This window comes from Rhinoderma darwinii, chromosome 1, assembly GCF_050947455.1.
Source record: "Rhinoderma darwinii isolate aRhiDar2 chromosome 1, aRhiDar2.hap1, whole genome shotgun sequence".
In the NCBI taxonomy this organism is placed as follows: Eukaryota; Metazoa; Chordata; class Amphibia; order Anura; family Rhinodermatidae; genus Rhinoderma; species Rhinoderma darwinii.
In genome coordinates, this window is record NC_134687.1 from 333,066,149 (window position 1) to 333,354,506 (window position 288,358).

The 288,358-nt window shown below is 42.0% G+C and overlaps 3 protein-coding genes across 3 annotated transcripts; 1 reads left to right on the top strand and 2 right to left on the bottom strand.

The window, feature by feature from the left end:
• Window positions 1-16,406: 16,406 nt before the first annotated feature.
• LOC142651005 (prostaglandin reductase 1-like) lies at window positions 16,407-62,240 on the bottom strand. Its single transcript, XM_075825655.1, has 10 exons — window positions 62,137-62,240; window positions 51,964-52,077; window positions 45,191-45,236; window positions 42,679-42,738; window positions 35,989-36,156; window positions 33,682-33,799; window positions 22,473-22,628; window positions 19,478-19,583; window positions 18,422-18,546; window positions 16,407-16,608 (listed from the first exon to the last, which is right to left on the bottom strand). The coding sequence occupies exons 2-10, from the start codon at window positions 52,067-52,069 to the stop codon at window positions 16,498-16,500; spliced, it is 996 nt and encodes a 331-aa protein (XP_075681770.1). The 5' UTR covers window positions 52,070-52,077; window positions 62,137-62,240; the 3' UTR covers window positions 16,407-16,497.
• A 27,988-nt stretch (window positions 62,241-90,228) lies between these two features.
• LOC142749969 (atrial natriuretic peptide receptor 1-like) lies at window positions 90,229-230,766 on the top strand. Its single transcript, XM_075858656.1, has 23 exons — window positions 90,229-90,261; window positions 104,095-104,200; window positions 109,851-109,983; window positions 146,157-146,280; window positions 146,426-146,530; window positions 148,538-148,640; window positions 149,840-149,985; window positions 150,795-150,867; window positions 164,618-164,747; window positions 178,343-178,429; window positions 178,588-178,734; window positions 182,220-182,341; window positions 183,417-183,558; window positions 185,227-185,275; window positions 187,499-187,600; window positions 190,483-190,602; window positions 207,750-207,843; window positions 208,075-208,162; window positions 218,153-218,292; window positions 220,012-220,164; window positions 226,093-226,191; window positions 227,410-227,501; window positions 230,406-230,766. The coding sequence occupies exons 1-23, from the start codon at window positions 90,229-90,231 to the stop codon at window positions 230,565-230,567; spliced, it is 2,550 nt and encodes an 849-aa protein (XP_075714771.1). The 3' UTR covers window positions 230,568-230,766.
• Window positions 230,767-278,185: 47,419 nt separating this feature from the next.
• On the bottom strand, window positions 278,186-280,204 carry TMEM215 (transmembrane protein 215). Its single transcript, XM_075851664.1, has one exon. It carries the CDS (start codon window positions 279,853-279,855, stop codon window positions 279,175-279,177), a length of 681 nt encoding a protein of 226 aa, XP_075707779.1. The 5' UTR covers window positions 279,856-280,204; the 3' UTR covers window positions 278,186-279,174.
• Between the last annotated feature and the right edge of the window lie 8,154 nt (window positions 280,205-288,358).

Sequence of the window (288,358 nt, forward strand, 5' to 3'; positions counted from 1 at the left end):
TACAAGCAGATACATTTAAGTTGAGAAAAATGCAAATTTTTGCAATTTTTCGCTAAATCTTGGTGTCTTTCACAATTAAATACTGAACATATCGAGCAAATTTTGCCAGTAACATGTGTCACGAGAAAACAGTCTCAGGATTGCTTGGATAGGTGAAAGCATTCTGAAGTTATTACCACATAAAGTGAAACATGTCAGATTTGAAAAATGAGGCTCTGTCAGGAAGGTCAAAAGTGGCCAAAGAGGGAAGGGGTTAAAGTATAATGGTAAGTGACCTCATTTCACATAAATATATTATTGCTATGCAATTTTTGGTCCCCGGATAACCCCTTTAAGGCACTGTATAGTAAAGAGCAGGGGTGAACAACCTGCGGCCCAGGTGCAACATGTGACCCACAATGCTGTTTTTGCAACCCCCAGCTATCAGGACACAGACAGCATGGATGTAGCAGTTTTTTGTTAACCCCTTAATGACCAGCATATTTTAGGCCCTAATGACCAAGCAATTTTTTCAGTTTTTCTATAGTTGCTTTCAATGAGCTATAACTTTTTTATGTTTCTGTCGACACAGATGTATGAGGACTTGTTTTTTGCATAATTAGTTGTAATGGAACCAATTTGGGTTACTATTTTTTTATTAACTTTTATTAACTTTGTTTGGGGGGGGGGGACGACGACAGAAAAAAAAACAGAAATTCCACCATTATTCTATGTGTTTTAAATTCACAAAGTTCACCGTGCGGCGTAAATAACATGTTACCTTTATTCTATGGGTCAGTAAGATACCACATATGTATAGGATTTTTCTGTTTTACTACTTTTGAACAGTAAAAACTCTTTTGTACTAAAATTATTTGTTTTTGCATCGCTGATTTCCAAGAGCTGTAATTTTTTTATTTTTCTGTCAATGCAGTGATATGTGGGCTTGTTTTTTTGTGGGACGAGACGTAGTTTTCATGGGTACTTTTTTGGGGTACATGGGACTTATTGATTAACTTTTCTGACTTTTTTGGGGACAATAAAAAAAAATTCAATTTTTCCATAGTTTTTTTTATATGGCTTTAACCTTGCGGTTTAAATGACATGTTAACTTTATTGTTTGCGTCATTACGGTTGCAGCGATACAATATACGCGTACGTTTATTTTTTACACTTTTACTAAATAAAATCACATTATGGCAAAATGTTTTTTTAACTGTAATCTTTATTAATTTTTATTTAACATTTGGCACGTCCTAATAGCCATATTATTAGGCCCCCAGCTGTCATGACACCCCATCGGAGGCCCACGATTGCATTTGCGGGTCGCTGATGGGTGAGAGAGGGAGCTTCCTCCCTCTGTAAACAACTTAAAGAGGCTCTGTCACCAGATTTTGCAACCCCTATCTGCTATTGCAGCAGATAGGCGCTGCAATGTAGAGTACAGTAAAGTTTTTATTTTTAAAAAACGAGCATTTTTGGCCAGGTTATGACCATTTTTGTAGTTATGCAAATGAGGCTTGCAAAAGTCCAAGTGGGTGTGTTTAAAAGTAAAAGTCCAAGTGGGCGTGTATTATGTGCGTACATCGGGGCGTTTTTAATACTTTTACTAGCTGGGCGCTCTGATGAGAAGTATCATCCACTTCTCTTCACAACGCCCAGCTTCTGGCAGTGCAGACACAGCGTGTTCTCGAGAGATCACGCTGTGTCGTCACTCACAGGTCCTGCATCGTGTCAGACGAGCGAGGACACCGGCACCAGAGGCTACAGTTGATTCTGCAGCAGCATCAGCGTTTGCAGGTAAGTAGCTACATCGACTTACCTGCAAACGCTGATGCTGCTGCAGAATCAACTGTAGCCTCTGGTGCCGGTGTCCTCGCTCGTCTGACACGATGCAGGACCTGTGAGTGACGTCACAGATCTGCACTGCCAGAAGCTGGGCGTTCTGAAGAGAAGTGGATGATACTTCTCGTCACAACGCCCAGCTAGTAAAAGTATTAAAAACGCCCCGATGTACGCACATAATACACGCCCACTTGGACTTTTACTTTTAAACACACCCACTTGGACTTTTGCAAGCCTCATTTGCATAACTACAAAAATGGTCATAACTTGGCCAAAAATGCTCGTTTTTTAAAAATAAAAACGTTACTGTAATCTACATTGCAGCGCCTATCTGCTGCAATAGCAGATAGGGGTTGCAAAATCTGGTGACAGAGCCTCTTTAAATGTTGCAGTGGCTATTGAGGGGTTATCCCCTTAGAGACCAGCAATACGCCCTTTCACGGCGGCCCAGTCTGATAACAGCCGGACTTCTGCTCCAACGGCCGCAATTGAAGTTTACTTGAATCGCGGCCGTTTAACCCGTTAAATGCTGCAAATGCAATCGCTGGCCTCCGATGGGGTGCCATGGCAGCCAGGGGCCTGATAAAAGCCCCCAGGTATGCCCTGGGCATATGCCTATTAGGACGTGCCTGTCAGATTTACACTGACAGGCAATAATACTTTGGTATACTAAGTATACCAAAGCATTATAGCAGCGATCTAAAGATCGCACAGTAAAGTCCCCTAGTGGGACTAATAAAATAATTAATGTGAAATAAAAATTTGTAAAAACTACAGTAAAAAATAAATAAAACCATTTTTTCCATAAAAAGTGGTTTTATTTAGTAAATGTGTAAAAAAGAAATAAAAGTAAACATATATGGTATTGCCGCGATCATAATGAACAATTTTGAACGGAGCTTGCTGCTCACAGAGCATGCAGTTAGTGGGTTACAACTGGAGGGTGAAGACATGGGTGAGCAGGATCAGGTAAGTAGCTGGGTTAATGTAGTTAGGGGCAGTAGAAAGGGGTCAAAGACAAGGAAGGCCGATCCGGTTTCTGACATTCCAGGCAAAATTGCCAAGTTGGGTGATGATGCGAGGGTGTCAGTCTCAGAAATGGCAGCCCTAGTGGATACTGATCTCCCTAACAGCCGGGAGAACAGCCCAGCTAGTAGTCGGCGGGATGGTAATGCAGGTAAGCCAAGACAATTGATAGTCGTAGGGGATTCTATAATCAGGAAGACGGATAGAATTATTTGTCGCCAAGACCACCTCAACCGAATGGTTTGCTGTCTCCCTGGTGCCAGGGTTCGGCATGTGGTGGAACGGGTGGACAAATTGCTGGGAGGGGCTGGTGATGATCCAGCTGTCGTGGTCCATGTCGGTACCAACGACAGAATAAATGGTAGGTGGAGGAGCCTTAAGAATAATTTTAAAGAACTAGGCTACAAGCTGAAGGGAAGGACCTCCAAGGTTGTATTCTCAGGAATACTGCCTGTGCCATGCGCATCACAGGATAGACAGCGGGAGCTTAGGGAGTTAAATGCATGGCTGAAGTCTTGGTGTAGAGGAGAAGGATTTGGGTTCCTAGAGCACTGGGCTGACTTTTCATTGGGGTACAAACTGTATTCTGCAGATGATTTGCACCTAAATGGAAGGGGGTCCGCTGTGCTGGGGGAGAGAATTCTAGCTGGGGTGGCGGAGTATTTAAACTAGGGCTGAGGAGGGAGGTCAATGTAGAAAAAAAAGGGGTAGCCAGGTTAGAGAGGGGTCAGACTATATTGGTGGGGGGAGAAACAGAATGTGGGGAGAGGACTGGACAACAGGATAAGGAGATCCTTTCGTTACAAAACATCAGTGTAAATAAAAAGGAACGATTAATGTCAAATCACATTTCTGATAACAAAAGTGAAAAACTGACAGGCAAGTTAAAGTGTATGTTCACAAATGCCAGAAGTCTAGCAAGTAAAATGGGGGAGCTGGAGGCCTTGATACTGGAAGAAAATATAGATATAGTTGGTGTTGCTGAAACATGGCTGGACTCTTCACATGACTGGGCTGTAAATCTACAGGGTTTTACACTTTTTCGTAAAGACAGGACAAATAGGAAAGGTGGTGGTGTATGTCTGTATGTGAGAAGTGATATGAAGGCGAGTGTGAAAGAGACAATAGTGGGTGAATACTGTGAGGAGGTTGAAACCTTGTGGGTGGAACTAGAAAGGGAGGTAAACACTGAAAAAATTACTTTTGGTGTAATCTATAGACCCCCCAATATAACTGAGGAGATGGAAGTTCAGCTATATAAACAGATGGAGCGGGCTGCACAGGCGGGTACTGTAGTGATAATGGGAGATTTTAATTTCCGGGATATTAATTGGTGTCATGGTTCGGCTTCAACTGCAAAGGGGAGACATTTCCTCAACCTGTTGCAGGAAAATTTTATGGGCCAGTTTGTGGAAGACCCGACTAGAGGTGAAGCTCTGTTGGATCTGGTCATTTCTAATAATGCAGATCTTGTTGGGAATGTCAATGTTCGTGAAAACCTCGGTAACAGTGATCACAATATAGTTACATTTTACCTATACTGTAAAAAACAAACGCAGGCTGGGAGGGCAAAAACATTTAATTTTAAGAAAGCCAATTTCCCCAGGATGAGGGCTGCAATTCAGGATATGGACTGGGAAGAACTAATGTCAAATAATGGAACAAATGATAAATGGGAGATTTTCAAATCTACTTTGAGTTATTATAGTGCAAAATTTATTCCTACAGGTAATAAGTATAAACGACTCAAATTAAACCCCACATGGCTTACACCTTCTGTGAAAGGGGCAATACATGACAAAAAAAGGGCATTTAAAAAATACAAATCTGAGGGTACAGCTGTAGCCTTTGTAAAATATAAAGAGCTTAATAAAATCTGTAAAAATGTAATAAAATTAGCAAAAATACAAAATGAAAGGCAGGTGGCCAAGGATAGTAAAACAAATCCTAAAAAATTCTTCAAGCATATAAATGCAAAAAAGCCAAGGTCTGAACATGTAGGACCCCTAGATAATGGTAATGGGGAGTTGATCACAGGGGATCAAGAGAAGGCAGAGTTACTAAATGGGTTCTTTAGCTCTGTATATACAACAGAAGAAAGAGCAGCTGATGTAGCCGCTGCCAGTGCTGTTAATATATCGGCTGATATACTGAATTGGATGAATGTAGAGATGGTCCAAGCTAAATTAAATAAAATAAATGTGCACAAGGCTCCGGGACCAGATGGGTTACACCCTAGAATTCTTAAAGAGCTTAGTTCAGTTATTTCTGTCCCCCTTTTCATAATATTCAGAGAATCTCTAGTGACTGGTATAGTGCCAAGGGACTGGCGCAGGGCAAATGTGGTGCCTATTTTCAAAAAGGGCTCTAGGTCTTCCCCGGGTAATTATAGACCAGTAAGCTTAACATCCATCGTGGGGAAAATTTTTGAGGGGCTATTGAGGGACTATATACAGGATTATGTGACAATAAATAGCATTATAAGTGACAGCCAGCACGGTTTTACTAAGGACAGAAGTTGTCAAACTAACCTAATCTGTTTTTATGAAGAGGTGAGCAGAAGTCTAGACAGAGGGGCCGCTGTGGATTTAGTGTTTTTGGACTTTGCAAAGGCATTTGACACTGTCCCCCATAGACGCCTAATGGGTAAATTAAGGACTATAGGTTTAGAAAATATAGTTTGTAATTGGATTGAGAATTGGCTCAAGGACCGTATCCAGAGAGTTGTGGTCAATGATTCCTTCTCTGAATGGTCCCCGGTTATAAGTGGTGTACCCCAGGGTTCAGTGCTGGGACCCCTATTATTCAACTTATTTATTAATGATATAGAGGATGGGATTAATAGCACTATTTCTATTTTTGCAGATGACACCAAGCTATGTAATATAGTTCAGACTATGGAAGATGTTCATGAATTACAGGCAGATTTAAACAAACTAAGTGTTTGGGCGTCCACTTGGCAAATGAAGTTTAATGTAGATAAATGTAAAGTTATGCATCTGGGTACCAACAACCTGCATGCATCATATGTCCTAGGGGGAGCTACACTGGCGGATTCACTTGTTGAGAAGGATCTGGGTGTTCTTGTAAATCATAAACTCAATAACAGCATGCAGTGTCAATCAGCTGCTTCAAAGGCCAGCAAGATATTGTCGTGTATTAAAAGAGGCATGGACTCGCGGGACAGAGATGTAATATTGCCACTTTACAAAGCATTAGTGAGGCCCCATCTAGAATATGCAGTTCAGTTCTGGGCTCCAGTTCATAGAAAGGATGCCCTGGAGTTGGAAAAAATACAAAGAAGAGCAACGAAGCTAATAAGGGGCATGGAGAATTTAAGTTATGAGGAAAGGTTGAAAGAATTAAACCTATTTAGCCTTGAAAAAAGACGACTAAGGGGGGACATGATTAACTTATATAAATATATTAATGGCACATACAAAAAATATGGTGATATCCTGTTCCTTGTAAAACCCCCTCAAAAAACAAGGGGGCACTCCCTCCGTCTGGAGAAAAAAAGGTTCAAGCTGCAGAGGCGACAAGGCTTCTTTACAGTAAGAACGGTGAATTTATGGAATAGCCTACCGCAGGAGCTGGTCACAGCAGGGACAGTAGATGGCTTTAAAAAAGGGTTAGATAATTTCCTAGAACAAAAAAATATTAGCTCCTATGTGTAGTAATTTTTCCTTCCCTTTTCCCTTCCCTTGGTTGAACTTGATGGACATGTGTCTTTTTTCAGCCGTACTAACTATGTAACTATGTAACTATGTAACAATAAAGTTAATGTAGTTTCAGCCGCAAGGTAAACACTATAAAAAACAAATGCAAAAAACAATGACGAAATTGCTATTTTTTCCATTGCCCCCAAAAAAGTCATAATAAAAGTTAATCGATAAGTCGCATGTACCCCAAAATAGTACCAATCAAAACTACGTCTCATCCCGCAAAATACATGCCCAAAAAATCACTACATTGACGGAAAAATAAAAAAATTACGGCTCTTGGAAAGCGAGGATGCAAAAATAAATAAATTTTAGTTCAAAAGTGTTTTTATTGTGCAAAAGTCGTAAAACATAAAAAACCTCTACATATGTGGTATCGTCATAATCGTACTGACCCATAGAATAAAAGGTAACATGTTATTTATGCTGCACAGTGAACGGCGTCAATTTAAAATGCATAGAACAATGGCGGAATTTCAGGGGGTTTTTCTATTTGCCCCCAAAAAAGTTAATAAAAAAATTATATGTACCCCAAAAGTACAACTAATCCCGCAAAAAACAAATCCTTATATAGCTATGTCGCCGGAAAAATAAAAAAAAGTTATAGCTCTTTGAATGTGACTATAGAAAAACTGAAAAAATAGCTTGGTCATTAGGGCCTAAAATAGGCTGGTCACTAAGAGGTTAAACGGGGTTACTAATTGCGGTCGCTACTAAGGGGCTAAAAGGCCGCGATCTAAGTAAACTTCGATTGCTACCGTTGGAGCAGGAGCCCGGCTGGTCCACACGTAACGGAATTTCTGCAGCAATTCCGCAGAAACTAGCAGAATTTCCGCTGCGGAAAAACCGCACCATTGCCTGCATTTTTTTACTGCAGAAAATGGTGCATATTTGCTGCATTTTACTCAATGCTGGGAGATGGTGACATTTACTCTGAAAAATGCAGCAATACAGTTCACTTTCTGCAGCAGCAGTTGACCTGCTGTGGTACGAAAAATACGCACCGCAGGTGAATATCTGGTTGGAAATTTTACAAGGCGTATGGATGACATTTGTTAAATCTCACCCACTATACTAATACTGTATTCTATATTAAAAAAAAAAAGAGAACAAGGAGTTGTGCTATTTATATTATGAAACTAGAGAATCTGAATCTTTATTATTATACATAAATAAAAAAAGTAAAAACTACAGAGGATCCAAAACAGGATTGAACTGTATATGAGCCATTATGAAATATATAGGTCTTCAGATGATAACAGATCTAGTACATCAGGTGCTATTCTGAGCCACTTGACTGCACTCCACTTATGGGTAAGGCAATTTGCTTTTCATATCCCGATGGGACTTTATTTATAAGTACTCTTATTTGGGGAACTGCACCTTTGGCAGACTATTTTAGACTTCTCCATTCATGTGTAATCCTTACCTCCACTATAGGTAAAAGTGTATACCCCCTTCTTCTATGGAAATGCTATTGATAACCTTGTACTACTTATATAACCCATACTAGTACGAGCTATAGCTCGAAGTCAGTGTTTACCATTAGGTAATCCATGTGTCCCAAATAGGGTATCTTTCACACAGATTCACTGTACAACTAAATATTATATCTCTAGCACTGTGCGATACCGAAGTACTAGATTTGTTACCATCTGGAGACACCTATATATTTCATAATGGCGCATATACAGTCCAATCCTGTTTTGGATCGTCTGTCGTTTTTACATTGTTTATTTATGTATAATAAGATACAGATTTTCTATTTTCATGCTATAAATAGCACATGACTCCTTGTTCTCTTTTTTGTAGATGTGATATTTTGGAGTTTCTATTTTGGGACTCTTGGAGGGGTTATGCTGTATATGGGAATCACCTAGCCATTTATCCACTGCCTAGTGAGTAAATAATGTGTATTATATTGCTTTCTGTGTTTTCCACAACTTCTGGCTCCAGGCCGAATATGGATTTCAGGATGCGAGATCAGTCTTGGCTCTCGCAATTGAATGAGGTTTTTAAAGAGGATTCAAACTTGTTTGATCAGTAGACTCAAGGAACAAAGCCTTCTTGGAAAAATATTTAAATAAGGGTTTAATACCAAGGGGGCTGAGAATACAGGTCTTTCCCTAGTTCATAATTGAAGACGAAGGATTTAAAACTAAATGGGAGGAGATATCCTCTGGTTTCTCAAGAGGTTTTATGGATCTCTTAATGCAATCCAATCAGACTACTTTGATTGAAATGAAGATTGAGATTGAAGAAGTACAGATCAAAATTAAAAAGGATCTTTCCATTGAGGCACTTGACAAATTAAATGCCAATCTGGATATAGAGTTCAAGAAATGAGAACAGGAAATATGCTCGATCAAAACCAAAAAAATTCAAAGAGACATCAGTGATCTACAGCAAGATAGAGTATATAGATGGCGAAAAATATGGTTGCGATCTCTCATTCAAGATTGGGTTCTGTCTCATCCCTCGCCTCAAATGATGAACATACAAGAGTTAGACAGATAGGGGATACGGTCCAGATCAATCAGGAATCCACCTACCTGCGTAGAAATAGAGAAAGACAAGTGACCAAACGTAAAATGACTCCCCAGTACCAACAAGGGAAAAAATCCAAGTGTAATTTGGAGGTAATTAATCTATCCTCGCATATCCTCCGACACCCAGTGTGATATATTGAGTAGGGGACTTACATTCTCTCCGACTAATCTTTTTAATTTCTTTACAACATTGAAAGTCCTTTATCTATTTCCCAGCAAACTGATTCTAAAAAAAACTGCACAGTTGGGGAGGAACAGATTTGGGACTAAATAGTGAGATGGAAAGAGAGGCCCTGAAGGCCCATAAGGACCTATTGCAGGAACAAGCCTCTATTGAACAAGGTAGGTTCCCAGTATCAGTGTTACTGAGATCAACAAAGTTCTCCCCCCTTGTCTATATGCCCACAGGTGGAGATATTCACCAAAATGGTGATAAATTATTTTAAACAGATCTCCACAAATAAATATAATGATAACCCAATCTAGTGCTTTAAAGGGAAATACAATCTTAAGACGATGTCGTCTATAAAGCTGCAGACAAGGGTGGAAACGTTGTGATCTGGCCAATTGACAAATACAAAAGAGAAGCTTGTCGTCAACTAAAAGATAAAGAAACATACACTAAATTATCATATAAGCCAGTGGGTGCTTTTTCAGCTGAATTAAATAGGATCTTAAAGGAACAGTGTCATCACAATTTTTTTTTTAATATGTTAAAGATGTTAGTGCTTTATTAAAAACGTTTATATTTATTTGTGTGTTTGTGTTTTACTTTTTCTTATTTTTACACTTTTTCTTCCCTATGGGGGCTGCCATTTTTTGTTCCATTTCTGTATGTGTCGATTAACGACACATACAGACATGGAATACGGCAGCCACAGTCCAATAGGGACTGCGAACGGGTCCCGTCCCATCCACTTCTGTGTACGCCGTCTGTGTGGGAACAGTCCAATTTGAAATGCGCGCCGTCCGGCGCCATTTTCCTGTGGACCGGAAGTCGCGGCCGGACAGTAAGATTACTACTTCCGGTCGCGGCTTCCGGACTTGTGCACTTGGACCAGCGGCAGCAGACGGAGCGGACGGGCCGGAGGGAGCCGCGGCGGCAGGAGCAGGTAAGAGATTTCTATGTATGTTCGTGTTTGTGTACGTTTACTACTGTATGTAAACCTACTACACTGTGTGTTAGCTCAAAAAATGGCGACACACAGTGTAGGAGGTTAGACCGTTCAAACCCCTCGTTTATCCCGGCACTAGCCAGGATAAAGGAGGGGATAAAGGAGGGGGGGGATGCTGAGAGCTCACTAGAGCGAGGGCTTATTACCCAATTTTGCAATGCTGCAATTTTGGGAATAGCTCAATCTAGTGACCAGCAATGGGAAATATTATAAATTAGAATCTATAAAATTTGAACAATGTTTAATCACCTACACACTAAATGTTTAATTTAAAAAAAAAACAACATGTTTTTCTGGCAACACATTCCCTTTAAATGTGGCTTATGAAAAGGGGATAATCCCCCCAAAAATTCTAGATAGACTGAAATACCCTAAGATTCCAACACTATATTTTCTCCCTAAGGTCCATAAATACTTGACAGACCCTCCGGGACGCCCTATAGTGTCAGGCTTGGGAGGGCTATGTGATCCAGTCTGCAAATTCATTGATTATTATTTGAAACCTATGGTCGAGTGCCTGCCCTCCTTTGTGAAGGATAAAACAGACGTGTTAACGAGAATAGATGAGGTCTTTTTGGATCCAGATGTGTTTTTGGTTATGGTTGATGTAGAATCCCTATACACCAGTATTCGACACAAGGATGGTGTCGATCCGGTTCGCCTCTTCCTGGGGATGAGCAACTGGGACAGCCATGTTTGTGAACTTATATTAGAACTTTTACTTTTCATTTTGTCTCATAATTTCTTTATAGTCAAAGATGTGTTTTATTTCCAAAAACAATGCACTGCCATGGGGGCGGTGTGCGCACCATCGTATGCGAGCCTGTTCCTCGGGCTATGGGAGAGGCAGGTTTTTCATGGCGATGATGCCTGTGCCGCCGATCTTGTGCAGTACTGATTGAGATACATTGATGATTTATTTATAATCTGGCAGGGTGCCAAAACACAGCTGCTGCATTTCATGCAGCAGCTAAATACCAATGATCTCAATATTAAATTGACATATACTTTTGACAAACGTAAAGTGGATTTTTTGGATGTTGCCATTGAGGTGGATGAGGGGGGAGGTTTACAAACAGATGTCTTTAGGAAAAAGACATCTGTAAACTCCCTGCTACATTCTACATCGGCACACGTTCAGTCCACGATCAGAGCTGCCCCAGTTGGTCAGTTTCTCAGAATGAGGCGAATCTGTTCATCTGAGATCAAATTTCAAAGTCAATCGAGGGATCTAGAGGATAGATTTCTGCAGAGAGGATATATCCGTAGATGTATCAAGCGAGCGTTGTTAAAAAGCGCGCTGCGTAAAAATGAGGCGTCGGGTCAATTTTTTTGTGCATAAAACACTCCAGATGTTCCCATAGTCAGTGGGAGTCCTAATTATGCACCAAAAATGTGCAAAACGCACGCACAAAACACCTGCATTTTAAAAATGGAGAAGACAGAAGTCTGCTGTAGGTAGGTGCTTTTATTTTTCATATTACTAACTTAATTTTTTTTTTATGCAGGTTCTGCTGGACCGTTTTTTTTCAAATAAAATGGTTACCGAGGGTTGTGTGAGGGAGTTTTTATTTCAATAAAAAAAATGTTTTGTAAGGGTGTATTCACAGTGCGGTTTTGCCACGTTTTCGCCACGCGGTCGAAAACTGCATAGAAAAAATTGCCGTAAAAGCACATGTATTTTCCAATGTGCTTTTCGGCCACGTGGGAAAAACGCGGCAAAACCACACTGTGTGTATACACTCTGAGGGTAGCAACACACACACAACGTATTCAGTGGGGATACACTGCGTCAAGCTGTGCAGCGTATCCGCCCTGAACAGGGAATGCCGTCCGAAATCCCGCACCACACTGTGGTGCGTTATTTCGGGTGTACATTCCGCTGCATAAATTATCGCACATACTTACCCCCTCCCTCCTGTCGTCCACTCTGGCCTCCCTGGATGACGTTGCAGGCCCATGTGACGCTGCAGCCTGTGATTGGCTGCAGCGGTCACATGGCCTGCAAAGTCATCCAGGGAGGCCAGACTGGAGAAGAAGCAGGGAAATCTGGGTAAGTATAACTATTTTTTTTTTCCTCTTAGTTGCGATTTTTGCGGTGCATCGCTGTGATTCCGCCGCAAATATCGCAACACACACTGCTTTGTTGCAGGTTTAAGCACCCCATTGAATTCAATGGGTAAACCGTCCACAGAAGAGTTGCGTATTCGCAGAATTGATTGACATGCTGCAGTTGAAGTAACCGCACCGCAGGTCAATTTAGGTGCGTTTTTTAGGTGGAAATATACCGCAGTGTGGGGACGAGATTTGTTGAAATCTCACCTACACTGCTGCTACTGTAATACGCCGCGGATTTTCCGCAATTAATCCGTTGCAGAAAATCCGCAGTGTTTACGCTGTGTGTTCCCACACTTAGGCCCTGTTCACACAGTTTTTTGCACGCAAAAAATAAAAATCTTCCACAGAATTCCTTTAGGAATTTTGAGGTCGATTTTGAACTGCCTGCACTTTTTTGTCCGTGGTTTTTGCCCTCGGCCTTACACCTAAATGCAAGGACTGCGGGTAAAAAACGCTTGGAAACTAGTGCTGCGGGTTTATTCTTCCTCCCATTAATTTCAAAAGGAGGTCAAAGGCGGAAGCTGCGCCAATTAAGGACACGCTGCTTTTTTCCCCGCGAGCGGCCAAATCCGCCTGGGAGGAAGACATCACATTGAAATCGGGCACTGGCGCGGCCACAAAAACAGTGGCCCTTCCCACCCTGGTAATGCTAGGCCGCTACTGCTATGGAATTTTGACGCACATTTTCCTCCTGCAAAAACTCAGTGTGAACCCAGCCTAAGACCTTATTTACACGAACGTGTTAAACGTCCATGGGAAGGCCGTTGAAACCTATGTAATTCAATGTGGCCGTTCACACAGCCGTTGTTTCAACGGACCGTGTGAAGGGTCCGTGCGAAAATAGGACATGTCCGTTCTTTTCGCGCATCACGCATCCCTCCATAGACTCAACTATGGGGGATGCGTGACATCGCGTCCCTCAGCGATGAGCACGGATGCACCCCAGAAGTGAAAAACTGCAGTTTTTCACGTCCGAGATGTGCAGCGTTCGTGTAAATAAGGCCTTACTGTGGATTAGGGGGATGCAAGACTTCTACATTGTATTGATAAAACAGCACGCTTGTGATAATGTCCTCATCTCTAATCTGCCCCTTTTCTTTTCAATTTTTATTTTTCTCACCCTTTAATATATATATATATATATATATATATATACACACATACATACATATACACACACACACACACACACACACACACACACACACACGTTTTTCACTTTCCATATATAGATTTGTTCTCTTATTGAGTATTTGCTACACCCGCAGCTTTTTCACACTTCATATCACATTTTATATGTGTTTGATGATATACTACATATGTGAAAGTGGCACCATGTCCTTTGTGTCCCACTTTTTGCATCCAGTAACTTTTAGATACCTGTACTGTTTTTTTAAGTGATGCAATTTTTATTATGCATGTTATTTTGTTATCACCTCTGTTTCGCTTTAGTACCTACTGGTACTGATTAAACTTGCACCTATTAAGTAATGGTATGTTTAAACAATACATACTGTATTTTTTCTTTGTTTGGGATTTAAGTTTGTAATACGCACGTTTTTGCTATATGGTTTTTGCTGTAGCGATTTGCACTGTAATTATATACTTTGTTTGCACAGCATACTCACTGAAGGGGGTATTTCAGGCGGTGGATAGATAATATAACATCTTACCTACAGAATATATACTTTCTCTCATATTTAGTCGATCTATGCATCCTTTAATCCATGTCTTACTCTGGGGGTGAGAATGCGCTCTGAATCGATTAGCGGAGTCACTGTTCTGGGCTGTCTTTTCGTTGCCCTGCGCCATTTCCCTAGTGACGTGTCCTGGGAGCGGTGCATGCGCGATGGCGCTTGATGGTCTAGTGCGGTATTCTCGCGTCACTTCAACAAGTCATGCGCCGTTGACCCATAATATACCACATGCCCTTACACAATTTCCTATTTAAAATGTAGCTAAACGTTTCGACAACCTTCTGACATTTCATAGTGACATGTCAGAAGTTTGGATTGGTGGGGGTCCGAGCACCGAGACCCCCACTAATCGCTAGAACGAAGCAGCAATTCCGCTACGTGTGGACAAGCCCTTACCAAATAATGTGTTTTTCCTGTTCATATTGCAGCAGTTTTACCTGCGGATTTAGAGTTAAACATTGGTTATAGCAAAGTATACGTGCACCTGCGGATTTACAGCGGGTTCCGCTGCGTAAACGCTGTAAAAACCGCAACAAAACAAATTAATTTCTGCTCCCCATTGAAGTCTATAGGCCAAACACGCAGCATCTTCGCACAGAACCTGCAGCATAAAATAGACATGCTGTGGAATTTAAAATCACACATTCCGCACGACTTCTCTAAATTTTTTCTGCAGTGTGGGCAGGAGATTTTCGAAATCAAATTCATTTTGCTGCTACTATAAAAGCTGTGGAAATTCCACAGTGTTTATGCTATGTGGGAACCCGGCCTAAAGGGGTATTCCCATCTAAGATTTTCAAGGCATATCCCTTGATCCCCTGTTCGGAACTCCAGGGAGGAGGCGCATGCCTCAATTAATTTTGCTCATCTTTGGCGGTCAGTGCGCCAGAATTTGAAGTCTACACCTGCCATGAGCAGCTGTAGATTTGTGCCAAAATTTACATAAATTTTTTGCCCAACTTTAGGTAAATCAGTCAGTCCACAGAGGCCCTGCCCTGCTCACATTTCTCTCCACTTTTGAAAAGGTGAGAGATGTGAAAAGTTGCAAATTTTAGCGCAAAAAGTTTTGATAAATTGCCCCCTTCCCTATATGTTTTATTTTGTGGTGGGCAAAACACCACACTTTGCAGTTTCTCCAACATCAGTTATCAAGAGGCACCAATGGTGTATCTTGGTTTTAGTAGTATATTGTGTAATGATTTTGTAGGAATTTTCTTGGATTCTCACATAATAGGATGGCCCACCAGAAGCCATTAAAGTGAAAACCATACAAATGCAGCTTTTAAGAGGCAGAGGTTACAGGATAACAGGCCTTTTGCAGTGAATCACATACAATTATAACTAAAACTTGTGTAATTTTATTTTCTACTCCTAAAGGATATGAAATTGTATCAGGCAAGAAAAATTGCCTAAAAATGAAATGTAATAATCTTCAGATAATAAAAAAAATAAATGCACAAAAATATAAGAAATTGGAACTAGTTATGACAGGAAAATAGCATGTCTGACCAAAGCCAGTACAGAGTAGTTATACAGAACCACCACTGGACTGCATACCCTACAACTTTGTGTGGCAGAAAGGCTTTTAGGCTGTCTCAGGCACAAGGGCCGGTGTGTGTACTACCTGTGCACCGTGACGTGTGAACCTAGCTTGACTGTAATAGGATCTGTGTAAATACCACCTGACACTACTGCACATTCCCCGGAAACCACAGATTTGTACAGTCCAAATAAAATTTATGGCATACATCTTATTTGACCAGTTCAATTTTCCACTATTTTGGCTTGGACTTAGTCTGTTCACATGGTCTTCTGCCCAGGTCCCTAAAGGACAGTCTTCGTGCTTCAAAAAGGAAAAAAAAAAAGGTTTCCAAAAGTTATGCTCATTGTGCAATATTTAAAAAGGGTTAAAATAACTTAAACTCGCTATTTATGCATTAAAACCTTGGTATAAGGTATAGTAATGTTTCCCTGTAGAAATAGTGAGTTGTTAACACCAGGTATCCCTATGTATTATTATTTGAATTACCGCAAATTACATACTCCTCCTTGGCTAAAAATACTCTTCAAAAATGCGGAGTATTTTTGCTCTGCTGGAAAATATTTAGTGCGACCTCTGGCTGCATTTATATTTCCATGTATGCATCATCTCCACAATTACATTTTAACAACATTTTTTTTTTTTTTAATAGAGCACATTTTGTCCTTTTCCTTTTAAATAATAAAAACCCCTTTAAATGGCAGTGAAGTGATTAATATCTGGTACAAAATGGTTTCAAGGGTCAAAAACAGATATTAAGAAATGTAAATTTTATTTAAGACTAGGATCTGCTGGAGGGCACCTCACGTATACATGAATACAAAACTGAAGTATTCTTCTCCTAGTTTAAGCTTTTATAATTGCTTTCCCAGTGTTCTCTCCATTGAGCATTCCAATGAATCCAGCCGGCATGTTCTCAAAACCATTGGTGATGTGTTCATGATATTTCACCTTACCCTGTCATAAAAGATTAGAATTGCATGTGTTATCGTTTAAGCAGAAATGAGAAGCTGCAATATAACTTCTTGAAACGGCATGAACTCCAGTCATTATAAATAGCACTAAGTAACACACACACCTACTGGGATTTAAAAAAATACAAAAAAAAAACGTAGAACTCTGCATTTTGCCGTTCCTCTGTTATTATTCCTGGAAATGTATTAATAAATTAACAATTGGGCACTACCATTTCACTTGTCAATTGGGCATGTACCTACATAGTCTGTCACGGTCTAATCCATGCTGACAGTATCAGACTATGGAGGGACACCTCATACAAAAAGAATGTCCACTATGATTTTTTTTATATGGTTATTTTGCTGGTGTTCTTCCTCAATTGGCTTTCAGGGCCAAGCATTTGACTGAAAATGCACAATTCCAGTTTTATTTAAAAAAACACAACAAGATTCATATTAGTTTTTTTCTTAAAAAGGGGTTTTCCCAATATCTTAAGAAATTTTAAAAAAGGCTGTATATGTAAGAAAACAAAAACACAGAAACCAATACTTAATCCCCCTGCTATTCCAGTGTCACTCTATGGTCTTTGTTTACTTGTCCTGCACGGATGACGTGCTGTACCGCCACGCAGCCAATCACTGGCTTTAGCTGTGATTTGCTGTACAAGCTAGTATCACCACTGACTGATTGCTAACCCAAAAAAAAAAAAAAAGACAGTGAAACCACCAGAGCATATTGGCGCTGGAGCAGCGAGGGATTTAACAGGTGAGTATTGCTTCTTTTATTTTAGAACATATCCAGCAGGCTATTTTATTTCTTAAATGGAACCGGTCATGTTGAAAATGCCGTCCGATCTGCAGGCAGTATGTTATAGCGCATGAGGAGCCAAGCAGATTGACCGTATTCTTGTAATTTATTGATCTAAACCTCTACTCATTCTGGGCTTAAGAGTCCAGTGGGCGGTCCTCAGTGATTGACAGTTATCTATGTATGCACACTCATACAGGAAAGGCGGTCAAATCACCAATTAGGACCGCCCATTGGACTCAAGCCCAGAATGAGTTGAGGTTTCTATAAATTACAAGTATACTGTCAATCTGCTCAGCTCCTCTTGCTCTATAACATACTGCCTGCAGATCGGACTGCATTTTCCTCTTCAGAGGTTCCCTTTAAACTCGGACGACCCCTTTAAATATTTTGGCATGGGGACAATGTTTTAAATCCCCTGATCATTAAGAGCAGCCTTATTTAAACGGGTATTGCTATCTTAAATAATGTGATGGCTTAATGCTTGATCATGGGGATCTGACCTCTGGCACACTACTAGTCCTGAGAAGGAAGGATCTGCAGCACTGCTTTAGCTATTCAATGTTTTTCCCTGCACATCGGTGTCCTGGCCATTAGCTCTGCAGAGAACTGCAGTCCTTCCCTAGACAGGTTGGTGGAGTGCTGTTGTGCAGGGCAAATTTATATGGGGACTCGGCACTAAAGCAGACCCCAACCAATCATAGTAATGTCAATATTAAGCGATATGCCATCACTTTATAAGATGGGAATAACCCTTTAATAAGGGTAGTCCGGTTTTAGAGAATTATTATTAATTGTATTATTAAGTGTTATGCAAGAAATGGTGAAACATTCTGCAGCTAATGATAGTCTGCCCTTTTGGTCCCCAGGTGTACAGTAAAAGGTTAGGTATGGAATTAGAAATAAGGTAATGATACGTACCTCTAATATCTTACATACAAAGGACCTTACCTATAGCAAGTATAATTGTCAATGTTTGCACTCTAGGAATTTAAAATATTCATACCTCTAAGATCCAGTCCAAGAGCTGCTTCTGTGCTTCTTTATAGATCGGTTTATTTTCATATTGGGTCACAAGAAATCCTTCCATGCGCAATTGTTTAAAGAGAATAAGCGGCTGTATATAAGGTCCTAGAAATAAACTATAATAGTTACTTACTGAAAATAAACCGTGCGTAAAATATATTATTATGTTAAACACGGATGCTTGGTCTATGTAATTTGAAATAATGTAATTTTGCAGCCTTTTGAAGAAGTCAGTGAAATGAATAATTTTGTGTTTTATTCACAACATTGACACCCAGGTGGTCAGTTGGCTGAATATTTTACTTCTGGACAACTCTCTCATCCGAATAACCCTCTTTCTAAATACAGACACACCAGTGATAAGCATTTCTGGTGTCTCTTTGCCTGGCTAATAGAGGAATGTCCCAAGCAGGAGAACCCCTCAATTAATTTTTATATGTCCTAATAGGGTATAAGGATCAGTTTTTCCTAATGGGACTGCTCAGTAAAAGGGATTGTCTGATTTAGATTAGAAAACCTATTTCTGTACACCCTACTAGGGTAAAGTAAATAGAGGGGGTCCTCTGTACAGGATCCTCATCTCTCGAGCCAAAGTGGAGAGTTGTTATAAAGTACATCTCTCACTATGGAGGACCTGTCCTGTCCTGCATTACACGGACTCCTCATTTATTTGAATGGGCACTGTGTAATACTTTATTTCTCCTGTGGTGGCACTGCAGGGTAATTGAATACTTACTGCCAGGTTTCCACACAGATTACAGCTGATCTCTGGGGGTCACTGATCTGCAGGGGGACGCTTTGTGAAAAGCTAATTGTCATGGGACCCTTCTAACAAAGTATTTATTGTCCAAAGCGGAGAACCCCTTTAAGTTGCATCACCCCTGTAGGCATGGTGACATCATGAGTCCCACTGGGACACATTGTAAAAATATCACAGTAATTTTTATATTCTTTATATTAAAAACTCAAACTTTATAAAAATAATATAAAATGTAATCATTCAAAAATTAGCAGCTCATATTTGAAAACAAGTCACCTTTTTGAGGAATGGAATCATTGTACGTTGAAACGCACCCACAAACAGCTATTCTTCCAAAGTTTTTCATTTGCTGTAGGGCTGCATCCGCGAACTTTCCCCCAACCTATGTTGTTATATAGAGACATAGCAAAACACCAGATGAGACATTCGGTTTTGTAATATTTTCTAATAGTAGTGTTTTGTGAGATCTTAATAAAAATTAAATAGTAAGGCATCAGTTGAAGGGAAAATTTCATAGAAACAGAGCGGTACAACTCTATAGGTCTCTATGGAATATACAGATGCTATATCCCTAATGTAGATATGAAAATGTGGATGTATCTGGTATGAACATACATGCATTCAAAAATGTACCACCCCTACGTTAGTTTATACTTACATTAACTGTGCAACAGTTTCAGTATTCGGAGTATTTCAAGTGTTTAGCTCTTGGTTAGATCCATCATTTCCAATTATATTGTTGCACTAGCTACTTTATACTGTATATTAATTTTGACAGCCATTCTCTTCTTCATGGTAATGAATGACATGCTGTGGCCATATACTTGTATGTACAAAGCTATTCTCACCTAGAATAGACTTCAAGGGAGTAAAAGTCTCAGTACAGATGTAGCAATCCTTATATTGATTGATAACGTGCTGTAGCGCGATAACTTACCACTTATGGTATTGAAAACCACTGGAAAAGCAAAGTTTACATTTCTTGCCACTGTATTTAACACGTTAAAAGTTAGAGGCTCGGTCACCAGTTTAATACTTGCCTATATCATATCCTACCTAATCTTTTTTGTTTTACCAAGTGGGTGTTGTAAAGAAAAAAAAGTGTATGACGCAGACCAATCAGTGCCATACGCTTCTCTTCATTCATGCCTAGCTTTATTCACAGCATAGCGTGATTTCGCAGGATCACGCTGTGACGTCACTCTCCCGCAGTTCCTTCACAGGAGCTGCGGGAGAGTGTGACGACACAGCGTGATCCTGCGAGATCACGCTGGGCAGTGAATAAGGCTGGGCATGAATGAAGAGAAGAGCATGGTACCGATTGTCAGCGTCATACACTTTTCTTTAAAACACCCACTTGTTAAAACTAAAAAAAGAACGTCCAGTTGGGCTTTTACAAAAAATTTGCATGTATGTAAAAATCATCGTAATTTTGGCACTAACAAAAGTTTTTAAAAAAAAACAAAAAACAGTAGTTACCTGCATCAAAGCATTTATTAGATTAGGTAGGCTATAGGGAAGTATTAAACTGGTGACAGAGCCTCTAAGTCAAAGATTGCTGTGTCTGTACATACGGCAGCAAACTGAGCATGCCACAATTCATTTTTGCACGTAGTCTTATTCTAAGCCAAGTTCTTTATACAGTCAATACTAGAAGGAGAAAAAAAATAAAGCGGCAAAAAAGCCACGAGTGTGCTCACTCAATCTTCATTCTGTTATCTGTAGTTCCTCAATGGAGCGCAATTGGAAGGGGTCTTGCAGGCAGGAAAGAAACTTAATGTTAGACAAAAGAAGATTCCTCAGCACATCCGTAGAATATAAAGTATAAGAGCAGCTTACTCATAGAATGTTATGAGTAAGAACATTTCTGTTCGAAACAAACGTGTAAGCTGTGCCCGAGTCCTCTATGGATTTTTTAAAGATGACCCAATAAAGCTCTGGTTATACTTTATATTCTATGGATGTGCTGAGGAATTTTTTTTCTTCTAACATTCTTTATACAGTACTCTAGAATGCATCAGTACAGCTTATTTGGTAGAGATATATATATAAAACAAAAAATATATAATAATGTGTGTGTACTGTACCTATTATATATTTTTTAAAACGGTCTTATGATGAAACCAAGAAAACATGCACGCCCATTGCGTCAATACAACAACAAGAAGTACTCTGTCATATTTAGAAGTTTCATGAAATATTAAATAAAAAGGTATTAACACGAACAATAGCACCCCCCCCCCCCCTCCACCATGTGCATCAAGGATATCTGCCATAATTATAGTTTGGGAAGTAGTATAATCCCCAACATCAGCTCAGCTAGAGATAGAAACAGATGTTCGGCCTTCAACTAGTTTCTTGAGGAAATTCTTAGTCTGTTCAAATTGGGACCAGATTCTGTCTTACATTGAGCGGGAGAGTAGTTATAAATGGAGACCATGCCTCGAAGAAACGCTCCGTAAATTTTTCTTTGTCAATGAGAGCATTTAGCCAATCCATCTTGAACAAAAATTTTACATTTCGCCTGAATTAAAGATAATGGTGGCAATACGGGGTTCAACCAATGCTGCAATATACTATTTTCACAGCTGCCACCCATAAGCATAAAGAGTGTCGCGTTTGTTTAGACATGGTCACCCTCAGACATCCATATATTAAATAGGGCCCATTCTGGGTTAAGAGGAAGAGAGAAGTTGTAGGTAGTCCCGTACCTCCCCCCTCAATTACTGTAACTATTATTAATGAATAGCAATGAGTAAGCAGGCATGATCTTTTTGTGGTTACAAAGAGCCCGTTTGAAGTTTCTACAGTTTCCTTCCACTTCAGATTTATTTCAAATAAAATAAAACTGGTATTTTCTGTGGCTTTCTATGGATGTGAAAGCTGGACAATGAAGAAGTGGGATAGGAAACTTATTGATCCCTTTGAACTCTGGTGTTGGTCTGGTCCTAAAAGTATTAATAGAAAGAAAACAAAACAGATGGATCAACAACCAGATCAGGCTTAAGCTCGAACTTGTAGCACGATTGTCCAGACTGAAGTAGTCTTATATTGGACAAATCATCAGAGGACTAAAATTCGCTTGGAAAAGTTAAAGGGAAAAGAAGAAGAGAACAAGGAACAAGGTGGTTGCATAAAATCACAGGCATTATGAACTTGCCCCTGAAAGGACTGAAGACTCAAAACAGAAGATAGGACATTTTGTAGAATCACTATCCATAGTCGCCAGGAGTAGAAAACGACTAGACGGTACCGATTATAAACCACTTACATTCTCAAAATAGCAGTCGTAGCCTTCAGAAGAGGCTTCCTTCAGTGCTTCATCCAAAGAGCTCACCGTCTTGTAGTTAAATGCTTCATCAAAACCAATTTCCTTTAAGTATGCAACTTTCTGATCTGAACCAGCAGATCCAACCACTTTACAGCCCTGATGAGAACAAGCAGTGTACACATAAGATAAAATAAATTTTTTAAAAATTGAATAAGACTTACCGGTTGTTCGGTTTCTAGTAAACCCTCCATGACAGCACCACAGGAGGTAAGACCCCACCCCTAATATGGACAGGAAAAAGCACAAGACGTTAAATAGCCCCAGCCTCCTCAGTGTAGTTCTACTAACCACGTCTAGTAACTTTACATATCTATTACTTATAAATATGTGTAAATAATGTTTAATTAACGTTAATAAGGGGGGACATAAGGGTGCTGTCATGGAGGGTTTACTAGAAACTGAATTACAGAGTAAGTCTAATTCTATTTTCTCAAGGCACCTTCCACGACAGTACCACAGGAAAATTCCCAAATAATAATTGGTTTAGGGGGGACGGACGGACGACTACAGTTTGGAGAACTTTCCTACCAAAGAAAAGATCCTTGCTGGAAAACAGATTTAATCTGGAATGTTTTGTAAAAGTGGGAATAGATGACCAGATAGGATAATCCTGCAGACATCCAGTGTGTGAAACTCTGCCTTCATTTTGTCAAAATCCAACTAACAAAAATGAAGGAAGAACTACATCTTGGGACATGTGGAAGTTTGACATTACCTTGGGAAAGAAGGTGGGATCTGGATGGAAAATAATCTTATCATCTAGGATTCTAAGAAAGGGATCCCCAATAGTGAGGGCCTGAATTTCTCCTACCCTTCTAGCTGTGGATATAGCTACCAAAAAGGCTGCCTTCCTAGAGAGATGATTTATGTTACAGGAAGCTATAGGTTCAAAGGGAGATCACATCAAAACTCTCAATACTATGTTTAAATCCCAAGGAGGAAGAAATACAGAAGGTCTGGGAGATAATCTAGATGCTGCCGCAAAGAATCTTTTTATCCATCTATGGGAGGCCAGATCTTGATAAAAAAAAAATACTCATAGCGGATACTTGAAATTTTTAAGGTGCTAGGTTTTAGTCCTTTTTCAAGGCCTGATTGCAGAAAGTCCGTGCAATATTAGGATGATGAACATCAGGAAAGGAATCGCCACACCAGGATATTTCTTCCAGACCTTCCCATAAATGGCATTAGTGCCATTTTCCCCACGTTTTGTAGGGTTTTTATGACTGCCTGACAATCATTTGGCTTTCAGTATCAGGCCCTCAGAAGCCAGGCTGCTAAGTGAAATTTTTGTGGCTCTGAGTGTAGGATTGGCCCCTGATAGAGAAGATCCAGGAGTGATGGTAGAATCAAAAGGATCTGTTATCTTTCAATTGTTTAGGAGATGAAACCAGGCCCTTTTTGGCCATAGAGGGATCAAAATAAGACTGGTTTTCTCTAGCCTGAGTTTCTGTAAAACCTGTGGAATCAAGGGGATAGATAGGAAGGAAAGCATATGCTAGACTGAACGATCATTTGTGAGCTAGTGAGTCTACCCCTATGGATTTTTCTTTGGGGTTTAGAGAAAAGAATGAGTTTTGGGGTTTCCCTGGTTGGCAAATAGATCTACTTCCGGAACAACCCACCTGCTGGTAATCTGAAGAAAAACCCTTTGATTCAGGCACCACTCTGGAATTTACGGCTTTCCTGCTCAGAATGTCTGCCTGTGTATTTAGAGTCCCTTTTAGATGGAGTGCTGAAATGGACGAGTCTTGGTTCTGCCCAGTAGGAGATTTGTGAGGCCAAGAGTTGGAGATTTCTCTGTATTGTGCCTCCCTAGTGTCTCAGATATGCCACCGTAGTTATGGGGTCTGAATATACTCATGTGTGAGCCTCTGTCTAGATGTTCTGCTGACCTTAGGGCTTCTAATACAGCTCTAAATTCTAGAAAATTTGAGGAGTGAAGGCTTAGTTTCTGAGACCATGTATCCTGGAATGTTCCACTGCACCCCATTCTAATTTGCTTGCGTCTGTCACTGAAATTATGGGAGAGGGATGCCAAACTACTACTTTGTCCAGGTTCCTGGGGTTCAGCCACCAGATAAGGGAACTTTTTACGGAACCTGTGAGGAGTATTTACTTGTCCAGCGTTAGGGAGGATTTGTTCTATTTTGACAGGATCAGGGCCTGGAGATTTCTGAAATGAGTGAGAGACCAGGGAACCGTCTGAGTGCATGAGGCCATTAATCCCAATATCGACATTGCCTCTCTTATGGAGACTTGTCTTGACCCCTGAAGTTGAAAATTCTTACTTTCAGGGATAATTTTTTGTCTTGTGGCAAAAACAACATTTGTTTGTCAGAGTCCAACAAGATTCCCAGGAATATCTTTTGTCTCTCTGGAGTCAAGTTGGATTTTTCCCTGTTGATAAACCAGCCTAAGTCCTGGAGTGCTTGATAGGCAAGATGTATGTGACTTATAAGTATTTGAGAATAAAGGTGCTATTAGAAGAAGATAGTCTAGATATGGAATTGACGTTTATCTCTAAATTCCTGAGATAGGCCACCACTTCTGCCATTACATTGGTAAAAATTATAGGTGCAGAGGAGATTTCGAATGGGAGTGCATTGAACTGGTAGTGGTAATTTTTTTGGCCCTGTTGGACTGCAAACCTCAGGAACTTTCTGTATATCGGATGTATTGGAATGTGATAATACGCATCCTGAAGATCTAGAGTCGCCATCATGAAGTCTTTCCCTACCAGTGGAGTTGTTGACTGACTCCATCTTGAACTTGTGGTATACCACAAATTTGTTCAATGACTTCAGATTTAGGATTATTCGGTCTTTCCCGTTGGGTTTCTGGCCAAGAAAAGGTGCGAGTAGTGGCAGAGACCTCTTTCCCTGATGGGTACTAGAGATATCACCTTCATGTAGAATAATTTTTGTAGGCCGTGTGACAGATGTCTGAAGAGTAAGGGATGGGAGATGGGTTATGACTAATTTGTTTGGGGAGTAGGAGGAGAAATCTATTTTGAGCCCTTCTAATATGGAATTCAGGATCCATTTGTTGGAAGAGATATTTTCCCATTGTGGAAAAAAAAAAAAAAAAGTGCAATTCTGCCTCCTACTTCCCAGTTGTCATTGTCTATCTTGGTTAGGTCTGTTCTGGTTAAGGAGGATATTCCTTCCTCTACTCCCTTTGGGGTAGATCCATCTGCCTGATTTACCTTTTCCCCTGTAGGATTGTTGTTGATTAAGAAAGGGGTGAAAATAGCAATTAGACCTACCGGTAATTGTATTTCCAGGAATCCATCATGACAGCACTACAGGAGGTTGCCCTCTTGACCTCTGTAGGGACAGGAAGACAGAGAGGTTAAAAGGCCCCTCCCACCACCCACTTGCCAGTGTTTTTCAATTACTACACCAGGATGGATGCAACCCTATTTTATTTCTAGGGACAATAACTGACATGTTAAATGCACAAATCAGAATTCAATAAGGGAGGGAATATAATGGTGCTGTCATGATGGATTCCTGGAAATACAATTACCGGTAGGTCTAATTGCTATTTTCCAGTACATCCCTCATGACAGCACTACAGGAGCAATACCAGATTATAATGCTCAGGGCGGGACTATGGATTGGAGGACTTTCCGTCCAAAACTTAAATCCGTATCGGACAGCACATCGAGTCTATAATGATTGTAAAACGTATGATGGCTTGACCAAGTGGCAGCTCTGCAGATTTGGTCCATAGAGGCTTCTCTTCTTTCTGCCCAGGATGCCGAAACTGCCCTCGTTGAATGGGCTCTGATGCCTTGTGGGGCAGATAGTCCTTGGGACTTGTAGGCTTCTTGTATGGTGGTTTTTACCCATCTCGCTAGAGAGCCTTTTGAGGCTTTCTTTCCTCTATTCTTTCCCCCAAATAGGACAAATAGATTTTTATCTTGTCTCCAGGAGGAGGTTCTATCCAGATACTGAAGAATTGTTCGCCTGACATCCAGGCAATGGAATTTTTCTTCTTGTTGGTCTTTTGGATCTGGATAAAAGGAAGGTAGAATTATTTCTTGTTCTCTATGGAAAGCGGTAGATACCTTTGGAATAAATGAGGGATCCAGCTTTAGGATGATCTTATCCTCTTGTACTTTTAGGTACGGTTCTATGATTGACAGAGATTGGATTTCTCCAATCCTTCTTGCTGAAGTAATAGCGACTAAGAATGCAGCTTTTAGAGTTAAAAAATGCATACTAATTTCGTCGAGCGGCTCAAAGGGGGGCTCACAAAGAGTCGTTAACACCACATTCAAATCCCAGGTAGGAACTGATTTCTTTAGGGAAGGTTTCAGTTTAGAGACCGCTTGGGTGAATCTTCTGATCCACCGATGTTCAGCCAGAGGAGTGTTAAAAAAATTACCTAAGGCTGAAATCTGTACCTTTAAAAAGGTACTAGGGCTAAGTCCTTTTTTGAATCCCGATTGTAAAAAATCTAGGATTTTTGCAATGTTGGGAGAAAAGGGATCTGGTCCTGGGATTCCATGCCAGGAACAGAATTTCTTCCAAATCTTTTGATAGATTTTAGAGGTAACTTCTTTATGACTTGATAAGATAGTTGAAATTACCTCGTCTGACAGACCGTGGTTCCTCAAGATCTGCCTTTCAGGATCCAGGCTGACAATTTCAGAGTCTCTATTCCCTGGAAGAATAAGGGACCCTGGGAGAGAAGATTCTCCTTGACTGGGAGCATGATAGGATATTCCAACGCTAGGTATTGTACGATTGGAAACCAACTTCTTTTCGGCCAATAGGGAAGAATAATGATGAGCTTTGTCAAATCTTCCTGGATTTTTCTTAATACCATTGGTATTGGAGGAAACGGAAGAAAGGCATAGGCCAGATCCATGTCCCAGGGTTGGGACAATGCATCTACTCCCAATGGGTTGTCTCTGAGATTTAGGGAGAAGAATGTCTCTACTTGAGTGTTTTTCCTCGTGGCAAACAGGTCTATTTGTGGATAACCCCAATTTCGGGTTAGGGACCGAAAGACTTCCTTGTTTAGGGACCATTCTCCCGGGCCTACTTTTTCCCGACTCAGGAAATCTGCTGATAGGTTCTCTGAGCCTTTTAGGTGGACTGCCGTGACTGACGTTTTCTTCTGCCCAACTGAAAATTTGTGCAGAGAGGCCCTGAAGAAGAGTGTGTCTTGTTCCCCCTTGATGGCGAAGAAAGGACACTGCTGTCGTGTTGTCCGATAAAATTCTTATATGCTTCCCTTTTATGGTGGGTGAAGCTTTTATAAGTGTCTCCCATACAGCTCTTAGTTCTTTGAAGTTTGAAGACATCGTCTTCATTTGACCAGTCCATGTGCCCTGAAAGTGTTGGTCTTTGATTACTGACCCCCAGCCGTGTTTGCTGGCATCTGTGGTAATCACTACATAAGGAAAAGTTCTCCAGGGGACTCCCTTGTCTATGTTGTTTGTGCAGAGCCACCACAGGAGAGATGATTTCACAGTCTCGGAAATTTGAAATTTTTAAATTCAGGGAATTTTGTTTTCGATCCCACCGGGACAAGATCAGATTCTGTAAGGGTCTGGAGTGAAATTGGCTCCATGGAATAGATTGGATGCAAGACGTCATCATTCCCAACATCCGCATACATTCCCTTATGGAACAGGTGTCTTTCCCCCAAAATTTTCTTACTTCTGCCAGTAGGAGTATTTGTTTCTCTCTTGGGAGGAAGGAATGTTGAAGGGAGGAGTCTAGCAGTACTCCTAAGAAGACCTTCTGTTTCTGGGGAGGAAGACTCGATTTCTGAAAGTTGATTATCCATCCCAATTCTTGTAGTAGGGAAAGAACCTGTGACCGATGACTAAGATAGCCGGAGTATCTGCTGTCAACAAGAAGTCGTCTAGATATGGGATAATTACTATACCTTGACTTCTTATGAATGCCATGATCTCTGCCATAATTTTTGTCAAAATTCTGGGGGCGGAGGAAAGGCCGAAGGGGAGGCAGACAAACTGGAAGTGGAGAATGGAAGGACCGTCCTGAATTGCGAATCTGAGGAATCTCTGGTACGCGGGGTGGATAGGAACGTGATAATACGCATCCTTTAAATCGTACACATTGATGCCTCTTCCCTTATTAGAGGAATAGTCGATCTGATAGACTCAATCTTGAATTTCCGATAATTCACCCATTTGTTTAGGAACGTCAGGTTGATTATTGTCCTGTAGGAACCGTTTTGTTTTTTGACCAAGAAGATTTTCGAATAGTGGCCCTTGCATATCTCGTTGTGGGGAACTGGGGAAATGGCTCTCAATCTGAGTAGTTTCTGGACGTCCTGGGTAAGTATCTGATGAAGATCTTTTGCTTGGTACTGGGTTACTAGGAATTTCTCTGGAGGAAAATTCTATTTTGTATCCTTCTTCTATTATCTTTAGAACCCAGGGGTTCTGCGTTATTCTCGACCATTCGGGATAAAATTGTAGGAGTCTTCCCCCCACACTCTTGGCGTCATTGCTTTGAGGGCTGGAATGAATTATTTGGGTTAAGGAGATATCTTCGACCCCTTTTCCCTTTGGGGTAACTCCAGCGACCGGACTTCCCTTTCCCGCTGTAGTTCTGTGAAATAGGATCCCTCTTTTGGGAAATTTTCCAAATTGAGGGTTATTTTTTGGTTTCTCTTCAGGAAACCCCTTTTTCCTATCTGTTGCACTCTCCAGTATGTTATCAAGGAGAGGACCGAACATCAGAGACCCTGTAAATGGGATAGAACACAACTTGTTTTTGGACTTAGTATCTCCTGACCACATTTTGAGCCATAATGCTCTTCTAGCAGCATTTGAGAGAGCCCCATTCCTGGCAGCAAATCTAATAGATTCTGCTGAAGCGTCTACCAAGAATCCGGTTGCCATTTTTAGTAACGGTAGAGATTCTAGTAGCTCTTGTCGTGATGTCTTCATCATCAGATGGGTCTCTAGCTGGTTTAGCCATATGAACATTGCTCTTGCTACTGATGATATTAGTTGAGATCAAGGCAGAGGAAGATTCCCACGCTCTTTTTAGTAGTCCGTCTGCCTTTCGGTCCATGGCGTCCCTCAACTGAGAGGAATCTTCAAAGGGGATTGCGTTTTTTTTAGCAACCCTGGCGACTGGGACATCTACTTTTGGGATTCCATCCCAAGGCTTAGTATCCTCTGGATCAAAGAGAAGTCTGTTCTTAAAATCTCTTGAAATGAAGAGCCTTTTTTCTGAATCTTCCCATTCAGTTGTCACCATTCTCTTAAGATTTTAGTTTACCGGAAAAACCCTTGTTTTCTTTCCCGTTAGACCTCCAAACATCTCATCCTGGATGGTATGTGGTTGGTCCACTTCGGGAATATCCATAGTTTCCTGTATTGCTTGAATTAAGGTATCAGACATCTCGGAAGAGAAGAAATTTTTTTTCTCTTGAGTGGAAGGAGTTGAAGGTAAGAGTTCGTCTCTTTCTTCTAACTCATCTTCCGATAGGTAATAGCACTCCTGTTCAGAGTCCGACCCCTGAGAAGGAGGCCAATATTTTTGATCCACTTCAATCCGTGGTCTTTTTGCCCGGGAGTGTGAGGGAGTTTCTTGCGGAGGGGCGAGGGAGGCTACTGACTGACCCACTTCCTCACGAATCATAGTCCTAAGTTCGGACATGAACGTTGGTTGTTCCTCCTTTAGTATTTTGGCAATACAATCCTGACACAATTGTTTTTTATGGGACTCTGGCAATTTTTTTGCACAAGTCGCACATTTTTTAACCTTCTTTTTATCAGTTTGTCTCTGAGAGAAATCTTTTTCCTAGAGAAAACAGAAGGTAGGTAAAGTATGGTGTACATACATAAGGGGTCATACCCTTCCCCAAGGGTGAGACTCACGTGACCCTGGGACATATCTGGAGTTCCATCAGGACGAGGAAGTTCCATATCGCGACAGGTAACAGGCAATGCAATATGCAAACCACAAAAAATAGATCCAAGTTAGAGTTATTAGCTCTAACTACATACCTGTGCGTGTCCCTTTAAATGCGGGCGTTTTGAATTTCCCGCCTTCCAAGATGGCCGCGGACCGGAAGTAGACCGACGTCATATCCGGTCGGCTATTCATCCAGCGTGTACCTGGAGTGCAGCCGCCATAGCCGGCGCTAAGGCTTGCTATGCGGTGCAGCGAGGATCCCTGCCGGTGCGTCCATGCCTATGGAGCTGCCGGTCCCCGCCTGGTCCGCGGTCCGGCCGAAGCCTGCTTGGGAAACCCCAGCCCCCACACACTACCAGAACCCTGCCTAGGATTCCTCCGGTAGGTGTCTTAGGGAGGGAGCTAAGGGACCCGTCGTATGAGGGGTGTTAGCCTGGGCTTTAGGGGGAAGAGAAGGGGGAGTGCACGGACCCCCCGATCTTGCCCCCTGCCCGAGTTTCTTTCCTGCACTAATACAGGAGCGACGCTCTCTGCTCCTGACCCTTGTGGGGACAGGAAGAACACTGGCAAGTGGGTGGTGGGAGGGGCCTTTTAACCTCTCTGTCTTCCTGTCCCTACAGAGGTCAAGAGGGCAACCTCCTGTAGTGCTGTCATGATGGATTCCTGGAAATACAATTACCGGTAGGTCTAATTGCTATTTTCACCCCTTTCTTAATCAACAACAATCCTACAGGGGAAAAGGTAAATCAGGCAGATGGATCTACCCCAAAGGGAGTAGAGGAAGGAATATCCTCCTTAACCAGAACAGACCTAACCAAGATAGACAATGACAACTGGGAAGTAGGAGGCAGAATTGCACTTTTTTTTTTTTTTTTCCACAATGGGAAAATATCTCTTCCAACAAATGGATCCTGAATTCCATATTAGAAGGGCTCAAAATAGATTTCTCCTCCTACTCCCCAAACAAATTAGTCATAACCCATCTCCCATCCCTTACTCTTCAGACATCTGTCACACGGCCTACAAAAATTATTCTACATGAAGGTGCTCCTGTAGTGCTGTCATGAGGGATGTACTGGAAAAAACGTTTTCATTTTTGGAACTCTAGATTCGGGAAGGGTTTTCTTTTTATCGAATACATTCTCTAAAATGGCATCTAGATCTGATCTGGACCCAACACATTCTCCTTGAAAGGGTATAGCGCAGAGTTTGTTTTTGGACAGTAGATCCCTAGACCACATTTTGAGTCACAGGGCTCTTCTTGTGGTGTTGGAGAGTACGCTAGCTCTAGAAGGACTTTTTATGGCTTCTGCTGAGGCATATGCCAAAAAATAAAAATAAAATTGTGGCTTTGGAGAGAAGGGGGACTGATGCAATAATGTCCTATCTAGGAGTGCCCTCTCTGATGTGAACCTCAAGTTGATTGAGCCATCTAAACAGAGATCTGGCTACACAGGTGGCACCGATATTCATCTGTACTAAAGATGATGTAGCTTCCCAGGATTTTGAGAAGACTGTCAGCCTTCCTGTCTAACGGTTCTTTTAGTTGGGAAGAATCCTCAAATGGGAGAATAGTATTTTTTCCCACCTTTGCCACCTGAATATAAATTTTTGAGATTTCAGACCAGTATTTTCTTTCCTCTTCGTCCAGGGGGAATCTCTCTAATTTCATGAGGTATGGAGATCCGTTTCACTGGAAATTTCCATTCATCCTCAAATAGTACTTCGAGGTTTTTAGGTTTAGGAAATACTGGTTTTCTCTGAGTTCTTAGGCCCGCAAACTCATCTTGGACAGAGCATGATTCTTGGACTTCTTCCACCCCCATTGTACTTCTCACTGCCCCTAGCAGTTAGACCATAAATTCAGATGAGAAAGAATATATATTTCTTCTTTCCGTACATCATAGATGCAATCTCTCCATCCTCTAGTACACCTGATACCGAGGGAATATAACTGCCACCTTCAGAACCGGAATCCTATTCCACCATTCTCTTTCGTTTTTTTAGGTGGGGGGGGGGGGGGGTCAGTTGGGAGGTATGCTCAAGAAAAGGATGTCAGAGAGGATTGTATCTTCTGTTTGACCATCCCTTTAATTTCCTCCAGTAAAGATGGCTACTCATCCCTGCTAACTTTTTCTATACACATTTGACATGAATTCTTATTTGAAGATACATTTTTTGAGTGCAAATAGCACATCAACAAAACTGGGTTTCTTTTTTAGGCTTTGAAGGGGACTCCATTTTCCGCCTATACACAAGAAATAGACAAGCTAACAGGATTAAGCCGGCGTGTTGTAAGTAAAACAGATCTCACCCCCTTCCCTTGATCAAACTTACAGATCCAGAGGCCACACAAGGCTCAGAAGAACCGGATTTGAGGGTTGGATTATTCATCTCAAGGAAAAACTTCACAATCCCAAACACAGTTGTCAGTAGCAGAGATCCTACCTGAGAAGGAACACACTGTACAGGAGACCTTTATGGAGGGAGATTTGCTTTACTTCCTATAGGCCTTTAACCCTTCTCTCATTTCTGGGAAAGGAGATTCCACGTGGATCTTGACTGACGCTAGGGGTGGGCGCCGCCATCTTTTTTAAGGAGCATTGCCGCTAAACTGGAAGTGCGTCGTGACGCCGACCGAAAGGGACGATGCCGGCGTGCGTCTCACAGTGGAGCGCACGCTATGCCTAAAGGAGTCAACACTACTTCCCCTGTGGAAGTAGCATGGCTAGGGAGCTCCGGAGAGGATTGCAGCCAGTATCAACCCCAGCTTTACCAGAATGGTGCAGGAGGGGTTGTCGTAGATCCTGGACCCAGAAGGGAACGGGAGAAGCAAAAAGGAGTAGGTAGGACCAAACCCCCGCTGCCTGGTGGATCCATTTATTACTAGCCTTCCCTGCCACCAGCCCAGAGACAGTAGTATCCTCTTGTTGCCCGATAGGGACAGGAAAAAACACTGAACGGATGAACGGTGGGGTGGGGCTATTTAACCTCTTGTGCTTTTTCCTGGCCATATTAGAGGCGGAGTCTTACCTCCTGTCATGCGGTCATGGAGGGTGCCTTGAGAAAACACACCTATAAACTGGTTTATTTTGCATAATATTAGGTAAAGTCACATTGCTATTCATTTAGCTATTGTGTTTGACATCTATTCATATAATCCCTGAATCCACTGTATTAATTTACAGTGAGATGGGTAAAAAAGTGTGTATACCAGTACTGTAATTTACCTTGATTTTAGCAATTTGCCCAACTATTGTGCCAACCGCACCAGCAGCAGAGTTCACAAGAAACACTTCCCCTGGTTTTGGAGCGCAGATTTCCTGTAGACCAGCGTATGCCGTTATTCTGGTTGGAAAAAAGAATCCGAACTGAATTAACAATAGATTACATGTATGCATGTGCAAGGCCTTTTGCACACGACCATAATTGTTTTTACTGTCCGTAAATATGGATGCACAGCCGTAGGTGTCTGCAATTTTGGAAGCGCCCATAGACTTCTAAGGGCGAGTCCATGCTGCAATTGCGGACAAGGAGTAGAACACGTTCTAGATTTTTTTACGGATTATTTCTACGGCCCGGACACATCCATAAATATACGAAAAAGGTGTCCGTGGACTGTAGAAATGATTACGGATGAAAACTACGCTCGTGTGCATGGGGCTTTAAAATGTGTATGTGTAAATAATGAGCATTGTGGTTTACCAGCTACAGTTCTTTTCCTACTAGAACATAACTTTGTATCTTAAAGAGGCTCTGCCACCAGATTATAAACTGATAGGAGCTGTAATGTAGATAAGTGTTTTTTATTTTGAAAAACTATAATTTTTGAACACGTTATGAGAAATGTTATATTTATGCTAATTAGCTTCTTAATGCCCAACTGGGCATTTAACTTTTGACCAAGTGGGCGTTGTAAAGAGAAGTGTATGATGCTGACCAATCAGCATCATACACTTCTCTCCATTCATGTCCATTTGTATTCAGCACAACGTGATCAGTAAAGTTAATGTGGGTGTATGTGACAGCACAGCTAGATCATGTTGTGCGGAGTACAAATGGACATGAATGGAGAGAAGTATATGACGCTGATTGGTCAGCGTCATACACTTCTCTTTACAACGCCCACTTGGTCAAAAGTAAAAAAATGCCCAGTTGGGCATTAAGAATCGAATTAGCATAAATCTAAAATTGCTCATAACTTACTCAAAAATTATCGTTTTTCAAAATAAAAAAAACACTGTTGTTATCTACATTACGTATAATGTGGTGACAGAGCCTCTTTAATATGAGACCTAAGACTTATGATGTACCCGTTTCAGCCAGAACAGTAAAACCTCTTTCCTAATATTTACTTGGACCACTTTTGGTAGGTAATAACCACTACATCCCGGGAACACCCCACAAGATCACCTTAGGGTATGTTCACACGATTAACAAAATACGTCTGAAAATACAGAGCGGTTTTCAAGGGAAAACAGCTCCTGATTTTCAGAAGTTTTTTGAGCAACTCGCTTTTTTCGCTGCGTTTTCTTACGGATGTTTTTGGAGCGGTTTTCAATAGAGTCTATGAGAAAACTGCTCCAAAAACGTCCCAAGAAGTGTCCTGCACTTCTTTTGACAAGCCGTCATTTTACGCGCTGTATTTTGACAGCGACGCGTAAAATGACACGATGTTCTGTGCAGACGAGCTAAGACCCATTGCAAGCAATGGGCAGATGTTTGCCGACGTATTGGAGCCGTCTCTTCAGGCGTAATTCGAGGCGTAAAACGGCTCCATTACGTCTGAAAAGAGGTTGTGTGCACATACCCTAACCATCACAGTTTGTTTCTTGTCAGAGTCGCTCAGATCCTTAGGGCTCATTTACACGAGCGTGTTATACGTCCGTGCAACGCGTGTGATTTTCACGCGCGTCGCATGGACCTATATTAGTCTATGGGGCCGTGCAGACAGATGCGTGATTTTTCCGCAGCGTGAGTCCGCTGCGAAAAACTCACGACGTCCTATATTTGTGCGCTATTCGCGCATCACGCACCCATTGAAGCACTTCCGTGAGACGAGTGTGATTTGCGCAACAGCAGTTAAAAGGATGAATGAAAACAGAAAAGTACCACGTGCTTTTCTGTTTACAAACATCCAAACGGAGTGTCATAATGATGGCGGCTGCGCGAAAATCACGCAGCCACGCGTCATACGCTGAAGACACATGGAGCTGTTAAGTGCCTTTTGCGCACGCAAAACGCACACGCTCGTGTAAACCCGGCCTTATACTTGCCCTTTGATCCTGCTTCTAACACATTAACTTCAAGAACATCTCACCACTTGACAGGCGCCATTATTAGGAGATAATCAATCAATGTTATTCACTTTACCGGTCAGTGGTTTTAAAATTAAGGCTGAACGGTGTATAGGATGGTTTTCAAAGTTTAGGTTTGGTCTGTTAATCCTCCAAGATGTGGACATCTAGATTGTATTAGTTAATTAGTATCAGATCTGGGGAGGGGAATACATTAATATATGCACTTTCAAGGTTTACCCAGGCATGCCGACAGCTCCAAGTGCCAGCGATTTAGGCAGTGATCCAGGCCAACTGGATGGTATTGCACGGAGTTCTTTCCCATCGGATATAAAATTTGTTGTCCAGCCCGACCGTGCAACATAATAATCTCCAATAGCAAAAGCAGGATTTTTGCTTTCTACAACCCTGGATTAAAAACAAACAAATTAAAAATTAGCAAACCCTAGGGAGGAATTTATTATCCTTTTGACGCCATAAAACTGTTGCAAAAGGGACCAAAAGCCATAACTTGCAGTGCTTTTGGCCTCTTTGTGCCGCGCATCACTTCTGTGGAAACGGGGTGCGGCTTCACAAAAGGGAACGGGCTCACCATGGGCAAACAAATTTATTGTTATTTATGCCAAAAAACTGGCGTGAATCATTGTGGAAAGCCAACTCCTAGCTGGCATAGATTTCACCATGTGGGGCGTAGCAAGGTAGATACCCACATTGGACTTTGTACCTTGCTTGGATCATTCCATCTCTTATAATATAAAACTGGCACCAGAAAGCAGATTATGCCTACCAAGGGGCTATATGGCGTACGGTTGCTCTTTTGCAAGCACCAAATTATTATTTTTTTTTCAAATACCATTAATATTTGATAGTTATTTGTTGTTTTTTTTCTTTTTTAAATATTTTTATGTGGTTATAAAGTCAAGTATTATTCACCTCCTTAGCTGTCACTGGTACTTCCAATAGCCAGCAGAGGTGAATACAAGAATAAAAATGGGTTTTAGGAGGAAAGGGTGGGCTCCAATATAAATGCTGTATCCCTAATAAATCCAAAACTTTGTGCATGGTAACACTGCTGGAAAATTTATCAGCAGCATTTATTGAAGCCATACAGCGGCTACTAAGAGATCTAAACGGCTACATAGTTTCATCCTAACAAGCAGAGATACAGTAGCAGCGCACATGTAACCACAATAATTTTGCAAACTAGATCAGCGGTGCTTGTTAAAACCATGCAGCTGCTCCTTGGAGATATAACCTATTACGTCTCACCCTATGGGTACGTTCACAGGCTAAACAAAAAAAGCGTGTACAATACGGAGCGGTTTTCAAGGGAAAACAGCCTCTGAATTTCAGCAGTTTTTAAAGCAGAGCGTTTTTTGATGCATTTTTTTATAGTTTTTCTATTGAGACAATGAAAACCAGCTCTAAAAACAGCTCAAGAAGTGACATGCACTTCCTTTTAGCCGCCTTCTTTATTTTTTTTTAAGTGGACTCGTAAAAAATTGCCCCGTCGGAACGGAAGTCCGTTTGTCCTATTGAAATCAATGGGCAGATGTTTGGAGGCGTCCAGCCCCCATATGTTCAGCCGTTTTTCGGGCCCTTTACGGCCTGAAAAATGGCAAAAAAATAAGCAGTGTGTACATACCCCAAGGCCATATTCACACGAACGTGTTAGTTTTGCGCATGTAAAAAATGCGTTTTTCTTGCGTTGCAGTTCCGTCTGACATCCGTGTATGGTGCGCGTCCGATTTTTACGTGTGTACGTCATCCGTATGTCTCACGTTTTTTTACATCAGCCAAAAAAAATAAATAGTTTTTTTCTTTTACCTTATTATTTCTTTAGCAACTGTTGCATGAATCACGAACACCACACGGATGACGTCCGTGTGCTGTCCGTATTTTTCACGTACCCATTGACATCAATGGGCTGCGTGGTGCCCAAAAACGCACCAAATTAGGACATGCATTGAGTCTCACGCAACGGACACACTCTGCATGAAAAAAATGCATGTCTGAATAGCCCCATTGATTTTTATAGGTACGTGTGGTCTCCGTGTAAAAAAATGGATAGCTCACGGACGTGAAATACGCTGGTCTGAAAAAGGCCCAACAAGCAGAGGCACAGCAGCAGCGTACATGTAACCACAGCAGGAGCAGAGCGCTTTGATTGAGTGTGAAATTATGTAAACTCACTTAGTGTAGCTGACATGCTCTGCTCCCAGCCGCCACACACACTAAGCCAGCCCGGACACAGAGCAGCTGACACACTCCCTGCCTGTCAGATGAGAAGCATGATTACTTCTGTGTGATACAGTGATCGGAGCCAGCACACAAGCGCTCCATAGTGCGCCCCAGGTCACGCTCTAACTCAGAGGTGGGGAACCTTTTTTCTGCCAAGGGCCATTTGGATATTTATAACATCATTCTTGGGCCATACAAAATTATAGACTTAAAAATGAGCCTGCTATATATGGTCAAACATTTAATTAAAGCACCCATAATGTGATGGCAAGAACTGCTTCTCTTTGCTGAGGAACATGAGGTCAGCCAGGATTGATGGTGTTGCTACTGCGTCAGTCAGTCTGGAGCGTAGTAAACTAAGTTTTGAAAAGAACTCACAGCAGTAAGTTGTTCCCACTCACTTAAAGGGGTTTTCCCATCAGGGACATTTATGACATATCCACAGGATATGTCAAACATCATATAGATGCGGGTCTGGGACTGCGCCTATCACTAGAATGGGGCCCCCTAAACCCACTAAATCCCATTCTACCGGTGTTCTGGCTGATTTCCGACCATGAATAAGAAAACAGCGTAGCTTGCTGAGCTGTGCGGTTTCCGTAACTCCCATAGGAGGGAATGGCAGCTACAGAAGCAGCATAGTATGCGAGTTACGCAGTTTCGGTAACTACTATTCAGTTCTATGGGACTTACAGAAACAGCGTAGCTCAGCAAGCCAACGCTGTTTTCTTCTTCGTGGTCGGAAATCACACAAGTCAGCCGCAACACAAAGAGGTAGAACGGGGTTTAGGGGCCCCGTTCTAGAGATAGATCTGGGACCCAGAGGTGGGACCCATATCTATCTGACATTTATGACATTTCCTGTGGATATATCATAAGTGTCATTGATGAAAAAAGTCACCTGACCTCACTTTATGCTTTTAGGAAACATCCTATGTCTACACTACAGCTAAATTTCTAAATTTAGGCATCAGCTAAGTTTCGAGATTTTAAGTCAGGAGCAGGAGGAGGGCAGATTGAGCCAAGTACTGTCATTCACTACTAGTGAATGAGGATGCAGCGCCCTCCTCCTAAATTTGAGCGAGTAGGACGGGCGAATACAAGGAGGGAATGAAACAGCGGCAGTGGCAGTCAGAGTGAGGCCATGGTGCGATGGGAGTGGATCAGTCCGGTCCCCTGACCTCACGTCACTACTCAGGTCAGGTGACCGGAATGATCCACTCTTGGGCCGGCACGCACGACCTCACTCAGAGCACCGCCGCCATACTTGGCTCCGCCCTTCTCCTGCTCTTAAATGTGAGAGAGTAGGGTGGGCGGACAGAGCCAGGAAGGGAATGACACAGCGGCGGTCAGAGTGAGGTCGGGATGTGCTGTGACGGAAGTGGACGTGAGGTCAGGTGACTGGACTGTGGGGGCCTGGGAGTGGACCAGTTCCATCACGTGACCTCACGTCACTGACTCAGGTGTGACTAAATGTGAGTGAGTAGGATGGATGGAGGCAAATAGCGAATGGCGCAGCAGCAGCGTGGTCTGAGTGAGGTCGGGCCGGACCAAACTATCTGGCAGGCCTTATTTGGCCCGGACGTTCCCCACCCCTGCTTTAACACCTGGGGGGGGGGGGGAATCTAAGCTGTAGTGCAAGTGAGTAAGCATGGATTCCCTAACCTTTCCCTCAATTATACTATCCCTAAACTAGTGCCGGGTTCGTCCCAACGTTATGTCCCCAACCTTTCCCTCAATTGTACTACCCCTAAACTGGTGCCGAGTTCGTCCCAACGTATGTGAAGCTGACAGCTTCACGCACATCGGGACGAACCCGGCAACAGTTTAGGGATAGTACAATTGTGGGAAAGGTTAGGGAATCCATGCTTCTTCCTTTGCACACTAGCACTAAAGCTTAGCTCTCCCCCTAGGTGTTAGAGCGTGACCTGGGGCGCACAATAATGTGCTGGCTCCTATCACTGTATCACACAGAAGTAATCATGCTTATTAAGTGACAGGCAGGGAGTGTGTCAGCTGTTCCACTCGCGAGAAAAAAAAACACCTCCGCCTCCCATTGAAATCAATCGGGGGCATTTTCGGCCTTTTTTGGCACGTTTTTCGACACGGTTTCTGCGTTAAAAAAACACTTTGTGAACTGGCCCTTAAAGAGGCTCTGTCACCAGTTTATAACGGCCCTATCTCCTACCTAATCGAATAGGCACTTTGATGTAGAGAAGTACTGTTTTTGTTTTGTCATACACTTCTCTTCATTCATGTCAAGCTGTACTCCCAGCACAGCGTGATCTCCCGAGATCACGCTGTGCCGTCACTTACTCCCACAGTAACTTCACCGGAGTGTCAGGACAATGACCAGACATCACCTACAGCCAGGAGACCATGTCTGGTCATTCTCCCGACACTGGTGAAGTTACTGTGCAAGTAAGTGACTGCGCAGCGTGATCTCACGAGATCACGCTGTGCTGTTAGTACAGTTGTACATGAACGAAGGGAAGTGTATGACGCCGATTGGTCAGCGTCATACACTTTTCTTTACAACGCCCACTTGGTCAAAAAGTTGGGCATTAAGAATAAATTTGCATAAATCTTAACCCCTTCCCTCCGTAGCCATTTTTCAGATCGTCACTTGTTTTTTCCTCCCCATCTTCCAAAAGCCATAACTTTTTTATTTTCCATCAATATTGCCGTATGAGGGCTTGTTTTTTGCGGGATGAGTTGTAGATTTTCACAGCACCATTTATTGTACCATATGATGTAGTGGGAAACTATACAAAAAAAATATATGTGGAGTGGAATAGGAAAAAAAAACAGCGATTCCTCAATATTTTGGGTGGTTTTGTTTTTACGGCGTTCACCGTGCAATAAAAACTGCATGTTAACTTTATTCTGCGAGTCAATACGATTACAGCGATACCAAATTTATATTTTTTTTAGGTTTTACTACATTTACAAAGAAAAAACTGATTGGCGACAAAGCTTAAATTAAATTTTTAACACATCCTGAGAGCTATAACTTTATTTTTCAGTCGATTTAGCGGTATGAGGGCTTATTTTTTGCAGGGCGAGCTGTAGTTTATATTGATACCATTTTGGGGTACAGGAGACTTTTTATTAAATTTTTTGTTGGAGATGAAGTGACCAAAAAACTGTTTTTAATTTTTTACGGCGTTCACCGCGCGGACTACATAAGCATATATTGTAATAGTTCAAACTTTTACGGACGCTTCGATAACAGTTATGTTGGCTTTTTATTTTTTTTTACATTGTGCTTGAGGGAAAATGGGAAAAGGTTTTTTTTTTTAACTTTTAATTATTTTATTAGAAAAACTTTCTTTTACTGTTTTTTTACTTGTCCCCCCAGGGGACTTTAACCAGTGAGGGTATGTTCACACGGCGGGGGTCCGTAACGGCTGAAATTACGGGGATGTTTCAGCCTGAAAACATCCCCGTAATTTCAGCCGTACCGGCATGTGCAGGCGCTTGAACGCCGCGTCAATTACGGCCGTAATTAGCGCTGCTATTCATTGGAGTCAATGAATAGCGGCTCAAATTACGGCCAAAGAAGTGACAGGTCACTTCTTCTACGCGGGCGTCTATTTACGCGCCGTCATTTGACAGCGGCGCGTAAATACACGCCTCGTGTGGACAGACAAACGTCTGCCCATTGCTTTCAATGGGCAGATGTTTGTCAGCGCTATTGAGGCGCTATTTTCGGGCGTAATTCGGGGCAAAAACGCCCGATTTACGTCCGTAAATAGGCCGTGTGAACATACCCTGATCGTTAGATCGCTTGCACGATATACTGCAATACTAATGTATCGCAGTATATCGTGATTCTGACAGCCTCCTATGATGCACACATAAGTACAAAGACAGCAGACCTGGGGGTCTTCATCAGGCCCCCAGACTGCCATGCCAACCAACAGCACCCTCCGATCTCGCCGCGGGGGGGCCGTTGCAACGTTACAGGGGGCCGCCCCCCGGTCTTTAGTCATTTAAATGCCGCACCTATTTCAGTTTTTTTTTTCCTCACTGCCTTCCAAGAGTTATCTTTTTTTTTATTATTTCATCAACATACCCATATCAAGCCTAATCCACACGAGCGTGTCCATTTTGCGCGCGTAACAAACACATTTTTCCTGCATTGCAGTTCCGTGTGGCATCTGTGTACGGTGCGTGTCCTTCAGTTTTTTTTGCAGACTTAAAAAACGCAGAGGCGTTTTATTTTTCCACATCATTTCTTTAGCAACTGGTGCTTGAAAAACACGGATTACACACGGATCACGCATTCATTGACTTCAATTAGGTACGTGATGCACAAAAAACGCACAAGAAAAAGACATGGTGAGTTTCACGCAGCGGACATATATACCTCTATCTATCCTAAGGCTCTGCTCACATCGCTGTCGTGGTTTCCATTTACAGCAGAAACCACAACTCATTGCCGGACCGGTTATACTATTACGACGACAGATACTATTGGTGCCTGACGGAACCCTATTTACTTATAATAGGCCCCACCGGGTTTCGTAGTGGGGTCTGTCATTTTGCATGCAACACTATTCTGTCCATTAAATCTGACAATCTGTAACAGAGGCTCCGTACGTAATCTGTGATGAAGCCTTACATGTATTATTGTCCATGATTAGAGATAACATACTGCAAAAAGTGGTAGAAAGGTGCTCTTACCTGGCAACCTGTGATCCCATCATGACATCACCTTCTTTCAATGCGAGCTTACTGTATGGTCTGAAAGACAAAGGCTAGTTTAAGTATACACATCCTCTACATAGGAAAATAACCTTGGTCTCCAAATGAGACTACCGTACTGTAGGGCTGGGCGATTAATCAAATTAATTAGACGAATTCGCCCTCAAGGCCTCGGACGATTCAGTTTAACAGAATCGTTAAATTGATTTTTTAGTGGCGCGGTGCTGCAGGAGGAAGCTCTGCCCCGCCACCTCTTCACTGCGATCTACATGTGGGGATGTCATCTACAATGCCGATGGGAGTGTGATCTACAAGGAGGGGGTGCTGCTGCGATCTACAAGGGTGTGTGGCACTGTTACTATACGGAGACATTGCAGAACTATCTACATGGGCACTGTGGCGTTTTCAGAAAAAAAACCCTGACAAAGAAAATCCATTTAGAGACACTGATGCAAAATGGACATGAAATACTGCCAATTGATCAGTTTTTAATGGCCGTTTTTTTTTTCACGGTCGTGTGACTATAGCCTTAATGACTGATGCCAGGAGTCCCGTCACATGTACCGTGTTTGGGCTGGGAAATCTGGCTGAAACACGCACCATTTTTCACGGTCATGTGAATCGGGCCTCAATGTCATTTATTTAACCCTCCATTGTGGGTCCAGTACTGCACAGGTTTCTGCTCACACTTCAGACACTATAATGTAATCTTGCCCCAGAGTGCCCACTCGGCCCTGCCTGGCCTTGCTGCTCTTTACACTGCTCTCGCCTGCAATGTCGCAGACTGGCTGAGGTGGTGACGGGCAGAGGGGGGGGGGGATGTTCATGCACGCAGTGCATCGTTGATTATAGATTAAAGAGGACCTGTCAGCTGTCTTGACATGTGAGTTTGATTAAATACTCGTATTCCTCAAGACATAATTCTGGAGCATCTCCTTCTGATAGCTCAGCATTGCGCCATTTCTCTGTTATTACTCCTGGAAACGTATTAATAAATTAACAAAAGAGCATTACTATTCTCGTCAATAGGGTGTGTCCCTGCACAGTGACACTGTCCTATCAGTGCCAGCCTATGTAGACACACGCCATTGTCAAGGGGAATAGTGACATTCAGTTGTGAATTAATACATTTCCAGGAGTAACTATAGAGGAACGGCACAACACAGAGTTCTAAGAAAAGGATGCTCCAGAACTATTATTTCACGTGGCAAGCAAGTATTTACCAAAACAGACATGTCAGGAGAAGTGACAGCTCCTTTTTAAACAGGAAAAACAGTGTAAATGTGACAGTGCCACTAATTAGGTTCGTAGTTACTGTGTATACAGTACATATCTCTTAATGTATAACCCTTAGGCCCCATGCACACGACAGCAAAAAACCTCCGTTTTTGCGGTCCGCAAAAACGGAGCCATTCACTTTCATTGAACACGGACACCTTTCCGTAGCACTACGGAAGGGTGTCAGTGCCGTGGAAATGTTCCGGGAATTATGGAACATGTCCGTTCTTTCGCATTTTGCGGCCCGTGCTCCCATACTTTGTATGGGAGCACGGCCCGAAAATGCGGCTGTCAGTCAGCGGCCGCCCGTGCCCGCAATCTCGGGCCGTGATTGCGGGCACGGTCGTGTGCATGGGGCCTTAGGGCTAGTTCACACCGTTTTTTGGCTCGAAAAAAAAACGGCCGAAAATTGCATCACATTGATTTCAATGGAAGGCGGAGGAGTTTTTCCAGCAAGCGGAAAAATCAGCGACATGCTCTTTCTTCACACGGTTCCGTCTCTCTGCTCCCTTTGAAAGCATTTATTGCCCGCGATGATCAGTGGCCGCGGCCGAAAAAAGATGCAAAAAGCGCAGCAAAGAAAGTGCAGGCAGGAAAAAAAAATAAAAAAAATAAAAATAAAAAATAAAATCGGCCACAAAATTCTTATTTTTCTACCTCAGTGTGAACATACCCTTAAAAGCCATGTAGGGCCTTTTTTTTTAAATATATTTTATGTTAATAAATAGATTAGTCAGTGTGTTTAGTGTAACTTCATAATTAGTCTTTGTTAAAAAATAGTTGAACTTTTTGAGATATCGCTGTTCTGTATTCTCTATACAGAACAGCTGTATCTTTCACTTTACACTGAATCAGTCAGTCCCGCGAACCTGATGGGATCAGTGTCGGCGGATCCTACGTGTCAGATCCACCTGTAATGGATCAGATCTACCGTAAATTATTTACTTAGATGTTATCGATTACAGGTAGATCCTGTATTGACCCACTGACACTGAACCCACCAGGTCCGCGGGACTGACAGAGTCAGTGTAAAACGAGCGATACAGCTGCTCTGTATAGAGAATACAGAACAGCTGTATCTCCAAAAAGTAAAACTATTTTTTAATAAAGACTAATTACACAAAACACAGACTAATCTATTTATTAAACCCCAAAAAGCCCTCAAAAAGGTGTACATAGCCTTAAATCAATTATAAATTCATTATTTTCTTACCTCATGTATGGATCTACACTCCAAAACTCAGATTCCAGCAATACCTCTGAAAGTGTACATTAAAAAAAAATGTAAGAAATGAATATATTAAAAACATAGTAAAGATGCAGTTACTACAATGAAGCACTGGATGGCCTCGTGTATCACAGAAAGAATATCCTTGTTGCCCACAGAAAACAGAGTTCATATTTTATTTTCTTAGAGAATGTTTGGACATAAAAGTAGGAATTAGACCTATCGGTAATTGTATTCCCAGGAATCCATCATGACAGCACCACAGGAGGTTGCCCTATTGACCTCTGTAGGGACAGGAAGACAGAGAGGTTAAAAGGCCCCTCCCACCACCCACTTGCCAGTGTTTTTCAATTACTACACCAGGATGGATGCAACCCTATTTTATTTCTAGGGATAATAACGGACATGTTAAATGCACAAATCAGAATTCAATCAGGGAGGGATGTGATGGTGCTGTCATGATGGATTCCTGGAAATACAATTACCGGTATGTCTAATTCCAACTTTCCAGTACATCCCTCATGACCGCACCACAGGAGCAATACCAAATTATAATGCTCAGGGCGGGACTACGGATTGGAGGACTTTCCGTCCAAAACTTAAATCCGTATCTGACAGAACATCTAGCGTATAATGTTTGCAAAACGTATGATGGCTTGACCAAGTGGCAGCTCTGCAGATTTGGTCCATAGAGGCTTCTCTTCTTTCTGCCCAGGATGCCGAAACTGCCCTCGTTGAATGGGCTGATGCCTTGTGGGGCACATAGTCCTTGGGACTTGTATGCTTCTTGTATGGTAGTTTTTACTCATCTCGCTAGAGAGCCTTTCTTTCCTCTATTCTTTCCCCCATACAGGACAAATAGATTTTTATCTTGTCTCCAGGAGGAGGTTCTATCCAGATACTGAAGAATTGTTTGCCTGACATCCAGGCAATGGAATTTGTCTTCTTGTTGGTTTTTAGTATCTGGATAAAAGGAAGGTAGATTTCTTGTTCCCTATGGAAAACAGTAGATACCTTTGGAATAAAGGAAGGATCTAGCTTTAGAATGATCTTATTCTCTTGTACTTTTAGGTACGGTTCTATGACCGACAGAGATCGGATTTCTCCAATCGACTAAGAATGCAACTTTTAGAGTTAAAAAATGCATACTAATTGTGTCGAGCGGCTCAAAGGGGGGGGGGGGGGGGAAATCACAAAGAGCCATTAACACTACATTCAAATCCCAGGTAGGAACTGATTTCTTTAGGGAAGGTTTCAGTTTAGAGACCGCTTGAGTGAATCTTCTGTTCTTTTAAGGTATTAGGACGAAGTCCTTTCTTGAATCCAGATTGTAAAAAATCTAGGATTTTCGCGATGTTGGGAGAAAAGGGGTCTGGTCCTGGGTCTCCATACCAGGAACAGAATTTCTTCCAAATTTTTTGATAGATTTTAGAGGTAACTTCTTTATGACTTGATAAGATAGTTGAAATTACCTCATCTGACAGACCGTGGTTTCTCAAGATCTGCCTTTTAGGATCCAGGCTGACAACTTCAGTTTCTATTCCCTGAAAGAATAAGGGACCCTGGGAGAGAAGATTCTCCTGGACTGGGAGCATGATAGTGTCTTCGAACGCAAGGTATTTTACGATTGGAAACCAGCTTCTTTTTGGCCAGTAGGGAAGAATAATGATGAGCTTTGTCAAATCTTCCTGGATTTTTCTTAATACCATTGGTATTAGAGGAAACGGAGGAAAGGCATAGGCCAGATGCATGTCCCAGGGTTGGGACAATGCATCTACTCCCCATGGGTTGTCTGAGATTTAGGGAGAAGAAGGTCTCTACTTGAGTGTTTTTCCTCGTGGCAAACAGGTCTATTTGTGGATAACCCCATCTTCGGGTTAAGGACAGAAAGACTTCCCTGTTTAGGGACCATTCTCCAGGGTCTACTTTTTCCCCGACTTAGGAAATCTGCTGAGTTCTGAGCCTTTTAGGTGGACTGCAGAGACTGATAGGACATTTTCTTCTGCCCAACTGAAAATTTGTGTAGAGAGGGCCTGAAGAAGAGTGTGTCTTGTTCCCCCTTGATGGCGAAGAAAGGACACCACTGTCATGTTGTCCGATAAAATTCTTATATGCTTCCCTTTTATAATGGGTGAAGCTCTTATAAGTGTCTCCCATACGGCATTTAGTTCTCTGAAGTTTGAGGACATCATCTTCATTTGAACAGGCCATGTGCCTTGAAAGTGCTTGTCTTGGATTACCGACCCCCAGCCGTGTTTGCTGGCATCTATGGTAATCACCACATAAGGAGAAGTTCTCCAGGGGACTCCCTTGTCTATGTTGTTTGTGCAGAGCCACCACAGGAGGGATGATTTGACGGTCTCGGAAATTTGAATTCAAGGAGTCCTGTTTTCGATCCCACTGGGACAGGATCAGATTCTGTAAGGGTCTGGAGTGAAATTGACTCTATGGAATCGATCGAATGCAAGACATCATCATTCCCAACATCCGCATACATTCCCTTATGGAACAGGCCTCTTTCCCCCAAAATTTCATTACTTCTGTTAGTAGGAGTATTTGTTTCTTCCTTGGGAGGAAGCAATGTTGAAGGGAGGAGTCTAGTAGCACTCCTAAGAAGACCTTCTGTTTTTGGGGAGGAAGACTCGACTTCTGAAAGTTGATTATCCATCCCAATTCCTGTAGTAGGGAAAGAACCTGTGACCGATGACTGTCTAAGATAGACGGAGTATCTGCTGTCAACAAGAAATCGTCTAGATATGGGATAATTACTATGCCCCGACTTCTTACGAATGCCATGATCTCTGCCATAATTTTTGTAAAAATTCTGGGGGCGGAGGAAAATGACAAAAGGGAGGCAGACAAACTGGAAGTGGAGAATGGAAGGACCGTTCTGAATCGCGAATCTGAGGAATCTCTGGTAAGCAGGGTGGATAGGAACGGGATAATACGCATCTTTTAAATCGATCGTACACATTGATGCCTCTTCCCTTATTAGAGGAATAGTCGATCTGATAGACTCCATCTTGAATTTTCGATATTTCACCCACTTGTTCAGGACCTTCAGGTTGATTATTGTCCTGTAGGAACCATTTGGTTTTTTGACTAAGAAAATCTTTGAATAGTGGCCTTTGAATTTGTCGTTGTGGGGAACTGGAGTAATTGCTCTCAATTTGAGTCGTTTCTGGAGGTCCCGAATAAGGATCTGATGAAGGTCTTTTGCTTGGTACTGGGTTATTAGAAATTTCTCTGGAGGAATGGAGGAAAATTCTATTTTGTACCCTTCTTCTATAATCTTTAGAACCCAGGGGTTCTGGGTTATTCCGGTCCATTTGGGATAAAATTGTAGGAGTCTTCCCCCCACACTCTTGGCATCATTGCTTTGAGGGCTGAAATGAATTATTGGGGTTAAGGAGATATACTCGACCCCTTCTTCCTTTGGGGTAACTCCAGCGACCGGACTTCCCTTTCCCACTGTAGTTCTGTAAGGTAGGTTCCCTCTGTTGGCGAAACCTCCCAAACTGAGGGTTTTTTTTTTGGTTTCCCTTCTGGAAATCCCTTTTTCCTATCTGCTGCATTCTCCAGCATGCTATCCAGGAGAGGACCGAACATCAGAGACCCTGTAAACGGGATAGAACACAATTTGTTCTTGGACTTCGTATCTCCTGTCCACATTTTGAGCCATAATGCTCTTCTAGCAGCATTTTAGAGAGCCCCGTTCCTGGCAGCAAATCGAATTGATTCCGCTGAAGCATCTACCAAGAATCCGGTTGCCATCTTTAGTAAGGGTAGAGATTCTAATAGATCTTGTCGTGATGTCTTCATCATCAAATGGGTCTCCAGTTGGTTTAACCATATAAACATTGCTCTTGCTACTGATGTGGCCGCGATATTCGTAGATATCAAAGCAGAGGAAGATTCCCAAGCTCTTTTCAGTAGCCCGTCTGCTTTTCGGTCCATGGCGTCCTTCAACTGAGAGGAATCTTCAAATGGGATTGCGTTTTTTTTTTAGCAACCCTGGCTACTGGGACATCTACTTTTGGGATCTCATCCCAAGGTTTAGTGTCTTCTGGATCAAAGAGAAGTCTGTTTTTAAACCCTCTTGAAATGACGAGCCTCTTTTCTGAATCTTCCCATTTAGTGGTCACCATTCTTTTGAGATTTTCGTTTACCGGAAAAACCTTAGTTTTCTTTTCCGTTAGACCCCCAAACATCTCATTCTGGATGGTATGTGGTTGGTCTTCTTCGGGAATATCCATGGTTTCCCGTATTGCCTGGATTAAGGTATCAGACATCTCGGAAGAGAAGAAAAAAGTTTTTTTCTTTTGAGTGGATGAAGTTGAAGGCAAGAGTTCCTCTCCTAACTCACCCTCCGATAGGTAATAACACTCCTGCTCAGAGTCAGTCCCCTGAGAAAGAGGGCAATATTTTTGATCCACTTCAATCCGTGGTCTTTTTACCCGGGAGTGTGAGGGAGTTTCTTGAGGAGGGGCGAGGGAGGCTACTGACGGACTCACTTCTTCACGAATCACAGCCCTAAATTCAGACATAAACGTTGGTTGTTCCTCTTTTAGTATTTTTGCAATACAATCCTGACAATTGGTTCCGATGTGACTCTGGCAATTTTTTTGCACAAGTCGCACATTTTTTTAACCTTTTTATCAGTTTGTCTCTGAGAGGAATCTTTATCCTAGAGAAAACAGAAGGTAGGTAAAGTATGGTGTACATACATAAGAAGTCATAACCCTTACCCCAAGGGTGAGACTCACGTGACCCTGGGACATATCTGGAGTTCCGTCAGAACGAGGAAGTTCCATTCCGCAACAGGTAACAGGCAGAGCAATATGCAATTCACAAAATCAATCCAAGTTAGAGGTATCAGCTCTAACTACATACCTGTGTGTCCCTTTAAATGCGGGCGTTTTGAATTTCCCACCTTCCAAGATGGCCGCGGACCGGAAGTAGCCCGACGTCATTTCCGGTCGCGGCTATTCGTTGAGGTGCGGCCGCGTCATAGCCGGCGACTGAGGCCTACTATGCGGCGCGGCAAGGATACCCTGCCGGTGCGTCCAGACCTATGGAGCTGCCGGTCCCCGCCTGGTCACGCGGCCCGGCCGAAGCCTGCTTCGGAATCCCGAACCCCACACCCTACCGGAACCCAGCGTAGGATTCCTCAGGTAGGTGTCTTAGGTTGTGAGCTAAGGGACCTCTCGTCAGAGGGGTGTTAGCCTAGGCTTTAGGGGGAAGAGAAGGGGGGAGTGCCCCCTGCCCGAGTTTTTTTCCTCCTGCAGCAACACAGGAGCAAAGTCTCTCTGCTCCTGACCCTGTAGGGACAGGAAGAACATTGGCAAGTGGGTGGTGGGAGGGGAATTTTAACCTCGGTCTTCCTGTCCCTATAGAGGTCAATAGGGCAACCTCCTGTGGTGCGGTCATGAGGGATGTACTGGAAAGCTACATTTTCTTGTTTACTATGGGCAGTAAAGACCGTTTTCATACATAAGGCCTTTAGTAGAATTAGTATTACATAATTTTGCACTGACAACAATTAGATCACATGTGCAACAGTAAGGCTGGGTTCCCACAGATTTTACCTGAATTTTGTAAGCCAAAACCAGAATTGGATCCATGATTGTAGACAAATAAAAGGCTTTTCTCTATATATTTCTGTTTTGTTTTAGTTTCTGGTTTTGCCTTAAAAAAAAAAAAAATACATGCAAAATCTGCAGCAAATCTGCATTGTGGGAACCCAGCCTAAGGAACTTCTAAAAACAACCTGTGGGGACACTCATTTTGCTTTGTAAATCCATTTTGAATTCAACAATATTGTATCTTGCCAAGTATAACTGGAATTCACAGGATCGTTCCCTGCACCACTATGGGAATTGCCAAGGAACAATAGGGGAGATGTATCAAAAAGGATGCAAAGAAAAAGTAGAGCAGTTTCCCACAGTAACCAATCAGGCAGCAACATTTAAAAAAAAAAAAAAAAGCCTCTGAAAAAAATGAGAGCTGGAATTCAATTGGTTGCTAGGGGAAATTGTGCTACTTTTCCTTTGTACTAGTTTTGATCAGATTGGAAATTTTAAACAAAATTATTTCTTAAATTATTACGGTGCATTACCAGAGAAGCCATTTTAGAATTGCAGACTGGTTAACAAGCATTTTCCTACTACAATTAGGGACCTCATGAACGCAAACCATTATAGACAAAAAGTAGAGGTGTTTCCCCATAGCAACACATCTGAATCCAGCTGTCAATTTACTAGGACAGGTTAGAAAAAAAAATAAAAGCACTAGATCTCATTCATGAGAGACCCATACTTCTGATTGGTCCCACCAACCTCCTGAATAACTACTTTTAAAAAAAGACCCGACTCTGCTGGCATGAAAAACACTGAAGCGCACCCAGACACCAGGAACTGAACAAAGAGGGTGCTGTTGCTGCTCCAGGAGATAGGGGTGTCCTTCAGTCCTGGCACCTCCCAATCGGGGAATCACTCCTTCCTTTCTACTAACACCACCCCCATACGCCAAGCACCCTCCTCCCAGTCAACCATTTAACAGCCCTGTCGCTGCACCTTTCCTGCAATCCTAGTCACAGCCGACCTCCGCCGGGGCGGCTCCTCCTGTTCTGTTCCCTTACTTTATGGTTTGTGAGTTATCAATAGAAATTATTTAAACTTCACGGTTTTCAAAATGATATTCAGCCGTATTATGAAAGGTCTCATGCACATACTATCCCATATAAAAAGGGTCCTTACCTCCATCTTTAAGTGGCGGTAACTCCTTCTCAATCAGTTTGAAGTCCTCTAGTTTAGGAAGACCTACAAAGTGTCTCACCATAGTCCACGATTTTGATACAACCATTTTAGACACTATACAGACATAAAAAGAGAAAGACATGGTTTATAAAAGTTGATATTAACTATACTTTGTCTTCCTCTAATGGCTTTTTGATTTTTTTTTAAACATAACAATAGAAGGATGAAATAATTTGTTCAAATGTAAAATCTATTAAATGGCATCAACATCATTAACTTACCGAGACATACAACATCCAGCAAACATATAACATCTAGATAAAGTGAACCGATCCTGACCAATATTTTGTTATTATCACAATATAAATATTTTCCTCTTTCATATTAGGGTCGTTGCCATCTAACAAAGATGGTAATTTTCTGAAACTCCATTGATTGGAGGATGATGTTGGCGTCAGCCTCCTTCACATTATATTCATTAGATGCCCACCTAAGATATATAGCAGACTGGTTGTGGGGTGTATCCCATTTCACTAACATAACATGTGAAAAGTTCTTTCCACTATTCTACACTTGTTCAACTGAAGAGTGCGTCCCTTATTATGGATAACCATATTAGCTTAGCATCAGATCAGGAAATTATACAAGTTGCCTACATGGTCATCTGCATTTTTAACCTTTGTGGGTAACCCATATTTTTTTATTTTTTTTTTTAAGACAAAACTGACTTCTATCGCTAACGTACTAATTACTAAGGGACGTACTTTGCTTATTGATATGCTTGATTCTGGATTACATGCTCTTTCCTATGATGCGGCATGTGAAAATTTTCCAGTACTACGTAGTAAAATGAGTAGGCCGCATGGCGCAGAGCGATAACGTCACCAGCCTGCCCCGACGTAAGAGGCGAGTGGTTGATCAGGGAGCTGACAGCTCCCTGCTTCACCGTTGTATTCAATTCTGTGTCCTCAGGACTTGCCATTGATGCTACAGCGGTCGTTACACCACTGACTTTGGAACAATATTAGTAGTAATCTATTGCGCACATTTAATATATCCTTACAATTAACATCAGAACGGGCAATATTTAACACTGCATGATATTCCTTGGATCTTTTACATGGCCGCACACCTATTTCTCTGGGTAAAAGTCCTCTTAAATGGCCCGTCCTGGGCCGTGTAAACATGCGCCGATCAAGGTGATGGCTCAATCGGCGCTCCTTTCACAAGGTTCTAGTATGGAGACGAGAGCTCGTTACGCCAATCGCTTCTCCCCATACTTCATCAGGGAGATGTGCTGCCGACAACGATATTTTACATTTTTAAAACAATACGATCAGCAGATGAGTGAAAGTATGTTCTTTGAACAGTCGTTTGCCCGATAATGGACCAGTGTAAGGGTACACACAATCCAAAACGTCTGAAAATACGGAACGGTTTTCAAAGGAAAACAGCTCCTGATTTTCAGAAGTTTTTTAAGCAAACTCGCATTTTTCGTGGCGTTTTTTTACGGCCGTTTTGGGAGCGGTTTTTCTATAGAGTAAAAAAAAAAAAAAACGGCTCCAAAAACAGCTCAAGAAGGGACATGCACAGGCCGGTCAACTGCGCTATTGATGCAGTAAAAAAAACAGAAACCTGATGGAATGGTGACAAACGGAAACCATTATGACTGCCCACGGCTGGCCCGTAATCACTGCCCGTGATTATGGTCACGCCGTGTAAAGGGGGCCTTACATCTAATTTTCCTTAAACAGGTTGCAAGATGTAATGTTGATTCTGATTAGTCATAATTAGTTTCCTTCCGCTGCAAATTCTTTCTCGAAGGCCTTATTCACACGAATGTGTTAAACGTCCGTGTGACGGCACATGAACCTATACAATTCAATGTGGCCGTTGTTTCAACGGACCGTGTGAAGTGTCCGTGAGAAAATATGACATCATCTAATTTTTCACGCATCCCTCCATAGACTCTAGTCTATGGGAGATGCGTGATATCGCGTCCCGTAGCGCAGAGCACGGATGCACCTCGGACGTGAAAAACTGCAGTTTTTCACATCCGAGATGGGCAACGCCCATGTGAATCTAGCCTAATATATACAGGAGTTTGTACCATGTACAGACAACATACGCTGCAAAAGTTGAAGAGATAACTTGAAATGTGTCTGATATTGTTGCAATTGATATCTTTTTACTCTGCAACCGGTTTTGGTCCCGCCCGAGCCCGAGTGTCGGCCGATAAAATCGACCGTTTCTCCTGGCCGGTTTGCATTCGTTCCGGGCCGGGCATATCTGGACAGTGACATCAGGGGCAACTCCTGAAGTGGAATCCCCATGTGGCCGGTGATTCCACTTCAGGAAAAGCTTGTCGTCCGTGTCCATTTATGGACACTGAACGTTACTGGCTTCGCCTGGTGTGGAATCCCCGGTCACAGAGCGTTCGGGGATTCCGCTTCAGGAGTTTCCCCTGATGTCACTGTCCAGGTATGGACAGACATCAAGCTCTCTGTCCAGGAGCGGAATCCCTGAACACACGGGGATTCCGCTCCTTCAGGGAGCTCAAGTGGGGCTAGCACATAGCAGAGCGGGAGAAACCTCCCTGCTCTGCTATAGTGGCGTCGCTACAGTAGTAGCAGCTGCTAGCGGCGCCATCGTCCACGGGAGGTGTCGTCGGGCCAGGGCGCTTTTAAAACAAGCAGGTGAAGGGAGCCAGCGCAGCACCCCCTTCCACCTGCTGTACAACCGGGCCCTGCCACACAGTGTATAAACTTACCTCCAGCGTACAGCCATTCGTCCGAATGGCATAAACTCCTCCTCCTCACATGCACTCTGCGCTGTGAGGAGGGAGCGAGCGACGGAATACATGGCTATCACTTGGGACACATTCCGGTGATGGCCGTGTATTACCCGGCCCCATAGACTTCTATGGGAGCCGGGCGGCCGGGTAAACGGCCGAAAATAGGGCATGTCCCATTTTTGGAAGGCCAGGTTTCCCGGGCCGTCAAAAAAAAAAAAAACGGTTGTGTGAATAGCCCCATTAGGGGTCGATTGTTCCTACTGCAGACGGGTTACGGCCGTTTTATGAACGGCCGTCATCCGGCCGGGAAACCCTGTCATGTGAATAAGGGCTAACAATTTCTGGGGCATATGCTGTAGCCGATGTTAACCTGTATTTTGCTGTACTGATCGAGATATATTATATATATACAGTGAAGGAAATAAGTATTTGATCCCTTGCTGATTTTGTAAGTTTGCCCACTGTCAAAGACATGAACAGTCTAGAATTTTTAGGCTAGGTTAATTAGATAGATTATATTTAAAAAAAAACTGAAAATCAAAGTTATATCAAAGTTATATATATTTATCAAAATTATATATATTTATTTGCATTGTGCACAGAGAAATAAGTATTTGATCCCTTTGGCAAACAAGACTTAATACTTTGTGGCAAAACCCTTGTTGGCAAGCACAGCAGTCAGACATTTTTAGTAGTTGATGATGAGGTTTGCACACATGTTAGATGGAATTTTGGCCCACTCCTCTTTGTAGATCATCTGTAAATCATTAAGATTTCGAGGCTGTCGCTTGGCAACTCGGATCTTCAGCTCCCTCCATAAGTTTTCGATGGGATTAAGGTCTGGAGACTGGCTAGGCCACTGCATGACCTAAATGTGCTTCTTTTTGAGCCACTTCTTTGTTGCCTTGGCTGTATGTTTCGGAAGACCCAGCCACGAGCCATTTTTTATGTCCTGGTGGAGGGAAGGAGGTTGTCACTCAGGATTTGACGGTACATGGCTCCATCCATTCTCCCATTGATGCGGTGAAGTAGTCCTGTGCCCTTAGCAGAGAAACACCCCCAAAAGATAATGTTTCCACCTCCATGCTTGACAGTGGGGACGGTGTTTTTTGGGTCATAGGCAGCATTTCTCTTCCTCCAAACATGGCGAGTTGCGTTAATGCCAAAGAGCTCAATTTTAGTCTCATCTGACCACAGCACCTTCTCCCAATGACTCTCAGAATCATCCAGATGTTCATTTGCAAACTTCAGACGAGCATGTACATGTGCCTTCTTTAGCAGGGGGACCTTGCGGGCACTGCAGGATTTTAATCCATTACGGCGTAATGTGTTACCAATGGTTTTCTTGGTGACTGTGGTCCCAGCTGCCTTGAGATCATTAACAAGTTCTCCCCGTGTAGTTTTCGGCTAAGTTCTCACCTTCCTCAGGATCAAAGATACCCCACGAGGTGAGATTTTGCATGGAGCCCCAGATCGATGTCGATTCCATTTTCTTACTATTGCACCAACAGTTGTCTCCTTCTCACCCAGCGTCTTACTTATGGTTTTGTAGCCCATTCCAGCCTTGTGCAGGTCTATGATCTTGTCCCTGACATCCTTAGAAAGCTCTTTGGTCTTGCCCATGTTGTAGAGGTTAGGGGAGATTCACACGAACGTTGCGTTTTTGCGCGCGCAAACAACGCAGCGTTTTGCAAGCGCAAAAACCATTTGACAGCTGCGTGTGTCATGCGTGTCTGATGCGCGGCTGCGTGATTTTCGCGCAGCCGGCATCATAGAGATGAGGCTTGTCAACGCCCGTCACTGTCCAAGGTGCTGAAAGAGCTAAATCTTTCAGCACCCTCGACAGTGAATGCCGAACACAACAGCGAAAAACCTGTAAAAAAAAAAGATAAAGTTCCTACTTACCGAGAACTTCCCGGCCGTTGCCTTGGTGACGCGTCCTTGGTGACGCGTCCTTGGTGACGCGCCTCTCTTGACATCGGGCCCCACCTCCCTGGATGACGCAGCAGTCCAAGTGACCGCTGCAGCCTGTGATTGGCTGCAGCCTGTGCTTGGCCTGTGATTGGCTGGAGCTGTCACTTGAACTGAAGTGTCATCCCGGGAGGTCGGACTGCAGGAAGGAGACAGGAGTAATCGGTAAGTTAGAACTTCGTTTTTTTTTACAGGTTAATGTATTTTGGGATCGCAAGTCACTGTCCATGGTGCTGAAACAGTTTAACTCTTTCAGCACCATGGACAGTGACTATCTCCTGACGTCGCGTACCGATAATTTTTTTGCCGGGATCGGCCAAAACGACTTTGGCCGAACCCGGTGAAGTTCGGTACGCTTGTCCGGCTTCGCTAATCGCAAAGACACTCCGTTTGGATGTTCGGAAACAGAAAAGCACGTGGTGCTTTTCGGTTTTCATTCATCCTTTTCACTGCTGTTGCGCGAATCACGCTCGTCCCTCGGAAGTGCTTCCGTGTGGTGCGCGTGATTTTCACGCACCCATTGACTTCAATGGGTGCGTGATGCGCGAAATACGCAGAGTTATTGAACCTGTCGCGCTTTTTGCGCAGCAGACAAACGCTGCGCAAAAAGCACGGACTGTCTGTACTGCCCCATAGACTTGTATTGGTCCATGCGTGCCGCGTGAAAACCACGCGGCCCGCACGGACCGAATACACGCTCGTGTGAATCCCCCCTTAGAGTCAGACTGATTCATTGAGTCTGTGGACAGGAGTCTTTTATACAGGTGACCATGTAAGACAGCTGTCTTTACTGCAGGCACCAAGTTGATTTGGAGCGTGTAACTGGTCTGGAGGAGGCTGAACTCTTAATGGTTGGTAGGGGATCAAATACTTATTTCTCTGTGCACAATGCAAATAAATATATATAATTTTGACAATGTGATTTTCAGTTTTTTTTTAAAATATAATCTCTCTCACTGGTAAAATTGACCTAGCCTAAAAATTCTAGACTGTTCATGTCTTTGACAGTGGGCAAACTTACAAAATCAGCAAGGGATCAAATACTTATTTCCTTGTGTGTGTGTGTGTGTGTGTGTGTGTGTGTGTGTGTGTGTGTGTGTGTGTGTGTGTGTGTGTGTGTGTGTGTGTGTGTGTGTGTATATATATATATATACACACACACATATATATATATATATATATATATATATATAAAAAAAAAATTTTTTTACAGCATTCACCGAGCGGGTTAAACAACACTATATTGTGATAGTTCAGACTTTTACGAACGCAGCGATACCAGTTATGTTAACTTAAAAAAAAATTTTAACATTGATTTAGGGGAAAAATGTGAAAAGGGTTTTTTTTTTTCTTTTACTTTTAATGCTTTATTGTTTTTGGAACATAACAAAAATCTTTATTCAACAGTTTTTTACTTTTTTTTTTTTATTAGTTCCCCTAGGAGACTTGAAGCAGCGATCGTTCGTTCGGTTCGCTTGCATGATATACTGCAACACTAATGTATAGCAGTATATCGTGATTCTGACAGTCTCCTTTGAAGCCCTGCCGGAGGCAGCGCTTCAAAGGAGTACAAAGATAGCGGACCTGGGGGCTTTTGTTCGGCCCCCAGGCTGCCATAGCAATCGTTCTAACCGACCGATCGTACAGTGGGGGGGCGTGATCGCGTGTTTGAGGGGGCGCCCCCTGATTCTAACACTTTAAATGCAGCGGTCGCCGTTGATCGCGGCATTTAAAGTGTTAAACGGGCAGAATCAAAGTGAACTTTGATTCCACTCATTGCAGGTAGGTGTCGGCTGCGTGTAACAGCCGTCACCCGCTGTGTATGGAGCCAGCTCAGCCCATGAGCTTGCTCCATACTTCCCCTTAACCCTCATCACGTACAGTTATGTGATTTTGCGTGAAGGGGTTAAACCCTCTCCGGTTCTCCTATATCCTTTTTACAATGTGGAGCCCAAAACTGAATTCCATATTCAAGATATGTTTTAACCGTAGTTTGTTATCACTGTTAGGCTGGGTTCACACGAGCATGTTACGTCCGTAAAGGACGGAACGTATTTCGGCCGCAAGTCCCGGACCGAACACAGTGCAGGGAGCCGGGCTCCTAGCATCATAGTTATGTACGACGCTATGAGTCCCTGCCTCTCCGTGGAACTTCTGTCCCGTACTGAAAACATGATTACAGTACGGGACAGTTGTCCTGCAGCGAGGCAGGGACTCCTAGCGTCGTACATAACTATGATGCTAGGAGACCGGCTCCCTGCAGTGTGTTCGGTCCGGGACTTGCGGCCGAAACACGTTCCGTCCATTACGGACGTAACATGGTTGTGTGAACCCAGCCTTATCTGTCTAGTTATGTTCACTGCATCCACTTCTGCGCAGGTACTGAACATTTAACTCTATGAGCCCCAACCTTTTATACCGTGTGAGCAACATTTAATTTTGAGTGATGGCCAGGAGCCACATTAAGTAAAAAATTTTAACATTAAACATAGAGAAACAAAATCCCGAAATTTCAATTTGCAGATAAATATTTCCGTTTCCACTGCCCAAATTGACACTTTTCTGGGAAAAGTATATGTCTGTAATATTGATAATGTGGATGTCATATTGTAGTAAGAGCATATGGTTATAACTCATGGTTTCTATGGCGAGCCACACAGCGGGGGTTGCGAGCCACATGTGGCTCCTGAGCCCGCGAAAAATAAGTGCATGTCACTACTTGGGATGTTTTTGGAGCAGTTTTTCATTGAAAAACAGCTCCAATAACGTCCGTAAAATACGCGAGTTGCTACAAAGACGTCTGAGAATCAGGAGCGGTTTTCGCCTGAAAACAGCTCCATATTTTCAGACGTTTTTGGTCACTGCGTGTGAACATACCCCAAGTCTCAAGAAATCAGCAGCACGACCAAAAAAGATATCCCAGAGGAGAAAGGCCAATATCCCAGCAAGGGATGGTGCACGCAGAATACACGTCCAAGGTCCAGAGGGACAACTTCTATACAATATAAATGAGAAAAACTGCAGCACTCAGGTTTCCAAATAGGTGTTGGTCTTTAATCACCAAACAAACACACTTGCAACCTTTCAACCCATGTTGGATGACAAACGCCCATGCTTGATAAAGAAACAACATGGGTGGAAACGTTGCCAGTTTTATTGCTTGGTGAATAAAGACTAACACATTTTTGGAAACCTGAGAGCTGCAGTTTCTCATTCATATAGTAGGTCCTCTTTAAGCCCACCAGAGCTAGAGCCACTCTTTAGGAGCGGATTCGATTCTACTGTGGCTCATAGAGGATGGACCTCCCTATGACATCCCTACCCTAAAGGGGCACATGCCCAGGGGATGTCTTTGTGAGACCACTCTTTCCGACTCTAGTTTTCCATCTGGGGACAATTCCATTAGGCAGGTTTCACGCAGCATTTAGTGATCTTTTTTTTTTTGTCTAAAATGCTGCTGCCTGATGTTCGCTGGGAGTCTATATATTAAATTATAAGAAAGTCTACAAACACAGCATTTCGTTTTTTGGCGTTTTAACTGTGTTTTTAAGGGTATGTGCATACGTAAACTGCATTTACGTCTGAAATTACAGAGCTGTTTTCAGGAGAAACAGCTCCGTAATTTCAGACGTAATTGCTCGTCCTCGCATTTTGCGAGGTGTCTTTGACAGCCGTAATTGTGAGCTGTTCTTCATTGAATTAAATGAAAAACGGCTCAAATTATGTCCAAAGAAATGTCCTGCACTTCTTTGACGAGGCAGTCAAACGACGACGCGTAAATGACATGTTGTCTGCAAACCTATTCAAATGAATGGGCAGATGTTTGCCGACGTATTGTAGCCCTATTTTCAGATGTAAAACGAGGCATAATACGCCTCGTTTACGCCTGAAAATAGGTCGTGTGAACCCAGCCTAAGGGTTAGGAAGTTTTTTTGGCAAAATGCGGCATGCTCTGGGTACAGTCCTTTTTCCGCTTAGATACCGCCACTTAGTAGCCTGTCAATTGCACAATAAACAGCAATTGTAGTATTGCCGGTCGCATGTTTAAGTCCGCGTATTGAGACAAAAAAAAAACAAAAAACATTTTTAACAGTATTAAAAAAAATGACAAAGACGATAAAAAAAAAACAAAAAAAAAATTAATTGGTATCGCCGCATTCGTAAAAGTACGAACTAATACAATGTAAATGTTGTTATTTATCTGCACGGAACAATGAAAAAAAACCCAAAAAACGCCAGAGCTACTCTCCAAAAAATAAAGTGATCAAAGTCACATGCACCCAAAAACGACAGCTCACCCCGCTAAAAAAGTTAACATGTTATTTTTACTGCAAGTTATAAAATCCGTGAACGCTGTAAAATCAAAGCCCGAAATTTTTTTTCCAGTACATTATAGGTTACATTAAAAAACGGTTCAAATAAGAACCACAACTCGGTCCGCTAAAAACCAAGCCCTTATACGGCCATGTAGTTGAAAAAATAATTATAAAAATTATGGCGTTATGGCTCTTGAAAGTATACCACGTGGTATAAGTTTAACATGGGAGCCTAAGGGTGACATACGTCACGGTGTAGCATACGTCACAGGTATACGTTTAACATATTGCAAAATCATGATGTGCACAGAGCCTAAAAGACAGTCAAATTAGAACCTTATTCGTACTTTGTATTCAAAATCATGTGTTTTGAAAACGCTATTTGAGTGCACCGTGTGAATAGACCCTTACAAATTCAGCTTGGTTACTCCTGTAATGCCCTTTGCACAGAGCTGTATTATGGCTCCGCACATTATATTATATAGCCACGAGCAGGGGCGTAGCTAGGGTGGGGGCAACCACCCCCTCCTGCACCGTAGGCGATGAACGGCCTACTATTTATAGGGTGAGATATATTTAGGGCACTATCTACAGGGGTGGGCTATATGTTGGACACTATATACAGGCCCCGGGTGCTGGAGAACCTAGCTACGCCGCTGTGATGAGGAAAGCAATCCTCAAAGTAATAAGCTTTCACAGGATGGCACCAGATTCTGCCCTTGGCACTTGCTACAGCTGTGTGCAAAGAGCCTTTGAGTGAGATTTTACTTCATGGAGCCTTCTACATTGTATATGGATGTGCAAAAGTCAAATACATTGGTGGTGCTTCATGAAACAATCCACATGAAAACCCCCCACAGTCACTTACAACCCCTATCCCTGTTCCTCCAGCACATGCCCTATTGTGCCATCTATTAATAAGTATATAAGCACTCATTCATTGGCAGCACATTCTACCTCATAGGAGGAGACAATTAAACATTATTATAGGATTTCACAGATGAATTTCCATCATGGAGTTCCAATAAAAAGGATGCACTAAGTGTAATATCAGGAGATTAATATCTAAGAACCAAATAACAGGTGATTTACCTTACGAGACCGATTGCTGGATCCGGGGAATTCACAGTCTATTCCTATAGTGGCTAGTGTGAGGCAGTTTCCGTGTGCACCACAATAAACCCTGCACTTGTCTCCCCTCCCCCTCTGGGTTGGAGGGAAAGGGAACTTAACTCTTTGTGTCACAGATAAAAACAAAAATCAATGTGATTATTGTTGAATAATTACTGAATGTTGCATAATATGTGTAAGTAAATATTTAACTTCCAAAGGATTATATACATGGTAATGTGAAGAGTTCAGTCTCATTCCTATTCGACAGGCACTGCCACTGGCCTTGAAAGTGAACATACGCCTTGATAATGTTAGGGTATGTTCACACGGCAGCCTCCGTTACGGCTGAAATTACGGAGCTGTTTTCAGGAGAAAACCGCTCTTGAATTTAAGACGTAATGGCATGTTGCAGGCGCTTTTCGCTGCGTACATTACGGACGTAATTGGAGCTGTTTTTCGATGGAGTCAATGGAAAACGGCTCCAATTACGTCCCAAGAAGTGACAGGCACTTCTTTGACGCAGGCGTCTTTTTTACGCACCGTCTTTTGACAGCGGCGCGTAAAAAAAATGACAGTCGGCACAGAACATCGTAAAGCCCATTCAAATGAATGGGCAGATGTTTGCCGGCGCTTTGGAGCCGTATTTTCGGACGTAATTCGAGGCTAAAACGCCCGAATTACGTCCGTAAATAGGGTGTGTGAACCCAGCCTTATAGCGTACATTCCCTTATCTACAGCCTAGGGAAATGTTTTATGTCAAATCCCAGAGTAACAATGAGGGAATTTATTAATCGTTCTACACCGGTTTTCTGGCATAGAAAGGGCACACATGCAGCAAAAGGCGCCAATTCTGTAAAATAAATAGAGACTTTTGCAGCAGTTGCGCTGCTCACAGCACTTTATCAAAAAGCGGGCAGAGAAGTGAAAGGAGGGGTCTTACGCGGCCTGACAAATTCTTACCATAATTTATAACAGAAACTGGTGTGAAATTATAGCTGTATATCGCTGACAGTCTGCTGCAATTGTCGGGATTGGATCCTGGTTGTTTAACCCCATAGATGCCACGGTCATTAGTGACTGAGGCATCTGCGGTTGGTAGATCTCACCCCCCTCAGGGCCTAATAGGCTGTCTGTCAGTGTAAGGGGGGATTCACACAAGCGTGTATTCGGTCCGTGCGGGCCGCGTGGTTTTCACGCGGCACGCATGGACCAATACAAGTCTATGGGGCAGTACAGACAGTCCGTGCTTTTTGCGCAGCGTTTGTCTGCTGCGCCAAAAGCGCGACAGGTTCAATAACTCTGCGTATTTCGCGCATCACGCACCCATTGAAGTCAATGGGTGCGTGAAAATCACGCGCACCACATGGAAGCACTTCCGTGGGACGAGCGTGATTCGCGCAACAGCAGTGAAAAGGATGAATGAAAACAGAAAAGCACCACGTGCTTTTCTGGTTCCGAACATCCAAACGGAGTGTCTTTGCGATGAGCGAAGCCGGACAAGCGAACCGAAATTCACCGGGTTCGGCCGAACTCGTTTTGGCCGAACCCGGCAAAAAAATTATCGGTACGCGACGTCAGGAGATAGTCACTGTCCAGGGTGCTGAAACAGTTAAACTGTTTCAGCACCATGGACCGTGACTTCCGATCCCAATATACATGAACCTGTAGAAAAAAAAAACGAAGTTCTGACTTACCGCTAACTCCCGGCTTCTTCCTCCAGTCTGACCTCCCGGGATGACAATTAAGTCCAAGTGACAGCTCCAGCCAATCACAGGCCAAGCACAGGCTGCAGCGGTCACATGGACTGGCGCGTCATCCAGGGAGGTGGGGCCCGATGTCAAGAGAGGCGCGTCACCAAGGACGCGTCCGGGAAGTTCTCGGTAAGTACGAACTTTTTCTTTTTTTTCTACAGGTTTTGCGATATTGTGTTCGGCATTCACTGTCGAGGGTGCTGAAAGAGTTAGCTCTTTCAGCACCTTGGACAGTGACGGCCGTCGACTAGCCTCATCTCTATGATGGCGGCTGCGCGAAAATCACGCAGCCGCGCATCAGACACGGATGACACACGCAGCTGTCAAATGGTTTTTGCGCGCGCAAAACGCAGCGTTGTTTGCGCGCGCAAAAACGCAACGTTCGTGTGTATCTGCCCTAAGGCTGGGTTCACACGACCACATTAACGTCCGTAATGGACGGACGTATTTCGGCCGGAAATCCCGGACCGAACTCAGTGCAGGGAGCCGGGCTCCTAGCATCATACTTATGTACAATGCTAGGAGTCCCTGCCTCTCCGTGGAACTACTGTCCCGTACTGAAAACATGATTACAGTACGGGACAGTTGTCCTGCAGCGAGGCAGGGACTCCTAGGATCGTACATAACTATGATGCTAGGAGCCCGCTCCCTGCACTGAGTTCGGTCCGGGACTTGCGGCCGAAATACGTTCCGTCCATTACGGACGTTAATGTGGTCGTGTGCAGTGGCGGATTAAGTAGACCATGGGCCCTGGGCTGTTACCCAAACTTGGGCCCCCCTTCCTCACCGCCGCCCTGCCGCGCCGTAACTATTTTTAACACTACCTTTTTGGGCAAGCATTAACAGTGTTACGACTTCCCTTGTCACAGCGCGGTGTCCCTACATACTGACAGTATCACACTGTGCAGGGACACAACCTCCTGACAAGGGGAATTGTCTATCAGTCCTGGACTGCAGAAAGACTTTTTGTGAAATACAAGGATTCCTATAATAAAAATGTCAGGAGAGGTGACAGATTCTCTATAAATCTAGTGACTCACAGGTGACGACGTCTCAGATTCTAGTAGTTTTTTTCCTCTTTTCTTCTCCATCCGGTCCAGCGCTCATGACGACTTCTCCCGGCCATGACTCATTTCTGCAGAATTTGCCACTCAGACGTCTGCTCACTTTTCCAACATTTCCACACCTATAAACGAAAATAAAGTTATCATGGTGCCACATACTGTACCCCTAAATATAATAGCACCAAACACTGCGCCTGAATATAATAATACCACACACTGTAAAACACCACATACACACAGCCCCCTGTACATAGTGCCACACACAGCCCCTGTAGATATTACACACCCCCATAGATATCGCCATACACAGCCCCCTCTATATATCACATCCCCCCCCATAGAGAGCGTTACACACAGCCCCCTATAGATAGTGCCAAACAGCCCCCCTGTAGAGAGCGCCACACAGCCCTCCCCCTTGTAAATAGCACCAAAAAGCCCCCCCTATAAAGAGCGCCACACACATACCACTGTGGATAGCACTACACAGCCCCCCCTTGTATATAGTGGCACACAGCGCTCCCCCTTGTATATAGTGGCACACAGCGCTCCCCCTTGTATATAGTGGCACACAGCGCTCCCCCTTGTATATAGTGGCACACAGCGCTCCCCCTTGTATATAGTGGCACACAGCGCTCCCCCTTGTATATAGTGGCACACAGCGCTCCCCCTTGTATATAGTGGCACACAGCGCTCCCCCTTGTATATAGTGGCACACAGCGCTCCCCCTTGTATATAGTGGCACACAGCGCTCCCCCTTGTATATAGTGCCACAAGGTTATGTACACATTTAAAAACTTTATATTATAATTATATATATATATATATATATATATATATATATATAAGTATGTGTGTGATTGATTGATTGATTTCATTAAAAAATATTTTCACTTTTTGAGATACAGCTGCTTTGTATCCTGTATCCGTCAGGTCAGCAGGACTGACAGGATCAGTGACACGCAGGATCCACCTCAAATCTATCACATCTAAGATTAGAATTTAGCGCAGGGCCCGTTTCACTGATCCCGTCAGTCCTGCTGACCTGACGGATACAGGATACAAAGCAGCTGTATCTCAAAAAGTGAAAATATTTTTTAATAAAACGGAATTACAAGTTGCACCAAACACACATTTTTATAAAAAAAAACAAAAAACGACGTGATTTTTACGACGTTTTTTCCGTAGACAATTGCTATTTTAGAATTTTTATTCATAAAGTTTGAAAATAATAGTAAAAAAATAAGCTTTTTTACGTTTCAGCTATTTTTTTTGGTAATAACAGTTTTACCCTAAAATAGACCTTTTATTTGTAATCGTCATTGTTTACCGTAAATTTTAATATATTACATGTCTATATTAGGGTAATTGGGTCAGCGCTAGCGTTACAACAATGTTTGGCGGGGGGGGGGGGAACGTTTTTATTTTGGGGTGGGTATTTTATGTGTATTTATTATTTCTTTTTTTTTTGCACTTTACTTTACTATTTTTTTATTACTATGGTCTGTCCCCCAAAGGTCAAAGAAGACCTTTGGGGAACTTTATATATATTTTTTCTTTATTTTACACCAGGTTTTTCCACTGTAACTGGGGCTGCACAGCGGCCCCAGTTACAGGGGAAATCAGCCCTCTCATAGTGACTATTGTCACTAATAGGGCTGTGCTGGGTCTAGTTAGACCCAGCAACAGTCTGTCACTAACGGCACCCGGTGATCATGTGACCAGTCACATGATCACCGGGAGGAATAGAGACAGCGCCGCTGCTGCTGTCTCTATTCCTATACACAGCGTTCATTGAACGCGGTGTAAGAAGACATCGGAGAAGACAGAAGCAGCGAAAGCTGCTTCTATCCTCTCCTCAGGGTCCCCGGCAGTCACTGACAGCCGGAGACCCGACATTCAGCTGCCCGATCGCGCGGGCAGCAAGTTAAAACCCGAGCCGTAGAAAGTCTATGGCTTCGGTTTTAAGGACCCATCCCTGACCGCTGGCCGTAAAAATACAGCCAGCGGTCGGGAACCAGTTGGGTAGGAGGATAACTAACCTCAGCGCCGGTGACCGCCCGGCTCTTCTCTTCTCTTGCAGCTTTGGAGTAACAGAACAGCCGTCCGTCGCTGTTCTGTTACTCAATGGCGCACTTGTCAGGGAGGCGTGTCCTACCCCTTTCCCGGCCAATTCCCTGCTCCTCCCCTCCTGATCTTCGGAAGTTAGCAGCGCTAGCGCGCTGAATAGGTTTGGAAGATGTGCGGTTCGGGCTGCCATGGGCCCCCTGGGAGCCTCGGGCCCCGGGCGGCCGCCCGAATCGCCCATATGATAATCCGCCACTGGTCGTGTGAACCCAGCCTTAAACTGACAATTGTAATACATTGCACTATATAAGTAGGCCTTTAAGTCCCCTAGTGGGACTAAATAAAGTAAAAATTATGAAAATAAAATATAAGTTTCAAGTTCGAAAACCAAAAATTGCCATTTTTCTCATAAGCCTCTTATTAAAATGAAACAAATAAAAAAAAAACTATATATATATTTGGTATCGGTTGCATCCATGATCACTCAAAATATAAAATATAAAACTATTATGTTATTTGTCCTGCGCGGTGAACGCCGCAAAAAAAAGGAAAACAATGACAGAATTGCTGTTTTTGTGGTCATAAGAAGTGATCAAAATGTCCCATTTACCCCAAAATCGTACCAATAAAAACTACAACCCCATCCGTAAAAAATAGGCCCTTACAATGCTTCTTCGATGCAAAAATAAAAACGTTATGGCTCTAGATGGCGGGGATGAAAAAACATCCTTAGGCCTCATTTACACGAGCGTGTGCGTTTTGCGCGCGCAAAAAACGCAGCGTGTTGCGCGCGTTGGCATTGCGTTTTGACAGCGTATACGTTGCGTTGTTGCGTTTTAAACGCGCGCACGACTAGCGTTTGCCACGCACGTCAAAAACGCAGAGAGGATTCATGGCAAGCCCGCCTACAAATAGGCCAGCTGGCCCAACCCCTGCTTGCTAGGAGAAGCAGGTTTAGCACCTTAATCTCCGCCTCTGCCGAGCTCGTCGATGTGTGAAATGTGCCTTTGGCATTATGTCGCGCAGGTGGCGTGTCTTTCTGACGACAATGCCATTGTCCATGCAGAATGTGACACGTGTTATAGAATTGTGTGTCGGGCTGCATAACTTCTGCCGCATTAATGATGCTACCTTTGATGCAGAATATATTCTTACACATGCAGGCAGCAGCCTCACTGTCCCGGTTCTTCCTCTCGGCCGATCTCTCTCATCCGGCCTTCGCGTGAGGGATACTTTGGCGGCATATTTTGAGTGTCGATCTGGAGCCGCACCGTGGGTGCGTGATGACCTTTGAAGGGTTCTCTGTTGTTTGTCGGCTTCCCTACACACGTCACATGTGGCCTGGGGTTTTTCTTTTTTTAGGGGTTTGTGTTGGGTTAGGGACTTGCAAAACAAGAGGAGTCTTGACGCGGGTTGCGAGCTTACATCTGTCGGGGTTTGAGCAGGACTTTTGCAAGTTGGCAACCTTCTTTCTGGAGATAGAATGTTGTGTGGGCTAAAGTTTGGAAAGTCCAATTGCTAGTGTACATAGTTTGCCTCGGGGCCCATGACAGCACCTAAACGTTCGCACCTCTTGCAAACCATATCAAACCCCGATTGATTAACTAAAACCTCATATCACGTGTGTATGCATTGGACCCAAAGCCCAGAAGTGTGAGAGTGTATAGGCAAATGAAATGTGGCACAAACATTGTGTTGAGGGGTATCAATGAAAAACCACACGAAATCTAACCAATCAACATCCAATTTTTTAATACTGTGTTTTGCAAAAACACAAACATTTTGCTTCAACCCAAAAACACCAACATGGTGTCTAATATACATCCAAAAAACAGAGGACGGCGAGTTGCCATCCCTGCAGCAAAAACAACTCTGGCGTCAAATATTCAGTCCTCCAACACACTCAAAGGTGTTGGTACTGGTGGCCCGGGGACGAATACGCCGGCATTTCAGCACCACTATGCTGGACCTGGAGCTGTGGAGGTTGTTCCTCGCCAGCATAGTGGTGCTGATGTTGCCCGTGGTATGTTGGGGCAGGGAAGTGGGGAGCCATAGGGCGCATATAAGGAAAATGCACGATTATAGAACATGTCGTGAGTTTTACGCAACGCACACGCACTGCGCAAATTTCACGCATCGTCTGCACTGCCCCATAGAGTAATATAGGTGCGTACGACACGCGTGAAAAGCACGCGCGTCGCACGTGCGTATATTACGCTCGTGTAAATGAGGCCTTATGTGCAGAGGGGGAACTTTCCTTCAGTTTCAAGAACTGGTTATCAAGGCCCTAATATTTGGGAACCTGAAAGCGAGAGCACTCGCATTACACTAGGGCAACAACTTCCTAGCAAAATTTTCTGAAATACTAAGGGTATGTTCACACGGCAAGGCCAATTACGTCTGAAATTACGGAGCTGTTTTCAGGCGAAAACAGCTCCTGAATTTGAGACGTTTTGACAAGTGCACGCGTTTTTGTCGGCATCTTTTACAGACGGAATTGGAGCTGGTTTTCATTGGAGTCAATGAAAAACGGCTCCAATTACGTCCCAAGAAGTGACATGCACTTCTTTGAGGCGGGCGTCTTTTTACGCGCCGTCTTTTGACAGCGGCGCGTAAAAAAAAGCCTGTCTGCACAGAACACCGTAAGACCCATTGAATTCAATGGGCAGATGTGTGTAGAAGGTTTGAAGCCGTTTTTTCGGCCTTATTTCGAGGTGTAAAACGCCTGAATTACGTCCGTAAATAGGGCGTGTGAACATACCTTTAGAAGGAAAGGTCCCAAAAATGTTTATTAATAATCCACAGGTGTGTGGTACGCATTAAAGCAATCCTTTAGGTACAGGCCAGTATCGCATTGTTATATGGTGTCCATTCTTTTCCCCCTTTTGGAGCACACTCTGCAGTGTGTTCCAAAAGGGGCATAAGAATCGAAACCATTTATCAGTGCGACATTGGCCTGTTCAAAAAGGGTTTGCTTCAAAGCATACCACACATTTATGGATAATTTTATTATTTACCCCATTATTATACCACCATATTATGCCCTGATGTACTCAGCACAGCTTACATATACCTCAGTGGCGTAACTACCGCTGTAGCAGCCGTAGCGGCTGCTACGGGGCCCGCAGCATGAGGGGGCCCGTGCCGCCCGCCGGCACGAGCCGCTATGGCTGCTACAGCGCGACGCCACTGAAGGGCAACAAGAGAAACTGTCAGGTGATCGTGCATCACTGACAGCTGAGAACCTCTCACACTACGAGAGGCTCAGGATTCCGTCAGCGGTTCATATCACTCACACAGCCCGGGAACTTCATTCTCCTGCTGCCTGTCGCTCCTCCCGTCCTCGGCAGTGTGAAGGATTTGACATTTCACTCAGTGTCTGCAGCACGGCGACGGCGCTGATAACTAAGTCAGTGCGTTTTTCGTGCTCACAGCTGCTACAGCTCCTATACAAGGGAGCAGGCTGCTTAATTTGACATGACCTAAAACTCTGTAACTCAATGTCACTTTGTGTCTATAATAACATAGACACAAATAAGGGTCTAAGCATGTTTCAACTAATATAAAAGGGAGACATTCAGACATTGACACTATCTTCCCTTGCAACCTGCACCGATACTCTTGACAGAAATATTTATTGGTTGTTTTACACTAATTCACTGCCAGATAGCAACATTGAATAACATACCATTTCTGAGGAAAATTGTGTCCTTTAATAATGTAGGATTGGGGGTCATCTGCACTACAATACAATTGGACCTGCATTGGATAATTTAAAATATTCATATTATTTGTGTATAAATATATATATATTTTTTTTCAATTGTTCAATTGAACCACAAGTCTTTCCCTTCTTTCCCCTTCCACAATTAATACTTGTTCCTTCAAACAGGATAGGGGATACATGTGGGATCGCTGGGACGCCCAACGATAAGGAGAACAGGGGACCGAAAGTCCCTCGAAGTTCTCCATGACAGACCTCGGACTTCCGGGGTCTGTGTCGGCAGCTCCATAGAAATGAATTGTGCACTGGTCGCGCTTGTGCGCATGCGTGACCAGCGCTCCTTTCATTTTTATTGAACTGCGCAGACCCCGGAAGTCTGAGATTTGTCATGGAAGAACTTTGGGGGACTTTCGGTCCCCCGTTCTCCTTATTGCTGCCAGCGATCACACATGTATCCCCTATCCTGTGGATAGGGGATACATGTCTTTTGTAGGACAAACTATAGGCTGTTTTTTTTGGGGGGGGGGTTGGGGACTGCATGGCGTTACCCACAGGGGAGGGGTTTAGGGCTGTATGGCGTTATCTACAGGGGAGGGTTGTATGGCATTATCTACAGGGGGAGGGCTGTATGGCGTTATCTACAGGGGAGGACTGTATGGCGTTATCTACAGGGGGAGGGCTGTATGGCGTTATCTATAGGGGAGGGCTGTATGGCGTTATCTATAGGGGAGGGCTGTATGGCATTATCTACAAGGGGGCTGTATGATGTTATCTACAAGGGGCTGTATGGTGCTATCTATAGGGGGCTATGTGGCGGAATCTATAGGGAGGCACGATCTACAAGGGGGTTGGGTGATACCCAGGGGAGGGGGGGCCCCCAGTCAAAAGTTTTCTATGGGGCCCAGTCTTTCCTAGTTACGCCCCTGATATACCTATTGCACCCCGGAATTCCTTGAGAGGTGTAGTTTCCAAAATGTGGTCTTTGGGGGGGGGGGGTTCTTATGTTTTGGAACTTATTCGAACCTATAGTAGTGTGTAGAAAACATCCTAATAAAAAAGGAGGCCCCAATATCCACAATGTCTACTATTCTGAGGCCTGTGTTTGAGTGAAGTAGCACTCTAGGGCCACATATGGGATATTTAAAAAAAAATGCAGAATCAGGTTAATAAATATTGTGTTGTAAACAAAAATGAAATTTTCAATTTTCCCCTCCAAATTTCTTTTATTCCTGTTAAATATCTAAAGGGTTATGAATCTTCCAAAATGCCGTTTTGAATACTTTGAGGGGGGCAGTTTTTTAAACGGGGAGATTTATAGGGGGTCTCTAATATATAGACCACTCAAAGCCACTTCAAAACTGAATTGGTCCCTAAAAGAATTGGTTTTGAAAAACTGCTATAAGTTATAAGCCTTATAAAGTCCTAGAAAAATAAAAGAACGTTCAAAAAATTATGCCAACGTAAAGTAGACATATGGGAAGTTTTAACTAGTCACTATTTTGTGTGGCATTACTATCTGTCTTACAACCAGATATATTCAAATTGAGTAAAATGCGAATTTTTCCATATTTTCATAAAATTTTGGTGTTTTTCACAAATAAACACAGACCAAATTTTACCACTAACATAAAGTACAAAGTGTGATGACAAAACAAACTCAGAAATCGCTTGGATAGATAAAGCATTTCAAAGTTATTACCACATAAAGTGACACATGTCAGATTTGAAAAATGAGGCTCTGTCAGGAAGGTCAAAAGTGACTGCAGCGGCAAGGGGTCAAAAAGGGTTGTATTCGTGGGACAAACCCTTTAACCCCTTAATAACCGCCGATAAGCCTTTTCACGGCGGCCACTAATGGGCTTTATTCCGATGCAGTAGCCTTTTCACGGTGCTGCATCAGAATAAATAAACAGAGCAGGGAGCTGTTAAATGTCCCTGCTCTCAGCTACCAGAGGTAGCTGAGCGCTGGGGGCATCCCTGCTCGAACAGGTGAGATCGATATTAGTATCGATCTCACCCGTTTAACCCCTCAGATGCGGCGCTCAATAGCGAGCGCCGCATCTGAGTGGTTTTGAAGAGAGGGAGGGAGCTCCCTCTCATCCCACTGACACCCGGCGATAAGATTGCCAAGTGTCTGTGTCTCCGATGGCAGCCGGGGGCCTAATAAAGGCCCCCAGGTCTGCCTGTAGTAAATGCCTGCTAGGTCATGCCAGAGGCACGGCCTAGCGGATGCCTGTCCGTTTTAAACGGACAGGCAGTAATACACTGCAATACAAAAGTATTGCAGTGTATTATAAAAGTGATCGGATAATCGCATAGTGAAGTCCCCTAGTGGGACTAGTAAAAAAGTTTAATAAAGTTAATAAAAAAAAAATGAAAAACCCAATAGTACAATGCTTTACTAATAAAAAAACAATATAAAGCAAAAAAGTACACATATTTGGTATTGCCGCCTCCGTAACTACCCCGACTATAAAGCTATTACATTATTTAACCTGCACGGTGAATGCTGTAAAAAATAACATAAAACACAATGGAAAAATTGCCATTTTCTGTGAATCCTGACTTAAAAAAAAATGTGATAAAAAGTGATCAAAAAGTTGCATTTACTCCAAAATGGTACCAATAAAAACTACAAGTCGTCCCAGAAAAATAAAGCCCTCATACAACTGCATCGGCAAAAAAATTAAAAAAGTTATGTCTCTTCAAATATGGAGACAAAAACAAATAATTGTGAAAAAAAAAAAAAGTGTTTTTACTGTGTAAAAGATACAAAATCTATACAAATTTGGTATCGTTGCTATCGTAACAACCCGTTGAATAAAGTTATTGTGTTATTTATACCTCACAGTAAACGGTAGATTTAGGATGCAAAAAAGAGTGGTGAAATTTCGGATTTTTTTCTATTCCCCCCCAAAAAAGTTAATAAAAAAGTTAATCAATAAATACTATGTACCCCAAAATGGTGCTATTAAAAAATACAACTTGTTCCCCACAAGACCTTATACAGCTATGTCGACGCAAAAATAAAAAAGTTAAAGCTCCTAGAATGTGACGATGGAAAAACTATAAAAATTGCTTCGTCATTAGGGCCCAGAATACAAGCAGGGGGAAGGGGTTAAGGAAACTAGAAACACAATTTATTTAACAACAACCCCTTCAAAACCACAATTGTAGAAATTGAATTGGTGAATGGGCAGGCTATTGTAATATTATCAAAAGGCTCACTGGTGACGAGCTTGGTTTTTAAACTGGGCCACCTCACACCTACCCTCTCCTTACCCAATTTCAATCCTCCACAGATATATAAGAAAGTATAAAATATGTCCAATGCATGGATTCCTAAACATTACATTGTATCATTCTTTCACTGCTTCACTATAGGATTATTTTTATCTGGAGTCTCATTTATAAATATTTCCATAGACATTATCGCCTCTAACATGTACTATGCTGCCGTCACCTTTACTCTAAATCTGAGTCAGGTTTAGTAATGACTTAAAAAGGTAAAACTGCTTAGTCACATTGATCTGGCAATGTTAGTAGAAATGTCAACATGTGGAGTTGTCATAGTTCTCACATGTTCTTCTTCTATAATAAAAACAAGCCGACTATGATTGAAATCAATGCACAATCCATTGTTCTATGGGAATTATCTCATCCCGCTGTCAACGCTTACATTACTTAGCCCTAAAAAATCTGCACCTAAACAGATGAATATGTTATTAGTGTAATGCAGGGGATAACTGGATCAGGGGCGTAGCTAAAGTCTCATGGGCCCAGATGCAAAGATTTTTCTTGGGCCCCCCCTCCCCAAACTTCTCATGGCTGACGGCCGCAACTTTCAGCTGCATCGCTGGGTCTCCTAAGTGACCCAACGATGCAGCACTAGCAGCCAGGGGCGTCACTAAGGTCTTGAAACGTCAGGGGAAATAGCCCCAATACATAAACCCCCCTAAAAAAAATGTGTGTGCTTGTATTTATATGTGTATATATGAGACAGTATATCTATAGCACTAAGACCCTATAGGTATATACAAAGTCAGGCAGCACTGGCAGGGTGTGGGTGCAAGCTCTGAGGAACAGACCAAGTTCCAAGTATATACAGATCGAAGAATAAGCAGCAACTCCAAGGTTCAAGTGGAAAAAATGGGTATTTTATTGCCCGTACGACGTTTCAGCTCCGTCCACTGGAGCCTTTCTCAAGCTACGACCCTATAGCTATGGATAGGATTAGATACAGTGGCTTAGCAGACAGTATCACACATGATAGGATTAAATACAGTGGCTCAGCAGACAGTATTACACATGATAGGATTAGATATAAGGCCCAGCAGACAGTATCCCACATGATGGGATTAGATACAGTGGTTTAGAAGACATTATCACACATGATAGCATTAGATTCAGTGGCTCAGCAGACAGTATTACACATGATAGGATTAGATATAAGGCCCAGAAGACAGTATCACACATGATGGGATTAGATACAGTGACTCAGAAGACAGTATCACACATGATAGGATTAGATACAGTGGCTCAGCAGACACTATCACACATGATAGGATTAGATTTAGGACTCAGCTCGCTGACATTGCGGCTCCAGCGCTGGACCCAGGAAAGTATAAGAATTGTTTTGCTTTTTTATGTGTTACTAATTATTTTTGTTTGTTTGTGTTTTTTTACAAGTTCGGTTGTTGGACTACGTTGGATTCGAGGAGTACTTCGATGACGGCGCTTTTTTATTCTCAATAAAATGGATAACGAGGGTTGTGTGTGGGATAATTATTTCAATAAAATATTTTTCCTATGTCTTTGTATTTTTCTAAACTTTATTACTACCACCTTAGTAATGGCCGCTGGCTGATTGATAGCGTCCATTACTAAGGTGGGACTTATATATTAGACATGAATAGGCTCACACTAACCCCGATTATTACCCCTATACCCACCGCCACCAGGGGTACCGGGAAGAGCCGGGTACGATCCAGTACCCGACCATCTGTAGTGATGGTCGGGCACTGGCACAGCCGCAGGCTGGTATTATTAGGCTGGGAAAGGCCAAAAACAGTAGCCCTTCCCACCCTGGTAATGCTAGCCTGCTGCTGCTATGTTATATCTGGCTGGTTATAAAAATGGGGGAACCCCACATCGTTCTTTCCAATTATTTTTATTTTATTCTTTTTAAACGACGTGGGGTCATAAATTGGGGTCAAACGGAAACCATTTGCTCCGGATCCGTCACCATTGAAATCAATGATGATGCAAACGTAAACCTATGGTTTCCGTTTGTTTCAGTTTGGATTCCGTTCATGGGTTTCCCTGACGGAAAGCTCAGACAGAACACAAGAACGGAATCCCAACACAGATGTGAACGCAGCCTTAGAAGGACCCAAAAGTATACAGTGCAATGTCTGCAATCTATACCTATATGTTTGGATATGTCTGCTATTGACTTCAATTGTAAAACATATACTTTAGTTTATACTTTTTGTGGTTCTAAAAAGCATAGCAGCCTTTAATTTTAAGTACTGTAAAAAAATATATATATTTTCGTAAACCAAGACATGCACTTTATAGACAAAAGTATTGGGACACACCTTTTAATCATTGAATCATTCAATGGGTGTTTTATTCAGTCCCATTTTCACAGGTGTATAAAATTTAGCCCCTAGACATGCCGTCGGCTTCCACAACACTTGTGAAAGAATGTGTCATTCTAAGGCCTAATTTACACGAGCGTGTTCGGTCCGTGATATACGGTCTGTATGTCGGCCGCATTTCCCGGACCGAACACACTGTAGGGAGCCGGGCTCCTAGCATCATATTTATCTATGACGCTAGGTGTCACTGCCTCGCTGCGGGAAAACTGTCCCGTACTGTAATCATGTTTTCAGTATGGGACAGTAGTTCCGCGGAGATGCGGCAGACAAACAGACCGCGCTCGTGTGAATTAGGCCTTAACAGCTCACTGAATTTGAACGTGGTATTGTGCCCACACAGATGCCCACATACAGTATAATGCCCACACAGATGTCCCCATACATAATAATGCCCTCATAACTGCCCCATATAGTATAATGTCCAATAGCTGCCCCGATACAGCGTAATGCCCCCATACAGCATAATGCCCCATAGCTGCCCCCATACACTATAATGTCCCATAGCTGCACTTACACAGTATAATGCCCCCAAAGCTACCCCTAGTGCCAGTGCCCTTGTAGATAGTGGCACAGTGCCCCTGTATACAGTGCCCATGTAGATAGTGCCCCTTTATATAGTGCCACAGTGTCCATGTTGATAGTGCCACAACCCCTTGAAGATAGCGCTACCCCCCTGTAGATAGCGCCATTGGGACTCCTTCTAGGAGCGCAATCCCCAGCCAGAGCAGGAGAAAGCCCTGGTGTCACTGTCCATATATGGACAGTGATGTCAGTGGCTACTCTTTGAGCGGTATCCCTGTTTTCCATTCTGGGGATCTGGCAGTATAATAAGTAATCTAAATAATTATCCACAGTGTTACGAAAGTGACACAACAACCAAAAAATTTATAAAAAGAGGTGATACGTATGTCATAGCCAGGTAGGGGAAGTATGGTGCGGACTCACGAGCTGAGCCTGCTCAATACAACATGGGTGTCGACTATATGTTACAGCCTATACATCACTGTAACATGCGAAATCATTACAGCGATCCCACCCGTTTAACTCCTTAAATGCTGCTGTCAATGACGACCGCAGCATCTAAAGCACTGGAAAGAGGGGAGCGACCCCTCTGACAGAACATCAGCTCCCCCACGATGCGATCGCATGGTGCCGATGGTTGGAATGGCAGCCTTGGGGCTAATGAAGGCCACCAGATCTGCCATCTTTGTACTCCTTTTAAGTCCTGCCGGAGGCGCCTGTCAGAAACACGATATACTGCATTACATTAGTATTGCACTATATAATTCAAGCTCTCCAATGATTGCTGGTTTAAGTCCTCTAGTGGGAGTTGTAAAAAGATTTTTTTTTATGTACAAAAAAGCTAAATATTAACTCTTTTCCCATTTCCCCCTGTAGCGTTGTAAAAAAAATAAAAAAAATTGTGAACATAATTGGTATCGCTGCATCCGTGAAAGTCTGAATGGTACCACTAAAAACTACAGCTCGTCCTGCAAAAAAATATGGCTTCATGCCGCTTAATCGACAAAAAAATAAAAAATTATTATTCTCAGAATTTGGTGACACAAAATAAATAAAAAATTGTATATTAGTTTTTTGCCTTGTAAAAGTAGTCAAATATAAAAAAAAAAACGATATAACTTTGGTATCGCCGTAATTGTATTGACCCGCAGAACAAAATGAATATGTTGCTTTAAGCACAAAAAAATGGAGGAATCACATTTTCTTTTTCGTTTTCCACCCAACAAAAAAAAACAGTTTTCTAGTACAATAAATGCTGCCATGAAAAACGACAACTTGTCCCGCAAAAATCAAACCCTCATAGGGCTATACAGACGAAAAAATAAAAAGTTATGGCTTTTGGAAGGTAGGGAGGAAAAAATGTAAATCTGAAAAATAGCTGCGGTGGGAAGTGGTTAAATTACCACGAATGTTCGGACAGGTGCAGAGAAAACATGACACAACCCAATTCTAGGGTATTTCGTGTCGCCCCGAAATCATGCCAACATACATAGGAAATAACCATAAAAATATACTGCCTATATTACAAAATATAAAAAAATAAAAAATATATAAATATAGTGAAAATAATGAAAATATATATAAATATTAAAATAATAGTGCAAAATAATGTAAGTATTGCTTCGCGTGATCACACATCGCTTGCCCATATGTCCCATAGTATTTAGGAATTCTTCTTTATATCCTAATTCCAGATGAAATCTTCAATCCCCCCTAAGATTCCAGACCATCATTATCATTCCACAAGGGGCAGTTCAGTAGTAAACAAACTAGCAGAATATAAAAAGTAAATGACTAAAACAAAATAACACACCAAAGCCAATATTTTTTAAAGAAAGGATGCAAAGCTCTGGGATTCATTGAATCATTTTGGAGACAGTGTCTAGTGTCACAATCCATTTTATTTCCCTACGCAGAATGTTTCTAAAGGTGTCGCCTCCCCTATTTCCCTTGAATTCTGTCTATCCCTTTAATCTTCAATTGCCTCCAGTTGCTATTATGATTATCTCTAAAATGTCTTGTAAGGGGTTATTCATCCTCAAAATCCTTGTTCATAATCCCAGCCAAAACAACTCCATTCCGATGTATGGAACTTTTTTTTTCAGTGGCAGACATTTCTGTAACAAATCATCCGCATGTGAACTTAATCTTACAGTACAAAGTACAAACATGAGGTTCTGGTCTAGATAACATGGACTTTAGCAGAACGGGGTTTTCCAGTTCTACGTAAATAAATCTTATTAACTGTATAATGAAAAGTTCTACAACTTTGTAATATACTTGGTTTGAATACCTTGAGATCTCAGTGAATAGGAACACTCTTGTTCACATACAAATGCTGAAAGCCTATATTCATCTCAAAGCGGAGAGTTTGATGCAATTATATCCAGTCTAGACAATCCTCTGTGAGCTAAACAACCTGAATTCTAACCTTTTGCCTACACAGGGGAAGGATTCATGCAGCTCATATGTTTAGTTCACACACAATTCCCAAGACTGTTTACAATTGCATCCGCCTCTCAGATGTGAGATAAATTAGGTCCGTATGGGTTTTCAGCCTCTGGATGAGATCTTAAAAATTGTAAGGAATTGAAACACAAAATATATTAGAAAAAAAATAATGTAATATGGTGACCACGGAATACCATCGACCCATACTGTGCCTCCATATTCCTCTACTTTTATATGAGGCATGCCACATCATTTGCCATTTTGTGGACCTATTCTTATTAGAAGCATTGCTTGTAAGGGTATGTGCACACAGTAGCAGGCTTTTACGTCTGAAATGACAGACTGTTCTCAGGAGATGACAGACTGTTTTCAGGAGAAAACAGCTGCCTCGCTAAATTTTTTATTTTTTTATTTCAATCTTTATTCAAAATTTTTGTAAATCATAGAATACCTTGCAAACAGTGAGGCCAACATGGCCGTACATAAAAGTCACAAAATATTATGCATTACACTGTTGACATACGATCATAGTAACATACGATCTTAGGAAAATTACAACCTATTAACCAAACAGTATTCCAGGGCACAATTCCATACATACAGAGTCATAAGTATCAGAGATTCCGAAAATTGATTAAATTCAAACAAATTCAGGGTTGAGGGTTAAGTTCCTATCCCCATTTGCAAGGCACCCTCCCACCCAGCTTCAAATCTTGTTAATAGAGAATCCTCCCTCTTATAACAGCTTAGGAAGGGAGAGCCCCGGAGGTCAAGTAGTCACACCATATAGACCAAGTTACATTGAACTTTGCAACCTGGTTGAGTCGTACCGCCACCATCTTTTCCATAACATAATCAAACTTAACCAAGTTTACCAATCCTGCCACCGTTAAGGGAGCAGGAGACTTCCACGACCTAGCAATTATCAACCTAGCGGCTAGGATAATATGACCTACTACATGTCGCATTTGTGCAGGGATATCAGACAAGCCTATGACACATAAGGCTAAGGCAGGTGAGGGAGAGATCTGAGTAGCTGTTATAGAGCTAATAAGGTTAAACACTACCTTCCAAAAGATAAACACCAAGGGACACTGCCACCACACATGCATATAGTTCCCTGGGAAACCACATTGCCGCCAACACAGGGGAGAATACAAGGGGTTAATTTTATCTAACTGGGAGGGAGTTCTATACCAACGTAAGAGAATTTTATGCGCAGTCTCCCAATGGCTAGCTCCCCTGGAAATTTTCCTAACCCAATGAATAGCCGTATACCAATCTTTGAGCGGAACAACTTGATCTAAATCCTATTCCCATTTCAGGAAATAGCCGGGTTTTGATGAGGACACTGTACTACTAAACCCAGAATAAAACAACGATATGCCCCTAAGTTTCTGTTTCGAATTAGTAAAGAATCTATATGCAGTAGCTGGAAAATAGGGCGCGTCTACTGTTAGAGAGTGTAAAACATGACGGAGTTGTAAATATTTATAAAAATCCCTCTGAGGAAGTCCATACTTGAGGACCAGTTGTTGGAACGAAAATAAAATGGCGGAATCATAAAGAGAAACTATAGTGCTCAACCAAGCTAGTACCCAGTTTTCGACATGAAGGTCCGGCACTAATGTGGAAGTATATCCCAGCGGTAATAGTTTCAGAGCCACGCATTCCGTTATAGGCGTGGAAGCCACTAAAAATTGCCATGAAGACAAGGATGCAGTGATCGAGGAAAGGCGGACAGACGGCACCCACCGAGAGGGTCTACCCATAGACAACAAGGAAGTCAGGGGTTTAGCTGCAGCAGCCCGCTCTATCTCCACCCATCTGAGATCTGTATGCCCACTCCACCAGTGTTTAAGATGAGAAAGAACTGTTGCGTGATAATATTTCTTGACATCCGGGACTCCCATACCTCCATTAGAACAGTGCCTAGTCATAGTGGAAACACGAATTCTGGGTTTCCGTCCTGCCCAAATAAAATTAGTGATAATCCTTTGTAAGTTAGTGAGATAATTAATGGGCACAGGAATAACAACAGTACGAAATAGATACAACGCAATTGGTAGCACCATCATTTTCACCACCGCCACTCTCCCTGCCCACGAGATCATTGGCTTTGAAAACCCCTCCAACATTTTAGATATTCTAGACAACAAAGGCATATCGTTTTTAGAGAAAAGTGCGGAGCTGGGGCTAGTGATATACACCCCCAAATACATAATACTGCCCTCTTGCCATTTATATGGATACTGCGAAGTCAGCCTATTTTTAGTCTGAGAATCAACCCCCAAGTTCAACATCGGGGACTTAGACGCATTAACTGAATAATAAGAAACTCTTCCAAACTCCGCTAAAGAGTCTTGTAACGCAGGCAATGACGTAAGAGGGTCAGTTATAGAGATAAGAACGTCATCTGCATAAAGGCCTATTTTATGGACCGCAGATCCCACCTTAATACCTTTTATGTCAGGATTGGTCCTAAGTGCTTCCGCCAGCGGCTCCATTACCAAAGCAAAAATGAGTGGGGACAAAGGGCACCCCTGCCGTGTACCATTACTAATTTTGAGGGGGTCAGAAAGAAAACCAGAGGTCAAAACCCTAGCTGAGGGATTAGAGTACAATGCCGATATTGCGGAGCCAATGTTACCCGTCAGTCCAAAGCGCGACAAAATGTGAGACAGATACTTCCAATTTACCCTGTCAAACGCCTTCTCCGCATCCAAGGTCAACAGCAGAGAAGGCGTCTGGGAGGCCTCCACCCACTGCACAAGATCAATAAACCGCCTTGTCCCATCTGGAGCTTGCCGCCTGGACACAAATCCCACCTGATCAGATTTAACCAGGTTTGGAATTATATTGTATAATCTATTGGACAGGATTTTCGCATTCATTTTTATATCCGAGTTTAATAATGATATTGGGCAAAAATTTGCCGGGTCAGTAGGTTCCTTCCCCGGTTTTGGGAGAGTAACAATGGTAGCAGACAACATTTCAGCAGGAAATGCGCCCTCAGAAACCGCTTTATTAAAAACTGCTAGTAAATGTGGAGCTAGAATAGAGGGGTAACACTTATAATAATTATTAGTGAATCCATCCGGTCCAGGGGCCTTAAAGGGTTTTAGAGCAGAAATAGCTTGAACTATCTCTTCCAAGGTAAAGGGTTCAGACAGGACCTCCAACTGATTCTCTGAAATCTTCGGTAGGGACACCGAGTCCAGGAACGCATTAATCTCGGCAGCAGAGGGCTGAAATGTCGCAGCCTTATCTTTTAAATTAGAATCAATATGTAGACTCCAAACAGAATTGTAATAGAGGCTGGAGACTGTTTAAACCACCACTGTCCCCCCATGTCATCTAGGCGGCTCCATGTACTAATCAATATAACACAGAGAAACAATTGAGAGCCTTTGACGCCAATGTATGTATATAAAAATTTTGAATTTTATTAAACAAACACCATACAAGTTAAAATCAACAGAAAGATATGACTCTAGTATAACAGTCGGAGACCGCACACAAAACTTGTTGCTAATTATAGTCTATGGGCAAACATGTGAATATATTAGACCAACCTCTATTTCAGAAATGTATTACCAAAGACAGTGCATTGAACAGAGTTAACTAGTCAAATCATGGACTTACCCATAAATAGCAACAGAGAGTTGCTAAATGTTGTGGTTTGGCCAACAGCTAAATATGAGAAGGAAGTGTTTAGGCAGCTGCGCGACAAGGCGACATATGAGAAGCTATCGACTAACCCAATTAATCTCTTCTCTCAGAAACTAAGGAGAATTGTAGATATGGCCTTCGATGGGGGTATTATCCCCAAAAAAATACGTGATGGGCTAATTATTGATGACCTTAGAATTCCGACTTTATATCTTTTACCAAAGATTCACAAGGATCCCATTGACCCCCCGGGACGTCCCATCGTGTCCGGGATAGATGGATTATGTGATCCAGTATGCAAATTCATTGATCATTATTTGAAACCTATGGTATACGATTTACGATCTTATGTCAGGGACACGACGAATGTCCTCGACAGGGTCAATGGGATCCAAGTGGAAGCAGACATGTACCTTGTGACCGCAGATATAGAATCGCTCTATACGAGCATTAGGCATCAGGATGGGTTGGAGGCGGTCCGCTTCTTCCTGGGGACCGGCAACCGGGATGGCCAATTATGTGATTTCATTCTTGAATTACTTCAGTTTATTCTGAGCCACAATCTCTTTGTAATCAAGGACTGCTTCTATTTGCAGAGGCAAGGTACTGCAATGGGGGCAGCGTGTGCGCTGTCCTATGCGAACCTGTTTCTTGGACTGTGGGAGAGAAGGGTTTTCCTTGGGGATGGCGCCCACGCTGCCGATAAAGTACAGATGTGGCTGAGAAATATCGATGATATTTTCTTTATTTGGCAGGGATCAGAGTCTGGCCTGATGGGTTTCATGCAGCAACTTAACCTAAATCCATTTAATATCAAGTTAACATATAAATATCACTGTCAACAAGTGGAATTTCTGCATATACACATTTTTTCTGATGTCCAGGGCTTTCTACACACAGATGTATTTCGTAAATCTACATCGGTTAATTCTTTGCTGCATGCCTCATCGGCCCACACTCCATCCACGATTAAAGCCATCCCGGTTGGTCAGTTTCTCAGGATGAGGCGGATCTGCTCCTCTGATGCCCTATTAGAACACCAATCTGCAGATCTGAGGAATAGATTTATGGATAGAGGATATAGCAATAGAGCTATAAAATCAGGCTATAGGAGAGCAAAAACGACGTTACGCCATGACCTCCTTAAACCTAAACAGCATCGAGATAATGAATCCAGGGTACGCTTCATATCGACCTATACCGGGCAGTGGAACAAGATGCAAAGCATCTTGGAGAAACACTGGCCCATCCTTATGTCTGAATCACAGTTGGCTCAGAATTTGTCTGACAGGCCTCTGATGACAGCTAGAAGAGCTAGGAACCTAAGGGATTTCCTGGTGAAAAGTCATTACATCCCACATCAGATATCTCCTTTCGGCTCTCGTGGACCTAGAAAGGGATGTTACCCTTGTGGTAAATGTAGAGCCTGCACTAACATCTGTCGTGCAACCAATTTTTCCTCAGCGGATGGAGCACGTCACTTTGAGATTCGTGAATATATTTCGTGTAGCACTACACACGTGATATATTACACTACATGTGGGTGCTCAAAAAAATATGTTGGATTGACCTCCCGAGAGCTGAGAATCCGTACTAGAGAACATGTACGTGACATTTTGGGCGCTAGTGAGGTTGAGGACCTGACACAACTAAAAACTATACCTCGACACTTCAGGGTATGTGCACATGTAGTGACCAAAAACGTCTGAAAATCCAGAGCTGTTTTCAAGGGAAAACAGACCCTGCTTTTCAGACGTTTTTTGACCAACTCGCATTTTTCGCTGCGTTTTTCGCGCCGTTTTCGCTGCGTTTTTTACGTCCGTTTTTGGAGCTGTTTTCATTGGAGTCTATGAGAAAACAGCTCCAAAAACGTCCAAAGAAGTGTCCTGCACTTCTTTTGACGAGGCTGTATTTTTACGCGTCGTCGTTTGACAGCTGTCAAACGACGACGCTTAAATAACAGGTCGTCTGCACAGTACGTCGGCAAACCCATTCAAATGAATGGGCAGATGTTTGCCGACGTATTGTAGCCCTATTTTCAGACGTAAAACGAGGCATAATACGCCTCGTTTACGTCTGAAAATAGGTCGTGTGAACCCAGCCTCAAGCTTCATCATGGCTGTAATCCGAAAACCTTTTTGGTTAAGGGTATTGATAGAATACACTGTGGCATCAGGGGGGGGGGGGGTAATGTGAAGAAGGTTTTGGCGCAAAGGGAATGCAAATGGATTGTCATGCTGGGATCCATGACACCACGGGGATTGAATGAGAATCTCAGTTTTGTTCCATTCCTATAAACTTATCCCACAATCTCTACCGTCCACTCGTTTTTATATTTTTATTTTAATTATGTGTTGTTCTATATGTCTTTTTTATTAGGTATTATGTGTGATATATCAAGCACCCTCTACTTTATTCCTTGGAATCGGCCTGAATCCTATGAATCCTCGCGGGACAATATATACAGCAATTGTATCTTTATTATTTTTTGCTGTATGGGAACTGTAATTGTTTTTGCTGTAGTATTGTTTAAAGATGGTATTGGCCTCTAATATGTGGCTACTATATTTATATATTTGTCTCTCTGTATTTATTGACTTATTTGATGTACATTTTATTATTTTTATTATTTCTATATATGGGCGTCTTTTTGAGTAGGTCTTATCTGGCAATAAGGTGTGGTTAGTATTTATCCTGATACTTACCTTTTTGTAATTATTGATCTATGTAATTGAACATGTTAATATTCTTGTATATGAGGTGTCTTATTTACTTATATGAAATTTCTTGGGTTTATTTATTTTATTTATTATATATTTATATTTTTTATTGTTAATTTTTTATCTCTTCACACATTTGGGGGACTATGCACCTTATTTATTAATTTTCCTGTATGCATTCACTGTATTAACTTATACTTTTTATGTGTACATATATATAAGATTTTATTACCTTTGGATATTTGGTGGTTTACCCATATATGTTGGGTTATTATTTACTTATTTATTATAAACTTGTATTTAATGACTTACATAATTATTATTATATTTTTGATATATGGCGGGCTCTATTTATGTATTTGCGTCACTAATGTATTCTATATATGAATTTCTTTGTATTTACTGACTGGGGTTATCAATATCTATAGCTATAGTATTATTATTTTTATATGTATTTGAATCCTTTTGGTGCATTTTTGGGTTTCTTATTTATTTCCCTGGTATATTTATGTCCTGTGTCATTAGTCTGCTCCTTATAACACGGGGTGTTTGTAAATTATGTATCTGGGTCATTATGTACCCCTTAATAATATTAATTTTTTCAGGGCTATTCTTGATTTTTTATTTATACACTGTTTGTTGCGGACTCTTCTCTCTATTTTCCTTCGTGATTCGTTACTTTTCTTTTTCTTTATACAGAATCTCGTCACTTACTCATTTTTAGTCCATACACACCGTCATAAAATCAGATCAATTTGTCCCACACTGGGACATTCTGTACACTGTATGTGCACGCAGTTGCCTTCTTTTTCTAGTTTTAGATACACTTATAGAATTTAAGACACCAATTACTCTTTTTTCTTTCTTTTTCTTCTTTCATTTTTTTGAATATATTCATAACTACTTGGTCACGATATAAACCTTATACATCCATGTCCTATATGCACTTTACTAGGGAGAGACATTTTAGTGGTCTTATTAATATACATATTGTTAATACAATTTATAGTAAGAGGATAGGGAGATCGTTTAATATAAATACATTGATTCAGGCTCTAATAACCTTGATTTGGCGGTGTTGTGCGCATGTCCGCTGTGATGGCTGCCTGGGATGCACTCCCCCTCCGCCTCCTTGGGCGCACTGCGCATGTCTGGAACTCCCGTTACGCTTCGGGATTCCGGACGCGTGTTGCCGTGCCTGGAGCCGGATGTGGGGCTTGCCTCACTTCCGGCCGTCTCAGCGGTGATGCGCCGCTGTACATCGCCATAATCAGACGGTTAGGCACTATAAAAGGGTAGCGATGGGACACATATTATTATACATCCCCTTGAGGAAGCATACGTGGCAAAACGCGCGTCGTGGGTTTATACGGCGGAGCAGACACTTTTTCCACTCTCTGTTGCTATTTATGGGTAAGTCCATGATTTGACTAGTTAACTCTGTTCAATGCACTGTCTTTGGTAATACATTTCTGAAATAGAGGTTGGTCTAATATATTCACATGTTTGCCCATAGACTATAATTAGCAACAAGTTTTGTGTGCGGTCTCCGACTGTTATACTAGAGTCATATCTTTCTGTTGATTTTAACTTGTATGGTGTTTGTTTAATAAAATTAAAAATTTTTATATACATACATTGGCGTCAAAGGCTCTCAATTGTTTCTCTGTGTTATATTGATTATCTTTTAAATTGTAGAGAGAGCTATAATATTGCCTAAACAAATCAGCAATCCGTCTAGGGTCAATGATCTTATCACCATTATCGTCTATTAAAAAAGCTATACGTGAGCGCAATGCTGTATGCTTCAATTTTTTCGCCAATAATGCCCCAGCTCTATTATTATGGACATATGTTTGTACCTGCATACGCTTAAGAAAAATATCATGTTGTGAAGCCAATAACGCCTGTAGGGACAATCGTAAAGCTCGCAATTCGGAAGCCACATCAGGAGAAGGTTAGATTTATTCCTAATCTCTAGTTCAGCAATTTTAAGTGTAGTTGCGACAACCTCCGCCTCCCGCTTCCGTTTAACCCGAGAGCAAGCCTTAATAATTAACCCTCTCATAAAGGCCTTATGAGCGTTCCACAGAACGTGAGGACAAGTAACCGAGTTTATATTGGTGGAAAAATAGTGAGACAGTTCTGATTTCAAATACTCCGCATGCTCGGGATGATGTAGGATAAAATCATTCAGTTTCCATTGGGAGGGAGGGGGCGAGGAAAATTTTTCCGCCAACGAGAGTGACATTGGGGCATGGTCAGACCACGTAATGTCTCCTATACTAGAGGATTGGGCTTGAACAAGAGCTCTACCATCTACCAGAAATGAGTCAATTCTAGAATATGAAAGATGAGATTGGGAAAAACAAGTATTGTCCCTTTCCATTCCATGCTGACACCTCCACACATCATACAGGCCTTCCTCCACCATAACCTGGGACAATGGCACCGTGAGTCTATTTTTATTAGTGGTATCCATACTAGGATCACCTATTGAGTTAAAATCCCCTCCTAAGACCAAAAGACCCTGGGCAAATGACCTAATTTTAGTTAACAGCGAACGGAAATAGTGTTGTTGACGTTTGTTAGGGAAGTAAATATTAGCAAAGGTATATAACACATTATTAATCTCACAGACAAGTCCCAAATATCGAACCTGTGGGTCCTGAATGAGGGACTTCATATTGAAAGCAACTGAGGACTTAATGGCAATCATAACCCCCTTACGCTTAGCTGGGCAGGAGGAGGTGAACATGTGAGGGAAAAATTTATTAGAAAATGTAGGAGTTTTGTCCGAATGAAAGTGCGTTTCTTGCACGAAAAGCACCTCGCACTTAAGGGCCCTAGCCTCCCGCCATAAGAGACTGCGTTTAAATGGACTATTAAGTCCTCTAGCATTAATGGAAGAAATACGCAGTACCATGTTTCTGGTAGAAAATCAAGTGCTGTGAAGACATGCATAGTCGACGAACAAGTGTACCGTAATGGAACCCATTCCATAAATCCATCCGATCCACAATCCTGGATCTCCGATCTGCTATGTAGTACTTGGTGTTCCTGGAATACAAACAGCTGAACAAGAAAGGACAAATATAAAGAATAAAAACAAATGAACCCAAAGACATAATGCTCTGTGAGCACCGAATTTCCTGGGGGAGAGAATACATCATACAATACTCAATAAGAATATAATACCATATTAGCGTATAACCACTTTAGCATGGCATATTAGATTAGATACTCGGGTCCTAAAGAGAAGAGCTTACAGGGAAGTAAACAGTTCAGTTATTTTTAGATCTCACAGTGTCCCACTCCTTAGTAACGTGCGACGGAGATCTGCATTTGTCCGCCAGTCCCACAGAACCAGCTGAGCCAATATCCCACTTCTGCAGCCACCGCAATTCTTCTTCCACCGAAGACACTGTAATCGAGGTACCATTGCGGTTAATCAGAAACTTGATTGGAAATCCCCATTTATACTTGATGTTGTGATCCCTTAACAGCTTCGTCACCGGGAAAAATTCTCTGCGTGCCTGCAGAGTAGCTGCGGAGAGATCCGGAAACAGGGAGATAGAAGAATACTGCGCCGGCAGCACCTTAAGCTTCCTGGATTGGAACATTATGAATTCCTTGACATGGTAGAAGTGAATCCTGGCCAGCGTATCTCTCGGCGCCTTTTCAGGAGCGGCTTTAGATTTGGGCACCCTATGAGCCCGATCTATAGTAAGATCCAGTTCCGAAAGGGAGGGTACGACAGTGAGAAAGAGACGTTTGAGGAATGCTTGGATATCTGATGGAGCCACATCTTCTGAAATACCTCTTATTTTGATATTATTCCGTCTGGACCTATCCTCAGCATCTGTAGCCTTGGTTTTGAGCCATTTAACCTCTTCTTCTAGTGCCGTGTGCGCATCCACTAATTCATTGTGCGCTGTAGTGACATCTTTCATTTTGCGCTCAAGATGATCAGTGCGATCCCCCAAGGCATTTACATTAGATTGAAGCTTCCGGACCAAAGAAGAGATGCTTTGATTAATGCCATTCTGGAGCATAACAAGCATATTTTTCAGGGTGTCCACTGTAAGCGGGTCAGTAGAGAAAGGGAACTGCTGAAGATCACATTGAGCAGCCATCACAACTGGAGAGACAGGCAGATTATCCGCTTGCAAACATTCCCTCTGATCTGGGCCTGCATGTGTAGGCGAAGCTGTAGGAGAAGATGAGGACCTTCTCAAGCACCCAGTCCCAGTTTGCTCCGAATCCCACGAAGAGACTCTATCTTCTGTAAGGACCTCTGCCCTCAGGGGAGAACCCCGAGGTGAGGTAGTGCGTACATGCGGTTGTAATAGAGGAGCCGGTGAAGCCAATTCTTCTGCAGGGTTTCCAAAATATTCTGTGAGTTTTCTAGGAGCTGCTTTGCTTTTTCTTTTTGTCATGATGATAAGAACTACAAGTACCAGACACCAGCGGGTAAGTATGCAAAGGAATACAGGCCACTTAGCAGTGTTATACACTAGAGTAGACAGACTCCCTATTCCAGAGAGGCCTCTGTATGAGGATAGTCTCCAGACACCAGCCCAGCAGCAAAATAATTTCCAACTTTAAATGTGAAGAGCAGGGCATACACCTCCTGTGTCATTGCACAACTTTAGGCCGTGGCTTCTCTGGCCTACCCAGGCCTGAATATGTGACCTCCAACAACACAGTCAATATGCCAGACTTTATGAGGCCAAGGACGTGTTAAAGCCTCTACAGGGGGAGATATCCAGCTATGTAGAGATCCAGCCACCGATGGCTGACGATAAGTACCTCACACTGCTCTCCTTGTGGTCAGCCCAGGTCCAGCTCTCACTCCGGTCCCAGCTCTCACACACCTTCTCTTCCTGCTCCCTGATCCTCCTTACACCCCAGGCACACCAGCCCCGTTACCGGAGTTATCCTGCTCCGTGATCTGTGTCTCAGCGGCGTTCAGCGATGTCCTCACACTGCCGTCCTCCTCACCACGTGGCAGCTCCGGCCCAACGCTCCCTCAGTCCGGCCGCCGCTCCAAGAGGCTGTTTCTTCCAGCCGCGGGTCCCGTTCTGCTCACCGCACGCACCCAAGTGCCCCGAGGTATCCTGCAGGTAATATGCTGTGGTGAAGTACTTAAAAGTACTTAGCTACGCTGTGTGCCGCTGTATATGTATGATGTGGCAGGAGCCCCGAGATCAAGCGGCCATTTCCTTCAGCAGCCAAACTCCGCCCAGCTGCCTCGTTTCAGACGTAATTGCTTCTCCTCGCATTTTGCGAGGCTTCTCTGACAGCCGTAAATTTTGAGCTGTGCTTCATTGCGTTCAATGAAGAACGGCTCAAATTACGTCTGAAAGAAGTGTCCTGCACTTCTTTTGATGAGGCTGTATTTTTACGCGTCGTCGTTTGACAGCTGTCAAATGACGACGCGTAAATGACAGGTTGTCTGCACAGTACGTCGGCAAACCCATTCAAATGAATGGGCAGATGTTTGCCGACGTATTGTAGCCTTATTTTCAGACGTAAAACGAGGCATAATACGCCTCGTTTACGCCTGAAAATAGGTCGTGTGAACCCAGCCTAAGGGAGGACGTGGTGCCCTAGGGAGGCACCACAAGCTGGCACACGACTTGCCTTTGGGTTCATAATACAGACCTGTAGGAACTCTCTGTGTGCCGTTCACGTGTGTTGATTAATAATATTAATGGCAGGTCTTTACTTTTTAAGGCTACAAGTATTTTCCACAGTGGACAGTCAGAGCAGGGGCGTTTCTAGGGTCTTAAAAGATCAGGGGCACAAGCCCCGAGAGATATGTTACGCCTCCCCATCCGAAAAATAAAAAAATAATTTTTACATACATATCTAAGATAGCATATCTATAAGACTAAGGCCCCTATAGCTGCACCGCTGGATAGAATTGGATGCATTGTCTCAGCAAACGTGATCACATATCATAGGCTTAGATACAAGGGCTCAGCAGATAGTATCACACATGATTGGATTAGATACAGTGGCTCAGCAGACCGTATCACACATGATAGGATTAGATACAGTGGCTCAGCAGACAGTATCACACATGATAGGATTAGATATAGGGCCCAGCTCGCTGACATTGCGGCTCCAGCGCTGGACCCAGGAAAGGTAAGAATAATAATTGGTTTGCTTTTTATGTGCTACTAATTTTTTTTGTGTGTTTGTGTTTTTTTTACAGGTTCGGTTGTTGGATTACTTCAGATTCGATGGACTACTTCAATGAAGGCGGTTTTTTATTCTCAATAAAATGGTTAATGAGGGTTGTGTGGGGGTTTTTATTTCAATAAAATATTTTTTCTATGTCCTTGTATTCTTTTAAACTTCATACGTACCACCTTAGTAATGGCCGCTGGCTGCTGACAGCGTCCATTACTAAGGTGGGGCTTAATGTTAGCCTGTGAAAAGGCTAACACTAACCCCCCATTATTACCCCGATACCCACTGCCACCAGGGGTGCCGATAGAGCCGGCCACATCGTTTATACTTTATTTTTTTTAAATGAAGTGGGGTCACCCCCATTTTTCATAGCCAGCAAGATACAACATAGCAGCAGCAGGCTAGTATCAGCAGGATGGGAACCAACGGTTTTTGGGCTTTCCCAGTCTAATAATACCAGCCTTTGGCCGCCCCAATGCCTGACCATTACTACAGATGGTCAGGTACTGGATCATACCCGGCTTTTCCTGGCACCCTTGGTGGCAGTGAGTATCGGGGTAATAATGGGGATTAGTGTTAGCCTTTTCACCAGCTAACACTAAGCCCCGCCTCAGTAATGGACGCTGTCAATCAGCCAGCGGCCATTACTAAGGCGGTTGTATTTTTTTTCAACTTTATTTCTAAGACATAGAAAAATATTTTATTGAAATAAAAATACACACAACCTCATTAACCATAACCATAACTAATCTGAAGTAGTCCAACAACCGAACCTGTAAAAAAGCACAAACACAAAAAAACACTCATTAGTAACACATGTGGTCGTTTTAGATACAGTGCCCATGTGTGATCCTGTCTGCTGGGCCCTGTATCTAAGCCTACCACATGGTTGTGAAGGATTTGCCTGACACAGCTTCTGTGTCGACGCCCATGGTTAATCAGCCTGCATCTGTTCCTAGGTCTGCTAGAGTGACTCGATCTGCTACCACTCAGGCTGGTAGGCTGAGGAGTGGGAGAGCCTATCGCAGCCTTGCCAGACGGTTCTAGCTCCCGCCCTTGGTCCACTTATACCTTCATTTGCTGCCTGTCCTTTGCCTGTGATTCTCCTGTTTCCTGGCTCTGCTGTTCCTGCTGTTACTATTGACCTCTGCTTCATATTGACCCTGGCTTGACTGACAATTCTCCTGCTCTGCATTTGTTACCACATACACTCCTGGTTTGACTCGGCTCGTCCATTACTCTGTTGCTCACGGTGTTGCCGTGGGCAACTGCCCCACATAACTTTGCTTTTGTGTTCCCTTGTCTTGTTTGTCTGTCGTGCACATATTAAGCGTAGGGACCGTCGCCCAGTTGTACGCTGTCGCCTAGGACGGGCTGTGCAAGTAGGCAGGGACTGAGTGGCGGGTAGATTAGGGCTCACCTGGCTGTCTCCCTATCCTGACATTACAATGGTAGTATTAGATACAGGGCCCATGTGTGATAATGTCTGTTAGTCAGAGGCTACACTGAGTCAGAGGCTACAATGCACATGGAAATCTTATTTATGTTTACATGGTCTTCACACACTGATCATGCTGTAAGAAGCATATACAGACTTCGGCCCCATGCACACAACCGTAAAAATGCTCCATAATTGCTGACCGTAATACGGTCCACAATTACGGGCCCATTCAGTTCTATTGGCCGTGGACACCTTTCCGTATCGCTACGGATTGGGTGTCCGTGCCGTAGAAATGTTCAGAAAATTATGGAAATGTCCGTTCTTTTGCATTTTATGGGTCGTGCTCCCATACTTTGTATGGGAGCACGGACCGAAAATGCGGGCGGCAGTCGGCAGCCGACCGTGCCCGCAATTACAGGCACGGCCGTGTGCATGGGGCCTTATAGTATCTAACCAATAATTACTGATTATAAGTATGACAACTTATTGTTAGTATACTTCTAGTAGTGAGCAGTAAATGCATGTCAGATCAGTCACCTTAAAGGGGCAAGCTGCTTTGTAAAGCACAGAATATAGGTGCTAAGACTTTTGTCAACCAGGAAGTGTACACAGGCTTACCATAACAAGTACAGTATATATTAGGGGAAAGTTTCCCAACCTTTTTCAGGCTCGAGGCACCACTGGAAAAAAAAAAAAGTTCTTCAGGGCACCCCTACAAAAAATTGTTTACAAGAAGACCAAAAACAGCTAAAACAAGCACTACACTCTTAGGGTATATTCACAAGGCCTTTTTTGTAAGGCAGAAAAATTCAGCCTCAAAATTCCTTCGGGAATTTTGAGGCAGATATTGAAATGACAGCAGCTTTTTTTTTCCCCGCTTTTTTTTGTAGTGTTTTTTTTGCCCACGTTTTTTTTAAGCCTTTGAAGCTAATGCAAAAACCGCAGTCAAAAAAGCACTCCAAACGAGCGGCGCAGTTTTTTTCTGCCTCCTATTGATTTCAATGGGAGGTCAGAGGGGGAAACTGTTCGAAGACCATCAGCCCCCCACTCACAGTAAAATGACCATCAGCCCCCCACTCACAGTAAAATGACGATCAGCCCCCCACTCACAGTAAAATGACCATCAGCCCCCCACTCACAGTAAAATGACCATCAGCCGCCCCCCACTCACAGTAAAATGACCATCAGCCCCCGCCACTCACAGTAAAATGACCATCAGCCCCTTACTCACAGTATAATGACCATCAGCCCCCTACTCACAATAAAAAACCATCAGCCCCCTACTCACAGTATAATGACCATCAGCCTCTTACTCACAGTATAATGGCCATCAGCCCCCCACTCACAGTAAAATGTCAATTAGTCCCCACTCATAGTAAAATCACCATCAGCCAACACAGTTTAATGCTCCCATAGTGCCTCCCACACAGTATAATACCAAATAGCTGCCCCCACACAGAATAATGCCCTCTAGCTGCCACCATACACTATAATGCCCCCATAGATGCCACCATACAGTATACTGCCCCATAGATGCGCCCATACAGTATAATGCCCACACAGATGCTCTCATACAGTATAATGCCCATACAGATGCCCCCATACAGTATAATGCCCACACAGATTCTCCCATGCAGTATAATGCCCTTACAGATGCCCCCTTAGCTGCCCCTAGTGCTAGTGCCCTTGTAGATAGTGACACAGTGCCCATGTAGATAGTGCCCATGTACATAGTGCCACAGTGTCCCTTGTAGATAGTGCCCCTATATAGTGCCACAGTGCCCATGTAGATAGTGCCCATGTACATAGCGCCACAGTGTCCCCTGTAGATAGTGCCCCTATATAGTGCCACAGTGTCCATGTAGATAGTGCCACACCCCCTTAAAAATAGCACCACCCCCTCCCTGAAGATAGTGCCATTGGGACTCCCTCTAGGAGCAGAATCCCCAGCTAGAGCATAGGCCGGGGATTCCACTCCTAGAGGGAAGACCTGATGTCACTGTACATATATGGACTGTCACGTCAGTGGCTACTCCTTAATCAGAATCCCCATTGCCGACACTGGCTGGGGATTCCACTCCAGGAGGAGCACCTGACGTCAATGTCCATATATGGACATTGAAAGCAGCGCTGTGCCCGGGGAGTCCACGGCGAGCGGAGGAGCTCCCTCTGCTTCTCCGCTATGAATTAATTCTAATGCAGGGAGATGATGGTTCCCTGCTTCAGAATTGGGTTCAACTATATCTGCGTCCTGAGGATGCAGTTACAGTTGACAGCAGGACATACACCCGGCCGCTTGAGACAGCGGGACACCGCCCTGAATCCGGGACTGTCCCGCTGAATCCGGGATGGTTGGGAGGTATGCGTCACGTGTAAAGGATTTGCCAGACACAGGTTCTGTGTCGACGCCCATGGGCAATCAGTCTGCACCTGCTCCTATGTCTGTGAGACTGACTCCATCTTCCACCACTCAGGATGGTAGGCTTAGGAGTGGGAGAGCCTATCACAGCCTGGCCAGACGGAGCTAGTTCCCGCCCACTTTCTATTTATACCTGCCTTTCCTGTTCCTCCTTTGCCTGTGATTCTTCTATGCTTGTTTCCTGGCTTGCTGCTGCTGCTTGTACTACTGATCCTCTGCTTGTTATTGACCTTGGCTTTCTGACCACTCTCCTGCTCAGCGTTTTGTACCTCGCTCACTCCTGGTTTGACTCGGCTCGTTCACCACTCTTGTTGCTCACGGTGTCTCCGTGGGCAGCTGCCCCGTTTCCCTAGCTTCTGTGTACCCCTGTCTGTTTTGTCTGTCTTGCACTTACTGAGCGTAGGGACCGTCGCCCAGTTGTGCCCCGTCGCTTAGGACGGGTCGTTGCAAGTAGGCAGGGACTGAGTGGCGGGTAGATTAGGGACCACCTGTCTGTCTCCCTACCTTGTCATTACATAATCACAGGCCCATATACCTTTTCTACCCTGGTCCCTGACACATCTATGGACCCCCTTGAGACCCTGGCTCAGCAGATGCAGGGCCTCTCCCTACAGGTCCAGGCCCTGGCTCAGAGGGACAATCTGCGTGATGCTTCCCTGGTAGTGCCCCCCACCTCACCTCTTGAACCCCACCTCAAGTTGCCTGACCGGTTCTCAGGGGACCGGAAGACTTTTTTCTCCTTTCGGGAGAGTTGTAGACTCTATTTTCGCTTAAAGCCCCACTCCTCATGTTCTGAGAGCCAGCGGGTGGGTATAATTATGTCCCGGCTCCAGGACAGGCCCCAAGAATGGGCCTTCTCCTTTGCTCCTGATGCCCCTGAACTTTCCTCCGTGGATCTTTTCTTTTCTGCTCTCGGGCTCATTTATGACGAGAGTGACAAGACTGCCTTTGCCGAGAGTCAGCTGGTGACCTTACGTCAGGGTAAGAGACCTGTAGAGGAGTATTGTTCTGACTTTAGGAAGTGGTGTGTAGCTTCTCGGTGGAATGACCCTGCCTTGAGGTGCCAGTTTAGATTGGGTCTGTCGAACGCCCTGAGAGACCTGCTAGTTAGCTATCCCTCTGCTGACTCCCTAGATCAGGTTATGGCTTTAGCGGTACGACTTGACCGACGTCTCAGGGAACGACGACTTGAACGTTTTTGTGCCTTCTTCTCTGACTCCCCCATGATGGCTCCCGAGGTTCCGTTGCTTCATTTCTTCCACGGAAAACTCGGATGAACCTATGCAACTCGGGGCCTCCGTGTCCCCCCAACAACGTAGAGAGTTCCGCAGGAAGATTGGTCTCTGCTTCTACTGTGGGGATGACAAGCATCAAGTGAACAACCGTCCTGGGCATAAGAATAAGCAGCCGGAAGAACTTCCGCGCCTAAGTGATCATCGGGGAGGTCACTTGGGCGCACAGGTATTTCCCGTAAAGATGAAACCTAATAAAATCTTGCTTCCCTTTCAGGTCTCTTTTGGTGGTAGGTCTGCTACCGGCAGTGCCTTCGTGGATTCAGGGTCTTCTGCTAATATTATGTCTGTGAAATTTGCTATGTCTCTAGCTATGCCATTGATTGATTTGCCTAAACCTGTCCCGGTAGTGGGTATCGACTCCACTCCTCTTGCTAATGGTTATTTTACACAGCATACCCCTGTTTTTGAACTCCTTGTTGGCTCCATGCATTTGGAGCAGTGCTCTGTACTGGTGATGCAGGGATTATCATCCGATTTGGTTTTAGGCCTTGCCTGGTTGCAGTTGCATAGTTCCACGTTTAACTGGAATACTGGGGATCTTACCAAATGGGGTAATGAATGCATGACGTCATGTTTTTCTGTTAATTCTATTTCTCTCCCTGAGGAGGTGAACACTCTACCTGAGTTTGTTCAGGACTTCGCTGATGTTTTCTCTAAAGAGGCCTCCGAAGTGTTACCTCCTCATAGAGAATACGATTGCGCAATCGATTTGGTACCAGGAGCTAAGCTCCCTAAGGGTAGGATATTTAATCTCTCTTGTCCCGAACGTGAAGCCATGAGAGAGTATATCCAGGAATGTCTGGCCAAGGGTTACATTCGCCCCTCTACTTCTCCAGTAGGTGCTGGCTTCTTCTTCGTAGGGAAGAAGGATGGTGGTCTTAAGCCGTGCATCGACTACCGAAACTTGAATAAGGTCACTGTAAGGACCTTGTAAGTACCCCCTTCCTTTGATTCCTGATCTCTTCAATCAGGTTCAGGGGGCCCAATGGTTCTCTAAGTTTGATCTACGGGGGGCTTATAACCTTATCCGCATCAAACAGGGGGATGAGTGTAAGACTGCGTTTAACACGCCCGAAGGTCATTTCGAATACCTCGTCATGCCCTTTGGGTTGTGTAATGCTCCCGCGGTCTTCCAGAATTTCATAAATGAGATTTTAAGAGACTATCTGGGGGTATTTCTTGTAGTGTACCTTGATGACATACTTGTGTTTTCCAAGGACTGGTCCTCCCACATTGAGCATGTCAGGATGGTGCTCCAGGTCCTTCGGGAAAACAAACTGTTTGCTAAGACCGAAAAATGTGTGTTTGGGGTGCAAGAGATACAATTTTTGGGTCAAATTGTCACTGCTCATGAATTCCGCATGGACCCCGCCAAGGTCCAGGCTGTGGCGGAATGGCTCCAACCTGCCTCCCTGAAGGCGTTACAGTGCTTCCTGGGATTCGCTAATTATTACAGGAGATTTATTGCTAACTTCTCGGTCATCGCTAAGCCTCTTACGGATCTCACTCGCAAAGGTGCTGATCTCCTCCACTGGCCTCCTGAGGCTGTCCAAGCTTTTGAGGTCCTTAAGAAGTGCTTTATCTCGGCCCCAGTGCTGGTTCAGCCCAACCAAATGGAGCCATTCATCGTGGAGGTTGACGCCTACGAGGTGGGAGTGGGTGCTGTCTTGTCCCAGGGTACCAGGTCCCTCACCCATCTCCGTCCCTATGCCTACTTCTCCAGGAAGTTTTCGCCCACTGAGAGTAAGTATGATATTGGCAACCGCAAACTCTTAGCCATTAAATGGGCATTTGAAGAGTGGCGCCACTTCCTGGAGGGGGCTAGGCACCAGGTAACGGTCCTTACCGACCACAAGAATCTGGTTTTCTTAGAATCTGCCCGGAGGCTAAACCCGAGACAAGCTCGATGGGCGTTATTTTTTACTAGATTCAACTTTTTGGTCACCTATAGGGCTGGGTCTACAAATATTAAGGCTGACGCACTGTCGCGTAGCTTCAATGCCAGCCCTCCTTCGGAGGAGGATTCTGCTTGTGTTTTGCCTCCAGGTATAATCATTTCCTCTATTGATTCTGATTTAGTCTCCAAAATTGCGGCTGATCAAGGTTCAGCTCCCGGGAACCTTCCTGAGAACAAGCTGTTTGTTCGCCTGCAACTCCGGCTAAGGGTACTTAGGGAAAATCATGGCTCTGCACTATCTGGCCATCCAGGCATCCTGGGTACCAAGCAGCTCATTGCCAGAAACTACTGGTGGCCTGGGTTGCTTAAAGACGTTAAGGCCTACGTCGCCGCTTGTGAGGTTTGTGCTAGGTCCAAGACTCCCAGGTCCCGACCAGCGGGCTTACTATGTTCTTTGCCCATTCCCCAGAGACCTTGGACCCATATCTTCATGGATTTTATCACCGATTTGCCTCCATCTCAAGGCAAGTCGGTGGTGTGGGTTGTAGTAGACCGCTTCAGTAAGATGTGCCCCTTTGTGCCCCTCAAGAAACTACCCAATGCTAAGACGTTAGCTACCTTGTTTATCAAACACATCCTGCGTCTCCATGGGGTTCCTGTCAATATTGTTTCTGACAGAGGGGTACAATTTGTTTCATTGTTTTGGAGAGCCTTCTGTAAAAAGTTGGAGATTGATCTGTCCTTCTGCTCGGCTTTCCATCCTGAAACTAATGGCCAAACGGAGAGGACTAATCAGTCCCTAGAACAATATTTAAGGTGTTTTATCTCTGACTGTCAACATGATTGGGTCTCATTCATTCCCCTCGCCGAATTATCCCTTAATAACCGGGTCAGTAACTCTTCAGGGGTCTCCCCCTTTTTCTGTAATTTTGGGTTTAATCCACGGTTCTCCTCCGTTTCACCTGTAGTTCCAACAATCCCGAGGTAGATGTCGTTCATCAGGAACTGTGCACAGTCTGGGCCCAGGTTCAGAAGAACCTAGAGGCGTCCCAGAGCATACAAAAGACTCAGGCAGATAGAAGACGTTCTGCTAACCCCTTGTTTGTGGTCGGGGATCTGGTGTGGCTATCTTCTAAAAATTTGCGCCTTAAAGTCCCGTCTAAGAAATTTGCTCCCCGGTTTATAGGGCCGTACAAGGTCATTGAAGTCCTTAACCCTGTCTCCATCCGACTGGAGTTGCCCCTGTCTTTTCGAGTGCACGACGTCTTTCATGCCTCCCTCCTTAAACGCTGCTCCCCGTCCTTGCCTCCCTCGAGGAAACCTCCGGTCCCTGTTCTCACCCCTGAGGGGGTAGAATTCGAGGTGGCCAAGATTGTGGACAGCAGTATGGTCCAAGGCTCCCTCCAGTACCTGGTCCATTGGAGAGGATACGGGCCTGAGGAGAGGACTTGGGTACCCGCCCGGGATGTTCACGCTGGGGTATTGCTCAGGAGGTTCCACCTTCGTTTCCCCAATAAACCAGGTCCACCTAGAAAGGGTCCGGTGGCCCCTCATAAAAGGGGGGGGTACTGTAAAGGATTTGCCAGACACAGGTTCTGTGTCGACGCCCGTGGGCAATCAGTCTCCTGCACCTGCACCTTTGTCTGTGAGACTGACTCCATCTTCCACCACTCAGGATGGCAGGCTTAGGAGTGGGAGAGCCTATCACAGCCTGGCCAGACGGAGCTAGTTCCCGCCCACTGTCTATTTATACCTGCCTTTCCTGTTCCTTCTTTGCCTGTGATTCTTCTATGCTTGTTTCCTGACTTGCTGCTGCTGCTTGTACTACTGATCCTCTGCTTGTTATTGACCTTGGCTTTCTGACCACTCTCCTGCTCAGCGTTTTGTACCTCGCTCACTCCTGGTTTGACTCGGCTCGTTTACCACTCTTGTTGCTCACGGTGTCTCCGTGAGCAGCTGCCCCGTTTCCCTAGCTTCTGTGTACCCCTGTCTGTTTTGTCTGTCTTGCACTTACTGAGCGTAGGGACCGTCGCCCAGTTGTACCCCGTCGCTTAGTACGGGTCGTTGCAAGTAGGCAGGGACTGAGTGGCGGGTAGATTAGGGCTCACCTGTCTGTCTCCCTACCTTGTCATTACATCACGTCTGCTAAAAGCCAAATCATTTATTTTTTATAGCAGTGGATGAGCGGAGTGTCGCGGCACCCCTAGACGGTTCTCATGGCACCCCAGGTCGCTGCGGTACCTGGTTGGGAATCACTGTATTAGGGATTCACATAGCCTACATGTTAAATACTTTGATTATGTTCATTGTTATTTATTTATTTATTTGATCTACATTTATATAGATTAGTAAAGAAACTCTTCGTGATATTAGTAGCAACTGAAATACTAATGCAGACTTTGCAGTACTGGAAGAGGGTTGTGTCACTTCATGCATCCAGGTATTTGACCACTAGAGGGCAATCTTAAAGCGTCACTGTTATTTCTGGTGAATTTCCAGAATAATGCTGGGGTCGCACTGTGTTTGCAGTGCAAGTTCAGTGTATAAACTTGGAAAGTTCCCAGTGCATACACCAAACTTATCCATGGGGCCGTATAGATTCCAAAAAAAGTGTCCTTTTGACATCTGCAGGGTAGGTGTACATCAGTATACCTTTTATTTAACTGTACAAGGAAGCGTAGTCTGCTGCGCTTTCCTATAGCCTGGCTAGTATATACAGGTAAGATGGGGGTAATAAACAGGGATGATGGCTGGTATATACAGGGGTGATGGCGGTTACATACAGGGATGATGACTGGTATATACAGGTAAGATGGGGGTTATAAACAGGGATGATGGTTGGTATATACACGGATGATGGCTTGTATATATAGGGATGATGGGGGTTAATGCAGGGATGATGGCTGGACTACCCATCATCCCTGTTTATAACAACCATCATCCCTGTATATACCAGCCATCATCCCTGTATATAACCCCCATCATCCCTGTATATACTAGCCAGACTGGTATATACAGGGATAATGGGGGTTATATACAGGGATGATGACTGGTATATACAGGGATGATGGGGGTTATATACAGGAATAATGGCTGGTATATTCAGGGATGATGTGGTTGTATAATAGGGTGATGGAGGATATATAGATGGATGATGGCTAGTAAACTGGCCGTCAATAAATGGAACATGCCCTATGGCCGTTCTTCCCGCCGCACGGCTACCATAGAAATCTATTGGGCCATGTAAAGCACAGCTGCCACTTGGATGTGATCTGAGTGACAGCCGTTCTTTCTGACGCTCGCTCTCTCTCTCTTCACCTCCTCACAGTGTATATGAGGAGGAGGAGGATGAGGAGATGTTTTTGCTCCCTGTAGGAGCAGAATTCCTAATCCCCGGTCACAGCATTGCCGAAGCTGTGGTAGGGGATTCCGCCCCAGGAGAAGTCCCTGACTTCACTGTCCACTGTCCTACAGTGGCCATCTACGGGGGTGCTATATACAAGGGGGCTGTGTGACACTACCTACAGGGGGGCTGTGTGGCACTTCCTACAGGGGGCTGTGTGGCATTATCTACAGGGGGGCTGTGGCAGTATCCACAGGGGGCTGAGTGGCATTTTCTACAGAGGGCAGTGTGTGGCATTATCTACAGAGGGCTGTGGCATTATCTACAGTGGGCAGTGTGGCAGTATCTACTTGGGGCTGCGGCAGTATCTACAGGGGTCTGTATGGCATTACCTAAAGAGGGCAGTGTGTGGCATTATCTACAGGGGGCTGTGTGGCATTATCTACAGGGGAGTGTGGCAGTATCTGCAGGGGGCTGTGTGGCATTATCTACAGAGGGTAGTGTGTGGCATTATCTACATGGGGGTTGTGGCAGTATCTACAGGGGGCTGTGTGGCATTATCTACAGAGGAAAGTGTGTAGCAAAAAATTGACGAATGAAGTTCATCCGTTTTTAAAACGGACAGGGGAAAAAAAGATGCAAAACGGGTCAAAATCGCCCGTTAAAAACTGAAACACGGCCCGGAACGGAAAAGGAACGGATGCAAAATGACCGAGAAAAACAGACCAAAACGGCTAAAGGTAAAGAAGAAGACTTTGCTATTTTATTTAATAGGCTATCTGTTCAATTTCATTCTATACAGTACCATGTGAGATTGTATAAATACTAGCAGGGGTACATGCACTTACACATATGCCCACTAGATGGAGGTCAAGTTGAATAATATACACAATGCAATGATTCCTTGAAAGTAAATTGATTTTCCGGCTGAGCACATCCAACTTTCTCCTCCTTACCATCCAATAGTCAGTCCTAAGGGAGAAATTACAGCAGCAACAGCAAGAACAGCATCACATCTGGTTGTGTATAGCAGGCACAGCACCATTTCTAAAGAGCTCCCCTGAGACCATTAAGTAAATACCTAGAACTTGGATGTAATAATCTGCAGTGCTATGAAAGGCTTCAAATCATTTCTTTTTCTGTTACATCTCATTGGAAGTTTAATGGTAGGTGCATATATTATACAAAAGCTTTATCTGCTGTATATAAATTCTAAGATTTATACACTCCTACATTCAAATACACATATGCAGGCACACAACAGCAAAAAAAGGCAATCAATTGCGGAGAAGGATTTCTTATTATATTTATATTATATTTTTAGTTATTTTTTTCATGTTTTTATTATGCTTATTAAGTGCTGGTGATGTCACATATAGTTGCACAGTTGGATGTTTTGATCAGACTTTCAAGCTTTAAATATTTTCCGTACTTTCTTTTTTTAAAATATTGGTTTAGTACACTAGCATTTTGCTGACAAATAACGAAAATAGATTAATTTAATGTAAACTGTTACGTCTTACCTAGGTCTTGGTGTCCTGATTGTTGCCATAAGTCATCATGTATTACTCCGAAGGGAGCAATATAGTCTGCTACATCTGCAAATATTGGATTCTTAATATATTTTCAAAATAGATTTTATCTACATTTATAAAATACTGAAATAAATTTTTGCTTTAAAATGAAAGTGCCGTTTTTGTATCGAATTAGGTCCTTATTTGTAAAGTAACTCAAGGGTGGCATGACTTGGACAACACGGAATATGACTGCTGGCCACTGGAAAAGCCGGATGAAGTTAATATGATCGACTGCGGAGGTAAGGTTTCCATATAAAAACAATGGATTTAGGAAGTTAGTAACGTTACTGTGTCATCTATGAATAGTGCAGATGTGCAGAAGTGTTCTCTTCCTGTAAATACACAATTGTCCTCTTTGCAATACCATGTAGCAATGCCTGGTCGCTGAAAATAACCTCGTAGTTTTGTGATTTTGACCTTTTTTGGGTACGTAATGCATCTTTGTCTTGTCCAATGCATGTTTCCTACCTTTTATATAACACTTTAAAAATTATTATGGGGTGACTAAATAGCTTGCAGTTCATGGCATGGAAATGTTAGTATTGGAATCGTTTCCTATGCAAGTGGAGGCAATCTGGTAATAACCCTGCCAGACTATGGGGAATTTCACAGCTGTGCAAAAAAACATTTGCCCCCTTCCACGTCTCTGATGTTATTGCATTTTTGTCACTCTGAATGGTTTCCAGTTTCTATTTTTTTTATATAAAAAAAGACAAAGGCAAACTGAGGAAGCATCTAGCACAAATGAACAAACTAATAATAACAAACTAACAAACTTTCACATCAATGTTAAAAAACTCCTGTCCACTATTTTTTGGAAAACGTCTCTGGTTCAGATACATGACAAGATTTTCATGCATGCTAGTGTCCAAAATAAAGACAATTCACTATTAGACTAGTAATTAATTTCTCACGCACCCGGAGAGGGATAGATCTTCCTATGGGCTGGAAACAAACATTATTATATACCTACTTTAATGCCAGGGCTACACCTAGACTTTTTGTAGGGAATATAAAAAAAATATGCTAGCTGTCCTATTATAAATAACACTAGAAATATTAGGCAATATATCACAAATATTGATCTTAAGGTATGGTACGCATCTTTTCCGGTCCTCCTCCACAAACCTACACCTGTTTTTAGCACAGACGAAATCAAGGTGACATTACTATATTGCCACTAGAACAAAACTAAAAAATTGTCCCCCATATAGCATTGCGGCTTGTTTGCGTGCTGCTGGGAATAGGTTTTTAACCTGCCCTTGTCAGCTAGTATGGCCTTTTTTGTGATTTTAACATTATTATATTGTCACTAGGACAAAAATGAAAAATAGCTTTGGACAAAATTGTATCTGGATTGTTTGTATGTGAGGTTTATTGATCCTAAATAGACTAACGTTTATACGTTTTTAAATTGATCAAATAACAATCAAAAAAATGGGAGTTACATATTTTGATAAAGTTAACTTTTAAAAGAGCCCCGCCACCCTGGAATAAGTGTACTGTCAGTCTATAGTGCCTTTGGTGAAGAACACGCCATTGTCAGTACCGGGAACTTGGTAGCGCAGAAGAATCAGGGAAAAATACTGAAGTTGAGTTAAAATAACTGCTGATGGAATGATGTCAACATAATGCTATTAGTTCTCTCCTTCTGAACGAGTCTGGAATCAAAGCTAGTGTTTATAGACTGCAATTTATAGCTTCAAGGGACCAATAATGAGGAAGGTAGTCTTCTGGGTGCTGCACATACTAAATGACCATAGACCATTGCTGGAAAAACACTCATCCCATTGTTATAACCCAGCATGAGAAGACCAAGAGTCCAAACAGAGACTATATCTGTTGTAGAGTCACCTTCTTAACTAAGCAAAAACCCTTCACCTGGTTTAACTGATTTTCAAGATTCTTATCATTTAAATAGGCACAGCACAGGGAGTCCTGATTCTCTGACCATTGATCTCCTGTACCTATTGTGTTTCCTACTAAGGCCCCTGTCTTGTGATAATCAGTCCAGTATCCAGCCCTGTCCCTGAAACTAATTAGCATAAATCTAAAATTGTTCATAGCTTACTCAAAAATTACAGTTTTTCAAAATAAAAACCACTGTTGTTATCTACATTACGGTGCCTATCAGATTAGGTAGGGGATAGGGCATTTATAAAACTGGTGACAAAGCCTCTTTGATCTCGTGAGATCACGCTGTGCTGCGTGAGTAAGTCCCACAGAAACTTTACCAAAGTGTCGGGTGTGTGAATAGACATCGCATCCTGGCTGGAGGCAATGTCTATTTACTCTCGAGACATTTTGGTAAAGTTACTGTGGATGTATGTGACAGCACAGCGTGATCTCGCAAGATCACGCTGTGCTGTGAATACAGATGGACATGAATTTATAAAATTGACAAAATTGTTCATAACTTGATAAAAAATTATTGTTTTTCAAAATAAAAACCACTGTTGTTTACCTACATTACAGCGCCTATCAGATTAGGTAGGAGATGGGGCACTTATAATCTGGTGACAGAGGCTCTTTAAACTATGTGCTCATATTGATGTATGCAAGGATTGGGGAAGCTGTACTTATTAATGAATAAGTCCAGGCCATCCTTCACTATGTGTCCGCTTCTTCAGCAGGGTCGTGTTAACCGGCCAAAATATCACTTATCGCTGCTTATTATTTTACACTTTAAAGGTTTTGTACACCTGCGAAAATGTGTTGTTTGTCTTTTTGAAAAAAAATGTGTGTTTGGTGTAACTTTCTAATTACTTTCATAAAGTTTTATTTTAACTTTTTGAGATACAGCTGCTTTGTATTCTGTACACGGATCAGCTGTATCTAACAGTGAGAACTGAATCTGTCAGGTCAGCGGGACTGACGGGTTCAGTGTCAGTGGGTCCTGCGTGTCTCTGTCGAGCTGTTACCGACCAGATCTAAGTTCATAACTTAGATGTGATAGATTACAGGTGGATCCTGCATGCCAGAGACACGCAGGACCTGCTGTCACTGAACCGTCAGTCCCCTGCTGACCTGACGGATTCAGTTCTCAGCGCACAATACAGCTGCTCTGTATACACGAATATAAAACAGCTGTATCTCAAAAAGTAAAAATTATTTTTAATTAAAAGTAATTAGAAAGTTTCACCAAACACACTGATACACATTTTTATTTAAAAAAAACAACGTTTTCAAAGATGTACATAGCTTTTAACATAATATAATCCTTAGTCTATGAACTCCATTGCCAACTAGAAGGGAGCTAATGCTCACCTGTTTGATAGTTGTAGATGTTTTCTTAGAGCTCCTGTTCATTGAATTAAGTTACTCTATACAGTGAAGGAAATAAGTATTTGATCCATTGCTGATTTTGTAAGTTTGCCCACTGTCAAAGACATGAACAGTCTAGAATTTTTAGGCTAGGTTGATTTTACCAGTGAGAGATAGATTATATAAAAAAGAAAACAGAAAATCACATTGTCAAAATTATATATATTTATTTGCATTGTGCACAGAGAAATAAGTATTTGATCCCTTTGGCAAACAAGACTTAATACTTGGTGGCAAAACCCTTGTTGGCAAGTACAGCAGTCAGACGTTTTTAGTAGTTGATGATGAGGTTTGCACACATGTTAGATGGAATTTTGGCCCACTCCTCTTTGCAGATCATCTGTAAATCATTAAGATTTCGAGGCTGTCGCTTGGCAACTCGGATCTTCAGCTCCCTCCATAAGTTTTAGATGGGATTAAGGTCTGGAGACTGGCTAGGCCACTCCTTGACATTAATGTGCTTCTTTTTGAGCCACTACCTTGTTGCCTTGGCTGTATGTTTTGGGTCATTGTCGTGCTGGAAGACTCAGCCACGAGCCATTTTTAATGTCCTGGTGGAGGGAAGGAGGTTGTCACTCAGGATTTGACGGTACATGGCTCCATCCATTCTCCCATTGATGCGGTGAAGTAGTCCTGTGCCCTTAGCAGAGAAACACCCCCAAAACATAATGTTTCCACCTCCATGCTTGACAGTGGGGACGGTGTTCTTTTGGTCATAAGCAGCATTTCTCTTCCTCCAAACACGGCGAGTTGAGTTAATGCCAAAGAGCTCAATTTTAGTCTCATCTGACCACAGCACCTCCTCCCAATCACTCTCAGAATCATCCAGATGTTCATTTGCAAACTTCAGACGGGCCTGTACATGTGCCTTCTTGAGCAGGGGGACCTTGCGGGCACTGCAGGATTTTAATCCATTACGGCGTAATGTGTTACCAATGGTTTTCTTGGTGACTGTGGTCCCAGCTGCCTTGAGATAATTTACAAGTCCCCCCCCCGTGTAGTTTTCGGCTGAGCTCTCACCTTCCTCAGGATCAAGGATACCCCACGAGGTGAGATTTTGCATGGAGCCCCAGATCGATGTCGATTGACAGTAATTTTGTATGTCTTCCATTTTCTTACTATTGCACCGACAGTTGTCTCCTTCTCACCGAGCGTCTTACTTATGGTTATGTAGCCCATTCCAGCCTTGTGCAGGTCTATGATCTTGTCCCTGACATACTTAGAAAGCTCTTTGGTCTTGCCCATGTTGTAGAGGTTAGAGTCAGACTGATTAATTGAGTCTGTGGACAGGAGTCTTTTATACAGGTGACCATGTAAGACATCTGTCTTTCATGCAGGCACCAAGTTGATTTGGAGCGTGTAACTGGTCTGGAGGAGGCTGAACTCTTAATGGTTGGTAGGGGATCAAATACTTATTTCTCTGTGCACAATGCAAATAAATATATATAATTTTGACTATGTGATTTTCTATTTTTTTTTAAATATAATCTATCTCTCACTGGTAAAATTAACCTAGCCTAAAAACTCTAGACTATTCATGACTTTGACAGTGGGCAAACTTACAAAATCAGCAAGGGATCAAATACTTATTTCCTCCACTGTATATGTGGCTTCCATCTAGCTCTCTTTCTTCACGCTACATCATTCAACTTTCTGCACACTTTTTATTATTGAACATATGAGGCCATAATCCGGTTAGAGTGTGTAGTCTCCTCATCTCTCTAATAGATGGTTAGTTCCCACTATTTCATAGATTATTGATAAAATATTGGATTAATAGTTCTATGGAACACTACTCTCTAATGTCATCTGTGATGCCTGCTACCACATCTGTGTACTTTTCCTAACTTATCAGTATGTGAGACTAGACATGGACCGCACATCCACCTGTAATACATTGATCTATAGCTGCTAGGCAAAAAGAAACTAGTTTATGTTTATACATTTTTGCCTAGCAGCTATACATCAATGTATTACAAGTGGATGTGCGGTCCATGTCTAGTCTCACATACTGATATTATTTTACAGTGTATCCTCCTCAGTTTTTTTGATTTTACTTGGCACCAGCACTCCACTGGCCCAGATGATTTTAATTAGGGAATGACCTCATAAGTGTTTCAACTCTTGCCTGTGCTCTCAGTTGGCCACTAGGAGCGCATGGAAAGGTGAGCTTGTTCAATCTGTTCACATGTTGTGGTACCGTGTGGTTGTGTCTGTCGCTGTGGTGCTTCACTTGTGGGGGGATGTGGCTCAGAGCCAAGGAGGCTTGGCATGGCCTGGCAGCATGGGAGCTTTTGGGCCTCTGGGCTGCTCCCTCTGCAGGTGTGGTGTTGCAGTGGCAGCGACCGCCATGCGGTTCTACAACCAGTAGAGTAGGCACCCACTTTTTGAGGGGTCGCCGTGAAGTGGCAAGTGGGCTTATACAATTTGATCAACATGTTAACAAAGAACCTCGTTCATGTTTATACATTTTTGCCTAGCAGCTATAGATCAATGTCTTACAAGTGGATGTGCGGTCCATGTCTAGTCTCATACTGACATTTTACTAACTTATATTTTCTACAGGTCTAGAGATGGCATGGGTGCTCCGACCTCCCACAAAAGTGTATAGTGGTGAAACATTTGACGTTATCTACTCTGTGTCAGCATCTGATGACTTTTATTTGTATGCAGTGAGAAATGGGATCCTATCACACAGGTAGACATATTCAATATGTGTATTTAGATAAACAGTTTAATGTGGCGAAGAAGGTGAATACGCTGTTTTAACCCTTTACACCTTTCATAAATAAATCTTTTTAATAATGACATACTCTTGATATATTTGGGGCTTCATATATTTATATTTCCTCTGTTTAACACAGATTTTTCACTGCCGTTTAGTTATATGTGTTGACATAAGATATGTGTGGACATATATGAAAGGAATACATATAATAAGCAATAACTTACACAGAAAACAAATACAGTTAATGTGTCTCTTTTTAATGGGTAAAGCAAGGAAACTGCAAATAAATAAAATAATATTTCTTAATGATATTGCCAAGTAAAACCATTAGTATTCTGGAATATTTCATCTTCACTTGGACCCATCTGCACTAGACTTTATGGATAGATTATTCTGAATGGCCCCATTGACTTGCATAGGTCCATGCGACGTGCGTGATTTTCACGCGCGTATCACGGACGTGAAATACGCTCGTGTAAATAAGGCTTAACTTGGACCCATCTGCACTAAACTTTATGGATAGATCATTCGAAGCTAAATAATTCTGAAAATGTAATATCTCATTTAATAATAAATGTATATATACAGGGAGATTAATATGCTTATGCAGAGTTGGCTATATTTTTGTAAGTTACTTTATACTTAGAGAGATGTGTGTCTTATATGCTAGATTGCACAGGTGTTCGTAAGTAGCGCTAATTAGTGTCTAACTGTGTTCACACAAACTCCGTTTGTATTATAGAATTTATGTATATGCTTTATGATAAGTTACTAAGGATGATCAAGTGTAATGCAGTCGCATTCAGAGTATCTATATTTGAGCGTAGGTTCAATAATAGTTTATTGTAGAATGATCCTATTCATTAATTACTGAGTTCTAACATTTCCGGTTTGACGTAAGATTCTTTTTTATTTTTTGTTTGCGTTCCATAAGGCATGGTAACGGTGGACCGCAAGACCGGAAGTTACACTTCTAACTCTGAAAACCTGAAAAAAACTTGAATCGATCGTAAGTATATTAACATGTTTAATACTGGCTAAGTGTGTAGACTAGATGTATTGTAGTGTCAATAGGGTAGTTGGAAGCCCTATTTGGGTTAATTGTTAAGTATATGTACTTACACTAAGATTGGACCGATGTGCGGGCCAAAATCACGCGCGGCATGTATTCTAAGGTGGATGACTTCTATGAGAGACACTTGATATTTAAATTCTTGTTGGTCAGCTGCTGAGTATAATTTATTAAGGATGAAAATTGTAAAAAACAACACTCTATATGGGAAATGGATGAAAACAAAAGAAAATCGGAGTGGCAGAAATTAAAAATATATGTTAACTTATATCAAACTAAGTGACATTAAAAGATGTTGATGTGTAATAAACATATAACATACACTCTACATCGTTGAAACAATGTACATGCTTTGACGGGAGAAGAACATATGTTTTTATATACGTACTCAGTGTAGTATATCTAATAGTGGCTCATTATTTACAAGCGAATGACTATAACCCATCAGTTATTTATTAGTATAGTCATTCAATAAAGGGAAAAGTTCTTTATGTAATCTTAATAATTTTTTGTCTATATTCTATATTAGTTGTGTGTTTAAAGTTTCTTTTTAGTTTGTTGACTTTTTGCGTTTTATTTAAGGCGAAATGATTCCTTGTGGCTCTGAATCAAGGACTGATTCTATGGATACTTTTCAAAATCTAGTAGAAAAAGAATTTCAGACATTATGGAATAAGACGAATCAAACCACACATAAATCAAATCTGTCCAAAAGACTCAAAGAGGCAAAAATATCTTTGGAAAACAACCAAGAAATTATAATTAAAATGGCAGATAAGGGCGGAGGAGTAGCATTAATGGATAAATCTGATTACAAAGCATCCATATTGGACCTCCTATCAGATAACCAAACGTATAAAAAATTGGAAAATAATCCAATAGAGATAATTCAAAAGAAACTGAAACATCTCCTAGACGAAGGCCTGGTTAATGGGCATATCAGCCAAAAACAATTAAAATACATATATATTGAACAGCCCATTACTCCCATTTTTCACGCCCTCCCCAAAATTCATAAATCTATAAGACCACCACCTATGCGTCCTATCGTGTCTGGAATTGGTTCTATTCTAGAAAGGCTATCTGAATGGCTGGACACATTATTACAGCCAATAGTCCAACTTACTCCAGCGTTCCTGAGAGACACACGAGACGTTTTGCGATCATTCCAATATAAAGAGTGGAAAAATGACTACACATGGCTCACATGCGATGTAATATCGCTTTACACTTCGATCCCTCACCAAACTGCACACAATGCTCTAGAATTTTATTTGGCTACAAAGAGTACATATACGAATAATTTTCAAATGTACATCCTTCAGGTGCTTAACTTCCTCATGACTCATAATTACTTCTTGTTCAATGGAGTGTTCTACTTACAACTCAAGGGGGTCTCCATGGGAGCCAAATTCTCCCCCTCCATAGCTAATATAGTCATGGCCTGGTGGGAGGAGCACACAATTTTTTCTACTAACAACCCGTTTGGACATTATATTGAATGGTACAAGAGATACATTGACGACCTATTGATCATTTGGAAAGGAGATGTACATCTAATTCCTAAATTTTTGGAATATCTTAACGACAATGTCCATAATCTCAGATTTACCTATAGTCACCACAAAACAGACATCATCTTTTTAGATTTGGAATTAAAAGGCATAGAAGGAAAAATTATCGGATCAAGCACGTATCGCAAACCCACTTCGGCAAATACCATATTGCATGCAAAGAGTAACCATGCTAAAAAAACCATTATGAATATCCCGATAGGAGAAATGTACCGGGCAAGAAGGAATTGTAGTTCTAATGAACAATTCAATTTAGAACAAAAACAAATATGCTCGAGGCTACAAAAACGAGGGTATCCGAAGTGGTCTTTGAACAGAGCTACTAACATCACAACTAAAATTACAAGAAAAGAGCTACTGAGTTATGATAAAGAGAACATGAAAGAGAACAAATCTAAACCAGAGATACCCACATTAATACTACAACAAAGCAACCAATTCTCTGAAATCAAAAAGATAATACATAGATATTTACCAGTATTATTCGAAGATGATAGTTTACGCTCCATCCTTGAAGGGGGAGTTAGAATTGTTGCTCGTAAAGCCCCTTCTCTTGGCAGCTCACTTTCTCCGTCACTTTTTTCATCAAAGAATTCTAAATCTACATGGTTAGAAAATAAGGGTTTTTATAGATGTGGGCAACACCCTTGCAAAATGTGCACTTATGCGTATCCAAGTAAACACTTTTGGAATGCTGACAATACTTTGACATTTACGGTACGAAACTACATTAATTGCAATACAAGTGCAGTCATCTACACGATAGATTGTACACAATGTAAATTAAAATATGTGGGCTGCACCAGCAGGAAACTGAAAATTCGAATATTGGAACATCTAAGTTATATTCGCAACCCCAACATCGTAAATGTGTCAAACGCCGCGAAACATTTTATCCACCAACATAATAGGACTACCAATTTCTTCCAATGTCAAGCAATAGAAAAAGTCCATTTACCAAAAAGAGGGGGAGATCTGCAATATAAAATATATCAACGTGAAGCCCACTGGATCTTTAAACTGAACACACGATTCCCCAATGGCCTTAACATAAGACATGATCTATATTTTCATTATTAAAATCTAAATTGATATTTAAATTCTCATCATAGTAATATATACAGTTTTTAATATAGAAGGCTCACATCCACATTAGAGTTATACTATCAGTAACAAATCTAACACAGTAATAATAGCTGTAAGGTTAAGCCTTTTTCATTTATAATGTGATGTATAATACCCAAGATTGAAAAAACCTATGATTCAGAGCCACAAGGAATCATTTCGCCTTAAATAAAACGCAAAAAGTCAACAAACTAAAAAGAAACTTTAAACACACAACTAATATAGAATATAGACAAAAAATTATTAAGATTACATAAAGAACTTTTCCCTTTATTGAATGACTATACTAATAAATAACTGATGGGTTATAGTCATTCGCTTGTAAATAATGAGCCACTATTAGATATACTACACTGAGTACGTATATAAAAACATATGTTCTTCTCCCGTCAAAGCATGTACATTGTTTCAACGATGTAGAGTGTATGTTATATGTTTATTACACATCAACATCTTTTAATGTCACTTAGTTTGATATAAGTTAACATATATTTTTAATTTCTGCCACTCCGATTTTCTTTTGTTTTCATCCATTTCCCATATAGAGTGTTGTTTTTTACAATTTTCATCCTTAATAAATTATACTCAGCAGCTGACCAACAAGAATTTAAATATCAAGTGTCTCTCATAGAAGTCATCCACCTTAGAATACATGCCGCGCGTGATTTTGGCCCGCACATCGGTCCAATCTTAGTGTAAGTACATATACTTAACAATTAACCCAAATAGGGCTTCCAACTACCCTATTGACACTACAATACATCTAGTCTACACACTTAGCCAGTATTAAACATGTTAATATACTTACGATCGATTCAAGTTTTTTTCAGGTTTTCAGAGTTAGAAGTGTAACTTCCGGTCTTGCGGTCCACCGTTACCATGCCTTATGGAACGCAAACAAAAAATAAAAAAGAATCTTACGTCAAACCGGAAATGTTAGAACTCAGTAATTAATGAATAGGATCATTCTACAATAAACTATTATTGAACCTACGCTCAAATATAGATACTCTGAATGCGACTGCATTACACTTGATCATCCTTAGTAACTTATCATAAAGCATATACATAAATTCTATAATACAAACGGAGTTTGTGTGAACACAGTTAGACACTAATTAGCGCTACTTACGAACACCTGTGCAATCTAGCATATAAGACACACATCTCTCTAAGTCAGCTAGCTTCAGCCATGATTAAGGACGCTTGAAGCGTCAGAAACGCGTAGGCTTCCTACCATCATCAACCATTTTTTCCTACACCACTAAGATAGCACGCTGTGCTCTTTACCCCTGTTTTTACTAGCCAAAATGCTCTTGGCACATTAAACTTGGAAAAACCTGTTCCATTTTACTCAATCGTTGGTGCTGGATCTCTACTTTCTCTTTTTTGGTCTTGTCTACCGTGTGCCAACACGCAGATCCGTGCACAACAGTCTCTGGTACCACAACAGCAACAAGGTGAGCTGGAGGTCTCTCTCTCTTTTTTCTCTTACTATTGTATTGCATTACTGGCTTGTACCTCACGTGCCCACCATCTTCTACGTTTCTTCAAAGTAATCCTAAAGCATTGGATTTTTTCTATATGTAGACTTGCAAATAACGCATCTAAAAAACGCATCCAAAACACAATGTGAATTGGTGTCAAAAAGGAAAAATAATTTGTGTTGATGATGCTGAATATTAAGTGTATACAAAAATAATGTGATTAACGATATTCGGTTATTTCTCAAAGAATTTGCGAATAACACCATACCTTACGATATTGAAACAAATATTCAGTGGCAAAAAGTTTTTTACATATCTTTGTTTTTATACTGCACTAAGAACAAGTACCTTCGAGGTTGAAAGAACTTTCATGTCATCATTATTCAGACAATACAATCTATAATATTTCTATTTTGGAAAAAATCTTTTTGTACAATGTCTAGCAACCCACAAAAATCCAGGGCACAGATGGCAGCAAAAGTGTTTGGCAATCATGAAGACTTAACCACACACAACCAGGATTTGGAAAATCTTTTCCGCGATATGGAAAAACACATGATCCAACAGGCGAAAGTGTGGTGGGACCTGACCACACTTAAAACATATATTGAAAAAGACATGATTCCAAGAGGCCTGAGAATCAAAAAATTTCCTACATTCAACTATTCAGATACCTTTACCAAGGAATGGGAGCAGACCCTAACAGAATGCTCAATCAAATTAATGAAAATTATAACCAAAGAAGAAGAAGCAAAATTAATAGAACTGGAAGTCATAATCTCTGAAATAAAAACAAAAATAAATGACCTTCCCAGCTCACCTGAAGTTGCATTTTTTGATACCAGAACGTCATCCTATATAGAAAAACTGGATCAGTCTCTAGCAGAATCGAAGAAAACTAAGTTCCTTAGAGACACAAAGGACTATCAAAACAATCAAATATATAATTGGAACAGAAGAGACCAAAATCGTCCTAGACCCAAACCGATTCTGAAAAAACAAAATTACCAAAAACAAAACAGATACAGAACCACATCAAGCAGAGTGAGTTTCAGCTCCACAGAGCCAGAATCTACTGAGGGATTCTCGGAAGATGATAATCTAGGAGCTCGTCCTAAGTACCCACAAAGATCCGATGTTAATCAATATATGCTATCAAAAAACGAGGAAGGAGGGGCGGCAGGAAACACAAGAAGGCTGGAAACAAACCAGAGTCGTCACCTCCGATCACGGAAATACCAACTCTAATACCAAACGTGGTCAACTTATCCTCAACAGTACTTACCCCGGCACAGAATGAGGTTCTATCTCTAGGCTTGAATTTCGCACCCACCAATAAATTTGATATCTTTCAAACGATACTAGATATCAATAAATTTATAAGGAATCTTACCGTAAAACGCCATTTTCTTATGTCCGAGTCTCAAGACACAAATATGGAAATAACATCAGACTTCATATCTAATAATGATGGAAACCTATCAGAGAACCACATTCCTGTTCCGCCTGGTCCAGTCATTGAGCAGAAAAATCTGAGCCTGAACGTGGAGGCCTCTGGAAATCCTCAAAAAGAAATCACAGATATAGCTATACCATTATCCAACAATATTCATCAATCGATACTGGCCTTGTCCTTTCAGGAATTACAAACTATCTCGTGTTTGGACAGTCTTAGGGAAGATAACGATAACCAGGAGAACAATACCACCAATCAATTATCTAACTTCTCTACTACCAATAACCGCTTTTATCCAACTAAATCAAGGACTGATTCTATGGATACTTTTCAAAATCTAGTAGAAAAAGAATTTCAGACATTATGGAATAAGACGAATCAAACCACACATAAATCAAATCTGTCCAAAAGACTCAAAGAGGCAAAAATATCTTTGGAAAACAACCAAGAAATTATAATTAAAATGGCAGATAAGGGCGGAGGAGTAGCATTAATGGATAAATCTGATTACAAAGCATCCATATTGGACCTCCTATCAGATAACCAAACGTATAAAAAATTGGAAAATAATCCAATAGAGATAATTCAAAAGAAACTGAAACATCTCCTAGACGAAGGCCTGGTTAATGGGCATATCAGCCAAAAACAATTAAAATACATATATATTGAACAGCCCATTACTCCCATTTTTCACGCCCTCCCCAAAATTCATAAATCTATAAGACCACCACCTATGCGTCCTATCGTGTCTGGAATTGGTTCTATTCTAGAAAGGCTATCTGAATGGCTGGACACATTATTACAGCCAATAGTCCAACTTACTCCAGCGTTCCTGAGAGACACACGAGACGTCTTGCGATCATTCCAATATAAAGAGTGGAAAAATGACTACACATGGCTCACATGCGATGTAATATCGCTTTACACTTCGATCCCTCACCAAACTGCACACAATGCTCTAGAATTTTATTTGGCTACAAAGAGTACATATACGAATAATTTTCAAATGTACATCCTTCAGGTGCTTAACTTCCTCATGACTCATAATTACTTCTTGTTCAATGGAGTGTTCTACTTACAACTCAAGGGGGTCTCCATGGGAGCCAAATTCTCCCCCTCCATAGCTAATATAGTCATGGCCTGGTGGGAGGAGCACACAATTTTTTCTACTAACAACCCGTTTGGACATTATATTGAATGGTACAAGAGATACATTGACGACCTATTGATCATTTGGAAAGGAGATGTACATCTAATTCCTAAATTTTTGGAATATCTTAACGACAATGTCCATAATCTCAGATTTACCTATAGTCACCACAAAACAGACATCATCTTTTTAGATTTGGAATTAAAAGGCATAGAAGGAAAAATTATCGGATCAAGCACGTATCGCAAACCCACTTCGGCAAATACCATATTGCATGCAAAGAGTAACCATGCTAAAAAAACCATTATGAATATCCCGATAGGAGAAATGTACCGGGCAAGAAGGAATTGTAGTTCTAATGAACAATTCAATTTAGAACAAAAACAAATATGCTCGAGGCTACAAAAACGAGGGTATCCGAAGTGGTCTTTGAACAGAGCTACTAACATCACAACTAAAATTACAAGAAAAGAGCTACTGAGTTATGATAAAGAGAACATGAAAGAGAACAAATCTAAACCAGAGATACCCACATTAATACTACAACAAAGCAACCAATTCTCTGAAATCAAAAAGATAATACATAGATATTTACCAGTATTATTCGAAGATGATAGTTTACGCTCCATCCTTGAAGGGGGAGTTAGAATTGTTGCTCGTAAAGCCCCTTCTCTTGGCAGCTCACTTTCTCCGTCACTTTTTTCATCAAAGAATTCTAAATCTACATGGTTAGAAAATAAGGGTTTTTATAGATGTGGGCAACACCCTTGCAAAATGTGCACTTATGCGTATCCAAGTAAACACTTTTGGAATGCTGACAATACTTTGACATTTACGGTACGAAACTACATTAATTGCAATACAAGTGCAGTCATCTACACGATAGATTGTACACAATGTAAATTAAAATATGTGGGCTGCACCAGCAGGAAACTGAAAATTCGAATATTGGAACATCTAAGTTATATTCGCAACCCCAACATCGTAAATGTGTCAAACGCCGCGAAACATTTTATCCACCAACATAATAGGACTACCAATTTCTTCCAATGTCAAGCAATAGAAAAAGTCCATTTACCAAAAAGAGGGGGAGATCTGCAATATAAAATATATCAACGTGAAGCCCACTGGATCTTTAAACTGAACACACGATTCCCCAATGGCCTTAACATAAGACATGATCTATATTTTCATTATTAAAATCTAAATTGATATTTAAATTCTCATCATAGTAATATATACAGTTTTTAATATAGAAGGCTCACATCCACATTAGAGTTATACTATCAGTAACAAATCTAACACAGTAATAATAGCTGTAAGGTTAAGCCTTTTTCATTTATAATGTGATGTATAATACCCAAGATTGAAAAAACCTATGATTCAGAGCCACAAGGAATCATTTCGCCTTAAATAAAACGCAAAAAGTCAACAAACTAAAAAGAAACTTTAAACACACAACTAATATAGAATATAGACAAAAAATTATTAAGATTACATAAAGAACTTTTCCCTTTATTGAATGACTATACTAATAAATAACTGATGGGTTATAGTCATTCGCTTGTAAATAATGAGCCACTATTAGATATACTACACTGAGTACGTATATAAAAACATATGTTCTTCTCCCGTCAAAGCATGTACATTGTTTCAACGATGTAGAGTGTATGTTATATGTTTATTACACATCAACATCTTTTAATGTCACTTAGTTTGATATAAGTTAACATATATTTTTAATTTCTGCCACTCCGATTTTCTTTTGTTTTCATCCATTTCCCATATAGAGTGTTGTTTTTTACAATTTTCATCCTTAATAAATTATACTCAGCAGCTGACCAACAAGAATTTAAATATCAAGTGTCTCTCATAGAAGTCATCCACCTTAGAATACATGCCGCGCGTGATTTTGGCCCGCACATCGGTCCAATCTTAGTGTAAGTACATATACTTAACAATTAACCCAAATAGGGCTTCCAACTACCCTATTGACACTACAATACATCTAGTCTACACACTTAGCCAGTATTAAACATGTTAATATACTTACGATCGATTCAAGTTTTTTTCAGGTTTTCAGAGTTAGAAGTGTAACTTCCGGTCTTGCGGTCCACCGTTACCATGCCTTATGGAACGCAAACAAAAAATAAAAAAGAATCTTACGTCAAACCGGAAATGTTAGAACTCAGTAATTAATGAATAGGATCATTCTACAATAAACTATTATTGAACCTACGCTCAAATATAGATACTCTGAATGCGACTGCATTACACTTGATCATCCTTAGTAACTTATCATAAAGCATATACATAAATTCTATAATACAAACGGAGTTTGTGTGAACACAGTTAGACACTAATTAGCGCTACTTACGAACACCTGTGCAATCTAGCATATAAGACACACATCTCTCTAAGTCAGCTAGCTTCAGCCATGATTAAGGACGCTTGAAGCGTCAGAAACGCGTAGGCTTCCTACCATCATCAACCATTTTTTCCTACACCACTAAGATAGCACGCTGTGCTCTTTACCCCTGTTTTTACTAGCCAAAATGCTCTTGGCACATTAAACTTGGAAAAACCTGTTCCATTTTACTCAATCGTTGGTGCTGGATCTCTACTTTCTCTTTTTTACTTTATACTTACTAGAGAATAAATTAAAATTAAACTGTGCTTGTAAGGAGCTGTTCACACGGAGTATTTTGCAGGCAGAAAAAAATTTGAGGCAGATTTTGACCTGCCTGTGGGAAAAACACAGCAAAAAAACTATTTTTCTTGCCACAGGATATGTCTTAAATGTCAGATAGATGCGGGTCCCACCTCTGGGACCCGCATCTATCTCTAGAACGGGGCCCCCTAAACCCCATTATATCTGTCTCCCGTCCACTTCCTGGTTACATGGTCGAGTTACGGAAACAGCGTAACTCTCTGAGCTACGCAGTTTCCGTAACTCCCATAGAACTGAATAGTAGTTACGGAAACAGCATAGCATGCTTCGCTGCTTCTGTAACTGCCATTCACTACTATGGGAGTTACGCAAACAGCATAGCTCAGCGAGTTACGCTGTTTCCGTAACTCATCCATGTATTGCAGTGTATTCTACCAGAGATCTAATGATCGCTGGTTCAAGTCCCCTAGGGGGAACTAATAAAATGTGTAAAAAAAAAAAAAAAAGTTAGATACATTTTCAGGAGTGTAACATTTTTTTAAAAGTAAAAAAAAACAACCTTTTCGCATTTTTCCCCAAGCACAATGTAAAAATAAAAAAATTGGTATCGCTGCGTCCGTAAAAGTCCGAAACTATTACACTATAGCATTATTTGATACACAGTGAACGGCGTAAATTAAATTAATTTAAAACCCCAGAATCGTTGTCTTTTGGTCATCATAGCGCTAAAAATAATTTAATAAAAAGTGATAAAAAAATCGCATGTACCAAAAAAATGGTGCTAATAAAAACTACAGCTCGTCCCGCAAAAACTGAGCCCTCACATCACTCAAACAATGGAAAAATATAAGTTATGACTCTCGGAATGTGGTGAAACTGAACAAATTATTTTTTTTAACCAATAGTTTTTTCTTTGTAAAAGAAGTAAAATATGATTTTTTTCCCTATTTTCTGTTGTCTTATAGTCAGGTGCATCTTATAGTCCGAAAAATACGGTATGTCTCTTTTTAATGGGTAAAGCAAGCAAACTGATTTATGAACTTGATGGACATGTGTCTTTTTTCAACCGTACTAACTATGTAACTGCAAAAAAATAAAATAATATTTCTTAATGATATTACCAAGTAAAACCTTTAGTATTCTGGAATATTTCATCTTAACTTGGACCCATCTGCACTAAACTTTATGGATAGATCATTCGAATTTAAATAATTCTGAAAATGTAATATCTCATTTAATAATAAATGTATATATACAGGGAGATGAATATGCTTATGCAGAGTTGGCTATATTTTTGTAAGTTACTTTATACTTACTAGAGAATAAATTAAAATTAAACTGTGCTTGTAAGGAGCTGTTCACATGGAGTATTTTGCAGGCAGAAAAAAAGGCAGATTTTGACCTGCCTGGGGGGAAAACACAGCAAAAATCTCTTTTCTGGCTTTCATTGATTTCAGTGGGAGGTCGGAGGCAGAACCGTGGTAAGAAATGACATGCCACTTTCTTTGCTGCGAGTGGCTAACAGGCACTCAGAACAAACCCGCCTCCCATTGAAATGAATGGGAGGTGGTTTTGGAAATTTTTTGGGCGCTGATTCCGGCAGCGGTTTCCACGTCAAAATCAGCACCAAAGAACTCTGTGTGAAATGGGCCTTTAAAGTGTATAGTATATTCCCCTGCTTATCACTGCTAGTGTCCATGTGATGACTGTAAAAGCAAATGTCGAATGCTGAAGATTTTTTGTGCAATTGTGAGTATTTGTTTGCAAAACCTTTAACCCCTTGGAGACACAGCAAGTTTTTTTTCAAATTTGACATGTGTCAATTTATGTGTTAATAACTTGGGAATGCTTTTAATTATCCAAGCGATTCTGAGATTCTTTTCTTGTGACATATTGTACTTTATGTTAGTGAAAAAAAATTATCGAAAAATTATCTAAAATGCTGCCTCTGGCAGCTGAGAGCAGGGAGATTTGACGGTTCCCTGCTCTGTTTACTTTATCCTGATGCAGTGCCATAAAAAGGCATATGCATCAGAATAAAGCCCGTTAGTGGCCGCCGTTAAAAGGCGTATTGGCGGGGGCGTGTCTTGGATGCCGAACAGAGCGGTCGCATCTCCCTGAGCTCCGCTCCGAGACCTCTCAGCTACGACATTAGCGACGATACATACCTCCGGTTTGACAACCCTCTCACCTCTGGAAACCGCGGCAGCATGATGACCCGGACGAAGTCCTCGAAAACGGGACCTAAACGTCTCACAGACTTCTTCCCCGCCAGGGAAAGCAAGCATGGCGGCGAGACAACCTCCGAGACCAACGTCCCGCCAGCCTCTCCTACCTTGCCTGAAGGAGATCGGGACGTCAACCCCTCTAAGACGACAGCCGAGGGTGAGTCTGTGCCCTGGGGGGAAGGGGAAGCAGAATCGCCTAAAGAGGCAACCATGGGGAAAGGACGCTTTGCTGCACTATCAAGTAGCCCCATATCTAAGATGGCGTCCTCACCTCGTGTATCAGAGGAGTCTCCTCCCCCCAGTCCTGCAGGACTTACAAGTGCACAAGCTCCTAGGGTGGAAGATATATTTACACAGTCTGTGGCCATTGAAGATATACCCTCATCGGATCAAGTGGCTTCAGAAGCCTTTATAAAAAATATGGTACTAGCCCTCCGAGGCTCCTTTCACAACGATTTATTAGGATTCACCACTAAACTCTCCAACGCTATTGACGACTTAGGAGACCGAGTAGACCACGTGGAGACAAAAATGAGTGAACTCACTAATGCACATAACGATATAGTGGATGCTCATGTGTCTTTGGAGGAAGAAATGCAAGCTTTAAAATACAAGTTGGCTGATTTGGAGGATCGCAATAGACGGAATAACGTCAAATTTAGAGGAATTCCAGAGTCCGTCCAACCTTCCAACCTCACCGCTTACTTACAGCAACTTATTAAGGATGTATTGCCTAATTCCAAACCTGCGGATCTTATCATAGATAGAGCCCATAGGCTCCCTAAACCCAAATCTATTTCTGCTGATTTGCCACGAGATGTGATAGCAAGGATTCATTTTTATAATACCAAGGATTCCCTCATGTCTGCGGCACGAAGATTACCGGCTTTACCTGTACCTTATGAAAAGATACACATCTATGCGGATCTCTCCCAAGCGACCCTGCAAACTAGGAGGAAATTTCTGCCTCTTACACTGGCGCTAAGGAAGAACGACGTGGGATACAGATGGGGATTCCCTACCAAATTACTGGTGTATAGGAATGGAGTCCTGCATACCATGGCGGATGTAGAGGAAGGATCGGCCCTGCTTCATAAATGGGGACTGACGCCTATTCTGCCCAATACAGTTCCTACTAGAAGGTCCCCCTCGAGACTCTCACCGGAGTGGATTGGGAAATCTCGTCCTTAAACGTCCCGGGGTATGGGTTGCTACATGGAGGTCGAGATGGTGTCCAAGTAGACTTTTTCCCCACTTGTCTTCGGTGACTCTCAGCCGGATATCTGGCGGAGTTACTTTCTCACTACGTGATGCTATTCTTGCTACAGTTTCCAAGTTTTTACCTTCCTTCCCTGTCCTCCTTCCTTAAAATTGCTGTTATACGATTATTGTCATATATACCAGGCATGTTATGTTATGATCCTATCCTAGCTCGAATATGGGGTTTAATTCATATGAAGCATTTTACATGTATTATTTATGGCGGTTAAATTTGTATCTCTGAACACCAGAGGGCTAAATTCACCCTTCAAGAGAGCTTCGGTGTGGAAGGATGCTTTGGCTTCCAACTCTGATATAATCTGTCTACAAGAGACACATTTTGCCAAAGACCATTGTCCCAAATTTACTCATCCAAAATTTCCACTAATTTACCTCTCTAATGCTGATAAGAAAAGGGCGGGAGTGATGATAGGCTTTAAGGACACAGTATCCTTTCAATTGCAGTCTTCCATTAATGATGAGCGGGGGAGATTTTTGATACTGGTAGGTCTGCTTAACAACTGTCCCATCACTATTGCTAATATTTATGCTCCCAATACGTCACAAGTACGTTTCCTCAACAAGACTATGCGCAAAATTCGCAAAATTATGCAAGGGAAACTTATAGTCTGTGGGGACTTCAATATAATCCCGGACGCTAAATGGGACTCTACTAAACAGGGGAGAAGATCTCCCCCGACTCTGACCCCATGGTTACTTAAGGAGGATTTATATGACACGTTTAGATGTATGAATTCTTCTTCTAGAGAATATACTTTTTATTCCACAAGACACCGATCATTTTCTAGAATAGATCTTTTCTTGGTGGATAGGAATTCTATAGCAGGGATTAAAGCTTCTGAGATAGGACAGATAACTTGGTCGGATCACGCCCCCTCATATCTCCTTCTCTCTTTAGGGCCTGCCCCCTTACCAAGATCCTCATGGCGGATCAACAATTTTCTTATTAGTCTTCCCAAATATAAGGAAAAAATCTACTCTCAATTACAAGAATATTTTCTTTTGAATGGTTCTCCGGACCTAAACCCATTCACTCTATGGAATGCACATAAGGCGGTTATGAGGGGGTTCTTGATACAGCAAGGGGCACAATATAAAAAAATGAAAACGGCTGCTCTGACTTCTTTACTGTCTGATATACGCTCCGCGGAACAGGAACTCCAACTAAATCCATCTTCGTCATTGCATAACAAACTCATGACCCTTAGAAGGAAGCTGCAGGCCCTCCTTATAGACGAATTTGATAAAAAGATTGCTGCCTTAAGATTAAACTACTATACTTCTTATAATAAGTCCAGTAAACTGATGGCGAATAAAATTAAACAACGTCAGCAAAAAACTAAAATCACTCACTTAGTCGATCCAGCAGATGGGTCTAGGATCTCTAACCCACAAACTATAGCAGATCAATTTAGCTCCTATTATTCTAAACTATACAACTTGAAGTCTGATCCCCAAACTCCACAACCTTTGGATAAAGAAATCCAAACCTTTTTAGAGTCGGTTCAGTTGCCTTCCGTATCTCCGGATCAACTATCCAGTTTAAACGCTCCGGTATCACTTTTAGAGGTGTCCAAAATTATCAATTTATCTAAATCCAACAAATCCCCTGGTCCGGATGGGTTCTCCAACGAATACTACAGAACCTTTAATACCATTCTCGCCCCCCATCTAACCGCAGTCTTTAATAAGGCAATGTCAGAAGGTAATATGCCCCGAGAGATGCTGGAAGCCACGATAGTGACTATCCCTAAACCTGGGAAATCCCCTACAATCCCGGCCAACTTCAGACCCATTTCCCTCCTTAATTGTGATACTAAATTATACGCTAAACTTATAGCCACCCGCTTGATTGACATTTTACCCACATTAGTACATTCGGATCAGGTGGGATTCACGAAGGGGAGGCAGGCTCCGGATGGAACTAGAAGGGTAGTGGATCTTATAACTAAAATAAGTCTGTCTCGAGCGCCTTCTCTCCTCCTTACCCTGGATGCAGAGAAGGCGTTTGATAGAATACACTGGGGGTTCGCATTTTCGACGTTGATGAAATTTGGATTCGAGGGGAACATATTTAAGGCTATCCAGGCACTATATACTCTACCTACAGCTAAAGTTCTCTCTAATGGTTACTTATCTACCCCCTTTAACATTACTAATGGTACCAGGCAGGGGTGCCCGCTGTCCCCCTTATTGTTTACGCTAGTTATGGAACCATTAGCAGAATCTATAAGATCTAACTTGCTGATTCGGGGTATCCCAGTAGGGTTTCGACAACATAAAATTGGACTATTCGCAGATGATATAATTTTGACCATCACTGACCCTTTATCCTCCCTAAGGGAAATTTCTCAAGTCATCTCTAAATTTGGATTAGTATCCTACTATAAAGTGAATGCATCTAAATCTCAAATTCTTGGGATTTTCATCTCTCCGTCCCTGAAACAATCTATAATAACTGAGTTCCCATATCAATGGGAAAACTCTTCAATTCCTTATCTGGGAATTCAAATCAGCTACCCCTTGTCGCAACTTCCCAAAATAAATTTTGATCCTCTTCTAACGTCCTTACAGAGGGAATTGGATCAAATTGCTTTGCACGAGCCTTCATGGTTAGGACGCAATGTGTGCTATAAGATGTTCATACTACCCAAAATATTATACTACTTACGCACCCTACCAATCCCTATACCTCAAATATGGTTCTCTAGGTTCCAGAAGCAGCTTCAAAACTTTTTATGGGGAGGAAGGAGGCCTAGAATAGCAACGTCCCTCCTGTTGAAACGGAAGCATAGAGGGGGCTGGGAGTACCTAATCTCTTAGCTTATCATAGAACATTTGTAGTAAAACAATCTGAAAAATGGTTTACTTGCTCTTCTGGAGTTAGCTGGCCAGCGATCGAACAACAATTGATAGGGGGGCTGCCGTTGTCTACAGTACTGATGGCCTATGCCTTGAGGCCTGACCTTCTCCTTCCCAACATCCCCACAATTAAAGTTGCAATACAATGTTGGCTTTATTTCATGGCGCAACCCGCGGGGATTCCGGGGAGAGGCACGACTCAGATACCGTTGGGAGTACTTGAAACATTAATCCCCAACCTAGGAATCAAACACTGGCCGGTGAACGGTATCCAGTACGTTTCTGATCTATTTTTGGGGAAAGAGATGAAGTCCTTTAACAACATTCAGAGACAGTTTGGGATCTCGGAGAGAGATATTTATAAATATACTCAGATTAAATCTTATCTGACGTCCTCGCCTCTGACCGGACTCCAAGCATCCAAATCAGCGGCGGCACTTCTGTCTGGATCTGGCTGGGGGGGTAGCAACCTTACGGCTAGAATATATGATGCAATGAATGGGGATGTGGAGACTTCTAGGCGAGCACACTTTCTGAACTGGGAAAGGGACATGGGGAAATCTTTCTCCATGGCACAATGGGAAACAGCGATTAAATGGACTTTGAAGTCCTCAGTTTGCATGAACCTTTTGGAAGTTTTCCATAAGGTTCTGTTGCGATGGTACTATACTCCGACCAAACTGGCGAGGATATATCCTCAAACCTCTAACCTATGTTGGCGTAACTGTGGTCAAGAGGGCTCGCTATATCATATATTTTGGGGATGTCCCCACCTGAGGACCTTTTGGGCCAACATTTTTCAACTACTATCAGAGGTCTTGAAGATTCCTGTTGTCCAGGAGCCAGGGGTAGCATTGTTATCCTTGGAGATAGAAAAGTTCCCGCCGATTTACCGACCCTTAGTGTGCCATGTTTTGCTCACAGCGAAGTTATTGATAGCTAAAGCCTGGAAGTCTCCAATACCACCCACACAAGAGGAGGTAATAGCTAGGGTGTCAACGCATTGTGTATATGAACGCATTTTTTATCTAAGACAACAGAGATATGCTTCTTATATCGCCTTTTGGAATCCCTGGATAATATATCATAAAGTGGAGATGGAGATAACACAGATATCAGCAATTTCCCTTCCCTCCTAACCTTCCCCCCTGTACCTCCCCTTGTTTCTGGTTCTCTGTTAAAAGTTTTGCGTGCAAGATGGACTACTTTGAAGCATTGATATATACTTGTATATGAAGCACTTTATGTAACATTTGTTGTTTATTTGAAAATTATAATAAAAATAATTGCAAAAAAAAAAAAAAAAAAAGGCGTATTGGCGGTCACTAACGGGTTAAGCCATAAAAATGAGAATCTACATTTTTTCAAAAAAAAATACAATGTTTTAATTTTTACAAGGAATGAAGGAGAAAAAGCACCCCAACATTTGTAAAGCAACTTCTCCCAATTACGGAAATACACCATATGCGGTCATATACTTATGTTTGAACACATGGCAGCCCTCAGAAGGGAAGGAGCGCTTTTTGGAATTTTGCTTTTGGAGCTGAAATGTTAAATAATTTTGTGTCAAAAAGACAAAAGTATAGTAGGTATGATACCTTTATTGGCTAACCATAAAAGTTCTATATGCAAGCTTTCAGAGCACAGAGGCCCCTTCTTCAGGCGCGTTAACAAATGAATGACTTAGAAAAAAGCACAACATTTAGATGTTACACAAAGACAATTAGTACATGAGGTGATACATCATTAAGATAAGTCGGGGCAATAAAACTGAGGTTATAGGGGTGATGACTTAGGAGTTAAGGGATCTGGAGTCAGTCTGATGGGGCATGTGACGTGTGTCCATGTAGTGGCTCATAAATCCAGGTGTTAGATTGAGGCCTTGTGTCAATGACTGGAATTTTATCATCATCTTGAATTCCCAAATTTTTTTTCTCTGTTGTTTTTAAAATGACCCTTCAGAATTAGGACCTTTAGATCTGCCAAACTGTGATCATGTCCAGAGAAGTGTTTTCCCACAGGTGTATCCACCTCCTGTTTTATTGTATGTCTGTGGAGATTCATCCTGGTTTGTAGTTTTTGTATGGTTTCTCCAATGTAGATTCCTTTATTGATGCACCTTGTACACAGGATCATGTACACTACATTGGAGGATGTACAGGAGAACGTGGATTTTATAGTCCTGCTGTGTGTTTGGTATGTGGATGGTGTTTGATGACAAGATGTTGGTACAGGTCTTGCATTTTCTACTGTTGCAAGGAAAGATGCCAGTCTCTGATGGTGGTGAGAGGGCACTTCTGACCAGGAGATTCCTTAGGTTTGGTGGCTGTTTGTATGCAAGGAGAGGTAAATCCGGGAATATTTCCTTCAGTTTATTGTCTTTGTGAAATATAGGTTGGAGATCAGCAGAAATTTTCCTCAAGATGTTCATTTGTGGGTTGTATATGACCACTAGGGGCACCCTGCTTTTGTCTTCCTTCTTTTTGTACTCCAGAAGATTGCTCCTTGGAATTCTTGTTGCTCTGTAGATCTGATCATCTATAATCCTTGGATGGTATCCTTGTTGTAAGAATGTATTCCTCAGTGATAGCAGATGTTTTTCTCGGTCTTCACTGTCTGAACAGATTCGTATGTACCGCAGAGCCTGGCTGTAGATGATGGATTTCTTTATGTGTCTCGGATTAAAGCTGTTCCATCTCAGATATGCTGGACGGCCTGTAGGTTTATGGTAGATTGTTGTTTGTATGTTATTGTTTCTCATGTACACTACCGTTCAAAAGTTTAGGGTCACTTAGAAATTTCCTTATTTTTGAAAGAAAAGCACAGTTTTTTTCAATGAAGATAACATTAAATTAATCAGAAATACACTCTATACATTGTTAATGTGGTAAATGACTATTCTAGCTGCAAACTTCTGTTTTTTAATGCAATATCTACATAGGTGTATAGAGGCCCATTTCCAGCAACCATCACTCCAGTGTTCTAATGGTACATTGTGTTTGCTAACTGTGTTAGAAGGCTAATGGATGATTAGAATACACTTGAAAACCTTGTGCAATTATGTTAGCACCGCTGTAAACAGTTTTGCTGTTTAGAGGAGCTATAAAACTGACCTTCCTTTGAGCTAGTGGAGAATCTGGAGCATTACATTTGAGGGTTCGATTAAACTCTCCAAATGGCTAGAAAAAAAGAGCTTTCATGTGAAACTCGACAGTCTATTCTTGTTCTCAGAAATGAAGGCTATTCCATTCGAGAAATTGCCAAAAAACTGAAGATTTCCTACAACGGTGTGTAATACTCCCTTCAGAGGACAGCACAAACAGGCTCTAACCAGAGTAGAAAGAGAAGTGGGAGGCCCCGCTGCACAACTGAGCAACAAGACAAGTACATTAGAGTCTCTAGTTTGAGAAATAGACGCCTCACAGGTCCTCAACTGGCAGCTTCATTAAATAGTACCCGCAAAACGCCAGTGTCAACGTCTACAGTGAAGAGGCGACTCCGGTATGCTGGCCTTCAGGGCAGAGTGGCAAAGAAAAAGCCAAATCTGAGACTGGCTAATAAAAGGAAAAGATTAATATGGGCAAAAGCACACAGACATTGGACAGAGGAAGATTGGAAAAAAGTGTTATGGACAGACGAATCGAAGTTTGAGGTGTTTGGATCACACAGAAGAACATTTGTTAGACGCAGAACAACTGAAAAGATGCTGGAAGAGTGCCTGACGCCATCTGTCAAGCATGGTGGAGGTAATGTGATGGTCTGGGGTTGCTTTGATGCTGGTAAAGTGGGAGATTTGTACAAGGTAAAAGGGATTTTGAATAAGGAAGGCTATCACTCCATTTTGCAACGCCATGCCATACCCTGTGGACAGAGCTTGATTGGAGCCAATTTCATCCTACAACAGGACAATGACCCAAAGCACACCTCCAAATGATGCAAGAACTATTTAGGGAAGAAGCAGGCAGCTGGTATTCTATCTGTAATGGAGTGGCCAGCGCAGTCACCAGATCTAAACCCCATAGAGCTGTTGTGGGAGTAGCTTGACCGTATGGTACGCAAGAAGTGCCCATCAAGCCAATCCAACTTGTGGGAGGGGCTTCTGGAAGCATGGGGTGAAATTTCTCCCGATTACCTCAGCAAATTAACAGCTAGAATGCCAAAGGTCAGCAATGCTGTAATTGCTGCAAATGGAGCATTCTTTGACGAAAGCAAAGTTTGAAGTAGAAAATTATTATTTCAAATAAAAATCATTATTTCTAACCTTGTCAATGTTTTGACTATATTTTCTAGTCATTTTGCAACTCATTTGATAAATATAAGTGTGAGTTTTCATGGAAAACACAAAATTGTCTGGGTGACCCCAAACTTTTGAACGGTAGTGTATATTCTCATGTCCAGGAAATGTATTTGAGATGTAGAGTAGTTGAGAGTGAGTTTGATGGTAGGATGGAACTTGTTGAAGTTTATATGGAAAGAAAGCAGTTCATGTTCAGAGCCTGTCCAGGTTATCAACAGGTCATCAATGTACCGGAAATATGCTACAGGTTTAGTTGCGCAGGTTGATACAAACTCTTCCTCTAGTTTGGCCATGAACAGGTTAGCATATTGTGGTGACATTTTGCTACCCATAGCGCTTCCCATACATTGCAGATATATATTTTTGTCAAATAAAAAATAATTGTGATGGAGTACGAACCTGATGAGTTGTAGGGCTGGCTCTGTCGCTAGATTGTTCTTTTGAAGAAAGTGTTGGAATGCGGCTATGCCATCCTCATGGAGGATGTTAAACTACAGAGACTCCACATCCATAGTTGCCAATATTGTTCCCTCTGTTTGCAGATGACGTCTGTGGTGTCCTGGACATAACTGGGTGTGCACCTCACCAAGGGCTTTAGAAGATTTTCCACCCAGCCAGAAATATTCAGAGTAAGGGCGGGTTCACACATGGCGGAATTTCACTTAAATTCCGCTGCGGACACTCCGCAGCGTTAATCCGCAGCGGAGCCGTTTCTCCATTGACTTTCACTTTAATTTAGCAGTGTTCGTTTACACGATGCGTACAATTCCGCTGCGGAGCATAGGCTGCGGAGCGGAATTTGGTGTCCGCAGCATGCTCTGTCTGTTGCGGAGCAGTGGCGGACTGGTTGCGGACTCATGGCGGAATTTCTCCATTGACTTCAATGGAGAGTCAAAATTCCGCAATGAAGTCCGCAGATCTTATGTGTGCTGCGGAGCGTATTGTTTTTACTACCATGACATTTCTTCATTCTGGCTGGACCTATGTATTTCTAGGTCTACAGCCAGACTGAGGAAGTCAATGGGGCTCCCGTAATGACGGGAGCGTTGCTAGGAGACGTCTGTAAATAGTCACTGTCCAGGGTGCTGAAAGAGTTACGCGATCGGCAGTAACTGTTTCTGCACCCGGGACAGTGACTACCGATCTCAATATACATGTATCTGTAAAAAAAAATATAAGTTCATACTTACCGAGAACTCCCTGCGTCTGTCTCCAGTCCGGCCTCCCAGGATGACGTTTCAGTGTAAGTGACGGCTGCAGCCAATCACAGGCCAAGCACAGGCTGCAGCGGTCACATGGACTGGAGCGTCATCCAGGGAGGTCGGGCCGGATGCCGAAAGAGGGACGCGTCACCAAGACAACGGGCGGTAAGTATGAATTTCTTTGACTTTCACTAGGGAAAGTGCTGTCCCTTCTCTCTATCCTGCACTGAATAGGGAGAAGAGAAGCACTTTTCCTGCAGTCCGCAGCGGCCAGTCCGCATCAATTTTCTGCACATTTTGTGCAGATCCGCTGCAGAATCTGCAACGCAGATTCTGTGCGGCATTGATGCGGACAGTTGCGGAGGAATTCCGCCATGTGTGGTCATGCCCTTAAAGTCCCAACACCTGAAATGATTGGTCTCCCTTAATTGCCTTCTTTATGTATTTTAGGTAACATATAGAATGTACCCATTCTGGGATTGTCCGGTATAAGGTCCAGTAAACTGTCTGACACAGTGTTGAAACTATTGATGATATGCACAAGTTCCTCTGTGTATTGTTTGGTGGGACCTTCTTTAAGCAGGGTGTAGTATTTTTTGTCTGAGTGTTGTCTGTGTGCCTCCTGGATGTAGTCAGATGTATTCAGAATTACTACAGTGCCTCCTTTATCAGCGGGTTTGATGATGATATCTCTGTTGGATTTTAGTGATTTTGTTTCATTCCTTTCCTCCATGCTGAGATTGTGTGTTACTTTGTGTTGTTGGTCCAAGATCTCAGATTTAACTTTTTTTCTGAAACAGTTTATGTAGTAATCCAGAGTTTGATTGTATCCAGGTTGTGGGGTCCAGTTTGTCGTCTTCTTCTTTCTTGATGTTTCTTTTCCCATCCCTTCTTGTGATGTCATATCTGTTTTGTCAGAAAATAATTCTTTCAGCCGCAATCTGCGGAAGTATTTCCTCCACGTCACTGCAAAACTGGGCTCTGTCAAGTGGTTTAGTGGGACAAAATGTAAGTCCTTTAGACAGAACATTAATTTCCATCTTACTTGGTTCATACTGAGAGAGGTTTACAACAGAGGATGGCATATCCAAATGGTTAGGTGGATTTTGCTTTCCTTTTTGTATTTTGAGACCCGATTTCTTCCTTAGTCTGTTGAGTTTCTTTTGTTTACAGATGATAAGTTGATGTTGTAATTTATTGTAGAATTATTTTAATACTTGCTTGGTTAGACTTGATTCAGGTCCTTGTATTGTATCACTTTGGGAATTAATCTAATTTTGGATGGTTCTCTTCTTGTTGTAAAAAAAATCCAATAAAGTGATTTCTCAGTCTTTCAGATGATCTGTAGCAAAGTTTCTGTGAAAAGTGAGTGTTGTAGGTATATTCAGTTGGATTCCTGATCATGAGGCCTTTGGGGATAAGATTCTCCTTTTTGCATCTGGTTAGGAAGGATATGTCGCTATTCAGTTGTGCCAGTTTCTTCAGTAGGTTATTAACCCCTTCCCGCTCCTTGACGTACTATTACGTCATGGCAGCTGTATCGTTAGCGCTCCATGCCGTAATAGTACGTCTCGGGAGTAACGGCCGTTTCGGCCGTCCTCCCGACACATACAGGAGCTGTGACGCTGCTGTCTTGTTCAGCAGCTGTCACAGCTCCTACAGCGGGGACCGATCGCTGTGTCCCCGCTGATTAACCCCTTAAAAGCCGCGTTCTATAGAGATCGCGGCTTTTTAGGGGTTAAGCTGCCATCGCCGGCCTGCTACGCGATAGCGGCCGGCGATGGTGACTATGGCAACCGGACACCAAACAATGGCGCCCGGCTATGCCATAGACGGAAGCCTAGTGGGTCCTGACAACGTCAGGACCCACTATGCTTGCTGTCAGTGAGTAGCTGACAGTTCTAATACACTGCACTACGCATGTAGTGCAGTGTATTAGAATAGCGATCAGGGCCTCCTGCCCTCATGTCCCCTAGTGGGACAAAGTAATAAAGTGAAAAAAAAGTTAAAAAAAGATGTGTAAAAATAAGAAAATAAAAGTTTTAAAAGTAATAAAAGTAAAAATCCCCCCTTTTCCCTTATCAGTCCTTTATTATTAATAAAAATATATAAACAAACAAATAAACTATACATAATTGGTATCGCCGCGTCCGTAACGGCCTGAACTACAAAATTATTTCATTATTTATCCCGCACGGTGAACGCCGTAAAATAAAATAATAATAAACCGTACCACAATCACAATTGTTTGGTCACTTCACCTCCCAAAAAATGGAATAAAAAGAGATCAAAAAGTCGCATGTACCTAAAAATGGTACTGATCGAAACTACAGTTCGTTACGCAAAAAATAAGTCCTCGCACGGCTTTATTGATTGAAAAATGAAAACTTTATGGCTCTTAGAATAAGGTAACACAAAAAGTGAATGATTGTTTACAAAACGTATTTTATTGTGCAAACGCCATAAGACATAAAATAAAACCATAAACATCTGGTATCGCCGTAATCGTATCGCCCTGCAGAATAAAGTGAATATTTTATTTATAGCGCACGGTGAACGCTGTAAAAAAAAACGAAAAAAAAAACAATCGTACAATTGCTGTTTTTTAGTCACCACGCCACCTAAAAATAGAATAAAAACTGATCAAAAAGCCGCATGCACCCCAAGAAAACTACAATGGATTCCTCAAGGGGTGTAGTTTCCAAATTGGGGTCACTTTTGGGGGGTTCCCAATGTTTTGGCACCACAAGACCTCTTCAAACCGGACATAGTGCCTAATAAAAAAGAGGCTTCAAAATCCACTAGGTGCTCCTTTGCTTCTGAGGGCGGTGCTTCAGTCCATTACCGCCCGAGGGCCACATGTGGGATATTTCTCAAAACTGCAGAATCTGGGCAATACGTATTAATTTGCGTTTCTCTGATAAATCCTTTTGTGTTATAAAAAAAATGGTATAAAGAGGATTTTCTGACAAAAAAAAAATTTAAATTTCACCTCTACTTTGCGCTAAATTTTTGTGAAACACCTAAAGGGTTCATAAACTTTCTAAATGCTGTTGTGAATACTTTGAGGGGTCTAGTTTCTAAAATGGGGTATTTCATAGGGATTTCTAATATATGGGCCCCTCAAAGCAACTTCAGAACTGAACTGGAACCTAAAAAAATAAATAAATGAGGCAATACTTTGCTTCTTACATTACACTGATAATGAGCTGTGTCCACCCCGAGATGACCCCAGTTTTGACCGTTTGTATAAACGGAGACCCCTATTAGACCGTTCCAGTGCCCGGTTTTCCCCAGCATACACCCCGAGTAGTGTATTTCTATTGATGAGTCCCTGGTACATTTTAAAGGGAGGGTTCAATTCCGCCAGTACCTGCCGTGTAAGAGGGCAAGGTATGGCGTGAAGATGTATAAGCTGTGAGAGTGCATCCGGGTATACCTACAGGTTTAGGATATATGAAGGAAAGGCCACCCCCAAACCAGACTGCATCCTGGACTACAATAGGTACATGGGAGGGATGGACTTGTAAGATCAAGCCCTGAAGCCCTACAGCGCCATGCGGTGAGGTATAAGAAGCTGGCCGGGCACATCATACAGATGGCTTTGTACAATGCGTACGTGCTACGTCGATGTGCAGGCCAGACGGGAACTTTCCTGGAATTTCAAGAGGTGATTATCAAGAACCTAATCTTTAGGGACCAAGAAGGGGGGGCACCCAGTACTTCTGGAAGCGGGGCCACACGCATCGTACCAGGGCAGCAACACTTTCCAGGGGAAGTTCCCCAAACTGGCAAGAAGGGAAAAAGTCAAAAGAGGTGCAAAGTCTGCTATAAGAGGGCGATAATGCATGACGCAATATATCAATGTGACACGTGTCCCGAATAACCAGAGATCTGTATGAAAGGGTTTTAAAATTTATCATCCATCCCTTGGTTTATAATTTACCCCAATTTTACTTACCCTGATGCACTCCACACAGCTTATCCCCCCACGTCTTTCCCCTCTGGGCCCTGCTGTGTGTCCAGGCAGCTGATAACAGCCACATGTAGGGTATTGCCATACCCGGGAGAACCCACATTACAGTTTATGGGGTGTAGGTCTCAGGTCAAAATGCTCACTACACCTCTATATGAATGCCTTAAGGGTGTAGTTTTTAAAACGGGGTCACTTCTTGCGGGTTTCAACTGTACTGGTACCTCAGGGGCTTCTGCATACATGACTTCGCACTCGAAAATCCCCAGTAGGCCAAATGGTGGTCCTTTCCTTCTGAGCCCTCCCATGGGCCCAAACGGCAGTTTATCACAACAAATGGGGTATTGCGGCCCTCAGAACAAATTGCGCAACAGAATGGGGTATTTTGTTTCTTGTGAAAATAAGAAATTTTCTGCCAAAACTACATATTATTTGAAAAAAATAATTTTGTTTTCATTCCCAGCCCAATTCAAATAAGTTCTGTGAAAAAACTATGGGGTCAAAATGGTCACAACACCCATAAATGAATTCCTTGAGGGGTGTAGTTTCCAAAATGGGGTCATTTGTGGTTGGTTTCTATTGCTTTGATACCTCTGGGGCTCTGCAAATGCGACATGGCACCCGAAAACCAATCCAGCAAAATCTGTACTCCAAAGAACACACAGCGCTCCTTTCCTTCTGAGCCCTCCCATGGGCCCAAACGGCAGTTTATCACCACAAATGGGGTATTGCCGCACTCAGGATAAATTGGGCAACAAAATGGAGTATTTTATTTCTTGTGAAAATAAGAATTTTTGAGCTAAAATGACATATTATTGGAAAAAATATATATTTTTTGAATTCCCAGCCCAATTCAAATAAGTTCTGTGAAGAAACTATGGAGTCTAAATGGTCACATTACCCATAAATGAATTCCTTGAGGGGTGTAGTTTCCAAAATGGGGTCACTTCTGGTGGGTTTCCATTGCTTTGATAACTCTGGGGCTCTGCAAATGCGACATGGCACCCGAAAACCAAACCAGCAAAATCTGTACTCCAAAGAACACACAGCGCTCCTTCCCTTCTGAGGCCTCCCATGGGCCCAAACGGCAGTTTATTGCCACAAATGGGGTATTGATGCACTCAGGACAAATTGGGCAACAAAATTGAGTATTTTGTTCCCTGTGAAAATAAGAAATTTTGGTAAAAAATTACATCTTATTGGAAAAAATGTCATTTTTTTTAATGTCACAGCCCAATTGAAATAGGTGCTGTGAAAAAACTGTGTGGTCAAAATGCTAACAACAACCATAAATGAATTCCTTGAGGGGTGTAGTTTCCAAAATGGGGTCACTTTTGGTGGGTTTCCATTGCTTTGATACCGCTGAGGCTCTGCAAATGCGACATGGCACCCGAAAACCAATCCAACAAAATCTGGACTCCAACAAACATATAGCGCTCCTTTCCTTCTGAGCCCTCCCATGGGCCCAAACGGCAGTTTATCACCACAAATGGAGTATTGCCACACTAAGGACAAATTGGGCAACAAAATGGGGTATTTTGTTCCCTGTGAAAATAAGAAATTTTGATCACAAATGACATTTTATTGGAAAAAATGACATTTTTTTCATTTCAGAGCCCAATTCAAATACGTGCTGTGAAAAAACTGTGCGGTCAAAATGGTAACAACAACCCTAAATGAATTCCTTGAGGGGTGTAGTTTCCAAAATGGGGTCACTATTGGGGGATTCCTACTGTTTTGGCACCTCAACACCTCTTCAAACCTGGCATGCTGCCTAAAATATATTCTAATAAAAAAAGAGGACTCAAAATGCACTAGGTGCTTCTTTGCTTCTAGGGTTTGTGTTTTAGTCCACGAGCGCAGTAGGGCCACATGTGGGACATTTCTAAAAACTGCAGAATCTGGACAATACATATTTAGTAGTGTTTCTCTGTTAAAACCTTCTGTGTTACTGAAAAAAAAATGAATAAAATTGAAATTCAGCAAGAAAAATGAAATTTGCAAATTTCACCTCCACTTTGCTTTAATTCCTGTGAAATGCCTGAAGGGTTAAAAAACTTTATAACTGCTGTTTTGAATACTTTGAGGGGTCTAGTTTTTAAAATGGGGTGTTTTATCAGGGTTTCTAATACATAGGCCCCACAAAGCCACTTCAGAACTCAAGAGGTACCTTAAAAAAAAGGCTTTTGAAATTTTCTTAAAAATATGAGAAATTGCTGTTTATGTTCTAAGCCTTGTAACGTCCAAGAAAAATAAAAGAATGTTCAAAAAACGATGCCAATCTAAAGTAGACATATGGGAAATGTGAACTAGTAACTATTTTGGGTGGTATAACCGTCTGTTTTACAAGCAGATCCATTTAAATTCTGAAAAATGCAATTTTTTCAAAATTTTCTCTACATTTTGCAATTTTTCACCAATAAACACTGAATATATCGACCACATTTTACCACGAACATGAAGCCCAATGTGTCACGAGAAAACAATCTCAGAATCGCTTGGGTAGGTTTAAGCATTCCGACGTTATTACCACATAAAGTGAAATATGTCAGATTTGAAAAATGGGCTCTGAGCCTTAAGGCCCAAACTAGGCTGCGTCCTTAAGGGGTTAAGAAGCTTTTGGAGCTCAAATTTTGCTGGAATGGTTTTTGGTGCCATGTTGCCTTTGCAAAGCCTCTCAGGGACAAAAACAGTGGAAACCCGCCAAAAGTGACCCCATTTTGTAAACGACACCACTTATGGAATTTATCTAGGGGTATAGTGAGCATTTTGACCCCACAGATTTTTTTGCAGTATTAATTGGAATTAGGCTGTAAAAATGAAAATCTAAATTTTTTCCCATAAAATGTAGTTTTAGCTTAGATTTTGTTCATTTTCACAAGGGCTAAAGGAGAAAAAGCACCTCAAAATTTTGTAAAGCAATTTCTCCTGAGCACAGCAATACCCCCATATGTGGACATAAATTTCTGTTCGTACCCACGGCAGGGCTTAGAAGGAAAAGAGCGTTATATGGCTTTTGGAGCTTAAATTTAGCTGGAATGGTTTGCGGTGCCATGTCACATTTGCAAATGACCAAATCAGTGGAAACCCCCCCAAAAGTAACCCCATTTGGTAAACCACCCCTGAAGGAATTTATTGAGGGGTATAAAATGTGGAAATTTTAAATTTTTACAAGAAATAAAGGAGAAAATGCACCCCAACATTTGAAAAGCAATTTCTCCTGATTACGGCAATACCCCATATGTGGTAATGAACTGCTGTTTGGACACACGGCGGGGCTCAGGAGGGAAGGAGCGACATTTGGCTTTTGAAGCTCAAGTTTTGCTAGAATAGTTTTTGGGTGTCATGTCGCACTTGCAAAGCTACTGAGGGACCGAAACAGTGGAAACACTCCAAAAGTTACCCCATTTTGGAAACGAAAGCTCTCAAACAATTTATCGAGTGGTATAGTTAGCATTTAGACCCCACAAGTTTTTTGCTGAATTTAGTGGAGTTAGGCTGTGAAAATTAATATCAACATTTTTTACACCAAAATGTTACATTTGTTAATTTCCACAAGGGATAAAGGAGAAAGATATCAGTATGAGACTAGACATGGACCGCACATCCACTAGTAATACATTGATCTATAGCTGCTGGGCAAAAATTTATAAACATGAACGAGGTTCTTTGTTAACATTTTGATCAAATTGTATAAGCCCACTTGCCACTTCACGGCGACCTCTCAAAAAGTGGGTCCCTACTCTACTAGTTGCAGCAACGCATGGCGGTTGCTGCCACTGCAAAACCACTCCTGCAGAGGGAGCAGCCCAGGGGCCCACGAGCACCCATGCTGCCAGGCCACGCCAAGCCTCCTTGGCTCTGAGCCACCCCCCCCCCACAAGTGCAGCACCACAGCGACAGACACAACCACATAGTACCACAACATGTGAACAGATTGAACAAGCTCACCTTTCCATGTGCTCCTGTGCTCTGAGGTCAAATAGTAAAACAAACCCCAAATTAGTGACCCCTATCCTGGAAACTACACCCCATAGAGCATATTAAAGGATGTGGTGAGCATTTTGACCCCACGTGTTTTTTCATTAGAAATTAATGTGTAGCGGATGGTGCAAAGTAAAAATTGCAATTTTCCACTGATATGCCATTTTAGTGCAAAATATGTTGTGCCCAGTTTGTGCCACTGAAGACAAATACCTCATAAAATTTTAAGCAGGTTCTACCGGGTATGGCGATGCCATATATGTGGAAGTAAACTGCTGTTTAGGCACGCTGTCGGGTTCAGAAGGGAGGGAACGCAGATTTTGCTTGGCAGTTGTTCTGTTTGGGGTTTTGCTGATATTTCAGTTTATAATGTGGGGGCATATGTAAGCTGTGTGGAGTACATCAGGGTATAATAAGAGGGTGCAGGAAAAAGAAAGAAAGGATCCAGCGATGTATAATAAATGTGGGGAAACTCTGTTTCCACTTTTATTAGATGTGAACAATTAATAGCGAACACAGGAAGAGTAACAAGGTGGTTAGAATGGCAAATAAATAGAAGCCTTAATAAGAGGGTATAATAATGCAGTAAATAAATAATAATTCATAGATGTGGCCTGTGTCGCACTAATAAATGGCGCCCGATCTTATCCGCTTTTGGAACACTCCGCACATTTTGCGCCGCTATATTCTGAGAGCCAGAACTTCTTTATTTTTTTCCCCACTGGAGCTGTGTGAGGGCTTATTTGTTGCGGGACAATCTATTTTCATTGGTACCATTTTGGGGTACATGCTTTTTTTTTTTTTTTATCACTTTTTATTCCATTTTTTTGGCAAGCAAGGTGACCAAAAACAAGCAATTCTGACAATGTTGCTTAGTCTTTTTTTTTTTTTTACAGTGTTCGACATGGGCTATAAATGATCATTTTACTTTATTCTGTGGGTCGATCTGATTACGGCGATACCATATGCATATGTTTTTTTTATATATTTGACAGCGTTTGCGCAATAAATGTAAAAACTTGTTTTTTTAAATAATACATTTTTTGTGTCACCATATTCTGAGAGCCATAACTTTTTTATTTTTCATCAAAAAGCTGTGTAAGGGCTTATTATTTGCAGGGCGGGTTGTAGTTTTTAGTGGTAATATTTTGGGGTACATGCGACTTTTTGATCACTTTTTATTCTATGTTTTGTAAAAGGTGGTGACTAAAAAATAGCGATTCTAGCATTGTTTTTTATTTTTTGCGGTGTTCACCGTGTGGGAAAAATAAGATTATAGTTTTACAGTTTGGGTTGATACCAAATATGTGTACTTTTTTTTTAACGGTTTTATTTTTTTCCTATAATTAAAAGACTTATTATAAGAAAAAAGGTAGTGTTTTTTTTAACTTTTTTTACACTATTATTCAACATTTTTAATAACTTTTTTTTGTCCCACTAAGCGACTTGAAGGCCTGCACCTCTGATCTTTAGGGAAGATTCACACGTAGTGTTTTCAGCCGAAAAATGGCAAAAAAATTGGAAGCAGAACGCCTACAAACATCTGCCCATTGATTTCAATGGGAAATACGGCGTTCTGTTCCGACCGAGCGTTTTCTACGCAGCCGTTTTGAAAAACGGCCGCGTAAAAAACGGCCACGAAAAAGAAGTGCATGTCACTTCTTCAGCCATTTTTGGAGCCGTCTTTCAAATACTCTATAGAAATACAGCTACAAAAACGGCCGTTAAAAACGCAGCAAAAAACGCGAAATTTGATTAAAAAACTTCTGAAAATCAGGATAATAGGCTTGCTGACAGCTCTAATGCATTGCACTATGTGGGTAGTGCAATCTATTAGGGTACGTTCACACGCAGTGAGCAAAAACGTCTGAAAACACGGAGCTGTTTTCAGGCGAAACCAGCTCCTGATTTTCAGAAGTTTTTGTAGCAACTCGCGTTTTTCGCTTCGTTTTTTACGCCCGTTTTTGGAGATGTTTTTCAATGGAGTCAATGAAAAACGCCTCCAAAAACGTCCCAAGAACTGTCCTGCACTTCTTCTGACGAGCCGTTATTTTACGCGCCGTATTTTGACAGCGATGCGTAAAATAAAGGCTCATGGGAACAGAATATCGTATTTCCCATTGAAAGCAATGGGCAGATGTTTGTAGGCGTATTAGGGGCATTTTTTCAGGTGTAATTCGAGGCGTAAAACGCCCGATTTACGTCTGAAAATAAGCCGTGTGAACATACCCTTATACATTACACTACCCACGTAGTGTAATGCATTAGAACTGTCAGTTATTCACTGACGGCAAGCCTATTAGGCCCCGCCTCTGGGCGGGACCTAATGGCCTTCCATACGTAGCAGACCAGGAGGCCATTGTTAGGCCTCCGGTTGCCATAGCAACAATCAGCAACCCTGGGATTACATGCATAGTGATAAAATTATTAAAAATACTAATACCACTGAGGTGGTGGTCAATTAACCTGGAATATATATATATATATATATATATATATATATATATATATATATATGGTCACAACAGAATATAAATGCTAAGACATAAGTAAAATGTCAAACGCAAGTACAAAAATATCAAGTAACTAGGGTATATATTAGTAGCAAGTAAGGTTTTAGACCCAGAATAGGGTATAAGAGCCCAAGACAATTATAGTCACCACAGTAACACTATGCATGTAATCCCAGGGTTGCTGATTGTTGCTATGGCAACCGGAGGCCTAACAATTTTCAGTCCAAAATGAGAATACCAGTAAACGTATACCATTTACACACAATACAAGTCCAAAATGTTAGATACAATATATCTTTATTAGATCAAAATAAATGACAAAGTCGGACATAGTGTTACTGTGGTGACTATAATTGTCTTGGGCTCTTATACCCTATTCTGGGTCTAAAACCTTACTTGCTACTAATATATACCCTAGTTACTTGATATTTTTGTACTTGCGTTTGACATTTTACTTATGTCTTAGCATTTATATTCTGTTGTGACCATATATATATATATATATATATATATATATATATATATATATATATATATATTCCAGGTTAATTGACCACCACCTCAGTGGTATTAGTATTTTTAATAATTTTATTGAGACAGCTTTGTCATTTATTTTGATCTAATAAAGATATATTGTATCTAACATTTTGGACTTGTATTGTGTGTAAATGGTATACGTTTACTGGTATTCTCCAATGGGTTGCCATGGCAGCCGGGGGCCTAACAAAGGCCCCCAGGCCTGCCCTGGCTATATGCCTATTAGGTCGTGCCAGAGGCACGTCCTAATAGATTGCCTGTCAGTTTTATACTAACAGGCAATAATGCTGGGGTATACTAAGTATACCAAACCATTATATAAGCGATCAAAAGATCGCAAAGTGAAGTCCCCCTATACGGAGCAGTTTTCAAGGGAAAACAGCTCCTGATTTTCAGCCATTTTTTAAGCGTTTTTCACAGCTTTTATTAGCTGCTCCGGCTGCCTCCGGGCATTGGATGTCCGTGCTGGAAGTAGATGGTTCCGGTCACAGCACAGCGGCCCTGTTGCAGTACTGCAGCTCTGCTCCTTTTCAAATAAATAGGAGCCGAGTTGCAGTACTGCAACACGGCCGCTATACAGTGTACGGAGCCATCTGCTTCTGGCACTGAACACTGCATAACATCCAGTGCCCGTAGGCAGCCGGAGCAGCTAATCGGTGTGGGGTGCGGGTGTCGGACCCCACTGATCATATACTGATGGCCTATGGACAATCAGCACACGTTTTTTCAGCCAGTATCGGGCAATCTAAAAGCACCTTTGATAAATATTTCAAAGTAGCGGTTGTCATAAGTTAGAAAGGAGAGATAAGCATGGCAGCAATGCCTTCCTGTGTACCTTTTTACCTAATAATCATTCTTTAAGGGGAAATCCATTCAAAGTGATCTGATGAGTCACATACATGAGACCACATTGCTGTAGTCTGTAATCTTAGCCTACCTTTGATTTCCAAACAGAAAGGGCCCTATTGTGTGCCTAACCCATATTGGCACGCTTTACTGATTTCAGCTACTTGATATCTGACAAAAATTTATAAGCTGCACATTAGTGACCGTGCATAGAATATTGTGTAAGAAGCATTTTTCTATAAAATAAAAACTCATTAGTTTATATAGGTTTATAAGTTGCCATCTCCTGTCTAGTTGTCAAAATTGGCACCCAAGGTGGGTGACCTGAAGGGATATCATATCTATCTATGTAGGCACACAAGAGTGGGAAATGTTTTATTGCATAACTGAGTAAAATTAGTTCAAGAATATGTGAAATCATAGTGACAACCCATATAGGAGCTGAAATAGGAAACATATTGGTTGTGAATGGATGAACATCATTTTTATTAGCTTGATAAAAGTGTACAATTCAGTCCAACATAATTGGTTTTTTTTCCATTTATTAATTTTTTTTGTTTTTTTCTTTAGCATAGGATAAAATGCTTTTTAGTACTAACCCAAATAGGGAGTACACACAGTAAGTGTTACAGTCCTCATTCACATTAAATGTATATACTACACCAAGAATAAGATAGTGCTGGACCCAATTAATGATCCAAGTTCATCTTTATTGATTCATCAAAAAATGTATAAAAACTATTATTAAAAAGAGTACAAAAAAAACAAAGACAATTGTTGAACAGAACAATATCATGAAGCTAAGCAAATACTAAACTGACATATAGACCAGAAATTAGACGCCAGAGTAATAAAGACACATATGAAGTGCATAATGCAAAAACAACTATAGACAGTATCCACAGACGGTTAATTAACAGATGCTGTGCTGCGAATATAGACTCACAATTAATCTGCACGGTTTGATAAGATACCTGCATGTCGTTACAATATGTATGTGGACCCACTGGGCCACTACGCCGTAACAGAGCAGTTGCTGATCAACACAGTCCGTGAGAGTCAGTAATGCTAAACATCCTGGAAGGTCAGAAGTGGGTAAATGTCAGAGAGTCAGTGGGAAGTAGGCCTGTGCAGGACGATGAAGTGAGGCCAGGGCTCCGGACTGGAGTAGTGCAGTCGTCTTAGACACTGGATTTAGCTAGGACACTGGACTGGAGTAGTGCAGTCGTCTCGGATACTGGACTTAGCTAGGAAACCGGACTGGAGTCTTGCAGTCATCTCGGACACTCGGATTGGCACAGGCACCGGACACAGATGATGAAGTCGTCTTGGGACACTCTGTTTGGCACAGGCACCGGACACAGATGGTGAAGTCGTCTTGGATACCCGACTTGGGCACTGGAACTAAACGCAAATACTGGATACGGTGGTGTGCGCGCCGACCTTTTAAGACCAGGGAAGAGTGCGCGCGTGTGCTCTCACCCTAGGGGAAACAGCGGGAAGAGACAGCAGTGTGTGCCGGCGTCTCTGAGGGAGAAAACGCTGGCAAGTCCTGGGAGACCTGTGGTTGCCGGTAAGTGGGGAATGCCGGCAGTCAGGCGACTGCGGGTATTACACATAACAAGTGAATAGTGCAAAAACAGGTCGATAAAAACATCCACAAGGGTAAATTACCAAATTTTTTTAGCCAATCAAAGAAGTTAGATAACAAGAAGCAAGTGCAAATGATAAAGTCTGGACTTCACCCACCAACCCAAGTCACGTTTCACCAACGGCTTCGTTTGACCCCATTAATTTGGTCTGGCACTATCTTCTTTTTTGGTGTAATAATGAGAGCTACTAGAGTACAATCCAATGTGAGCATTTATTTTTGTATCTGAATAAGAGATGTCGAGTCGGCAAAAAGATTTTGTGAGGAGCAAGAATGCCCAGCAAATTGGAAAGATGCAAATGGAGAAAACTGCTGTATCCATCATGCTAATATCCACTCCTGCCCCGTGTCTTTTATGGTAAGTACTGTACACCTAACTATTGTCTGATGGTCCAGAATTCTCAGACAACTGTCAAAAATTGGTCTATCTTTTTCTTTACCTTTTATATAACTAATTCAAGTGACATTTTTTTAGCTCTAAAATGTTTATTTCTTTCATTCAGGGAAAAGGTGGAATTTGTGGCCCATGGATACCAGATGATGGACAGATATTCACACATACCTTATCTACCTCTGGACAAATGACACAAGGGAACTGGTCTGCAGAGGTATATTGCTAGAGAACATATTTTTGTTACTTTTAGATAAATATGGCCAATTGTGTTGCCATATACTATATGGGGGCAATGCCACAGTAGAACAGATAATTTGAATCTTTGAATACATTCTGTCTTATATATGGTTATAGTTTAGACAGCCACTCACCTGGAATATACAGTAGTTACTTTATTATTTATTTCGAGATCCAGACAGGTAACAGAAAATCCAACACCCATATCACTCATGTGAAAAAGTAACCACCCCATTAAACTTAATAACTGGTAGTACCATGTTTAGAAGCAATTATTACTACAAAACACTTCATATCATTTTATACCAATTTTTCACAACACTGCTGAATCTAAACTTCACTGTATAATGAACCTTACCATGACATTGAAATAGTCATCACACATTTCCTCCATCAACCCAATGTCATTATCAAAAGAAATTCCAGAAGACATTGGAAAAGTCTTGAAAAGATTGCAAAACTGCCCTAATGCTCGCAAATTCTACCAAATCACAGTGAAAACCATTAAGTCCATAGGGAGAAGACTTAGAACAGTGGTTTGCCTTCCCAATATTGGTCGGCCTGTTAGAATGACTCAAAGGGTGCAGTGACAACATCCAGGAAGTCACAAAACATCTCAAAAGAACATCTTTATCTAAGGTCAGCCTTCAAGATTTTAAAATATGAACCTTGACTGAATAGAATTAGAATATGGGAGAATAGCAACATGCAAATCACCACTATTCAAGAGTAACATCAATATCTGTCAAGAATGATCTCCAAGCAATTGGGAATAATGTTCTATGGACAGATGAATCAAACGTGGAACTTTTTGGACAACACAGATCCTGTTTATCTGCCATGAAGCAAATAAAGTATTTCTGAGTAAGACCCTAATACCAATAGTCAGACGAGGTGGACTAGTTTGTTAGTGTGGGAAAGCTTTGCTCACAGTGGAAAACTTACGAGTAACCATAAGTTCTCGAAAAAAAGAGAATGTCTATTCATTTGTCCATAAACTGCCATGAGTCATAATATTTTATTTTAAATGGAGTTTAATTTACGACTACGTTCTGTCCCCTACTCTAGATACAACACTAGCAGTTTTTTCTTTTTTTGATTCGGAAGCAAGTCCTTCAATGTTTGAATGACGAAATAGACAAATCAGTTTCCTACTAAATGTCAATGTATTTCTCTCTTCTCAGAGCAGACATACTTTTCTCACTAGGAACATTACTACACAACTCACCCCCTTACAAAAAAAAACAAAAACAACAATTGCTGTATTTCCTAGGGTACCTGCTATAACCGAATTGCTAATATTTCTGAATGCAAACCTAAATTCGTAAATATACAGAACCAGCACAGAGACTCCCAAACAAGTTTAGTAAATTCCAGCAGTACTGTATAAACATTACTGCTTCTTGTTCTGCATATTTGTCTCTTGTTATTTTCCCCTCGTATCTTACTATTATAATTTTTTTATTTATTTTACAATTGTCTTGTGAACTATAGAGAATATTGAGATGTAAACATGAATTTTAATTAGCAATTTTTTCATTTTGACAATGGATGTTCTTCTGTTCAAATGATAAATTTATCAAATGAGACACTTTAATTCACAAAATCTAAGATTATGTTATTCATAAAGAGAGAGACCGTAGCACACGTTGTTTTTAAAGTATCAAAAGATGTAAACAAGTTTTATTTCACAATAATAAACAGCGACGTTTCGACCCAAGTGTGAAAGACCCACGCTTGGGTCGAAACGTCGCTGTTTATTATGGTGAAATAAAAGTTGTTCACGTTTTGATACTTTGAAAACAACGTGTGCTGCAGTCTTTACTTGTGTCTATTTTGGAGTTGGATTGGCTACGACTCGACACTGCTTGCACCTGTATAAAAAAAAATTCCTGATATAGTGTTTCATGAGTGTTTCTTGGGACTGTGATGTGCTGCTGATCTCTTTTTCTCTTCATAACGTTGTGTTCTCTTCAATTTGTAGGTTGTTTTAGTTCATGCTGGGGTGACTTCTTTAATTGCTCATATAAGGATTGGCAAAATGCAAGTTGCTCTTGAGGCGAAAACTTTGGTAGTACCTGTAGTAGGTATGTTATTCATTCATATACTCTGCTCTCTCCAATAGTTTGGAACAGCATTCCCTTCATTGCTGTAACTAGAAGTAAAACCAGTACATACTTACCAACATTTGAAATCCAAATTGCGGGACATCTGGATGTATCTGATGAAGAAGTTTGATATCCCTCGAAACACGTGATGCCGAAACTATTATTAATAAACATTAACATAAAGATCATCTGGGGTTCCACTACTTTGGAGACAAGTACACTCTGATTTTTCCTGTGCACGTGGTGCAAAAACAGTTATACTTTTTTAAGCAAATACTTGATCACTAAAGTACACATAGTACTCTGAAAATATGCCAAAAAAGTTACATACAGAGCTTGATACTATACATGTGGGCCACTGAATCTATTTGACACATAATAGGTTGGAAGATCAAATTCCTAAACTGATATTCCATATAATATCCAAAATTCTCCATGGTAATCTGGTCAGATGACCTGATTTATAAACTATTGGTTTGTCTGGGTTCACTCTAAATGCATCAGTTTAAACCCATTCAGTCAAAACCGGGTCCTGTACACCACAATAAAGAAAAAAAAACTGATTGAAAATCTTTTTATGCATTAGGCTTAGAAATGTGCAAATTTCCGAAAATAAATTTTGGGTCCGATTTGGTCGAACCGACCATCAGATTCGATCTAGTCAGAATAAATTTGTCGAAAATTCCCCCACAATTGCAATGAAAAGTCAAGTTTGTCACGTCAATCTTCTTCTGATCTGTAAAATGGCAGCTGCGATTTGTGTGAGACAAACCTCAAAAGTTTCGGCATCGCAGAAATCTGAAACTCTTAGGAAATTTGTAAAAATTCCATTTGTGTAAAATCGATTCGCTCATCTCTAATATCGTGTGTTCACAATTGTGTTACATCACAAATTCTGTAATATAACAGAACCCAATGGACCCCATTATAATTCAAAGGGGTCCGTTGGGCAACTGTAGTATCCGTTGTAAGATGGATCCAGGAGTGCATCATGGTTTCTGTTATAAACAAAACTACAACGCAGATGTCAACAAAACAAAAGCAGACAAAAAGATTTCCAATCTTTTTGGATAGATTATAGCACGAACAACAAGGTAAGAAATGTGTGTAAAAATGTGAATCCAGTCTTGGTGATTCAGAACTATGGTTGGTGGTCATGTGTGTTTCCTATTCTGCAGTATGTGGAAATGGTATGTGTGAAGAAGAAGAGGCATGCGCTACATGTCCTGCAGACTGTGGGGATTGCAGTATCCAATCTGATATTCGAATGGCAATAGCAATTCCTGTGGCCGTTATTATAGCAGGCCTCATTTTGTCTGGTGTGGTAAGTATCTATATTCTGATGTCTGCAATTTTAATGTGTTCAGTATTATCCCAGGACTTTACCCAGGAGATCTCAGTTAGTAGGGACAATCCTAAAAGACCTGGGAGGTCTTTCATTTTATTATGGTAGGTCTCCTTTAACCCAAAGTATTACAGATTAATAACCGTATCTTTAAAAGGTTTGTCTAGTACAGAAACACTATTTTTATAATAGAGGTTGGGTTCTCTGTTCAGGATCCTCATATCCTCGCCGGAGTGGAGAGCGGTTATTAAGACTGTCTCTCGTTCTTGAGAACATGTCCTATCCTGCATTACACAACCCATTGATTTGAATGAGCATAATGTAATGCTTAATTTCACCTGTGGCGGCACTGCCGGGAAATTGAACACCACCTGACAGGTTTCCCCACAGATAACAGCTGATCGCTGGGGGTCACAGCATGGGGACACTTTGTGATCAGTATTTTTGGTTAAGGGACCTTTCTTACAATTAGGGATTTCCAAAGCGGACAACCCTCTAAATGTAGGACATTTTCTAGTAATCAAGTCATCACCATTTGTATTCAAGCAGTATTCAAGTAGCCATTACAGTATGACAAAACTCAACTGTGGTCTAAATTATTAACAGAAAAGAGAGATTATTGACTCAGCTCATGCCTCTATTGTGTATGCTAGTTTGGTTTCTATTAATTATCACAAGCTGTTCAATATGTTTGCAAGAAATGTTTATTAGCAATTCACATTTGTGTGCTTTTAGGAATATAACTTTTTTAATTATTTCTTATTGATTATTTTTTTTTTTTTTTATAGGGATTTCAATACCAAAGGCAAAGAATGTTTTGGGATGAGAGCTGGATCATCAAGTATAGTGACATTAAACAAGGTATAGGAGCAATGAGCAATGGCTGCTATTTTTGGCATACTCTGGGGCCAGCAGATTTCAGCTTGTGTGTGGGGCTTAATTTGTTGTAAGTGTGGCACGTTTGTAAGGCTTGTCTACTGTTAAAGGGGTTTTCCGAGATATTAAAAAAATTGCCCAATGTTGGATGGATGCAAAAAAGAGCCATTACTTACCTCACAGATACCTGTAATTCCTGCACCACCGCTTCGGTTCCTCCTCGCCGCTGTGTATTGATATAGCTGCAGTGATGATGTATTTGTACACCCACATGATCGCTACAGCCAATCACTGGTCTCTGACAATATACGGCACAGGATCACGGAGGCCAGTGCATGGCTGCAGCAATCACGTGGGTATACGGGCACTTTATCGCTGCAGCTATGTCAACATAAACAGCGGCGGGAAGGAACGGAGCAGTGGCACTGGAGCAACTGGGATCTGTGAGATAAGTAATGGGTCTTTTTTTTTTTTTTTGCATCACTCCTACATTGGCCAATTTTTAAAATAACTTTTAAAAAGCCCTTTATGGCTGTTGTCATATCACGGTTTTTGTCAAAAATGTTGTCAATATAACAGAAGTTGAGATGTGGCCTACACTTGTTTTTCTAAAGAGGAAAATGTTGTAGATGTAACATTTAATTTGAGACATTTTATTTCCATTATTATGTTCTAATTGAATGTATTAGGAATGTTCATGCCTACCTGTCACACTTCCCAGGACATTTATTTCAAAACGTTGCATGTTATGGCTGTGCTCTATGTGTCATACATGAAGGTATGATGGTTGTATGCCAATATTCACATATGTATGCCAATATTTATATATATTCAATAATCACATATGTTCATGTGCCATTTGCGTGAATATGGTGCAAATTCAATACAAAAGGGAACCATGTCTCTGGACAATATTTATAAATGTGCCCAACCATCTCCAGTTGAATGTCGTGGTAATACTTTTAGGGAAGAATACCGATGTATTACAACATTCGATGGAACATGCCACAATTTAGTCTTTTGTCACATTTGAACAATTTACGAAAAAATCTGAGGTACAGTAAATCCCTACGCACATCCTTGAATTCCCTATTACGGCTCAGTACAACTCGAAAGTACAACTCGAAAGTCAACGGCCATGAGCATGAGACTTAAAACGGTTATCTGGGAAGTAAAAATTGCTACAAGTGTGTCTGCGTTTTATGGTACGGAGCAGTGATAGGAATGAAGGGGGAGCAGTGCATCCACCGCGGCCACCTCAACCAGCTAGTCGGTGGGGTCCTGAGAGTCCTTATCCCCACCCAGGGCCGGCCTTAGGGGTGTGTGAGCTCTGTGTGTGTTTATGTCTCTTTGTAAACGTGTGTTCAATAATAAAGAAGAACAGATAAAATGAAGATAAACTATTCTGCTCGCTATATACTCTGCTGCTCCTATATACTCTGCTGCCCCTATATACGCTGCTGCCCCAATATACTCTGCTGCCCCTATATACTCTGCTTCCCCTGTATACTCTGCTGCACCTATATACTCTGCTGCCCTTATATACTCTGCTGCCCCCTATATACTCTGCTTCCCCTATATACTCTGCTGCCCCCTATAAACTCTGCTGCCCACTATATACTCTGCTGGTCCTTATATACTCTGATGCCCCTTATATACCCTGCTGCCTCCTATACACCCTGCTGCCTCCTATACACCCTTCTGCCCCTATATACTCTGATGCCCTATATACTCTGCTGACCCTATATACTCTGCTGCCCCTTATATACTCTGCTGCCCCTTATATACTCTGCTGCTTATATATTCTGCTGCCCCTATATACTCTGCTGCCCCTATATACTCTGATGCCCCCTATAAACTATGCTGCCCCCTATATACTCTGCTGGTCCTTATATACTCTGATGCCCCTTATATACTCTGCTGCCCCTTATATATTAAAAATTTAGGATTTATATCCAATAACCCCAAACAAATGTAGCAAATAGTGCCACACAGTGCCATCCTAGCCAAAGAGACTATGAAAAATACAAAAACTGCTGCTTCTTATATACTCTGCTGCCCCTTATATGCGCTGCTGCACCTATATACCCTGCTGCCCCTATGTACTCTACTGCCCCTTAATACTCTACTGCCCCTTAATACTCTTCTGCCCCTTATATACTCTGCTGCCTCTTATATATTCTGCTGCCCCTTACATACTCTGCTGTCCCTTTATACCCTACTGCCCCTTTATACCCTGCTACCCCTTATATACTCTGCTGTTCCTTATATACTCTGCTGCCCTTTATATACTCTGCTGCCCCTATATACTCTGCTGCCCGTATATACTTTGCTGCTCCCTTTATACCCTGCTGCCTCTTAAGTGAAAAATCACATTTTCATATATGTAATCTATAAAACCTATATATATATATATATATATATATATATATATATTTATATATATACACTACCGTTCAAAAGTTTGGGGTCACCCAGACAATTTTGTGTTTTCCATGAAAACTCACACTTATATTTATCAAATGAGTTGCAAAATGACTAGAAAATATAGTCAAGACATTGACAAGGTTAGAAATAATGATTTTTATTTCAAATAATAATTTTCTCCTTCAAACTTTGCTTTCGTCAAAGAATGCTCCATTTGCAGCAATTACAGCATTGCAGACCTTTGACATTCTAGCTGTTAATTTGCTGAGGTAATCGGGAGAAATTTCACCCCATGCTTCCAGAAGGCCCTCCCACAAGTTGGATTGGCTTGATGGGCACTTCTTGCGTACCATACGGTCAAGCTGCTCCCACAACAGCTCTATGGGGTTGAAATCTGGTGACTGCGCTGGCCACTCCATTACAGATAGAATACCAGCTGCCTGCTTCTTCCCTAAATAGTTCTTGCATAATTTGGAGGTGTGCTTTCGGTCATTGTCCTGTTGTAGGATGAAATTGGCTCCAATCAAGCGCTGTCCACAGGGTATGGCATGGCGTTGCAAAATGGAGTGATAGCCTTCCTTATTCAAAATCCCTTTTACCTTGTACAAATCTCCCACTTTACCAGCATCAAAGCTACCCCAGACCATCACATTACCTCCACCATGCTTGACAGATGGCGTCAGGCACTCTTCCAGCATCTTTTCAGTTGTTCTGCGTCTCACAAATGTTCTTCTGTGTGATCCAAACACCTCAAATTTCGATTCGTCTGTCCATAACACTTTTTTCCAATCCTCCTCTGTCCAATGTCTGTGTGCTTTTGCCCATATTAATCTTTTCCTTTTATTAGCCAGTCTCAGATATGGCTTTTTCTTTGCCATTCTGCCCTGAAGGCCAGCATGCCGGAGTCGCCTCTTCACTGTAGACATTGACACTGGCGTTTTGCGGGTACTATTTAATGAAACTGCCAGTTGAGGACCTGTGAGGCGTCTATTTCTCAAACTAGAGACTCTAATGTACTTGTCTTGTTGCTCAGTTGTGCAGCGGGGCCTCCCACTTCTCTTTCTACTCTGGTTAGAGCCTGTTTGTGCTGTCCTCTGAAGGGAGTAGTACACACCGTTGTAGGAAATTTTCAGTTTCTTGGCAATTTCTCGCATGGAATAGCCTTCATTTCTAAGAACAAGAATAGACTGTCGAGTTTCACATGAAAGCTCTCTTTTTCTAGCCATTTTGAGAGTTTAATTGAACCCACAAATGTAATGCTCCAGATTCTCAACTAGCTCAAAGGAAGGTCAGTTTTATAGCTCCTCTAAACAGCAAAACTGTTTACAGCGGTGCTAACATAATTGCACAAGGGGTTTCAAGTGTTTTCTAATCATCCATTAGCCTTCTAACACAGTTAGCAAACACAATGTACCATTAGAACACTGGAGTGATGGTTGCTGGAAATGGGCCTCTATACACCTATGTAGATATTGCATTAAAAACCAGACGTTTGCAGCTAGAATAGTCATTTAGCACATTAACAATGTATAGAGTGTATTTCTGATTAACCCCTTAACGACCGCCCACCGTCTTTTGACGTCAGGCGGTGCATGTACTCAGTCTACAGCGACGCCTTTTGGTGTCGCTGTAGTAGAGGGGGTTTATCGGCACCCTGGTGACATCTGCACTAAAAACCGGCTGTAAGTAACAGGTCCGGTTCTTAGTGCAGCCATCAGGGCCTGCCGATTTCGTCGTAACAGCACGTGACCGCTGTGACAGCCAATCACAGCGGTCACATGCTGTTACTGCGTACAGAGCCGCCGGGAGTGTCTAAATGACAGCTCCTGCTCTAAGAACGAGCTGTTGCTAGCAGCTCTGTTCTTAGAGCAGTGATCAGGAGCCAATAGTATTGGTTCCTGATCTTTTGTGATCACTATGAGATCCAATCATAGTGATCACTACTGTAAAATAAAAGTAAAAACATGTATCTGTTTCTCCTCACTGTTCTAGCTGTGGAGATAAACAGATACAAGTGTGTCAGTGTCCCCACACAAAATTACTTGTCCCTTACACAGTTTATTTAAAAAAAAACACATTTTTTTCAGTATTTTATAGTATATAGTATATACATATATATATAAATATAAATATATTTACTGTATATACTAAGAATCGTACTATAAACGACTTTCTTTTTAGGGTACGCTGTTAGACGGCGTGTACGCTGTTAGGCCTCATGCACACGACCGTAGCCGTGTGCACGGCCGTGATTTTCGGGTCGGCCAGCGGGACATGCACATGGCCGCCACCATTGTTTTCAATGAGCCCGGACCGCAGAACAGGGCCGTAATAAGACATGCCCGTTCTTTCTGCGGTCCGGGCTCCCGGGCCGGGCAAGGACCGCAAAAACTACGGTCGTGTGCATGGCCCCATAGAAAAGAATGGGGCCGCAATTCTCCCGTGGATTTTCGGGGGAATTGCGGCCGCAAAAACACGTTTATGTGCATGGGGCCTTAGACGGCGTAGGGTGCTGTTCTGGGCTTGGGTTTACGGTTTGTGTTAGGCGTAGGGTTTAGGTTTAGGTTTTAAAAAAAAAAAAAACTAAAAGAAAACAATAAAAAAAATAAAAAAAAAGTTTAATTATTTTAGTGTTCTTAGTTGGTTAGGCTTCATGCACACGACCGTGCTCGTAATTACGACTCGTAATTACGAGCACGGCCGGGTACGGCCGGCCGCGGGCAGCCGGCCGCTTTTGCGAGCCGTGCTGTCATTATAAAGTATAGCAGCACGGCCCGTAAAATAGAAAAATAGAACATGTTCTATTTTTTTTAACGGCACGGGCACCTTCCCGTGAGAAAACGGGAAGGTACCCGTGGGTAACAGAAGTCTATGAGCCCGTTATTGCAGGTCGTAATTACGACCCGCAATAACGGGTGTTTTTACGGTCGTGTGCATGAGGCCTTAGTTGATATGAGTCTATGAGAAAACGGCTACAAAAACGTCCAAAGAAGTGTCCTGCACTTCTTTTGACGAGGCTGTATTTTTACGCGTCGTCGTTTGACAGCTGTCAAACGACGACGCGTAAATGACAGGTTGTCTGCACAGTACGTCGGCAAACCCATTCAAATGAATGGGCAGATGTTTGCCGATGTATTGTAGCCCTATTTTCAGACGTAAAACGAGGCATAATACGCCTCGTTTACGTCTGAAAATAGGTCGTGTGAACCCAGCCTTACTTGAAAGCGACAGCGAAAGTGCGATGCAGAACGCATTTGTCCTGTACAAAAAATCAGCAGGCAGGGTGACATTCTTTGAATTTCAGGAGAAAGTGATTGAAGATCTCCTATTTCAATCTGCAGACCAGAGAGTAGTCCATGAGTCAGAGGATGTACACCGACTTGTTGAAAAACATTTTTTACACCCCATCCCTTCAACATCTAACCAAAAATACCCCAAAAAACGGTGTCGGGTCTGCAGCAAACGAGGACAGCGAAGTGAGTCACGATATTATTGTTCCGCTTGTCCTTCCAACCCTGGTCTATGCATAAGTCCCTGTTTTGTCCTTATCAATACACTATGGGCTTTATTACAGTTTTGTTCGGGTTTTTGGTGGACCTCTTACACCCGACAATACTTCTAGAAATAGCGACATTAATTTGGGGAGTAGTGGTCCTTTACTGTATCTATACATACGGTGTGGGACACTGCCCCTTTATATATTCTACAGGTGATTGGTTGTTTTGTGCACATGGCGGTTCCTACCTTGCCGGGCAGGGGCTTGTTATGGTGTACCGCGTCACTTGGCACATTCGTCCCTTATATAGGGATTGATGTAGCTAAAGAGACGTTGTATGACCAGTCACTTTGAATAATAAAGTCATTACAGCCCTACAAATTTTCTTTCATCCTGTGAACATGCTCTAGTTTTCCACATAGCTGGATACATTCTTCCTCCTTTTTTTGGGATATATTGCCTTTTTCCGCCAACAGTTTAATACATTTTCCCACTCTAACCTACTATATATCAGAGCGGATTGATATACTATGTCTATGGACTGACATGATTTCAGGACAGCTGCTTTCTTAGCACGACATAGTCATAGGGTGTAGAAACTGTTAGGCGGGATTCACACGACCGGGTCACGTCCGAGCCCGAGTGCCGGCCGGTAAAATCGGCCATTCTGCCCGGCCGGTTTGCATAAAGTTATGCATCCGTGCCGGGCCGGGCAGATCCGGACAGTGACATTAGCGGCAACTCCTGAAGGGGAATCCCCATGTGTTCGGGGATTCCGCTTCAGGAGTTTCCCCTGATGTCACTGCCCAGATATGGACAGAGACATCAAGCGCTCTGTCCAGGAGCGGAATCCCCGAACACACGGGGATTCCGCTCCTTCAAGGTGCTAAAGTGCGGCTAGCACATAGCAGAGCGGGGAGATACCTCCCCGCTCTGCTATAGTGGCGTCGCTACAGTAGTAGCAGCAGCAGCAGCTGCTGCAGCTGCTAGCGGCGCCATCAAAGGTGTCGCCGGGCCAGGGCGCTTTTAAAACAAGCAGGAGAAGGGAGCCAGCGCAGCGCTCCCTTCCACCTGCTGTACACCCCGGCCCTGCCACACCGTGTACAGCGATGCCATTCATCAGAATGGCATCAACTCCTCCTCCTCACATGCACTCTGTGCTGTGAGGAGGAGGAGATAGAGCGCAAGAGCCGGAAAAGCCGGCCGTCACTCGGGACACATCCCGGTGATGGCCGGGTATTACCCGGCCCCATAGACTTCTATGGGAGCCGGGCGGCCGGGTACCCGCGCGAAAATAGAGCATGTCCTATTTTTTGACGGGCGGTTTTCCCGGCCGTCAAAAAATCGGTCGTGTGAATAGCCCCATTAGGGGTCTATTATTCCTAATGCAGTCGGGTGCCGGCCGATTTATGAACGGCCGGCACCCGGCCGGGAAACCCTGCCGTGTGAATGAGGCCTTAGGGACATCTATTTCTCAATCTAGAAAAGTAGAATCCTCCCATTTTCAAAGCAAAATGTGTGTCCTGAAAGCCTCCGGGTGCTCCCTTCCTTTTGGGTCCTGCCGTGTGTCCAGGAAACACATTAGGGCCACAATGGGGATATTTTTGAACACAGGAGAAACAGGGTGATACATTTTCTGGTGCATTTCCTTATTCTCATGTCCTCTGTACAAGAAATCTGACCTTAAAATGACACATTTGTGAAAAAAAGTGAAATAAAATTTTCTTTCCACCTGCTTTGCATTCCTGCGAAAACTGTGGGGTCAAAATACTTAGTACACACCTAGATGAATACCTTAAGCGGTCTAGTTTTCAAAATGGGGTCATTTATGGGGAGTTTCTATCTTTCTGGCAGCTCTGTGCCTCTATAAATGTGTAATGGGACCTGAAACATTTTCAAGCAAAATGTGTGTCCTGAAAGTCTTCGGGCACTACCTCCCTTTCGGGCCCTCCCGTGTGTCCAGGCAACGCATTAGGGTCACAATGGGGGCATTTTTGAAAACGGGAGAAACAGAGTGATAGATTTTGGGGGGTGTTTCTTCATTCTCATGGTCGCTTTACAAAGAAATCGGTCTTCAAAGTGATACTTTTATATAAAAAGTGTTTTGTTTTTTTATTTCACCTGCTATGCATTCAATTTAGCAAAAAAACTGTGGGGTCAAAATACTCACTACAGCCCTAGATAAATACCTTAAGGGGTCTAGTTTTCTAAATGCGGTCGTTTATGGGGAGTTTCTATCGTTCTGGTAGTTCAAAACCTCTCCAAATGTACAGTGGGGCCTAAAACATTTTCAAGCAAAAATGAGACCTGAATGCCTCCGGTTGCTCCCTTCCTTTCGGGCCCTGCCGTGTGTCCAGGCAACGCATTAGGGTCACAATGGGGGCATTTTTGAAAACGGGAGAAACAGAGTGATAGATTTTGGGGGGTGTTTCTTCATTCTCATGGTCGCTTTACAAAGAAATCGGTCTTCAAAGTGATACTTTTATATAAAAAGTGTTTTGTTTTTTTATTTCACCTGCTATGCATTCAATTTAGCAAAAAAACTGTGGGGTCAAAATACTCACTACAGCCCTAGATAAATACCTTAAGGGGTCTAGTTTTCTAAATGGGGTCGTTTATGGGGAGTTTCTATCGTTCTGGTAGTTCAAAACCTCTCCAAATGTACAGTGGGGCCTAAAACATTTTCAAGCAAAAATGAGACCTGAATGCCTCCGGTTGCTCCCTTCCTTTCGGGCCCTGCCGTGTGTCCAGGCAACGCATTAGGGTCACAATGTGGGCATTTTTGAAAACAGGAGAAACAGGGTGATAGATTTTGGGGTGTGTTTCTTCATTCTGATGGTCGCTCTACAAAGAAATCGGTCTTCAAAGTGATACTTTTATATAAAAAGTGTTTTTTTTTTAAATTTCACCTGCTATACATTAAATTTAGCAAAACACTGTGGGGTCAAAATACTCACTACAGCCCTAGATAAATACCTTAAGGTGTCTAGTTTTCTAAATGGGGTCGTTTATGGGGAGTTTCTATCGTTCTGGTAGTTCAAAACCTCTCCAAATGTACAGTGGGGCCTAAAACATTTTCAAGCAAAAATGAGACCTTAATGCCTCCGGTTGCTCCCTTCCTTTCGGGCCCTGCCGTGTGTCCAGGCAACGCATTAGGGTCACAATGTGGGCATTTTTGAAAACAGGAGAAACAGAGTGATAGATTTTGGGGTGCATTTCTTCATTCTCATGGTCGCTTTACAAAGAAATCGGTCTTCAAAGTGATAATTTTATGAAAAAAGTGAAATTATATGTTTTTACGCCTGCTTTGCATGAATTCTTACAAAAAAACTGTGGGGTCAAAATACTTACAACACCCCTTAATAAATACCTTAAGGGGTGTAGTTTTCAAAATGGTGTCACTTGTGGGGGTTTCCACCATTCTGACACCTATGAGCCTCTGAAAACCTGGCTTGGTGCAGGAAAGTAAAATGTACTTCAAAATGTATAAAATCATTACTAAACTTGTAAGTCTTCTAAATTGCTCCAAAAAAATTTTTGGGGTCAAAAGTGCTGCCAAAATAGAGTAAAGCGATGGAAATATATATTTAATAAAAAAAATTGTACAGTATGTATGTACATATGTGACATATTGCAGTTAAAAATAGGGAAAAATGATAATTTTTACAAAATTTCTTCAATTTTTCTATTTTTTCATTAATTTCCGCAAATCGTATCAGTCTACTTTTACCACTAAAATAAAGTACAACATGTGACGAAAAAACAATGTCAGAATTACTTGGATATTCAAAACTTTCGCACAGTTATTCTCTGATAAAGTCAGACATACCAGATTTAACAAATCTGGCTTGGTCATTAAGGTCTTTTCAGGCCCGGTCATTAAGGGGTTAATTTAATGTTATCTTCATTGAAAAAAACTGTGCTTTTCTTGCAAAAATAAGGAAATTTCTAAGTGACCCTAAACTTTTGAACGGTAGTGTGTATATATATATATATATATATATATATATATAAACACAAAAGTTTGAACAGCACATTCCAACAAAATGATATAAAATGTGTATGCAGGTGCAAGAACACCTGTGACTGCAAATATACAGCAGACAAAAAATGCAAAACACCAATGCAACCTAAACCACTAAATATAAATAAATATGCATTACTGCTAAATCTATCTATAATAGGGAAGTTCTTAGTGCACATTTTGATCAAAAAGTGTTTGCCCACCTGCCACAACAAGGCGACCTCTGTAAGGTGGGGACCTACTCTGCACATATTTCAGAATGTGTGTGTGTATATATTTCCTGTTTGTCTAAATATTTATGTGCAGTATATGTTCCAGTGTGTGTGTGTCTATATATGTGGTTAATTTTTGGTTTGTAGAGGGCAGCAATAGAGTCCCGCACAGGGCGCCATCCAACCTAAGGCCGACCCTGTCACCACCAATCAGGTATTGATGGCCTATCCTGAGGATAGACCATCAATTTTATCTCTCTGGATAACCCTTTTACAGTTAGTTAAAGGCACTCTGATTTTTCTTCAGAAGTTCACAAAACACAATGCTATATTTATTTCATCAGTGGTCTGTTATTTCTCTGTGTGGATATAAAGCAGCAGCCTGTGCTATTGACCCACTTTAAGAGAACACACTGTGATTAAAGCCAGTAATCTGTTCCCCAAAGATGATAACTACTTCAACACAGCATTTCTGTCCCATTTTTAACTATAACCCTTCTTAAAAAAAAATTGTATAGAGAAGATAAGACAACTGTCACCTCACACTATATCTGTGTGTACATAGTGTACATAATACTGCTAATCCTGAAGTGGGTATAGCTGTACATTTAAAGAGTCTGTTACCAAAATGCTGTTTATTATTATTTATTTTTTTAAGAAACCATTAAATCATATAATAATATATGAATCTCAATGTGATTGATTTTCTAAAGGTCCTCTTCCACGGCCTATCCTGAGCCGTGTAAACGAGCGTTGATCAACGAGCCAGCTCATTGATCGGCGCTCCTTTGCTCCTTTCACAAAGAGCTAGTATGGGGACGAGCGCTCTTTACTCCAATCGCACGTCCCCATACATCATGTCGGAGGCACGTCTCCCTGCTTACATAGGGAGATGTGCTGCCGACAACGATAATATTTTTCATTTTTATAACACTATGATGAGCAGATGAATGAGTGTTTGCTCGTTTATCTGCTGATCGCTGCCCTGTTTACACAGTATAATTATTGGGAATGAACGATTGCCCGATAATTGGCCCATGTAAAAGGGCCTTTACTTTTACTGTCCTAAATATTATCCATGTATTTGCTGCACCCCTGTCCACTACCCTTAGAACCCAGGATTTAGTAGGACTATATATATATATATATATATATATATATATATATATACATATATCCTTTCCCAAGTTGCAGCCCCCATCGGTGAGTCCAGCATCCAGAGCTCACCGCCAATCAGATGTTTTTGCTATTAAAAGCTGCTAGCGCCTCAGCAGAGCACTGCAGCCTTCTCATTCTCCCAGAGAGAACATTTTCAAAAGCAATAGATGAAATACCATATCAAATATGTTTATCCACCTACCATATATTTAAATTTAGAGGGAGTCTGTCATCTCATTTTCACCTACCAAACGGCTAATACCAATATATAGGGAAGGATGATATTTTGTTTTAACATACCCATGTTGCCCAAGTCAAACTATAAACACTTTGAGGTCGGTATACACTGCACACTATATAGAAGGTAACATATATGTGAATGTACAGCTCTAAGATTTATAGTGTATGATATGATGACTACCCAATACATGCATAGTCTACAAGCAGAAGTACCTAATAGACATAGGAGACTGAGCATATGCAAGAAAATACATACGTATCTGACTCCCCCAAAGAAAAGATCCAAGAGGACACAGTCACTAGCCAAAAGAAATGTCCTATTGTGAATGTACTAAGTACCGGCGGGGGATAATTGTATGGACAGTGGTAGCTCACCTAAATATGGGATTGAAAGATGTGCAACCGGCCGTATCGCCTCCAAGAGTTGTCCATTTGTGTATTTATAATATTACTTTGAAACATTTTTACTGATCATGTTTGTATTGTAACAATCGCAATTGACTTGAACCCTTTATGCCCCATCCCCTTGACCCTATGATGTCATACATTTGTTTTCCCTCCTGTTTATTTTCCCTCCCTTTTACCGGTGTGTATATAAACCCCTGTATAATATACTGCTGTTACACTTGCCTGAGAACGAGCCCTATGAAATAAAACAACTTTTTTAGGCCTCATTTACACGAGCGTGTGCGTTTTGCGCGCGCAAAAAACGCTGCGTTTTGCGCGCGCAAAAGGCACTTGGCAGCTCCGTGTGTCATCCGTGTATGATGCGCGGCTGCGTGATTTTCGCGCAGCCGCCATCATAGAGATGAGGCTAGTCGACGCCCGTCACTGTCCAAGGTGCTGAAAGAGCTAACTGATCGGCAGTAACTCTTTCAGCACCCTCGACAGTGAATGCCGAACACAATATACACCAACCTGTGAATAAAAAAAGACTTTCATACTTACCAAGAACTTCCTGCTTCCCCCAGTCCGGGCTCCCGGCCGTTGCCTTGGTGACGCGTCCCTCTCTTGTCATCCGGCCCCACCTCCCAGGATGACGCCGCAGTCCATGAGACCGCTGCAGCCTGTGATTGGCTGCAGCCTGTGCTTGGCCTGTGATTGGCTGCAGCTGTCTCTTTGACTGAACTGTCATCCCGGGAGGTCGGACCGGAGTTATCGGTAAGTCAGAACGTCTTTTTTTTTTTACAGGTTCATGGATTTTCGGAGCGGAAGGCACTGTCCATGGTGCTGAACCAGTTTAACGCTTTCAGCACCGTGGACAGTGACTGTCTCCTGACGTCGCGTACCCGAACATTTTTTACCGGTTTCGGTCAAAACGAGTTTGGCCGAACCCGGTGAAGTTCGGTGCGCTCATCTCGAATTTGACACTCCGTTTGGATGTTTGTAAACAGAAAAGCACGTGGTGCTTTTCTGTTTACATTCAGGAGTTTGACAGCTCTTGCGCGAATCACGCAGTTCGCACGGAAGTGCTTCCGTGCGGCATGCGTGGTTTTCACGCACCCATTGACTTCAATGGGTGCGTGAGTGCGCGAAAAACGCACGATTATAGAACATGTCGTGAGTTTTTTTCTGCGCACACGCGCTGAGCGCAAATCACGCATCGTCTAAACTGCCCCATTGACTAATATAGGTGCGTACGACATGCGTGCAAAGCACGCGCGTCGCACGCGCGTATATTACGTTCGTGTAAATGAGGCCTTAAACAGATTCCAGTCTATGTCCTTCATCTAGCAGCGCCCAGATATCCTTGTTTTTATAAAGTTTTTTATGCTATATGCATATGGCACCCGGAAGAATAAAATCACTTCTTTATTGTTCACAATGGGCTGACTTGGGTAACATAGGTATATTTGGAAACCTATCATCCTTATTTGTATAGCAATATTAGTGGTTTTAAGGCGAAAAATGTGATGGCAGACTCCCTTTCACACAACAGATAAAACATTGGGTTTTTTATGATGAGTTTGTCAAAAAACAAACTCAGCACTTCTACATCTGTGTATTTATACTTTCTATAGGTGTGTTATATACACTTGTAATATGCCATTTTATTGTGTATCTTGTTGTATTATTAGAATAAGTGACTGTAAAATTTAAAAAAAGGGTATATTGTGTTAAAGTGATCCTTGCGATGCTAATACAGGATTAGATTACTATGTTCAGATCATTCCACAGCTGAGAATCTTACAGGAAGCACAGTCCAATCTGCCAGCACCCCCAATGCCAGTTGTATCACTACCCTGAGCTCCTGCACAGCGGCTGTCAGCACATCCAGAAAGCAATTCTTCACCAAGACTGGCAGATAGTATGTCTTTATCAATCTTATTTTCTACTCTCTAATTCTCTGCTGTAATTCAATTGAAATCCATTTCTTTGCTGCACAGTCATCAATCTTATGAAATCTGATATACCCTTCTTTCCTTGTAGGTTTATCATAATAACATCAAATGAATCCATTCTATTTAAAATTAACATACATATACTGGGAATAAAATGTGTCCTACACAGAACACAGCTAAACAAGTCAACAAATAAATAACTAGACATTAATACATATAGATTGAAGCCCTTCTTTAATGTTTCTGTTTCTATCAAGTGGTGGACATTTTCACAAATACGTATCAATGGTATTTCAACTATTTACCAGCTTATAAACAAAGAAATATATGCATAGACAAAAGGGGGCCCTTCCTAGTTCTGGTCTTGACTAACGTACCCCAGAATCCTAGGACTGTTGAACCTAGTGATGATTTGTCCCCATCAACTATCACCTTTTATAATGAGAGGGTCAGTGGGACCTTCAGGCCCCCAAGGGATTGTTCAGAATTAGGAAAAAGAATATGCTTTTGTTTTTGTAGAAACAGCGCCACACCTGTCTATAGGTTGTGTCTGGTATGACAAGTCATTCTTATTCAAGTGATTACTGCAACAAAAGATACAGCCCATGGAAAAGTGTGGTGCTCTTTCGGATCTTGATTCTGGACAACCCAATTGTTTTAAATTGTAATATCTATGGGATATTCCTGCTCAAGTTTCTACCTTACATGGTGAAGAACTAGGAAGTCAACCTTCATTTGGGGACCCTTCATTAGCATGACAGAAACTAAAAGGTCTGCTTCTAGTGTACACACACACACACACACACACACACACACACCATTGTGCAGTGTGTGATAAAATGCACTCAATACAACGTTTATCATGTGTATATATAAGGATAAAAATAGATGATTTGCCTACAGCACCATGCAGATTGCTGCTAGCTATCATACTGCAAATGGAGGTTGAAAAAAATTAGAATGTGATTTGCAACTGCGGGTGAAACGTCCCTGAAGCAGATTTTACAGTTGATTGCTAAAGTTTCAGTTATAATATTTGCAACCTATAAGAATGGCCACATAAAATACAATAGTTCTTAGATCAAAGGAAGGTTTGACAAAATTCAATAATAATAATTGGGACATTTCATTAGTGAAAACAACAGTTTTTCTAGTTTTAAAAAGCAGATGTCTGTCAAAATGATTTCCCAACGTGCTAAAAAATCATCTCAACACAGTTTCTTGAGACAGATGGTATCAATGTGCACAATCATTTTCTTCATTGCAGGGGATAGAGATTTTAAATATATCAGCGGCTGTACCGAGAAACAGAAAAAATACTGGTAACATAAAACAATGACAACAATTACTCAGAATTTCAGTACCCCCACCAGTCTAACTTTTATTACATGTCTTGTTTCAGTGGAGAAATTGTCTGCAGTTCCTCTCCACTGAAACCTCATCCATAAATGTCCATAATGTACACTTCTCAACATTGAAATTGCAACACCAAGAAGGGCAAGCCGTAAGATTATGCAAATAGAGGAAGTAGCAGGTATCGCTAAATTCTGCAAATTATCAAATTTCAAGCACCTACAGATGTAGCCATCTTTATCTTAAATGATAACTTGCTGCAACGTGATATCACACAACAGCCATTGAAAAAGTCAAGATAAAGATGGCTAGATCTGTAGCTCTAATCTGTGGCATGTGGGAGGGGCATAAAAGGCAGATTGAAAGCAAAGTTTTTTAGCCACATGTAACCTCAAATATCGGATCAAGTGGTGTGGTATGATTGTGCGATGCCTCCTGTTCATCGATGTGCCAGTTATCGCCACTTGTCGCAAACTGAGAGGGACAGAATCCTTGAACTGAGAGGCCTTGGTTTATTACTCCGGCAGATCGCTACGTGCTTAGGTTGAGACGTCAGAACTGTTCAGCGTTGCGTGTCCCGAAGGTTGGGAAAACTACAACAAACGGGAATGACAGCAAGAGGTGCACGGAGGCGAACCCCTGCAAGGACAGATTCTCTGGTAGGAAGAATGGCGCGTAGTGATCTATTCTGTACTGCAAGTGAAATTGGACGTCCCATCCCAGGCCTAGGGCGGCAACAAATGTCGACACAAACCATCAGAATGCATTTGCACAACATTGGCATATGAGCCAGACATCCAGCTACAGGTTTTCCATTGACCACACGCCACCGCTCTCAAAGGCTATCATGGAGCACAGCAAGACAGCAATGGAGGCTGGAATGGAGGTCTATCCTTCATCGATGAGTCCCGCTTTTGTCTCGGATGCAATGATAGCCAGAGATTGCTCTGGAGACCATGTGGACAACGCCATGAAGAGGCTTTCACAAGGGAATGCCACATCGGTCCTACTCTTAGGATTATGGTGTGGGGTGTATAATGTACAGTAGCCGGACCCCTCTAGTTTTCATTTCAGGTACACTAACAGCTCAGTGTTACATTGATTTGGTCATGGAACCAGTGGCATGGCCATTTCTCCAAAATTTCCCAGAAGCCATTTTCAACAGAACAACGCCAGGCGGAATGTTGCTTGTGCTACTAAGAGTAGCCTGCGTGGCCTGAACATGCTAAACATGGCCTGCAGCGTCTCTGGAATTGTCTTCCATTGAGCACATCTGGGACGTTATTGCTCGGCAATTGCAAAGGCAGTTGCCATCAGTCAATCTTGATGATTTAAGTTCCCAAGTGGCATAACATTCCTCAGACAACCATTAACAACTTCATTGATAGCATGCCAAGGCGAGTAAGTGCGTTTATATCTGTGTGTGCAGGACTGGCCTTAGGGGTGTGCGACCTGTGCCATTGCACAGGGTGCATCACTCCAGCAGGTGAAAGGGGGCGCTGCGCTGGCTCCCTTCTCCTGCTTGTGCTTCAGAAGCGCCTCGGGCCCGGCGACTCAGCAGCTGCCTTCCCGCCTGGGTGCTCCATAGCGGCGACAGCGGACATGAGGGCGCCTGTGCCACCCTTCACAGGACGCAGATACTATTGAACACTATAGCAGAGGAGGGAGGTAGCTCCCTGCTCTGCTATCTACTAGCACCACTGTAGCTCCCTGAAGGAGCGGAATACCCCTGTGGCCAGGGATTCCGCTCCTGGACTGAGCTCTTGATGTCAGGGGCTTCTCCTGGAGTGGAATCCCTGGTCACAGCATCGGCAATGCTGTGGACGGGGGTTCCGCTTCAGGAGTTGCCCCTGATGTCTCTGTCCATGGGGGCTGTGTAGCACTACCTACAAGGGGGCTGTGTGGCACTGCCTACAAGGGGGCTGTGTGGCAAAACCTACAAGGGGGCTGTGTGGCACTACCTACATTGGGATGTTTGGCACTACCTACAAGGGGGCTATGTGGCACTACCTACAAGCGGCTGTGTGGCACTACCTACAAGCGGCTATGTGGCACTATCTACAGGGGGCATCTGTGAGTGGGGGCTGATGGTTATTTAACTGAGTGGCGGGCTGATGGTAATTTTACTGGGGGGGTTGATGGTCATTTTACTGTGAGTGGCGGGCTGATGGTCATTTTACTTTCAGTGGGGGCTGATGGTCTTCAAGTGGTTTCCACCTCTGACCTCCAATTCAAATTAAAAGGAGGCAGAAAATACCTGTGGCGCCCGTTTGGAGTGCTCTTTTGCCTGTGCCTTCTGCATTAGCTTCAACGGCTTAAAAAAACGCAAAAAAAAAAAAAAAAAAAGGACAAATAACGCTGTCAATTTTTTCTGCCTTACAAAAAAACGCTATGTGAACATACCCTTAGGGTATGTTCACACACACTATTTACGGATGTAATTCGGGCGTTTTTGCCCCGAATTACATCCGAAATAGCGGCTCAATAGCGTCGGCAAACATCTGCCCATTCATTAGAATGGGTCTTACGATGTTCTGTGCACACGGTCATTTTTTTTACACCCCGCTGTCAAATGGCGGGGCGTAAAAAAGACGCCCGCGTCAAAGAAGTGCCTGTCACTTCTTCAGATGTAAATGGAGCCGTTTTCCATGGACTCCATGGAAAAACAGCTCCATTTAACGTCCGTAATGGATGCAGCAAAAAGCGCCTCAACATGCCATTACGGCTGAAATTACGGTGCTGTTTTCTCCTGAAAACAGCCCCGTAATTTCAGCCGTTACGGACGCTGCCGTGTGAACATACCCTAAGAGTGTAGTGCTTGCTTTTAGCCGTTTTATGTCTTTCTCTAAACAATTTTTGGTAGGGGTGCCCTGAGGAAATGTTTATTTCCCTCGGCTTCCTCGAGTCCGAAATGGTTGGGAAACTCTGTACTAGGCTACAGGATCACGCCGGCTTACGCAAGGATCCAGTCGTCGGCGTTGTGGAGCAGCTCAATTCGTCGTGGGAACGGGGCCAATGAGAGTACAATTTTTTTTGTTTGGGGGCACTGTCTACAAAGGGGGTGGTGGGGGGCTGTATCAACAAGGGGGAGGTGGGGGGCTATATGGCACTGTCTGCAAGGAGGAGCTGGGGGATTATGGTACTGTCTACAGGGAGGCTGTATGGCACAATCTACAGGGGGCACTATCTACAAGGTGTGGGGGCTGTGTGTGGCAGCCAGGGGAAGGGGGCATTATACTGTGTGTAGGCCACTAAGCGGACATTATACTGTGCAGCGGCACTACAGGAGGCAATATATTTTGTGTGCCACTTAGGGGACATAATACTGTGTGGGCACAATTAGAGGACAAAATATTGTGTCCTGGGGGGGCGTGGCTGGACACAACTCGAAAAGGACGTGCATTTCTGAGCTCCAGCTCTAAAGACTTAATCCAGCAGAATCCTTCTCTCACACTCTCCCAAGGAGACAGATATTATAATTTTCAGGGTTGGCGGCATGAGGGGAACAGTTTGATACCTTAATTGAGCTCCTCTGGGCATTTTTTAATTTGCGGCCTAGCACTGCATGTGAAGTTGCGGCCCCTACTTTGGAGCAGTGCATCCGCGGATCCTCCTACAGCCGGTAACCCCACCGGAACATGCCATAAGTTGAGCACCTGTTCAAAATATCTCTCCTGCCTGTGAAACAGCAGCAGGGACTAGATAAAAGCAGCAGGAATAACGAATAGAGGTGGCACACTCCCAGCTCAGCTACACCATAACTTGTGGGGCCCTATCCAGCACCACCCTATCTACACCACAGATAAAAACAGGGCTCCACCATCAGCCCTACACTCCTCACCTCCCGCTGATCATCCTGGGACTGAGTTGGAGTTTTTTAGCACCCGCTCGTTTTCGGGCCTGAAGCAGCGGCCTAGATTTCCACCTGCAGCCGCGGCCATGGTGACGGCCTTCCCAACATCCCTTCCGGAACCTGAGGAAGTCGGCACTACTTACCGAACACCTCGCCCTACGTCCTACGGCGCTTGGGCTCCTGCTCTGGTCCACAGGGACCACATGATTAGGTACGGCGGGCGCGGAGCTGCGGCTGCCATTGTGTCCGCCATCTTGGACATACTGCAGAGTCTTCCTTCCACCTTCACAGGCGGACATTCTTGGGGTCGGTGAGTAGCCACTGTCAGACGTTTACCTTAGACATAAGCCCACTGTTACTCCCGCTGTGCCACGTGGGTTTCTATCGCCCCCCCCCTCCAGCCCCACCTGCCTTTATCCGCTGTACATTGACACCTGTTGTTTGGAGCCTCACCTACACGCTTGTCCCCCGGACCTACAAGGGGCCTGGCCCTAACTTTTTCTGGATTTTACTACTGCGGTCTACATACATTTTATGCAGCTTTTTTCTAGACTGTTTGGCCTCCTCCACATTAGGGGCCCGGCCCTAATTTTTCCTCGGATAGCCACTGGCTGTAACGGCTGCCGCGCTATTCCCCGCCTCTTCCACGGCCTCTGCTATGGTTCCTGCATCCTCCATTTCCTCATGCTCGTCCCGAGCTCCACTTACCAAATCCGGACGCTCTGCAGGCTCTGGGCGTCGTCAGGTGACTGCATCTCTCACCTCCCTCCACTGCCGTTATCCACGATGTGAGGCTGCAGCCACTAGAGGGCGCGTGCGCTGACTCTTTCCTTCTTAAAGGGCCAGCGCGTGCTAAAATTCCAAGACTTCCTATTTAAGGATCCTCTTTCCTTTGAATCCTTGCTTGTTCAACCAAGTTCCCCATGAGTTTCCCTGCACCCTGGTTCCCTGTTTTCTTGACCTTCTGCCTTTGTCTGGATTTCTCGTTTTTGACCTCTGCATGAACTCTGACTATCCTTGCCTGCCGCCTGCCTTGACCTATTGCTATCGATACCCGTAACGCTGTCTGCTGCCTGTCCTGACTTCTGGCCTATACATCCGACTGCCTCTAAACCTGCTGTACCAAGCGTTGCCCTGGGTTACTAGCACCATCTCCCGGACGACACAGAGGATCCACAAATGAACCAGGTGAGAACCGTGATAGTTTGAACAAGCCATGGATCCCCTTGACACAGCCCTGCCTGACGCGGCTGATATAGCTCAGGAACTTTCTAGACAAAGAGTCCGCCAAGATCAGCTCCGACACTGCCACCACCACCGCAAGCTCCTGTCTACAGTCCTGGACTACATTTACCTATGCCTGCCCGCTATGAAGGTAACCCCAAGACCTGCAGGAGATTCGTTAATCAATGCACCATCCATTTTGAGGTCATGGCGCATCATTTTTCCTCAGACCAGGCTAAAGTGGCCTACATCCTGCCCTGCTTTCTGGCGAAGCGCTGGCATGGTCATCGCCCTTATGGGAGAGAAACGACCACATAATGTATAATATTCAGAACTTTCTCTCCACATTTAAAAAGGTGTTTTAAGAGCCAAGGCGGGTATCTTCGGCAACTTCCTCTCTTCTCAAGCTCCAGCGAGGAACCTCCACTGTAGGTCAATACACCATTCAATTCCGCACCCTGGCGACAGTACTCCAGTGGAATAACGAGGCTCTAGTATCTACCTTCTGGGAGGGTCTAGCGGGCCGAATCAAGGATGAACTTGCTGGCCGAGACCTTCCACCATCCTTAGATGACTTGATTACTCTTGCCAATCGGATTGATATTCGTTTCCATGAGAGATAACAAGAATTTGCTCAGGGCAATCGGACATCACGGTTGGCACCAACCTTCCAAAGGCCTCTTCTTCCTCTCGGTCGGATGAACCCATGCAGGTGGAGAGACAAGACTCACGCCTGAGGAACGCCAGAATAGACGCAAGTTGAACTTATGTTTATACTGTGGTGGAAAAACGCACTGTGCTTCTGTGGATGGGAGGCTTCTACAGGAGACTATCCATCTTGTGACCGAGCCCATTTTCATGTTAACAGGGGCGCTGCACCGGGAACGTATCTCCTTCTATGTTTCAAAGAACTCTTTGAACCCATTGCTACTGGATTTATCATGGTTGCAGAAGCACTCTCCTGTTATTGACTGGACTGGAGGTCAAATTAGCCGCTGGAGTGACTTCTGTCACCAACATTGTCTACAATCAATTCTCCCACCCATGCCTCAGCCTACAAAACCTAACTCAGCAGGACTTCCTACTCCATATAAAAGCTTCTCTGATGTTTTCTGCAAACAAGAAGCTGAATCACTGCCACCCCACAGGCCATACAACTGTGCCATAGGCCTGATCCCCAATGCCACGCCTCCCAGAGGTAGAGTCTACCCTTTGTCTTTGCCCGAGATGGAGGCCATGTCGGTATATCCAAGAAAATCTGGAGAGAGGATTCATCCGTAAGTCCTCCTCTCCTGCTGCTGACCTGTGTCTTCTAGGGCTTCCTCTGGACTTTTTGCATGGTGTTTGAGGAGCCTGGATGGGTCTCATCTGCAGCGGCTTCCTTGATTAACCTACACCAAGGAGACACCTCCGTGAGAGAGTACACCATCCACTTCCGCACCCTGGCGGGAGAACTGTTATGGAACAATGAGGCCGTGGTGTCTGCATTCTGGCATGGACTGTCTCCTAAAATTAAGGACGAACTTGCTGCTCGAGACCTGCCATCTAGCCCGGATGACCTCATCCTTCTGTCCGCCCGGATTGATATGCGGATCCGAGAACGCCTCCAAGAGGTTCGTCGGGAGGGAGGCCTTCCTAGTCTGGTCCCTACTTTGCAGCAACCCCTGCTGTCCTCAGATGTCGATCCTCCTAAGGAGTCTGTGATGATGGACCAGTGTAAGCTATCCACCCAGGAGAGACAACGCAGATGCACTTCGGGACTCTGTCTATATTGCGGCCTCGGTGGCCATCTTCTGCACCTGTGTCCCCAAAAATCCCAAAACCTAGGGTTGCTAGGAGAGACAACCTTAGGTAAGAAAGGACTTCTGTCTAAATTGTCCATACCAGTGACCATAGTGTCCGGCGAGAAAACGCATCAGGTCTCTGCGTATCTGGACTCTGGATCCGCTGCTAATTTCATCTGTAGAGACCAGGTGGATCTTCTTCAATTACCCACCACCCCCCTGGAGAGGCTGTTGACGGTTTCATCAGTGAATGGACGACCTCTGTCAGACCCAGTTATAGCTGTGACCAAGCCGATGAGGCTCCAAGTGGGAGCTCTTCACTCCGAACTCCTGTCATTCTATGTCCTATCCAAAGCCGTTAACCCTGTGTTGATGGGCCTGCCTTGGCTCCAACTACACGCCCTAGTCCTGGACTGGAATTCTGGAGAGGTTCTCCAGTGGGGCCCTGAGTGTCAAAGCCGATGCCTGGTGCAGATTCGTTCGGCTCAGCCTTCGCTGCCTCAGTCATTGGCAGGATTGCTGGGTCATTATGCTGCATTATCGTACGTCTTCAGGGAGGGAGGCGGAGACATTGTCACTACACCGGGCGTATGACTGCCCTATCGAGCTGATTCCTGGTGCATCCCTTCCCCATGGTAGGGTATATCCTCTCTCCTTGCCAGAGATACTGTCCATGTCCGCCTATGTGAAAGAGAACTTGGAGAGGGGCTTCATACAGAAGTCTTCCTCCCTGGCAGGAGCCGGGTTCTTCTTCATCAAAAAGAAGGATGGTTCTCTTCATCCATGTATTGACTACCGAGGCCTCAACCAGATCACGGTGAAAAATAAATATCCATTGCCACTGATCTCAGAACTGTTTGATCGTATACGTGGTGCCAAGATTTTTTCCAAACTAGACCTGCGTGAGGCTTACAACCTAGTCCGGATTCGCCAGGGTGATGAATGGAAGACTGCATTTAACACCCGTGATGGACACTATGAATATCTAGTAATGCCCTTCGGCCTGTGTAATGCTCCCGTGGTCTTCTAGGAGTTTGTTAATGAAATTTTCCGTGACCTCCTCTATGTTTGTGTAGTAATCTACCTTGATGATATCTTGATTTTTTCTCCAGATCCTATGACGCATCAGAGACATCAAGTTTTGCTGCGGTTAAGGGAGAATCGTCTGTACGCTAAGTTGGAAAAGTGCGTGTTTGAAAAAGATGCTCTACCTTTCCAGGCCTCGAGATGGATCCTGAAAAGGTAAAGTCTGTCATGGAATGGCCACGCCCTCAAGGCTTTAGGGTTATACAACGCTTCCTGGGATTCGCCCATTTCTACAGACAGTTTATTCCAAACTTCTCCTCACTGACTTCTCCTATCTCTAACCTCACTAAGAAGGGCATTAACGCCAAGGCGTGGACTCCTGAGGCAGAGTCCGCATTCAATAGCCTGAAGAGTGCCTTCACGTCAGCCTCTAGATGTCTCTCTACAGTTCTAGTTGGAGGTGGACACATCCTCTTTCGGTGCTGGTGCACTCCTGTTCCAGAGAGATTCCAAGGGCAAGTCAATGGTATGTGGATATTTTTCTAAGCAGGTGGTCACTGTTCTTTACCAGGTTCCAGTTTGAGCTTCATTATCGCCCGGCCGACAAAAATGTGAGGACCGATGCCTTGTCCAGGTCTTTCGAGGCAGAAGACACCATGGAGATTCCACAGAACATCATTGATCCGTCTTGCATTGTCTCAGTCAATCCCTTGCAAGATGGGGACTTTCCTCCAGGGAGGACTTTTGTGCGCCTGGCTGACCGTGGAATAGTCCTCCGCTGGGGAAACTCCTCTAGACTGTAGGTCACGTGGGGATCCGTAAGACTCGGGATCTGATTGCTCGTCATTTCTGGTGGCCCACGCTGCCCAAGGACATTATGGACTTTGTTTATTCCTGTTCAGTATGTGCAGCCAACAAGGTCGCTCACTCCAGACCTGCTGGTCTGCTCCATGCATTGCCTGTGCCCAATGCCACCTGACAGCATATAGCTATGGACTTTATTACAGACCTGCCTCTCCCTGCCGGATGCAGTACTGTCTGGGTAGTGGTGGATCTATTTTCAAAGATGGCCCACTTTGTTCCTCTGACCAGTCTTCCTTCTGATCCTCTGCTGGCCAAGCTGTTCATCCAACACATCTTCTGCCTGCACGACTTGCCGCAGCATGTTGTGTCTGATCGGGGGGTTCAGTTCACCTCGAAGTTCTGGAGAGCCCTCTGCAGACTCCTAGGTATAAAGTTAGACTTTTCCTCGGCCTACCATCCTCAGTCCAATGGTCAGGTCGAGAGGATCAATCAGATTTTTGATAACTACTTAGGGCACTTCATCTCCAAGCAGCATGATGACTGGGTGCAGTTGCTTCCGGGGGCTGAGTTCTCTTACAACAATCATACCAGCGACTCCACACAGAAGACACCGTTCCTTATTGTCTATGGCGAGCACCCACTAATTCCTCTTCCGGTCCCTGTTACGTCTGAGGTGCCAGCTGCTGACACGGCTTTTGGGGACTTTCTGCAGATCTGGCAGCAGACTCGATCCTCTATCCTGCTGGCGGTTGACCGCATGAAGCGGAAGGCGGGAAACAAGGAGAAGAGAACCTCCTCAGTTTCTTCCTGGCACGAAGGTCTGGCTGTCCTCCAGGAATATTCGACTGAGGGTGCCATTGTACAAATTTTCTCTCAGGTTCCTCGGTCCCTTCGAGATCCTGCAGCAGATCAACCCTGTCGCCTACAAGCTTTGGCTGCCTCCTACCCTCAAGATCCCCAACTCCTTCCATGTTTCTCTCCTGAAACCAGTGGTTCTGAACCACTTTACCAAGACTCCAAGCCCTGCGGTTGCCTCCAGCGGCCCTTCAGACACCTTCGAGGTTAAGGAGATCTTGGACACCAAGAGAGTGATTATTTTCTTTGATAAACAAAAATGGTATACCTTTTCTTTCTATAAATAAAGACTTGTTAAAAAAACATACTGTGTCCTTGAAGGGGTTATAATATATTATTAAATATTAATTATACTGTATGGGGGTCACTAAAGGGGGCATTATACTGTGTATAGGGCACAAAGGGGGAATTATACTGTGTGGGGACACTAAGGGGGTATTATACTGTGTGGGGGCACTAAGGGGGCATTATACTGTGTGGGGACACTAAGGGGGCATTATACTGTGTTTGGGGCACCAAGGGGGGCATTATACTGTGTGGGGGCATTATACTGTGTGGGGGCACTATATAGGGCATTATACTGTGGGGGGCATTATACTTTTCTATAGGGTATTTTTTTTATGATGGGGTGGGGCGCCCAAATATAATTTCGCACGGGGCGCCATCTATCCTAAGGCAGGCTCTGTGCGTGTGGCGCCCATACTCGATACTGAATAAATCAAGATGTTTGGAATAATTTGTTTCCATTTTATATAATTTGCATATCATTAACATGTCTATCGATCCTGTGATTCCCACAATTCCAAAACTTTTCTTTCTTGGTGTTGCAATTTCAATGTAAAGGAATGTATATAACTTGCTTCACTGCTGATTGGGGGACCTAGTCGGCTACAAAATTGTATCTTTTTTAAGATCGCTATGGGCCATTGTTGCAAGTAGGCTTTTGCTTACATCAGGGGTGGACATAATATATGCGAGACCTATTATTATAGGTAAATACGGCCACTGGCCACTTAAAAATAGGTAGCTGTTTATTATATTGCACGTTAGTGTCTATTCACACGGTGCGGTCAAATCATGGTTAATTGCTGTCATTACAGTGAAACTGTGCGTAAACGCAGTGTTTTTTGTGATATTGGGACTCTGTGCTCTGTCGTGAGCTATCGGAGAGAAAGGGGCCTATACACTGTTCTTGCACAGGGGACCTCTGCTGTCTGTGTCTGTTCCTGCCTCACACTTCTCAACCCAACAGGCTGATTCACTGAGTTCTTTAGACTCTTTAGCGAATAATCTTCACAAGCCCTGAATTTGCTAGACAGCAGCTGTATGAATTGATTCAGCTTCCTAGCAATAGGCATGGTCATCTTCCATATTACAGAAATTGGTAGCAATTACACCACACGAGCAGCACTTCTGCCCCTGCTTTTGGAGGTAGAGATTGCCACCCAGCACTGCAGTATTATATGTACTGTATGGTAGGGCTGGGCCATTATGACCTAAATCAAAATCCCGATTAATTGAACATGTAACCTCGATTACGATTAATGAACAATTATTTAGACCACACCCCTTTTTGCATACTACGCCCCTATCTGCATGCTACGCGAATGAATTAATATTTATCCCTTGAGCCTTATGTATACTAATGTATATAATATACCCCTTGACACTGCCCCCACACAGTATATTGCTTTTATAGTGCTCCCAACACAGTATAATGCCCCATAGCTGCCCCCACACATTATAATGGACACATAGCTGCCCCCAAACATTAAAATGCCTGTATAACTGCCCTCCACACAGTATAATGCCCCGATAGCTGCCCCCATAACTGCCCTCCACGCAGTATAATGCCCCCATAACTGCCCTCCACACAGTATGATGCCCCCTATAGCTGATCTTTACACAGTATAATGCCCATATAGCTGCCTCTACACATTATATTTCCCCCATAACTGCCCTCCACACAGTATAATGCCCCCCATAGCTGAACCCACACAGTATAATACCACCATAAATTCCCCCACAGCTTCCCTCCACACAGTATATTACCCCCATAACTGACATCATGATGTATAATTCTCCACAGCTGCCCCCAAACAGTATAATGCCCCCATGGCTCCCCTAAACAGCCCCAATAGTGCCTAATAAAATACATACTCACCTAACCCCGTTTCAACGATGAGTGGAGGAGATACCTCTGCTCCTCCGGTCTGTGTGGCTTGGTGCAGACAGGCGCAATGACATCACTGCCTTGCACCTGTCTGCGCTGAGCCGTGAGCGTCCGGCAATACATAGTGAATGGTAGAGCAAGGACCTCACGGCTCCCTGCTCTACCATTGGATTCAACTGTATCTGCATCCTAAAGACGCAGATACAGTTGAAACCAGGAAAAACGAAATAAAAGAAACCGAAATGCGCAGGATGACGACGGTTATTTGCGCTGAATTTAGCTTTTGTGTTTTTTTCTATTAATTGCCCAGCCTTACTGTATGGTATGAGAGAGGGTAGAAATGGTACAATATCTCCTTGTCATAGATTTCTGCTACTTTACTTATTTTAGGGCATCTTTCAAATGTATGTAGTTTATAAAATGTTTTTTTTTTCTTAATGCTCAATTTGCTTGGTGTTTTTATTAAGTCTAAAATGTCATATTTCTTAGTGATGGCAGAATAGTGGCTATAAAGAAAATCCCGAAGAAGACATTTACACTCTCCAAAACAATACGGAGAGAAGTAAAACAAATTCGGTAAATGTTACTGTATTCAAGCAGTAGAGTAGAAATAGCTGTTCTTGTTGTAATGTTCAGTTTTGTTGTTTATGTTCAACTTTGTTATCCTTTTAGTCAAAGCATGCACTTGAACCTTACACTGACAATAGCTTTTTCAACCTTTACCACTTCTGTAGGGACCTTGATCATCCTAATCTTTGCAAATTTATTGGTGGGTGCATTGAATTTCCGGATGTGGCTATTATTACTACAGAGTATTGTCCTAAGGGCAGCTTAAATGATGTTTTGCTGAGTGAAGACATCCCTCTAAACTGGGGTTTCAGGTAATCTTATTGTTGTATTACACAAATGTTATAAATCTATTATAAACAATTACAATATTGATATGTTACAATTATCAATTACAGCTGAAGACGAATCGCAGAAAGTGGGATCAAAATAAATTCGTATCACATAAAGAAATTGCATACTTACTGATATAGTTAAAACACCAGGTCCCAGCAAGATGCAGCCAAGCCACTCACCCACCTACCATTCATGAGGAAGGGGTGCTGAGTAATATCCTAATTTTGCACAGAAAAGGCTTTTATAAGGTGCCAGTCACACGGTTACGTGTAGTGCACCATGCTAGCTAGACTACTAGATCAGACGGGCTCTGCCCAGCACCTTCTAGACATGCCCATACTATTAGATCAGGCTGGCTGCCCTGCAAAACACAAATCAATTACAATTGCTAGTATCCACATCATATCTAGAATTAGGCATTGGTAAGTGAGAAATTCTTTAGCTGCATTCCTATATTTGTGATACCAATAATGTAGCATTTGGCTTGCACCAAGACAAATAAGCACTTCCATATGTATGTACAGTACTTATTTTTTTTCAAAGTGCCAACATATAATGCAGGTTTGATATATTCATTCAGCAAAACAATGTACCATGTATAATAATGAGGCCCCATACCTTGGAATGAGGTGGCCCTTAAAAGAAGACGACCTTCAGCAACTAATGAGTTCCAGAAATAGAAGAGCTCTTATTATTACTGAATAAAGGTGTTTTTTTTACGACACTAAGTCAGTCCTTTCAACCAATCAGCCCCCTTCTCTAAGTCTCCAAGAAGTACTCCTTTTGCCTCTGCCTTTCTCCTTTCTTCACTTCCATTCTTAATCTATTCGTCATCATCCAGATCCTTCCGATTTGCCAGCAGGAGTGCCACAAATGATCACTCACTGGCCCTCACTTTTCACACTTCTAACAGAAGATGTATGCCAAGCTGTGTTTGCTATTCTGGTAGTTATGCCCCCCATCAGTAATTTAAGAAAAATACAGTTTTTTGTTTTTTTTAAAAAGGCAGTTTGAATTTTTTAGGAATTTTAATATGTTTGTGTCTCCATCTCATTTGGAGCGAGCATTTCTAAAGTCCAGAGAGTCTATATGCACATAGATATATGTAATATATAAATAATATATGTATGTATGTGTATGTATATATATATATATATATATATATATATATACATATGTGTGTGTATATATATATATATATATATATATATATATATATATACATATATATATGAAATGGTTAGACATGTAGTGCCAAGATCAAAGTATTCTACATCAATTTAGGGTATTTTTAATAACCAACTTACGAGTACAATGTGGGTTGGATTTGCACTAAGATTGTATTGACTTTGCTGTGTAGGATTTGTAGACTGCGCACTTTTATAATTTTATATGGGCCTAATCGTACATCGAATCTGTATTTGGTCTCAGTGCTGCTTTTAATATGGGAAATTATTTTCTGGCCATACATATTTTAGTCCTGTTGTGGGCTGATATTAGGACCAATGTACCGAGACACATAAAACTCTTTTAACGATTAGAAGTGACATCATTATGCCAAGATATTTTCCAAATTATGTGATCATTCTATTTAGAAAAGTCCAAAATAAGGCCTCTAGTTCCACCAGTCCATACAGTCTGAGAGCCAAGACATGTCTCACTAGACATAGGGATAAGTGTCACATATCACCCTGAATGGTAAGCCTACAGTGAATGGTATATAAATGCACAGACTTGCTGTCACGATTCGTGGGTATGTGGACCCACTAGGCCGCACCGCCCTAGCAGAGTAGCAACTGACCAAACAACAGTCCTAGTACAAGAATACCTTTGATAGTCCAGACAGTAACAGGGGCTCGGCATAGATGAACTTGCAGACACCAGACGTGGTGTATATCAGCAAGCATGACAGGTGGCACAACATGACTCCAACACTCTAAGGCACAGGAACAACTACAGCACGGGATACAGGATACAGGTAGCAGGGAACTGGAACAACGGGAACAGGATAATTAACACTAAAGCCTAATTCACACGAGCGTGTCCGTTTTGCGCGCTTAAAGAATGCAGCGTTTTTCCTTTGCAGTTCCATGTGGCATCCGTGTACGGTGCGCGTCTGCGTTTTTACGCGCGTATGTCATCCATATGTAACGCGTTTTTTACGTCGGCAAAAAAAACTGAAGGAGGTGTTTTATTTTTTCCTCACCATTTCTTTTGCAACTGGTGCGTGAAAAACACTGATAGCACACGGATGGCTCTGTTTTTTCCATGCACCCATTGACTTCAATGGGTGTGTGATGCGCAAAAAACGCACAAGAATAGGGCATGCGAACACACGCTGGGTGAAAAACACTGAATGTCTGAATGGCCCCATTGAATTGCATAGGTCCGTGTGACGTCCGTTGTTTTAACGTGCGTAAGACGGACATGAAATACGCTCGTGTGAATAAGGCCTTAGGAACCATTTGCTAAGACTAACATGGGTAAACACAACAACACTCAGGCAATGAGTGAAAGGGCGGAGCCCTTTTTATAGTCCAGGGTGATCATGGACTAATTACAAATTTTACTCGTGTGTGCACTGGCCCTTCTAGGCCAGACGCGAGCGCGCGTGCGCACCCTACGATAACCAGTGCAGCGATGCGGAAGTGAGTGCCGGCACTCACTCGTCCATGGCCGCGGCCGTCGGGGGGCACGTAAGAACGACTGTCCGCGGCTGTGGACGTTACACTTGCATATCTAAATTGTGAGGGTGAACCGTATGTTACCAATGTTACTATTTATTACCTCTATTTCATTTAAGATAAGTCATTTCACATTAATTTATGCAGACGTCCCTTGTTTGGAACACACTTGCATATACAAATTTTAAGCAGTATCTAATGAGATCAAACAAAATGGCTACCCCCTGTGACCTTGCTTCCGTAAACTTGCTTATTTTAGCAATGTGGTAGTAGAAAATTGCAACTATGCATACAATGAATAATGATGGCTGGAAAAAGCAAAATTTTTATTAACATTTCAGCAGCCATGCTACCCCTTTAATATTAAGTGAGTCCAGAATGATATGTTCACCTCTGCCAATTGCAAAATATTAGAAAGTTTTATTTAAGTTGATAAGTAGGTAAAGACAGTAATACATCAAAATATCCTTGTCCAGGCACTTTGTGTTGACACATCACACCACTGTCTCTACAGAGAGTTTGCAATCGCTTACTTAGGGGTCCATTAATGACCTATGCTTCAAAGGGAGTCTTTCAGTAATGCTTTGCATAGCAAAAGGTATGAGAATCTGTCTCGTAATAAATAGGTAACTTCTTGTGCTCTCATGCAAGTCTGGCTACATTCATATCTGACTCATTTTATAGTGGTGTTTTACAGTTATTTATATTTTTATTTTTTAAAACTTTATGTATGTAAGAAGTAACTTCTCATTTCATTTGTTTTTGTAATGTGTCTTTAGGTTTTCTTTTGCTACTGACATAGCACACGGCATGGCATATCTGCATCAGCATAAAATATACCATTCACGGCTTAAATCCACAAATTGCGTGATTGATGACCGATGGGTTTGCAAAATTACAGGTAAAATTCACGTGTCTTGATATCACATGTTTATAAGATAGAACAAGTGAAGAAGAGACAAAGTTGCTGAAACTGAGTTAGGAAGTTAGGGTTTGTTCAGACCAAGGGTTTTTATAGTTTTTGTCATCTTTTTGAGCAAAAGCTATTTAGAAATGAATGCCATATTGGATTTCAGTGAATTCTGCTTTGATCAATTGTTATTTATGTTATTAATCTTGCCCTGGTCAATGTCCTAACATGTCTGGAGCTGAAACAAGCCCTTTATCCACAAAAGTAGATATTGCTTTCTCTGCTCTTTATGTATCACCCAAGCCGCATTTCAATTAATTCAGTGGTAAGCTTCTGCTATTAGTTAGAGGGTCCCAAAGGTTAGACTCCCACCTATCAGGCATTCAGGACATATCTTGTAGATATGTCGGAAATGCTCAGGATAGTAATAACTCTTTAAAGCTATTCTACCAAAAAATTTGATAAAATGTCTCAACAGTGACATGAAAGACTTATATAGGAAGAAAAGTCAAAAAGACAACAGCACCAAATCTAAAAAAAATTTGACCGCGCAAGCTTAACAGGACTCGATCCAAAAGTTCCTTACTATATATCACAGGAGAACAAGGCAGCACATCCAAAATGAAGGAACTTTTATTCACCCATGCATCGTTTCAGCTCCACAGAGCCTTTCTCAAGCTCTCTGAAGCTGAAACATTGCATGGGTGAATAAAAGTTCCTTCATTTTGGATGTGCTGGTCTTGTTGCCTATAGCAACCAAACAGAGCTCAGCTTTAATTTCTTAAACTGCTCTGGAAAAATGAAAAGTGCACTGTAATTGGTTGCTGAGTCAACTAAACACCTTTTCTTTTTAGGAAGAAATGTTCTCTCTTTTCTGAATTTTGTCGATTTCACATTTGTTTGCCTACAGTGAAATAAAATGTGATAATCACGCTGTGTTGTTATTTTACCTTGGTCATTATTACCTTAAATGTAGTTAAATATGTTTGGAAAGGATGGTTTACACTAAAACCCACCATCCTAACAAAATAATTTATTTCATGTCCATCCTTTTTTTTTCTTTCAGATTATGGTTTGGACTTTTTCCGCAAACCAGTTTCAGTGGAGGATTACGATTCTTATCAAGATCATCCTGCTCAGGCATACATACCCCCAGAGACTCAGTCTGTGTCCTGTCATGAGAAATCTGCAGCTGCTGACATGTACAGGTATAGTAAGTCATGAAAGCGATCTTACCTACAGTTGTACATCTGCCATATATTTCATTAAACTTTTGTGTTATTTAGTTTAGCTAGTGCCGGCAGATCCTCCTGGTCTCCTTATGCATGCTGTGTAAGGGCATGGCCCCACGTGGCGGTTTTCCTCCGCAGCTGTCCGCATCAATGCCGCACAGAATCTGCGTTGCAGATTCTGCGGTGGATCTGCCCAAAATGTGCAGTAAATTGATGCGGACTAGCTGCTGTGGACTGCGGTAAAAGTGCTTCCCTTCTCTCTATCAGTGCAGGATAGAGAGAAGGGACAGCACTTTCCCTAGTGAAAGTAAACGAATTTCATACTTACCGGCCGTTGTCTTGGTGACGCGTCCCTCTTTCGGCATCCAGCCCGACCTCCCTAGATGACGCGGCAGTCCATGTGACCGCTGCAGCCTGTGATTGGCTGCAGCCGTCACTTAGACTGAAACGTCATCCTGGGAAGCCGGACTGGAGACAGAAGCAGGGAGTTCTCGGTAAGTATGAACTTCTATTTTTTTTACAGGTTGCTGTATATTGGGATCGGTAGTCACTGTCCAGGGTGCAGAAACAGTTACTGCCGATCGCTTAACTCTTTCAGCACCCTGGACAGTGACTATTTACTGATGTCGCCTAGCAACGCTCCCATAATTACGGGAGCCCCATTGACTTCCTCAGTCTGGCTGTAGACCTAGAAATACATAGGTCCAGCCAGAATGAAGAAATGTCATGTCAAAAACGCAAGACGCATCCGCAGCACACATAACATGTGCATGACAGCTGCGGACTTCATTGCGGAATTTAGAATCTCCATTGAAGTCAATGGAGAACTTCCGCAATGAGTCCGCAACCAGTCCGCCACTGGTCCGCAACATCCATTGTATGCTGCGGACACCAAATTCCGCACCGCAGCCTATGCTCCGCAGCGAAATTTTCAGCCACGTCTAAACGAAGCCTACTAAAAAGAAGTGGAAGGCAATGGAGAAACGGCTCCGCTGCGGATTAACGCTGCGGAGTATCCGCAGCGGAATTCAAGAGCAATTCCACCACGTGGGGCTTTGCCCTAAATCTAAAGCTTCGATTCAGGCTCGTTGACACCTGTAGTCACTCTGACTACTCCTTGATTTATAGCAACAAACCCATTCTTCGGGACAATTCCACGAAGAATGAGCTGGTTGCGAGGTATGCAAGTTGTATATCAATATCTTGTTAGTTATTTCTATTTGTACATAAATCTAAAATTCCATTTAAATTCCATACATTAAGAAGTAGCATTTGTATGTACTATATACACATTCATGTCTGTCCTACAGATATAACAAATGGAAGAGCAAATATTTTCATTACATTTATGATCATGTCTATAGTGCGTTGGTAGTAGGGAGTCAATATATAGGAAATTAAAGCACAATGGACCTATGATCTGGAGGTACCTGGTTTTATATATTATTATGGATGTTCTCAAATATATTTTCAATAGACAGAAAACTTGTAGTGATTGACAAAAGAACCAGATGGTTTATAGTTTGCTGACAGGCTCAAAGGGCACCACTAAGGTGACTTTAATATTATATCTATACTGGAAAAAGTAGAATATAATCTTATGGTAATTCAAAAACTGTTTTGTTTTTTTTTTGTTTTTTTCAGCTATGCCATTATTTTACTTGAAATAGCAATCAGAAATGACCCAGCTTCGGTAAGTTATATGTTGAAATCCACTGAATAAAACAATCAAGTTGTATCCATTATGAATGTGATTGAAAGAATAACAGAGAAGCTGTGCTTTAAAAACATATATATTTTTTTGTCCTAAATGTCTTGTCTCCTAAACTCATATTCAAATATGCATTTTATGCAGTAATTCAGTAATTTCAGGGCCTATACCTATGTAATGTATGTTTTCCATATAGCTGAAGTAAAGGTATGCCAACCTATACTTGCCAAATGTATGCAAAAATAATACACTCTATTGGCATATATTTAGTTATTGCAGTCTATGGGCATGTTAGATGTATACGTCAGGAGATTTTCCTGGTAAATAGGCCAATGTCCATCACAGATAGGGTATAAACCAATTCCTTGCCTGGTTAAAGTAGTGTTAGGATTTACCTTATAGGGCATGGCAAAGGGTAAACCCCTTTTAAACAACATTTTACTTAAAATCTAGATTAAAAAGTGGAATAACTTTTTTTACTAATTTTTAGCTCTATTTATTTGGTTTTCTTCTTCATACACACCCAAAGGGAAAGTAAAGATTCTGCCAGTTCCTTCTTGGATTGCATATATGGTTTATCAGCAATCTGTGGACACTCATGTGACTTAACGTCTGATCTCTATAGGTGGCCATACACTTTAGAAAGCTGTTGGCCAAATAGGCCTTTTCAATGAGGAGAAAGGGGAAAAAAACATTGCCAGACCACTCTGGCAGCGCCTCATCTGCCGCGAGAACAAAGAATCTGGCATGTTGAAAGGGGCACTTTAACTGTGGGACTGACAAATGAGCGCCCACAATGCATTGGTCCTTAAGATGAATTTAACAGAATTTTGAATACAGCTTTGTGTCTGAATAATGAATACTGTATAATGAAAAAAGCAATACAAGATAAATAAGGGAATATGTTATACAATGTTGTGCAAAAATGTAGTTCTCCTTTAACTGCTTTGGCAACATTAAGACCCCAGCTTCAATTTGCTAATTGAAGTGAAATCCAGATGTGGCTCACGGTGTTATTCTGGCCAATTAAACCAGCGTAACCGGAGTGCGTGTAGTGGTGAAACGATTGTTAAATGATTCCGTTCTGCTGTATTGGTCAGAGAAGGTGATCAAAGAAGGGAAACATTTCACTGAGGATGATCAATATTGTTGTGGTAGACTATAAATAGACTGCAAATGTGGTTACTAAGTATTTTTCATACAGTAGTAGTAGAGATGCCATCTTAATAGGAATAAATCTTATTCAAAAGAAAATATAAAGGTAGTTAGTAACATTTATTTCTATTGCAAAAAGGAAGTAATCTGAGGTCTTCACCAGTTGTACATTAAAAAAGCAATCTGCAACAAATAAAATAGCAGTTGCTTTTAAAATATAACTTTTATTAAGACATTTTTTAATCTGCTCATATGCTGAAAATTTCTTGCAAAAAAACCCAAGAAAAACCATAATGAGCCACTCCTTGTCAGCGTGTAAAAGGATCGGAATTTCTTGAAAACAGTAATTTTACCTGTTCAAAGTAATATATATATATATATATATATATATATATATATATATATATATATATAAATATATATATATATATATATATATATATATATATATTTATTTTTTTTTATTTTTTTTTATTATTATTTCACATTTTCAATTTACAAATCCTGTTGTTAGTAATATTTACTATTGCCAAACAACAACGAGGAAAAATATACTTTTTAGCTCTCACCCATCCTTGCCACTACCAAAGATGAAAATTGTTCTTCATCAGTCCACCAATTTACTGCAGCGTCTGGATAGTATTTGGAGAATAAAAAAAAGAAAGGAAAAGAACATTTGTAATCAGTAAATATATATATAAAACAATACCCTGGAATCGAAAGAAAAATTAAGGTATTGATTACCTGTCGTACATAGGGAATGCTCTTGAATGGTCAATTTCGATAAATTCTACTATTTTATAAGTGAAATATCTATATTTCCTAAGACAACTACTGTATGTTCACAAGACACTAGGAATTATGTGAAGAGGCATCCATGGCAATAAAAGAAATGCAAATGTGTGTTATTAAAATCATTTTCTTATTTTTTTTTATCAGTTGATCATAAATTCTGTTTGATTTTAATCATAGGGAGACGTAGAGAGTATTTATTGACCAGTTGTGCTGTGCCATGCTCCTAACCTATGCCTTATGTTACTTTGTATATAGAGAGATGATACCAGTTCTGCAGAGTACTGCTGCCTTCCTTTACCAGAATTAATTAAAGGGAAGGCTGACAATGCCTGTCCATGCCCATCTGAATATGTTGAGGTAAGTCTAAACTCAAAGCAAGCTACGCATGAGCACAACCACTTGAACATAGCTCACCATTACTGATTTGCAACCACCATTGTATTTGCTTGGTCTAATGGGGAAAAGTATGTAACAGAATGAAACATCCCTGGACAATATCCTGTATCAGAAAGCACACTTAGTTTTGGCACAGCAGTTGCACTGGGATGAAACTTCATATGAAAATTGATAAGAAAAGTGTCTAGAAACAGTAGAATCTCATTCTTACATCGGTATTACCTTTTGGTGTGACTTGATGAAATTAGAAAAAAGGATCTGCATTTTTTCAGATACAGTGCCACTCTTGTCCATTAGCAAATTGAAGCTGGGGTCTTAATGTTGCCAAAGCAGTTAAAGGAGAACTCAATTTTTGCACAACATTGTATAATATATTCCCTTATTTATCTTGTATTGCTTTTTTCATTATACAATGCAAAGACCACTTGAATAACGGCACTGCGGCCCCTTGTTATTATTTTTAATGGTACATACACCTGTAAGTCTGATTTGACTTGCATCAACTGAGGATCCTCAGCAGGTCCCGAGGTTCGTAATATAAGGAATAATGTACTCCCGACTATAAATCATTAAAAATATTATGACACCTCAGTGTTCCTTGGTGACTTTTAATATTCAAATAATTTACAGATTATCCTATATTTAATATCTTATGTCAGATAGAAATTTCATGTAGCTATTGCTAGAACTACACTTTTAAATGATTTATATATATATATATATATATATATATATATATATATATATATATACACTACCGTTCAAAAGTTTGGGGTCACCCAGACAATTTTGTGTTTTCCATGAAAACTCACACTTATATTTATCAAATGAGTTGCAAAATGACTAGAAAATATAGTCAAGACATTGACAAGGTTAGAAATAATGATTTTTATTTGAAATAATAATTTTCACCTTCAAACTTTGCTTTCGTCAAAGAATGCTCCATTTGCAGCAATTACAGCATTGCAGACCTTTGGCATTCTAGCTGTTAATTTGCTGAGGTAATCGGGAGAAATTTCACCCCATGCTTCCAGAAGCCCCTCCCACAAGTTGGATTGGCTTGATGGGCACTTCTTGCGTACCATACGGTCAAGCTGCTCCCACAACAGCTCTATGGGGTTGAGATCTGGTGACTGCGCTGGCCACTCCATTACAGATAGAATAACAGCTGCCTGCTTCTTCCCTAAATAGTTCTTGCATAATTTGGAGGTGTGCTTTGGGTCATTGTCCTGTTGTAGGATGAAATTGGCTCCAATCAAGCGCTGTCCACAGGGTATGGCATGGCGTTGCAAAATGGAGTGATAGCCTTCCTTATTCAAAATCCCTTTTACCTTGTACAAATCTCCCACTTTACCAGCACCAAAGCAACCCCATCACCAAAGCAACAAGACCATCACATTACCTCCACCATGCTTGACAGATGGCGTCAGGCACTCTTGCAGCATCTTTTCAGTTGTTCTGCGTCTCACAAATGTTCTTCTGTGTGATCCAAACACCTCAAACTTCGATTCGTCTGTCCATAACACTTTTTTCCAATTTTCCTCTGTCCAATGTCTGTGTGCTTTTGCCCATATTAATCTTTTCCTTTTATTAGCCAGTCTCAGATATGGTTTTTTCTTTGCCACTCTGCCCTGAAGGCCAGCATCCTGGTGTCGCCTCTTCACTGTAGACGTTGACACTGGCGTTTTGCGGGTACTATTTATTGAAGCTGCCAGTTGAGGACCTGTGAGGCGTTTATTTCTCAAACTAGAGACTCTAATGTACTTGTCTTGTTGCTCAGTTGTGCAGCGGGGCCTCCCACTTCTCTTTCTACTCTGGTTAGAGCCTGTTTGTGCTGTCCTCTGAAGGGAGTAGTACACACCGTTGTAGGAAATCTTCAGTTTCTTGGCAATTTCTCGCATGGAATAGCCTTCGTTTCTAAGAACAAGAATAGACTGTCGAGTTTCACATGAAAGCTCTCTTTTTTTAGCCATTTTGAGAGTTTAATCGAACCCACAAATGTAATGCTCCAGATTCTCAACTAGCTCAAAGGAGGTCAGTTTTATAGCTCCTCTAAACAGCAAAACTGTTTACAGCGGTGCTAACATAATTGCACAAGGGTTTTCAAGTGTTTTCTAATCATCCATTAGCCTTCTAACACAGTTAGCAAACACAATGTACCATTAGAACACTGGAGTGATGGTTGCTGGAAATGGGCCTCTATACACCAATGTAGATATTGCATTAAAAACCAGACGTTTGCAGCTAGAATAGTCATTTAGCACTTTAACAATGTATAGAGTGTATTTCTGATTCATTTAATGTTATCTTCATTGAAAAAAAACTGTGCTTTTCTTGCAAAAATAAGGAAATTTCTAAGTGACCCTAAACTTTTGAACGGTAGTGTATATCCAATAAAATATTGTAAAGTCCATACACACTATAATGAATATCAACATGTTACCCTTTCCAATACAACTGGTCATAAAATCGTTTTAAAACATATGCATGAAAAGATAATCATTCAATACAATTCAGAAGAGGAAAGAACATATTAGAATTTATAGGATACATGTTGTAGTAGTGCAGTATTATTTAAAAAAGATATTGTTAAAACTGGGACACATTTCTTTTAAATATGTAAGAAATATATGGGAAAGCAGAAGGTGATAGTTAGTAAGCGCTTACTAATACTTAGATGCCTTTATGCCTGTTTATTAAATTAATCCAAGGTGACCTGTTTCTGTGAGATGAGAGCAGTCAGTTTCCTCTACACATGGATGCTGTAAAGTATCCGTATTGTAGATTTGTCATTGATACAATTCTAGACCCTGGATTTCCTCTTTATCTAATTTCTACTGCAGTTGATCAGACAGTGCCGAAGTCAAAACCCAGCTCAGAGGCCAACATTTGAACAAGTAAAGAAACTGCTGTACAAGATGAATCCAAACAAAGTCAGCCCGGTGGACATGATGATGACTCTGGTAAGTTCATATTTTGGGCAGCTAACAAAAGGAATTTTATCTAACATTACTGAGTTGTGTCAGTGTAAACAATGATGACATTAACAACGAGTCTATGTGACGATTCGGATAATCTCGTAAATCATGTGTATGGTGTGCATTCTAGGACCTTACATCGCCTTCGGGGAAGACTTAGGCAAGGCACCAAGAGGAAATACCTTAGGCCCCATGCACACGAATGTAATAACGCCCGTAATTACGGGCCCTAATTACGGCACATTTTCACTGGCCCATGGACTTCTATTGGCCACGGCTACCCCTCCCCCATATGCTTACAGGAAGGTGCCCGTGCCGTTGAAAAATATAGAACATGTCCTATTTCAGGCCATAATTACGGCACGGGCAGTCCCATAGAAGTCTATGGGGCTCCCGTAATTATGGGTGACTACGTGTGTGCACCCTTAATTACGGGAGCGTTGCTAGGCGACGTCAGTAAATAGTCACTGTCCAGGGTGCTGAAAGAGTTAAACAATCGGCAGTAACTCTTTCAGCACCCTGGACAGTGACTTCCGATCACAATATAGATCAACCTGTAAAAAAAAAAAAAGACGTTCATACTTACCCAGAACTCTCTGCTTCTTCCTCCAGTCTGGCCTCCTGGGATGACGTTTCAGCCCATGTGACCGCTGCAGCCAATCACAGGCCAATCACAGGCTGCAGCGGTACATGGACTGCCGCGTCATCCAGGGAGGTCGGACTGGATGTCAAGAGAGGGACGCGTCACCAAGACAACGGCCGGGTAAGTATGAATTTCTTTTACTTTTTCTGCGGAAAGGGCTGTCCCTTCTCTCTATCCTGCACTGATAGAGAGAAGGGCTGCCGATTACTGCAGTGTAATTTTGCAGCGAAAACGTGCCCGTAAATACGGGTGGAATACGGGTGACACCGGACCCGTATTTACGGGCACGGGTCCGTAAATACTGGTGCAATACGGGTCGAATACGTGTGACCAAGGACCCGTATTTACGCCAGTATTTACGGGTGGACAAAAATACGCTCATGTGCATGAGGCCTTAGAGTGTTTGCAATTTTTGTTTTACATACACTCATTAATGCTGTAAGGTTATGCAAATCAATAAGTAGCAGGTGTCCCTAAGATTTGCAAATGATCACATTTTCTTACACCTAGCTCCAATCTGTGGCATGTGGGAGGCATAAAAGTCAGATTGAAAGCAAAGTTTTTTAGCCACATGAAACCTCAGAAATCGGATCAAGTGGTGTGTGGTGTGGGGTCTACGTGCCAATTATCGCCACTAGTCACAAACTGAGAGGGACAGAATCCTTGAACTGAGAGATCTGAGTTTATCAGTCCGGAAGATCGCTACACACCTAGGCCGAGATGTCAACATTGTTCAACTTTGCGTATCCCAGAGGTTGGGGGAACAACAATGAATGGGAATGACAGCAAGAGGTGCGTGAAAGCGAACCTCTGCACGAACGGATTGTCTGATTGGAAGAATGGCGCGTAGTGATACATTCTGTACTGCAAGTGAAATTGGAAGTCACATCCCAAGACTAGAGCGGTAACCAGTGTTTACACAATCCATCAGAAAGCATTTACACTACATTGGGCTAAGAACCAGATGTCCAGCAACAGGTGTTCCATTGACCACAAGCCACCGCTCTCAATGGCTATCATGGTACACAGCAAGATGGCAATGGAGGCTGGAATGGAGGTCTATCCTCGGATGCAGTGATAACCGGGGACTGGTCTGGAGACCATGTGGGCAATGGCATGAAAAGGCCTACAAGGGAACATTACACCGGTCCTACTCCTGGGATTATGGTGTGGGGTGGCATAATGTACGGTAGCCGGACCCCTTTAATCTTCATTTCAGGTACATTAACATATCGGCCTTACATTGATTTGGTCGTGGGACCAGTGGTACAGTCATTTCTCCAAAGTGTCCCAGAACCCATTTTTCAACAGGACAATGCCAGGCCACATGTTGCTTGTGCTACTGTGAGCAGCCTGCGTGGCCTAAACATGCTACCACGGCCTGCAGCGTCTCCAGACTTGTCTCCCATCAAGCACATCTGGAACGTCATTGGTCAGCAATTGCAAAGGGAGCTGTTAGCAGCCAATCTTGATGATTTGCGTGCCCAAGTGCATAACATTCATCAGATGACCATTAATAGCCTCATTAATAGCATGCCTAGGCGTGTAAGTGTGTGTGTATTTCTGCACGGGGCGCTCATACTCGATACTGAATAATTCAAGATGTTTGGAATATTTTGTTTACTTTTTTTATCATTTGCATATCATTAACAAATCTATCGATCCTGTGATTGCAATTTCAATGTTGAGGAGTGTATGTATCACTATATTATAGGCACTATATATATGTGTGTGTTAAAGTTGAGGAATAACACACAAAAAAGTGCCAGGCTTCTCCTATAATGCCTATTTCACACGACCGAGTGCCACTCGGGCCGCTTTTCACGGCATTCGAGTCGCACCCGATAGTTTTCATGGACCCATTAACTTTAGCGGGTGAATCCGGTCCGTGAAAAAAGACCCGAATTTCTGATCCGTGGAAAGATAGGACATGTCTTATCTTTCCACGAATCACTGAAGGGACCCGGCCAGCACACATGGTCGTGTGTATGAGGCATTAAACATTGGCTAATAAGGCTGCTATAGAGTCACAAGCAGGAACTCTTGTACTGTGTACTTATCTTTGAAAACCAGAGCTGTATGAAAGAACCCGCACGTAATCCTAGATGGAGTTTTCCTTTAAAAAATATAATGCCAGCTTCAGTAAATCTATTAATGGGGTCATAATTTAGCTCAGTGGTGACACATAGGGGGCCTCAAATGCAGCCCTTGACTCTATAGGAGGGCCACACCTTACATTCAGCCAAAATCAGAATAAGTAATATGCAAAGGGACATATATGGATGCCCAAAAAATGGGTCATTGTCAGTAGAGAAAAAAGTTTTCCCTCTTCTTGCTGACAAGATCGTTGCTTGTTTTTTACAATGCCATAGTACCCTCATAATGGTGACAACCACAGTGCTCCTGCTACTTTCTAGTCGTGAGAGGGGGAACAACCTCTCTATGATTTGGCAGAGTGAGGGCCGCAATAAGGATTTTCTAGACCCCAAAAAGCCTTTGTCAGTTTCCCTGCCCCTTCCCTCACATTTCTGATTTTCTGCAGTATACAAAGGGTTAAAGGGGTTTTCCCAGGAATGACTCATTTGTTGCATATGCATTGGACTGCTGGGACTCCCACCAGTCCTGACAATAGGGAAACAGCCGAGGGCACTCACTTGGCTGTTTGCAAATCTCTCATAAACATTAATGGAGCTTGACATAAGCCTCCCACCTCATACTTGTACTCTGGGGTATTGTGGTAGTCGCTGGATGGCTAGGTAACATCACAGCCAGGGTTGTAGCTATGGGGAGTGCAGAGGCAGCAGCCGGATCTGAGCCCTAGAGAATGGTGGCATAAAGGACCATCTGCTACATAAGGAGACACCAACATTATAAATGGCACATGGTAGGCGAACCCTGGTAGAGATTTTGCATTGGGGCCCCGGAGATTTTGCATTGTGGGCCCATAGGGCTGTAGGTGTAACGTCCGTGGTCGCTGACCACGAACTCCTTCCATCCGGTCGACGCCCTTCTCTCCAGAGATATCTGCACATGCGGCCGTCCTATTCCACAGTGACCACCAGGGTGCGCTCGCGAGCTCAGTCCAGCCTTAAGGAGCCAGAGTGCACACAGGTGTGAGATTGAGCTGATTGCTCCCAGAGCACCCTGAACTATAAGAAGGGCTCTGCCCCTTCCTGTATTGTCTGAGCTTTGTTGTCGTTACCCTAGTCTGTCCATGCAAATGGTCTCCGAAGTGTTTTCCAGTTCTCAGTGTTTCCCGTTCCTGCTACCTGTAACCTGTATCCCGTGCTATCCTGGTCAAGTGCCGTATTAAGTTGGAGTCGTGCTGCGCTGAGTACCACGCCTGTCCTGCTTCACCACGCCTGGTGTCTGCCTGCTGCCTAAGTCCCAGCCGAGCCTGTCTTGCTACTGTCTGAGATACCACAGGTACACTATACGAACTATAGGCTGTGACCTGTGTCCTGTTGGCCAGTTGCCATACCGTCAAGGCGGTACGGCCCAGTGGGTCCATGTACCCAACGTGACAGTAGGTGGCTGAAGTTAGTTGAAATGAACAGAAGCCATGTGTGTTATTATCACTTCCTTATAAGTGATTCCAATGATAGGCTTGGAGGACATTTCTCCAAATACAACATAGGCACAGTAAGACATCATACAGCCCATGAAAGACCCTAAAAAAAACAACTGATGCAAAAATAAATGGAACAATTCCAAGTGGAGAGGGTCTTGCTTCCTATCCTAAAACTTGGGCTGTGTTCACATCACCGTTCCTTTCCGCTGAGGTTTCACTCGGGTTAACCCTTCAATGGAAAGGCAAACGGAAACCTAAGCTTCCGTTTGCATCACCATTGATATCAATGGTGACGGAAACCATGCTAGAGGTTTCCGTTTGTCACCTTTGTGACAGGGTTCCGTCGTTTTTGACACAATCAATAGCGCAGTCGACTGCGCTATTGATTCCGTCAAAACAATATTGTCACAACGGTGCCAAACGGAAACCTTTAGCATGGTTTCCGTCACCATTGATATCAATGGTGATGCAAACGGAAGCTTAGGTTTCTGTTTGCCTTTCCGTTTAGGGGTTAACCTGAAGGAAACCTCCGACGGATCCCCTCAACTGAAGGGCAACGGTGATGTGAACAGACCCTAAGTATGTCAAATGCTAGGTTTTTTTGCTCCCCGTGCAGGAGACCTGTATTGTTTAATCTGATGTAGAATGTAGAACCACACTCAAGTTTGGCTGAACATGGCCATCAAATTTACTACATGTAACCCTGCAGAGTTAGGGCCCATGCACGCGGCTTACAGAATAATACTTGATAATACAACAAGCAATGGAACATGCTAAAAATATTTTCTACTGAATTCTATTTAAGGCATGAAATCGTATTGTCAAATTGCTCCCATTTGTAAAGAGAGTTTCAGATTCAGAATGTTATAATGGGAATGACTTATCATACATCATACTAATAAACAGTGGGAATCTGCATTGGTTCACAGTAAGTGTTGCTTGTCACTATTAAAACAAGCTACTATTAAAAAGTATTCTAAACTCTACCCGCTGCCTGCTGATATTGATCATAAACCATGCCTGTATATCTGACCTGACCGGAATACCATGAACCTCAGTTTAATACATATAACAAGTTATCCCATATCTGAATTATATGAAAACACAAAATATTTCAGAGCAATGTACAATTTTATTACATGTAGTCAATATATGAACTGATTTAGTATATTATTTGTTATAAATAATGAAACACTGTGTTCATAATTGCGCAATAAACTTTTTACCATAAGAATTTATTTCCACATTAAAATTAGTTTTCTCCTTTGATACATTTCTAGCTCCAAGCTGAAAGACTTACAGCACAAGATTTACAGAACAAGTGCTTTGTTTTATGAAGCCCAGATGGTGCTGATTGTCTTATGGCATTTATGTACCAGTTATAATGTAGTATTTATGACACCAATGAAATGTGGGAAAAGCAGATGGCACTGTCACATTACCTTTTATGAATTATACAGATTAGTCTTTCTGTCTGTATTAGATGTAGCCGGATTTATTCCCTAAAAGACTTACAGCTCACAAATGCAGTTTATAAACACTGATAATTCCAGCACACTAAGGCCTTATTCACACGAACGTTGGGAAGCTCGGACATGAAAAACAGCCATTTTTCATGTTTGCGTTTCACCCGTGTGGGACTTGTTTTCACGGATCCCCATAGACTTGAGTCTATGGAGGGATCCGTGAAAACGGAAGAAAATAGGACATGTTCTATTTTTCACCGTTCCCTCACACAGTTAGGCCTTATTCAGAGGAACGTGTGATGGCCGTTGGAACAACGGACGTGCGAAGGGTCTGTGAGAAAATAGGACATGTCCTATTTTTTCACGCTTCACGCATCCATCCATAAACTCTAGTCTATGGGGGATGCGTGATATCGAGTCCTGCAACGCAGAGCACGGATGCACCTTGGACGTGAAAAACGCCCGTTTATCACGTCCAAGATGCGCAACGCCCGTGTGAATCTAGCCTTAGTTGAAACAACGACCGTCTTAACGTCCCCATTAAAATACATGCCTCTGTGTGACGGCCGTTGTTTTAATGGCTGTCACACGGACGTATTCAACGTTCGTGTGAATAAGCCCTAAGGCCCAGCTCACACAGAGTTATTTGCAGTCCAAAAAATATGCCTCAGAATTCCTTCAGGAATTTTGAGGTTGATTTTGACCTGCCTGCGCTTTTTTGCCGGGTTTGTCGCAGCGTTTATCACGGCACTTCTCGCCCGTGGCCAATGAAGCTAATGCAAGAACCACGGGTAAAAAAACGCCACAAAAAACGTTTGGAAACAAGAAAGGACATGCCGCTTTTTTTGTCCCGCGAGAGCCGCCCGGGAAAAAAAGCGCCTGTGCCTCCTATTAAAATCAATTGAAAAAAAATGACAGCGGCCAAAAAAACACTGCACTAAAAGCTCAGAAACAAGTGCCACAGTTAGTTTCGGCCCGTTTTTCTGGTGCGGATTCCGACATGGTTTCCCCATCAAAATCAGCGCCAAATAACTCTGTGTGAACTGACCCTTACTTGGGAAAAAACACTTACGGTAAATTCATTTCCTTAAAAGTTCTGTACAGATGTTACACAGTTATATCTGATTCTGGGAAAGCTGGGTGACAACTAATATACCTGCTATTACAGCTGCCACTTGGGATTGTCAACCAGCTTTCCATATTAATAATAGGATGATTTTCTGTCCAGAATTCAAAGCACGGTGATAACCCTTGCAGGCATTTTTATTTGTCAACCGGCAGATGGTAACTAAGGATCGTCTGTATAGACTATTATATGACGACATGCAAGAGAACAACCCAGGGGGGGGGGGTAATTTATCAACATTCTGCGCTAGTTTTCTGGCGTAGAAAAGACGCATAAGGGCCACAATGACGCAACTGGTGGTGCAAATTGCGACTTTTCTGGAGAAGGGGCGTGGCTTCGGTAAAAGGGCAGACGCCACCGAGGCCCGACAAATTTATTATAATTTACACCAGAAAACTAGCAGACGTAGATTTTACTCTATGTGACATAGCAAGCTAGAGGGCCCCTACCTTGCCTCCCTTACCCTTGATTGACTTCTTTCCCCCATTGGAAAGTTAAATTTAAAAAAAATGAAATAATAAAAGAAAAAAATTATACTCACCGCTCCTCTTCTCCCCTCTGACTCCCTCATCACTACAGTGCGGCTCATACAACGTAATGATTTCGGGCGGCGTCAGGACTTTGTATGCGACGCAGCACTAATGACGTTAAAGTACTGCATCACATATAAGGTACTCACGCTGCTCAGCATCAGGACCTTGTATGAGCCGTGATAGAAGGATGAGGGGATCGGAGGATAGAAGAGGAGAGCTGAGTTGAGTATGTGTTTCTTTTTTTTTTTAAGTGAAGAGAGGAGGAATTGATGACGCAGAATGATGCGAAACAATTATGAAGAGGCTTTCACCTCTTCATAAGTGTGTCGTGGTTTACTTCCATTTTTCTTTCTATTGAGGCTTCATTCACATCTGCATCGGGGTTCCGTTCGTGGGTTCCATCAGACCCACGAACGGAAACCAAACGGAAACCATAGCTTTCCGCTAGCATTATCATTGATTTCAATGGTAATGATTCCTTTGCTAATGGTTTCCGTTTGTCTCCGTTCTGTAAAGTTTCCATTTTTTGGGGCGGAATCAATAGCATAAGTCGACTGCGCTATTGATTTCATCCAAAAAACAGAAACCTTATGGAATTGAGACAACGGAAATTAGCAATGGAGTCGTTACTATTGAAATCAATGGTAATGCTAACGGAAAGCTATGGTTTCCGTTTGGTTTCTGTTCGTGGGTTCCCCTGACGGAAAGCTCTGATGGAACCCACGAACGGAAACCCATCTCAGATGTGAATGAAGCCTAAGACTGAGTATGACACAGCAGTCTTAATAAATTCCTCCTAATGACATTAATGTTCTTTAATAATTTAAAGTCATGTCTAGATACAAACAATACTATAGTGGTGTAGCTTTATAGCTCCCTAGGGGCCATGCAATTCCTTGAATATCAGCTGACTATCTTGTTGAAATTCTGTATTTGGTCTCTGTAATTTGTTGCTCCATTTGGTTTGACCAATATTGTATGTGTGGGAGTTACTAGAGTGGTCTATAAGCAATGATGTAAGTTGGTTTGCCTTTCCATTATAGGCTAGAGATGTGTTCTCTATTTCTTCATTTACACTAAACCCAGATACTTTGCCTTTATCATCAAATTCATGTAATATCTGGCCTAGTAAAGTTTGTAAAGGCAAGATAATAAGCGGAAGTCCATCCACAAAGGTGAAGAATTTCAGCTTTACTCCTTCTATATTTTTTCCACTGAACATCTACCGGGGTATCTAAGAAAAAAAAAGTGCAGACATGGGACATCCCTACCATTGAGTTAGAAGCAAGTGGAAAAATAAGTGTAGTTAGTGGGGCTTCTTAGGTTGGTAAAATCTCAGGTACAATTTTATAATGTTTGGTTAACAGTCCATTAGGGATCATGGTTTTGTTATTAGATGCTAAGGAGAAGATAAAAGCGGTTTCTGCTTCTGTACTAGGTTGTGAATAATGAATTCTTTCTGAGGCTAACTATTGAGCTAACTTTGGAGAAGAAACTCCAGACCTTTTGGTATTTGTTATATCGGGCTGTTGCATTTCTCCCTGCGAAATGGATTCTTTAACCGCAATTGGTTTGACTTTGGCTAAACTGAGGTACAGAGTCTAAGGAATCTTCCTCCTAAAACCCCCCACAAGAAGGTATAGTCTTTCCTGATCAGATACCATGGTCGAGATCCCCAGAGTAGTCACCAGTTGGCGGTGGGTGTGCTTCTAGGAGTGAAAGAGCGATACAGAGTTGAAGTGAAGGAGTCGTTTGTTGGTGACAAACCACAGGAGAAGATGACGACCTAACCAGAAGATAGGCCGGGCCTCGAAAGCTAGGAAGTCAAACTACAAGTACCAGTTGACAAATCCGAAGAGAAAAGCGGCACTGGGTTGGGGGGAGATGAGTAACGCAGGCTTTGTACAAGGCTAAATGCTATTATCTAAACACAGTGTGGCTGATTTACTAACACCATGTAAGTTTTAGACTGTGTAAAATTTGATAAACTTGGCACAGCTTCTGCCTGCCTGATCTAAGTGGTGCATCTGTAGGATAAATCTGGTGCATCTAGCTAGACTTGCTAGACACTTTTCATCTCCTTATACCACCTTTAATTTAGCTGAATTTACGACAAAATATTGTGCTAGATCTTTGAAGCAATTTTGAGCAATTAAGTTAAAACCTTTTTTCCGGTAGGCCCCATCCCTTTTTCTAAAATAATTTTTTTAAAGTGTCTAGAGAGGTGCAAATTTTTCAATTAAATGCATGAAATTGTGCCAAATTGCACAAAATTGTGGTACATTTTTCCACACAGAAACATTTTTCTGCCCCAATGTTTAGGATGACTTCTGTGGTTGTAATGCATCAATGCATAAAATGGGTATATTAGTATAAGAATTGCATCTTACTATATGAGAATGCATTGAAATAGAGACATTGCTACACATGTCTCTAGAGGTATACTCAGACCATAAATGTAGCCACCAAAGATTTTATGTACAGTTGTGGCAATGGCAAAAATATTTTAAATTTGTTCATGGGCAGTCTTAGGGTATGTGCACACGACAACGCCAATTACATCTGCAATTACGGAGCTGTTTTCAGGAGAAAACAGCTCCTGAATTTCAGACGTAATTGCATGTACTCGCGTTTTTCGCGGTGTCTTTTACAGACGTAATTGGAGCTGTTCTTCATTGGAGTCACTGGAGTCATTGTCCTGCACTTCTTTGACGCGGCCGTAATTTTACGCACCGTCTTTTGACAGCGACGCGTAAAATGACAGCTCGTCTGCACCGAACATCGTATTGGAGCCGTCTTTTCAGGCGTAATTCGAGGCGTAAAACGCCTCCATTACGCCTGAAAATTGGTCGTGTACACATACCCTCACTTTTGAAGAAACTAGTATTGTGAGTTTTGGGTGAAAAACAAGGGACTGTCTTAAAGAGGCTCTGTCACCACATTATAAGTGGCCTATATTCTACATAATGTGATCCGCGCTATAATGTAGATTACAGCAGTGTATTTTATTTGGAAAAACAATCATTTTTGACGGAGTTATGACCTATTTTAGCTTTATGCTAATGACTTTCTTAATGGACAACTGGGCGTGTTTTACTTTTTGACCAAATGGGCGTTGTGGAGAGAAGTGTATGACACTGACCAATCAGTGACCAATCAGCGTCATACACTTCTCCCCATTCATTTACACAGCAGATAATGTTCTTACTAGAACACTATATGCAGCTACATACACACACATTAACGTTACTCAAGTGTCCTGACAGTGAATAGACATCACTACCAGCCAGGACGGGATGTGTATTCAGAATCCTGACACTTCTCTAGTGTTTGTGGTTGATTTAGGGCAGAGCAGGCGTAGTCTCGCGAGATTACGCTGTAAACTGTCATTTACAGCGAGACTATGCCTGCTCTGCTGTAAATCAACCACAAACGCTACAGAAGTATCAGGATTCTGAATACACAGCCCGTCCTGGCTGGAGGTAATGTATATTCACTGTCAGGACAGTTGAGTAGCGTTAATGTGTGTGTATGTGGCTGCACATAGTGATCTAGTAAGAACACTATTGCAGCGTAAATGAATGGAGAGAAGTGTATGAAGCTGATTGGTCACTGATTGGTCAGCGTCATACCCTTCTCTCCACAACGCCCGCTTGGTCAAAAAGTAGAACACGCCCAGTTGTCCATTAAGAAACTCATTAGCATAAAGCTAAAATTGGTCATAACTCCGTCAAAAATGATAATTTTTCTAAATAAAAAACACTGCTGTAATCTACAGTACATTACAGCGCCAATCACATTATGTAGGAGATAGGTCACTTATAATGTGGTGACAGAGCCTCTTTAAGGCCATAAACATGGGAGAAATATTTATTTGTAGCTCTTTCATTCAGGGGCGATACTATAAGGGTACAGAGGATGTGGTCTTGCCTGGGCCCTGGAGGCTGAGGGGGCCCAATTGCCCCTCTGTCCCATAAATAGAGACCAGGACTGACACTGAAATCTCATAGTTGGAAGGCTCGGCTAAAAATTTTGAAGTGAGTACCTGGAGTTTTACGTTATGCCTCAGGGTCCATTAGACCATTACACAGAACTAGTGCAGCTATGTCTCTGAAATGTCAAGGAATCCCTACTTGAGCAATTCCCCCGAGTGCAAGTTTATGGAATTGCTATACGAGCAATTCCCCAAAGACAGCTGGAGACTATCTGGATCAAGCGTGCATGTAAATCAGCTACCTTAAGTCCGTCACCACTCTGGTCAGCAGAATCTAAGGCTACTCTATAGTTTTCACCAGAGCCCACCACAAGGCAGGTTGGATTTGACTGCCTAGAACCTAGGTTGCTTTTACAGAATACAGGGTTGGACAGGAGGTGCAACTGCAGGCAATACCAGAACAGATAACCAGACAAGCCAGAGGGGTATTCAGCAAGCTAAGTACAAAACTTGGAGATACTAAAAGTCCAAATCAGTGAGCAGAGGGTAAATTCAAAGACAAGCTGAAGTCCAGTTCAAAGAATGCAAACCGTCGAGGTGATTCAGGGTGTAACCAGGTGCTTGATAGAAACATGCATACACAAGAGAATCACAAGCAACAATGAGAAAACTGAACAGATTCAAATACCACACTCTTGGCCCTGATAGTTTGCAGACACAGAAATGAGATTGGCTCTGCATCTCAAACCAGGGCCAACCAGAAGCTAGGCTAGTAGTCATGACAAACTTAAAGTGACGGACGCTTCCTAACATGTAAAGAGACAAAATGGTATTGTTGGTCCCTACTCTTGGGAGAGAAAAAACATTATATATGGCTTTCAGGGGCTGAGCTTCCCAGCTTTCAGCTTTCTAAATTACTACAACTGAAAGAAAGGTCAATGTAGCGTCAACTGTTGTTCTCTATTATATGTTTTACTTAATATATAATCTCTAATAAGACATTAACATATTTTTTCATGAATCCTATATAAGCTACATCATCATTTGCTATTATTTATAAACCCTTCTAGTACTACAATACTTTGTAGAGTAGATACCTTGAATGCTGAATGCTCCATTTTAGTCTAGACCGTATTCCCATCACTAGTTCACCTGAGCTCTAGTTTTTCTCTTAATGTACTTAACATTTTGGCTTACTTTACAGTTTTTAGATATGACTGAATTGCATCTTCACTTTGTGACTATATCCCTTAGGTCAATGTGTATAAAGATTAATAGTTTGGTCCTGACCATGAATTGTGGAATTGCTAAATACGCAATATAATTTAATTTCCACTGATAGGTAGGATCATTTCATAACACGTCACCTTTATACCTATTTAATTGTCAAGAATAAAAAGCAAGAAGGTTAACACGCGTGGCTTTATGCTTCAATGACTGCAATATGCATAGCTGGTATTATTATTATTATTGGTTAGTTTACCAGGGAAAACAGTAGACTTTTTCATACCCTTTCCACTTTAAAACATAAAGCTAAACATCATCTTGACTGTTTTTTATTTATGTATTTATGTGCACATTGATTTTATATTGTGACAGTAAGCTTTGTATTGGCTTATTGTTTTTTATCTGTACGTTTGTATTTCTTTCCTTATTGCAGATACAGATATAATACAAATGTTAAATACAGATGCTGCATTTTTTTACAGGATCCTTTAACAACTATGGATCCTGTACAGACGTCGATAAAGCATGGTGCATATTTACTAATGACTAGTAATATAATACAGTATAAATATCTTAAAATAAGTTTGTATGAATAGTTCATTTGGCTAGCACTGTATTAAGGGCTTTCCAAATACACTATCTGGCCAAAAGTGGGTGGACCCCTAATATCACACCTATTTGAGCTTGTTGGACATCCCATTCCAAAACTATGGGCGTTAATATGAAGTTGGTCGCGCTTTTGTAACAATAACAACCTCAACTCTTCTGGGAAGGCTTTCTGCTTGGCTGTGGAATCCCATTTCATGTAGATCCCGATACACAGTTCTATTGCTGATGTCACTTCCAGAGTGATGTTCACTATAGCATCACTCCTAGTTACTGTTGTTACTCCTAGACGTTTCCACTTCACAATAAAATCACTTAAGCCCCATGCACATGACTGTGCCCGTAATCACGGTCTGTAATTACGGGCACAGCCCATCCGCATTTGTGGGCAGTGCTCCCATTATAAAGTAAGGGAGCACGGTCCGTAAAATAAAAAAATAGAACGTGTCCTATTTTTTATGGAAGGTTTCTGTGGAACGGACACCTTCCCAGAAATATACAGGAAGGTGTCCGTCAGCCATAGAAATGAATGGGTCCATAATTACGGACCGTAATTACAGTCTGCAATTACGGCCGATTTTACGGTCGTGTGCATTGGGCCTTAAAGTTGACTTGTGGCATTTTTAAAGGCACTGAGCTCTTCATTATGACTTATACTACTGCTACCAATTAAAAGTCTGAGTGCTTTATTGTATGCATCTGTTTGTAATTGGCGTGGCTGAAACACCATAGGAGGGGTGTCCACATGCTTTTGGCGATACAGTCTATGTAGATAATAAGATGGGGAAATATGTTCGTGTCAATGTACCGTGCTGATTTTTTTGTGTATTTTTATAGAGGCTGGAGCTTAGTTTTCTGATACAGAGCCCTAATCCCTTGCATAGACAAAGTTAAAACACACAATTGTAATGCCTGTAGCCACTAGACTTTAGGAGCTTATTGCATAATGTTTTAGTATGTAGTTCAATGTATAAACAGTATGCAGTTAGCTCCTAAGCTCCGCCTAGTGGTGACTGTAGGCAGCCAAAATTATATAATTTAACTGTGTGTCTATGCAGGATATTTGAAGATTTGTATCAGAAAAACAGCTCCGACTGATAACGATAAAATAAGCTTGTAAGGAGGTGCTTTGCAAAACTGCACTGGACATTGATCCTTACAAAGAAGTGCACTTGAACTGTTCCCTGGTGTCATGCACATGAGCTATGGATGTCCCCAGTGAAGCCAACTGGACTGTTATGTTATGTCTAACCTGCGTTCTGTGTACAGTTGTTGTGCCTTTAAAGGGGTTGTCCGAGATAACATAATATTTTAAATAACACCATTAAATAATTAAAGTTAAAAAAATAAATACATTTGTAATATACTTACGTTTTCCAAAGTGGCCCCGTTTCCAGATCCTGCCGTCGGGAACTTGATTGTTGACGTCTCTCTTTGCTCCGGCTCTGCCGCGTTGTTGATCTTGAATTCTTGCCGGGTACACGACACGTCACTTGTGACGTGGTGTATATCGGCTTGTTCTGTTGTAACGCGCATGCGCGGCCCCTGCTGTTATCTCGAGAACAGCAGAGACCGCGAGAACAGCAGTGACAGCGCATGCGCGTTACTGCATGTGAAGCAGAAGAAGCCGATCTACACCACGTGACAAGTGACGTGTCGTATACCATCCGAGGTCTCTCTGGTGCGAGACCATGTGATCGGGATACGACACGACAGTGGAGGCGGCAGAAAAGGTGACGTCAGAGCTCAAGTGACCAGAAGGAAGAAGCAGCCACAGCGGAGAACAGAAGCAAGATTGCACAGGTAAGTATATTATGCAATTTTTAATATGTGTAATGTATTTCTAAATGTACTTAAAAAAAAAATCTCGGACAACCCCTTTAAGTATCTTGTAAAGTTTACTTTGGTTCAGATGAGCACGTAGAGCTGGCAAGATCTCTGGTTAGGTGTGCGGACGCATTAGCGTGGCACCGCATAGGCTCTGTACTAGGGTTAAGCTAGACCTATTTAAGAGGCGTTTTGGCATGCCTTGTGGTGAGAAGTGTCAGTGAGTCCTCAAAGAGAATCACAGTGATGATTGTGGACCGAGAGTCTGTCAAATGTGAGAGACGAAATGCATGGGACTGACAGCTTAGCAGAGAACCAAAGGTGGGCAATGAGAGTATTGTGTCATTCCAGCGTTTGTCGCTGCAACAGCAGACCCTGTGTCATGATCTGTGAGTATGTGGACCCACTGGGCCCTACCGCCGTAGCGGGATAGCAGCTGGCCAACAGAGAACCAAGTCAATATATAAATAGTCCAAGCACAAAGGTACCTGTAGTGGTTCAGACAGTAGCAACGGCTAGGCACAGATGGAACCTTGACAGCAGACATCAGGCGTGGTTTAACAGAGCAGGCGAAACCAGTGGCACAACACGACTCCAACTTTCTAAGGCACAGGAACAACGGTAGCACGGGATACAGGATACAGGTAGCAGGTACGGGAACACTGGGAACAGGATAGCACTAAGTGACCATTTGCAAGACTAACACGGGTAAACACAACAACGCTCAGTCAATGAGTGAAAGGGCAGAGCCCTTTTTATAGTCCAGGGTGATCTTAAGTTAATTGATTATTTTCATGTACGTGTGCTGGCCCTTTAAGGCCGGGCACAAGCGTGCGTGCGTGCGCACCCTACGGGACACAGCGGAGCGCGGTGGAAGTGAGTGCTGGCATCACCTGGGGAGGAGATGCGGTCCAGCGCTCACAGATCCATGGCTCCGGCCGCCGAGGGGGTAACCCCGGCGGTCCGCGGCCATGGACGCTACACCCTGTGTGTCGTGTTGAGTGGTTCTGGACTACTTTCAGTGTCTTGACCCTACTAGATTGCTGTATGACTTGAGTCTTCTGGGGAGAGTCCTCCATGACTGTAAGAGACCCTGTGAATGTGGAAGCCTCTCCGAAACGGTTGTAATCACCAACCTAAGTGTCTCTCAGAGACTGTAACCTCTATATTGAGTGCCTTACCAGTAACTGTTATGCTAAGTACTGCTGCCTGTAACAAGTACAGTTTGTGCCCCAGCTGGAGTAAAGTCTTGTTTCTTTGAATTGTACTATGTCTGTTTCCATCACTGTGCCATTCTTGGATGGGGTCCTGTGTCAGGGTCAAGTGCCACACTCACCAAAAACTGACCCTATTACAAGCTGATATCTCAGAAAATTTGGAAAAGTGTAAGCAAAAAAAGTGTAAGCAAATTTTGTTCAATGGTGAAATGAAAAGAAAAGCTCAGTGTATATACCTTCAGATTTTAGCTTGAATGACACAGATAGATGGTCATATACAAAAAGTAATATTTTGCAATAATGTGATCACATTTTACAGCTTTTTTTTTTATTGTAGCAATATTATACGCCATTATTTGCTATAATGTAGAATTTCTATCCAATCAATGTTTAGATGCCACGATCACTGAATCGGTTTCCGTATGTTTTTGTTGAAGTTAAGGCAGTCAGCTTATGTGTCAGAAACTCATTTGTTTTGAGAAACTCGGTTTGAAATTGAGACAATGCATTGTTCACCCAATCAATAGGCTCAGAATTCACATCGAAAACATTGAATGTAAAATTCTACTACATGCATTGTCAGTTCTTTAACTAGTAAGGGAATGTTCACACGGCCTATTTTCAACCGTTTTTCAGGCCGTAAACGCTGAGAAAAATGGCAAAAATTACAGAGGCTGAACGCCTCCAAACATCTGCCCGTTGATTTCATTGGGAAAAACTGCGTTTCGCTCCAACGGGGCGTTTTTTTATGCGGCCGTTTGTAAAAATGGTGTGTAAACAAACGCCCCGTAAAAAGCAGTGTGTGTCATTTTTGGAGCCGTTTTTCATTGTCTCAATAGAAAACAGCTCCAAAAACGTCTGTCCAAAAAACGCATCAATAAACGCTTGATGCTTTAAAACGGCTTGAAAACAGCTCCGTTTTTAGTTTGCCGTGTGAGCATACCCTTAATGAATGATGTAATGACTTTTTTTTATTCATTAGATGGAAAAATATAGTAAACATCTGGAGCTATTGGTTGCAGAGCGCACACAAGATCTAATGCATGAAAAACAAAAAACTGATCGTCTTCTGTACAGTAAGTAAATATATTTTTTCTTTTTCTATAATAAGAATTACAATGAATTTTTCGGTCAACAGCAGTTAATTAGCATGTTGACGGCTTCCCAGGTTGCTAGAAATTAGCATAATTACTGTATAATTGCCATATAATTAATTTAAATGACTTGTGATTAATCCTTATTCTTAAAATTTATTCCTCTTTTTTGTAGCAATGTTTAATGAAAGTGACTTATTCTTCTTTGTCAAGGCATGCTACCAAAGCAGGTTGCAGATGATCTGAGACAAGGAAAACATTCAGAAGCTCAGAGCTATAGCAGTGCGACTGTGTTTTTCAGGTAGGATTGCGAACGTAAATGTGTGGTTCAAATGAGACTAAAACAAATTACTTATTTGGAAAATAAAAAGGTACTAGTAGACCTCCCTAACTAAAAAGGTGAGTAGATGGGAGATGATTTCTGTTATGTCCATTATCCAGATCCAGAGGCGTAGCTAGGTTCTTCAGCACCCGGGGCAAAGATTCAGTTTGGCGCCCCTCCCCCCCCCCCCCAACCACTTTCCTGACAGCTCCTTCCCCCTCTCCATGTTTGTTTTCTTTACCAATCAGTGACGTGTCATTTCTTTTCCATATTTTTTTTTATGTAACTCGAGCATAAAAACATTTGTACATTTTACAAGCAATATAGTTCTATACACAACACCAGAACCAAGCTCATTACATATATGCAGCACCAGAACAAAGCTCATTACATATATACAGCACCAGAACAAAGCTCAGTACACATATACAGCACCAAAACAAAGCTCAGTACATATATACAACACCAGAACCAAGCTCATTACATATATACAGTGCAAGAACAAATCTCATTATATATATACAGCACCAAAACCAAGCTCAGTACATGAATAGAACACCAGAACAAAGCTCAGTACAAATACATTTCAGTACAGAGATCATTTGCAAAGTCAGGTTAGCAGCTTCCAGTATGACCTGAATAATGGTAATGATATACTGGGAGTTGCTTATACCCCAAACAATAGTACCCTCCACCATCTGTAAAGATCATACAGTAATAATTAGGCTTCGTTCTCACCTGCGTCTTGGTTCCATTCATGGATTCCGTCAAGGGAACCCACGAGCGGAAACCAAATGGAAACCATAGCTTTCCGTTACCATTTCAATGGTAATGCTTCCGTTGCTAATGGTTTCTGTTTGTCTCCGTTTTACAAGGTATCCGTTTTATTGGCGGTATCAATAGAGGAGTCGACTGTATCCACCTATAATCAGTCACATCTAACTTAGATGTGATGTATTACAGGTGAATTCAGCGTGTCAGAGACACACAGGACCCACTGATACTGAACCCATCAGTCCCACAGACCTGACAAGTTCAGGATTCAGCGTAAGATACAGCTGCTCTGTATACAGCATACAGAGCAGCTGTATCTCAAAAAGTAAAAATATTTTTTAATAAAAACGAATTATAAAGTTGCACAAAACACACTGACATTAAAAAAAAATCCCTGTCAAAGGTGTACATAACCTTTAATGCAAACAATCAGATCGTAACAACCATTGTCCAGTAAAATACGCAGCACATGCAGTTTTACCAAAAGTTGGTGCAGTTTTTAAATGATTGTTAGGGCTTATTCAGACGAACGTAAAATACGTCCGTGCAACGAGCGTGATTTTCACGTGCCTCGCACGGACCTATGTTAGTTTATGGGGCCGTGCAGACAGTCAGTGATTTTTTGCGCAGCGTGAGTCCGCTGCGTAAAACTCACGACATGTCCTATATTTGTGCGTTTTTAGCGCATCACGCACCCATTGAAGTCAATGGGTGCGTGAAAATCCCGCGCACCACACGGAAGCACTTCCGTGGGACGCAGGTGATTCGCGCAAGAGCAGTAAAAAGTATGAATGAAAACAGAAAAGCACCATGTGCTTTTCTGTATACAAACATACAAACAGAGTGTCATAATGATGGCGGCTGCGCGAAAATCACGCAGCCGCGCATCATATGGTGATGACACAAAACGCCGCGTTTTTTGCGCGCGCAAAACGCATACGCTCGTGTGAATCCGGCCTTAATGTTTGCAAAAAAACTCCATGGACCTTAAAGAGGCTCTGTCACCAGATTTTGCAACCCCTATCTGCTATTGCAGCAGATAGGCGCTGCAATGTAGATTACAGTAACGTTTTTATTTTTAAAAAACGAGCATTTTTGGCCAAGTTATGGCCATTTTTGTATTTATGCAAATGAGGCTTGCAAAAGTACAACTGGGCGTGTTGAAAAGTAAAAGTACAACTGGGCGTGTATTATGTGCGTACATCGGGGCGTGTTTACTACTTTTACTAGCTGGGCTTTCTGATGAGAAGTATCATCCACTTCTCTTCAGAACGCCCAGCTTCTGGCAGTGCAGACACACAGCGTGTTCTCGAGAGAGATCACGCTGTGACGTCACTCACAGGTCCTGCATCGTGTCAGACGAGCCGGCACCAGAGGCTACAGATGATTCTGCAGCAGCATCGGCGTTTGCAGGTAAATCGATGTAGCTACTTACCTGCAAACGCTGATGCTGCTGCAGAATCAACTGTAGCCTCTGGTGCCGACACGATGCAGGACCTGTGAGTGACGTCACAGATCTGCACTGCCAGAAGCTGGGCGTTCTGAAGAGAAGTGGATGATACTTCTCATCAGAACGCCCAGCTAGTAAAAGTAGTAAACACGCCCCGATGTACGCACATAATACACGCCCAGTTGTACTTTTACTTTTCAACACGCCCAGTTGTACTTTTGCAAGCCTCATTTGCATAACTACAAAAATGGCCATAACTTGGCCAAAAATGCTAGTTTTTAAAAAATAAAAACGTTACTGTAATCTACATTGCAGCGCCTATCTGCTGCAATAGCAGATAGGGGTTGCAAAATCTGGTGACAGAGCCTCTTTAACAATCAATTCAAAACTGCACAGACTCGTGGGAATGCAGCATGTTGACGTGGTTTGCAGCTGTATCGTTGTAAGACAGCAGCTACTATATGTATATTGTGTAGGGGAATGTTCACACAGGGCAGATACGCTGTGTAAAAGCACTGCCCTGTGGCACAGTTTTTCGGCCAGGAATGGCCGCTGCGGAAAACGGAGCAGAAAAAAAAATGGATACTTACCATGGTGAAGCTTCCCTCCTACATCCTGCAGCCCTGGGATGACTGCGATTGACTGCAGCAGTCACATGGGAGGAAACGTCATCCCAGGAGGCCAGTCCGGAAAAAGAAACAGAATTCTAGGTAAGTATAAGATTAACATTTTTCCTGAGTTGCGTTTTTTGCAGCGGAATCGCTGTATTTCCGCCGCAAAAAAACACATCTGCTATTTGTTTTACTTCCCCATTGAATTAAATGGGGAAAGCCCGAAACAAATAAGCAGCATTTACACAAATACAATTAACATGCTGCGGATTAAAAAAACGGACCGCAGGTCAATTACTGAGCCTTTTTCCTGCTCATCATGTGGGTGAGATTTGTTCAAATCTCACCCACTCTGTTGCTACCGCATTTGGGCTTGTCCACACGTAACGGAATTGCTGCGTACTTAAATACGCAGCAAAATACAGTAGCAGCAAAGTGGGTGATACTAATCAAATCCCATCCACACGCTGCGTAAAATTTCTGACCAGAAAATGACCTGTGGTACGTATTTTTGGTACTGCAGCATGTCAATTCTTGCTGCGGAAAGTGGACTGAATTGCTGCGTTTTTCAGAGATGTCACCATCCCCCAGCATTGTGAAAAACGCAGCAAAATCCTAAACATTTTATGCAGCAAAAGAACGCAAGAAATGGTGCTGTTTTTCCACAGCAGAATTTCTGCTAGTTGCTGTAGCAATTCCAATACGTGGGGCGAAGCCCTTATACTGCAAATTAAAGGTTTGTCCACACACACAACAGAACTGCTGCAGAAAATTTCTGCAGTAATTCCATTGAAAGTCATAGGCACACATGAACACATACACATCACACACTATATATACACACACATGAACACATCACACACTATATATACACACATGAACACATCACACACTATATATACACACATGAACACATCACACACTATATATACAGATGTACACATCACATACACTATATATACACATGTACACATCACATACACTATATATACACACATGAACACATCACACACTATATATACACATGTACACATCACATACACTTTATATACACACATGAACACATCACACACTATATATACACACATGAACACATCACACTCTATATATACACATGTACACATCACATACACTATATATACACACATGAACACATCACACACTGTATATATACATGTACACACCACATACACTATATATATATATACACACACACACACATGCACATTACTTGCAGACATTATACACATATAAAGTACACATTGTAACCTCACATGCACTTACCTTTTATGTAGGATAATTGTGAAGGGAGTTCTGCAGCTTGATGGCCCGACACAGTGCTGCAGACAGTCTCCCCTCCCCCTCCCTCAAGTCCCGAATGATAACAGCAGCAGCCCGAGGAGAGGTGTAAAGAGTAGGTAGGGGGGCTGGAGGGGGAGATTTGTTATCAGCAAAGACTTAAGCTGCTGTTACAGTCGGGCGTCAGTTCTTAGCTGCTGTGCCCTGCGCCTGAGGCCAGAAGCTCACCTAGAAGGCAGGCCGCCGACACTGATCGTTGGTGCCCCCCTCTAAGTTGCACCCTGGGCACATGCCCTGCCTGCCCCCCCCCCCTAGCTACGCCCCTGCATTATCTCTGTCTACTGGCAACTAACTGCTCATACCATATTTCTGGATTAGAAAAATGGCAATCTGTCAAGTCAAGTGCTTTGGGCTTGAACAGTGCCGAAGGACAAAATCATGAGCGTGCAGTACCGGATTTGCATCTCAGGAGTCTGTAAGCACAGATTGTCTAGCGCCTTAGACTCTGCCCATCAATTAGGCCTTAGCCTTATGTAATCTATGGCTTTGAAATGCTGGCTGGCTCTTACAAAATAAAGCAGAACATTGTGGTACGATTCTCACAACATCTAGTTCCTTTTGCAACTTTCCCCTTTTCTCTTCCTGGGTGTCCTTCTCTCACTCCCATAGCACTGTGAAGGCCTAGCAAACGTGTAACTTACATATAAATACACATTGTTCAGTGCAGAGGCTACATTGGGTGCAGAGGTAACTGTCGTACCCGGGTCCTGGTGACACCAGTATTATAAATTGCAAATGGTAAGTGACGGGCGCTGTTACAGATTTTGAATTGGGGCAGAGGAGCTTCGCTTTTAGGCTCTTGTTCAGTGTATTCATATGTTAATTCCCACTTAAGCAGGCGCACAATGGCAGCCTATTGGCACATGCCTAGTGTGCCTATAGGTTAGTCCGATCATATGACTAAAAAGTCACAAATTTTAACCTAAATCTGTGCCAACCTTTGTCATTTATACAGCTTTCATTATTGTTGGTAGACTTGCTGACAATTTTACAAAGAAATCACAGGCCCCACAGAGACTAAAAGAATGGCAATAATGACAACATGAATAATGACAATATACTGATATGTAACTTAATGCCTGTTGTGGTATATTACTTTAAAAGGATAAATCTCTGAATTGCTAAAATATACAGAGCATCAGTGCCCAAGCAATATCTGAAATGACAAACGTCCATTGGAAATCATGTGAATATGTGTAGCTAAGTCTGACTTTTTATAGAATTCACTGTTTTCTGAATTATAGAAAATGTACAAAGTTGTAACAAATGTATCATGTTTTTATTGTAGATAATGCCACAGTGCCCTCTGTAGATAATGCCACAATACCCTCTGTAGATAATGCCACAGTGCCCTCTGGCATTATCTACATAGGGCACTGTGGCATTATCTACAGAGGGCACTGTGGCATTATCTACACAGTGCCCTCTGTAGATAATGCCACACAGCCCCCTGTACATAGTGCCACACAGCCCCTTGTAGATAGCGCAACACAGCCCCCTGTAGATGGCACCACACATGTCCCCTCTGTAGAGAGCACCACTCATGCTCCCCTGTAGTTAGCACCACTCATGCCCCCCTGTAGATATTGCCACTCATGCCCCTTGTAGATAGTGCCACCCACCGCCCCTCCTTATATGGACAATGAGTGGAGTCCCCGGCTAGAGCGTCGGCAACGCTCTTGCCAGGGTTTCCCTCCAGGAGGAGCACCTGATGTCACAGTCCATATATGGACAGGGTCATCAGGGGCTCCCTCTAGTAGTAGAATCCCCGGACAGAGCATTGCCGACGCTCAGGTAGGGGATTTCACTCCAGGAGTAGCCCCTGACGTTCCTCTAGAAGCGGAATCCCCGGCCAGAGAATTGGCAACCTTGCCAACGCTTTGACCGGGTATTCCATTCCGGAATCCCTGCAGTGACGTCAGCGGCTTCTCCTGGAGAGGAATCCCCGGCCACAGTGTCGGCAACGCTGTGGCCGAGGATGCCACTCCTAGAGGGAGCGACAGTGGCGCTATCTACAGGGGGCTGGTGCTATCTACAGGCGGGCGTGGGTGGCACTATATACAGGGGGTGGCGGTGACATCTACAGGGGGGCATGTGTGGAGCTATCTACAGGGGGCATGGGTGGCACTAAATTCCGCTCCTGCTCCCCGGCCAGAGCATCTGCAATGCTCTGGTCGGGGGTTACCATGCCAGATGCTGCCGCATCCACCTTCCATTGAACTTCAGAACAATAGAATAACCTCCCAGGGAGCCGGACACAAAAACGCTGCAGGTAATGTCCCTGCACAGGTCCGACGCCGTACAGCGGCGCAACGTATGTCGTATGTGCCAGAACAGATCCCATAGAAAACTATGGGATCCGTTCTAGCATCATTTTGCCTCCGACTTTTCAGCAAAACGCCAGAGGGAAACTGACAGGGACAACAGACATATGTGAACGGCCCTAAGCGTGACTGGTAAGTTTTCACTTGGAAATAAGACAGACCCCTTTAAAGAGCATCTATAACCCCTTTAAGTAGATCTAGTTATTTAAACATTTGCTTGCGCTCCTTTGCTTTATTTCAATTAAAACAGCATAAAAATAAAGGAGAGAATAAGGAATATGCATTTAACCCAGGTCACAGAGGCACAGTTTGAAAGGACACATCTCTTTATAAGATTAATTACCTTTTAAGTAGATGCCATTAATAATCTTACTCAACTACTGAAAAATCTGGTCACTGCCACAAAAAGTATTTTCAGAAGCATTTTGTTTTCAGCATGGTAAGAATAGATTAAAAGGGTTGTTTCTCCACAGACACCCCCATTCACGTGTCAGCCAGCACCCACGCTAGCAGCTGATTGCTGGGAGTAGACGTGGCCATCCAGATGTGGTAAAAAATAGTGTTATATTGTGGCCATTCAGATAAATGGCTGTCCATGTAATACATGGATGGCTTGCGTCTGCCAGAGCGGGTGACACTCTTACAGAGTGTCTCTCCATTCTGGCTCATAAAGGGGTTTCCCAAGCCAATGACCTCCTTCTATAATGCCTTCAGGAAACAACTCCTTTAAAAATTACCTTAGTTCCATATGTAAATGACCCTTGTTCAGTCAAGTGACCAACCTTAATTGAAAACTAGATTGATAACTGTTTAAACACAGACAAGAATGGCTGTCGTCTGTTAAATATAAACCTTATACTTTGAACCCCACAAAAAGGAGGAAGTAGTCACCAAAAAGTTTCTATAAAAACACTATGCCGCGGTCAAATTAAATCCCGGAAGAGATGAGGGGAAAAAGTTTGTGAAATATATCAGTCTGGGAAGGGTTATAAGCCATTGATAAGGCTCTGGGTCCCCATCGAACAACAGTGAAAGCTATTTTGTCCAAATGAGGGGACCTTCAACAGTGACATAATTCCCAGAAAGAGAAAATTCCCACAAAATTAAAAAAAAACAGGGCTCTCAAGTATCAGCTAAGGAGGATCCATTAACAGAATCCAGGCTTCGTAAAAAGTCCCCCTGTATTCTTCTGACCTGGCAGGGTGGCTATAGTGAAACTCAATTTCCTCTGGCTCCTGTTGATAAAGGTAGAGATTACAAGTACAAGTTATTTATCCTTCCTCAGGAAAAAAAAAAAGCATGAATAATGGGGGAGATGTGCAAAGACTGTCATTTCTTACTCTAGTCTTAAATAGAAGAGCATTGGAGTAAAATGCGGCACTTAACATTGGAGTACTATGCGAATCTTAAAAAAATTGGTTCATCTCTCCTAAAGACAGGAGCTGAAATCTATGCCTGTTATGAGCAGCCAGAATTTTTGCTAAAGTTTACTGCAATTTCTGGCATAAAATAAAATAAATCTGTCTGATCAATGGTGGCCTTGCCCCCCTCCTATCTAACCCCACCCAGGAGTAAAAAGTCACAAATTTAAGCGTAACTATGTGCCAACCTTTGTCATTATTACAGCTTCCATTATTGTTGGTAGACTTGCTGACAGTTTTTCAAAGAAATCACAGGCCCCACAGAGACTAAAAGAATGGCAATAATGACAACATGAATAATGACAATATACTGATATGCACAGGTCCTTCTCAATGAATTAGAATATCATCAAAAAGTTTATTTAGTTCAGTAATTAAATTCAAAAAGTGAAACTAATGTATTATATAGATTCATTACACACAGAGTGATCAATTCCCAGCATTTTTTTTTCCTTTTAATGTTGAAGATTATGGCTACAGTTAATGAAAACTCAAAATTTAGTCTCTCCGAAAATTTGAATATGGGGTAAAAGTTCACAGTCTGGTTCAGTAGGCTACACAATCATGGGAAAGACTGCTGACTTGACAGTTGTCCAGAAGACAGTCATTGACACCCTCCACAAGGAGTGTAAGCCACAAAAGGGACATTGCTAAAGAAGCTGCTGTTTACAGAGTGCTGTATCCAAGCATATTAATGGAAAGTTAAGAGGACGGACACAGTGTGGTAGAAAAAGGTGCACAAGCAACAGGGCTAACCGCAGCCTTGAAAGGATTGTCAAGAAAAGGCCATTAAAGAATCTGGGGGAGATTCACAAGGAGTGGACTGCGGCTGGAGTCAGTGCTTCAAAAGCCACCACATACCGACGTATCCAGTACGCGGGCTACAACTGTCGCATTCCTTGTGTCAAGCCACTCATGACCCAGAGACAACGTCAGAAACGTCTTACCTGGGCTAAGGAGAAAAACGACTGGTCTATTGCTCAGTGGTCCAAAGTCCTGTTTTCCAGTGAAAGTGATTTCATTTGGAAATCAAGGTCCCAGAGTCTGGAGGAAGAATAGAGAGGCATCAATCCAAGTTGCTTGTGGTCCAGTGTGAAGTTTCCACAGTCAGTGATGGTTTGGGGAGCCATGTCATCTGCTGGTGTTGGTCCATTGTGTTATATCAAATCCAGAGTCAGCGCAGCCGTCTACCAGGACATTTTAGAGCACTTCATGCTTCCCTCTGCTGACAAGCTTTATGGAGATGCTGATTTCATTTTCCAGCAGGACTTGGTACCTGTCCACACTGCCAAAAGTACCAATACCTGGTTTAATAACCACAGTATCACTTTCCTTGATTGGCCAGCAAACTCGCCTGACCTAAACCCCATAGAGAATCTATGGGGTATTGTCAAGAGGAAGATGAGAGACACCAGACCCAACAATGCAGACAAGCTGAAGGCCGCTATCAAAATAACCTGGGCTTCCATAACACCTCAGCAGTGCCACAGGCTGAACGCCTCCATGCCACGCCGCATTGATGCAGTAATTCATGCAGAAGGAGCCCCGACCAAGTATTGAGTGCATATACTGTAGATTTTTTAAATTGGGCTTATATAATTCTAATTTTCTGAGAGACTAAATGTTGGGTTTTCATTAACTGTTCGCCATAATCATCAACATTAAAAGAAAAATGCTGGAAATAGATCACTCTGTGTGTAATGAATCTATATAATATAGGAGTTTCACTTTTTGAATTGAATTACTGAAATAAATGAACTTTTTGATGATATTCTAATTCATTGAGAAGGACCTGTAACTTAATGCCTGTTGTGAAATTTCACTTTAAAAGGATAAATCTCTGAATTGCTAAAATATACAGAGCATCTCTACTACATACCCAAGCAATATCTGAAATGACAAACGTCCAATGGTAATCGTGTGAATATGTGTAGCTAAGTCTGACTTTTTATAGGATTCACTGTTTTCTGAATTATAGAAAATGTACAAAATTGTAACATATGTAACATGTTTTTATTGCATCTTTCTAGTGATATTGTTGGGTTCACTAATTTGTCCAGCACCAGTACCCCTTACCAGGTGGTAGATTTCCTCAACAAACTCTACACCACATTTGATGACATCATTGACAACTATGATGTGTACAAAGTGGAGACAATAGGTGACGCCTGTAAGTAAATTTTAACAGTGCAGCAACTATTACTTTTTCTATCTGCTTGTCAGTTATAACAAGGAGAGCACCACCCATAGCTGAAGGCTAGTTAGGCCAATGATCTGTTAACCTCAAGTGGCAGACTTGGTTTGAATGGAGCTCTCCCATGAAGAACAGACTGAATCCGTTAGAAAAAGGCTATGTGTGCCTCCGCAAGAAATATAGGCACACATAGGTACAGTATGGGCTGATGGCAGACTATGGCCACCATGTTAAAGATTCATAAAACAGACATTTGTAATGCTGCCAGCTGCATGAGGTCTTAAAGTGAAAGTCCGCCCAAATTTATTAAGAGGCACATGCCTCCTTATAAATTTGCTGCATCTTCGGCTGTCCATGCCAGTTTCTGGTGTAAATTATAGTAAATGCATTGGCCGTAAATGCACCCTTTCACTAAGCTTCGTCCAGTTTTTACGGAAAGCAGCGAGAGCAGGGGAAATGGCTCTAAAGTTGCAATTTTTGTAACTTTTGGACCGTTTTCTACATTTCTACGCCAAAGCTTGTTAACTTCCTCCTTAGAGTTAAAAAACCAAATTGTGTTTACCTGTAGCCACCACTAGAGTGAGCTTAGGAGCTTACTGCACATACGATTTAGACATTGAACTCAATAATTAAGCAGTAAGCTCCTAAACTCCACCTAAAACTGACTGCATGTAGCAATATTTTTATTATGGAACTATATGGCTGTGTGAATGGTACCTGGAGCTTTGTATCAGAAAAACAAAGGTCCGACTCATATAAAGAATATTATGAAATTAATGAACTCCAAATGTTGGACCTAAAAATGAGATGGTGTTAAATGTGAACAAGCTTCTAGCAGCCACTCAGGAATCTGTTAGGGGCTGTTCACATCTGCGTAGGAGGCTCCGTTAGGGGCATCCGTCACAGATTCGGCAGGAATTATTGAAAACAATAGTGCAGCATTCGGTGCTATTGTTTACGATAAAACGATGGACACCCCAACAGAAAGCTGATGGAACCTATTAAAGTCAATTGTAACCCAGTAAAGCTCGTTGCGTTCGGCATTCCCATGTTCTGCACCTTTGACGGCGCAGAACAACGGAATGCCCTGATGCAGTCGTGAACAGGGCCTTAGTTTTCTGTACCCATTAGTTATTTTGTTTTTTTGCTTGTTTTTTTGTTTGATTTTTATTAGTGCCCATGTTTTGTTTTAAAGATGCACCAATATCTCACCTCACAGTATGAACAGAGTCTATATAACTACTCTGTTCAGGAGGTTCAGAAAGAAACTGATGAACTATATATTCCTGGCTACCTCTGTCAAAATGCCCCCAAAATGAGAATATTTTGAAACCAACTAGCAAAGAGTAGCACTTCTGCATGGCCACTGTATGCCCTATGAAGCCATGGGCATGCCTTTATAGGATATATCCATTGGGGACATATTGGGGGAGGTTTATTAAAACAAAGAAAAAAGTGGATTAGTAGCCCATAGCTACCAATAATATTCAAGCTCCAGATTTTTCAGAGGTACCTTGGACAATAAAATCTGAAACCTTACACATGTTTTGATAAATCTTACCTAATGGAATTTATTTAAGTAGTATGTCTGGAATAGGCCATTGTAAAGAAACCCTTTAAGCAACCTGTTCGATTTCATAAAATTATGCAAAACCTTTTTTTAAATAACGCATATGCATTTCATGTCCTATGTAGATATGGTTGTTTCTGGAGTTCCCAAAGAGAATGGTATTTACCACGCAAGTGAAATTGCAAGTATGGCACTAGACTTAGTTGCTGTGTGCAAGACTTTTCGAATACCGCATAAGCCCAATACCCAACTACAGATACGTGCTGGAATTCATTCAGGTATGTTTTATTAAAGAAGCACTCCCACTAAATGTTTTATTCTCCGGCCCATTAGAGAGGCACATTATGTAAATTGTGGTGAAGGTAATCTTCTGACCCGTGGCTGTATTTCTGAGTTATCCACTCCCTTCTGGTCCTCAGCTGTGTCATGTGACCAGCAATAGGACTCTCCAACTGCCACAGCGTCTCATGTGTGGACCGGAAGTTAGTTTCTCCATTCATTACTATTACAGCCTCAATGTGAGTCTTATAGGAATGAATGGAGAAACTGACTTCCTGTCCACACACGAGACGCTGTGGCAGTTGGAGAGTCCTATTGCTGGTCACATGACACAGCTGAGGACCAGAAGGGAGTGGATAATTCACAAATACAGCCACCGGTAAGAAGATTACCTTCACCACAATTTACATAATGTGCCTCTCTAATTGGCCGGAGAATAAAAAAAATTGTGGGAGTGTTTCTTTAATTTACTTCTAAATGATTATGTATAAAATAGATGATGCTGTGAATAGTTCCTTCTAAGATTGGCACACATTATTTCAACCTAGTTTAGGTATAAAATGTGCCTATGAAGGAATATTTGAGATTTGTGATAATAAGTGAGGTAACGTAGTGTAGACAGATTATATCAACCAATGAATACTGTAAGAAGATTAGGTGGTGCAAAGAATAAGGTAGGGGAAATTGGAAAAACATTGGATTGGTAAAGATGAATCATGGCCTGGCCATGATGATTGCCTATATCTGACAGGGATTAAAATATTTGTATTATTTTTATGTTTATTTATATGTTTACCTAAATAGTTAACCTTATAGGCAATGTAATACTGACCGTGCTGTGAAAAGGTTCCCAATTTATTCTATTTTCGTACACTACCGTTCAAAAGTTTAGGGTCATTTAGAAATTTCCTTCTTTTTGAAAGAAAAGTTTTTTGCAATGAAGATAACATTAAATTAATCAGAAATACACTCTATACATTGTTAATGTGCTAAATGACTATCCTAGCTGCAAACGTCTGGTTTTTAATGCAATATCTACATAGGTGTATAGAGGCCCATTTCCAGCAACCATCACTCCAGTGTTCTAATGGTACATTGTGTTTGCTAACTGTGTTAGAAGGCTAATGGATGATTAGAAAACACTTGAAAACCCTTGTGCAATTATGTTAGCACCGCTGTAAACAGTTTTGCTGTTTAGAGGAGCTATAAAACTGACCTTCCTTTGAGCTAGTTGAGAATCTGGAGCATTACATTTGTGGGTTCGATTAAACTCTCAAAATGGGTAGAAAAAGAGAGCTTTCATATAAAACTCGACAGTCTATTCTTGTTCTTAGAAATTAAGGCTATTCCATGCGAGAAATTGCCAAGAAACTGAAGATTTCCTATAACGGTGTGTACTACTCCCTTCAGAGGACAGCACACACAGGCTCTAACCAGAGTAGAAAGAGAAGTGGGAGACCCCACTGCACAACTGAGCAACAAGACAAGTACATTAGAGTCTCTAGTTTGAGAAATAGACGCCTCACAGGTCCTCAACTGGCAGCTTCATTAAATAGTACCCACAAAACGCCAGTGTCAACGTCTACAGTGAAGAGGCGACACCAGGATGCTGGCCTTCAGGGCAGAGTGGCAAAGAAAAAGCCATATCTGAGACTGGCTAATAAAAGGAAAAGATTAATATGGGCAAAAGCACACAGACATTGGACAGAGGAAGATTGGAAAAAGTGTTATGGACAGACGAATCGAAGTTTGAGGTGTTTGGATAACACAGAAGAACATTTGTGAGACGCAGAACAACTGAAAAGATGCTGGAAGAGTGCCTGATGCCATCTGTCAAGCATGGTGGAGGTAATGTGATGGTCTGGGGTTGCTTTGGTGCTGGTAAAGTGGGAGATTTGTACAAGGTAAAAGGGATTTTGAATAAGGAAGGTCTATCACTCCATTTTGCAACGCCATGTCATACCCTGTGGACAGCGCTTGATTGGAGCCAATTTCATCCTACAACAGGACAATGACCCAAAGCACACCTCCAAATAATGCAAGAACTATTTAGGGAAGAAGCAGGCAGCTGGTATTCTATCTGTAATGGAGTCGCCAGCGCAGTCACCAGATCTCAACCCCGTAGGGCTGTTGTGGGAGCAGCTTGACCGTATGGTACGCAAGAAGTGCCCATCAAGCCAATCCAACTAGTGGGAGGGGCTTCTGGAAGCATGGGGTGAAATTTCTCCCGATTACCTCAGCAAATTAACAGCTAGAATGCCAAAGGTCTGCAATGCTGTAATTGCTGCAAATGGAGCATTCTTTGACGAAAGCAAAGTTTGAAGGAGAAAATTATTATTTCAAATAAAAATCATTATTTCTAACCTTGTCAATGTCTTGACTATATTTTTCAGTCATTTTGCAACTCATTTGATAAATATAAGTGTGAGTTTTCATGGAAAACACAAAATTGTCTGGGTGACCCCAAACTTTTGAACGGTAGTGTATATTTGTTACACTTGAATATTTCAGATCATTAACCCGTTATTGACCGCCCATTCGTGTTGTCACGGCGGCCACTAATGAGCTTTATTCTGATGCAGTAGCCTTTTTACGGCGCTGCATCGGAATAAATAAACACTGCCGGGAGCAGTTAAATCTCCCTTCTCTTAGCTGCTGGAGATAGATGAGGGCTGGGAGCAGACCTGCTCAAACGGGTGAGACCGATATCGGTATCCATCCCGCTCGTTGAACTAATCAGATGCGGCGCTCAATAGCGAATGCTGCATCTGAGTGGTTTTGGAGGGAGGTGGCTCACTCTTTTACCCCACCGGCACCCCGCTATATGATCGCAGGGTGCCGGTGTCTTCTATGGCAGCCAGAGGCCTAATAAAGGCCCCCCAGGTCTGCCACTAGTTAATGCCTGCTAGGCCAGAGGCATGGCCTAGCAGATGCCTGTCCATTTTACACAGACAAGCAGTAATACACTGCAATACAGAAGTATTGCAGTGTATTATAAAAAAGTTTAATAAAAAGTTTATTATAAATAAATAAGAATCCAAAGTAAAAAAATAAAATGAAAAACCCACTTTTTCCCCTTAAAAAATGCTTCATTATGAAAAACAAAAGTTACAAAGTTACACATATTTGGAATCGCCGCGTCCGTAACGACCCCAGCTATAAAGCTATTACATTATTTAACCCGCTTGGTGAACGCCGTAAAAAATAAAATAAAAAACAATGCAAGAATTACTGTTTTCTGTGCATCTTGCCTTAGAAAAGAAATGTGATAAAAAGTGATCAAAAAGTTGCTTCTACTCCAAAATGATACCAATAAAAACTTCAAGTCGTCCCGCAAAAAAAAAAGCTCTCATACAGTTGCATCGGTGAAAAAAAATAAAATAAAAAGTTATGGCTCTTCAAATACTGAGACACCAAAATAAATAATTTTGAAAAAAAAGGGTTTTTACTGTGTAAAAGTAGTAAAACGTAAGAAAACGATATAAAGTTGGTATCGTTGCAATCGTAACAACCCGCTGGGTTTTTTTCTATCCCCCCCCCAAAAAAAGTATGTTGGCTAAAATGGTGCTATTAAAAAAATACAACTTGTCCAGAAAAAAACAAGACCTTATAGAGCTATGTCGACGCAAAAATAAAAAAGTTATAGCTCTTTGAACAGGACGATGGAGAAACTTAAAAAATAGCTTGGTCATTAAGGCCTAAAATAGGCTGGTCACTAAGGGGTTAATCTAAAATTTTAACATTTTTAAAAATTGGACACAGATAACCCAAGTAAACACAAAATGCTGTTTTTTAACCCCTTAATGACCAGCCTATTTTAGACGTTAATGACCAAGCCATTTTTTACGTTTTTCCATCGTCTCATTCAAAGGGCTATACACTTTTTATTTTTGCGTCGACATAGCTGTATAAGGTCTTGTTTTTTGCGGGACAAGTTGTACTTTTTAATAGCACCATTTTGGGGTACATAGAATTTATTGATTAACTTTTATTAACGTTTTTTGGGGGGAATAGAAAAAAAAACAGCAATTTTGCCACACTTTTTTGCGTCCTAAATTTACGCTGTTTACCGTGTGGTATAAATAACACAATAACTTTATTCAGCGGGTTGTTGCGGTTGCAACGATACCAAATTTGTATAGTTTTTGTATGTTTTACTACTTTTACACAGTGAAAACACTTTTTTTTCAAAATTATTTGTTTTTGTGTCTCCATATTTGAAGAGCCGTAACGTTTTAATTTTTTCGCCGATGCAATTGTAGGAAAGCTTTTTTTTGTGGGATGACTTGTATTTTTTGTCGGTACCATTTTGGAGTAGATGCGACTTTTTTATCACTTTTTATCACATTTTTTTTTAAGGCTGGATTCAAAGAAAACAGCAATTTTTGCATGTTTTTTTATTTTATTTTTTACGACTTTCACTGTGCGGGTTAAATGATGTAATAAGTTTATAGTTGGGGTCGTTACGGTCGTGGCGATACCAAATATGTGTAACTTGTTTACTTTATTTTTTTTGTTAATAATAAAGCAGTTTGTAAGGGGGAAAAAGTGGGTTTTTAATTTTTTTTAAATTTTTTTTCTACTAGTCCCATTAGGGGACTTCACTATGCGATCCTTCGCAGTGTATTATGCCTGTCCGCATCTGATAGGTCATGCCAGAGGCATGATCTAGCAGGCAATCATTACAGGCAGACCTGGTGGCCTTTATTAGGCCCCCGGCTGCCATCGGAGAAACAGACACTCGGCAATCTTATCGCTGGGTGTCAGTTGGATGAGAGGGAGCTCCCTCCCTCTCTCCAAAACCACTCAGATGCGGTGCACGCTAATCAGCACCGCATCTGAGGGGTTAAACGGGTGAGATCGATACTAATATCGATCTCACCCGGCAGAGCAGGGACACCCCCAGCCCTCAGCTGCCTCTGGCAGCTGAGAGCAGGGAGATTTGACAGCTCCCTGCTCTGTTTACTTATTCCGATGCCGCAACGTAAAAAGTCTATTGCATCGGAATAAGGCCCTTTAGTGACCGACGTAGAAACACTACCACCAGTCTGGAAAGGGTTACAAAGCCATTGCTAAGGCTCTAGGACTCCAGTGAATCAAAGTGATAGCCATTATCTACAAGTGGAAAAAAACGTAAAACACCGGTAAACATTCCCAGGAGTGGTTGGCTCACCAAAATTTCACTAAGAGCGCATCGATGACATCCATGAGGTCACAAAAGAACCCAGGTGAACATCTAAAGAACTGCAGACCTCATTTGCCTCAGTTAAGGTCAATGTAGACTATTTCACAATAATAAAGAGACTGGGCAACATTTGGAAAGAGAAATTACTTTTACTGGCTACGTTCAAGGTCCCAATAACGGCACTATTTGCAATTGTAGTTAACATAGGCTCACAAGTTTGTCAAATACTAGACAGCTTTGAGTCAATGCTCCCATTTTATTAACACCTTAGCGCATAATCACGCACATGCAAGGCATGGAAAGGCAACTATTCGTGCATTCCGCTGTGCATTCCGGAAAGCGGCAATGCTTTAAAAGAGTTTTTATTGTGCAAAAGTAGTAAAACATTAAAAAAAACTATACATATTTGGTATTGCCGTAATCGTACTGACCCATAGAATAATGTTAACATGTTATTTACACTACATAGTAAATGGAGCAAAATTTGAAATTACGAAAAACAATGCTAGAATAGCGGGTTTTTTTCAATTCCCTCCAAAAAAAAAGAATTGGAAAATACAACTCGTTCCGCAAAAAACAAGCCATATATCTTACTCATGGGTTCCCTTGCCTTTTCCCTACAGATAATGACTGTAATGATGCCTCTATATGTGTCATGAACTTCATAAAGGGTACATCATTTATAATATTTACAATAATTTCTGCATCATAACTGAATACATTGTATGACTTCTTTTTTTAGGACCTGTAGTTGCTGGTGTTGTTGGATCAAAGATGCCCAGATACTGCTTGTTTGGAGACACAGTGAACACTGCTTCAAGAATGGAATCCACAAGTGAAGGTGACATTTCTACATTTCCTTCTTTATCATAGGCTACATTATAAAAAGAAAAGATCATTTCTTTCTGATCATTATTATAGAACATTGAATTGATGCAGATACATTTGAGTAAAATCTTTGAGGGCTGCTTACACAAGCTAAATACAGTAGGGTGAAATTAGGAGCGATGGAAGAAATATCTGTATCAAGGTGAAAAGATAAAACCCACTTACTGTTTCTTGACAACATTTTCTTACACCATCAGACTAAACATAACTTCAAAGCTATCAAGAGTGTGCGAAGAAGTGACAAGTGACTACTGACAGTGCTTACAGGACATAGGAGCCTCTGTGTACACAAAGACTGAAAACACATAGACTATTGTGTAACCGTTAACATAGTAAACTATATAATATATGGTATATTACGCACACAATTCTAGAGTAATGTTATATTATATGATCTCCATCATTTTACTGAAGGTTTTTTTTCTTAGTTTGTTTTTAAACTACATAGATAATGCAGAAGAGGAGATAAATATGTTTTTTAATGTCTGTTGACCAGAGGATGTATGGTAACAGGATAGTAGTGTACATGATCTATAAAATCAAATACTACAGTACAAGGCCAAAAATATGACACTGGAACGAACATTACATTCATAAAACAACCTTCACTTTTTAGGAAAAAGCTTTTAAGTAGATTTTTTTTACGATGGTTGTGGGGTTCCGCATCTATTCAACCACAAGAACAGAAGTTGAGAAGGCACTGATATTTTTCGTTTTTCCTTTACTAACTGGAATTAAAAGACCTTTACCAAATCATGTTAAAATGCCGTACACCACTATTCCTCCTCCACCATATTTTACAGTTGCCTTTGCGTATTTGGGCAGGAAGCATCATCCTGGCATCAATCCCAGATTATTTGTCATACTGCCAGATGGTGAAGCGTGATTTATAACTCCAGTGCATACATTTCCACTGCTCCAGAGTCCAGTGGCGCTCTGTATTAATCACACCATCCAACATTACGCATTCAGTCATTGAAACCCGGTCCAATACTTCTTGTGCTGCCATTGCTTCCAGCAGCAGAACTGGACGTCTTGTCAGAGACCTGTTCATGCCATTAGTGGACAGGCTATGTATAATATAATTGATTACAATGAAACATTGTTGGTGTAAATTTATTTAAATATGACATTTATATTTTGTAAAAGAAAATATCTTTTTTTGTTCTAGCATTGAAAATCCAGTGCAGCTCCAGTGCTCATGATTTGTTGAAACAAATCGGAGGATATACACTAGTATGCCGTGGTACATTATCAATCAAGGTATTTACATAGAAACATGTTAAACAACACATCAAGTACCCCATCAGCCAAATGTGGATGTCAATAATTAGGAATACATTTTATTAATAATTTATATTATTATTATTATTATTATTATTTGTTTTTGAGCGCCTGCTATGTTTATTCATGTGCAGTATTCTGGGTTTCTAGCATTTTTGTGCTGGTTTCCCCCTCAGTTATATTAAAGGGGTTGTCCCAAGATTCAAAGTTATCTCCTAACCACAGGATAGGTGATAACATACTGATCGGTGGGGGTCTGACTGCTGGGACAGCCACTGATCATGAGAAAAGGGGTCCCGTTCCTCCAAATCAATGGAGCGTCAGGTCGCGCATGCGCCCTGCTGCTCCATTTATTCTCTATGGCACAGGCGGAGATAGCTGAGCGATGTACTAGGCTATCTCCGGCAGTCCCATAGACAGTGAACGGAGCGACAGTGCAGGTGCGCGACCTGCTGCTCCATGCATTTGGAGGAACGTGGTCCCCGTTCTCGTGATCGGTGGGGGTCCCAGTAGTTAGACCCCCACCGATCAGCATGTTATCACCTATCATGTGGTTAAGAGATAACTTTTAATCTTAGGACAACCCCTTTAATGTACAGTTGATACAACTTGTCTTTTCAAGAACTAATTCTTGGACATTATGAAAACCACACACATTATTGGTACATAAAAGAGAAGACCTCAATGATTTGAAAGCATTAAGAGTTTTGGGAGGTATTCTCAGCAAAAAAATATATATATATGCAAATAGCATTTTCCACATCTATGAGCAGAAGACAATCAAGTATATTTTGGTAAAATGGTTTATCCCGCTCTCCTTCTGACCTTCCGAAATTAAAGTCTATGGACACCTTTGACATGGAAAACATAATTTTTACATATGTCAGTGTTTAACTAGAGTTAAAAAGTTTCAGGCTGCAATCTCCATTCCTTCATTCATCTTCAGATTTACTGAGATGTAGTTTGCAACCTGCTCCTAGTTTCAGATTTTGCTCGTGTATGTGTATCCTTCCCAGTAATACATGCTGGAGGTGAATTCTGTGATACCAGGATGTTTCTGCTTTCACCAGCTCTCGTGTATGAGCACAGTTTCCTTCCTGTACTGATTTCTCCTTCTACAGCCCATTAGGGCTTGTCCTGACAGATACTGATGCTGAGTAGTGTGTGATTTCCCCCTCCTTCTCCTGCACAGTCTGTCGTGGGTGCTCTCCTCTTTCTTTACACAGATAATCAGCCTGTGTGATTCCCCCACCCTCTACCTGTGCTTTCCTCCCTATCTAATCTCTCAGTATAGCTTGTGTGATTTGCCCTCCGTGAACACTTGGAACCTTTTTCCCCCTTTCCTTACTTCCGTAGCAGGATAGCAGCTAGCCAATCAGTGTACCAAGTCAATGTCTATATAGTCCAACCTGTCTATATAGTTCAGACAGTAGTAACACCTAGGCTCAGATGGGACCTTGGCAGCAGACACCAGGCGTGGTGTAACACAGCAGGTGTGACCAATGGCACAACACGCCTCCAACTTTCTAAGTCACAGGAACAACGGTAGTATGGAATACAGGTAGCAGGTACGGGAACACTGGGAACAGGATAACACTAAGGGACCATTTACAAGACTACACAACAACGCTCAGGCAATGAGTAAAAGTGCAGAACCGTTTTTATAGTCAAGGGTGATCATGGGTTAATTGATGATTATGTTCATGTGCGTGCGCTGGCCTTTTAAGGCTGGGCACGAGCGTGCGCGCGCACCCAATGGAACAGCAGAATGGAGCGGAAGTGAGCGCTGGCGTCTCCTGGGGAGGAGATGTGGGCCAGCGCTCACAGATCCATGGCTGTGGCCGTCGGTGGGGGGGATCCCGACAGTCTGCGGCCGTGGACGCTACAGTGCTCTTGGATCTATGTCAGAAAAAGCAGGACCACCAGATATGTTCACAGGAGTTACACAGACTCTACATCAGCAAAATAGTATCACATTTTTAATGAGGAATTCTTAGAACATTACTTAATTTTGTATTTAGAAAGCAAATGAACAAGAAAAAAAATTCAGTGCAAAAGTGTCCATAGCCTGACTCATTTCATGTATTATATAAGGGCTAAAATCAAGGCTGTAGATTCTATACTCCTGTAATTCAATGCAGTATAACTAGGTCCATTTGCTGTTCAGTAGACTGGGAAAGCTACATGACTACTACTATGGTTGCTTAAATTGGGAGCCATGTTATCTGTCACCCAGCATTTCCAGAAACAGATATAACTAATGAACAGTTGATGAGAATGTTGACTTGCCTGTTGTCGCTTTTGGAAGCAGTTGACTAGTATTCATGCAGCCCATTAAAATCATTGAACCAAGCCCTCCAGAGGAAGCTCTCCTTTATTGAATCCATAGACCCTAAAAACGCATATAGAAAGGGATTTTCTAATTATTTGGGGTTTGTATTTCACTGGGAAATGTTCTTTAAAAGGGTTCTCCATTTTTTTATTTTTTTTTATCAAGTTTATTGATTCCTTGTAATGTTAGTGTAATATAGGTAGAAAGTACAAATTTGATCCATGTATAAGGTAGGTAAATGTTGGCTACCCAGACAGAGCTGTTTATTAGATTCCCCACGGACGAAAGCATTTCGTTTTGTCCATAAGCTACCTTACATATAACAAAGTATGAGCACATATAGAACTATTTTCAAACCGGAAGCGATTGATTCCACAATATTAGCATATTTCCATTCTCGTCCATTACTTTTTATAAATTATTTATTTGAATGTTTTGCGAGTCCTTTCAGCCCAACATTGACTTATATTTGGAGAGCAGGCTTGCGTTTTTTGTTTTTTTTCAACCAATGGTGTGTTTTGCAGCTGTATAATATAAATTTTTTCACACAGGGCAAAGGAGATATGACAACATATTGGCTTGAGGGCAAGACTGGCACATCAACACAGAATATCATTTCTAATACATCAGCAGTCATGCTGGAAAATGAAAGGGAGTCATTTAATCTGATACCTGGAGTGCTATCTACTGAAGCCCTGTCTACGTCGTTTTAAGAGAGGTTAACCTTGTCTTAGACTTGGACAATTTATGGCATTTAAAAACTTGACCATTGCAAAAATCTTACAACACAAAATGCAATTTAGAGCTCATTGTTCCATAACAGATTTAGAATTTACAAGGTACTATATGAAATAAAAAAATGTGTATTACTTTATCAAGGAGGCCAATTGTTTCTAGTGTGTTGTCGTTTTTGAGGCGTTTTGTTGTTGTTTTTTTCCACGTCTATCACAACATTTTGGGTAGAAATAAAAAGCTGTGATTACACAAAACTGCAGTCAAAATATTGTAGTTTTTCAAAACCGCAGTGTTTTTTCCAGGTTTTTGCGTAACTATCTTTTTTTTGCCTACACATGTAAATACACCCTAAGTTTTCTGGAAAAGTCTGTTTTCTATCTATCTATCTATCTATCTATCTATCTATCTATCTATCTATCTATCTATCTATCTGTCTATTTATTTATAACATTATTATTGGTAAAAAGATAAGAACCTATTAAAATTGCCTCATACTTACAGTGTTGTTTCCCAGAGCAACTATATTTAGTTTCTTAAGATCGATTTATAAAATATGACAATGATGTATGATGTATGATGACAGTTACAATATGGCTGGATGGGGCACGCATAGGCTTACTTACTGTGGTGGGCTACTGCAAAAACATCGCTATTAAAATATTCCTCTGATTTTGTATTGCGTCTAGTCTATCCCAGTCAGTGTTTCCCAACCTTATAACCATGAGGGAACCCCTAAACAATTTTTCTACTCCCAGGGAACCCCTACTCCCATTCCTTCCTCAAAAAACCTTGGTGTAGAAGGGAGGTAAAGCATTCCATCATTCTATATTCTGGGTGAGATGTGTTTTGCCAAGCATCATTGAACAAATTTAAATCAATGTCCTATCTGTACTGTAAAAGTGACATGTCTTCCTACTGTGTTCTGGTGAACACTTAACCAGATTTTAAGGAACCCCCAGGGTCAGAGGCGTAGCTAGGTTCTCCAAAGATTCAGTTTGCCCCCCTCCCCCCGAACCTCTTTCCCAACATCTCCTTCCCCCTCGCCATGTATGTTTTCTCTACCAATCAATGCGGTGTAAATTTTTCCACATTTTTATTAATGTAACTTGAGCATAAAGCCATTTGTACATTTTACAAGCAATATAGTTCTATATACAACACCAGAACCAAGCTCATTACATATATACAATACTAGAACCAAGCTCAGTACATATATACAGCCCCAGAACCAAGCTCAGTACATATATACAACACCAGAACAAAGCTCAGTACATAAATACAGCACCAGAACAAAGCTCAGTACATATATACAACACCAGAACAAAGCTCAGTACATAAATAAAGCACCAGAACAAAGCTCAGTACATAAATACAGCACCAGAACAAACTCAGTACATAAATACTGCACCAGAACCAAGCTCATTACATATATAGAGCACCAGAACAAAGGTCATTACATATATACAGCACCAGAACCAAACTCAGTACATAAATACTGCACCAGAACAAAGCTCATTACATATATACAGCACCAGAACGAAGCTCATTACATATATACAACACCAGAACAAAGCTCATTACATATATACAACACCAGAACCAAGCTCATTACATATATACAGCACCAGCACAAAGCTCATTACATATATACAGCACCAGAATAAAGCTCAGTACATATATACAGCACCAGAACAAAGCTCAGTGAATATATACAGCATCAGAACCAAGGTCAGTACATATATACATTGCCAGAACCAAGCTCAGTACATATATACAGTGCCAGAACCAAGATCAGTACATATATACAGCACCAAAACCAATCTCAATACATATATACAGTACCAGAACATAGCTTAGTACTTATATACAGCACCAGAACAAATCTCAGTACATAAATACAATAACAGCACAAATACATCTCAATTTAGTGCAACCCCTGCCATATAGGTTTCCATTAAATTGTATACAGCTCCCAGTGTGCCCCACATACAGCCCCCTGTAGATAGTGTCCCACATATAGCCCCCCTGTATATAGTGCCCCACATATAGCCCCCTCTGAAAATAGTGCCCCACCTGTAGCCGCTACTGTAGATAGTGCCCCATATATGGCCCCCCGTGTAGATAGTGCTTCACATATAGCCCACCCCTGTGTATAGTGTCCAACATATAACCCACCCCTGTAGATAGTGCCCTACATATATCTCCCCCTATAAACAGTGCTCCACATATATCCCACCCCTGTATATAGTGCCTCACATATAGCTCCCCCTATATATCCCACCCCTGTATATAGCCCCCCTGTAGATATAGCCCACCGCTCTATATAGTGTCCAACATATAGCCCACCACTGTAGCTAGAGCCCAGCATATATCTCGCCCTATAAATAGTGTTCCACATATAGCCCACCCCTGTATATAGTGCCTCACATATAGTTCCCCCTATAGTGCTCCACATATAGCCCACCCCCTGTATATAGCCCCCCCTGTAGATAGAGCCCCCCGTAGATAATGTCACTCACATTTTTATTAGGATTAAAAAAAATAAAAATGTACATACTCACCTTAATCCCGTTCCTGCGCCATCCGGTGGCAATGCAAACCTGCTCTCTTCTGAGCAGGTCTGCTGGGCTTGAATGATGCAAACGGCACGATGACGTCATTGCGCCGCTTGCGTTGTTGAAAGGCGCTGAATGGCTGGGCACGGAACGTACCCGGCCATTTATCGCCTGTAGTGCAGCAGCTGGTTTCAGTGGCGCTGTGGCCCCCTCAGAGAGGCAGAAGGCTGCCGTCATGGATGGTGCGGCAAGAGGCGTAGCTAGATTCTCCTGCACCCGGGGCAAAGATTCAGATTGGCGCCCCCCCAACTTATTTCCCGACACCTCCTTCCCCCTCGCCATGTTTGCTTTCTCTACCAATCAATGTAATTGGTAATGTAATGTAATTGGTTTTCACAATTTTTTCAATGTAACTCGAGTATAAAAGCATTTCTACATTTTACAAGCGATATAGTTCTATAATGTAATTAACATAAAAATAAATTAAAAGAAAATAAATTAAAGAGGCCACACACAGCCCCCTGTAGATAGTGCCACACACAGCCCCTGTAGATTGTGCCACACACATCCCCCCTTGTAGATAGCGCCACACACAGCCCCTCTCTTGTAGATAGTGCCACACACATCCCCCCTTGTAGATAGCGCACACACAGCCCCCCTTGTAAATAGTGCCACAGCCCCTCTTGTAAATAGCGCCACACAGCCCCCCTTGTAAATAGCACCACACGGCCCCCCTTGTAAATAGTGCCACACAGCCCACCTTGTAAATAGTGCGACACACAGCCCGCTGCCCCTTTGTAAATAGCGCCACATTTCCCCCCCCCCCTCTTGTAAATAGCGCCACATTCCCCCCCCCTTTTAAATAGCGCCACACTCCCCCCTTGTACTTATCGCCACACTGTGAACAGACCGGTGAGCGGTAGCCTACCGCTACCACTCTCCGCTCTGCCTGGTGTGACTTACCGGAGGAGCTGAGGAGGTCATGCGGCGCAGGCAGCGATGGATTTCCTTCTGACTAGGGTTGGTGACAGTCAGGGCCGGCCTTAGCTTGGATGGCGCCCTGTGTGGGACTGTCTATTGCCGCCCCCTATACAAACCAAAAATTAACCACATACAGTGAAGGAAATAAGTATTTGATCCCTTGCTGATTTTGTAAGTTTACCCACTGTCAAAGACATGAACAGTCTAGAATTTTTAGGCTAGGTTAATTTTACCAGTGAGAGATAGATTATATAAAAAAAAAAATGAAAATCACATTGTCAAAATTATATATATTTATTTGCATTTTGCACAGAGAAATAAGTATTTGATCCCTTTGGCAAACAAGACTTAATACTTGGTGGCAAAACCCTTGTTGGCAAGCACAGCAGTCAGACGTTTTTTGTAGTTGATGATGAGGTTTGCACACATGTTAGATGGAATTTTGGCCCACTCCTCTTTGCAGATCATCTGTAAATCATTAAGATTTCGAGGCTGTCGCTTGGCAACTCGGATCTTCAGCTCCCTCCATAGGTTTTCGATGGGATTAAGGTCTGGAGACTGGCTGGGCCACTCCATGACCTTAATGTGCTTCTTTTTGAGCCACTCCTTTGTTGCCTTGGCTGTATGTTTCGGGTCATTGTCGTGCTGGAAGACCCAGCCACGAGCAATTTTTAATGTCCTGGTGGAGGGAAGGAGGTTGTCACTCAGGATTTGACGGTACATGGCTCCATCCATTCTCCCATTGATGCGGTGAAGTAGTCCTGTGCCCTTAGCAGAGAAACACCCCCAAAACATAATGTTTCCACCTCCATGCTTGACAGTGGGGATGGTGTTATTTGGGTCATAGGCAGCATTTCTCTTCCTCCAAACACGGCGAGTTGAGTTAATGTCAAAGAGCTCAATTTTAGTCTCATCTGACCACAGCACCTTCTCCCAATCACTCTCAATCATCCAGATGTTCATTTGCAAACTTCAGACGTGCCTGTACATGTGCCTTCTTGAGCAGGGGGACCTTGCGGGCACTGCAGGATTTTAATCCATTACGGCGTAATGTGTTACCAATGGTTTTCTTGGTGACTGTGGTCCCAGCTGCCTTGAGATCATTAACAAGTTCCCCCGTGTAGTTTTTTGCTGAGCTCTCACCTTCCTCAGGATCAAGGATACCCCACGAGGTGAGATTTTGCATGGAGCCCCAGATCGATGTCGATTGACAGTCATTTTGTATGTCTTCCATTTTCTTACTATTGCACCAACAGTTGTCTCCTTCTCACCCAGCGTCTTACTTATGGTTTTGTAGCCCATTCCAGTCTTGTGCAGGTCTATGATCTTGTCCCTGACATCCTTAGAAAGCTCTTTGGTCTTGCCCATGTTGTAGAGGTTAGAGTCAGACTGATTAATTGAGTCTGTGGACAGGAGTCTTTTATACAAGTGACCATTTAAGACAGCTGTCTTTAATGCAGGCACCAAGTTGATTTGGAGCGTGTAACTGGTCTGGAGGAGGCTGAACTCTTAATGGTTGGTACGGGATCAAATACTTATTTCTCTGTGCACAATGCAAATAAATATATATAATTTTGACAATGTGATTTTCTGTTTTTTTTTTTTTATATAATCTATCTCTCACTGGTAAAATTAACCTAGCCTAAAAATTCTAGACTGTTCATGTCTTTGACAGTGGGCAAACTTACAAAATCAGCAAGGGATCAAATACTTATTTCCTTCACTGTATATGGGCACCCTGGAACATATATACTGTACATACATAAAGACAGATATTTAGACATACAGGCAAATATACATACACACATTCTGGAATACATGCAGGTAAATATATAGACGTACAGACACATATACGCACACACCGGCAGATAAATACACAGTCAGGAACATATACAAATACATAAACGGCACATATATACAAGCACAAAGATACATTCACAAACAGACCCATATATACGCACACAGGCACATATGTACACAGCACAGATAATGTAGTAGATGTTACCTGAAGTCCTATGTAACACCACAGATAACACAGTGATAGCTTTCTGATTACAGATAATGTGGTAGATGTTGCCTGCAGTCCTATGTAAGACCACAGATAACACAGTGATAACTCTCTAAATACAGATGGTAGTGTTACCTGCAGTCCTATGTAACACCACAGATAACACACAGTGATAACACTTTGAGTACAGATAATGTAGTAGTGTTACCTGCAGTCCTATGTAACACCACAGGTAACACACAGTGATAACTCTCTGAGTACAGATAATGTAGTAGATGTAAGAGACAAACACACGCAGAGACACAGACACACACACACACACACACACACACACACACACACTGTAACATATACACATACTAAGACAGAAACACACACTGTATACACACTACACACAAATATACACACAGACACTCACCATGTCTCCTTGCTGACAGGTCAGGATGGGCTGTCGGCGGAGCTTCCTCTTCTGCTTATCAGCTGTGTGTAACAGCAGAGCACAGAGTAGAGGCAGAGCTGGAAGGCTGCAGCACGGGAGTGGACCTGTCCCCTGACCTGAGTCATCTGACCTCATGTCACTGAGATGGACTGGTCCACTCCCTGGCCGTCACAGACCCCAGTCAGAACGCCGCTGTGTAATTTCCTGGCTCTTCCTAAAGCTGCTGCAGGTGTCCGACATACGGGGCGCCTATCAGCAGCGATCAGCTGCTCTTCGGCGCCCCCCCTTCCCTACCAACTAGTTGCGCCCGGGGCACATGCCACGCCTGCCCCCCCTAGCTACGCCCCTGGGTGCGGCCCTGGCACCCCCCACTTTCCCTCTTAGTTGCGCCCGGGGCACATTCCAGCCTGCCCCCCCTAGCTACGCCCCTGCCCAGGTTTATATGTATCATTCTTCCATGGTAGATAGATTGATATATTATTCTTATTATATATTTGCACAAGGGAGGTCATACAAATAATTCTGTCAATTGTAATAAGTTATGTAGCACACAGACAATGAAGACTATGAAGTATTCACTAATTGAAAATGGCTGTTCTTTAACCCTTTCATGACCAAGGGTCATTAATGCCCCTGTGTCCAGGTAAAATTTTCCATTTCTGATATGCACTTCTTTAATATCCTTGCAACGGCTTTGAATATTCCAACTATTTTTACTTAATTTTTTACAAGATTTAAGGTGAGAGTGAGGAAGGCTGTAAGGCTATATTCACACGAAGTGAAAAAAAAGGGCAGTTAACAACGGATCAACTGTCAGTTTTTCATGGCTGTTTTGCATCAATGTGTCTCAAAATTTGAATCCATTTCCCAGCCGTCTTACAATTTTTAACCACCATTTGCCATCCGTTTTTCATGGATGTTAAAAAAATTGATGGATTTTATTGGTTAGGGTTTTTTTTGTCCCAGCCACCTGAAAACACCACAGTGCCCATTTAGATAGTGATGCAATACCACTGTAGATAGTGCCACATTGCCCACTGTAGATAGTGCCAGTGCCACATAGATAGGGCCCACTGTAAATAGTGCCACAGTGCCCACATAGTGCCACAGTTCCCACTGTAGATAGTGCCACACACAGTGCCCATGTAGATAGCGCCACAGTGTCTCCTGTAGGTAGTTCCCATATAATGCCACAGTGTCCATGTAAATAGTGCCATACCCCCTGTATATAGCACCCCTTGTAGATAGCACCACACCCCCTGTAGATAGTACCACCCCCTGCAGATAGCGCCACCCCCTGTAGATAGCACCATCCTTCCTGTAGATAGCAACATCCCCCGTGTAAATAGCGCTACCCCCCTGCAGATAGCACCACCCCCCTGCAGATAGCGCCACCCCCTGCAGATAGCACCACACCCCTGTAGATTGCCCCCTCTCCCTGTTGATTGCACCCTCCCCCTGTAGAAGCAACATCTCCCCTGTAAATAGCGCCAACCCCCTGCAGATAGCGCCACGCCCCCTGCAGATTGCATCATTACCCCTGTAGATAGAAACATCCCCCGTGCAGATAGCGCCACCCCCCCCTTGTAAATGTCACCCCCTTCCTGTAGGTAGTACCACTGTAGCTCCCTGTAGTAGAGAAATCCCTCTGCCGCTATGTACAGTGGGTTTTACGCTATCTACAGGAGGTTGTGTGTGGCGCTATCTGCAGTGGGGAGATATGAGAGTGCATCGCTGCTTACACTGAAGCAGCACTGCACTCATTAAACCCTGTTCCAGGCTGCCAACGTTTATATACGTGACAACTGCACAGGGCATCGGAAGTTGGAACGTATATAGCCGTATGGCAGTCGTGAAGGGGTTAATGATAGATATACATCCCTTTAGGGTACAGTTGTATATAAGAATCTTACAGACCTTAAAGGGGACCTCCAGTCCTTGCAAAACAACGTCATGCAGTTATGCATGTCCTTTCAAGTACTGTATTGCAACACTATGGTTTTGTTGTTTTACCTAATTTTTTATGTTTTATATCCCAGGCTGCCTTAGATCATGTACTTTAAATTCAGTATAAAACAAAACATGTAAAACCACAGAGAGAAAAGCAGGAAGGTGGGAACAGATTGCAGAGACTAATCATTTCTATGAAGCTTGATGACTCTGTGACTGAATAATAGCTCCAATGGCTCTGTAACTTCCTGGACCAAACTACAAAAAAAGAGGCCAGGATCATAACTGTCTTACCAGGAAAGAAAACAAATCACAGAGGGATAAAAGCAGTTAACTTCTTAGAACAGTGATTTTTGAGCAGACATTGCAAATGCAACATATAGGACCTAGTCTATAGTTCAGTTGTCTTAAAGTTATCTTAAATTTTTTTTATCCTACAAGTATTTGGAGCTTAAAGAGTTGGAATCCCCTTCAATGCAATATAGATTACATATTAAAATATCTGTAGGTGGCCCAGATTTAGATATATTACCAGTTTAAAAATGTAACAGATGAAAGATATCAGCACTGAAAATAATGAAATGTAATAAAGAAAGCAATGTGAGATCTGAAATGTGAGGACATTTATTAACAAGTTCCTAATAAGGACTTGTTTATGCATGAAAGAGAGTTATTGAGCGGAATGTGAAAAACCCATAGACCATGGTAGGAGTACATTACTGAAAAAAATTTTTTTGCCTCTGGATACATTTAATGTTTACGTTTAATGAGTTGCTATTTTAGCACTTTTTAAAAAAAAAAAGTTTCGCTTTGTCAAACAGCATTGGAAAACCACTGAAACAATGCAGTAAGATGGTGCATTGATCCCTGTAATAATACAGGGACGAAAACGCAGCTTAACACACCTTGAAAAAATAGGTGACAGATTTCCAAGCATTTTTTGCAGGCTAGATTTTTTTAATGAAGTCAGCATAACTTCCCACATAAATGCTACAAGTATATCATCATGGGGACATATTATGTGCATGTCTGCAGTGTGTTTAGATCGCTTTCTCGGAAGCAATGTAAGGAAATTTGAAAAAGTGCTGTAAGGGCAAGTTTTTGGACAGATATTAAATTCTGTTTTATACACAGGGGAAATAGTATAAATAAGTATTATTGCATGGCATAACATATGCATAAATAGTGTTATGAAATGCATAAAATATTAAGGTATTGTAGCATAAAAATATAGTCATTTTATAGTTCCATAATTATTTGTAGACTAAATGTTCTGTTTTTATGGATTTGGAACCTCTTCTACAGCATCTAAAAGCAGAGAAATGTATGGGTGACACCAGTGTTAGACTAAGGCACCACAAGAGAAAATTATTGTAAGGGCTCATCCTTCACGTATGCAGAACAAGTGCCCACTTTTATTTACATTGCAAACTTAGTTATTATCATTGCGTGGCCAGTTCTAAGTGCTGGGCTCGGGGAGAAGTGTCTGCTGGGTAGCACCCCATCCAGCTTCTCCCCGCCGGCTCATCTTGATTGACAGGTCTTCCCCTACTTACATGCAAATAGTCAACAATGGAGCTTATAGTTTTTTAGGCATCATTGCATATGATAGAACCATATAGATTATGGCTGAATTGGATATTTAAGATCTGTCTCATTTCCTTACTGGGCGCTTGACCAATTTACATAAATTGCGAATTTGAAGGATGATATTACTGTATGTTTTGTTTTGATGTGTTGAAAATTTAAATTTAAAATTGCTCAAATAGTTAAGCTCAGTTGTTTGTTTTATACCCTGAATCTCCTGAAAGCGGGAATTCTTTCATAGGTCTTCTCCAGCGATAGGAGGTAAAATGTCACATTGCAAAATATAATACGCTACCACAAATGAGCATAGACTTCAATTCCTCTTGGAAGGTTTTTTGAGCCGAAATTGATGTGCTGGGGCTGTTTACTGATGGATTATGCCTTTTGCTGATAGAGCATTTTAAAGCTTAGTAAGTAACTGCTAAGGAAAACATATATGCCTACAACTGCTTCTTTACAATAGTGTGACCTAAATCTGAGGCTGTAGTAAATACAATGTATCAGAGATTAATAATGGAGCAATTCCAAGCAGTAATATTACTGGAAAGTTCGTATTTTATGTGTATTTATTAACTAGTTTTGTTTGTTGTATAGCATTTTATTGTCATAAAAAGAAATTTGTAGCGTTAAATAAAAAGAATATGTTTTGCTTTGTATATCTCTTATTTTTTAGGCTCCTTCAATACTAACCTAAAGCTGTAGAGCTCAGAGGGTGGCAGAAGACAAATATTAAAAACTCAGAAAAAGGGAATTGTTTGACATAGACAATTCTGTAGCAGTAAGAAGATTAGCTGGCAGCATGTGAGTTCTTGTTAGTATATGGGACTTCAAGGATGAGTTGAACGTGATGAGGTATTGATGAGTTTACTTCTTGACATCACCTTATAAGATGACAGCAGACTGGCTTAATGTGAATTTTTGGAGTGTATTTGGTAGCAGATAATCTGCCAAATTGCAGACAATGAAGGTATTTGTTGTATTGATCGCTTCAAAAGTCCAGAATAGCTGGGTATTATATTTTTATTATTGGATACAGCAGTAAGACACACTGTTATGGTGCCCAATGGAGTGGTTTCAGGATGCACCCCCCGAGCCTTGGTCTCTGAAGTTTGGCATGACCGCTGTAAAATGGACAATAATTTATTGGCCCCCTTCCTCTCCTCCTTCACCAATTCCTAGCATTCCAGCTGCTCCTCTCCAAGCTGCGATTCCCTCCCTGTTTTAATAGCACCCTCAATGTTCACCTACTCTGTCTACCCATTATCCCAGCCTTTTCTGGATGCCTATTCATGGTAACTTTTAGATACTGTCAAAATGGAGAGTGACATGATTATTGTTGAGCTATATAAACCATATAGATATAAGATAATGTCCAATTACAAGTAGTGCATACCCAATATATTGTAAGATGTCATTCTGGCTATTAAGCAAGCACCAGAAGATCTAAGATTAGGGAAACGGCTCTGCTACAGTCAATCATTCCAATAGACATTATCAATGTCCTACTACATTATAAAAATATTTATTAGTGGAATAAAGTGCATGGATTCATTATACTTGGATGTGTCACATATTTCTGGGTAGTATAGGGATGTGTCCATAGAAACTGTGGTCATTTGCAAACTATTTATGATACCACTCTTTTATGCTGTAATACCATGGGTCATGGTACCAAGAAGGACATTACAAGATTACTGTAGGTGATAAAAAAAATAAAAGTTCATCAGGATTTAACATGGAAAGTTGGAGCACATCTAAATTGAATGCTGCCAATATTGTAGTTTGTACCAATGTATCTCAATTAAGGCCCTCAACTGTCTTATGCCAGTCACTCGTTTTATATTAAAAAGTAGAAGACCGGTAAAACGTCATTATCTACCAGGTAATGGTTGCTAATAATTACTTGTTTACATATTATTTCCGATCTTAAGGTTTGGAACTGCTATAGGCAGGGTCAGATTATAGGAAGGGCAAATTGGATAATGGCCCTGGGGCCTCCACGATCCCCCGGTTAAAAATCATTCAGACAAATAAGCATTATCAATCAATATAGATGATCAAATTAGAATGCAATATAACAAAGATATTATACATTCATTTTGTTAAATTACAAGGCATGGCCTTCAGACAGCACCAAAAGTTTTTTCTCGCCCCTGTCACTGTCTGTCTTTGTAAGGAAGATATATTCTCTTTTTCCCTTTTTTTAATAAATGGAGAGAGGTCCCCACCTGAACAAGAAGAGTGGCCCTACCGAATATTTTGCCCAGGGGCCCTGCCCAATGTTAAATTGTTTCTGGCAATAGGTTATTAAAATATGAAATAGTTTCTAACTTATAACTGTTAGGTCAGTAAATGTAAAAAGAAGTTCCCTTGTTATCAACCATCCTTATATTGTGCCCAATTTTCCAGTTCTCTGTAAGTAACCAGCAGTGTATACAATGGATGTTTCCTTCCGGTGGTCATGGCTACGTCCGGGGACATGTATATGTGCAGACATATAAGTACAATTTCTCCTCTAGTCTAATCAAGATATACAAATATGCAATATTACATTTGTGAGGTTTGATAAGCATGTTTGTCCAGGTATTTGATTTAATTTACAGGTATTGCATGAGGACCAGCAGAAAAGAAGAAGGTAACTAAAATCTTTGAGTGAAGTTAGCGTTTCACCTCTTTCTGTACTCAATATTTTGTTTTGGCTAAATTTCATATTATTTTGTCACTAAAATATTAGGAAGATTTTCTATAAGTATTAGCCCAGTCATTACATATATATGAACGTTAGATAACTGCACAATGTTGGAATAGAGCAAATCTAGTTGCCATTTTGCTTTAACTATAATGACATGACCCTTACATTATATTGCTAAATAAGAACAAGATTATTTATAATGATCTTGGTATCAGTCTCACATACTATGTATATGACCCATCTTCCGGCAATATATACTGTGTGTGTATGTACAGTATATGTATATATATATATATATATATATATATATATATATATATATATATATATATATATATATGAAAAAGAAAGCAGCACAGCTTCAGTGGTCGGGTGCAAACCAATCTTCCCAGACTCAGTTTACGAGTCAAAAAAGATTCCAATAACAAAAATATATATATATTAGCAAAAAAACAGAGGCAGCACTCCAATGTCGTTAAAAAAAAACGTGGTGTGTTTAATTCACCCCAGTAGCAACGTCTCAATCCATCTCAGTGGGATCTTTGTCAATGATGCTTGACAAAGATCCCACTGAGACGGATTGAAACATTGCTACTGGGGTGAATTAAACACACCACTTTTTTCTTCACGACATTGGAGTGCTGCCTCTGTTTTTTTGCTAATATATATATATATATATATATATATATATAGTAATGATGAGTACTACATGTACTTGCCATACTGATAGCTGTAGTCCAGTTCTACAGTCTACATTTTCTATATCAGCTTTACTGTTGTAGACCTTATTACATGAATTATTGCCGTTTCCATTGATACCAATGTAAAATGTCACTGTTGTTCCTCCTATAAATAGTTGCTAGATGATGCATTTTATCATATATTGACATACCATTTGTCTTTTCTGTCCAAGGAAAGGAGGTCAATTACAATTTTTGGTAGCGCTCTCTAAAATTTAAATATCATAGGTTTAATCTAGAGTTTAAGGTGACTTTAGGAATATATAACCTGCCACACAGTTCTATGGGCTAGTTTTCTGCTAACCTACACGGTTAGCTATGAAATGATCAATATAAATAGCATCAGTATCAGTCCAGCAGCCTGCAGGCAGGTGTCTGGCCAAAGGTACAGTAATGTAACTGAGCACCTACTATGAAGAGGCTTTCATGGAACCAGAAGTCATCGATCAAAAGCTATTACATGCCAGCAGCTTCCCACCATAGAATCCCTAACTCAATTGTTGTAATGTTCTTCCCTCTCAATATCAAAGACGCATTTAATCATTTGATATATTTCTTGCCGTACATCCAAGCTCAACCACGGGGAAATTCCATCTCACTATGAAGATTCAGATTCCTAAAAAAAAATTGTTGTGTTTTCTTGAAATACAGATGTTATAATTATAGAAGAGTGAAATGATTTGGCAAGGCTAAAATTTTGTGATCTATATAGTGATCTATATAGGGGCTGATACATTGCAGTGTTCTGACCTGAGGCCATTCACAAAGGCTCTGCGGGTCTCACACTTAAATACTTAAATACGTTTTATGAAACCAATTAACCCCTTCCCTCCGTAGCCCTTTCTCGGACTTTCATTTTCGCTTTTTCCTCCACACATTCCAAAAGCAATCATTTTTTTTCCCGTCAATATAGCCGCATGATGGGCTTGTTTTTTGCAGTACGAATTATAGTTTTTCTCGGCACCAATTATTGTACTATATACTGTACAGGGGAACTGTAAAAAAGTTATTTGTGGGGTGGAATGAGAGAAAAAACTGATTCCTCCATTTTTTGGGGGTTTTTGTTTTCACAGCATTCACTATGTGGTAAAAACGGCATGTTAACTCTGTACTACGGGTCAATACAATTACAGCAATACCAAATTGATATTGTTTTTCTATGCTTTACTACTTTTGTTAAAAATAAAATTTCTTTTGTGTTGCCACATTCTGAGAGCCATAACATTTATGAGGGCTTATTTTTTGCAGGGCGAGCTGTAGTTTTTATTGGTAACATTTTGAAGTACATGTGACTTTTTATTCATTTTTTTTGTGGGAGATGAGTTGACCAAAAAACAGCGATTCTGGCGTTTTAATTATTATTATTTTTTTACGCCAGGTTAAATAATGTTATATTGTAATAGTTCAGACTTTTACACATGCTGCGATACCAGTTATGTTAAAAAAAAAATTATACATTGCTTTTGGGGGGAAAAGGTTTTTTTTCAACTTACTGTAAAGGATCTGCCAGGCACTGCTTCGGGGTTAACTCCCAGAATTAATCAGTCAACACCTGAGTGTACATCCCTGAGACAGACACCAGCTTCCTCCACTCAGGCTGGCAGGCTTAGGAGTGGGAGAGCCTATCGCAACCTGGCCAGACTCAGCTAGCTCCCGCCCTCGGTCTATTTAAGCCTGCTCTTCCTGTCCATCTGTGCTTGTGAATTCTTTCCTTGAGGTTTCCTGGCCCAGCTACAGCTCCTGCTATTTTTGATCCTGCTCCATACAGACCCCGGCTTACCGACTACTCTTCTGCTTTTCGCTTTGTACCTCGCACTCTCCTGGCTTGACTCGGCTCGTTCACTACTCTGTTGCTCACGGTGTTTCCGCGAGCAACTGCCCATTTCCCTTGCTTGTATTCCCTTGTTTGTTTGTCGTGTTTGTCATGCACTTACTGAGCGCAGGGACCGCCGCCCAGTTGTACCCCGTCGCCTAGGGCGGGTCGTTGCAAGTAGGCAGGGACAGAGTGGCGGGTAGATTAGGGCTCACTTGTCCATTTCCCTACCCCCCCCACTATTACAAGGCTATTACACTTTTAATATTTTTATTTATTTTATATTTTAATAGAACTTTATTTTACTGTGTTTCACTTTTTTTTTTATTAGTCCTCCTAGGCGACTTGAACCAGCGATAGTTGGTTCGTTTGCCAAATATATACTGCAATACATTAGTATTGCAGTATATCGTGATTCTGACATACTTTTATTAAAGAGAGACATTTATGAAATATCCAACTCTGGGACCCGCATCAATCTCCAGAACAGAACCCGTTCTACTGCTCTGTGGTGTGGCTGAAGCATGTGATTTCCAACCATGAATTATGGAAATAGCGTAGCTCGTTGAGCTCCGCTGTTTCCGTAAGTCCCATAGTAGTGAATGGCAGTTCACGCTTCAGCCACACCACAGAGCAGTAGAATGGGTTCCGCTCTAGAGATAGATGTGGGTCCCAGAGGTGAGACCCACATCTATCTCTCATTTATGACATATCTTGTGGATATGTCATAAATGTCTCTGATGGGAAAACTCCCTTAAGCCCTCTGGCAGGGCTTAATGAGAGTGCAAAGAAAGCAGACCTAGGGGCCTTCGTTAAGCCCCCAGGCTGCCATGACAGCCATTGGCGCCTCACAATCGTCCCCGTCTTTCTAATGGCTTAGATGCCGCGGTCACTATAGACCCGGTATCTAACATGTTAAACAAGCGGGATCCCACTCGTTACACTGCGGTGTCGGTTAGAACATTCAACCAACATGCTCCATACTCCCCCACGCGGCCCGCATATATATATATATCGGATGTCGAGAATGGGTTGAAGGCAATTAGACAAACATGGCTGCTTTCTTCCTAAAACAGTGCCACTCCTGTCTATTGTCAGTGTCTGGTATTGTAGCTAAACCCCATTCTCTTCAATAGGACAAAACTCCAATACCGACCGAGCTACAATACCAGATACTGAGACAATGGAGTTGCATTTTTTTCTGAAAGAAAGCAGGCATACTTGTCTAATTTTATACAACACCTTCAATAAAAGCAGGTTTTACATAAAATCCACTATGAAGTCAGTGACCATAAGTAGAATGGGCTATTTATTCAAAATAAAAAAGTCACTAACCTAGTTTTTTATAATTCTATCTTCTCCCACAATATTCTGCAGCATGTCATACACAACTGAATTTGTAGATCCATGAGCATGTGTATATATGCAGAATATACTGGACTTTATTCATATTTTTTTTCTTGTATTTCTTAAAGACATGTATTATTTGATAGACCCTTGGACTGAAGTTACTATATGTGGTCTGCGGCCGTAATCCCAGCACTCCCTCTATTTCCTATAGACTGGGCTGCTGGTATGTGATGATCATAATAACACCACACAGGGAAGAAGGTGTGCGGATATGCTGGGTAGTGATTACCATTAAACACATAATTACAAGAGATTTAGTGGTAGTCACAATAAACCTGACATGACAGTTGAAGCAAGAAGTAGGGGAAGAATAAGAGCTGTTGCAGGGTAGACCACAGAGGTAAGGAAACAATTACACACAGCCACATACTGTACTCGGGGACATATTTGGAGTTGGTGCTGCCCTAGGCACTTTTATGGCTGACGCCCCTGATAATGCAGATTTTCCGCCGCAAAAATCACAACGTGTGCTAATTGTGCAGTGTTTACGTTATGTGTGGACATACCCTAAAATAAATGCTCAGTGCTACCCCATTAACATTCCCTCCCCTGCCCCCCACATGCACACTGGGGCCCATTTAATCTATTATTGATCAGGTCACAGTTTATTATTTCGAAGGGTATGTTCACACGCACTGTTTTCAGACATAATTTGGGAGTTTTACGCCTCGAATTACGCCTGAAAAAACGTCTCTAATACGCCTACAAACATCTCCCATTGCTTTCAATGGGTTTTACGATGTTCTGTTCCCACGAGGTGTAATTTTTGTGTGGATTTTACAGGTTTGGTCATTGGACTACGTCGGATTCGAGGACTACTTTGATTATGGCGTTTTTATTTTCAATATAATGGTTAACGAGTGTTGTGCGGGGGGCTTTTATTTCAATAAAATATTTTTTCTGTGTTGGGTGTTTTTTTTTAAACTTTATTACTAATGTCTTAGTAATGGTGGCAGTCTGATAAACAGTGTCCATTACTAAGGCGGGGCTTAGTGGTAGCCAATGAAGAGGCTAACACTAATCCATCCATTATTACCCCGGTACTCAATGCCAACAGGGGTGCCAGGAAGAGCCGGGTACAATCCAGTACCTGACCATCTGTAGTGATGGTCGAACACTGGGTTAGCCGCAGGCTGGTATTATTAGCCTGGGAAGGGCCAAAAACAGTGGCACTTCCCACCCTGGTAATGCTAGCCTGCTCCTGTGTTGTATCTGGCTGGTTATGAAAAATGGGGGGACCCCATGTTGTTTTTTTCAATTATTTATTTTAAAAAAACGATGTGGCCCCCCCCCCCATTTTTCATAACCAGCCAGATACAATAAAGCAGCAGCAGCCTAGCATTACCAGGATGGGATTTCCCAGCCTGATAATACCAGCCTGCGGCCACCCCAGTGCCTGATCATCACTTTAGATGGTTGGGTACTGTATCGTACCCGGCTCTTCCTGGCACCCCTGGTGGCAGTGGGTACCGGGGTAATAATGGATGGATTAGTGTTAGCCTCTTTATCGGCTACCACTAAGCCCCGCCTTAGTAATGGACACTGTTTATCAGGCAGGCACCATTACTAAGGCCTTATTCACACGAACGTAATTCACGGCCGTGATACGCGCGTGAAGATCACGCGCGTCGCACGGACCCATGTAACTCAATAGGGCCGTTCAGACAGTCCTTGATTTTCAGTGTCCTATACCTGGGCGTTTTTTTACACATCACGCACCCATTGAAGTCAATGGGTGCGTGAAAATCACGCGTGGCACACGGACCCACTTCCGTGTGATGCGCGTGATTCGCGCAACAGTTGTTAAAGAAATGAAGGGACAAATGAAACCACCTCCTTCATTTCTGTTTATTAACATAAAAACAGAGTGTCATAACGAAGCCATATGCGCGAAAATCACGAAGCCACGCACCACATACTGATGACACACGCAACTGCAACGCACAAAAAACGCTGCATTTTTAGCGCGCGCAAAACGCACACATTTGTGTGTATAAGGCCTAAGGCAGTAGTAATAATTAAAAAAAAACACAGACACAGAAATTTTTTTTGATTGAAATAAAACCCCCCACACAACACTTGTTAACCAATTTATTGGGAAAAAAAAAAACCCCGTCATTGAAGCAGTCCTCGAATCCGACCATAGTCCAACGACCGAACCTGTAAAAACACACACAAAAAAAACATTAGTAACATTAATAAGTAAAAAAGCAAAATCATCATTATACTTACCTTCCTGGGTCTGTGACAGTAAACTAAGCACTGAGCTGTCATTAGTTTACATCATGTGGTCCCAGGTTACCTCAGTTCATTGGCCTACTTAGGCCAATGAACTTAGGTAATCGGCCACCACGTGATGTAAACTAACCAATGACAGCTTAGAGCTGTCACTGCTTAGTTACTGAGCCTTATAAGTGGTGCAGGATTACCCGAGATCAGCCATAATTTTGGCACATCTCGGGTGCGTGTGCCACTATAGACCAAGTGCAGGGACTCTTTCAGATACAAAGGAGGAATTACTAGCATTGGCGGGGCTCAGTAATAAAGTTTCCGTTGATGCAGGAGTGGTCTTTTCTGATCAGGCCTGCTCCAGCGGAACGACGGCAGGTGGCATGATGATGTCATTGCGCTGCCTGCGCCACAAGAAATTGCAGAATGATGAGGAAGGGAACTTATAGTTCCCTTGTTTCACTGGTGCTTTCAATTGTATGCGCTTCCTAAGGACTCGGATACAATTGAAGACAGTACATTACATTAGGGTTGTCACAATACCAGAATTTGGACTTTGATACTGATACCTTGTGTAGTATTTTGATTCTCCATACTAAAATGATACTTGCCAACAAGAATAATAAAAAAAAAAGTTCTTCCGTTTTCTGATGTGAGGCATGTGGTGTGAAGAATTTTGAACCTCCATGTGCCTCACATTAATAGTAATTAACCCCATAGTGTTTCTCACAGTCATAATGGACAACATTAGGTTAATGTGTGAGGTACATGATGGGGTTAATTACTATTAATGTGAGGCACATGGAGGTTCAAAATTCATAACACCACGTGTCTCACATTAAGTGAAAGAAAGCAGTTTTTATATTTTTTTTAGTGTTCACATTATAAATGGCGCTATAAATTTGTTGTGCAAGTTATTACGGTCGTGACCATACCGAATGTGTGTATTTTTTTATGTATGGAGACTTATTTTAATGTTTCTTGTAAAAAATTGTTGTTGTTTTTTTATGTAACATTACTTTATTTTTACTTTTTAATTTTTAAACTTTAATGTACTGGCATATATTTATTTGCCAGTATATTAGCCTGTGTACTGATAGTACACAGGTAGTTGTTAGGACATACCTCAGTATGCCCCAACAACAGGAAATATGGTCAGACAGCCCATAATTCAATGGACCCTGGATTGTCTGCCCATATATGGTACGTCCCTCAATCACGTCACAGTGAATCCCTGTGACGCGATCCAAGAGGCATCTCTCTTTGCATTTTCCCCTTGAATGCTGCGGTCAGCTTTGATCGCAGCATTCAGGGGAATAATGGCGGAGATGAGAGGTTTTTTTGATCTCCGCAGTTAGAGCGGCTTTGTAATAAAGACGTTGCTCCGCTCCTGATCAACAAGTGTGTGTGCGCGCGGCCTAAATAGGGGGATGCGGCCAGTGCTGCACTAATGAGCGGCGGCAGCACTGAAGAGAGAACATGGGGGTGTTTTGCAGTGCGCCCGTCATGTTCTGTCTTCAGTGCTGGTCGCATCACATCATGCTGACCACCCACCCACACTTGTCAGGAGCGGGGCAATGGCTATATTACACAGCCGCAGACCCGCTCACTACATTCATGTATTTGGAAACTAAGCTGTGCGACTGCACAGCTTAGTATTGAAATACATGAAGTAACGGTATTCAACCCTAATTGTTAAACATTTACTTACCTGACCTACGGTGGTGCCGTCCTGTCCTGCTCTGCCGTCAGCAGTTCTGGCCAATCCATTAACAGACGGCGTGTCTCAAGCCTAAGAAGCGCGCACAACCCCCACACCCCCCCCCCCCCCGCCCTGTGAGTGACCTGACTGCTGGCCGGTCAGGTCACAAGATAAGTTTTTAATAAAAAATAAATAAATAAAAAAGGACCCTGCTGGATGCCCTAGGCATTGCACCCCCAGTGCCTAGTGGCAAATACGGCCCTGACTGTACTGGGCACCTATTGAGCAATGGAGATTCCTAAAGTTAAAGCAGGTATCCCAAGATAACATTTATCATCTATCTACGGGATAGGTGATAAATGTTTGATCGCTGAGGGCCTCACCACTGGTACCCTCGCCAATCGCTAGAAAGGGGGTCTCCTCGACCCCCCCCTTCCCGCAGTGAGGAGGAGCTTGTGTGGATTGACATTGAGCATGTGCGGTTCCGATCCATTCAAAGTCTATGGGACTGACATGCCCGGACGAGTACAGCAATTGGTTGTTTCCATCAGCCCCATAGACTTTGTATAGAGCAGCAGAGTGCATGCTCCTCTGCTGCTCCATGCAAGCTCCTCTTCACTGTGGGGGTACAGTGAGAAGAAACTGAGGTTTAGAATCCTGAGGATAACCCCTTTAACTGGAGGTTAGCAAATTGCTAACATGTAAGTTGCATCAAAATTACAAATTCATTTTCAAATTAATCTTCTTCATGTACATTCCGTCTGTGGCATGCTTCTATCTTCCCATGAAAAGGACCATTAGAAAGATATTGATGCAATAACTTACAAATTAAAGTTTAGTCTATGAGAAAACTGACCTCTTGAACCCGCAATGTGATTATAGCACATTTTGTATGATAACTGGCTTGTCTTTCAGAACAGGGAGCAATTGTACCATTTTCCTCTTCGCAGATCTTGTATAACTATGTGACATTTTTGGGATTTTGGCATTAAATTCATGTCATGTCAAACATTTTATCTTTCTGCAAGACTCAAGTGTTTCAGAGAAGATGTCATCATTTGAGCTAGATGAGCTATTCCGAAAGGCCAAAAGCTTGTCAAAACAAGTACACTTTCCGCATAATACCGGCAAGTGATACAGGAGTCTATCGGTAAATATATTCATTTCTATAAAGACATAAAACAAACTAACAATAACATTATCAAATAACTTGTCAAATTATTTTATAACTTTATTTTATCACTTTCCAAAACGCTGTAATTTCAGTGAGATCACGTGCATCACCCATGAAGACATTCTAATAGAATGGCCCCCAAAAGGAGGTGGATTTGGATTCCATGCATTTCAACGTAGTCCCAAAGTCTATAGCCGGGCATTTGTTTTCATGAACATGATCCATGAGGTGCAGGCAGCCCTACCTCCAACTTCTGGGGTCTTGATGCCCACCAATGAGAAATATATTGTTAGCACTGTGACCTTTCCTCCAGGATTTACGTCACCCTTCCTCTCACATACTGGCAATTGCTTAGCTGGTGCCTAACTACAACTTCAGCTTAGCGCTAAACTAAAATGATAGCTTTATTAACTTCTTCAGAACAAATACCTTAAAAACGCAACCACTTCGATCAGAGCATTTTATAACATTTAAATTTTGAGTAAAATAATTGAAAATATGGGATATTTTATATTAGAGCTAATGGTTCACAAAAATATCCAAACATATGTCCCAGTGTGTATATGCTATTACAACTTACAACAACATGTAACCAAATACACTATAATGAATGTGCAATTATGCAGATAACCCGAGAGCAGCCATTAAGAAGAATTCAAGTCCTTTAAGTGTCGCAATGAAAAGCGGTTTATAAATCAATTTATTTGCACTAACTCATGTCAGCCATGCACTTACCTGTCTCTGGAGCTCATCAGAAATGTTATTAATGCTGGCACACTTCAGAAAACTTTCCAGCTGTAGTAAGCGGCACATCATTAAGGTAAACTGCAATTCCCAGTCTTATTGAATTAAAACCTCATTACACTCTGCCCACCAAGAACGAGAATCATTTATAAGTGTTTTTACATACAACACCCCACTGAGAATGCATCGGAGAATGAAACACATAAAAAATGAGTATTAAAACCTGCCTGACAATCCTTCCCTTGTTACCATGGATCAACAGAAAAGGTTTAGTTAGTAAGTAAATCCCTTTCAATCATTACAGTTATGTAAATTGCTGACAGCAGCATATGCAAAAATTCTGAGGTTGTACGGTGCGGCCCTAGCGCCGCTTTCCTCCTAATTTGCTATATTTGTTGCAAGGTTGATACACTGTATAAAAGGCAAACAGTAATGATAATGCATGTGTAAAGTACCAAGGATGTACTGTACAAAAACATAGCCATAGCTCATAAGAAGAGGGGCTAGGCTATCTGCTTTCCTATGGGGTTAGGGAACCTGCTCCTACAATCATATGACTCCTACAATCTACCTTACTGCTACTTTAGTGAAGGGGAATGGCAAGAGGGCGATGTCACCATTCTCTTCTTTAAAAGATTTGAGCAATGTGAGATAGGATAGCGAGAGTCTCCCAGGATAATGGGGTTTGATTACATAAAATAGCATCACTCAGGAGCTCCGTTTGGATTTTGTATATCTCTCTCTGGTTTATGTATGTCCCTGATTGGTACAGAAATATATTGTTGTTATGTCTTTATGCCAAAAAGGAGGCAAATACAATCATCACTTTAATGTGTTCTTAGGTTTTTATTTAGGTATTAATATTTATTATTTATCCTACAATTAATTTAGGTTTATCCCAGTCATGCTTTAAGGGTACCAATGATTATTTTATTTTTCAATAACCCATATTTCATGTGAAAATTTGTAGAATATTTGACTAGGTGAAAGTTACTTCTTTCTTACAGTCCAGCAGCATGATGTCCCCCTTTTCCTGCCTGTAGCTTCTTCATTACCCCCAAAAATCCATTTACGGTAATATAGACAAAATACAAGACTGGGAGGAGGGGGATGCAGCTGCAGTGAGACTGCATGCTGTGAGAGGGGAATGGTAACAGATGTGCGAAAAATTCAGATTGACTAACAGTGCTGGACATCACACTAGGAAGATACCCACCCACTCAGCAGGTGTCTATGCATTTACAAAAGGTATTGAAAAAGACAAATTCAACAAATAGTGTCTGGCTACAGTTATGTAATATACTTCTACAGCTATTTAAGGAGTGAGATTATTCCAAAGTACGGTACTACTATGCTTTCAGAAAAAATATACTTTATAATTTACGTCTGTTTTTTCCCCTTCTAATTTTAGTTAATGCTTCCTTGTTCGCCATTCTTTGGAAAGAGCCCAACTGAACATTATAATTTTTTTACGTCTAAACTATTTACATATTTGAAAGTTTGTATCTTACCAATATCTCTAGTGAGGTCTCCAGAATTGATTACAATATTGTATTTCCATACAGTGGAATCATGAACTCCCATCCTTTATATTAGATGCCTTTAGTAATGCACCAAAAAATGCTGTTTTTTCCCTTTGTTTTGGGACTTTTGAAGTTTTCTGAAATACCGCAAGTGCCTTTAAATCTTTTTCTTAGGTATCTCTGACCAAAGCTAACAATATTCAGACAAGGGATTCTTTTGCATAAATATAATTTACATTGTTTTAACCATTTATCCATCGTTGCCAAATCATTCTTTGTATTACAGAGATACCTCAAAGAACATCAAACCTAACTATCATTAGCATAAAAGACAAAACTTATCAACCAAACAACCAAACTGTAACGTCTATGGCCACGGTCTGTCGTTCTAACTTACCCCTCGACGACCGCGGTCATGGACGTCCTGCTGCTGTGCTGCGTCGTCCCCCTGTGAGGCGCCGGCACTCACTTCCGGGTATCGAGCCTGTCTCCCGGAGGGTGCGCACACGCGCTCGTGCCCGCTCTCAAAGGGCCAGCACGCGCACCTGAAAATCATCATCATCGTCAACTCATGAATTCCTGGACTATAAGAGGGTCACCGCCCTTCTTATCCTCACATGAGCGTTGTTGTTGTTTCCCTTAGTCTGTCTTGCAAATGGTCTCCTAAGTGTCTTCCAGCTTCCCGTTCCCCGTACCTGTATCCTGCATCCTGTTTCCCGTGCTATCAGTACCATCCTGGTCTACTGCTGTGCTGAACTGTTGTCGTGTTTTGCTGCATCTCCACGCCTGTTCTACTGCACCGCGCCTGACGTCTGCCTGCTGCCTGGTCCCAGCCAGTGCCTGCCTTGCTGCTGTCTACATTGCCTCAGGTACCCTTTTCTGGACTATAGACTCTGTACCATACCTGTTTGGCCAGCTGCCGTCCCGCTACGCGGTACGGCGCAGTGGGTCCACACCCCGCCTCGTGACACAAACCATCTGCTGCATAGATCACAAAAGCACTTACAAAAAAAAAGGGAATACATGGCATAAAGGTAGCCAATGCAGACGCCATGAGGCCTCTAAAGAATGTGACCCTTGCATATATTGTCCCCATCTGATGGGCAGTGGGGACTTACTGTACATGGCTCTCCCTAAGAACACCACAACATTTGCAAATAAGGGAGAGGGAAGTGGGCAAAAAGTCACACTACCCTTGTCTTTTGTAAGGGATCGGAGAGTGGTGATTTTGTAGAGATAACGCTGAGCAATAACATGTTGCGGGATGAAGTACAGTATAATATCATCATATAGTGACATCACATTCTATTCAAAATGAAGTCACAGATGTTCTTCTCCTGATAGGGATTCAGGGGACAGACTTCCACATGTGCTGAAAAAAGGAAAAATATTAGCAAGAACGCATTACAATTATATTTTCTATTTAGTTGTAAAGGATAATTTATGAACTGTATTTGAAATTAGGTTAGATTTTGATACAGTTTATATTATCACGGTTCACTGTCTGGAAATATCAGTGTTTTGCTTTTGTAAATTGAATCACGATCCTGTGTATACTGTTGTCTAGATGACTATCGAGTCAGCAAAAGTGTCAGCCGGGATGTAACAATGACATTTCAAACTAATGATCCTGCTTCACTTTAACAAAGTCACCCGTGAAGATTCTAAGGAGGTCACGGCAGAAGTAAAATCAGCAAATATACAATAAAGATTTCCAAAGAGATTCTTAATTAAATCAAATGGCTAATTATTCTATTGATGTAAATAGATGTGCACTCTACAGTGGTAGTAGAAGGCGGAGGGTTCCACAAAATAAGAACACCAGTCAGGCAACCAGAAAGAAAATCCGGATGAAGTTTAGTAACATTCGTAGACCTTGTAGAATGCCAGTCATTTATTGACCATCTTTAGGATACTGCCAGTGGATGACTACATAAGATAATTATGCCACATGATTCATATTCCATTGATGAATTACACAGACTGTATACAGTATATATAGAATTTGTATTGTGTTATGTTAGTGTCCTACCTTAGGTTTTATGGCCATCAATTTAATGAATTATGGGAATATATCTGTCTAAATAAAAGAGAAAACTTTCAAATAGAGGAACACCTTTTGCCGAAACCACCCTGCCTCTTAATCTTTCTGAAACTCCACCACATTTTAGTAAAAAAAATAACACTGTCCTCATTTTTGTGCCAGGGACCTGTGCAATCTTGCTTACTTTTACAAAAAGAAGACATCTGCAACTATTTGGGTGACAATTCTGGTACAGTGGAAGAAATATCAGTCAAAGCCAAGATTGTATTGACCTGTCATTCAAGTCATCTGAAATTTGCTACAAATATGAGCATAATGCACATCAATATCACAGGTGCCAACTAGTATTACATTGGCATTAAACATTTGAGGCACGCCACAGATGTTAATATGTTCTGTCCGTGTCGGCCGCCTGCATTTCTGTAGTAACCAACGCCCATTGATGACATCACTAGGGTATTTCCTGACATTCCTTGCTTCTATGTGCCTGCTTATGGCCCTTATATATTATACATCGGGATGTTGCGGGTTCTGACCCTGCTTTGTTCCTGAATTTTGTTTATGCACTTGACACTGTTTAAAAAATGTGGGATTCTGACCTCTGATCTTGACCCTTTGGCCACATGTGTGACTTTATGCTCTCTGGTACCTCTGCCATCTGAGCTTTGATTCTGATCTCTGGCAGCGCATCGACCTCACATTTGCCTGCTGGTTCCTTTATTGCAGTTGCCACATTTCACCACTTACTGCATCATTTGAATGGGCGCTGAGGAGTACTACAGTGCTGAGGAAATAAGTGACCACATGCCATGGTAGCCTGAGTAGGGTGGCTTTATTCTGATAAGGGGTTGTAACAACGCTTTTAAGAGTCTGCTTATAAAGAAAGCTCTTTTTCCACAACATTTCCTTGGGTTTATCTGAATTTTATATTTTCCCTGTGTTAAAATATCATATTAAGGCTCTGTTTATATCTGTATCGGAGGCCCCTCAGGATCCACTGTCGCAGATTCCGTAAAAAATGGCAGAAAACAATAGTGCAGCATGCTGTGCTATTTTTTCCCAGCAAAATGATGGACACCATGGCGGAAGTTAATGGGGTCCATCGAGAGAAGTTGGTGTCTGTCATATAACAGATCTGGCACTGCTATTATTTTCATATTTTTGTTCAATGTCAATGGATTCCATCAGGCACTTCTGTTTTTCGATTGGCTGTTCCAATGATGGAACAGAAAATAAGAAAACAATAAACACAGATGTAAACCCAGCCTAATGCATGTGAAATGATCTAGTATTGTTATGTATTTAGTTGTTCGTTTACTTTTTTTGTTAACATTGCTCATATTATTGATAGCCCTTTCCCTTTTTCACATGGCAACTGTCAACAAGCAAGTCCTTTCTATATTGTATTTGCTTTTCATACAGGCTATCATGTCCTATGCATAAGCAAGAAAAAAAAGAAAGATCTTCAAGGAGACCGAGAAGGGAGAGATACATGCTGAGAAGTTTGCGGCAAATACATGGAAAGGATAGTGGCTTCCTCACAAGACTCTGCAGTCAAGGCAGACACATGCCCAGGAGAATGCAATATGTTCAATGCATTAGTCTCTTGCTTAGGAAAAGGGGGTTTATGTGATTTGCACACAGGGCATAATGTCATGCATATAAAATATAGCAAGGTACCCAGGGATAGGTCTCCTTTAAAAGACGTCTAACATCTTTCCACTTAGTCACTGTTTTATCAACAAGAAAAACACACAAAGTTATTATTAAAGCTCCTCTGTAGTCATACTGAGCTGCTGGGAATTATGAGAGCAATTTTGGTTGTGGAACCATCTCTAAAATAGTACTGCTAATAACTACAGCTTCCAAGCAAATGCAAAGGAGGAATTTATGTTTATTATGTGCATTGAAATGTCATATTGATTTACATCTAGTAAACAGAGAGAAAGTGGGTTACATTCATCACACTACACAGACCGTTGGTGTATTACACTCCCATAGCCTCTAACATTCCTGTACACAGGATGAAAGAGAAGAGGCAATATGCTGTACACATCTAGTGCCAAAAATCTATATACTCATGTTTCCTTAAAACTAGTAGTTATGATACATAAAACTTTCTATTCAAACTTCTTCGTTAATACTTATTCCTAAATGGGAATGCCAAAATACACACAAGGTAAATTATCAAAAAGTATACATATGTGTCCTTCCTTATTTTTTTTCTTATCCTGAGATGTCTGGCGCGAGATAACCAGCTTTTAAAAAAAAAGAAACCATGATGTCACGAGATGTCTATACTGTATGTGTGTATGTCTGGCCACCCAGTGGTTATGATGTAGATGGCAGGCGTCAAGGGTTTCCCTATCATGTTGTGATATTGTATTGAATTGCTTTCATGCTTTCAGTCCTATACCAATTTCAAGTAAAGATAAGGATGGACACATCTGTAGGCCCTTGTAAGTAAAGGGGGAAGACATAGTAACCTGCACTATTTAGGGTATGTGCACACGAGAACTGTCTTTTACGTCTGAAAAGACAGACTGTTTTCAGGAGAAAACAGCTGCGTCGTTTCAGACGTAAAAGCTCCTCCTCGCATTATGCGAGGCGTCTTTGACGCCCGTAATCTTGTCCTGCACTTCTTTGCCGAGGCAGTCAAACGACAGCGCGTAAATGACAGGTCGTCGGCACAGTACGTCGGCAAACCCATTCAAATGAATGGGCAGATGTTTGCCGACGTATTGGAGCCCTATTTTTAGACGTAAAATGAGGCATAATACGCCTCGTTTACGTCTGAAAATAGGTCGTGTGAACCCAGCCTTACTATTAAGAGGACATTCTGAAATACTTGGAAATTAAATAACCAATACTATAGCTGGCAATAAAATAAATTTTCTTGTATGCACTGATAAGGCAGAACTAATATAGTCTGTGAACTAAAAAAGTCTATATAAGCCTGGCATGAATGAATGAACGATGAACAAACGAATGAATAAATATACTGTATGTTAGAAAGAATGTTTTTGTTGCTGTGCATACCAGTAGCAGAGCTTACAATCAAATGGCATTAACTCTATCAATACACACTCTAGGAATAATGTGCATTGGGTACCAAGCTACATAACTGGATGCTTTTTAGTATTGGAAGGAACATAAGTGTCCTGATGAAATTCATTTAAAAATGGAAGGAAAATCCATTTGCCAAGGAAACATTTTGACCCAGCAGTTCAAGGCAACAGTGATAACCACAGGACCACCATGCTGCCCATGGTTTATTTTATCCCTCTGCACCATGTACTTTATGAGAAAACAAGAGTAACTGCATCTTCTTTCTATACTCTTCCTTGTTAAAAGTCTTTACGGAATCCTGATCATGTCTACAATGACATGTTAAATATCAGCGAGTTGGCTGACAATAGAACACATCCCTAAAAGATTGACAGTAAAACTCTGAAAGAAGATGTTAATGAGAAAACACAATGGACCGTGTTGGCCATGCTTGAGGTTTACACACCACTATAGGATTCAAACAACAACTTAGGATGCCTAAGGATATGCCATCACTTTATGATCTGTAGGGGTCTAACCTCTGGGATCCTAACTGTTGGTACCTTATTGATTTTGATTACAGCCCTAATTTAGTGGTACAGCTTTCTTCAGCAAAAGTTTCTAAAGCTTTATTAATAATAATAATAATAATAATAATAATAATGTGAGTACATCTTATCATCGCAGCAGACTCACTTTGCATGGTGCAGGTGAAAGAAGGTCTAGCATGGTCCCTAATTTGGGGGCCTTGATAAGAGTAGGTACCAAGGTGCAAGTATTGTAATGATCTCTGTGGTGCTTGTCTTTGCTAAGAAACCTACAGGTGTAGTAATCTTTATTTTGACTCTTAATGCGTTAAATACACAGTGGCAAGAAAGTTTAACTTGACTTTTCAATGGATTTTCAATGGCTTTTGTTAACAAAGTCAGAATAAACTTGGCTACATCTTTACAATAACAAATGACACGGTACAGAGGCATTAGACAGAAATGCAAAAGTGTGTGTGTGTGTGTGAGTGTGTGTGTGTGTGTGTGTGTGTGCGTGCGTGTGTGTGTGTGTATGTGTGTGAAGCTAGAAAAAAAAAGAACAAAAGTGACATCTAGGTGATGATGAATTCTTAATGGAGATGGGCAGAGGCAGAAACATTTATTAGAATTAACACTGCACTATTTAAATATGCAAACTAGACATAGACCAGCAGGCTTTACCTGGCTGTCATAAGAGTCCATTAATTCCATGCAGTCTTTGTTCAATGACTTTCTACACAAACCCCACCCCCAGCCATGCCAAACTGTTGTCATTAGGTTACCCACCAACCCCATAGTCACCCTAAACTACACATATTGGAGAGGAGAAGAAAATATAGTTACATAGTTAGTACGGTTGAAAAAAGACATAGGTCCATCATGATCAACCAAGGGTATATAGGTACATTTTAGGACTTTGTTTCACCCTTATTGATCCAGAGTGTTACGATCTGTGGGTATGTGGACCCACTAGGCCGCACCGCCGTAGCGGGGTAGTAGCTGGTCAAGCAACAGTGTACCAAGTCTATACAAAGTCCAAGCACAAGGGTACCTGTAATAGTCCAGACAGTAGCAGCGGCTTGGGCACAGATGACACACGGCGCAGGTGATGCAAAACGTGGCAGAAGGTACCAGGCCGATGGCACAACACGACTACAACAGTAGAGAGGGTACAGGAACAAATACAGCACAGGATACAGGATACAGGTTGCATGGCATGGGAACACAGGGAACAGGATACGACTAAGGAACCATTTGCAAGACTAACAGAGGAATACAAACAACGCTCAGGCAAGGAGTGAAGGGGCAGGGCCCTTTTTATAGTCCAGGGTGATCTGGGAGTAATTAATAAATTCTTAACATGTGTGCACGCTGGCCCTTTAAGGCCGGGAATGAGCTCCTGCGTGCACCCTAGTGGTCACTGCAGGAAAGGACGACCGCATGTGCTGGCATCTGCAGGGAGGAAGACATCGGCAGGATGAAAGGGGTTTGCGGTCCTCTTCTTGGAACAGAGCGAGAGAGGAATTTCTTAATGAGGGTAGGGGCATTAAGGTTTTCTTCTGGCTCCCAAGACCTCTACTCAGGACCAAACCCTCTCCAATCCACTAAATAGAAAGTCGTTCCTCCTACCCTCTTGAAGTTCAGGATCTCCTTTACATCTAACACATCGGAAGAACCGCTGGGAGCAACTGCAGGACTAGGAGTCTTATTGTAGCGGTTCTGCTCCACAGGTTTCAGGAGGGACACATGAAAGGAGTTGGGGATTTTGAGGGTAGGAGGCAGCCAAAGCTTATAGGAGACAGGGTTAATTTGTTGCAGGATCTCAAAAGGTCTAAGGAACCTGGGAGCAAATTTGTACGAAGTCACCTTCAGATGGATATTCTGTGAGGACAGCCAGACTTTGGTACCCGGAAGATACTCTCTTCTTCTAGTATTCGCTTTTTGCTTCATGCGATGGACTGCCAGCAGAGGACCAGATCTGTTGCCAGATTTGTAGAAAGTCCCCAAATGCACAGTTAGCTGCAGGTACCTAAGTTGTAGCTGAAACAGGAAGAGGGATTCTTGGATGTTGACCGTACATAATGTAGAATGGTGTGGAAGTGGTGGACTCACTTGTGTGATTGTCGTATGAGAACCCGGCCCATGAAAGAAGCTGGGAGCTTAATCCTCTCGACTTGACAATTGGACTGGGGTGGTAGCCTTAGGAAAAGTTCAATTTCCCCTCCAAGAGTTTACAGAGGGCTTTCCAGAATTTTGAAGTGAACTGAACCGCCCGATCAGACACGATTTGAAGGGGCAAACCATGCAAACGAAAGATGTACTGAATGAAAAGATTTGCTAGTCGAGGAGCAGAGGGTAAGCCGGCCAGCGGGATAAAATGTGCCATCTTCGAGAACCGATCCACCACCAAACAGACAGTATTGCATCCTGCTGAGGGGGAACATCTGTGGCAAAGTCCATCGCAATTTGCTGCCAGGGAGCATTGGGTACAGGCAGAGGTTGGAGCAGACTGGCAGGCTTGGAGTGAGCAACCTTGTTAGAAGCACACACAGTGAAGAAAAAGACAAAGTCCACAATATCTTTTGTCAGTGTGGGCAACCAAAAATTACGAGTTATCAGGTCCCGAGTCTTACAAATACCAGCATGCCCAGCCAGTTTGGAGCTGTGTCCCCAGCGAAGAATTATTCTCATGTCTGCCAACCGAACAAAAGTCCTCCCCGGAGGGATATCTCTAACTTGCAAAGGATTGGCAGTGACAATGCAGGATGAGTCTATGATATATGGAGGGGTCTCCACAGTGTCCTCTGTTTCAAATGACCTGGACAGTGAATCGGCCCTCACATTTTAGTTAGTGGGACAGTAGTGAAGCACAAATTGGAAATGGGTGAAGAACAGCGACCACCTCGCTTAACGGGGGTTTAGCCGTTGAGCCGACAGGAGATAGGTAAGGTTCTTGTGGTCGGTGCATATCAGGATGGGATGAGCTGCGCCCTCTAGCAGATGTTTCCACTCCTCCAGAGCCAATTTGATGGCCAGTAACTCCCGATCCCCAATAGAATAATTGTGAGCTGCGGGGGAAAAGCATCGAGTAATAGCCACATACTACTGCCTTTCCTTTGAAGCTTCTCTGGAACGGAAGTGCACCTGCACCAACAGAAGAAGCATCCACCTCCAATGAGAACTACCGAGATACGTCAGGATGATGGAGGATTGAGGCTGAAGTGAAGGCATTCTTGAGGCTATTGAATGCCGACTCTGACTCTGGAGTCCACATCTTGGTGTTCATACCTTTCTTGGTAAGGGTAGAGATGGGGGCCATCAGTGAAGAGAAGTTTGGGATAAATTGCCAGGTAGAAGTTAGCGAATCCTAAAAAACGCTGTATGGACTGCAGACCCTGAGGGCGAGGCCACTCCAGGACGGAATTTACTTTCTCAGGATCCATCTTGAGACCTTGATCCGAGATGATGTAGCCCAGGAAGGCCCGAGATTGTTTTTCAAACGTGCACTTCTCCAGCTTGGCATACATACGAGTCTCCCTTAATCGCAGCAGGACTTGACGGACAAGCCTCTGATGTGTCGTCGGATCTGGGGAGAAAATCAAAATGTCATAGAGATAGACCACAACACAGACATAGAGGAGATCCCGGAAGATATCATTCACAAATTCTTGGAAGACCGCGGGAGCATTACACAGTCCGAAGGGCATCTCCAGGTACTCATAGTGCCCGTCTCGAGTGTTAAATGCTGTCTTCCACTCCTCACCTTGACAGATTCAGGTTATGTTGTAGGCCCCACGAAAGTCTAGATTAGAGAAGATCTTGGCTCCTTGTATGCGATCAAATAGTTCTGAGATCAGTGGCAAAAGGTATTTGTTTTTGCCCGTGATCTGATTGAGACCACGGTAGTCAATGTAGGGTGGAAGGGATCCGTCTTTTTTCTTTACAAAGAAGAACCAGGCACCTGCTGGGGAGGAGGATCTTCGTATAAAAACCCTCTCCAGATTTTCCTTGATATAGGCCGACAAGGACTGAGCCTCTGGCAAGGAGAGGGGGTATACCCGTCCATGGGGCGCTGAAGCATTAGGAACCAGGTCAATCGGGCAGTCGTACGCCCGGTCTGGGGGAAGCATCTCAGCCTCCTTCTTGCAGAAGACGTCCGCAAACTGTGCAAAATGAGTGGGTAATCCTGTCAACAACTGAGATATAGGAGGAAGGACAGGCTGAATCTGTAACAAGCAGCGGTGGAGACATTTGGAACCCCATTGGAGAATTTCTACAGAACTCAAGTCCAGGATCGGGGCATGAAGCCGGAGCCAAGGCAGGCCCAGCAACACAGGATTGAAGGCTTTGGGCAAGATGAGGAAAGTAATCTGCTCCGTATGAAGGGCCCGACTTGGAGCTTCAGTGCATTGGTCTCAGACACCATGGGATCGGGCAGAGGAAGTCCATTCACGAGGCAACAGCCAGTGGTGTCTCCAAGGGAACCGTCGGCAACTGGAGCTGATCCACTAAGTCATGTTGGACAAAGTTTGCCGCAGTCCCGGAGTCCAGGTAAGCAGAGACCCCGTGCGTCTTCTCATCAGACGCTATGGTTACGGGAATGGACAATTTGGAAGAGAATTTATTATTTAGTCCTTTTCCACCTAAGGTTTTCTCTCCATGCAATCCTAGGCGCTGGAGTCTCTTTGGCTTTTGGGGATGCAAACGCACAAAATGGCATCCAAGGCCGCAAAACAGACAGAGTCCTAAAGTGAGTCTGCGTTGTTTCTCCTGGACAGACAACTTGAGACGGTCTATTTGCGTAGGCTCCTCTGGTGGAACAGCTAATGAGGGCAGCAGGGTTTGCTGGAATGTAGGAGCCAGCCTAGGCAATGTCCTGAACCGGTGAATTTCTTGAGACCGTGCCTGGATCCTCATGTCAATCCTGGTGGCTAGAAGAATGAGGTCATCTAGGGTAGAAGGCAGATCTCGAGAGGCAAGGTCGTCTTTAATATTGGAGGATAGACCCTGCCAGAATGTAGCCACAAAGGCTTTGTTGTTCCAGAGCATTTCTGCCGCCAGGGTACGGAACTGAATGGAATACTTGCCCACAGAGGTGTCTCCTTGGTGAAGGGTCAGCAGGAATGTGGCTGCTGAAGAGACTCGCCCAGGTTCCTCAAATATTGTGCGGAATGTTTGCAGGAAACACTGTAAGTCATGGGTCTCTGGTCCTTCACGTTCCCAGATGGGGTTCGCCCATGCCAGGGCCTTGCCAGTAAGGAGAGAGATTATGAATGCGATCCTTGCACCATCAGAAGAAAATGCTCCGGCATATAGAGTTAAGTGGATCTGAGATTGGTTCAGAAATCCCCTGCAGGTCCTCGCATCTCCGTCGTAACGGGGAGGCAGCGGCAGAGAGAATCGGGGATCGGTACTGCCAGGAGGTGTAGTAGGAGGAATAGGAGCAGGTGCCGGGAAGGCTGCAGCTTGCGTATCCAGCCGATGTGCAATAATGTTCACAGCCTGGAGGAGTTGATCCTGTAGTGAGCGGAGGTCTAGCATATCCGCCAGCATGACTTGTGAATGACGTTGTCATGGTCCATGGCCTAAGCGTACTTTCACGATCTGTGGGTATGTGGACCCACTAGGCCACACCGCCGTTGCGGGGTAGTAGCTGGCCAAGCAACAGTATACCAGTCTATACAAAGTCGAAGCACAAGGGTACCTGTAAAATTACAGACTGCAGCAGCGGCTTGGGGACTTTGACGGCAGGTGATGCAAAACATGGCAGGAGGTACCAGGCATGGCAGATGACACCAGATGTGGTGTAAGACAGCAGACGTAGCCGATGGCACAACACGACTCCAACACTAGAGAGGGCACAGGAACAAATACAGCACGGGATACAGGATACAGGTAGCAGGGCATGGGAACACAGGGAACAGGATACGACTAAGGAACCATTTGCTAGACTAACAGAGGAATACAAACAATGCTCAGGCAAGGAGTGAAGGGGCAGGGGCCTTTTTATAGTCCAGGGTGATCTGGGAGTAATTAGTTAATTCTTAACATGTGTGCGTGCCAGGAATGAGCTTGTGCGTGCACCCTAGTGGTCACTGCATGAAAGGACGGCCGCATGTGCTGGCATCTCCAGAGAGGAAGACGTCGGCAGGATGAAAGTGGTCTGCGGTCTGCGACCGTGGCTGTTACACAGAGGAATGTAAAAAATCCATAAAGCATGAACCAATCTCGACTGAAGAGGAAAAATTTCTCTCCAGAATCCAAGCAGTGATCAGACTGGACAAACATTCAAACAAGAATTCTATACATTTGCATCAATGCTAATATTATTTTGTTCAAATAAATTATCTTAGCAATTTTTGATTCCATCTACTGTTTCTGCTGTGACCTGCTTCTCAGGTAAGCTATTCCACAAATTCACAGTTCTTAAATGGTCATTAACTTGGCCTTTTAATACATGACAATATCCTGCTGGCCTTAGAAGCAGCTGATTGACATTGCATGCTGTTATTTAGTTTATGATCTGCTAGTATACCCAGATCCTTCTCAACAAGTGACTCTCCCAGTTTAACTCACCCTAGGACATATGATACATATGGTGCATGCAAATTATTACCACCTTGCTGCATTAACTAACATTTATCCACATTGAACCTTTTTTGTCAAGTGGATGCCCAAATACTCATTGTGCCTAAAATTGTGAAAAAATTATATTGTGTTACCGTGAACAGCCAAATTCACACAAGCTCTGCATTGTTAGAAATTATTAGATCTGTCAAAGCATCACCACTTGTCGGCTCTTCCACAAACTGGTCCATAAAGTTATAATGCAAGAAGTTGAGGAATTTTTTTCCCCTTTGCAGCTGAAGCAAAACCATGACGCCAAATAATATTTGGGTCATTAAAATCTCCTATTATCACTACAGTACCAGCCTGTGCAGCCCGCAGAACACAGTTTCCCCTGCTCATTCTATGATGCCATCCTGCAGAGCTGTTTTATTTCTTTCCGACAGTTTCCGTCCCCAATGTGGGTTCGTCAGCTAATTCCCTTATCTTACACACGCACTTTAAATCCAACATCCTAGTAATGCAATGAAACCAATTTTACTTGTTTTTTAGCCCAATAGAAAAGCGATATAAGCAGCAAGGGAATAAGGCCCATACACTGTGTGCAGTGTTGCCCTGGTGAAATTTTAATCCACAGCCCTAGAGTGTAAGATGGCAGCTCTAACCGCAAGGCTAGATCGCAGCAAAGCCCTTTGGCCAGCACATAATAATGAGCTGGTGGTAAATGCTGCCAAACCAAGGAGATTTTTCACAAAATTTTCCTAAATGATTTACTCATAGTTCCCAACCGTCCCGGATCCGGCGGGACAGTCCCGTTTTTTCACCGCTGTCCCGACGTCTCTCTCAGGCGGTCTGAGCAATGTCCCGCCCTGCCCCAGACGCTCCCTGTTGCCAGCCACGCCCCCCTGCAACGACAATGCCTCCGCAGCAGTCTTCCTGGAGCGAGGGAGCAGAGTGTAGCAGACACACCGGGGCGGAGAACTGCAGAGGAAAAGAAGCCACAGGACAGTGGTGAGTACACAGTTTAAACAATTCAGTGCCTGGGAACACTAGCGTTTCTAAAATCACATTATTTTATGATTTTAGAAACTCTTGTGTCTCCATACACATTGTTTTTGCAGCAAAGCTCCCTCCCTCGCAGCCCCGCCCCCTCGCGGGACTGCTGTAACTTCTCCCTCTCCTGGCAGGAGAGGGAGAATAGTAATAATAGTGGTATTAAAAAAAAACACATTTCTCCATTAAACATCTATCTATCTATCTATCTATCTATTATCTCTCTATCTATCGATATATTATCTCTCCATCTATTTATCTATCTATTTATCTATCTATCACATATTTATCTATATCTATCTATCTATCTATCTATCTATCTCTCTCTATCTATCTATCTCATATCTATCTATCTCATATTTATCCCATACCTCCCAACCATCCCGGATTCAGCGGGACAGTCCCGGAGTCCGGCCGGGGGTATGTCCCGCACTCAAACTAATTCTGAAGCAGGGAACCATCAGCTCCCTGCGTCAGAATTAGTTCATAGCGGAGGAGCAGGGCGAGCTCCTCCTCTCACCGAAGACTCCCCGGACACAGCGCTACTTTAAGCGCTGTGCTCGGGGAATCCCTTGATGATACTGTCCATTTATGAGAGGAATCCCTGCCCAGAGTCGGCAAAGGGGATTCCGCTCAAGTATTAGCCACCGACGTCACTGTCCATATATGGACAGTACCGTCAAGGGCTTCCCCGAGCACAGCGATTAAAGTAGCGCTGTGTCTGGGGAGTCTGCGAGGAGCGGAGGAGCTCTGAACTAATTCTGAAGCAGGGAGCTGATAGTTCCCTGCTTCAGAATTAGTGGCTACTCCTTGAGAGGAATCCCCGTTACAGATAATCTGGACGGGGATTCTGCTCCTAGAGGAAAGCCCTGAGGTCACTGTCCATATATGGACATTGTTGTCAGTGGCTCCTCCTGGAGAGGAGTCCCCGGCCAGAGTCGGCAACGGGGATTCGCTCAAGGAGTAGCTACTGACGTCACTGTCCATATATGGACAGTGACATCAGGGCTTCCCTGTAGGAGCAGAATCCCCGGCCTATGCTCTGGCTGGGGATTCCGCTCCTAGAGGGAGTCCCAATGGCGCTATCTACAGGGCGAGGGTATCGCTATCTACAGGGGGGGCGGCATTGCCCTCTGGGCGAGACCAGGAGACAGACCGAAAGTGAAGTGAGGATAACCCGCAAGGGCTTTATCTATTTAATACTGGCACCTCTGGGTGTACCTAAAATGTCACCCCCACAGCATTTTCTCTTTTGCTATGTAGTTAGGTATCTGAGTCCTTTGACTTTGCGTTTAGGACAGAGGCTAAAGCTCACACATCTCACAGTGGTATACATTTTTATTTTAGTCAAGTAGGCATGGGTTTGCATTGGGATGTTTGCATGAACCAGAGCCTCGATATTTATTTCTGAGCCCAGCAGCCAAGTTCTTTTCTTTTCGGAAATTCCTGCTTATATTACTTAGTGTTGTGTGAATTATTGAGCGATGCTATACCATGACTCGCCTAAAAAGAAAGGTAGGCAGTATTATATGTACCCTTATTATATTAAAGACAATCTTTTTCTGACCCACCTAATGAAGGTGCCACCACACTACAGTAAAATCTAAGGACATAGATGGTGGTCAACTTGCTGTCATATGAGCTGTTACTTTGCAACAGTCCCTCGGCAAGTGCAAACTCTTTTAAAAAATAAATATAAGTAAAAATGCATCACTATTCAGGTAGGGATGGAATATAAAATACTGTACATTAAACAGTTTCACCAGAGTTTTTATGTAAATAACTAATGCAGAACAACTATTTAAATGATGGACATTATAGTATATGACAAATTTATCTTTTAACCTATATATTTCAAGCCCTTGGTGTTTTAATTCTTCCAGCTAGTATGGTGCTTATGTTTATAGAAAGCAGTGCTTTCCCATGGTAATAGACTTCGATAAGATGGGTTCCTTCTAACAATGTTCACTGAAGTCACTTTGTAATACATGTTCTGAGTTCATGAGTCAGACGAGGGCACCCTATTTATTACAGTGCTAGAACAAAAGCATCATAAAGTAGGACTATTATTCCAGAAAAGCAGATACTTCCAGCATTATTGACATGGCAGTAAATAAACATTAATCATTAATTAGAACAGTTCTCGTTCGTGGAAGATACTATATATATATTCAGGCAGGACTATGGAGAACCTCTATTGTAAAGCAGTTCCCAAATATACTCAATCCTATGCCTCAAAGTTTCCTTTATAATCTGGAATGATTTAGGTTATGGCAGAAAACATATGCAGGTTAATCAAAATCCCTATGGCTGCTCTTCCTGGCACCATCAGCACTGCATTATACAGGATATTTTTATGTCATATATTTTTTCTAAAGAGTGGCTCTTATTGTACTGAGGGCCATCAAAACAATATTTATCCCCTCTCTCTTCTGTGCCAGAATAAGACACAGTAATAAGCAGCTGTATTCTGATGAATACATTCTGCCACGGAGAGCAGCCTTGGTGCGTTTGATTTCAAAGAAAAATGTTCTGTTCTCTCCTATGCAATTCGCCAATTTGTAAACTAAGGGGTCACTAAAGATGAACCTATACTTTCAGTCTGCTCTTACGTCAGACCCAAAATACTGTATATATTTAGGCCGTGCAGTTACATCCAGGTTACTGAACCATTTACCCATGTGAGAGGAGCCAAGGAGCAGTTATTTGGGCTGCTTTTGTATAGGTCATTACACTGAAGAAATGTTTTAGCTTTCCATGTTCCTGCAACTAAAGCAGTTCTCTAATGTGACGCCCTGAAAGCAGCATCATAGTTCTGAGCATCCTGGATTAATGCAAGCATGGTTTGGAAATTATTGTTACTAACTGCAGTCATGTTGTGTTTTCTGTATTTGGTTACGCTTGTTTAGCTTTGCCATTGTTCCTGTTTGTACAACATCCAGTCAAGAAGTAAAAATATTAGGCCTCATGTCCACTTCAGTTATTTTCTTCAGGGTGCTATCCGTTTTTTTAACAGATAGCACCCTAACACATTCATTTCAATGGAGTCATGCACACTTCCGTTGTTTAACGGAACCGTGTGGCCGTTCCGACAAAAATAGGACCGGTCCTACTCCTGTCCATTTTTGACGGAACAGTCTCTGCCTTTTCATTCATTTGGTCTGTAAAACAACGGACTGCACACGGAAGCCATCCGTTTGCGGTCCGTGTTTCACGGATCCGTCATTAGCGGCCGCATGACGGCTAACGGAAGTGTGCATGAGGCCTTAGGAAACACCCTTAAACTATTGCACCCACCATTTCTGCTGAAACCAAACACGTAGTAACTTACTATATATATTGTTAATATATTTTAATATTTAAAGTTTTTACTGAAAGTTACATAGTTAGTACGGTTGAAAAAAGACACATGTTTATCAAGTTCAACCAAGGGACGGGAAAAGGGAAGGTAAAAATCTCTACACATAGGAGCTAATATTTTTTCGTTCTAGGAAATTATCTAACCCTTTTTTAAAGCCATCTACGGTCCCTGCTGTGACCAGCTCCTGCGGTAGGCTATTCCATAGATTCACAGTTCTCACAGTAAAGAAGGCTTGTCGCCTCTGCAGGTTGAACCTTTTTTTCTCCAGACGGAGGGAGTGCCCCCTTGTTTTTTGAGGGGGTTTTACATGGAAAAGAATTTCACCATATTTTTTGTATGTGCCATTAATATATTTATATAAGTTAATCATGTCCCCTTTAGTCGTCTTTTTTCAAGGCTAAATAGGTTTAATTCTTTTAATCTTTCCTCATAACTTAGATTCGCCATGCCCCTTATTAGCTTCGTTGCTCTTCTTTGTATTTTTTCTAACTCCAGGGATCCTTTCTATGAACTGGAACTGCATATTCTAGATGAGGCCTCACTAATGCTTTGTAAAGTGGTAATATTACAGTGAAGGAAATAAGTATTTGATCCCTTGCTGATTTTGTAAGTTTGCCCACTGGCAAAGACATGAACAGTCTAGAATTTTTAGGCTAGGTTAATTTTACCAGTGAGAGATAGATTATATAAAAAAAAAAAAAAACTGAAAATCACATAGTCAAAATTATATATATTTATTTGCATTGTGCACAGAGAAATAAGTATTTGATCCCCTACCAACCATTAAGAGTTCAGCCTCCTCCAGACCAGTTACACGCTCCAAATCAACTTGGTGCCTGCATTAAAGACAGCTGTCTTAAATGGTCACCTGTATAAAAGACTCCTGTCCACAGACTCAATTAATCAGTCTGACTCTAACCTCCACAACATGGGCAAGACCAAAGAGCTTCCTAAGGATGTCAGGGACAAGATCATAGACCTGCACAAGGCTGGAATGGGCTACAAAACCATAAGTAAGACGCTGGGTGAGAAGGAGACAACTGTTGGTGCAATAGTAAGAAAATGGAAGACATACAAAATGACTGTCAATCGACATAGATCTGGGGCTCCATGCAAAATCTCACCTCGTGGGGTATCCTTGATCCTGAGGAAGGTGAGAGCTTAGCCGAAAACTACACGGGGGGAACTTGTTAATGATCTCAAGGCAGCTGGGACCACAGTCACCAAGAAAACCATTGGTAACACATTACGCCGTAATGGATTAAAATCCTGCAGTGCCCGCAAGGTCCCACTGCTCAAGAAGGCACATGTACAGGCCCGTCTGAAGTTTGCAAATTAACATCTGGATGATTCTGAGAGTGATTGGGAGAAGGTGCTGTGGTCAGATGAGACTAAAATTGAGCTCTTTGGCATTAACTCAACTCGCCGTGTTTGGACGAAGAGAAATGCTGCCTATGACCCAAAGAACACCGTCCCCACTGTCAAGCATGGAGGTGGAAACATTATGTGTTGGGGGTGTTTCTCTGCTAAGGGCACAGGACTACTTCACCGCATCAATGGGAGAAAGGATGGAGCCATGTACCGTCAAATCCTGAGTGACAACCTCCTTCCCTCCACCAGGACATTAAAAATGGCTCGTGGCTGGGTCTTCCAGCACGACAATGACCCGAAACATACAGCCAAGGCAACAAAGGAGTGGCTCAAAAAGAAGCACATTAAGGTCATGGAGTGGCCTAGCCAGTCTCTAGACCTTAATCCCATCGAAAACTTATGGAGGGAGCTGAAGATCCGAGTTGCCAAGCGACAGCCTCGAAATCTTAATGATTTACAGATGATCTGCAAAGAGGAGTGGGCCAAAATTCCATCTAACATGCGTGCAATGGCGGATTATAATATGGGCGTTTCGGGCGGTCGCCCGGGGCCCGAGGCTGCCAGGGGGCCCATCGCAGCCCGAACCGCATACTATCTTAAAAAACTATGCAGCGCTGCTAGCTGCCGCGCTGCCCGCTTCCAACTGAATCTGCGTCTGCAGGACGCAGATTCAGTTGGGTTGAATGCTGGAGGCTCGCTCCAACATTCACTCTGCCGTGAGCGGCTCGGTGCAGGCAAGCGCGATGTAGTGACGTCATCGCGCCTGTCTGCATGGAGTCACTCACAGCACAGTGCAGAGGAGGAGAAGCATCCCCCACCGTCGTGGGAACCGGGATAGGTAAGCAATTATGTTTTTTTTATTTATTAGGTACGTACATATGGGGCATTATGCTGTGTCAGCTATGGGGCATTATGCTGTGTCAGCTATGGGGCATTATGCTGTGTCAGCTATGGGGCATTATGCTGTGTCAGCTATGGGGCATTATACTGTGTCAGCTATGGGGCATTATACTGTGTCAGCTATGGTGCATTATACTGTGTCAGCTATGGGGCATTATGCTGTGTCAGCTATGGGGCATTATGCTGTGTCAGCTATGGGGCATTATAATGTGTCAGCTATGGGGCATTATACTGTGTCAGCTATGGGGCATTATGCTGTGTCAGCTATGGGGCATTATGCTGTGTCAGCTATGGGGCATTATACTGTGTCAGCTATGGGGCATTATGCTGTGTCAGCTATGGGGCATTATGCTGTGTCAGCTATGGGGCATTATACTGTGTCAGCTATGGGGCATTATGCTGTGTCAGCTATGGGGCATTATACTGTGTCAGCTATGGGGGCATTATACTGTGTCGCAGCTATGGGGGCATTATACTGTGTTGCAGCTATGGGGGCATTATACTGTGTCGCAGCTATGGGGGCATTATACTGTGTCACAGCTATGGGGGCATTATACTGTGTCGCAGCTATGGAGGCAATATACTGTGTCGCAGCTATGGAGGCATTGTACTGTGTCGCAGCTATGGAGGCATTATACTGTGTAGCAGCTATGGAGGCTTTATACTGTGTCGCAGCTATGGAGGCATTATACTGTGTCGCGGCTATGGGGGCATTTTACTGTGTCACAGCTATGGAGGCATTATACTGTGTCGCGGCTATGGGGGCATTATACTGTGTCGCAGCTATGGGGGCATTATACTGTGTAGAGGCAGCTATGAAGGGCATTATACTGTGGGGGCAGCTATGGGTGGCAATATACTGTGGGGGCAGCTATGGGGGACATTATACTGAGCAATTACAAGAGCTGCAGGTCCAAGGGGGGACACGCTGTGTAGCACTATATACGAGGGGGGGTTGTTGTATAGCACTATATAGAAGGGAGCGCTGTGTATCACTATATCTAAGGGGGATTGCTGCGTAGCACTTTATACAAGAGGGGGAGGGCTAAGTGACGCTATTTACAGAGGGGGAGGACTGTGTAGCGCTATTTACAGGGGGCTGTGTGTGGTGCTATCTACAGTGTTAGACACAATTATATTCAGGGGCGCAGTCTATGGTGCTATAATATTTAGGGGCACAGTGTTTGTACTATTTTATTCAGGGGTGCAGTGTTTGGTGCTATTATATTTAGGGGCACAGTGTGTGGCACCATGATAATATTATCTTTGTTTATAGTTGTGGAAATGTTGGAAAAGTGAGGAGCCAAAGACATCTGAGTGGCAAATTCTGCAGAAATGGGTCATGGCCGGGAAAAGTCGTCATGAAGTCTGGACTGGATGGAGAAGAGGAAAAAAACTACGTCGTCACCTGTGAGTCACTAGATTTATAGACAATCTGTCATCTCTACTGACATGTTTATTATTACACGCCGTGACAGGCGTTTATCCCAGCATCGTGGGAACAGATGCACTTAACTTTCTTTGCCACTGCATAGGATTTATCTTTTTTCTTGCTCCAAAGCCTCTGACCATAGAGGCTAATTGGCCTAAACTCCCCTGAAGAATCTTGGCCACAAGGAAACGCGTCGGGAGAACAGCATTATCTGCCTGGACACATATAAAAGGAAAATAGGAGGTTTCCCAGTCCCCAGCTACAGGATCAAGATGGACTTGGACACACTATAGAATGGGTAGGGGGGTGGATTACCCCAAAATATACCTTTGAAAAAACCTCCTCCTTTATGCAGTAATATTTGGAGCTTTGCATTTACTCTGCACAAAACGTACAGAATGTCAGTTTTCTCTCACAAAAGAGAGCACATTTTTAGCCTTTAAATTTGTCCTGTGTGTATGTTTTGCACATTATTTTAAACAATATGAAGTAAAAGTTATATTTTATAAAGCTCTATCATTATTCCAGTGATTCTTTACATGTTTATTATAGGAAATCCTTGTATTTCACAAAGTCTTTGTGCAGTCCAGGACTGATAGACAAATAAGTGTTACTATTCCCCTTGTCAGGAGAATGTGTCCCTACACGGTGCGATACTGTCAGCGATGGTTGGAAACTGTCAGTATGTGGGGACACAGCCTTTTGACAAGGGGAGTAGTAACACCCATTTGTTAATGTCTGGACAAAAAAGGAAGTGTTAACAATAGTTACAGGGCGGCGGTGGAGAAGGGGGGCCCAACTATGGGTAACAGCCCAGGGCCCATGGTCTACTTAATCCGCCACTGCATGCGTGCAAACCTGATCATCAACTACAAAAAACTTTTGACTACTGTGCTTGCCAACAAGGGTTTTGCCACCAAGTATTAAGTCTTGTTTGCCAAAGGGATCAAATACTTATTTCTCTGTGCACAATGCAAATAAATATATATAATTTTGACAATGTGTTTTTCTTTTTATTTTTTTTCATATAATCTATCTCTCACTGGTAAAATTAACCTAGCCTAAAAATTCTAGACTGTTCATGCCTTTGACAGTGGGCAAACTTACAAAATCAGCAAGGGATCAAATACTTATTTCCTTCATTGTATATCCCTGTCCCGCGAGTCCATGCCTCTTTTAATACACGACAATATCTTGCTGGCCTTTGAAGCAGCTGATTGACATTGCATTCTATTAGTTAGTTTATGATTTACAAGTTCACCCAGATCCTTCTCAACAAGTGACTCCCCCAGTGTAGCGCCCCCTAGGACATATGATGCATGCAGATTGTTGGTACCCAGATGCATAACTTTACATTTATCTACATTAAACGTAATTTGCCAAGTGGATGCCCAAACACTTAGTGTGTTCAAATCAGCTTGCAATTCACAAACATCTTCCATAGACTGAACATTACTACATAGCTTGGTGTCATCTGCAAAAATAGAAATGGTGCTATTAATCCCATCCTCTATATTAATAAATAAGTTGAATAATAGTGGTCCCAGCACTGAACCCTGGGGTACACCACTTATAACCGGTGACCATTCAGAGTAGGAATCATTGACCACAACTCTCTGGATGCGGTCCTTGAGCCAATTCTCAATCCAATTACAAACTATACTTTCTAAACCTATAGTCCTTAATTTACCCATTAGACGTTTATGAGGGACAGTGTCAAATGCCTTTACAAAGTCCAAAAACACTATATCCACAGCGGCCCCTCTGTCTAGGCTTCTGCTCACCTCTTCATAAAAACAAATCAGGTTGGTTTCACAACTTCTGTCCTTAGTAAAACCGTGCTGGCTGTCACTTATACTATTTTTTGTCATATAATCCTGTATATAGTCCCTCAATAGCCCCTCAAATATTTTCCCCACGATGGGTATAATTACCCGGGGAAGACCTAGAGCCCTTTTTGAAAATAGGCACCAAGTTTGCCCTGCGCAAGAGAATCTCTAAATATTATGAAGAGGGGGACAGAAATAACTGAACTAAGCACTGTAAGAACCCTAGGGTGTAACCCATCTGGTCCCAGGGCCTTGTGTACATTTATTTTATTTTATTTAGCTTGGACCATATCTACATTCAGCCAATTCAGTATATTAATTGATGTATTAACAGCACTGGCACCAGGTACATCAGCTGCTCTTTCTTCTGTTGTATATACAGAGCTGAATAACCCATTTAGTAACTCTGCCTTCTCTTGATCCCATGTCACCAACTCTCCATTACCACTATTTAGGGGCCCTACTTGTTCAGACCTTGGTTTCTTCGCTTTACATACTTGAAGAATTTTTTTGGAGTTGTTTTACTATCCTTGGCCACCTGCCTGTCATTTTGTATTTTTGCTGATTTTATTACATTTTTGCAGATTTTAATAAGCTCTTTATAATTTAAAAAGGCTACAGCTGTACCCTCAGATTTTTATTTTTTAAATGCCCTTTTTTTGTCATGTATTGCCCTTTTTACAGAAGGTGTAAGCCATGTGGGGTTTAAATTTTAGTCGTTTATACTTGTTACCTATAGGAATATATTTTGCACTATAATTACTCAAAGTAGATTTGAAGATCTCCCATATATCATTTGTCCCATTATTTGACGTTAGTTGTTCCCAGTCTATATCCTGAATTGCAGCCCTCATCCTGGGGAAATTGGCCTTCTTAAAATTAAGTGTTTTTGCCCTCCCAGCCTGTGTTTGTTTTTTACAGTATAGGTAAAATATAACTATATTATGATCGCTGTTACCAAGGTTTTCACGAACATTGACATTCCCAACAAGCTCTGCATTATTAGAAATGACCAGATCCAACAGAGCTTCACCTCTAGTCGGGTCTTCCACAAACTGGCCCATAAAATTTTCCTGCAACAGTTGTATTTATTGTTAATATATTTTAATATTTAATGTTTTTACTGAAAGTTGACGTTCATTTTAGATAGCTGTCTACCCCGATTAACCAAACATGCATGTTTATTGCCATAGGTAGAGGGGGAAAAGCAGCTGCCAGACACCTCAGGCACCACCTACCTCCTAAAGGGACAACATTTAACATGCCCAATCCTTATTTCTTCCTACAGCAGACTTGGGGGGACAGTTGGGCTGCCCATACACATTTGGTGAATGCAATCAAAATGTCAGCTTTAGAAGGGTATATGTTTCTGTATGATATAAGTTTTTTATATTTCTGATGTTACCATTATCACATCTAGCTCCCTGTAACATAAGGTACAGATCCCTATTCACATTACTCTTGAAGGTCAGTAATTTTTACCTCTGTTCTCTTTCTCCCCAAGTGAGATGGGCAGAATTGAACTTTCCCCTTTTACCGTTTGAAAGCTTAGTCAACTTTTTGACATTAATCTTTTCATAGCCAGAGGTCTAAGAAACAATTTATTTTACAAGACCTTCAAGGATTGATGAGGTGAAGCCAGCATATTGAAAACTCATACAAAAGCTATTATAAATGTATAAGATTAAACCATGTTCTATATTTACTACTCACACACCCTAGTAAATAGCTACATTAATGTATAGTCCTCCAAAGCGTTAGTTCATTAAAAATGGATCAAACCTGAAATAAAACAATGCAAACAATTCCACAGCTTATATGCAAGCAATATATTTTACTGTTCATTAAGAAGCCTATACTTTACAAACAATAGTTAAATACATAGTCAATAACAATGCTAGAGGATGCAAATAGATTCTTTGGAAGGAAACATTAAAAAAAAAATCAAATACTTGAAGATCTTAATGCCACCTTTCTCCATTCTGTTAGTGCAGAATACCACAAGGAATATTTTTAATATGTTGCAAAAATAATATACAATTGAATGACATAATAGGTAATATTTATCTAAATTTATAATCGGATGTAAGGCTTATTCTGAGGACTATATTCTAGCAGTATATGCTTTATCGCTATTAATACAGTATTGCGTTTGAAGAGTATTAGGGAGTTTAGTGAGGGTCCTATGTAAGTTACTATAGAGAAATCAAGATGGAATATTACAATAGACATAATTGAAAGATTTAATTTTATTCATAAAATGAGTATTATAAATATTAAAAATGTACGCATTAATTAATATAGAATTTTACACAACATATTAAAACCTCTGTCTAAATAATAGCCCTTCTATGTAATCCGATACTAACCACAGCAACCCATTTTTCAAATTCAGACTTCTTATTAGTGAGGATTATTCTATATCTCGGCACGTATGTAATGGTAAATAATTGCAGTGCTAAGCTGGGACATAGTCAATTACCAGGAAAGTATATGGGTACCTGTTTCTCCACGTGTAACCTTATATTTTGGGTCATACATGATTTAGAAAAAGAAATTGATGTTACAGCAACTTATTAGTTAACTACAGACAATGGCTTTTAGTGCACTACAGGATAACTGTGTACACCGCAGTTTGCCTGAGCTGTTCTCCCTGCTCATTGTCTTATAGCTGATCACACTTGTCCAACTCCATATCAAGGCACTGTGTTCAGAAGTCAAACAATTGGCCAGAATGATGAAAAAGAAAACAGGTGACGCATGATCTTAGACATGCTGGTCCGTAGTAACCACTTAGCAGGTAGCTGTTGAGTATAAGTACCTGGACTGTTTTTAACAGAGCCTAAATCTGTCATGCAGTGCAAAAACATTCTAGTACAATATAAATGTTTATGTGCATTTAGTTATTAAACAATTGTCTCTTGGTCCCAGTTCACTTCTGTTGGCTTTACATAGCAGCAATACCTGTTATAGGAATTGTCCCCCCCTTTGGGATAGGCTCCTGCATCATTATCTCTAGGGTCAAGAGTAACTTTCTCCTCTGTGGCGGTGTAGATAATTCTGTCTGGGGTGTACTTTTTGTCAAACACAGAACAAGTGTTGTGGTTTTCCACTCCTCCAGGTAATGTGTTTGTGGAATAGCACTTGTCCAGATACCTCAGCACTTCATCTCCATCCTCCTTTGTGTTGAGCGTCCTTGAATCTCCTATTGTGGTGATTTTGCTAGGTTCACATCCTTCTTCCGTTTCCTTTTTTTCTGCCTTTTTATCCAGCTCATTAGAACTCCCTTTTCCAGACTCCATGTCTGATGGGGTCTTCAAAAGCTCCACATTTTCTTTATCTTTCCCCTTCTTGCAGCAGCAGGTACAGTACTTATAGGGCCACTTAGTGCAGCCATCAGTTCTCCTGGTCAGGGTAATAGCTGCAACACCAGGAAGAAAAATAGCTGGTCCGATAGCAATAAGTGGAATGGATCCTAGAGTTTCCCCTTTGAAACCTGAAACTGTAAACATAAAGCCAAATACAAGGAATATGCTCACCAAGGCTACCACCAGTCCTGTGCGAGGGTTGATATCATCCGGTCTCATCTCTCTACACCATTAGAATGTACTTTGTGACCACCAGGACATCAGCAGCTTTATTTCCTCTAGGCTAGAGACCACCAGACAACTGTATTCTTCCAAAGCATTAATAAAATAAATTGTACCCCTTCTCGAGAACTCCACAGATGACTTCAGGCTGTATCTCTTGATCTTGCTTGTATTCTTAGCTAATAAAATCCAGAGAATATTACAATAACTCTTGAATGAGATAGGCTATTCACTTGTGAAGACATTACTCCTGAAGCAGATGCGATCCTTACAGAAAAGTCCACTGGGAGCTGGATGCTGTGTTTCGGATGCCAGAACAGTGAGATCCTGCATGTGTTCAAAGTGCTTGAATGGGAACTGAGACACTCATCTCTTAATGCAAGAGTATGTGAGAAGAGGGAGGGGAGTTGAGGAAAAGCAGAGGAGTGGACTTTAAATATTAGAAAGATAAAGCACTAAGGAACCTCCTGCTTTATTATTGGAAAAAATACGTATCAGCAATTTCAGATATACAGCAGCAAATATTTCACCCTCCTTAACTAAAAGAATATTTTTATTGAACAGAACACATACAATAACCTATATCTATAGAACATATGTCTTCTGCATGAGAGCGTATTGACTATTTGACTGCTGCAAAGACCACTAAAGATATGAAATTAACAAGTCAAGCTTCCTATTGAACAGTCAAAAACCTATATTGAGAAATTCAATATACGTGGTGGACTCAGACCTGAAATTGGTGCTGTATACAGGGATGCATTTACTTTAAAGGGATTTACAAAAACAAGCCGGGCACCAACAATGATATTCACTACTAGAGAGAAGTAAATTGAGTCACCAGATATATTGATTTGCAGATTCCCCAGCGCATAGAGTACAATGGGAGAATTGATTTTACTATTATTCTCCTAAATTTGGCTAAAGCAAATCTTAGACTTAGATCCACCCAATTATTCGCTCATGTCTATTAACCACCTATTTGGAGAACAATACCATATGTTTCCACCAATCACAGCTCTCCATGTGATAACTTGCAAACCTACAGACAGTGGAGACATCAGATGGAAAGAAGTAAGACACGACTGCAGGATCAGACCACACCAAGGTTTTTTGTAGTCTGTAACCATAAAGACACAATGCTCCTCATAGGAGCTGAAGACAGGAGCTTAGACATCTAAGACTATTTGCAACGTTTCTTTGTTTTTATTTTAGCTATATAAGAGCAATAAAAAAGAATGAATGCAAAGGTGGATATCTTTTACACTGCTAGATTTAGCTGCAATCCCATGTAAAACAATACATTGGAGCAAATTACAAAATCAGTTTTCTACATAGGACAAACTCAGATCTGTCACATCAGTAGTTATCCTCAGCTGAGGCGCTAGCTTTATTTAGTGACTAGCTCATCTTTTACATAATATTATATTTGGATTTAGAAGCCTACTTAAAGTAAGAACTTGGTAGCCTCTTAACTTCCATTCTAGGTTTAATGGTCATTTTAGAAAGTCTGTAATTGTTAAATATTACTATCACAAGAGATTTGCATCAGATGCCATATTAACTGGCTTTGTTCTTGCACAATGCCCTGTGGGCATCAACTGATGCACATTACACAGTTTAGGTTTTTTTAGTGGTAGACTGCAGCATCATCACATCTGTCCACACATATTTATTTTCTTATATCATATTGCCCAGTTAATGCCACATAAGGAATTTCCGTTGTATGTCGAAGAAGACAGCCGAGTCTATTGTGCTATTTTGCTTAGAAAATAATTGCAGATGGTACATTTGCAGTTATTTGACTCTACACCATTTCATTGGTGCACTCATTCTGTTTTAGTTACTCTCCTATGACATCTTCCCATCATTGATTCATGCTGACATAAAGACAGATCCAGCTTATCATGAATGTTGCCATGTCTGTGTACTATTTGGGTACCTACTTTGCCATAATATAATCATCCATTTCCAGTATAGTTCTGATATATTAAACAACACTGAATAATAAAGGGCCTGCCCTACTTTGGGCACCATTAGTTACAGATTTTATTTACATAAAAAGTTGAGTAGCTTTAAAAATACTTCACTTCACTTATATCTTGTTCCGATCCTTGTACAAAGCTGCACAACTGCCTCATGCACATGACCGAGTGCGCCGACCGAGTCCCGTCAGTGATACGAGGAAAGATAGAACATTTCCTATCTTTCCTCAGATCGGAGACTCGGACAATTTTTTACGGACCGATTCACCCGCTGAAGTGAATTGGTCCGTGAAGACTATCGGGTGCCACTCAAAAACGACCCGAGTGGCACAACGGTCGTGTGCATGACGCGTTACAATTCTGCTGGTTGTTATGAGAAACAATCAACAAGCTTGTCGACAGACAAACCCTATCAAGTCTTTGCAGTAACTCTCTGCTCTGGCAACGTGTACAAGGGATACCAACTGCGCTTGATGAACCCCATTGACATACAATGGGGTTCGTCAGGGTCCCGTAGTGGTGCCTAACTTTTGACCGGAAGAATAGCACTGCGTGCAATAGCAGAACAGTTTCAGACCTCTATTAGGGCGGTTTATAAGAGGTTGTCTGAAACAGATAAACCCATTGATACTAATATATTGTTATTAACACTTGTAGAGCCTTCAATGATCTTCCCTTTTTCAATCTTCTATCACCAAGCTGTACAATATCATAGAATGCTGTTTATATGTAGTAGATAGCCCAGGGATATTTCAACTGACTAATTCCCGTTATTCCTTCTATATTAAAAAGTTCATTCAATTAAGAAGGACTGATAAGCTGTTTATATGTAGCATTACTATGTTCTATATGGTTTCTAACTGTAGTTTCACCTGAATATCTGAACACTTGAGAGATAATCAAACAGTAAAGTCAGTAACTTGTCCTTTACATACAGTATTGTATATTGTGCAGTTTTCCAGTGGTAAAGTGAGTACAGTATAGAAAAAATATCCCAGAATACAATGCGCCAGATTGCATTGCAGTATAGAATTTCATCTCAGGAGTGTGTGATATGAGGCACATCATTGATGGTTTATATACGGAAAATCATACTTTTAAAACAGTTTTTTTAAATGCAATAAGTTATAGTAGGGGGTACGTTATTCCTTAAAATATAGTAGCAAAGGCAGGATTTTTAAAGGCGGGTTTATAAATGTGTTGGCGCAAGAAATGTCAAAATTCTCCACCTTTTCCCTCCACGATCGATTATACTTGGCAACTTTCTACATGTGGTCAAGCGGTTAGTAATAGTGTTCCTGTAATATAGCTGGGGCTTAACCCCTTCCCGCCGCAGCCCTTTTTCAGATTTTCATTTTCGTTTTTTTGCCATAACGTCTTTATTTTTCTGTCTATATAGTCCTATGAGGGCTTTATTTTTGCAGGACGAGTTGTAGTTTTTCATAGCACCATTTATTTTGCCATATAATGTACTAGGAAACAGGAAAAAAAAATATTTTTGGGGTAGAAAATGAGAAAAACAGCTATTCCTCCATGGTTTTTTGCACGCCGTTTTTACGGAATTCACTGTGCAATTAAAACAACATGTTAACTTTATTTTGTGGGTCAATACGATTACGGTGATACCAAATATATATAGTTTTTTCTATATTTTACTACTTTTACAAGTAAAAAATAACATTTATTTTGTGTCGCCAAATTCCGAGAGCTATAACATTTTTATTTTTCCGTCGATTAAGTGGTTTGTGGGCTTATTTTTTGCGGGATAAGCTGTAGTTTTTAATAATACCATTTTGGTGTAAATGCGACGGTTTCATCACTTTTTATTTCATTTTTTGTGGGAGATTAGGTGACCAAAATATAGAGATTTTGGCGTTTCCAAATTTTTTTTACGCCGTTCACCGTGCGGGTTAAATAATGATATATTGTAATAGTTCAGACTTTTACACATGCTGCGATACAAATTATGTTTATTTATTAATTTTTTTACTATGGTCTAGGGGGAAAATGGGAAAAGGGGGGTTTCTTGAACTTTAAATTTATTTGTATTTTTTTTTTACACAAAAAAAACCTTTATTTAACTAATTTTTACTTTTTTTATTAGTCCCCTTAGGGGACTTCAACCAGCGATCGTTAGATCACTTGCACGATATACTGCAATACTAATGTATTGCAGTATATCGTGATTCTAACGGGCATCTATTAAGCACTGCCGGAGGCAAGGCTTAATAGGTGTACAAAGATGGCGGACCTGGGGGCGTTCATTAAGCCCCCAGGCAGCCATAGCAACCATCGCCGCCCCCCCCCCTGCTATTGCGTTGCGGGGGGCCGCGATGAGCTGTTAGAGGGGGTCGCCCCCCTCTTTCTAACGATTTAAATGCTGCGGTCGCTATTGACCGCAGCATTTAACGAGTTAAACGAGCGGGATCGCGCTCGAGTGCGATGCCGCTCGTTACGCTGAAGGGTCGGCTGTAACAGACAGCCGATACCGGCATCGTATGGAGCGGGTTCACTCCGTGAGCCCGCTCCATACTTCCCCTACCCGACTTTGGCGTATGGATACGTCAAATGTCGGGAAGGGGTTAAAGTGTAAGTACCTAGTATCTCTCCAGGCCTAGGGTGATGAAGAGGTAATATTGATATTCATGGTGGTCTAGAATGGTTATCCCTGGATGTCTTGGTGGTTTAGTATTTGAATCTGAGGTGACTCTTAATATTATGTGTTTGACTCTAGCATCTGATGTGTGTGGTATGTTATGTAGCAGCAGTGGGTACACAAAATTCTGCTACTGCTGAAAGGAAGGTAGCACTACATTATCAGTCAATCAGTGGCTGGCACATGAGAAGGAACTGTGATAGTCCTTTTCTACAAGAAGAGATAAGTGGTGCAGCACCACTCATCCCTATAGAATCGTCAGTTTCTGATATCAGAATGTGATGTTCAGGCAAACATTTATAGGCATGACAATGGAAGATTTTCATTGACGTGTATTATATGTAAACTGTAATATAAAGGTCTAAGGTGAATTTACACTTTAAATATTTAAAGGGGTTTAAACCAATCCAGCCAATTAGTGGCCCCAGCAGTCATGTCAATGTGTGCTGTGGCCAGTGATGGTCTGGAGTGGTCACCTGCCGGTTCAGCATGTCACAGCTTACAAATAAAGGGTGAGCATAGCCTTGAGTTGTTGGAACAGCAGGGAATTTAAGGTTAGGTACTATATCCTTTTTTTATAATTATTTTATGCCATATGCAGCTGAAACCTATTTTCCATAAAACCCTTTTAAGTGTTGTAACGCTTTCTATACTTCACAGAAGGAATATGTATACTATTCCAGGGCTCTGAAATCATCAGCAGAGCCCAATCTCTTATCTCACACCTATTTCTCTATCTGTATCTGCAGACACTAGGGAAGAAAGTAGCACAGTCTCATTTGTAACTAAAGCAGTATTTGGATGCCTTCCAACTTCCTTCCAGCTGTTACTATAATCTGAGTTATTTTCATCTAGAAGCTACAGAAAAAGATGCCAAGATGTGATATACTTTACATGCGTAAAAATTTTTAAATCCTCATGCTTCTTTTGGAGTCCAAAAACTATATTCAGGTCTAAAAATAAAACGCCTACAGAATCCATGGGGGAATTGATTCACACTTTGAATTTCCAAAATGACTGTACTAACTGTATACACTTTATTTCTGGGCTCTGTATATGACCTGCATAGGACTTGGGTTTGCTACCTTAGGGTACTGTATACAGTATGTATCATTACTTGTTTTGACCGCTTACTGCTTATTAAGTTATTCAAGGGGGAGCAGGGTGCCCTGAAATGCAGCGCAGGGGTGAGCAATGGTGGTATTTGCCTACGTCAGAACACAGAATCTTAGGGCGTTTTAGAAATTGCATTAGAAAGTTGCCAACCTATTGGATGCTATTTGTTATACTGATCAATATATAGTATTAGTTGTTACTCAAGCTATGCATATAACGGGATTTCACGTTGGTATATATGTATGTCGATGTAGAATTTGTGCACGTTCGGATCTATATCCCCTTTATATTTTCACATACTGTATGTTACATTTCTTTCCTTGCCAGCTACCGTGTATGTCTCCGCATGAGGTGTCCAACAGTTTCTACTTATATGATTGGTCAGCCAGATATCTATTTACACACATGACAAAACCATGGCTACTTACATTAATCATATGTCGCATTGCGTTCTGTTTCATGACCTGCATCAGTTCAGTTTCCCACTATAACACAGCCAGGTGTCTGTATGACTGGATCCTTGCGGAAACATTTATCAATTCAATGCAAATCCCACTGGATCTGAAGTGTGAACCATATTTGGTCTTGCACCTGCGTATGAAATATATCCTCTGTATTTCACATGATCTGCAAAAAGATAATCTCCAGTATGATGTGCATTAAAGCAAAGAACAACTATTTTTTATTCTAATATATTATTAAAAAGAAAAAAATATAAATTTACAGTAACATTGCTTTATTCCACTCCCGGATAGTCCAGAAATGATGTACTTAGCACAATTACAAATTAATAATAATTTTATGTTTTTTTATCTGTTTGCATTGTGTTTTAGAGGTTCATCGTGCAGGACAGAGCTCTTTACATAGAAATAAATATAAGGAACTCAATACTAAAAGCTGCTGCAAGTCTTCGTCTCCGCTTCTTTATTATATACAGTAGAAGCGTAAGATGTATATTACAAGGATGTATACTGTATTTGCTTACACTGATTAGCTCTATTTTGCATTTGTGTACAACCCCTTTAAGTAAAATATCTCTACGGAATGCATTGATCTTGTCACGATTTTTCCCTCTGCTCAATGACCTGTTTCCATTTCCTATTTGCAAATTTGGCCCCGCAGCTTAATGACCTGAAAATATTTAGAACATATTGTTTCTTATTAAGTATATACAATATGTAGATGTGAGCAAAGTGAAAAAAAAAATGGGATTGTGCAGCATGTTTAATTAGGGGTTTTATAATTTCAAAATGAAAATTTCCATAGTATTCCTTATTATTATTGTTAGCATTCCCTGGCTCTTCTTTCATGTGTTTATAGGAAGGCTCATTATCCGTTATCATGAGACTTATCTGCTAAAAATTATTTTGCAACATCAAAAAAACATAGGTAGAAAAGACATATTATTGTACACACTCACGAATGACCCACTAGGATGGCTCCAGGCTTCAAGTGATTTACTATGCAAAAGGGGTATCTTTAAAAGTTAGATATGGACTCAGGGATGTAACTAGGAAAGACTGGCCCCCATAGCAAACTTTTGACTGGGGCCCTGCCTAGGTGCCACACGCAGCCCCCCTTATAGATAGTGCCCCCCTGTAAATTATGCCATACAGCCCCCATGTAGACAGTGCTATACAGCCCCCCTGTAGACAGTGTCACATCCCACTTGTAGATAGCAACCCCCATCTCCCCCTTGTAGATAGTGCCATACAGCCCCCCTGGTATATAATGCAACACAGCCCTCCCCTTGTATATAGTGCCACACAGCCCACCCTTGTATAAAGTGCCACACAGCCCCCCCTTGTATATAGTGCCACACAACCCCTTTCCCTTGTAGATAGTGCCACACAGCCCCCTGTAGATAGCGCCAGACACAGACCCCTGTAGATTGTGCCACACACAGACCCCTGTAGATTGCGCCACGCAGCCCTCCCCCTTGTAAAGTGCCATACTGCACCCTATTAGTGCCACACAGTCCCCCTTAGTAGTGCCACACAGCCCCCTTGTATAAAGTGCCCCCCTTGTATATAGTGCCACCCTGCTCCCCTCTTGTATATACTGCCACCTTGCACCCTCCTTGTATATAGTGTCACCCTGCTCCCCCCTTGTATATAGTGCCACCCTGCTCCCCCTTGTAGATAGTGCAACCCTGCTCCGACCTTGTATATAATGCCACCGTGCTCATCCCCTTGAATATAATGCCACCCTTCTCCCCTCCTTGTATATAATGCCACTCTGCTCCCCCTTGTATATAGTGCAACCCTGCTCCCCCCACTTGTATATAATGCCACCCTGCTCCCCCCTTGTATATAGTGCCCCCCTTCCCCCCCTGTATATTGCCACACAGCGACCCCCCCCCCCCCAAAAAAAATATATTGCACTTACCTTGCCTCGTTCCTGCAACGCATGAAGCGCTTCACATCCTCCGGGTGGGACGCATGCGCAGACCAGCATGATGCAGTGATGTCATCACGCCAGCCTGCGCATGGAGTCTTCCCAGCGCCTTATGGCCTGCAGCCTATAATATTAATTTGTGTCTGTTTCCTGAGGACGCAGATACAAATGAATGTGGCTATCGCTAGCACCAGGACCCCCTCCGGTGCTAGCGATGCCACTGGGCATGAGGGGGCCCGTGCTGCACGGCCCTTAAATGTTAGGGGCTGGGCAGCGCGTACCCCGTAGTGGCGTCACTACCGCTGTAGCAGCCATAATGGCTGCAAGCGGCATCACCGAGCATGGG

Excerpts from the sequence above, each read along its gene's own strand:
- LOC142749969 (XM_075858656.1), top strand. The coding sequence starts at position 90,229 with ATGATAAGAACTACAAGTACCAGACACCAGCGG. Across the intron at positions 149,986-150,794 it reads GCCTCATTTTGTCTGGTGTG|GGATTTCAATACCAAAGGCA; the intron begins GTAAGTATCTAT and ends TTTTTTTTATAG. Across the intron at positions 207,844-208,074 it reads AACTGATCGTCTTCTGTACA|GCATGCTACCAAAGCAGGTT; the intron begins GTAAGTAAATAT and ends TTCTTTGTCAAG.
- LOC142651005 (XM_075825655.1), bottom strand. The coding sequence starts at position 52,069 with ATGGTTGTATCAAAATCGTGGACTATGGTGAGACACTTTGTAGGTCTT. Across the intron at positions 33,800-35,988 it reads GGAGCTGTCGGCATGCCTGG|AATAACGGCATACGCTGGTC; the intron begins GTAAACCTTGAA and ends TTTTCCAACCAG. Across the intron at positions 16,609-18,421 it reads TCTTGGACTGGATCTTAGAG|GGTAAGGTGAAATATCATGA; the intron begins GTATGAATATTT and ends CTTTTATGACAG.
- TMEM215 (XM_075851664.1), bottom strand. The coding sequence starts at position 279,855 with ATGAGACCGGATGATATCAACCCTCGCACAGGACTGGTGGTAGCCTTG.